This window comes from Pygocentrus nattereri, chromosome 18, assembly GCF_015220715.1.
Source record: "Pygocentrus nattereri isolate fPygNat1 chromosome 18, fPygNat1.pri, whole genome shotgun sequence".
Lineage (NCBI taxonomy): Eukaryota > Metazoa > Chordata > Actinopteri > Characiformes > Serrasalmidae > Pygocentrus > Pygocentrus nattereri.
Window position 1 is genome coordinate 27,326,476 of NC_051228.1, and position 266,076 is coordinate 27,592,551.

Here is a 266,076-nt window from a genome sequence, read left to right on the forward strand (position 1 = left end):
TGACATTGTCAGGCACAAGGAACAGTTACTTTTCTGATTTTCCTCATAAATCATACTAATCCATAAGCACTGTCCATTAAATGTGTGTACTGAAACTAGGCAGTTGAAGACGCATTGCTGAAAGGGTCAACAGTGAACCCTCTTCACCTCTTGCCATCTTGGTCCAAAATTGAGGTCAGGTCACCTGTTCGACCTGTTTATACATGCCACAGAGCATGCTAAGATTTTCTATAATCATAATCTTATTCACATCGTGCAAGATACCTGTCTGGAAGCGTCTGCACTCGAGCAGAATTTTCATATTGAAATTAAGGTACTGTAGTGTAGCGATATCAATATCATACTTACAATATTTCATGTGCTGCAAACTTGTAATCACATTCCAGATAGGACACCTGGTCACAGCATTGCCTTACACGCACAGTTGAGTTCACTGGTTACTAAAATGGGTGACTGCTGACATCTACTGGCCAAACTGAAAACTGCACTGGAGAAAAAAAATTATAGCACCAAAGGGGCACAAAAGCTGCTTGAATCTATTGTGCTGGCCTTTACTCCAGATGTAAATTGGTCAAGACACATTTGATGTCCAAATTTTGTTTCTTTACTTTGTCTCTGGAGCTACGAGGCTAACATTACTAACAAACAAGAAGATAGATGCGTAAATCATGTGCATAAATACCTGCCCAAAACCTCTCTCAAAAAGGTCTTTATTTTGGTTTTGCCCAGACTTTTCAATGTGACGTAGGACATAGTATAACATGTGAACTATAAAAATGAGCAAACCAGTTCCAATCCTGGTCCTGGATATCTACTACTCTGCAGAGTTATACGATAGCTAAAACTATAGTCTCTCATACCTACTCCAAGTAATGAAGGCCTTTAGGGACATCTGAATTTTAGAGCCAGGTGTGCTGGATCTGAGCTCTCCTGGGTGGTAGATCTCGTGGACCAGGATTGGGCACCCTTTTTTTTTTAACTTAACAATCTGCCACACATTTTCCATGGGAGCCAATTCTGCACTGCAGGAAGGTCAGTCTAGTATCTATACTCCCTGATTACGCAGCCATGGTGTTGACATGAAAAAAACAGTGCTTGAAAGGCATCATATGGCTTTTGAACTTTACACTGGTAACAATCTGGATGGTTCTTTTCTTCTATGGCCCAGAGAACACTATATTCATTAATTCTATGAACAGTCTGAAAGGTGGTCATTTCCACTGTTTATCTGTCCATTACAGATGAGCTTGAGCCAAGAAAAGTTGGCAGCATTTCTGGATGCTCTTGACAGCCACTGCGCATAGTACAGGTTGCACATTTGAGGCTGCGGCACATGACTGTGTTTATTGACAACAATTTGTACTCCTGAGCCTATGTGGTGATTTTTATTACAGACACATGCTGATTATACTGCTGTCTGAGGGGTCGAAGGTCATGGGCATTCATGAGGGGTTTATGGCTTTTTCCTTTTCACGCAGAGAAATATCTAACTAGTTTAGTAGGCATTGCAATTTTGTAGTTACTATAGGAAAAAAAATCACATACATCTAAAGTTGTATTTCCGTCTGTGTGACACAAATGATTAACCAGGCCTGGTTGCCTGGTTTTAAGCTCTGTTGTCTGGAGCCCAGTTTGCGTAAGGGTCTCGCTCTAAAGGCATTCGATTTGTTGAAGCAGATAAAGTGCTGTTTTAGCTCTGTCAATGCGCTCCTCTTTCTCAGCCCTCTCTACAGCTGCACTGATCAGAGGCATCAGAGATCTGTATGTGTCTCTGTCCTCACCGGCCCCTCAGGCTGTTGAAATAAAACCTATTGCAATTGTCTTGTAGGTCCAGTACTAAACTAAATGAGCTAAATTTAGACACCAAACATGTCTTGGCATATATCTAGGGTAAGTTAAAACTGTGGAAATTTAATTTTTTGCCAAACTGTTTCTTTAATGTTGAAGGAAGTCACCACAGAAACAAAAGCTGTTTTAAAATACTTCTTTTATTGGAGCGATCTTTTCTTCTATGGTCCAGAGAACACAACATCCATTAATTCCATTAACACTCTGAAAGGTGGACTCATCAGACCACAATGCACATTTTCACTGTACATCTGTCCTTTTTAGATGAGCCCAGCGAAGTTGGCAGTGTTTCTGGATGCTGAAAACCCCCAAATTATTCCTTTAATGTTGAAGGAAATCACCACAGAAGCAAACTGTTTTAAAATACTTCTTTTATTTATTCATTGGAAGAACTACTTATGCATAGGCCAACAAAATGTATCACAATTTTGCATTCAAATTCTGTCATACAGTAGCAAGGAAGCCCGGAAAATGTGTTGAAGCCTGGTGGGACATGCTAGCCCATTCAGCCAGTCTGAGTGAAGATAAAAGAGACGGAAGCCGTAAGAAGAAGGGAAGGATCTGAAAGTATTTCCATTTCATTCTCACTAGTATCAGGAAGCACTTTAACTGGGGCTCGCAGGAAAACCACAAGACAGTAAATGTCTGCATATATAGTAAAAACACTGATTGCAAAACCAATGAAGGATACAAAATCATTTTTGATCCTATTTTCAAATTTTTGAGAAAATTCTGAAAGTAATCAAAAACAAAAAACTGCACAATGTAACCTTTGCAGTATTATTAAAATGAAATACCTGCAGAAAAATAAATAGGGAAGCTTTCTGTAGAATCCATCTGCTCTCAGTATTTTTGGACTTCCATTGTTAGAATTAGTAGCCATTAGCTGGTTACTCCTGCGTCTCAAAATGAATATCTGTGGTTCAGGAATGTGTTATAACTATAGTCAAATAAAGTGTTGCTAATTACAGCTGAAAATACTGTCACAGCAAGTTCAAGATACAATAAAACACATCCCTGTCTGCTGCTGGTGGCCTTTCAATATACTATTGCTTTTGCAGCTGAAGATTCAGCTGATTACCTGCCTTATGCTCATTCTACTCTTTCAACTTTATACTTTATTTACGCTTACACTAAGACAGCTTAAACCAGAGGACAACACTCAAATTTTCAGAATTCATTACTCTATCATACTGCATCATATTGCTAAGCATAAGGTCAGTAAAAATGTAGAAAAATTATACAACAGAAATTGATTTTACAAATAAAATTGGCAAGACAAGCATTTCCTGATCAAAACTTTGGTTCGAATCATTTTTGAACAAGCTTGCATGATGAGTGACATATTCAGTCTTGCTAGCTCTCACATCCACTCTTTTTTCAACTCGTATTTCAACTATGTCAGACTTTTCAAGCATAACTAATGCTGGGCCTGAAATCAGAAATTATTTAAATGCCTTGTACAACCAGCTCCAGGTCATCTTCCAGCATAGGTGCTGATCAGTGAGAAATGTCGTAATAGTACTGTCTCAATCTGGGCTCGACCACAACAAAGCCAGGCCTCTCATCCACCCTGGACAGAGGAAACAAGACATTTAGTAATGATAACATTTAGTAATGATGTCATAACTAGTTGAAAAAAAAATAATAATACTAATCTGTTCTGCACTAAATGTCCTGTGTCACTCACTTGTATGTCCAGCATTTCTTCATTAGGTCATACATCTCAGGTGGGCAGTTGACTGGAGCAGCCATTCTCTGCCCGCTCTCAATCATCTGGATCACTTCATTACCTTTCATTCCCTACATAGCAAAAGGCAGAAAGGCTTTTTAATCAGCTACAAGCTCATGGCCAAACCCAAGGCCTCTGCAATCATCCCTAACCCCAGCTTTTAAAACTATTTATTTCAATGCTTTGTTGTTTTTTTTGCATGTGTGATTACAGAGCTGTATTATATGGACGAAATACTAGCATTGCGATTATATTGCTACATGAAAACAATGCCTTGCAATATATGAATAAAGCATTGGTTAATCAGTAATGTGACTAAATTAAGGATCATGCATTATGTTGACAAATAATTGACGTTTTCAGAATCAGTATCTTTATTCATCAGGTACAACATTTACAAGGATTTTTTTCTTGGTGCAGGTGTCAACATAAAATTACACCCAGTAAAATAAGTATAGATTAACTGAATACTTTGATTGATCACAACATCAGAAACACCCAACTGAAATTTGCATGTTGCAGCATTCTGCACAATCAGTCATGCAAAGGCCAGAATCACGATAATGATTAACAAACAATCTTGCATGCATTTAAGGAGGACTTGATGAGCTGAGGCACATATGTTAATAAATAATCCCCCCAATCACCTGGGTAGTTAGTGTATACAGTCTTAATTATTTTAACAAAACCTTGATGAAACAACAACTGAAAAAATACAAATTTCAAAAAAGCCACTGTGTCCCTAAATACTGGAACAACATCATATCTGCTTCACGTAATACACAGCATTCATTTTACTGAATTACTGAGTCTGGACATTTTGAATATATTTGCAAAAGATTAGGTGTGCACTAGACTCACTAGAAGAAAGTAACATCGTATTTTTCCCCAAACTGCATGGTTAATTGCACAGAGTTCATTTTGTGCCAAAGGCAAAATATTATGGATTAAAATGTAAATAAATATGTTGCATATGCATATATGTTGCAGTCTTGTGTTCATTACAACTGATATAACCATACAGAAACATTTATAAAGGCTCATTCCAGCAACCCTCATTGTCTTAAAGGTTGTGGTTGCCAGTTTCGATGGCAAGTCAACGTTACACCTGTTGGGTGGCACTGATTTTTGTTTGACATTAGGTTGACTCAGGACACTTTCTGGGGTGAAATGTGACATAATACTGATAATAAGACATGGAATGCCCAGTCAGACACATTTTCTGTGGCCCTTAGTTAAAGAATGCTTCTTCGTCCTTTTATAATATTTAAAGAGTCACTGTGATATATACTGAGCTACAAAGTCAGTTCTTCTAATGTGTTATATTATTTCTTCCAAAAAAGTGTCACAGGATCAGAAAAAGGAATTGTCACTTGACATATGTGTTATATGGTCAGGACCCCTATGGACCCTCACAGAGCAGGCACTATTTGGGCAGTGGATCATTCTCAGCACTGCAGTAACACTGATGTTACTGTACAACACATACTAACACACCACCGCTCTCTGCTCTGTGAGGGCTCATGGGGGTCCTGACCACTGAAGAACAGGGTAAAATCAGACTAACAAAGTATCAGAGAAACAGATGGACTATGGTCTGTAATTGTAGAACTACAAAGTGCACCTATATAGTAAGTGGAGCTGATCAAATGGACAACACAAAGAGGTGGCCATAATGTTATGCCTGATCGGTGAATATGTACATAAATTTAGTTCTGCTTATCTAGTTAATACGTCAATCAACATCCAAATCTGGCATGCAGGTAAAAGCTTTATGCCACATACCTTGTATGGCTTTTGTCCATATGAGTATGCCTCCCACATCAGAACCCCGAAGCTCCACACGTCACTCTTACAGGAAAACTTGAAGAAGTTCATGCATTCTGGAGCGTACCACTTCACAGGCCACTTACCAACACCTTTGGACTAGATAAGAGAGGACAAACAGCAGTGGTCATTAGTTTGTTTAGCAGGTTCTTCACCTTCATGTCTCTCCTTGGTAGAGTTTTCGCTGCTCTAACATACCTGATTCAACCCTTAAAATAATTATCAAGCGTTTCATCCTGAGGCAGGTTTGTTACAACAGGGCCTAAACTGTACTGTTTTGCAGTGGATCTGAAAGACTGGAGTTTTAGGCTATTCAACACAAAAAGTACTCTCTTATGTCAGAAAAAATTAACTTAAGCCCAAATGTCTGGAATCTTCTAGAAGGCTGCAGTGATACATTTGCCTTTAGACAGCTAGAAACACCACAGTGTTCAATCATTTTACGACACTCCACATTACTTCAGTGTGAACAGCGGGGCTAAACTCTAGTAGGCTGAATGGGTGGTTTTATGTAAATGTGTTAATGGCTGTGACATCATAACCATGAAGAACTCTAATTCTTTGCCCATATATGGACTATACGGATGGAGAAAATGCTTTTTGAAACATCAATGAGTTTTATGTTTTAAAAAAAAAAGTAAGGAAACTTTGCTTTTCCATCATATGGACCATTGAAGAAATCGAGAACATCTTTCTTCCTGTTGCATAATGTTCTTCTTCACAGACTCCAACTGGAGCAAACCTGTTTTGGAGATTAGCTTTACCTTGTAACAGTCAGAGTCCTCGAGGGCTTTGGACAGCCCAAAGTCGCTGATCTTGGCGTAGTGCTGGGTGACTAAAAGGACGTTTCTGGCTGCCAGATCTCTGTGAACAAAGTTATGCTCCTCCAGGTACTTCATCCCCATAGACACCTGATGCACAAGCTCTGTGATGTTCTTCATGGAGACGTGTCTGCATTAAAAACAAACAAAATCACTCCACTGCCTGTTCCAGACTTTCTTAGTTTATTCTGAGGGAACCATATGTGGGTCCTCGTTTTAGTTTTTCACTCTTGTAAGTACACAATCGGCATATTTGTTTCATAGTAGTTACTAAAAAAGCTACTGGATAAAAAGTGTTAAGATACATAACTGAACATTAGGCCTGTAGTTTAGAGCTAAACTATATAAACATGTAAACATTTAGTGATGATGTTGAAATCTTTTAGGGACTTTTTCATATATTAACATTCAAATAAAAAATGATTTCATGTTGAAATTAGTTGGCAGGTGTTCAGTCTAAGCCATGTTTTACAGAGCACAACCAGCAAAATCCAGCCCTCTCCTCACCATATATGTATGCTAGAAGGAGCACTATGTGATGTATCCCTTTAAAATGTCAGAAATCAATGTTTCTTTTGTCCTTTGAATATTAGGAGCTTCTAATAATAATATTGGCACTATGATGAAAATATTTGGGTGTGTTGGTCCAGAATACTGTGCATTGTGATGTGATGCAGCACGAAACTTTTCTCCCCATTCTAGTTGTGCCCAGTTTTAGCCTCTAGTTAGGGCTCTCTCTCATGACACTAACAAGCTAGGGTGAAGGATAGAATGTGCTTCCTCCAAGACAAGTGAAGCACCACCATCTTTTCTAACTGGTGCTTATGAAGATTATTTTAGTTTAATACTACAACACATTCTAAGAATACTAATAATGTTTATTTATATAGCACCTTTCATACTTTAAAAATACATCTCATAGTGCTTTACAATACGAAGCAAACACAACAGAAGAAGTAGAAGAGAAAAAAGATCAAGATAAAATAAACAAATGGCAGAAAAAGGCATATATTAATAATAATTACATATAAAAAGATAAATGTATACATAAAAATACAAAAAATACAAAAAAATATCAAGCTAACAAGTAAGTAAATGTAATGGTAATATCCCAGTAAAAACAATGGAAATGATAAAAAACCTGGTTAACTTATCTCTTGCTAAAGTAATGAAATATGTTTTAACTGTTATTTGTAAAACATTGACAGAAGGAGTTTGATGGATGTTTATTACTAATGTGTCCCAGATCTTTGGTGCATAAAACAAAATGCTGCCTCTTCACTCTTTACGTTTCATACATGGAACATGAAGAAAGCGCAAACTAGATGATCTTAAAGCTTGATTTGGAACATCATCTATCAGCATTCAGAAATGTATGAAGTTGCTAAACCATTAAAAGATTTAAAATCTAGTAGTAAAATTGAATAGTCGATTCTGAAAGAGACACGCAGCCAGTGCAGTGATGCTAAAACCGGTCTAATATGATCTTGTTTTCTATGTGAGCACAGTTGAATCCCAATTTTATGGTGCAGATACATGCACCACAATCAATCAATGCATTTTTACAGCCCGATTCAGTGAAAGTCTGTGAACACTGCAGTGGAAGAGGAAAAGGAGTACTGTACTTGTTCCTTTGCAGAAACTTGTGCAGTGGGCCCAGCTCAGCCAGCTCCATCACCAGCATCAGGTTCTCAGCCTCGCAGATGCCGATCATGCGAACAATGTAAGGGTTGTCCAGCTGCTGCATGACCTCAGCCTCGCGCAGCATGTCCTGCTTTATTGCCTCATTGTTCTCCTCATTCTTCAGGATCTTCACTGCCACCGGTTTCTCTTTTCTAAGGTAAACACATATGCATGAGATCACAAACAGCTTTAACTGCGCCACCTACTCAGTTAAACACTTCAGGCTGAATTTATGGCAAAGTCAGGATCTAATACGTTTCATGTCAGAACCCCCCCCCCCCCAAAATAACAACTAGCTTGAAAAGTATGTGCACATTTAATACTTTGAAATGATATAATCCTCAAAAATACATAAAAGCTACACTTAAAAATAAAAGTGCATTTATTGGAGTATTGTTCCTCTAAATTGCTGGTTCTTTAAAGCAGTGGTTCTAAAACTGGTCCTCAGGGTCTCCCAGCTGGTTCAAATGAACTCATAAAGCATAGGGACAGAACAAAAAAGTGGATTGTCTGGGGAGCCCTGAGGACCAGTATGAAACCACTGCTTTAAAGAAATTTGTAAATGATGTACAGGTGTGAAGAACAGATTTCAAGCTCCACATAACTTAAAGTTTCCAAATGAATAAAATTAAGAATAAAGTAACATTTCGTAAAACAATATGTCCAAGTCCAGAACAATTTAGAAAGCTATATATGTAAGAAAATCCTTGTTTTTCTTTTCTTTTTTAAAATGTTTTCCTTGGTCTGTTATGCTTTATATGCTGGGTGTAACTTTTCTGAACTTTCAGTTCAATTATAGTTCTTTAGGAAATGATTCAGTTAAATATGAAATTTTACATTTTCTCACAGTTTGATTCAGATGGATTAGATTATTGTGGTACAATTCATAATAATTGTAAAAATAAACTGAATAGTCACTTCAATAATTTTTGTGTATTTACATGGTAGGTGGATATAGAAAATAACAAGAACACAGTGTCATTGATTCAAGCACCACTCTTATCAATCACCAAAATCTGCTTGAGTGCTACTAGTACCCCCTTGTGGAGGGTCTTTGAATATCTGCTCAATGTGAGTGAGTGAGTGAATGGATGAATGAATGAATGAAGGAGTTACAAGCCATCAGATGCATCTAAACAGAATATACCAAACCTTTATAACGTAAGAATTAAATTTTTGCTCCACAAAGAATGAATACATAACTGCACACTATTCTACCAATTATAATTAATTCTAAGATTCCAAAACTGATGGACTGAATAGTCACATTCACATTGCTGCTTTTTTTAACATCCTCTACTTGGTTCAGGTATGCTGAGACAGGGAAAACATCAAAGTATGCAGCACAGGGGAACTTTAGGACCAGGCTGTGTAACCACAGTACTAGTCACTATGTCTATGTGTTTTGCAAGCCAGTTTCTTCAGTTAATTAAAGCTCAACTGTGAGAAAAAAAACAGGAGCTTTTCACATGGGCTTCGTCAGTGACTCACTTCCTCATCTTGTAGATGCCTCTGAGAACTGTCCCAAAGTTGCCCGAGCCGAGTTCCCCATCTTCTAGATACAGCTGTTTGCGGTCCACTGTGGTGGTGCGCAGTTCATCAGGGTCAGCATATGGACTCTCGTACACCTCCGTGTCCATGGGCATATCTGGTTGAGAAAGCCAATAATTATAGCAAGACAGAGAATAGAAAAAAGGAAGAGAAACTCATTGCTGGTCATCACTCTTATAACTGGGTTATTCCAAACCAACTCATGTCATGGAATTCCTAGAAAAAAATTCTAGGTTCTATTTTATTCATGAAACCATATGTACTTTTAGAACAGTGCTCCAAACAGTTTGTTTTCAGTTACGAACTTTTAACACTTGCTTTTGTATCCAAGGATACTTGTTAGTTGTTGTCTGTGAATAACAGATCCCCCGACAATAAAAAATGAAAGAGTGCATCATCTCTCAGGAGAGGACTCCAACTTCCTAGAGCACTGGAAAGATACAGGTGGGAATCCAGTATTTTATTATTTACTGTTTTATTATATTTACTATTACTCTGTTTTACTATTTACTATTTTATTATATTTACTATTTCACTATTTACTGTTTTATTATATTTATTACTTCACAATTTTCTATTTAATGTTTTATTATATTTTCTTATTTAGCTATTTACTGTTTTATTGTCTTTACTATTTTACTAGTTATTATTTCTGGGTTATTATATTTACTTACACTTTCACTATTTACTGTTTTATTATATTTACAACCCCATTTCCAAAAAAAGTTGGCACAGTGTGAAAAAAAAAAAAAAAATGCAATGATGTGCAAATCATTTAAACCCTATATAAAGACAACATATAAAAACTGAGAATTTTATTCACTATTAAAAAATATTTATGCCCATTTTGAATTTGATACCAGCAACACGTTCCAAAAATGTTGGAACATGGGCAGCAAAAAGCTGGGAAAGATGTGTAATGCTAAAAAAAACACCTGGTGGTTGATTGGCAACCAGACAAACAGACATAATTCTGTGGTGGAAATCACTCATGGACTCAGAAACACTTCTGAAAACCACCGTCTGTGAACACAGTTCGTTGCTGCATCGACAAATTCAAGTTAAAACTCTAAAATGCAAAGAGGAAACCATATACAAACAGGATCCAGAAACACTGCCACCTTCTCTGGGCCTGACCTCATTTAAAATGTACTGAGGGTAAGTGGAAAAGTCTGACAAATCAACATTTGAAATCATGGGCACTGTGTCCTCTGAGATAAAGATCACTTAGCTTATTATCGGCATACAGATCAAAAGCCAGTATTCAAGCCAGTATTTCAGTTTTTTGGAAATGGGGTTGTAGAAGGTAAATTGAGTTCCACAGTATAGAAGCAGAATAGCAGAGCGAGTCTCCCCATGTTTTCTGCATTTTACAGAAGGTATTTGAAGAAGGCTAGTATCTGCAGATCTAAGATCACAAGCTGGAACATAAACACACAGACATTCTGTGAGGTATGCTGGTGCTTTAGGCCATTTAGAATAAAAAAACAGTAAAAGAACTTTAAAATCTAACCTAAAATATAGAGATATCCAGTGCAGTTCTATCAAAGCAGAAGTGATCTGAGCTCTGTTTAGTTTTTGTTAGGAACCATGCTGCTGCATTTTGACCTAGTTGTTGAGGACACCCCGTAAAAAGAGCATGAAAAATGTCAGTCTGTTTGTGACCCAAGGGCCAATTTTACTGTAAAGAAATCTGAATCAGTTATAAAAATTGATGAGAGCATTTCTAATTTGATGGAAACAGGATTAATCCCTGAGAAAGGGTCAAAATGCCTCTGAAATACATTTTAGTTTGAAGCAATTGTGATTTCATGGAGTAACCTGAAGTAAATATAGCAAAAATGAATAGTTACAGTAAGGTTAGCAGTACAAAAATGTTAAATCATAAGGTTATATTTAAAGACAAAAGATTTCCCGCTCTTACATAAAAATTACACTCTCCAATAAATTAATGCATCAGTGGGGTTGATTATATAAGCCTTGATTTGAAATTATTCTTGTTGTATTTACATCCAGTTAAAATTCCCACTCAGTGCCTAATGTGTAAAACAGTTTTGATTTTACATTGTTGCATGAATTAAATAGAACTTTTTACTTTTTTTTTACTTCCAAGGAAATCCATGATATGACCTGCCAGGCAGGCTGTTTTGGAATGATCTAACAAGACAATTCAATATGTGTGCACAGGCTTTTTATGAAACTTTCAGCTTACCTGTACCAGCTTTTGGCTTTTCATATGGATTAGCATTGCTCTCACAACTGTATGGCGGGGGGCTCGAAGAGGTTCTATGCTGTAGATACATGATGCAAGAAGTAGATCAGAATTATAGAGAAACACATACTATGGCTAAAGACACACCATGTTGATGAAACAGCACACAAGCACACCAAACACTGTTTCCCAGTCTCCTTCATGGCCTCTTGCATCAAAATACTTTGCAATCTTTCATTATGTATGCTGCCTGTCATTAAAAAAAAAACAGTGACTGACATGACTTTGTGGAGTTCTGGTGGAAGACCATGAATGAGAGGAGAATCTCAGTCCACAAATAGTTTAAAAAAAGCCACAGGGTGAATTTATCATGTAAGTTATAACAAAGAAAAGAGTCTTATGAATCTTATGCAGGCATAGGAGATGACAGGCTAGTTACAATCACAAGAAAAGACTGAATTTGTGTTAATGCTACTTGTTTATACATAAAATTAAGATTATAATAAAGTGATTATAATCTGCTGATAAAGTGATTTGTCTGAGCTATTTATACTATAAGTTAAAACTGGCAAGTTAACACTAGATGGCATCACAGCTGAAGGCTATAAGACTGCTAACAAACACTGGAAGTCAATAGTCACCGAAATCTTTTCTGTAAATACATCTCCAAAACTTTTCTCAAACCACATCTAGGTCTTTGTTAAGTGCATAAAGATTTGTGGATGTGATTTTAGATCCAGTATAACTCACTGTGAACTATGAAAATGCATAAAATGTAGCCATGTATCCAACATCTGCTCCAACATCTGTTGTTTAAAGGCACTGCCTGCAGGCTTTGTGAAGTACTGTTACATTTTATAGTTCAGCAGGTCATACTATGACCTTAACCTCACTATAAAAATTAACTGAACTTCCCCTTGTAGTCTAAAGGCAGCCACTTTGGACAATGGGTACTGGCTGAAATTTGGCAGCATTTGGATACCTGGTTAGGTTTATTGTTCATTTTAATAGTTAATAATAAGTCATACTGAGTCTTAAACCACATCAACAAGTCTGCATGACCTTAATGAAGATGTGGCTTGAGAGAAGTTTTGAGGATGGGTTTACAGAAAAGATTTAGGTGACTATTGACTTCTAGTGTTAGTTAGCAGCGTTGGCTTTATAGCCTTGTAGGTCCACCACTAACCTAAAGAAGCAAAATTTGGACACCAAACATGTCTTGGCAGATCTACATCTGGGGTATGTTAAAAAGTATGATGTATTTTCAGGATTACAGGCAAATTTGTTTGGTCTTTCTTCATCACATGGGTGCCATACTCTATTTGCACCAGGCTTGCTTTCTTAACTGGGTCTATTTTGAGTAATTTACCACAGTGGCAAGTCCCTTCTATGAGGGTGCTATGCCAGTGGAGTGTGGTTTGAACATTTAAAAAGAAAAACATTTCAATTATGTTTAACATGTAGCAAAAACAGAAACCGTAAAGCTCACAGGTTAACACTGCATGCCTTTATGATTACAATAGGAAATAGCTGCTCAACAAAATAAAGTTTTATTCACATTTAGTATGATGGAAGTATATTCACTTAACTAATGCATGTATTGCAAAACTGGGAGCTTTTCAGTTTCTAAACTGTAATTCAGGTACCAAATGCAAACAGTGAGACACTAATGGGGAAGATGGACGGTGGACTTGCGTCGGATGAGTTAAGGTGACGTGCAGGGTGGTGAGTGGAGGAAGATGTGAGAGAGTGTACGGACAATCCCATGGAGCCGAGTTAGCAGCAGTAGTGGAATGAGAGCAGTGCACTGTAAGTAGGGAGGAGAGGGGATTTTGGCATGTTTAGGCACCTTTTTCTGGCCAGGTTTGGGGAAGGAGTAGGATTTGAGTCTGGAGAGAATTCCACTTGCAGGACCCCGCTAGAAACCACAATTTTAGAGAGGATAACATTATTGCCCTGAACCCTATACTGCATCACTTATTATCTCAGACCCATAGGCAGTGCTTCATGCATTGACATTAGTAATAATGTTAATAGTTAAATTCATGCAATATGTTATTGTCAAGCTTCATTCTAACCCAGAAAGTCATAGCTAATGATGTTCTCCTATCAAGAGCAAGTGACAAGGAAGCACAGTTTATTATTCACAATATAAAAGACGCTGAACAACATTCATATAATGACACTGCCACTGTCTTGTAAAGATGCTATAAACTTAGTGAAACAGCTTTGGCTGGTGAGCATTGAGCTGCTGTGTCAATATTATGGTGAAGGCTAGAGTGCATGGCAGATGGCATGTTCATGAAATAAATCTTTCATATCCGTTCCTCCTTCAGTGTAATACACATTATGTGTGCATCACAGATTAAAATGTGTCTGTTACATATTTAATACTTTCGGTAAATGTCTGCTTGTGTATTGAAAACAACTGAAGACTATCTGATGGAGAGCATGGCTGGATTTGAGGTGGTGAAAACGCTCTTGTTAATGTCTTTCTTTCTCCATCTCAGTTTTGCTCTCTGCACCTGTAAATAATGATGATAGAGCAGCACTCACCCCTGGATGATTCAGAGGAATCGCAGGTCGGCCTAAGCATAAACACATAAATAACAACGTATAAACATAAATAAGAATGTGTCATCATTTTATATAAATTATTATGGAACTTTATATCTACCTGTTTTATAAAATCCATTGATTCATTAACCAGTAACTAAGCTATCCATCCATCCATTCTTCCATCTACCCAACCAACCACCCTTTCATTCATTTATCCATCCACTTCTCTGCCCCAACGTCATCTATACAATCATCCATTTATGCATCCATTTATCCAAACACACATCCATTCATCTATTCATCCATCTGTCAAATATCATTCACTCATCCACTCATTTTTACTGCCCTATACCCAACCAACCTCTCTTACATTCATTCATCCATCCATCTATCTGCCCAAACATCATCCATCCATCCATCCATTCATTAATTTATCCATCCTTCCAGCTAAACATCATCTAACCATCCATCCATCCTTCCATCAGTTCATCAGTCTATTCATTTGTTTATCCATCCATTCATCAATCCATTGATCATTCCAGTCCAACATGTAGATAAAGCATGGCTACCGTCAGGGTGTGGGCAGGCCTCTGTTAACACTCTCAGTAAGCCGTCAGGTTTGTAGGAATAATGCTCCACCAGCTACAGGACAACAGTGTGAGCGTGTTAATAAAAAGTGTACATCTCACTGGATTCAGCCTGTTCAGCATAACTTCACTGAAGGACTAAACCAACATTACTAATGGTTTTCATATTCATTTTCATTCACTTTGTTTAAAATTAAATATTAAATAGAACTGATACTGACTCTTCTGCAGTTAATCTGATATTAATGTTTATTCAACAGACTGCACAAAAATAACAAGATAATTATAATTAGTTTCATAAGAAGTTTATTTGACTTCAGTCAGCTTTCTCTGTAGTTGTAATATTAATTAATTACCTGCCAAAGTGTGTCAAACTTCTTCCCGTCAGGAATGGAGAGTTTGCCGGCTTTGTCCTTGTCGATGCGATAGTGCATGACCTGACCGTTATGTAAAAGACCGAGTGCAAAGGAGCCATTGGTGTCTCGTTGGCGTATTCTGTCAACAGGAGAGAGCTGTTCAATCACAGTGATCAGAAAGAGGACAGAATGACATTTAACAAAGACAAAGTGGTGAAACCTTTACTGTTTTGTGCACCTTTGTTCAATAAACTGTAAGCAGTCAAATACTACCACTAGATGGCGCTATAAAACAAGGAATAAAGTGTGGATGAAAATGAAGAAAATGGGACTCTGGGGACTCTGTACAGTGATGGTTTTGTGATATACAAAATGTTTTTCTTCGCGTCATGTATGACTGCTGTCTTCATGACAATTTAACAAATATTTGTTTTGACTGATTAATTGAAGTGAAGTTTAATACTCTGAAATGCAAACAAAAATGATATAGCACTTAAAAATGCATCAAAAATACAAATTCAGCAAAAAAAAAATCTTTATTGACACAGAAAATAATGCTATGAATTTTTTTATTGGCCAAATAACTGCTATATTGTATTGTGTTCTTGTTTGTTTGCTTGTTTGTTTGGGTTTTTTTTTTTGGTAAAGACATTACGATAAAACCATTGTTAAAGGATATTAAACATAACAAAACAATTTCCATTTCTCTGTTGTACAAATTCAGATTTGATTAATACCAAAAAAGTGAAGAAGTGAAAGCAGGTCATTTAGTAGAAGTGAATTCCTTACTGAAAAACACAGACTAAAAATGTGTTTTTTCCTGAGTAAAAGTTTTTTCAATCATCTTTATTCTGTTTACTCTGTTCTTTTACACACACATATGTCTGCTTACATTGATTTCTAAAGAAAATGTGTAGCGAAAACAGCACATGCTCAAATGAGGACAGAGCAAAATGTCCTTACTTGAGCAAAAATGTCATATTGTCCTATCACTGTGAGCACATGTGGTCCTCAGAGGCATAACAAGACAAGTGCTAACACATGCACACACACACACACACAAATACACATACACATTCTCATGTTCTCAGACTCCTCCCACTGTTTCTGGTCACTTCAGGAAGTCCTAGTGGAGCGGAAACCACAATGCCTCCCGCTCTCTCTCTCTTTCTATCTCACTCTTTCTCAATTTCTTTCTCTCTTTTCTCTCATTCTTTCTTTCTTTCCCTCTCTCTCTCTCTCTCTCTCTCACTCTCTCTCTCTCTTTCTCTCTCTCTCTGTCAAACACAGTGATAGCTATTTTATTCTATGTAAATTGTTACTCATATATTAAATGATGAAACCTATTTGTAACCAAATTAACCCTAAAGTCTTCTTTTATTGAACAAATTCCCCTTTTACAAAGTGTCAGTATTCCATGTCCAATTCCAAATTATCTTCAAGATGTGCTGAAGCACTGAACAAAAGTCTTAAGCACCTGAAAAAAATATATTTAAAAACAAATTTGGTAGTGAGTGGTTTTATTTATTATTATTTTATTTTTTTGCTCAGAAAAAATACAAATATTTAAATTCAATTCAATTATATTAATACAACAAATAGTGATTTTGTGTGTGTCAAGTCTGTGTGTTTATTTAACAATTTCCAAACCTCTTCCTGAGGCTACCTAGTGTTATTTGTCATTTTCATCCAGTGCCAGATTTGTCTAATCAATCCTTCATTAAAGTAATCAGAAAAGCTGGTGGTGGATTTGAGTGAGTCTAATCCAGGAGACACCTTTGTTCTACAGAATGACTGAATCCAATATAAAATGGCATTGATAGTTTTTAAAGCTTTGAATGGTCAGGCAGCTGCATAAGTTGAGGACATGCTTTGTGTATATGCGTCCTCAAGATCTTTAAGGTCTGTCTCTCAATCACTTTGAACTGTTTCTCGGTCTCATCTTAAACAAAACGGGGATTGTGCTTTTGCTGTCGCTGCACCAAGAGTTTGGAATGGTGTTCCAAGTAAGGGCAGGAATGCTTCATCTGTGACTGTTAAAACACATTTTTATCCATTAGCATTCAGCAGTCATTGAACTGTGGACTGAGGTCTGTACACTGTTGTGTGAATGTATGGTAGTGGTGTTCGGAAAGGTGGGAATCCTTTTTGTTTTATTGTAAAGCACTTTGGTTTTAAATGTGCTATATGAATAAAATGTACTTACTTCTAATGGGCTCATAAGATATCATCTACATTTCTGAAAACATGCCAGTCTGATTACTTTATACTGTATATATGTTTTTGTATGTAATATAATTTTACATATATCATTTTGTAATATTACAAAAATACAATATAAAGTAATAAAACTGGCGTGTTTTCAGAAATGCAGTGGGTGTCTTTATCACATGCAGCTCAGCTCTGTGCAGTACTGCTGCTGAATGTGTTGTTTAAGATTACTTACAGAAACTTGCCGTTGACACGTGCACTGTTGTGTAAGCGTAGCTCTGACTCTTCGCGTGAAATACTGCCGTGGAACCAGGGCATCTTCTCATGCGCTGTGGTTGCAATTAACTTCTCCAACTGAGGCCTCTGACTGATGATAGCCTGCTCCAGTGCAGCACCCTGTTTAAAACACATTTCTAAAGCTTTGTGGTCTGAAATTTACAACATAACAATCAGTAAGGCTGAAAAAATAACCTTCCTGCACTTAGCAGCCTCCAGTGTCAGAGATGTCCTCCAAAAGTGGAAGCTAAAGTATATACATATATATATATATATATTACTCAGTGTTAAGGTAAAAAATTTAAACAACTGTAGGTCTTACAGATTATGTATATAGAATGGTACATGGTTCTACATTGTTCTGAATCTTACAAATACTATTACACAGTGATTCCATATTTAAAAAGAAGGATAAATTGAATTTGCTTTATTTCTGTCTCGATTTGTCTGAGCCGTCTGAAAAGAGCTAATGTCCCAAGAAAGTTGTCAACTGTCAGACTATTCAACTAAAAAGATTCACATTTAAACCACAGCTTTGTTTTTAATTTATTAAGCTTAGGGCTCATTATTCAGTAACTACTATTAGTTATTTGGCAATTACAATGTAATTATTGTGTAAAGTATTTGTAACAACTGTAAAATGTAAAAACTATGTGTAGTTATGAGACACTGGCAGGGTGTTAGAGTTTAAAGGATTAAGACAGTTTCTCCTGCATGAGAGTGCAAGAAAGACAGACGCTGTGAAGTTTTCTCGCATTACGTAATATCTGCATGTCAGATGTGAAAATGGCTTTCAGGAAGTCACTCTTTGAATGACAGTTTCTTTTAGCATGCGAGGAGACAGAAGCCTCAAATTAAGAATAGATCTAGGGAGTCAAATTTAGGCTCTGCATCGCTGGACTGCTTACGGAGATTGTTTAGCAAACTTTATCATTTCTGTATCTATAGTGTGTTTTACCTTTTTGCAATGTAGGAAATCATGACTGGGGAACTCATTTGAAGGCTACCTACATGGACTTCATAACACATACATAGGCGCTGAACAAATCTTGAGAGTTTATGAACAGTAATCACAAGATGACATAAGCTGTTTTATGAGGTAAATGACAATGTATTGACATAAAGAGCCTCAAGCTAAAGTAAAGAAGACAGACTTCATAAACTACCTTATGTAAGGATTTTGATAACCACTTCATACTGCTTTGTAAATAATTTATTTAATGCTTATGCCTGTGTTATGACATTCTATGAAGGTAGCCATCGAAAAATTGTTGCCTAGAGTTTGACACAGTATCACAGAAACCAGAGTATATGCTGAGCAGTTTACAGAGATGAGAGCAAATGAACATGAATTGTAGTGGTTGCTAAATTGTGAAAAACATTCAAACTGAATTGAATGAGGTTTAAAGTGCGCTTCTTTAGTGTCACACTACAGCTAGGAGGTTAATGTTGCTAAAAAGTAATGGAAGCTTATACCACACCAGTTAGCATCACACAAACTATGTTCTTCAGCCATAACATTCTTCTCAAACTGTGTAGAGTTGTTCAGTAATCCCAAATAGACTTACTTATGTGGATCCCAACACTGTACAATGTACAATTTGTAACAAATACTGACACATTCAAACATCTCTTTTTACAAGAGATGCCTGAAAGATGCCAAGAGAGATGTGCTTTAATGCTATGTCAGATCGTGAGACGCAGGAGCCTGACTGAATTTTTGCTTACCTAGAAAGCTAAATTGACTATGTTTAAGTTTTTAAGAAATCTTGGTTTAACAACTTATTTTTATAGCCAGTTTTGTTGGTTTACTTAATGCACAGCAACCTTAATATTCAACTGCTAACTTAGTGATCCATGTTCACTTGCAAGTGAAATAACTTGAACTAACATAAATCATAATTAAATCGTGATTAATATCCGTGTTTTGTTCTGAATTTGTATAGATTTACAGCTGCATTATAAAGTGGACCCATTGAATCTATAGCCAAACTGATTTGTATTTGGCTATTTCTCTTTGCCTAAACATTATTTGCCATATTATTATATTTCACTAACTTATCTTAATTTAAAGAAAAAAAGGGGGAGGGGGGCTTAGGTAATCATAAGGGGGGAGTGTAGCCTTATATCATGTCCAATATTAAATAACTGCCATTTTCTACTGGTTTTAATGATGCATGTTTTAGATGAAGCTTCCAAATATTAAATAAAGAACTAAATACCAAATTTGAATGTTTCAGTTATAGAGACAAACAACAAAGAATTATCAGCTAGAATTTCATCACTTTGACACGCCTACTCTGTAGGGCTGTAGCCCTTCAGAACTGAAGCCTGCACTGCTGTAGATGCAGGAAACCACAGGTGAAAGGCAGTGCTGCCACTAACCTGCAGGTTCCAGGTCTGCTTGACATACTGCCTAATGAGCTGCTCCTTCAGGTCCTCAAAGGCTCCCACTTTGGGCTCCACGCCGCGGGGCCGGTTACAAGGTTTTTTCAGCAGGCAGATGAGCCCATCTGACTCCTGCGCATGATAGTCGATCACGTCTATTGGGTTTCGGTGTGATTTTCCGCCCGCAATGGCGTAGGTGTCGTTCATCTCCCTCTCAATGGTGTAGTGGTAGCATTGGCGATTGTAGGCCACTGACAGAGCAAAGCCTCCCAGATAGTTCCTGCTCTGGCGCAGCAGGTAGAGGCCATCGCTCATGCCCGCCTGTCTGAGGTAGTCCTCTGCATCCTCACGAGTGATGTTGCCATAGAAGTAAGGCAACGTCGGTACCTTATCCGCCATGACTGCTCAGCTAGCCCTAATTGCCCAGAGAAATCCTGCTCCAGTCACCTGAAAGACAGACAAGTATTGTTATTTTTAAAACCTTGTAATTGATCTTGTAACTGATCTATAAACATCTAGAGTTGTTACTGACATTATGCTATTGTTTTGATTTAAGTTATATAATTCAATGCCCTTGAATCTCACGATGATTTGATAATGAGAGTTTGGGCCGCTGCTATTGAACCATTTGTAACTCAATTTCACACTTTGTAAACTATGTCTGGCATTTTTGATATCATGTGGAAGAAAAAGGCAGAGATGAGGGAATTTCACAGATTTTTCAAAATTTCTACATAATAAAATAATTCAGCTGTAAACAAAGACATTCAGAGAGGTTAATGTGTTGGACTTGTTCACAGTGGTGGTGATAGAAACCAAACATCGGATAAGTTTGACACCTCTTAACGTTACCTGACAAAGTGCTTATGATCATGCTGTCTGAAGCCTGAGACACTGCTTTACAGTAGTTTTGCAGTAAAGTTTTGGCCTGAAATGCATTTATATTTTTATACATTTCTATATTTAATCCATTCATGGCACAAAGGTACATGTAGGGTGTTCAAAGGCAAACTTGTCCCTAAATGAAATGTGTTTTCATATTTACTACACATCTGCCATAATCAACAATATAGACAAAACAAAAAGATTAAAAAAAACAGATATCACCACCACTGTAAAGAGATCGGAGTCTGTAAGTTTCTCTTCAACTATCTATTTAACATCTCTAATTTGAACAAAAATTTGAATTTTGAAAAACTCTAACAATTTCTCCACTTAAATGAGCTACTAGTGAGAAGCGATTAAATAATTAAAAGATAATACACAATTACAACATACAAGTGTCATTGCTGGTCATTAGTACAATCTTATGGCTTCAGTTATGCTTTAGTAAAACTTTGTTTAAACTTTGTTTAAAAATTGTGGAGTGTACATTAACATAGAAACAGTAAAGTGCACATTACAGGAATAGATAAGTGAAAAATCATCCATTCATTTCCCACATCATGTATAAATGTATAAATCATTTTACTGATTTAGTTCAAACTGCAGTCCCATCATAAAAATATGTTTAAAAATATATATATTTATGAGAATTATGATACATTTAAACTCAAGGCATTCATTAAGGTATTAATAAGCAAAATATACACAAAATCATCATTTATAGGGTATTTTGCACTTTTTTTCAATTTTATCTTTAACAAGATGAAATTGAAAGATTTAAATTTATCACGAGTTTAACTGAAACCGAAACACTGAGGCTGTGTCAGAAACGTTATAAGCACTGCCCACTCATACACTCTTAAAAAGACGATGCCTCAAGAGTTCTTAATAAAGAAAATAGTCTTACATAGCGCTCAAATGAACACCATGAACACTCAAAGAACATTCTGCATGACTAAATGCTACTTTGCATCATGAAAGGGTTCTTCAGTCTAATGGAAAATGTGCTGTATGTGGTTCTCTATGGAACCTTTTTGAAAAGGTTCTATCTATCACCAAAATGGGTTCTTCTACTGTTACAATGTCTTCTAAAAGCTTCTAACAACAGAAGAGCCTTTGGGATGCAATATAGAAAACTAAAATATTCAAAGATGAGTTTATTGATTGATTTATTACTGCTGTTACAGGTCACAAGCTTTTGAGCTCAGCCTACCAACTAGTTCCCAAAGGCAAAATGTTAGAACAAGCTGTTAGACTGGCAGATCAGTACAGTTTACATTAGTTTCATGGAAACATAATTAATGAAATACACTATATTGCCAAAAGTATTTGCTTGTCTGCCTTCACACACATATGAACTTGAGTGACATTCCATTCTTAATCCATAGGGTTTAATATGATGTCGGCCCACTCTTAGCAGCTATAACAGCTTCAACTCTTCTGACAAGGCTTTCCACAAGGTTTATGGGAATTTTTGACCGTTCTTCCAGAAGCGCATTTGTGAGGTCAGACACTGTTGTTGAATGAGAAGGCCTGGCTCTGTGCAGGTCAGTCAAGTTCTTCCACACCAAACTTTCTCATCCATGTCTTTATGGATCTTTCTTGTGCACTGGTGCGCAGTCATGTTGGAACAGGAAGGGGCGTCCCCGAACTGTTCCCACAACGTTAGGAGCATGAAATTGTCCAAAATCTCTTGGTCTGCAGAAGCATTAAGAGTTCCTTTCACTGGAACTAAGGGGCTGAGCCCAACTCCTGAAAAACAACCCCACACCATAATCCCCCCTCCACCAAACTTTATACTTGGCACAATGCAGTCAGACAAGTACCGTTCTCCTGGCAACAGCCAAACCCAGACTAATCCATCGGTTTGCCAGATGGAGAAACATGATTCGTCACTCCAGAGAACACGTCTCCACTGCTCTAGAGTCCAGTGGCAGCACTTTACATCACTGCATTCGATGCTTCGCATTGTGCCTGGTGTTGTAAGGCTTGGATGCAGCTGCTCAGCCATGGAAAACCATTCCATGAAGCTCTCTACGCTGTTCTCGAGCTAATCTGAAGGCGACATTAAGTTTGGAGGTTTGTAGTGATTGACTCTGCAGAAAGTTGGCAACCTCTGTGCATTATGTGCCTCAGCATCCGCTGACCCTGCTGTGTCATTTTACATGGCCTACCACTTCGTGGCTGAGTTGCTGTCATTGCCAAACACTTCCACTCACTTGACTGTGGAATATTTAGTAGCAAGGAAATTTCACGACTAGACTTGTTGCACAGGTGGCATCCCAGCACAGGACCATACTGGAATTAAACGATTGATGAAAACATCATCTGTTTTAAGACTGTATGTAGAACCTTTTTGAAAAGCGGTTCTATATAGCACTGGAAAGGGTTCTTCTATTGTCAACCGCTTGACATTATGACAGTAGATGAACCCTTTTTGGTGATGTATAAAGCCATTTTCAAAATGTTTCTATATAGAACCATACACAACACATTTTCCATCAATCTGAAGAATCATTTCACCATGCAAAGAACCCTGCAAACATTCAAATGGTTCTTTGAGTGTTCACGGTTATATCTAAAACCATTGCCTTTACTAAAGAACCCTTGAAGAACTATTTTTTAAGAGTGATAGAAATTACACTCTAAAAAGTGAGCTCTTCATGTAACTCTAATAGCATGTTTCAGTACACTCTCAAAAAGAATGGTTCCTTAAGGGTTCTTCAGTACCCTACTCTAGAACCATAAACACTCTGCATGATTAAAGGGTTCTTTGTATCATGAAAGGGTTCTTCAGATTGATAGAAATGTGCATGAATGTGTGTACAGTGTTCTGTATAGAATCTTTTTGAATTACATAAAACATTTCCCTTCAATCAGATGAACCCTTTTAAGATGAAAAGAACCACTGAATCATACAAGTGTTGTTGCAGTGTTCATGGTTCAATATAGAGCAATTGTCTTTAGTAAAAAAAGAACCATATTTTATCAGCTCCACTTATATATGTGCACTTTGTAGTTCTACAATTACAGACTGTAGTCCATCTGTTTCTCACAGTGCAGGTACTATTTGGGTTGTGGATCATTCTCAGCACCGCAGTAATACTAGTGGTGGTGTGTTAGGGTGTGTTGTGCTGGTCTGAGTGGATCAGACACAGCAGCACTGCTGGAGTTTTTAAACACCTCAGTGTCACTGCTGGACTGAGAATAGTCCACCAACCAAAAATATCCAGCCCACAGCGTCCTGTGCTGAGAATGATCCACCACCCAAATAGTACCTGCTTTGTGTCTATGGGGTCCTGACCAATGAAGAACAAGGTAAAAGGGGTCTAACAAAGTATGCAGAGAAACAGATGGACTACAGTCTGTAATTGTAGAACTACAAAATGCACCTACATAGTACGTGGAGCTAATAAAATGGACAATGAGCATAGAAACAAGGTGATGGTTATAATGTTATGCCTGATTAGTGTATACAGAACCATAAATATGGCTTTGCATGATTATTGAGCTCTTTATATCATGAAAACGTTCTTCAGATTAAATGTTTTTTTTTACATTTATTTTTTTACATTTTTGAAAAGTGTTCCACTATTGTCACAAGCCAAAGAGCCTGTACTATACTATACAGAACCCTTCTTGCTGGGCGTGCATTGCATATTTGTGAACACTTTCTAAAGTGAGCTCACACTTTATGAAGTGCTGCAGCGGAGCGTCAAGGCTGACTCAATCAGCAGCCTCACACCTTTTTTTTACACTTCTTTTTTTTTTTACGCTACTTCACTTCTTTTCTTCTCCATCAATTAAAGAATAAACTAAAGCAGGAATAGAGTAAATGGGGTAAAGAATAATTAGATTAAGATTTGTAATAGTTTTCAAACCCAAAAATGAAAACTTGTCGGTTTTGACAAAAGAAAACAACGTCACAATATGAACGTCAGCATTTACAGGCTTGCAAACAAAATGCGCCAGCAAAACCATAGCACAACACTTAAAAAAGGCAATCAAACAATATGAGATCAATGACATTTTATCTTAGTTGCTGCAAAAACAAACTGAGGAACAGGAGGGCGAAAATCAAACAACTGGAAAAAATAAGTTAATAAAGTAAGAAAACTACAGATTGTGACATTTAATCTGCTACTTGTTTCTATGCAATTTATTGAGTCTCTTAACTCTAGACTCTTAAATAATAGGGTTCTTCAAGTGTTCTTTAGTAAAGAAAAGATGATTCTATATAAAACCATGAACACTCAAAGAAGCCTTTACATGATTACAGGATTCTTTCCACCATGAGAGGGTTCTTCAGACTGATTGAGAATGTGCTGTAGATGGTTCTACATTTTGAAAAGGTTTCTACATAGAACCAAAAAGGCTTCCACTATTGTACAAGCCAAATAACCCTTTTTGGTACTATATAGAATCATTTTTGCTAAGAGTGTAGTTGTTGTTTACAGACTCTAATCTTTTTTTAAGTTGCATCCAGTTGTTTTCTAGAACATGTGTCAGGTTCTAGTCCTCATGGGCCAGAACACTGCAGACTTCGGCACTATGCCTCATTAAACACACCCGATTCAGCTCACCAGCTCTTCAGTTAGACCTTTATTAGCTGAATTCAGAGCGTTAGATGAGGGTAAACGCTTACTTGGACTATCTGGAACGTTGGTGGTAATGCTGTATTCTTCTCAAGTACTGTATATTTCTACCTCAGTAACTGCTGTGCTCGTGTATGTTGTAATCTGACTGCGTATATCCCATATCACAGCATGTTAAATCTCTCTACACCTTATCCTCACTACCTCACGCGAAGAAATGAGTGCTGTGATGTTGCTGCACTATCCTGTCTGTTTACTGTGTCTAATGTCTGTTTTATTTATCAGATTTATTGTACTGTTTCTAGTTTAATGTTTGCACACTTACGTCTGCAAGCTTGCACTTTGTCTGCACTGTATTATTTTGTTCCCTGTTGCACCATGGTCCTGAAGGAACGTCATTTCACTCCATTGTGTTTCGGAATGACAATGAAAGCCTCTGGATTTGACTCGACACTGATCTCCGCAGCACTTTGGCCTGGAAGGTCCACAGTTTGACAGGCCTTTTCTAGAAGTACTGACGATGTCAATGACACATACTCAGGAATATGAGAAAATACGTTCCTACCCACCTCAATGTTAGAGTGTGTATTCCTTTCTTGCTTGGCTTTTTGCAGTAGTTTTGCATAATTCATTTTTTAAGATGTAAACAAAGTCATTCAGAGTGGTTTTATGCTAAATTCCTTATTGTAAAGAAACTTTGTACTCTCAGTTCAGTTATCTTAGTTATCTAGATAACTGCGATAAGAACCAGAAGTCTGGTGAACCTACACGTATCTTCTACACGAGTTTTTATGTGCAATGTTGATGAAGGCAAAATAGTGATGAATATGAAATAAGTTTTCTTTCATCGTTTACTTTGGGCAGATTAATTTTAACACTGCATTCAGACTAACTCCAAAATGTATAGGCTGTACTTTAGCCTAGCTAGCTCTCACTATGAGTTATTTACATGCCCAAAAAAAGACTATTTTGCCTTGCATGCACCTCTCCACCCTTAAATACATGTTTTAGGTCAAACTCATTTCAAAATTAGCATAAAACAATTTCTCAGACATTCTTAGGCATTACATGTAATATCTTTCTGTGAAATATCTTTCAGAGGCATTGAACACTTACACATATGTCTGGTTCCCATCACCACCACTGTGAGCAAATCTGACACAGTAAGTTTCTCGAATAGAGCGCTCTAAATGACTTTGCTTACATCTGCTTTACATGCTGGAATTCCTCTTTAAGTGCACAGCAAGTTGAGCAGCTGGCGCATTAGAAGTCGTAAGTCATAAGCCATGAGTTTTTGCACGTTTTCAAGTACAAAGATGATTACACATGGGTTGTGACATGGTTCATAACATCTTTCAGGTTCATTTAACTCATAGCTGTGTCCTCTGTCAGGGTTTGCAGGTGGATGTGTTTATTGTTTTTAGTCAGATTAACCTCTTAAATAGCCAGGGAGTCACCAGCAGGCCCAAAGTTTCATTACACACTTCTGTAAGCTAAGAATAGCTCAACAAGCTTTCATTGAAATCTCTGTAGTTACTGAATAATAAGCTTTACTGTGTAATAAGGCAGATATTTTAAGGGGTTCAATATAAATTGTAATATGATTGTTGTTGCTGTCAAAACAAAACCATGTATCTCCATTTTTGTCCAATTTTATTTTGCTACAATCTTTTAACACAGCAGCTGTTTTGTACATTGTGTGAAAATTTCACAACACATGGACCAATAGAAATACTCTAAAATCACTTGGAATAAAATCTCTTTACATTAACTTACCTTGAAAAGTAAGAGTGTTTTTGCCCTCTCCTGTAAAGTTAGTATTTTTGGAGATACTTGTTTTAACTTGGACAGAGACAATATGTTTACAGTGACTTTACTGTACAATCTTTCTGAGCCACATGATAGTAAATTAAAGTTGGAAAATGAAGTGCATGAAGCAAAATGTATGTCAATCGGAATACTGTGCATATAAGTATATTTAACTTTAGATGGGATGTTCAATATTAGCCATGGCCAACACACTGTTATATGTGAACATTCAAATGACACATTTTATTTGTGTTTTCTATGTGAGAATAAGACACACTCTCTACAGAGAACACACTTCTGAATGAATTCAGCATTTTAGGAAAAAAATACAACACAAAATGCAGCCTTTGCAAAAGTTGTTGCACATTTTATATTTTATGTTTCCTTTTTCAACATTAACCTCAGCAGATAAAAAGACACTGTGCACTTAAATTTGCAGAACATTTACCATATTTAAGTGTATTCCCTTCAGAGGATGTTCACTGAGAAAATCAGCACGTCATTTGACTAGTGTTACCCAAACTTTTGCATACTGTACCCCTCACTGTAACAGCTGTACAACACATGTGGCATTATTCCGAACAATTAAATATAGCCTGGATTCAGAAAACTTGGAATCTTCCATCTGTTGCCTTTTTTGAGTACTGAAAATTTTCTGTGTGCTTTTACAGTTTAAACACGTCAAATAAAGCAACAGGAAGGTTTCCATCCTGCTGTCCTTTTCAGACACAATTCAAAAACGCAGTGCACCTCAGGCACTTTGACAAAACCTCGGTGTTACACTTGTACTTGAAAGAGAAAAAGGCGGGCGCAGGTTCAGACATGGCTCTCCGAACACACAGCCCTGACCACAAAAGGTTCCATGCAGACAGCTTCACTGGGCACAAAAGGCCATTGTTCTGGTAACGGTACCTCAGACCAAACAGTAAAACAGCGGCAACTTTCTAAATTAAACACATGAAGAAATCAGATTACACCGCAGGTCACCTCTCTGTTCCAGTGTCAGCGTGATCTACTGGTTTGCCACTATTTCAGAATGATGCTGAACCTGTGAAAGCCAGTCCTTCATTACTGTATTTCAGTACTTACAAAACACTTGTTGCTGAGATGAAAGGTCAGCATTAAAAGGGAATTCCACTGATTTTCCAACATGCTGCCATAATTCGAAGATGTAAACAAAGGATGCAATCCTTGACAATTTAAATGTCTTTGCAGTTTCACATTTTATTCACAATCCAAAATGACCACTGAACCTACAGTTTTATATGTAATGCTGATAATAATAAAATAGTTGTAAATCTTAACAGAAAAATATTCCTTAGGAACTATTTTGCCTTACAACACCCTGTATGCATCCCTCCACCACTTTTTTTAAAAACCTACATTTTATTTCTCAACTATCAGGAAATAATGTCTTGGGTATTCACAGCCACTTCATGCGCTACTTTCATACTTTCTGTGCAGCAGCTTTTAAACTCTTCAGATTTCTGGTTCCTATCACCAACACTCTGAACAACTTCATATCAAACCACTACCTACAAGACCTTGCCTCTTTCTGCAAGATTATGGAACTTTTATCATGTAGATAATACTCTAATAGTTCTTTAATAATATGCATTTAACGGAAATGTAATGCTAAGAGGCTAATGGCTCTCCTCAGTGAGAAATGCAATAACCTCTGTTATTTCTGAGCCCCATTTTAAAAACCATGCATACCTGCAAAACATTGCTTCTCAACTTCCCAAGGAATAATACGTGTGGTTGTTCATCATCATACATCATACTCATACCGGTTACTAATATCTTTATATCTATAAATCAATGCAAATATTAATGATACAAAGATTTCTTAAAAATGAAGTTACCAGTAGCAGTGAGCAGGGCACAAGCTAGTGTGAGGTAAAATATTTGGGAATATTTAATGTAGTTAAACTGACTCAAGTACAATTTTGATTGTTATCATATTTCCATAGCAGCATCATCTTTGAATTTTTACTAAATTTAACTAAAGATTTCTCAAGATTAACCCTGAAAACTAATTTTATACTACAAAAATAACTTTTTCAGGCATATAAATAGGTCACAGTGAGAGTGCGCCAGGCTAAACTCCAGCCTATACATGGCGGAGTTAGTATGAATGCAGTGTTACAATTAATCTGCCCAATGTAAGCAATGAGAGAAGTCCATATTCCCCCATATGAAAGCAAAACAGTTAATTTTTAGACCTTTTTCAGATTAATCAGAAATACACTACAGATGTAAATAAAACAGAAAATATGCATTAGAAAGTTCTAGTTCAAACAGAATAGAACTGCACTGCACTGAACTTTACCACTGGAACAAAACCTTTATCTTCAAAATTGCAGGAGAAAGGAAAAAGGTTTGTAACTTCACTGGAAGTTAATTAAACAAGACATATCACGTCATTTTGGATGAGTTCTGTTGATCTGTTCATCATGAAATTTCAACACAATTGTAAAAGTTACTGGATTTTTCCAATTATGCAAATAGGTAAAAAAAACCTACATTTTTAGTAACAAAGTGGGTTTGCACTGATTTATCAGACTTTTAGTGAACGTTGCAATTAGCCCCTAGTCTGTTGCTATTCTATTAACCTCACCTATGGGGTAAACGGTAGCATTTGCACTACTGTCACTTTTAGCTGAATTATTCAGAAACAAAGCTCACATTTTCAGTTGTAGAAAATCTGTGTAGGTTGTATAAATAAAAAACGTTATTTTGCTTAAATACCATTTAAATTATTCAGTAGAAAAACGAAATGTGCTAGGTTGCGCCCTACTGTATAAAGTTTATACAAATGTCTCTAGAAGATTCTTCCACCCAAACATGGCTTCAAAGCGAGTGACTAATGCGAAATCTGATATATCAGCCACAACATACACTCGTTACATGCTGTGAAGAATAAAGCCTGCATATTTCAAAAAATATTTACAAGAATGTTTCCTTTAGAGCTATTGTGAGTCTGCATATTCACATAGCTTCTGTTTGCTCACCGTCAGTCTTCAAACTAATACACTGTCAGAAACACATATTATTAATAGATCATAACAAATCTTTACTGTAAGTGTTTTCTACCAACACCATCATCTCAAACCGAAAGTCTGAACAGAGTTTAGAAAGTGTCACAATTTCAATTCATGATCCCCACACTAGTCTAGGTTTGGGTCACTTACGGCCTTTTCACCATTCACTACAGCACCATGTCCATTATAAGAAAATGGACAGGTCATTTACTTAAAAATGTACATTATTATACAGCTATTATTACAGTAAAATAAAGCCATATTGAAAGAGTCATGACTTTACCTCACAGAGTTTACCCCGCTCTTCTACTTGAGGCTGAGGCAGTGCGCTATGGCGACCATGTTGAAGTGCTGTCTTGTTGAACAGGATGTGGTATGGCCAAAAATGAGCTGGATAGTTCAAACACTGCAGCAGCAGCAGGACCCCTCAGTCTAAGAGAAGATCTTTAGCGTGACGAGCTGACAGGGTATGCAAGTATCATCCAAAACCAAGCAGGCGTTCACCCTGTAAAACAAAGAGTATAAACTTGTCACACATCTAAAAAAGAAACAGCTTTAACTGGAACTCTTGGTGAGCTTCCTCATTTTAAGTTACTTGTAGCTACTTCCTTTAGTGTTTTTCTTTTTTTTTTAACTTGACTTCCCCTTTTATCTAAAGCAAAGACACGGCAGAATGTGCACATGGTAAAGTGAAAAAGTTCTTAAGTTATCATAGGTACTTTCTGTCAAGACAAAGCCTCATATATCCAAACGGATCACAGAAGGAAGAACAGCGTTAACTTTGAATAGTAATGAAAGAATCTTGTACATGTTGTCCTTTTGGGCTATTTCTATTGGTTCAACATCATTAAAGTGTGACTCAATGTAAAGACACAATGGAACTGGTGTTTTAGATTCATGTGAAAAAAGAAAAAAAAAAGAGACCAAAATGCAAAACTGGAGATTTTATTGTGACTGCAACTACATATATATATATATATATATGTGTGTGTGTGTGTGTGTGTGTGTGTGTACATCCTATAAAATATTTTATATTGTACCTTATTGAATATATGTTATATTCATATATTATATATATGAATATATGTATATATTTCTAATTATCTAATCTTTGCTGATTTTTTTATTTATATAAACTATATGTGTTGTTGATATACCTTATTGTATTTAATTATTACAATATTATTATACTGTTATTACAGCAACATTTGATATAGTATATTCTCAAAAATAATGCATCTTTAAAAACCTTTAAATGATGTTCAACCATATGTGGAGGTTCTTTAAACCTAAAAACACACCTCATTTACAGTCACAGCTCTTTGTACATTCACTGAAAGGTTCTTCAAAGAACCAAAAGTGGTTCTTCTATGGCACTGCTGCAAAGAACTTTTATATTTAACTGTTTAAGAATGTGGATTATCTCTGACTATATGAATGTATATGAATGTATATAATTATATGAAATTCACTTATTTAACCTGACCATTATTAATCAAATCACTGCTCACTGAACAAAACCTTGTATCTCCATTTTTGTCAAATCAGAGGATTCTTTGACTTATACAGGCCTTCAAATAAACTGTAGAAACATGACGCACAATAAAGAGGTTGTTTGTTTTTCACTGTACAGGAAACTAGAGCAGAGTGTCTTTGAGTGACTGCGAGCTGCGAGTAACCGGCAGAGCAGACAAGAGCAAATCTAGACTATTAGAAAGCCAAATGAAATGAAACTGAAATCAGATGACCAATAGCTTTTCAGTCACTGTGTCATATGATGGCTTGGCTTGAGGTTTGAAAGTTCTTGGTTCCAGCAAACAAAAGCAAAAAAAAAAGGAAAAAAGAAAAAGTGATTGCCAACATAACGAATAAAAAGCAGAAATAAAAAATAAAAAGTCAGCATGTGTCAATAGAGCTTAGATACATTTCTGTCTTATTTTTTTCTGTTTCTTTAATAACAGTCAACTTGCTGGGTTTAAATCTTTCTTGTTGCACTGCACGGCTGGTTGACAACATACAAAATAGTATATAAATAAGTACTGCATTATCTACACAAAACATTACTGAACTACAATAAACGTAACAAATGTGAACACGAGGCGGGAATGACAAATAAAAAAAGAAGGATATTGTCATCTACTACCTAGAAGGATAAATAAAAATAACAATAATAATAATAATAACAATATAATATAGAATTATGCCTGTAATTAACTGCATTGTGCAGGATTAGGGTATATATGAAATATAAGCACCATAGAGAGTTTGCATGTATGGTAAGTGATTTTGTGGGATGTTACAGTAAGAGCAGTATGTAGTGTGTTTGTGTGATACAGATCAGTGAGGTGAAGCCAGTCGTGATGTTTAGTGATAGTGGCCTGGTTCTGGCATGCTGCCTTCTTCCACTACACCTGCGTCATGTTTACTTCCCTTCCTACACAAATCTGTACATTTGACCAAATATTTCTGTATTATATATTTCTTCACACACTGTGAAAAAGGTTTGTTGCTTTAACATAAGAAAGTAAGTATCCCGGCTGATTCATATTTGTTCAGTTCCTTGAATATCAAATAGTAACTTAACAGTGCAGTAATCAACGTATTACATTCTGTCAGATGAATAAAAGTCAAAATTGTAAGGCAGCTTGATTTACTTACTTCCTCAAAGTAATAGATTATTTTTCTGTAAACAAAGCATAAAAAGCCAGTTGTTACTTTTTTATGTAGTACAGTATAATGAAGTACAGTGTAGTGTAAAATAGGATCATGCAGTATAGTGTATAATAAAGCATACAGTATTTAATAGTGCAACGAATGATACTGTATCGATACCGAGTTTTACTTATGATGTTTGTGTGGGTTTATTTATCACAAACTGATGATTTTCCAACCTCTCTTTATCCCAGCTGCTTTTTCTGCCTTTAGGGCTGAAATACAGTCATACACCAAAGTTTCAACTCTCCCAGTCAAATTATACATTTTGTTGATTTTCTAAGTGAAGATAAATAAAATGTACAATATAAAATGTGCTTTAACTTTTGCACCAGCGGCTTTGTTTTTCTCCTAATATGTTTATTTAACCAGCTAAATACATTGTGCATTCAGATGTGCAGAAGTGTCTCTGTAGATAATGCTAACTTACTTTCAACTAGAAAGGAGTGCCCAAACTTTTGTACTTGACTGGATGTTAATGATATGATTCTAATTGGCTGATTAACCTGTATTCATTCAAAATGCAGGCCAAAACACTCCATATAGCTTCAGTGTGAAGGGGCGAGGCTAAATTCCTGTAAGCTGAATGGAGGAATATGTGACAAAAAAATAAAATAAATAAATTAAAAATTTTGTTTTCTATGATATGACCCCTTTAAGGCAGTTAAACATTCAGTATTTATTAATAATCACTTTTTAATAACTTGCATCAGCAGCAGGAAGACCCCCAGAAACAACAACAACAACAATAAACGCAATAATATTAACAACTGTTATAATTATTAGTGTTGTTACTATGGTTGTGCTTTGACTAGCCTTTTAGCTCATGACTATGACTGAAAAACATCTTCCAAAGTATCAGCAGCTCTATTAAACATGTGCACATTTGACTGAGTGTGACTGAAAAAGCCTGTTCTCAGGAGACTGAATCAAGCCGTCTCACAGTATTTTGCAACTGTGTGACATTTAACTCAGCGCACTAGCTTCAGCTGCAGCTACAGCTTCATATGTGGCAACTCTCCAAATGCTTTTTTTCTTCTTTTTTCATGACTTTACTTTGCGGTAAAACATTTTCTCTTTTCATCCAGCAATCTGAGGATGCAGAGGTAAAGAGCTCATACATCGGACTATTTTTAGAGACCCCAGCAAGCTCAGCGGAAGCCCCCGGAAATGATCATTTTCTCCAGGTGCACAGAGCATGACTATACACACCCAGATGAGATTAAATGGCTTTAAATACCACCAATCACCAACAGGGGGCAGAAGTGGGCTTAAGGACAAAAAAACAAACAAACAAAAAAAAAAAACAATCCATACTTTGAAGCATAGCTCAGGTATTGTGTGTTTTATACAGTAAAGGGGAAAAGAAAGAGGGAATATCAGTTTTAAGATGTAAACAAAGTCATTCAGAGAAGTTTTATGTGAAATGGTTCATTTTAGAGAAACTTGCTGACTGAGGTTTCTTTACAGTGGTGGTGGTGATAGGAACTGAAGACAGGATGGCTACAAATACACTTTATATTTTATTTACTGTCAAAAGCAACTAGTGAACCTACTTGGTGATGATGGTAAAATGGTGATAAAAAAGCCAAAAAAAAACCAACAATAAAACAGGAACTGAAAACAAACAGTGGGGGGACCACTGATAAAGGCATACCTCTGTAACATGGATCTTAGGCCAGTCTCAGCGCTATCACACAAAAACAATGTCTCGAGCACCAGGCAACATATTTATAACCATATCATCAAATTACTATCTGTGAAGTAGTTTCTAGACACATTAACCTCTTCAGATGTCTGGTTCCTGTCACCACCACTGTAGACAGTTTTGACTAAGTAAGTTTCTCTAGAACAGAGCCTTTTACACCAAACCACTCTGAAAGACTTTGTTTTGATCATAATCATTTCATTATTCAGAAATGAAAAAAAACTGTGGAATTTCCCATTAACAAATAAACAAATGTGCTAAGTACAGATGTTTACATGCTAAAGACAGACTATGACCTTTGATATTTGTATATTAGAAAGTGTTGAACTTTGCATGATGGACTGTAAGAATCAAACTTAAAATGTCAGATTGATTAACCCCATAACATCCCAGGCTTATTGCTTAGTACTCAGGGACCTCAGTGCTAACAGGTTGAGCTATTCTTAGGTTATAGAGGTGTGTAATAAAACTTTGTGCCTGCCAGCCTTTTAAAGGGTTAAACAAAAATCCTTAACAATATTATACTCCTTTATGAGAGGTTAGGCTAGTGTGGTGGGTAACACTTCTGCCCCGCACATGGTCAGAAATGATGTTTAGTGTTCAATTTTTTGCTGAGGCTAGATGCCTAGTCCTGCATTGACCTCTGTACATGATTAAACCCGTACATCACTCTGGATAACAGCATCTCCCAAATGCCATAAATGTAATGTCAATATGAAAGACATTTTGGCTTGTAACTGTTCAAAGCCACTTGACACTACATGACACCTACATAAGCTTGTCAAGACAATTGATATAACCCATACATGAATGTTTTCAAATTTCATATTCGATTAGGCACCATTCACTGCAAAGGATACATCTGCCAATTTTGATCAAAGCTAGCCCAAGCAGCCTTTATAATGTGTATTAGAATAAGCATTTATGAACATTTATGTACAGTTATGTCAGTTGTCATAACAAGCTTATGTAGGTATCCTGCAGTTTGTCTGCTCTGTCATCTAAACCTCTAACAGTGACAGGTGGCTAGCAGCTCCTCATGTAGTCAGTTTTTCTACACAAACTAAAAAAATAAAATAACCAGAAGTTTGTGCCCAATGGAGCGGAACTCTGGAAAACCAAGAGTTTTTCCTTGGAAAACCTAGGAAACCAAGTTGAACTGCACAACTGCAGCATACAAGATGATATAGGCATGTAGAGAAACTCTAGAGCTATAAGAAGGTCCCATATCAATGTTCACTTGCTTGAATTACATAAAAACACTTCATACGTCTGAGGAATAAAACCTCCTATAGCATTTAGCATGCAAATCTAAGACTAAGTACAAATGAAGAGCTGACTTCCCTACGAATGTCAATAATCCATCAATCACAAGATTCAGCGATGTTGTCGTGCATGTTTAGAAGTGCAGATGTGAAAGAGACGGCAACTTCCTGAAAGAGCTGGAGAAGTGTGAATACCTCCAATAGTTTAGTGCCCAGAGATTATTAAACTGTGAAAGGAAGTGTGTAATGTTCTGTGGAACTCCATATATAACTCGTACAATTACCAGTTTAGGTCCACCTACACTGAATCTACATTTTTGTCCCTTATACATAATCTAATGTACAAAAGTCTTTTTTCTAACACCACTTTTTTTACGACGCTGAAAAAAACATAAGTTGGTTAATGGTTGTTTTTGGATAGTGTATAAATAAAAGCGTGCTCTCTCACTCCTGCACAGTACTATATCATGTAGATGCAATCTGTAGGTGTACAATTAAGAGACTATGACCCAGTTGCTGCTGCAATGTTTATCAGCCACTCTCTAACCCATCCATCAAAAAAGGGACCACCAAAAGATTACCAGATGACCAGATGTTATTTGAACACTGGACCAATCTCAGCACAGGAGTGATACCAACAGGCTCATGGATGTTTAGGAGTTAGCAGCCAATCAGGCTAAGCAACAGCAGAAATAAACAAACACAGCAATAAATAAACTTCCATTCAAATGTTTAGAATCACTGTTATCAATAAAACAGTTTTGTGGCAGACACATGTATATAGCACTAATATGATGGCCGTATTAAATAAACCATCAGCTTAATTTATATTTAATAATTGTGTAACAACTATGAAAAATAATTCCAAATCGCTCTCACTCTCTCTCTCTCTCTCTCTCTCTCTCTCTCTCTCTCTCTATATATATATATATATATATATATATATATATATATATATATATATATATAATTTGTCCCTTTGAGAAATATTTGTTGGTAGCCTATTTATTAATAATTAATTATAATTAATAATATTATTGTTAATAGTATGCTTGTCTACATGTAATCCAGATATGTATGTAAACTCCCCTACACAGAACAACACAATATATAAGTAAGTCCATATACTGTTATTCTGTGGGTATTATAGATTAACTGTAACCCCTTGAAGATCAGCGCTGTCATTTCATCTTTGATAAATAGACACAACACTCTTTATCATTTAATGATGCCATGATGCCACAGGACTTCCACGAGGAGAGGGTAGATTTTTAATTAACTACCTGACGATAAATGGTGGTGATAAACGCATTTACTTTAGATGTTCCCAGCGCTGGCTTCCCAGCAAGCTGCCCACGCTGTGGGGGGGTTTCTTCATTATTATTTCCCCACCCGTATTCCGACAAACCCCGCCCTCCTGCGTGAGGATTGGCTAGTAGTTCGTATTCATACGCAGTCATATTTTTTATACTGTAAATTATCCAAGAGAACTGCCACTTCATCATGTTTTTGTGTTCATACATTAGCACAATGTATGTCATCCATGGGTTCAAATTGCCTGTATTTTCTTTAGAATACATGCGGTTTTATTGCTTCACTTGCACTGCTGTTACAGGTCTATTTTATAACCAAGGGGTGCAGTAAAACTCGAGATTAGGGATACAATCTGAACCAGAGCAAATCTAACTGAAGTCTTTTTTTTATCTGCTGCACTCTTTTTCAAGGGCTCTTTGGTAAAGACAATGCCTCTATAGAACCATGGACACCCAGAGAACCATTTGCATGCTCAAAGTGTTCCTTCAAATGGTGAAATGGTTCTTCAGAACGATGAAAAATATGTTGTACATGGTTATACATATAAACTTTTTTAAAAGGTTCTGTACAGGCCCATATACAACACATTCTCCATCAATCTGAAGAACCATTTCACCATTACAAAAAACCTTTAAGCATGCATATGGTTCACTGTCACATATGGTTCTATATTAATCAGTGTATTTACTAAAAAGTCCTTAAAGAACCTTGTTTTTATAAAGTTGCCATTGCCACAACCAAAAACGGTTTAAAACAGTAGCAAGCAGAGTAAGTGCATGGCTTCAGCTCCCTTTAATTCAATATAAAAAGGCTATGCACAGCAACAGCAGTCTGTGCTGCCCGTTCGGTTCACTGTTTTCACTCTGCTTTCCTTCAGCACTAAATCCTACTCATTGAATATCCGAAGTACTAGCCAATCATAACGCAGAGAGCGAGCTACTATCAGCCAATCGTAGCAAGCGGAGGGCGGGGCTTTCCGGAATACAGGTGGGGAGAAAAACAAAACACCAGCAAAGCAGTGAGATTCCACCTTACGTCAGCGAGAGTGACGTCACGCGGGGAGGCGAATCTCCCCTTCGTTTTTTTTTTTTCAATTTATTTAATTATTTATTTTATTTTGCCTTTAAATATCCGAGTCCGTGCTCGAAATGGGGTTTTCAACGCCGGCTCCGGTTCGCACATGAGGGAGGGAAGAGCACGAGCACGCCAAATCGCCTCCACCTCAGGACGCAGTAACGCTATCATGACGGACGTGTGAAGTTCTCTCTATACGCCGCTGTTTGGAGGTGAGTCTTTCTGTTTTGTTTGTGTGTGAAAATAACCGGCTACGCCCTGTCGTTCTCAGCCGACTTGTTTTTAATCCTCTCGGTAAAAGAAGTCAGTTAAGCCTCGTTGTGCTGTGAAGCCAAAGAGTCAGTGAAAGTGGCAGAGACGTCGTACTTACAGGATGCTACGGACTTTCCCTCCGTGGCTGAGCGCTTTGCTGCATCTCTGCATCTTCGCTCCCTGCCTGGCATCAGCAGCAGGCTAACGTTACGTCTGGTAGCATCACAGCTTCAAACACTGAAAAAAAATAGGATAAATAAAATAAATTATTTAAAATAATGAAAAAAAATCAGACGGTGTCCCGCTAAAACCGCCAAACTATCGTTAGCTGTGCGCGCGCTCGGAAACTATCCTTACCACCAGCTACGAGCAACGTTTAGCTATTTCTACATTTTGGCCGGCAAACAAGCCGTTAACGAAAACACTTCTGATCTGTTTCCCAGAAAGAAGCGTTTTAAAGCGAAGGAGAACCTAACCAGCAATGTTTTAAACCACTTTAGGACCTCCTTATACAGTAAAGAGAGACGGTGAAGCCCATGATGTGGAGCTAGCTCTCATATTTACCCTCGTAGGCTGACGCATGGCGGTATACATGGTGTAGATGTTCTTCCAGGCAAAGAGATGTTGCTATTGGGTTGGCGTATGTATATGCAGTGCCACTTCACGTTGGAATATGGAGATCTTCTGAACTGCTGTCGTTGTAGAGTGCCTTTTAGAATATATGTGAGCATCTCTACACGTAAAGTCTTGTATCTTTTGATTGGTTTGTTTTTCTTTAATGTGAAAAATTTAAATAAAATTCAAAATACATTCACCGATCACCATGTTACATCTCTTATTTTGTTTCTTCTCCCTTTAAGACCTCACAAAGAACAATGCCGGAGCAAAGCAACGATTATCGCGTGGTGGTGTTTGGGGCTGGAGGAGTTGGCAAGAGTTCCCTGGTCCTACGCTTTGTGAAGGGAACCTTTCGTGAGAGTTACATCCCCACCATTGAGGACACCTACAGGCAGGTAATCAGCTGTGACAAGAGCATCTGCACCCTGCAGATCACCGACACCACGGGCAGCCACCAGTTCCCTGCCATGCAGCGCCTGTCCATCTCCAAGGGACACGCCTTCATCCTGGTCTACTCCATCACCAGCAAGCAGTCCCTGGAAGAGCTGAAGCCCATCTTTGAGCAAATCTGTCAGATCAAGGGTGATGTGGAGAGCATCCCCATCATGCTGGTGGGCAACAAGATTGACGAGACCAGTGGCCGGGAAGTGGACACCAGTGACGGTGAGGCGTTGTCCAAAAGGTGGAAGTGTGCCTTCATGGAGACGTCAGCCAAGACGAACCACAATGTGAAGGAGCTCTTCCAGGAGCTGCTCAACCTGGAGAAGCGCAGGACTGTCAGCCTCCAGATCGATGGCAAAAAGAACAAGCAGCAGAAACGGGCCGAGAAGCTAAAGGGCAAGTGTGTCGTCATGTGAAGCGTTCCGGTATCCAAACTCTGGGTTTGGCCAGAGGGAAAGCAAGGACATACAGATTCTCGCGAGCTAGCAGTTCTAGCTAACACCGTTTACACCTAACAAAGAGAGGGACGCATGCTTAACCATGACACATTTCCCTGGACTGGAGAGTCACTCAGTGAAGGAAGAGATGGCTAGTATGTTGAGGTTCACCATCACTTACATGTAAGACAATTTATAGAGAAAACCCTGGAGAACCATTCTCAAATTCACTTCATACAGTGATGCTTCAAAAGACATGATACCCAAAGTGCTTGCCTGAGGGTGGATTCACTTTCACCCACTGCAGGTTTGCACCAGATCTTAGAACCCAACTGCAATGCTTAGTGCTTGGCAACCTCTCTCATCCTCCAAAGACTGCACCGTTAAGATCCGGGTAAACAAAACAAAAACAAAACTTCAAGGTCTGCTAATTGGCACTACTAACCACTACCTTTTGCAACTGTGAATAAGAAAGACCTATGATAGGTGAAATGCAAAAAAGATCATTTTAGACAGCATTTCTGCACGAATAATGTGGCCCACAAGATCCATGCTAAACAAAGCAATATGTGTGAAAGTTGCTGTTGCTCAAGAATCACCAAGCTATAGATTGAGCTGCTAAAGGTTTTTTAATTGGGTATATTACAATTGAAATCATTTGGAATCTGCGGTGAAACAAAAAATTTCAAAATAGTTCTGAGCCAGACGATAATGATCATCCTTACAGACAATTGTAGAATGTTTTCAGAAACTTTCTCTAAGTTATAGTTTTCAGTTCCACTTGAAATGCAAAAAATCTTCTATATAGTCATATGACTGGATAGGACATAATGTCATGTTTTTTTCTAATCAAGGAAGACAGCAATCCTTGAATATAACATTCCAAACCTTTGACTGTGAAATAACGTTCTTAATTTGATAAAGGTCTGATGTATATTTTACAGAGTATATCTTCAGTGCAGCTCAATGCCATCATCGTTTTTGTTTTGGGCATATGTTTTAAACATTAACTGACTGAGCTGATATTCTGTAGATTAAGCATTTGTTAGCCTTCAGTATGAGAAGCTAAACTTCAGAAATAAAATCATACAGATGCAAAATATAAACACAAAACAGCTCAACCATGATAAGCTTTGAGCAGATGGTTGAAACTGAAATGAATCTTTTAAATTGGTCAGACATTTAAAAGAGCCAATTTAGTTTCAACCATCCACATGGTGCAAGACTAAACCCACAGGTAGACTACTTGTTTATTTACCAGTGAAAATGTAAATGTTGCAGTGCAAAGAAAAACATTCCGAAAAAAAAAACTTTTTCCTTTGAAATATAAACACCTACAAAAAATGCTAGCTTACAGAAAAATATATCCCAGATCTAAAACCTTATTTACAGATAAACTAACCTTGTGTCCAATTAACCTTGTTATGAAGTCGTTTGGTCCAATGAAACTGGCAGAAACATTACATTAAGCTTTGTGGTCTAATTGCATGATTCAAGCAGCAGCAGAACAGAGCTTTCAGGTACTGGCTGCGCAGAGCTAACACAGAAAAAACCTTCTGTAATTTTCCCACAACCATACTTAACAACCTATTATGTTTCCAAATATCAGTAACTGAGTACAACCTTTTTTGAGAGGAATAACTCAAATGTGTATATTTTAGCATGATGGGTCTTGTAATTATAATGGTAGAATCTGGCTTTCCGGCTAACTTATATTGCTGCTTTGGCTGTCTTTCTTTACATCAGTACTGCGTGCAGTACGACAGGTACAGTATAGCTATTTATCTGTTATTAAGTGCTGTATTGTCACAAGAATGTCACTAGTAAGTTCGTAACAAGAAGACGTAAAGAATGGCAGATAGACTTTGCCATAGTGGAACTGCAGTAGATGACCAGACACCTATATCCAAAAATCGTCTCTAGCTATAGGCACACAAGTTGTGCCGACAAAAGTTGATGGTATGTATTACTTGGGTGAGGGATGTGCTTAGATTCAATGCTGAAGTTTCTCGAGCCTGTTTGTTATGCCAGAATTGTAAAGCAAATATTATACTGTTTTGATGAAATGCCTGTAAAACATCATGTGTGCCTACAAGTTTATATAGTATTGTATATAAGTCACAAAAATAAAGAAAGTTAAGCATTTGATCTTGATTCTGGAATATTTGAAGATGATATTTACACACACACACACACACACACATATATATATATATATATATATATATATATATAATTTAAAATTATACTTTCATATTTTAATGTAAAATATTAAAAATATCCATAAGCACGGATTTAAACAGATAAAGGTATGAAAAATATAGATACATTTAAAGGCTGTATGACACACAACTACAGTGTGTTTGTATGTTTGTTGCTCTGTCGTTTAAAGACTGAGCATGTATCTCATTGCACTGTAGATATTAGACCGTTTGGGGGAAGCTAGCTATTTAACTATATTACCATTTTTAACCTTTTCCTTCAGGAGGCCATTCAGCAGGTGGAATGTTACTTTACATACTTTATTAATTCTACACTGCAAATTTGTCATTTTGCTTCCTAACTATGCCCAGTGTGAGAGCAGCAGAGCAGCGCTGCCTGAGGCAGTGGGGTTTAAGCCCAAGGGTGCATCCAGGAACACCCAGCCAGTCCTGGGATTTAAACCTGCGCTGATTCTAGGCTATAATCACACCAAACACAAAAAGATTTTGATATTTCTAATCCAATAACATATTTTGGTAAAACTTTATCTTAAGATCTGCTTCTTAACAGTTTATTTACTAGCAGCAAACAAATGTATAAATGCTGTGGTAAATAGAAACGTGTGATTTGTAAGCATTAGGAATGTGTACTTTTTAATTATTAAGTTAATGAAGTGGATGAAATGAACAGGAATATATAATCTGAACACACAATGACCAAACATACTAAATGCAAGTTAATGGTCACATTTGTAAACTGTGGATGCCTGTGTTTTGCAGTAACTTGCAATTTGCTATAACAATGCTTTCTTAAATTATAGTATTTCAAAGTATTTTATGATGCGTCTAAATATAACTAGTTCTTTGGAAGCTACTTCAAGGTCATTTGTAAGCATTTACCAACAGCAAGGTACTGATAAAAACCTAAAAACCAATATGTTGCATTTTAGATTTGATCTTGCAAATAGATTAAAAAGGATATTTTAAATGTTTTTTGTCATTTGCACATTCTTTTTTAAGGAATTACATAACATTTTTAAGCTCTTAAACCATACGGATGACTTTAGGTCATTTCTATGCTTGCAAATTTGGCAATTTACTTGCAGTTTATTACCATGTCTGGTCATTATCGATTCAGATATTTTTTGTTTGTTCATATTCCCTGACTAACACATCACAAAGATATTTTAGCTATGCTTTAAACAGAAAAAAATACAATAAATAAACTTTTAACTTAACCAACAAACAATAACTACAGAAAACCTTACTGAAACATCATATAAACATATATATATATTTATCACCACAAAGAGAAGAAAAAATACATAATACATAATTTGAAAATACCTTTTTTCCTTTATATTGTGTTAAACTTTCTTGATGAATATGAGAAAAATGTCTGGTTTAATTGATGAGCCCTCCAACCAACAGAGTTCGGTCACCAAAAACCGACCACTGATGAAGGACTTGAGGATGAGTAATGCAAACTATGTAGGGACAGATTAATTCAATCTAAATTCACATTTACTAGGTGGTCCAATAAGGTAGGTGTGTCTAATAGAGTGGACAGTGAGTGGCCACAGCTGCACTGCTGTGTCTGATCCACCTGTACCAGCAACACTCACTTACATGTTGCTACCACGTCAGTGTTACTGCTGAGAATGACCCACCACCCAAATAATAGCTGCTCTGAGGTGGTCCTGTGGTGGTCCTACAGCCTACTGACTATAATTGTAGAGCAACAAAGTGCAAAGTGTACCCAAAAAATGTGTAATTTGTGTAAACACAAGGAGTATGTATATTATTTATACACACACACACACACACACACACATACATATATACAATTCAACAAATGATGCTGGATCAACAGTGGAGTCAGTTGAATCTTCATGAGATGCTGAACATATCTGCCAAAACTTACCATTTGCCATCTAATGGGATTAGATGCTAAACTCGTATCCCTGCTGCTGCAATCTAATAACGTTCATTCTGCATTCAGGCAAAAGGAGACAGAGCTGAAAAGGGATTGTGCATTTCCCCCGCATTATGCTCGGTCTGGAGTGGGAAGGCCATGGTTAATTCACATAGTCATCTGAAAGGCACCTCAAGCGGAAAAGGCAAGTCGCACAAGGTAATTTAAAGTCCCCCTATTTGTAGCTGTCTTAATTTTAGAAAATAAAACCAATTGCATTTTAAGGCTTTATTCAATACTGGTTATTTATTCAATGTTGAAAGGAACCCTGATGTGTATATTATAATTTTAGTGGACGTCCATGTCCTGAAAGCACTGATGATGCTGCTTAATTCGTTTAGGCTGCATAAATTCGATTAGCAGATAGACTCATTTCACATTTCCCAGAAAGTTACGCCTAATGGATACACTTTAAAGTGAGCTACAGCTTAAAACTCACATGGACTGAATGGAACCGATATATTATAAAGTCAGTTTACTTATTTTTTTTGCAAATCATTTTCTTGTGTATGGCTCTACTGTCTTATTGCAGTCTTGTCTAGTGGGTTTGAGTGTGGTTAACACTCAGCTTCACTCGATGCTACAGTGCTCTGAATTTGTTGGCATTTCTTGCATTAGTTTCTATGTACTTGAAACTTAGACAGTTAGTGATCACAATATTAAATGTTAATGTAGGCTGGAATTCAACAGCCCGCAATATCCTCAACTCATCTTGGATATGACTTCAGCTTCTAAACCGAAAGCTAATTTAGTCTATATTGGTCATTTTCCACTCTTTGGTGTTGATGGATTTGATTTTGTGAGGCTTTTTTTCAAAGAGAGCCGAACAAAGCGTGACCACGAGTGATTTTTAGATTAGAAAGTGTTGAAGTTAACTCAGATTAAGCATTGAGGTTAAATATCCTGAGGATGTTGATACTGTGTCTGATTTTAGGCTGTTTACTGTGAAATACTGCAGATACCTGCTTAAAAGTTTGGAATAAATGTTTTTAAAACTTTTCTATGCCCTTTTCAATACTGGTTTTAGCATGGCCTCCTTCACATGGCTGGTCATTTCTCCTCGGGGATTCCCTGATGCCATCACTAAGGCCATTCTATTACTTGATTAGCTCAAGTGAAGATTATTAGATGAACCTTTGGAGGACATTTTCCTTTTCAAACTCAAAAAATGGTGGATGAAGCTGTTTCTAAGCCATCCCTTGTGTACAAGAAGCATAATTGTTTCTATGTGCTTGCCTATTTAACTTGCATAGTATACAGTATCTAACATTTTTCACTGTCAGAACGAAATCTCATATCCCCAACATTTTATTGGGCCAACATTTTATTTATTTGAAGAACCACTTTACCATGTAAAGAATCATTTAATCATTCTAAATAAAATCACTGCCTTTTCTAAAGCAACCTGGAAGGACCATTTTTAAAGTGTAAATAAGAACCACATTTTTTATGGAAAATCATTTCTGCCATTTTTTGGAAATGAGATGTGGGAAACCTTATTAAGGTTTAAAGAACTTCTATAGAATGTAAAGGATTTAGGAAGAACCCTTGGCCTGGTGAAACAAGGTTTGTTGCACTCTCAAATCTCTTTGTCATACTAACCCTAACCCTAACCCTAACCCTGTTTTAAAAGTGTAGCTATTGAATAGATGGTTGGATGGTTGGTGCTTAATAGGACCAGGCTAAAAAACATGTCCCTATTATGGAAATAATAATAATAATAATAATAATAATAATAATATAATAATACACACACACACATTTTCTAAGCCGCTTAAGTGATTAATAAACTCTTAACATATGACGTAGCAGCAGTGAAATAGTGTAAACAGGTAAATATCTTGTAGATGTACTGTTAATACATACCTTACATTAATTATCTGTATTGTTATGTTAACAAAGTGAACTTGATGTGTTATTTCTATTAAGCAAAACCCAACTTTACCCAAACCTAACCTTAATCCTCACCCCAATCCTTACCCTTACCTTACATCAACTGAAAACCTAATCCTAACCCACACCCTGGCCCTAATCCTAACCCTAACCTTAACCTCAACTGAAAACCTAATCCTAACCCACACCGTGGCCCTAATCCTAACCCTAACCTTAACCTCAACTGAAAACCTAATCCTAACCCACACCCTGGCCCTAATCCTAACCCTAACCTTAACCTCAACTGAAAACCTAATCCTAACCCACACCCTGGCCCTAATCCTAACCCTAACCTTAACCTCAACTGAAAACCTAATCCTAACCCACACCCTGGCCCTAATCCTAACCCTAACCTTAACCTCAACTGAAAACCTAATCCTAACCCACACCCTGGCCCTAATCCTAACCCTAAACTTAACCTCAACTGAAAACCTAATCCTAACCCACACCCTGGCCCTAATCCTAACCCTAACCTTAACCTCAACTGAAAACCTAATCCTAACCCACAGCTAATCCAGTTAAACTCCATTTACAGAACAGTGTCAGCAGTGTATCTATAACAGCTTGTTGAGGATGTTAATGATTTGTATTGAATCTGTTATTACATGTTCAGTGACCTTTCAAGATAAACATCTACAGATACAAACTTGGACTCTATAAATAAAGCAAAAAACTGAATTCAGCAGATTATATAAAAATTTTGCACAGTTAATTAAAAATCTCTTGATAATCTGCTGAATGTACCCTCTGCTGCATCATGTTGTTGATATGTTACTGAGACTCTGTTGTGTGTTTATTTCGTCTAGAAAGAGCTGCTCAAAACAGCATAATAATAATAATAATAATAATAATAATATGCAAAGAACCAGCTAACCAATCAAATGTAATTAATGTGAAACCACTGCCTTTACTAAAAAGAGCAGATTTACATGAAAGGACAAGAGCTGACGTAAGATTACTAAAACAGCACTGAGATCTGAGATTAATCACCAACCCATTTTAATCATTAACCTTCATCTAGTCTGAACTGATGTTCACTAGTAGAGGCTTCCAGAGTCCTTCCTTATTCAGACAAACAGCGCCTGGTGTGAGTGTGCTGACGGAGACTGAGAGAAGGCTGGATGGGGGAGGTTTAGATGTGGTATTAGATATGACTAATCAGCCCACGTGCCTCATTACTGCAGAGTGAAGTGGCTTAGACAACATAATAGAGCACCTGCCAGCACTCACTCAGCCTGCTAGCCGCAAAGCCTTTTTATGACCAGGTTCTCTTCGGACGGCCTGAGCCAGTGTCCATTAGTGTAGCTTAAAAGAAACACTAATCTACCACTCTACAACTGCAAGCAGTCACAGTGCTCAATGTTAATGTAAGCAGGAATTAAACAGCTAAAAATATCATAAAATCATCTTGGCTGTGACTTCAGCTCCTAAGGAACTAATTTAGTGTGTGTTGGTCATTTTCTGCACTTTGATTAAAGGTGTTGGCTGGAACGATTTGATTTCTTGCTTCATGATAGCTGTTTTCTAGAGAGCTAGAAACTATATATACATATATATATATATATATATATATATATATATATATATATATATATATATATATATATACAGTATATATATATATATATATATATATATATATATATATATATATATATATATATATATATATATATATATATATATATTTCTTTATTTATTTAGCTATGGGGCTACATAACATTGCATGAACACTGAATAACATTTCACATTTGTGAACAGCTTGAGTTAGTATTTAAAAAACGATTTATGGAGAAAAGTACATATACACTTTTATAAGCATATGCTTAAAACAGTGCTTTATATATATATATATATATATATATATATATATATATATATATATATATATATATATACACACAATGTTGAAAAATAATGTTGTAAGCATTATTCCCATAATATCACATATAAGGCAGGTACATACATATACATACATCAGTTTCATTTAAGGGCATCTTTCTTACAAATGTTCTTAACTTGGCCTTACTTGGGAATGATGTCTCTGACATTTTGAAACACATACATTTGATCAGTTATGTCCAAACATGTTGTGTCAGAGTCACAGCAGTGCTGACAATGATCCACCACCCAAACAATACCTCCTCAGTGGTGGTCCTACGGTGGTCTCTTTTTATTGATGGATAGGCTAAAGGGGGCCATGATATTCAGTTTTCAGGAGATACTTCAGAGGACCCGAGGAAAGGGGACAAATCAAGGAGGGGTTAGTCAAAGGAGAGTAAGTGAAAAAGCTTCCCAAACTGGAGTTCAAAACCATAATAAAAGATATAAAAATATGACTCTTAACTATACAAAGCCTGGCAGACCACCAAAACTGTCCCCATCAGATGAATAGCACTTAAAGGCCCAATTCTGTTTCTCCCCTTGCCCCTACCACTTGGCCCGTGGCCCTCTGTTTTGCGTGTTCATGTCGAGGGTTAGGGTGTCCCAGTTTTTGTTGGGATAGCGGGGTAGGGTGAAGTGTTAGGGCTATATATATATATATATATATATATATATATATACCTCCAAATAGAGGTTTTTCAGAGTTTTGTTCGTAACAAGCATAAAATATGCTAAAAGTATGCTAATGTCTTGGTAGCCAGCTAGCTAATTTTCCCATTCCACCTTAAATAGTCCAGCAATATTGACACCTAAAGTGCAAGAATGTAAATGCTGCACCATTTAAGGTGGAAGAGGAAAATTTGAACTAGAATAGTGGACTTCAGTTTCGTATCACCAATGAATTACGGTGGGTGAAAATAAATATTTGTCTTATAGCCCCTCTTTGAAAGCATGTTAAATGTAACTAAAGCCCAGCAGCGAGGTTGCTGAACTTTTCCCTACGCTCCTATCACTGAAGACAGGCCGGGTCACCTACAGAGCACCACTAGTAGCCTGTTAATGAAGCAATGTTTTATTATTATTATTATATATATTTTTATTTGAGGGTTGTCCCATTTCGAAGGGCAAGATTTCAACCACTACCCCTTGTGACTCCGTTCCAAGGGTTTAGGGTGACACTTGAAAACAAGGGGTAAGGGTAAAAAGAAGAAATGGGATTGGGCCTAAGTTTCTGTCTATCCTTCCACTGTGAGAAGACAACTCAACACTGTAGGTCTGAAAGGATGTGTAGCTGCCAAACTTCACAAGTAGAGCAAAGAAAATGCTGGTGTTCTCAGAACAATAGACTGACCACCCCAGTCCAGACTTCGACATCACTGAATGTGTTTGGAATTATTTGGATGGTGAAAATCAGAAAATCCAAACCAGTGTCTAAGACTGAACATTGAAGTTTTATTATACACTTTTACTAATTTGCATTGAAGTCTCTGTAGTAAATGAATAGCTAATGACAATGTGCAGACAGAAGTTTGGTGTACTATTAAAGTGAGTGTAAATTTCAATTTGAAACTGCTTAAAGCTATTCTTGAATAAAATAACAAAACATATTATATTTAAGTGTTCTTGTACATTTAGAGTCTTGTCCTGTAGATATATGCATACATGCTAGATAGGTCTGTTATAAAACCAGGATCTTAAATTAATGAATAATATAAAATCTATAATAAATTCAACTACATTCATCAACTGCCAATTAACTGCAAATCAGAGGGTGTTAATTAAGCCCTGCATTATGCTGCAGTGCATCCACAGGGCAAATCTCAAGTGTCTCAAAGCACTAAATCTGTCTGTAAATGCTTGTCTGGCCACTTCAGTGTCAAAACAATGGCAATGGCCAATCCATCATTTCACCCTCTCTCTCTCTCTCACTCGCTCTCGCTCTCGCTCTCACTCTCGCTCTTGCTCTCTCTCTCTCTCTCTCTCTATTTAATCTGATTTGAATAATTCAAAGGCAGAGTCATGCGGACATTGTTTATCTGCGTATGAGTGTGTGATGCATAATGCAATGCCTTCGTCAATCCCACTCATTTATATCTTCACTAACTCGACTCCTTCTGAATGAAGGTGAGGTTTATTTTAGATCAATTTATTTGTTCTCAGGAGAGTCCATTGAGACAGAAACACAGAAAAAGGTGTCAGGCACAGTTAGAGATTCTGCTATGTTATCATTAGAGCCTCAAGGATATTTGAGGTCTGAATGTGCTAAATAAAGCCTATTTCATTCAGAGACAGCAATATAAAACTATGTATAGCACCATATGCAACATCACCAAAGCAACCGTTGTGATTATTAGACATGCAGAAAGATTGAAAAATAATTACAGATTAGTTTTAGATACAATGCCAACATCAATGCATCATGTATTCCTTTGCCCTTTTAGTAGGCCCCTTCCTGTAAACACCCAGGGGTTTAGCCCAGTCAGAAGAATTGTGTTTAATTCTAATGTAGATGCCACTTAAATGGTGCAGACAGTATGTCAGTACTGGAGGTAAATGTGGGTTATGAAGGTTTACTGGAGCTGTTAATAGAAAGAAAGCTTTACCTTAAATCTGCACGTCAAAAGGAAATGTAAATAACATGAAAGAGTGGTCTAAATAAAATCCCATGTTTTACTGTAAATTTAGCATTTTTGAGTTTTCACTCATAAGCAAATTATGCAATATTTCCGGTAAGATGTCTTGTTCTTTTGATAATTGTATGAATTGTAAAAAAAAAAAAAAAGAAAGGAATGGCAAAGTTTTTTGGTTTTTTTTTGCTTAGATCATGTTATCAGTCTATGAAGTTATGTGTTCCTGTTTAGAGTCGAGCAGATGTTTAAATTGCTTTTACAGCTGTAGTGATAGCTTCAGAAAAAATCTAAATTACACTGTAAATGAAACCAGTCATCTAAGATGTAAATGATGTCCAACGTTTGCTTCTTTAGTTGTACTAGAGATATTAAAATGATGTAGCTAATTGTTTCAGTATCAATATAAAATGCTTTTGGTGGTCCTGGCTGTAACGAGACTTAGTCAGACGCTCACGATCAGAAGATGAAAAAGAGGCTTTACTTGTTTGTCCACAGTTGAAGTCAAAAAACATGTGAAGGTCAGATCCAGAATGAGCAAACACGATACAAACATTAGCCAAGCAACTAAAATCCAAAAAGGGAACATGCAAAAGGCAAAGCTGATCACTACAAACAAAGGGTTAGATAGACGAGGTATCAGTCAGAATCCCAAACAAGAGCACTCAGTAGCTCTAAAGAAGAAGCAATACTTCGCAACTAATGATGTAAGCTAACTGGATATAATCACATGATCAAATACACAGGCGAAAAACATCAACAGTCAGGTGAACCTGATGTCTGATAGGTGGAACTGGGTGGCCTAGTTGTCATGTGATCACTGAGGGGGTTCTGGGAATAAGATTATTAATAATTTTGGCTTTTCTTTGCTGTCCATTCTATCGCCTGGAGATTATTGCCCCTTTAAGAAAGTGACTTTTGACATCTGTGACATCACAACCTCCATAATGCTCCATCTTCAGCAGACTGAAGATACTTGCTGTATGTTTAGTAAGTACAATGGTTAATTACAAATAATATTTCTCACATTTTCTCCATACTTAGCTGTGGTCAAGCTTGAGATGTCCACCCTGTCATGGTGAAATGTCAAGTTCATTCAAATAATTTTAGAATATCAAAATATAGTTTTGAAACAAAATAAGATCATCATGAATAATTCAACATGCACACACACACACACACACACACACACACACACAACACACACACACACACACACACACACACACACACCACTTTATTAGGTACACCATGCTAGTAAAAGGTTGGGCCTCCTTTTGCCTTCAGAACTGCCTTAATTCTTCATGGCATACTTTCATGGCATAGGTGTTGGAAACATTCCTCAGAGATTTTGTTTCTCCTCTGACCTCTCACATCAACAAGGCATTTTCGTCCACACAACTGCTGCTCACTGGATACTTTCTCTTTTTCGGACCGTTCTCTGTGAACCCTATAGATGGTTGTGTGTGAAAATCCCAGCAGATCAGCAGTTTCTGAAATACTCAGACCAGCCCGTCTGGCACCAACAACCACACCACGTTCAAAGTCACTTAAATCACCTTTCTTCCCCATTCTGATGCTCGGTCTGCACTTCAGCAAGTTGTCTTGACCACCTCTACATGCCTAAATGCATTTAGTTGCAGCCGTGTGATTGGCTGATTAGCTATTTCTGTTAACAAGAAATTGTACCTAATAAAGTGGCCGGTGTGTGTGTGTGTGTTTATATATATATATATATATATATATATATATATATATATATATATATATATATATATATAGCCTGTCTTTGTTATTTTCTTCTTTCTGTTCCTCCTATTTACTGTTAAACTGTTGATATTAAGTGAGACAAACTGTTTTTGGAAGTTTTTAAAACAGGTTTATTTTACTTACTGTTGTTCATCACATTGTACCAAGGGCAACAACTTAAATAGTTGCCATGAGCAAAACACAGACACATTCAATCATTCACACAGCCAAAGCCACTCTCCACTGTCAAATAGAAGCTTAGTTGTTTATTGTGGACACAATTTCAATGAAATTGCTATAATTTCTGTAAATATAAATGTTCTTGTCCACCTTGTCATATCCTTGTTATTGTTTGTTTTGTTTTTTTTTCCAAAAAAATATATGCCAGTCTTGAGTTTGATGCCAGCAGCACACTCCAAAAATTTTGAGTCAGGGGCATGTTTACCACTGTGTTCTTTTAACATCCTGTAAGCTTTTAAAAATGGAGGGGACGAATTGCTGTAGTTTTGGATGTGAAATGTTTTTCCATTCTTACTTAAAGCAGGATTTCAGCTGCTCAACAGCCCTATTTTTTAATTTCATAATGTGCCAAATGTTTTCAGTGGGTGACAGGTCTGGACTAAAGGCAGGCACACAGAACACTTTTTCACTTCACCTCAGTCCATTTTAAATGAGATCTGGCTCAGAGAAGGTAGCAGTGTTTCTGGATCTTGCTTATATATGATTTCTTCTTTGAATAGTTTTCACTTGTATTTGTGAATGCAGCAACGAACTGTGTTCATGGACAGTGGTCTTTGGATGTGTTTTTGAGCTCTTGCAGTGGTTTTCACTGCAGAATAATGCTTGCTTTTATAGCAGTGCCGCCTGAGGGCCCGAAGATCTTGACCAGCCAATACTGGTTTTGAGCCTTGCATACAAAGATTTCTGTGGATTCTCTGAATCTTTTAAGATATTATGTACTGGAGATGATGAAATCTCCAAGTTCTTTGCTATATTATGTTGAAAAATGTTATTCTTGAATTCTTGAGTCTCTTTGGGATGCCCTTTTTATACCCATTCTTGTTAATGACTAGTTGCCAATTAACCAATAGGCATTTTTAGCACAACTTTACATGACTTTTTTGAAACATGTTGCTGGCAAAAAAATTAAAAATGGGCATAAATTAAAGAAGTACAATTTCTTGGTTTCATATGTTTTCTTTGTACTTTTTTTAATTAGATGTAGAGTTTCAATTATTTGCACAACATTGAATTCTGAGTTTATTTACGTTTTGCACAGCATCACAACTATTTTGGAAATGAGGTTGTGCTAACTGCATGCCTAAACATGTTAAGTAATCTGAGATAGAGTTGATTATGCAGTTTTTAACACTGTATGACATACTGTAATCTATAAACATGGACAAAAATGCTGCCAAAATTCAGGCTTCAAGTTGACTGCAACTGCTGTTAGCTTTGAAATGTTTTTGTCCATTATTATAGATAAAAGTCTATCATGCATTGTCAAAGTCTGTTTGAGATAGCTCAACAACTCAGTGTAGTTTAAGTCAAGTGTGTGATGATTTACATACAGCTTCTTGTTAACTACATTAGCCTCATAGCTCTAGTGCTAACTAAAGTAGAAAACATCTAATATCTAACATGTCACAGCTACAAAGGCAAAATTGCAAAATAAGATGTTATTGTTATTACTTCACACTTGCTTTCTTTGGAGCTTTCTACTGTTTTGACTGCATAGACAATTTACTGTATAGTTTAGGTTCTGTTGGTTCTTAACACAGGTCAGCTGTTTTTACATGTTTCTTCTTACATAAATTATATATACATAACACAATTATTTAAAAAATACAGAGTGTTAAGATGAATGAATTAGAAAGACAAGTTTTATGTTGACAAATTCCAGCAGCAGCAGCAGCGGTCCAGTTTGGGTGCAGTGAGTGGGAGTGGTGGGGACGGGAGGCTGTGAGCTAAAAGAGCTGCTGTGTCTCAGTTGGATGGTTGACAGTGATAAGGCCCACCGTCCGGCTCTCTGCGGGGGCTCTGCGGCTATGCTCTAACTGCACCAGCGAGGCCACAGCGCTGATGGAGATTAACAATCGCCATGGAGACGGTGGCAGCCGTGCCTGTGGCTGTGTAGGAGGCGGAGGGCATTGTGTAATGTCAGCAGGAGTGTAGGGCTAGTGACTCAGCCAGCAGGGGAGAGAGAGAGAGAGAGCGAGAATGAATGTTTGAGAAGTCAGAAAGTCAGCCAGAGCCAGCCTGCAAATTGTCCACTAAAAAGCCACAATTAACTCAAATCAAAGGCCAAATTATTTAGATTTTATGATGTTAATTGTGAGGAGTCATTTGCATCAAAAGCGTTTGCTAAGGCATAGTTTGTCAAATAACAGTGATTCTCAAAAATGAATATTAATCATCAAAAGATTTACATTAAAAATATGTTTAAATGTTTTGGCACGTCAATAAAACAAATTCTCACAAATATCTCCAAAATAGTAACTTTATAGGAGGAAGCAAAAATGTCCTTAATTTTTAATGTAAGTTAATTTAAGAAGGTTTTATTTCAAGTGATTATGAAGGGTTTCTATTGGTCCGTTCATCACCACGTTTAAATTATGCATTTATCTTATTTGCTCAAATTTGACTGAAGGGAGATTTTTTTGGCCATTTAAACAAGCACTGCTTTTGGTCATAAAGCATAGCTATAGGAGTGGGCAAGATGAACTTCATCAGAATGTGTTTATTATTTTCAATAATTCAGTAAAACAAGGTTCATATGAACTGAACACATGTTCCAGTTTTTCCCAGCAACAGTGGCTGTATGTTCCAACTCCTCCACAAGTACATGTTTTGATGGGAACACTGTGGCTTTTTTTGCTAACTAACTGCTTGCCGGTTCATCCATTGTTCTACTGTGAGCACAGCCCAGTGTAGTCTACTGTATTACTTACTGCGGGCTGAATTACTGCAGTAGGTGAAAATCTTGCCCATAAGTCATCAATATTTTAGTAGTCTGTTTTATATTTTGGGTCATAGACATACTGAATGTGAGAAAATGGCTAGTTTTTGAAAATTTCAGGATTTTATGACAGTCTTTACAACAACTATTATGACTGCAATCAAGAGTAGGTCCTGTTTTTACTGTAACAGTACAGGCTGAACTAGATAACAAACACTTACACAAAACACATCACTGTGGTTGAAATAACAAAATATACAAACTGCACTCACAACCTGACTTCTAGCATAATTATGACACCCTGTAATTTTCATTAAAACAGTGGTAAAAATCTCGTTTACACTAATTTAATTGACTAATGTTGCGAATAAATAATACAAGTCAGTAGTCACCTAAATTTCAACAAATTACATTCTGCTGTTTCTATGTAGAAATAGCACTTATTCTTTTGTTTTCTGAGCTGAAGACTTATGTTTATGAATAGAAGCAGCAGAAATCTTAAACAATATCTAATGCCTCAACTGAAAGGGGAGTTGGATTCTTCAGAGTTTAAAAGTGGCTGCCTGCTGTATTCAGCTACACAGTGAAGTTTTGTTCATTTGTATGGTTTACAGTCAGTCATATTGTTTATCTTAAATATCCTAAACCACACTGTGGGCATCAGTGCTGAACTTTGTTTGTAAATGGGCGGAGTTACTCTTCTGTAGGCCGCATAACCACACACCCACTTTTTCTAAGCCGCTTCTCCCTGAGGGTCGTGGGGGGATGCTGGAGCCTATCCCAGTGGTGCCACATAACCAGATTTATGTAAATGCATTAATGTTTACGTCATGACAAAAACAATAAATGTAAACTATTTTTGGAGCCTAGATTCCATATATTCCATTCCATTCCATTACATTACATTACATTACATTACATTACATTTAGCAGACGCTTTTATCCAAAGCGACTTACAAATAATGTGGTACATAGAACAAACATAGTCAGGCCTTAAAGGAGGCCAAAGGGTAATAGCGGGGTAGAGAAGGGAAGGAGGGCAAGAAGGAGATGAGGTTGGTAGTGGTTAGATTTGCAAGAGGCGATTAGAGTAAGTGCTCCCTGAAGAGCTCTGTCTTCAGGAGTTTCTTAAAAATAGTGAGGGACGCCCCCGCTCTGACAGTGGAAGGTAGCTTGTTCCACCATTGGGGAATCAAGTATAAGAACAGTCTCGATTGCTTTGTGTGACTGTTTGGCAAAGCTAAGCGACATTCATTGGAGGATCGCAACGGCCGGGCGGTGCTGTAAGCCTTTAGGAGCGAGTGCAGGTAGGAAGGAGCCTGCTCTGTTAACACCTTGTAGGCAATATTCCATATTCCATATTCCATATATACACTTCAGGAACTGAATGGTTTACACCATACAGCACTATAACATTAGCACAGAAGTGAGATCAGTTAATAAAGGTGGGGCTACAGTTCTTAGCATGTAGTACACAGTAAGAATGTTTTCAGCTCAGATCTGAAACATAACATCAAAATATTGTGGGTTTGCATCAAATAAGAGTTTTTGGTTCTCTAAATGACTTGTTTGTTTTTCCTGAGCAGTTCTTAATATAGCTCTTTTCATATAGATAAAAAGATGTGTAGGTAGTTCCACCTGTGGGTTTGATTCACAGGCCTGCTGGCATCTGTGATTTAAGATTATGTTATTGTTCTTTCACTTCTTACTCAACAAGATCAGACATAACGTTCATGTACAGTAGAATAAAAAGCAGTGCTGCGTGATTCCAGTTCAGAGTGTTAAAACATACAGTGGCACAATATGGACAGAAATGGTCAGAGAGAACATTATACATTAGCAGCAAAGTGAGATATTAATGAATATTGAGCAGCTGAGAATGGGCCTTTTTTCCCCACACATGTAGAAGTGTGTTATGAAACTGAAAAATAAAGCAATAGTACAAACTCTTAATGCAGTAATTTTACAGCTTGGCACACGCCCTATAAATCACATGAAAAATTGAAAAAGCTCCCCACTACAGGCCAATAAAGTGGATATGAGGTGCCAGCACATTGCCATGAAAATTAGTTTTATGGGGTGGGGGTGTGGAGCAATGAGAAATATTTAATGTAGGGCCTCCCTAGTGCACTCCCGCCAGGAATAATGTACATAAACACCACTGAGTGCATATCAAAATGCAAATTTGGCTGCTGGGAATTCTGTCTATAAATTTATAAAACAGTCCACAGACTGGCTGGTGGGTCCAGGTTCACTGTTGCATACATACCCTACATATTTGTTTTATAATAGGTATCCAGATCTTACAAAACACGGGCTTTGTTTTTATTTTTAAAAAGAATTCAAGGATACTAAAACTGCCCCCCTCAGGCATTGTTTATGCTGTCGCTTTCACCCATGCATTGACCAAGTGGGCTGAATATTCACTGTTGAATCAGCAGCCCTCTCATGCTTATGAATGTTTAATGGCGTAGGGCCTCTGTGAGAAAATGTGGGGAGGAATCTGAGCTCCAGCAAACTTCCTGCTCTTCCGCCAGCTATTTTTACCTTCTCCTGAGAAGGTGAGAAGGTTTTCTGCCTGAAAGCTCAAGAAGAAATATTGTTTTGTTGAGTTATTAGTAGGTGAAAACCGTGAAGTCATCAGTATTTAAGTAGCTGTTCCTATATTTTTGCTCATAGACATACTGAAATAGCTCATTTCTAAAAATTTCAGGATTTTATGGCAGTCTTTACAACAACTATTATTCTGGCAATCAAGATTAGGTCATTATGCTGTAGCAGTACAGGCTGAACTAGTAAACACAAAACACATCATCATGGTTAAGATAATAAAACATGCAAATTGCTTCACAACTTTTATCATGATGATGACACCTTGGTACACAAATCAGCTTTTAATGTTCATTAAAGGAATGGTAAAAAACCTATTTTACAGGTTAAAACTGGAGCTATGAGGCTAATGTTGCTAATAAATATTAGAAGTCAATAGTCACCCAAAGTGTTTCTGTAAGTGCAATCTTAAAATGTCTCTCAACCTACTCAAACCTTAATCTAGCTCTTTATTAAGGTTGCACAGACTTGCTAGTATGGTTTTGGACACAGTATGACTTAATGTGAACTACAAAAGTAAACAAATCTTCATCAACACTACAGATCACATTCTGCTGTTTCTATTTAGAAATAAGTTATTCCATAATTTTCCAAACTGAACTTTATGAATAGAAACAGCAGAAATTTTCAACACGATGTACCCCCAAATCTGAAAGGGGTGTTGGATTCTGTAGAGGAGCCAGAATTTGGCACATCAGTTTAAAGGTGGCTGCCTGCTGTGTGCAGCTACACAGTGAAGTTTTGTTTATTTGTCTGGTTTACAGTCAGTCTTACTGTGTCCTAAACCACACGGACATGTCTGTGCATCCTTAATGAAGAGGTGGATGTGGTTAGAGCAGTTTTTATAGAACAGATTTGAGTGACCATTGACTTCTAGTGTTGTTAGCCATGTTGGCTTTTAACTCCAGCACTACTAAACTAAAGATACAAAGTTTGGACACCAAACATGTTTTCACTGATTGACATTTGTAAGTGGAAAATTGTGTAAATTAGTGTTTGTCCTCAGCTATTCCAGTAAAGAAAAACAGGAATGAACAAAACCACTATTTCAACATTATTTAAACTCATAAGCTGTTCTTTGCGTTGTGTAAAAATTGAATGAAGAAAGGACCAGCAGAAGTGCTCCAATATCTCATGGAATTAAATCTCTTAAGATTAACTTGCAATAAATGTTAGGGATGTTTTCGCCCTCTCCTGTAACATTACCATTTCAGAGATACGTGTCCTGTTTTTTTTGTTTTTTGTTTTTTTTGACACCAACAGTATTAAGTCATTGTAAATTTCTGCTCTTACTTGAGTGTAAAAAATTAAGAACTGGCAACTTGTAATCACACACACACACACACACACACACACACACACACACACACACATCTTCTAAGTCGCTTCTTCTTCTGGGTCGTGGGGGGAGCTTGAGCCTATCCCAGCTGTCACTGGGCAACTTGCAATCATATATGGAAATTCAGATTTAACGGCTAACAATCATATCAGTCAGTAAAGCACTGTTACACTGTAGTTCTGTTTCTTGATCAATTATCAGATTTTTTTAGTTCTTCAAAATCAGAATCAATTGGAACTTTCACATCAGTCAGGCCTTAGAAGATCTCCTCCACCTGAAAGCACAAACACTGTGCAAATACATCCACTGACTGTGTGACGCGTGTAGCTGCATGTGCGTGTGTGTATCTATGTGATGATATCTTGTGTTCCAGCGCCGTGCTCACGTCAGACAGAGCGGGTCAGAACAATGAGAGGCTGTCAGTGGCCCTTGACTTCCCCCAGCGCTCTGACCGGGGGGCCCTGCATCACTCTTTCATTGCCACAGCAACGTCTGCGGCAGGCAGTATTTTTATCCCTCCTCCTGCGAGCAGGGTGAACTGTACACAGTCATGAAAAACGCGGAATTGCTTCGGAAGGACAAGTGAAGCGGGAAGGCTCCTAGTGATTCAGAAAAATCAATGCTATTCACCTGCTAGTGAAGGCGAAGCTATTTTTGAGGCAGTAATTGTCATTTCCCCCATTTCCTGCTGCTGAGTGCTTAAGACTTGTACTTGAGGAGGTCTGAATCAAGTTCAGCTGTGCGCTCTGATAAGCATCTAAAAGGGCAAAGGAGGGGAGTTGCTGTGTGCTGATCAGAGGGAAGTCAGATTTATGTTTTTTTTTTTATTGTCTGTTGGACATCAATATTAATCAAAAGTCAGAGGCCACCCTTCATTTATCTCATTTCCAAGTCATTCATTTTTTCAGCCCCAGAAAATAGTGGTAAACATATATTTATCAGAAATTTATAAAACAAATTTATCATATATTTTTAGAATTACACAAAATACTCAATAACTAAACATTTTCAGCAATTAGTGTGATTACTCTTTTCCTTTTTTACAGCTCCATTCACTTCCATTCTGTTCAGGATACTCTCAGTTTTTTAAAGAAATCTGCAGGGATACTTTTCCACTCAGTGATGTTGCGCTCTGGACTCTGTGGTGGTCAGTTTCTTATGCTGAGAACACCAGCAGCTTCATTGTTTAATCTGCAAAGGTTTTAAGATCCAATTGTGTACCTTAAATAAGTATTTTCTCAAAGAAAAAGTACATATGTATACCTTTTCATAATATGTTTTAAGACAGATCAGTAAAATAAAAAGCCTAGAGACAAGACGGGGTGTGTTGAGTCAATACAACTTAGAATTTCAATTTCTCCCCCACCCGTGACAGTTTAGTACCTTTGTTCTGAGAGTGCACACATCCTTTCAGATCCATAGTGTTGTTGTCTTCTTACAGTGGAAGGATGGACAGAAACACCTGTGGATTTTTCAGATCTGAAGCAAGAGTGAAGCTTGATTTTGAACTATTTATTTATGTTGTCTCATGGTGTATTACAATCTACTACTAGATACCACAATATGCTGTAGAACTGTATGTCTTTATTACGTTATTATATCGCTGTTGTTGGAAGAAAACCTCATATTTCCAGAGTAGTTCCTTTGCAGGAGAAGAAAAAAAACTACTTTACTTTTAATGTAAGTCGATGGAATCTTTTTTCCAAGTCATTTTGGGTCATTTCTTTTGGTCCATTTTTCATTAAATATACACACAAAGTAAAGGGTAACATGCATTTTTATTTTATGTCAAAAGCTGAAAAATGTGACAAGTCAACAGAAACCAGATGCTTGCGGATATAAAGACAATGGCAGTTTAATAACAAACAGCAATCCAGAATCAAAACAGCAGAACAAAAGTCGTCATCGTAAAACAGGCCAAAGGATTCAAAAACACAGATCAGTCAGGATAGACAAAAGTACAAAAAGGACAAAGCAAAAGTCGGAAACAGGATAAACAAAGCAGTGGTCAAAAACACGGAATACAGGCAGTCAGTAGGTTTCAGGGAAACAATAGCTCTCAAAGAAACTAACTAAAGCCCGGGCTTATATACTAACTGCTCTGGTCATATGACAACACACACAGGTGAAACCAGTTAGTATTCTGGGGAATACCAAGTCTGAGGTTGTTCAGTCAAATGATCTCTTAATGGGATTCTGGGATGTGAAGTCTTTCTCTACTTGAGAGCTTGCTGGATGCGTGACAATAAATGTAAAAATGATGCAAAGTTTTCTTCAGCAATATTTTATCTTTTTTAAGTACAGGATATTTTATTGAGAAGAATTATAAAATGCCATGATTGCCTTTTCAGTCATGTATAATATAATAATAGTTCATTTTATATTAAATAATGTGACCATACATATATGTTATAGTGAAAAAATAAATAATATCACTTGATTTTTAATTTAATTACTGCAGTGCTGGTAGGCTTAATGCAAATCTTACTGACATCACTCCTAATGCCGTCAAAAGTTGACTAAAGTTGATTTAGTAAAACTTGCTCACTCTTCTCTCTCTCTCTCTCTCTCTTCTCTCTCTCCCGAGTGCATGCAACAGCAATGATGATGATGATGATGCATCCCAGAGCTGCTGGGGGAGAGGGATGGTTGCCATGGTGACGTGGGTGGTGGAGCTGCTCAGCGGGCTGTGGTGTGGTGGAGAGACAACCATGACTCATTATGTTTGCTTGCCTTGCCTTCCAGTGACGAGAGAGAGAGAGGAAGTGCTACACATCTGCTGCTGGATTATCTTTCATCACATGTTCTCTCTCTCTCTCTTTATGCTTCACAATCTTCTACCTCTCTGTCAACTCCACCAACACCAGCACATCCCCTTCCCCCAGTAGCAGTATGCTCCTAATACAGTCTGCTGCCATTCTGCTGGAGATCTAATACAACAGCGCTGAACTGTAACTGTCATTTCCACCATTTCCTGCTGCTGATGGGGCATACATTGTGTGGCGGTGAATGACACTGGGTGTTGGGTTTCAGGCTAGTCACGCATGGTTTCATAGAGGCTGGAGTGTTTATGTACATTATGAATATGTTATTCAGTAGATTTTTTTGATTTTTCAGTGTCACTAACTTCAGAAGGAGTTATGAAGTTAAATGTATGTTGGCATGAATACAAAACTGCAAATTGTTTGTTATTATTATATAACTTACTGTAACAAACATATATAGGCAAAGAAAAGGTTTGGACATCCTAGTCAAACTACAGGTTGTGTTGATTTTCTAAGTGAAAATAAGTGAACATGTCCTCTACAGAGAGTACCGTACTACATATTTTAACGCACAATTACTAATTAATAAGTTCACTTACTGAATTTAACATATGGTGGGGGGGGGCAAACTAAAAATAAGTAATCCAAGTAATCCCAAATACATTCAATGAGTGTGAGACCACCCTTCGTTTATTCAGTTTCCACACAAAACAGTTATTGATTTTCAGAACAGGTACATAAGCATATATTTAACAGAGAATTACACAAATTCCTCAATAACAAAAAATAATAAAAGATTTTTGAGTATTTAGTGTGTCCACACTTTCCTTTTACTACAGCTTCCATTCTTTCTAGGAGACTTAATTCAGTTTTTCAGAGAAATCTGCAGGGATATTTTTCCACACCTCCAGACTTCAGTCCTAGATGTTGGTTGCATTTTCTGCTTTTCACAATTCATGTAATTCTAAACACATCCAGTGATGTTGAGTTCTTGACCCAGTCAGTCCACCCCAGTTCTGAGAACGCCAACAGCTTCTTTGCTTGACTTACAGATGTAAATTTGTCTATTTCTTGTCTGTCTATTTCCTTTTCTCAGGGCTCATGGTGTTGAATCGTCCTCTCACAGTGGAAGGATGGACAGAAATACCTGTGGGTTTTTCAGATCTAAAGTAATTGTGGAGCTTGACTTTCTCCTCTATCTCAAAGATGAAAGCTGTAAGTACTGTTTATCTGATGGGGACAGTTTTGGTGGTTGTGTGTGATTATCAGGAATCCCATTTTCTCTATAACTTTAAAGAAATAAACTCCTCTTTTTGCACTTTTTTTTAACTTTATATTTCTAAATACAAGTGGACTATTATATATCAAATATCTCCTCTCCTGAAAAAACATTATCTAAATCAACCCACCACACAGTCATTCATGATGTAGACCTCTAAAGCACATATGCCGTAATCCAGGGTGACTGATGTTGGGTAGTGCTCTAATTCAGCTTAATAAGGTCTTCTTATCCAACAAGGCATCATTTTAAGATTTCATATAAAGATCATAGTTTCTCATGTACTGCTATGACCATGATCTACCCAAGAATCTTTAATGCACTTGGAATCACATCACAGGAGATGACCTTTCAATTTACGTCAACTGCTGCTTTTAGCATTTGCCTCCAAGAATGGCACTTTAGAACTCAGCAGGATCAACTGAACAACCTCCTGTGGCTATTAGGCAAACATAAAAACCATGTATTTCATCACGTTGCACATGAGCATGAGACTGAAGGCTCTTTGGTTATGTAATCAATCAGGTGCGCAAACATGGCAATGCTTTTAATGAGTAAGTGCAAAAAAATACACTGTACTCTTTTTATTCAGTCTGTCTATGACAATTTGAAGTTTTGGCATAGTTACAAGTTACCATTACTTCTCTCAAACTGTAATGGGATAATTTTACTTAATGGAACAAGTAAACCTTCTACTCATTACCCTCTACATCACTTTGTAAAACCCACTTGTACCAACTGTGGACAGGAAACCCAATAGTCCTTTTCAGTGATTTATATAGAAAGAAATCACCGATCACAGTAAAACATCATGTCACTATTCCTGCCTGTGAACATCACACCACCAGTTCTGCTTCATTAAAATGATGAATGGATGAGGCTGTTTGAAAACTGAGAGTAGAAACAGCACAAAATCTCCAAACAAAATCTTTAAGAATAAACGAAAAGCTTACAGGGAGGTTGTAGGTGAAGTTTGGGTCTCTCTGTTTCACCATGGAGATCTTTCTGAATCAGTTTAATATTAGCATGATTTCTTGTTCAGACAGAACTTTCACTAGCACCTTTTTCACCAGCACCTTTTTCACCAGCACCTTTTTCACCATGCTCATGCTTTGCTGTTCATATTCACAATAAAAGTCCATCATTACTCATAGCAGCACATTGTCAGTTTGAAGTCAAGCAAACACTGGCATAGTGTCAGGATTACCAGCTGGACGAATATCAGAGGAGAGTCTCAGTAGTCTAGCTTGTTTATTTTAAATTGACTAAAATGCAAGTCAGGAGCACGGTCTGTACTCTTTTATTTTGTGCAGGAAGATTCACTCGAAAGAGGCCCTGAATACTCCTTTTGCCTCCAGTTATGATAAAGCAGTCTGAACCAAAAAAATTCACTGCACACCTTGACATTACATAACATGCTATGCTGGAAGTGATCTCTGCGTCTGCCAGGCACATTAACAATGCAAATGGAGGTTAAATGTCTCGACAGCTCTCCGGCGCTTACCTGGTTTCCTTCCGATTGTTTCGTATTGTATTGAAATAGGCTAATTTGCTGAGGAAACGGGAAAGTCAGTGTGTGCAAAGGAAAAAACAGAAATGTTTTTTACCAGGGTGGTTTTTTAGTGTGAACAGGTAACAGAAAATGACAATATGGAGTTTTTATATTGCATATTTTTGTTGTATATTGTATAATCAGTGAGTCTGGAAATCAGAAAGTCTGGCCTAAAAACACGCTTTCCAATCTTAACCAAGCACAGCGCAGTAGACTCTCCACTTCAGACTAGATTACACCACTGGTGCCAACACTAGCATCTCTTGGGACTTTTAGACCCAAAAGATTGAAGCTGGCTCTCAGCTGCAATTCCCTGGTGCTATTGTGTTTTGTTTTCTTACAAACTTTTGCTTCCCACCATAGCAACAAAACCTGAATGGCTACCACCCGCTTGGATGAGTCAACCTGGGGTCACATCCCTGATAACCAAGAGGCAGCGGGCATGTAGACAAGCAGACACAAGGACACCTGGGTACCAGAATAGAGGTCTCTCAGGTCAGTCTGGCATTCAAAATAGCTCAGTGTCATCCCCTGAACCCATCTACCCTGGAGCAGGAGCAAGAGCTGCAAAAACATGCTTTTTATGATGAAATCATTTTTCATTCATTTTGTGATGTCACAAAAACGAAAGTAATTACATGCACCAGTCTATTCTGCCTGCAATTTAGCCACGCCCATTCAGAATGATTGTGAGTGTGGCACAACATAGGGGAGCCAATCAGAACAAGAGATCATTTGAATATACCTTAAAGTCACAGTACCAAAACAGCCTTTTATTTTTTAAGGAATAAAGAGAGGCTGGAAAATTGTCATGCAAAAATGATTTACAACTGTTTTAAGTGGAAATACAAGAAATATGTAGAACGTAACATTTTAAGCATCTTTCTTACACAGTAATATACAGTAATGTAATAATTTCCACATAAACTAACCTCATTTTTTTGCTAATTGTTTGTGTTTATCTTACTAGAAGCCCTCATTTTGGTTTCTGGAATGAAAATCTATTTATCTCCACATTTCTATCTCATTAAATTCAACCCGCTTTGTAAACTTGAAAGTAATTACAGCTTCTTTCTCGGGGAGGAATAAAGGCATGATGAAAATAAAGTTTATCAACACTCACGCAGAGAAAGTTTTGCCACCAGCCCATTTTTTTCCTCCAGTTTATTTTCACCTTCATCTCATCTTTGAGCAAGCACAGCTGAAAACTGGCACCAAATGGGAGATGTGACAGACTGCTATGAGGCTGTTTGAATGAAAGTGAGATGCTATTTTGGTCCCAGCACACAGCGAGATGCACTTTCAGACGTTGGAGACTGTGGAGATTAGGTGGGGAGGTGGAATATCACAGCACTTATGGTGATATGTGGCCAAGGAAGCAATCCAACTATGCAATTTACTTTTCCAACAAGTGACTGTTTGTTCGTGGAGCTATTTTTGACACACTGGGGATTTCTATTTTTCTCTTTCTTTTCGCTTTACCTGCTCAAATATATGTAGACTCAAGGGTGCCACCAGCACAGTTCAGCTCTAGGTTACAAAATAAAAAGTCTAAATTCTTCATCCTCAACTTTTTGGTGAAGTTTCTTGACATGCTGGCCGAGCTTTAAGTTAAGTATGTTAAGTAAGTACAGTTAAATGAATGGCAATCTCAGTAGACACAGAAGAAAGATTTTCCCAGTCAAACTCAAAAGTTTTTCAGCTGAAATTGTATACTGCATTCTCCTGACTTACAATTGACACAAATATGTTCTTTCAAGCGGCTTAGAAGATGGATGGATGGATGGATGGATGTTCTTTCATAATGTGTATGTCTGTGTGTCTGCCCTGTGATGGACTGATGACCTGTCCTGGGTGTTTTTTTGCCTTCTGTCCAATGAATGCTGGGACAGGCTCCAGCACCCCCGCAACCCAGGATGATAAGCTTATTTATCAAAAGCAAAATACTAAACAATTTGTACTAACTTATTGTTTTAAGAATTTTAGCCATCCTCCTTGCAGAAAACTTCACTTCTAGTTGCTAAGAAAGAACACATTTGCATGGATCAATTACAATACAGTAGAACACAGTGTACTTTTTTGGTTGGAAAACATTTCAGTTTTGACTTCGGAACGAGGCTCCCGACAATGGCGATTAGACTTTCCAATAACGTTTACTTAAAACATGCAGGTGAAGAGTTTAGACTTTTCTATTTCAGCTTGGAGCTGAGCTGAAAAGGTAGCACCCTTGAGTCTACATCACAAAAGAAACAAAAGAAAGAGATAACTGAAATCTGCCTTAGAGCAGACCACTTCATTTCTCTGGTTCAGCCTTTACAGGTTTACGCAGCCTTCAAAGGACACACCATTGTAGGCTGCATCCTTCAAAGGATGCAGCTCCTGAATTTGGATACACCCATTGTCAAACCTGGTAACCATTTAACTTGAGCCAGACTCTGTCCTGATTGAGCCAGATGGTCAGTGTCCAACAGCTCTTTATTTGCTGGCTCAGGCATTTTCTGAGCTGAAATAGAACAAAATGTGTCCAAACTAAAGGGTCCTGGAGTGCTGTACTGAGAACTACTGACTTAAAAGTGCCTGAGCGCAAAGTATCTCATTGGTTTGTAGCCGAAAACCACATTTGAGGTAATCTCAGGACACTTAGCAGCAGGAATCGCCCTGCAAATGCTACTGGAACATTAAAGGCTCATATAGTTGGAAAAAGTGGTGAATCAAGTGTTGAAATAGCAGAAGGTCAAAAAAAGGAGTGTGTGAACAAAAAAAAAACACACTGTGGAAAATGTCAAGCATCTCTCTGTGAGGATTAGCCAAGCTGTGTAGTAGCTTTTGGTCCAACCTGGCCAGTCACTGTTCATTTAGTTTCTGCATTACTGTATGTCTATTCAGTGAGTTTGGGAATGTACTCTGAATTGCATTCACTTGATTTAAATGTGCATCATTTCCACAATATAATATATTACATCTAGAGGCAGAACCTCTGGGCATGTGGAGAGGCAGTGTGGTGGAGGCCCTGCACATGAGGGAGGCCAAAACAGGCTTTCATTTCATTCACATGACAGGAAACAATTAAGAAAAAGAGAAAGAGTTGACTTTATCTTCAGTTTCTAACTCACTTTTCAATCAACTAAAAATTTAAGCTTCAAACACCAATGAGAAAAAGAGAGGTGACTATAAAAATGAAGGTGGAGAGATAGAGAGCTAAATAAATGAGAAAATAAAGTAAATACAGTGAAAAAAGGAGGGAGAAAGAGGGAGAATGAGGACAGCTCGATTGATGAGGAAACAGCTGAAAACAATGAAAAGCAGCAGATTGGGGAAAACGGCAGTTATTAACTGCCAACATGTCGATTCTGACTCCTGGTAACCATGTGGACACTGGTTTTCCAGAATATCTGTCTTCTGTTTGGGTCTTCAGGCTTCTAAATGTCTGCTTCAACTCTTGTTTGTGCTCTCAAAAGTCTTTTCCAACAACAAAGTTCAAACAGATTTTTCCTCCCTCATTTGTTTATTGTGCATGTCTGGTTAGAGGAAAGAAGACGAAGGCAGCTAAGAAAAAGTGGGATAACCAGAGAGATGAAGGAAGTAGGCAGGAGTACTGTGAGGCTAGTCGCATCGTGAAAAGAATGGTGGCAAAGGCAAAGGCTCAGGCCTATGATGAGCTGTATGAGAGGCTAGACAGTAAAGAAGGAGTAAAGGACTTGCATCGTTTGGCTAAACAGAGAGATAGAGCTGGAAAGGATGTACAGCAGGTTAGGCTGATAAAGGATAGAGAGGGAAATGTACTAGTGAGTGAACAGAGAGTGTTGAGTAGATGGAAGGAGCACTTTGAAGAACTAATGAATGAGGAAAACGAGAGAGAGAGAGGAGGACAACGGGGGAGAGATAGTGGATCAGGAAGTGCAGAGAATTAGTAAGGTGGAAGTGAGGGCAGCTTTAAAAAGGATGAAGAATGGAAAGGCAGTTGGTCCAGATGACATACCTGTGGAGGTATGGAGATGTTTAGGAGAGAAGGCAGTGGAGTTTTTAACCAGGTTGTTTAACAAAATCCTGGAGAGTGAGAGGATGCCTGATGAGTGGAGAAGCAGTGTACTGGTGCCCATTTTTAAGAACAAGGGTGATGTGCAGAGCTGCAGTAACTACAGAGGTATAAAGTTGATTAGCCACACCATGAAGGTATGGGAAAGAGTTGTTGAAGCAAGGCTAAGGCGAGAGGTTCAGATCAGTTTGGTTTCATGCCCAGAAAGAGTACCACAGATGTAATTTTTGCGTTGAGAGTGTTGGTAGAGAAGTACAGAGAAGGTCAGAAGGAGCTACATTGTGTCTTTGTGGATCTAGAGAAGGCATATGATAGGGTGCCAAGAGAGGAACTGTGGTACTGTATGAGGAAGTCAGGTGTAGCTGAAAAGTATGTTAGGGTGGTGCAGGACATGTATGAGGATAGTGAGACAGTGGTGAGGTGTGCAGTTGGAGTGACAAATGGTTTCAAGGTGAAGGTAGGGTTAAATCAGGGATCAGCTTTGAGCCCCTTCTCGTTTGCAATGATTATGGAACGGTTGACAGATGAGGTCAGGCAGGAGGCTCCATGGACCATGATGTTTGCAGAAAACATTGTAATCTGTGGTGAGAGTAGAGAGCAGGTGAAAGAGAATCTGGAGTGGTGGAGGTTTGCACTGGAGAGGAGAGGAATGAAGGTCAGTAGAGATAAGACAGAATACATGTGTGTGAATGAGAGGGAGGCAGGTGGAAAGGTGAAGATGCAAGGAGTAGAGGTCGTAAAGGTGGATGACTTCAAATATCTTGGGTCAACCATCCAGAGCAATGGACAGTGTTGAAAAGAGGTGAAGAAGAGGGTGCAGGCAGGATGGAGTGGGTGGAGACGGGTGTCAGGGCTGATGTGTGACAGAAGGATAGCAGCAAGAGTGAAAGGGAAGGTTTATAAGACAGTAGTGCGTCCTGCTATGATGTATGGTTTGGAGACTGTGGCTCTGTCTAAAAGACAGGAGGCTGAGCTGGAGGTGGCGGAGATGAAGATGCTGAGATTTTCATTGGGAGTGACAAGGATGAACAAGATTAGAAATGAGCAGATAAGAGGGACAGTGAAGGTGGAGCAGTTTGGAGATAAAGCCAGAGAGGCCAGGTTGAGATGGTTTGGACATGTGTTGAGGAGGAATAGTGGATATATTGGTCAAAGAATATTGTTTATTGTGCTGACATCTTCTCTGCCAATGATGAAGGTAGTGTTCTTTCCTGTTGTCATAACATTAGTCTTCTTCATATCATTCTTCCTTAACTTATTCTTCTATAAGTCCCATCCTTTCTCTCTGTTCTCTAACCTTTCTTATATGGGCCTTCAGGCACTTCAGAGTGTTATTTCAGCTGCATAATGAAGGTTATTAATGGTTCTTCATAGAAACATCAACATCAAAAGTCCTAGATTATCTTCCTCCAATCCTGCTTCTCTCTTTATATGTTCTGCATACAGGTTGAACATATGTGGTGATAGTATGAGGCCTGGTCTAACTCAGTGTGGAACCAGTCAGTTTATTCATTTTCTAGCACAACTATAGCTGATGGATCAGTGTAGAGCAGGGGTCTGTCCAAGAAGAGCTATTTTGTCATTTCAGCAAAAATCAAACCACCTTGGTAGCCACAATATTTTATGCCCACTTTACCATCTTGGCTGTAAATACAGTATGTCTCAGTATGTCCTAATGGGTTAGTGTAGGCTAACAAATTTAATATAAACTACATTAAATTTGTTAGCCTATACTATTGAGCAGCAGGCACCATTTAAGATGGAACTGGAGAAGAAGAAGCTGGTGAACAAGAAGCAGAATTCAGCTTCATGACTTTTTAGTGTTTAGCAGTTTTTGACAGGTTTTCAGCGCAGATTAAACGTCCATTAGTCTCCAAATGATCAATGTCCACCCTAAACCTCTCTCTTTGCCTTTTTATTCGCTAATAGCTGGCAAGATTGTTGTCTGCATTGCCACAGTGACCGGCAGTCTGTGCACCGATCTTTAGGGTTAAAGGGTGAATTAGCAGTTATACATTAACTCCAGTGTTTAAGACCATTTAATGTTAAAACAGTGTTAAAATGATCAGCCGAGCTATATCACTGCAAAGGAGGATTATTTTGTTTTTTACCCATTTTCCTGAGAACACAGACAAAGACTTTACTGTAGTCAATGAAACACATGTTGACTTTCTTTTTGAACATCTTGGATTTTTCAATAAGAAAGAGATATCAACAGTGATATCTCTGAAATAACATTAAAAAATCTGTTCAGCAAAAATTTATAAAGATTTTCTTATTATAAGAGAAATAAGTTTTGTTTCTTGTTCTCCACTATGCTCAGTTACAAAACATGAACTTTTAGTAGTCTAGTTGGTTACACAGCAGTGTTCCCTTCCCCTTATCCATTATCAATGTAGCTTAGTACCTGCATTTGCAATTCTCTCAAAGTAGAAGAGTTCAATTAGTGTATTATAAGCCAGTATTTAAACATTATAATACACTTTCCCAAAAACTGTATCCCTGCTCCCTATGTTTGTGTAATAGCACAATGCACATTCTTCTACAGCTACTGTGACATGAAAACTGCTCAAAACACATGCTCAATGATTACATCTTGTACCAAAAGTAGTCCAGTAGTGACAACCACACTGCAGCAACAGCTCTTACAGCTGTTTAGAGGAATAGCTTATTAGTGAGTATTTCACACACAATTAAAGTGAGTCGGCAATGTTTTCCATACATTCAGTACAACAACAGTATCACTGTCATTGAAAAGGCACATGTGTTACTATGTTTTCTAATCTGTCTCTTGGTGATTGCAGTTGTTCTAGTTTAAAAATGCATTATGAGGTCAGGTTGCTGTTTTGAATAATCTCTGTTTGTTTGTGGTACTGTATATGTGCTACGTGAGTTCATGGACATTTTGTAACTGAAACCGATCTTCCTGCTTGGTCAGCACTGGACCTGTAACATGGCCTTCGGGAATCAAAGATCAGAAAAATATAATATACAGTCAGACCAACAGCTAAGAATATAACAGCTATAATACTGACTACAGATAGAGGTTTCGTTGACCTTTATAGTGGATAGAACAAGAATGAGCAACACTGTTATTAAAACAATTAAGGATAGACAAGTCAGTGAAATTTGATATTCCAAATTCTAAGACTTTTCATTGAAGGCAAGTCAAGGCAACCTCACACGAAATGTACCAGGTGGACAAAACGCTGCATGTAGCTTTTTAAAAAACATCTTTAGCCACAATAGCTTTTCTATGCTTCTTCCTTTATTGGAGTAAACAGATAAGAAACAGATGAAAACGTAAGATGCAAGTTCTTCACTTTCCTCTGCTGGAAGATTTAGAATTCAGAGATTTCAGAGATCACAAAACTCTAGAGAGAAGCTAATTTGTTTATCAAAAAGTTATTAGATTTTTCAAACTCTTGAACATTTGAATAATCGAAAATTCAAACTCCTTCCTAAAAGTATTAGTTCAGACATAATCAAATTTAGACAATTTACCCCCTTACTTTAAATGTTGGTGATTATCCAAGATGTTTTGTGCCCAAAGTGAACTTCTTTAATTTAGAACTCAAGTCACAAAGCCAGTGTAGCTATAAGTCATGGATGCATATCACCTTCAGGCTGCACTGTGCAAGCTGCATGCCTTATTAATTAAACACACTGAACTGAGTTTTGAAGTAATGAACAAAAGTACAAACCCAATTCTTAAGTTGGGACAATATATGAAATAATAATAAAATCAGACAGCAGTGCTTAGTAAGTCCCTTTGACCACTACACATGACAAAAAGGACAGGAGCATGTTTTCCACTGTGTTACATCACCTTTCCTTATAACTGCACTTAATAAACTTTTGGTAACTAAAGGCACAACTCATCCAGTTTAGAATGCTTCATATTTTGTCCTTTATCACTTAACTGTGTCTTTAGCCACCCCCTCTTTCACTTTATAATGTTTTCAACAGCATGAAAATGTGGAGGCCAGTCTAGAACCCACACTCTCTGATCCCACATCCATGCTGTTGTACCATATGTAGACCATTTCTTGGCGTCATCATGTTGAAAAAACATGGATGTTTTTGAAAAGCTGTGTATGTATCTCCAAAGCATACATGTATCTTTCAGGATTAATAGTGTTTTCACAGATGTGCAAGTTACCCACTAATATCTCCCCCATACCATGACCTGAATTTTAAACTTTATATTGGTAACATTGATGCTTTACTTCTTTAGCACAGAGAACATGAAGTCCATTCTCTAAACAGTCTGAAAGGTGGACTAATCAGACCATAGTACTTGTTTCTACTGTACATCAGTTCAGGTCAAATGACCTCCAGCCCAGAGAAGTTGGTGGCGTTTATTGGCATTATTGACATTATTGACATATGACTTCTGCTGTGCATAGTACAGTCTTAATTTGCATTTGTGGATGCATCAACAGTGTTTATTGACAACAGTTTGCAAAGTGTTCCCAAGCCCATGTGGTGAGATCCATCACAGAAGCATGTTGTTTTTTAATGCAGTGAGATTTCTTCAGATTCCATGACTCTTTTGATAATATTATGCACTATAGAGGGTGAAATATCTGAAATTTCTTTTCATTTTCTCAAAAGGTTCTATATAAAAACAACTCTAGCACATTCTCCATCAACCTGAAGAACAGTTTTATGATAGAAAGAACCTTTTAATCATGCAAAGTGTTCTTTGACCGTTCATGGTTCTATATAGAGCCATTTTCTTTACTAAAGAACCCTTGAAGAACCATGTTTTATGAGTGTACTCGTAAACTGCATTAGGCTTGTAGCTCCAGTGCAAAACTAAAGCAGCAAACTTTAGATGTCTTTGCTGATTGTGTCCATTTGGGGTAACAAAGCTCATGTACAGTGGATTTTTGCTTTGGTTCATTATGGTTCATCATTAAAAGTATGGATAACACCATAAGTATGGTGTTAATACTATAAAAATAGCTTTAATGTTATTTCTATTATGGTCATTGTTTAATACAACACTGTGTTTAATACTCAATATTTCATGCTCCTAACTTTGTGGGAACAGTTTGGGGATGGCGCCTTCCTGTTCATTCTAAAGCTGTGTATAATTTCAGTGTGTATTTCTCTGAGTACAGCCTAATGCTTACTCAGCAAGACTGAGGCATAGGGCTCTGCTGAGGGACTCCCATGGGTCATGAAGGAGAGTGAAAGTGTTGTTTTGTGATTACAAACACTGAGTCAACATTTAGGCACATTTACCTTTCACCTAATCTTCATTCATCTCCTTGATGGGCTTTGAGATGCAGAGGGTGGGTACCTCAGGACCCTTTGGTTCTCCCACTATACAAACATCATCCGTCTGCCTCCATGTAATCAGCAAATTAATAAAACCTCCAGAAGTATTACTGTAACCCAGGCATGCACAAAGCTCATTTGTAGGAATAATCTAAACCAGAATTCTAAAGAGAAGCAAGAACACAGGCAGGGAACAGAAATGATCAGATATTCATCTCTCTGCAATATGTGCTGAGGCCAAATGAAGCCTCGTTGGCAACCATTAATAATGCTCTGTGCTCCACTCTTGTGCAGCATTAGTACATGTTCATTTGGACCGTGTTAATGTGACTTGCACACAGCTCTTTATACAGACATTTTAATATCTCTTCAATCACAAGTACATTAATAATTATTATTTATCATTTTGTTTATATTATTTGTAATTTGTTCAACTGAAATCTGAAGTTTAGCTTCAAAGACTGGTATCAGCTGTCTCAAAATAGGCAAGTGTATTGCAGTCTGTAAACACAACCACCTCTTTCGCTTGACACAGCTGACTTCCAAAGCCAGTGGTCTCAATTCTGTACAGCCAACTGTAGGTCTGAAATCATTCATTATTAATAATGTCCAGGAAATCAAATAGTAAATGTTCTATGTTGTGTGCTTTTATCAGTTATCTAAAACTCCAAACCTGGTTTTGCTTAGAGTTGGCCTGAATAAATTAAATACTTCACGTTTATTACGACAATATTTGGTTATTTATTTAATGTTTGGCACATTCATCTTTTTTAAGCCACATAACTACTAACCTAAATTAAACTTAATTAGCAGTGGCCTTTAGATAGAACCATTACTGTTCATACATGGTTGTTAACAAGAAATTAGTTATATGAATTATAGCTATTGTAGTAAAGTTTATCATAAGTTCATATTGTATGATGAACTCACAGGGTAGGTCCCCACAAGCCACAGGCTTCACCCTCATAGTGACCAACCAACAATACAAAACACCCACGCCCTCAGGCACAATGGACCACAAAAAACATACAGCACATCCTTACACAGGCCTCACAGCAAGAAGGGTCTGGATTCGATTCCCCGGTCGGGCAACCAGGGTCCTTACTGTGTGGAGTTTGTACATTCTCCCTATATCTGTGTTGGTTTCCATGCAAGCAAAAAGTGCTCCTAGGTATGAGTGTGTGTGCATCTGTGATGGACTGGCAACCTGTCTTCTGCCCAAAGGCTCCAGCACCACCAGGCCCCATAACCCAGTTGTGGGTTAGGCTGTAAAACGCTGTGGTGCATTTTGTTCAATGTTACATTGTTGTATGTGTAAATGAAGTAAAACTAGAAACCAAAACCTAATATCAACCCTCACTTTGGTCTGATCCATATTAGCTTGTTGAGGATGTTGAGATAGTCTGTATTAAAATTGTTCAGTGGCTGCTCAGGATAAATATCTACAGATATGAACTTGTGAAATGTGAAAAATTATTTCATGAACAAATTTTATTTACATAGTCTGAATTCACTGCCATGTCACTGATATGCTGTTGATATGTTACAGAGACTCTGTTGAGTGTTTATTTCATCTAAAAAGGACGACTCGAAATAGTGTCACCATATACTATATATTTTATACATATATTATTTACAAACTGCACGATAGCTCTTTGTAAATTATGGATATATTCATTCAAATTTAAACAATGTTATATTGATTAAAAATAAGCTTTGAAGTTCTAATCCACTTTTACATATAATGTAGATGTTGCACAAAGCAAGCTGACTGAACTGATTTTTCACTGTACAATGTATATACTGTATCTGTTGATCTATTAATAATTCATATTATTTAGAATTCTTTTAATTATTCATAATTTCTCCCAGTGAAATGTGAAAGCTGCCAAGACTGACATCAGCAGCCTCATAATTGGCAAATGCCTTGTAGCATTCTGCGTATACATGCTTTCCCCTTCCATTCCTACATCATATTGCATAATGCTGCAGTTTAGTCTGACAGGATGCTTTGCTTGAGAGCAGCGAGAATGCAGATGGCACCAGACATACCCTGAAATCATGCCATATGGTCTTAGTCAGGTGTGAGGGGTGGTGTGTGTGAGTACGTATGCATGTGTGCTTGGCATCAGAATGAATGCGCAAAATCTCAGCTACTGCATTGCTGCTAAACGAGCCATTGTATTAAATTAGAAAGGCTTCAGTCGGCTTTCTTTAGTATGTCTAGTCTCAGAACAACTGCATTTCACTAATAAAGCCACTCAGGCAGGCATCCACTGCCTCGCGCCCTGCATTACAATGCTCTACTCTCTCACCACTGGAGGCCACATTCACTGAGGCCTGTCATTCCTCTGAAAAAGCCCAGGCTAATTAACTCAATCAGCCTCTCTCTCACTCTCTCTCTCTCTAAATGTTCTGTATTACAAAGCATGATCTAACCTGGCTGTTTCAGTAGTGACAATTTTAGCTATTTTGAACATAACTCAAAAACACTAGCTAGTACATGGCTAGCAAACGCAATTTTAAATAGATGTACACACATAAAGTCATAATATTTTCATTAAAATAGAAAAATGTTTTCCTAATTTCAGGAAATTTGCGCTTCAGTAATGACAATTCTTAATGTTCCACACTGGTTTTCAGACACATTTACTTCAAAATAATGGATTCTAACTGCTTATAATGAACTGACCATGAAAACATGGAACAGCATTTCTTGGAATAACATTTTTTTAATTATAAAATTTAACACTAAATCTTCATGTCACTTAAAAAAATCAGAAACACATTCTAAAAAAAAAGTATTATTTTCACAAGTTGAAATTTAGAAGTTAGGGTTTGAGCGAGCCATGTCCCAATAAGAAGTTTGATAAAACACTTTCACTGACATTGTGATGAACTAAAATATACAAAATCATAATTTCTTCGGTATGAATAAACTTTGTATACTGTAGATTACTCCTTTTTCAATTAATGCTTTAGGATCATAACATAATCTCTGTAAATATCTAAGATCTGAATACTTGTCTTTGTGTGTGTCTGTTTGTAATGTTGGACTGCAGTTTGTATATAGACTGCAGTCCTATGGTAGAGTGGTCCACGTAGTCACTAGCAAAGCTACGGCAGTAAGAGACCTAACAAGACTTGAATATTTATCTGAAATGTATGAACAAATTTGAAAAGCTAGAAAACGTCTGATTTATCTGTCATGGCTGTATAAATAATCAATTAGTGCATTTACATGTACGTAATAATCCGATAACTGCAGAAAATCGGATTTTGTCGGTAATCTGATCACGTGTTTTCATACACTTGAGTAATCAAATGATTAGAAACTCCAGGTCTACATGATTTAGACAGTAATCAGATTTCTCCTTTGCAACCAGCTTTAGTCACAGAGGAAGATGTGACATAAACATAATGTAAAACTCAAACTTCATGACACAGCTTTTTCATGGCTTTTTGATATCACACCACTTTACCTGAAACTATGAACATGCATCATCTAGAAGATTAAGAATATTTAAAACCTTCATTTCATCAAGCATATATTTGGTTTCAGCTTCATTCCAAAGTATTTTACTGCCACCTTGCTTGCTTATTTCTGGTACTGCCATCTGTTTTGCACATGCACAGACCGGAAAATCCGAAAGAAATCAGAGTAAGAGCTTCCATGCACTGAGAAATCAGATTACTGTACTTAAATCCAGCTCTCTTTACCAGATTTCTAGACCTTACTCCGATCTAAGAAATCAGAGTGTGCTGTCTACATGACTATATGAATAATCAGATGACTGCAGAAATCTAATTATTGAGTGCATGTAAACGTCTTTAGAGCTCTTCTGTCTGTCTCACACCTACTGTACTTCATATATAGATTACAAATTGAACTTGTTTTACATCTAAAATGTACAAATTTCATTAAGGTTATAAAAATCGTTCTGTTCCACAACAAGGTGTTAATCACTGGTTTTTGTTATCAGCCCAGATATTCCATATTGGTAGAATTCTTACACAGAACACAGCTGTCTTCATTTAGTTTTGAACAAGGTGTTCCAAATCAGCCAGCAGGCAAAGCACATATTGAGTGCTCTGTTCTGGGTGACTTACAGGGCACAAGAACCAAACCCACAGCGGGTCAAGTGAGATCATAACACTGCTTTCTGGTGTAATTAGCTCCAGAAGTGTCCTTCAGTGGTGTTATAATTTCCCTCCAGATAGGTTGATTGAGCAGCCTCAGGTAGATGCATGTTGGGCCGCTGATAAATGACTTGTTTTAGCGGTTGATGGACTGTTAAAAATGATCCCCAGTGACAGAGCATGCTGGTGTCTGGATATTGCACCCTATACTATTAATTCCTCACTGTGAGTGAAATCTGACCTATGAGTCTGAGGTGAAATGGGCTGGAACAGCTGAAGCCTAAACCACAGGTGCAGAAACTAATTTACTGAAATGCAAGATTGACATTTGATGTTTCTGTACAATCTCAGATGCTCCTTTGAATTTGCATTGCATTACTGAATTAATCAATTAGCATCATAGTCTGAAAAAGAGATTGAACACATTAGGCTTTGTGTTTATATAAAAACAATGAGTAAAGACATATTTCTGTCTTTGCGTTGTTAATAAAACAACAGCAAATCATTTTCTGACTGTTTGAATGATAGATTTTTCTTTCTGATATTCTGAATAGCCAAACAGTGAGTTTCATTAGCTAAGAGAGAACAAATGGTATGTGTTTTACTGTTAATGTTGTTTTAATGTATTAATGTTTCTTTGCATTTATTCTAGTGTTACAAACTGTTTTACAGGCAAAAACACACTTCTTAGACAGTTTTACAATAGTTGCATTTTTAGCTATCTAAGACCTTTTTGCAGTACTGTAGATGTACATATCATCCCTGTCCAAAGAAAAACATGTATCCCCATTTTGGTTGAGTTTTATTTTCTACCTAATTTTAACACACCAGCTGTCGTTAATGTTGTGTAAAAAATGTATGATGAATGGACCAACAGAAATGTTCCAAAATCACTTGAAATAAGATCTCTTTACGTTAACTTACATTATAAGGTAGAAGAATTTTTGTCTTTACCTGTAAAGTTACTTTTTCAGAAACCTGTTCAGATCTGATCTGCAGCACTGCTGCAGGCCCCCCCCCCCTCCCCGATGTGTAAGGGGGGGGCAGGAGGAGGAGTACAAGACCCTGGTGAAGGACTTTGTGGAGTGGTGCCATGGGAACAAGCTGCTTCTGAACACTGCCAAGACCAAAGAGATGGTAGTGGACTTTTGCAGGGATAGGCCACCCGCACAGCCAATCTCTACTGAGGGGGTTGAAGTGGAGAGGGTAATGACCTACAGGTGTCTCGGTTCTATCAGACCATGGTTGTCAGCTGTCTTTTTTATGCTGTGGCGTGCTGGGGAGAAAGCTTGGAGAGACAAGATGCAACTGGTCAAGCTGGTCAGGCGAGCGGGGTCAGTGGTCGGTGTGGAACTGGACTCTGTGGTCAAGGTGGCTGAGAGAAGGACATTACACAACTGCTCTCCATTATGGAGGATGATGGCCACCCACTGCACACCATGATGATGGAATAAGATCCATGTTTTGCTGTCGCAGAGCTGCTCAACCAATGGATTCAGGAGATCCTTTGTCCTCAGCCATCAGGCTCTTCAACTCTTCCCAGGGGGGCCAGAAGAAAAGGGTGAAGAGAAAGGAGGACTGAATCTGAATCTCATGTTATATCTCATGTTAAATCTGATGTTAAATCACAAATCATCGTAGGTCTTACATCTCATGCTTATATTGTATTTCTTTATCCATCTGCACATGTAGACAGCGTGCTGCACATATGGCACTTTCTGCATGACTGCGACCAGCAAACTGCCATCAGTCAACTGCCAGCTAACTTCTGAGTGCCACACGGTTATTGTTTGCCCAGTTAAAGTCAAACATACTTGAAATCCAACTGAAAGGTAGAAGTTATCTAACTGCTAGAGATGTAACGATAAAATCCATTTCCAGACAAATCAGAAAGGAATACTGAGCACCAGATTCAAGGGCCACAGGTGCACGGAACTGGAAGCTGATCCAAGCATTGCAATCAAAGACACCGTGTCCAATCAATATCTGAACCCACAATGTAGCTCAGCTAATCAAATCACACACTTATACGCAGATGGCAGGCCAATTTAACAGGGCCTGCGCCACACCTCTTCATTCGAACAACACATGAAAGTGAAACACAGTGAACAGCCTATAAGCTGGCGTTGCCATTCTTTAAAACCAAAAGTAGTATCACACTTCTAATCTTTTTCTCAGCTATAGTTTTATTGTTAGAGACTGGAGTGGACATTGCTGCTGTTCCTTGGCTTGAGCTGAGGTGCATTTCCACATCTAATCTGATAGCATCTCAGGGTTTGGGGCTAAATAAATGAGTCACCCTGCTGGTTTGTGTACCTGATTTTCTCCATGTTAATGAGGGGCACTGAACCACTGCAAAGGTTACCATGCACCAAAACTAGATGAGATACAATCTCTGATTCAACAATTATATAGATTTGTGGCTGCTACACAGCAGAAGACATATGGGGTTTTCTGTGTTACCAACAGCTGTTGATTAAAAGTAGAAAAGCTGAGTAAATGCAATGCAATTTGCAATTGTTTTGTTGGAATCAGTTCATGATGTCCTCCTTCATGACTGTACTTGTCTAAGTTTTCATCAGTATGTTTTCATGTGTCTATATTGTATGCATGGCTTTTATCTTTTATCTTTTTTACAGCTTCCATTCTTTCAGGAGACTTTCAGTTTTTCAAAGAAACTTGCACGGGATATTTTTCCATACCCAAAGTTCAGTCTTAGACGTTGATTCATTTCTTGCTTGTCAAGATCCAAATACAAATTTCGACTCATCAGTCCATGAAACCTTTCTCCCTTACTTCTCACAGTGGAAGGATGGATAGACACACCTGTAGAGTTTTTCAGATCTGAAGCAAGAGTGGAGCTTGATTCTCTCCTCTCTCTCAAAGATGAAAGCTTTAAGTACTGTTTATCTGATGGGGACAGTTTTTGTAGTCCACCAGGTCTTACACAGTTATAGAGAAAATGGAAATTATAGTAGGATTTTTTTTCTTGCTTTTGTCCTGTTTTGGAAACGCAAATGAACTGTCTTACATCTCAGAGATTTAAACATTTTAGATGCACAAATTTGTGAGGCAGCTTTGGGAGCTGCTTTTGGTGGGAGGACACAGCTGTAACTTGAGTTTAAGAATGCACAGAATGAAAGAGTCAGTGTGGCAGTTGGGTGTACAAAGATCAAAAGAGGACAAATTAAATACTGGTTGAATTGATATTATATTTAATATTATACATTTTTCTGTTAAATATATGTTCTTTTGTTCTGAATACCTTGTACTGAATAACTGTTTGGACTGGAAATGAAATCTTCAACTGAAATATCAGAGACTTCATGCTCAACAGGATCGCTGATTTTTCTGACTATAAAAGTCCTGCAGTTCAACAGATTTTCCGTGAACAATGACAAGCCAAGGTCATTTATATTGTTGCAAGGCAGCTTTACAGAAAAATCCAGGTCACAGACCCCAAGAACAAGCCAATGGTTACGGTGGCAAGGAAGAACATACTAAGAGCAATAGAAAGAAACCTTGAGAGGAACCAAGACTCAAAAGGGGAACCCATCCTCCTCTGGTTGACACCAGGTAGCAAAAACAATAACACAAGCAATATGAGCAGAGAACAGGGTTTTATCATTGGTAAAAAAAAAAAAGGACAGGGGGTGGGGAAAGGTCAGATGAAGAGAATCCAAATTGAAATGGGGGAATGTTTTGTTTCTTTATTTTTCACACAAACTCAAAAATCTAGAGCAAGCAAATATTAATAGGAATGTCCCCTAAAATTGTAGTAACTCCAAATGTTTGATGGATGTATACAAACCCATATCAGCAACTTGTAAGCCACTTTTCTAGCAGGAGTCAGTTTTGATAGAAGGGTTTGAGCTGTAATTAAATGCTTTGTTCAAAATGAGATTTCTGAGAGCCTTGAAGACCCCTAATCCTACAAACTTACCTTTTTGGAGTACGACTGCTACAACTACTCAGTGTGGGAGGCCATGCAATTATCAGCCTCTGAGGCATTTAAGAAGTGCAGAGTTTATATTTTAAGAACTCCGCTGATAACAGTGCCATATTCACAACAGGAATTTAAGCCTCACGCAAAACACAGATCTGACACGCTCCTGCAAACATGCACCCAAGTGAGAAAGCTGCACAGACGGTTCTGTTTCAGACACGAGCTCTCACGCATCACCAGCTTAGAACTTTATCCTGAATAGTGATTACTGGGGTTCTACACGTCTTTGTCTTTGGAGTCAGGAGATCAACAGTTTAATTGGCATAAGGAATAAATACGAAAGACAATATTACACAAATATAATAATACATTGTAGGGTGGGGAACAACCTGACGCATGGCACAATTTAACACAGACTTTTGATTTTGATGTTGTTATACAGGGTCAAGCAGCATTTGCTTCTGGGCACATTACCATATTTTCTAACCACGATCTCTTGCAATAGTTTTGAGCAGTTCATCAGCGGTTTGAAGAGATCTGTGTTAGAGTGTTTTCAGGGCATGTAAGTCAATTTTTCCAAAATTTTTTTTTTAAAAAAGTTGTTGGTAAGTGAGCTGTTCCATAAAATCCAAAATCACAAAATCTAGCCTTATTTTACTTTAATCACCGTCTTTTTGCCTACAGTGTAGCACTGTTTTGAAGTATATGACAAGCTCACAGTAAGTGCTAGCTAGGCTTAAATACCGCCTCTGTACTGCATGCTTAGTGTGACATTAAAATCAAAAAGAGGAAAATCTTAAAACAGTGATTTTCTTCTGCTTTATCAGCATCTTTGGTTTTAAATAAATATATTAATGACCCCTTCAACAGGGTGGTAGTATGAGGGAAGGCTAATTGAGGGAGGGATGAGAACTCTGAGAACGTGGGCTGGAGTTCTGGCCAGCTTCTGCCTGTAGTTAGAAGGCCAGAAGGCCATTGTGTGTGGATGAACTGTGCATGAACGTAGGTGCTAGAAACAAAGTTCAGGTGGTTGTTTGTAGCAGAGATGTGGAAGCACAAAAACATGATTATACCAATTTAAATATTTCACAAAAATCTAATTGTGCTTCGCTCTCCCCTGAAACAGAACTGAACTAGATTTCTGTGGGCTATAGGGCTTAAGAATGTGATGTCAGGACACAGAGTCTTTTGGTTGATTTGCCATTTTGGTAGAGTTAGTCAGTCAAGTAGTGCTGAGTGGTGCTGATAAAAGTAATTTGCTCCTTGCATGCATAACAATGGTGTGTATGCATGGTGCAGGATGGGCAGGGAGTCTAGGCTGCTTATGAATAGTTGAATGAATCCTTACTTTCTGTTTTCCTTGATTTTATGTGTTCTGAAGCCAGTGGATTCACTGAATAGATGAAGATGGCACTGAAGATGGCATAGCTGACTAGCATGTGGATCTACTTGACGACCTCAAATCAGCAATGTTTTGTATTAATCAGTGAAGTCAAGCAAGGAAATGTGCATGATTCTGCAGTAAGATAATAATAATAATAATAATAATAATAATAATAATATATAATAATACTGTTTTAAAGTTTAATGATTCCAATAACCATGTGCTAGTAATGTCTTTTGATGAATTTGATGAAAATATCCCTACATATCACTACAACCTCCTTGCAAAGTATGCACCATGGTGAACTGACTAAAAGAAACCACCCAAAGTTCCCTGGAAAGATGTCTGGTTCCATTGTCTTACATTAAAAGTAAAGTAGGTTTTCTCCATCTCCTGTAAAGTTACCAGTTTGGAGATACAAGGTTTTCTTCCGACAACAGCGATAAACACATTGATCATTTTTACTGACATAATTTCCAAATAATTCCATTCCTACAGACAAGTGAATGACTAAGCAGGCAAAGCCTCTAAAGACTCAAGCCTTTAGAAGTTGGTGGGGAGATAATTTATCAGCAAAAAATGTCCTCGCCACTTAAGATAAGGGTCTGAGAATAGGAATAGAGGTCATGACCACAGTGCTTTACAGACAGGCTTTCATTCAGTGCACTGCATTTACTGTGGGACCTGCTAATGATCACAAAGCCTTTATTTATCATAGTATGAGGAGAATTCCTGATGCACATGTACATATATTAACTTATAAACTGTAGCAATTGAGACAAAATCCACCTGGATTAGCAATGCTGACACAGTAACAGGCTTTTCCATCAGATATCATTTTGAACTGCTGGTAATTATAGGTGAATTATCAGAATCATCAGTTCAAACATTGATCCAATGCTGATACATTTTTTAAAACAATTATCTGCAGATACTAATATGATTCTGATATATTGCTGATCTTTACTGATTACTGAGCAAACAGGAAGCAGTACACTTCCAGCCTGGCTGGAGTGGAAAAAATGAGAGGTGAATGGTAGCAAAGCGTTCAGTGATGAAGCGCTCTCTGACCTCACGCCATCGCCCAGACGCTTTATGTAACGTGATAGGGCTACGCAATTACTGCCTCTCAGGGCCTCTTCTGTTTGCCCACCCATTTACACAGGAAATGGTGGTTAAATGTTTGCTCTCACAAAATCTAGAACATGTTTCAGTGAAACAGTGCGCAAGCTACAAAAGCTCCATGGCTGAATTTTTGCACAGTGTCGTGTTCTGGGGATATGGAGTGCTTGTGGTGGCACATAATGAGTAAATACATAATGGAAGTCTAAGCATCATTAGGCAGGTGCTGATTTACTTGCTCATTTTATCAAGTGGAACAGCACTCCCAGCTGACTACAGGGGCCTGTAGGCATAATCGAATACTGGTTAACCATTCTGGTGTCCAGTATTACAATAACAAAATCACTATTTGGAAAAGGTGTGACAACACACATTTTCTGTTTCAGTGTGATGTTATTCAGTTAGATTCAGTTAGATTTTTAATATTTTATGTGTTACAGGTGTGAAATCTAGTATGTGCAGAGGACACACACAGCACTGTGCTACTGTGAGATAACAAGCTAGCTATTTATAAATGAAAACTGGCAAAAGACTTTCAAAAAAGCTGCCTTAATAGTGGGAGTCAATATGTTACAAATCCTAGCTAAGATTAAGGTCAGCATTTCTTACTGCTCATCTGCTCAGATATGTCCTTATCCTTCTTAAGTAGCTAGTTTAGTCTGCTCCTTGTTTTTGACATCATTTACATATGGAATTGCCACATTGCAAAATAACATTGAAAATAACATGAAAAATAATATTTTCCACTTAATCAAAGCATAAAAATGTGTTTTGTAATATTTATCCATTTCTTCCTTTATCAAGTTTAAGCACATTTTTAAGAAGTTGTAGAAAAGAGTTGGATGGAAAACTCTTTGAGAGGAATGAGCATTCTCACACCTCTGTATGGCAGAAGGATCTCTAAGCTATGGGTGGGAATTATTTATGACTAAACTGGCGAGGTTTTACACAGACAGCCATGTTCACTGTTTTAAGTAAACTCAACTTGATTTGGTGACCTAATTTAGGAGAACTTTGGATTAAACTAAGATTGTGTCAACTTAAGGAAACTCAAAAAAGTTGTGCAGCTCATTGCCTTAACATTTTAAGTTCATCTGACTATTTTACTTAGTCATGTCATTAAAAACAAAGTTAAGTTTGTCAACTGTGCAGAATGTACATCTTCAGTCAGCAGTGAACCTGCCCTGCTGGAGGCAGCCATTACCCTTGATTTAATTAAGTAGTTTAGGTGAAGCACCTTAGATGGGGGGTTCATAAATCGCCTGCAAGACAGCTCGATGGGGCTCTAGAGATGTCGAGGATGTGACATGAATGGCAGCCCTGCACTGGCCACTCTGTTCCACAAAGGCAGAGTGAAATATAGTCGAGAACTCCAGAGGACTCCGCCGCATGACACTGGAGGGCACAGTCATGAGTGCTGTGTGGCACAAAACAGTAAGATTCTGCAACACTAATAGCCTCTAATACTCGATGGCTTCCTCTTGTGAAAGCCATGATGCTCCACTTTCTCCATCTGAGCTGTAATTTAGTCAGAGGCCTCTTGAACACCTCACTGAGCTCTGAGTGATGATTGTAAATTTCACCTCGAGTTCATTCACACCAGCTCAGATGAATTAGAAATATAAAACCTCTTCATCTATTATGCGTGAGTAGCAGTGATATGCATTAGAAGGTTTGCAATGATAAACTTATTTTGTAGTCCATCTTACTCATTCTGTGAAGTATGTCTTACTAGAAATAAGGCCAGAACACACCAGATGTAATATAATGACATGAAGAGGTTGGACATTAGTCTGAGAAGACAAAGTAAACTGTAACTGTTAGAGACTGGAGTTCAGTTTGGGTAATAACTGTCAAAAGGATTATCTAAAAACAAAAGAAAAAAGGAATTTCACAGTAGCCATAAAATGTGTTTTTGCCTGTTTTAGAGGTCCCTCAGTTTTTGCACGATGCATCTAATGTTTGTAAAATATATTTAGATATAACAAGTGAAGTGAATTTTCATTTTTTTGAAATGCTTTTATATTACCCTCTATGGGATTTTCAGTTGTATTATATTAAACATTCATGTGGACATGTTGGTCCACACAAATGTTTAATATTTGATTTAGATTAAAGACATTTAAACATTTGCTATTTTTATTGGAAACATGCAACCGATTAACATATATTTGATCTTATATGTTACAGTTACTTGTTAAGACGACTGCTTGTACTTGAGATCAGTGATATATCTAAGGCTTGCTAAAGTGATGTATTTTTTCTCTACATTTAATCACTAAAATAATTGGGGATTTTGGCCCTTTTGTTAACAATCAAGGCTTAATATTGAAAAAGAGTATTGCTACAATATATACAGGTTTTAAAAACAACTACCATGACAATACTATTAAATAAAAATAAACAAAAACTTAGACATGTATTCTTTAAATTCCTAGAAATCATTAAGTCTTCTCTAAAGGCCCAGAAAACCCCGAGGATTCTCCACTGCTCAATACTGCTTTTTTAAAGCTGTAATTTGTAAAATTTAAGAAATTGCAAGGTCATATCCTTAACTAAATGACATTAAAAATCAAGGCAAGAATTAATATATGTGTTGCTATCCACTGGCGAAAGCTCTTGACAAGTAAAGGGATGAAGTTTGATGCTGAACTTGCAACATTTCTTCTACACTGGTAAGTAAACAGCTGTAACAAAATGCTAACATTGGCTATATAGCAATTTAGTGAGAAGTGAAGAGGGGGGACTGTACATTCCCTTGTTTCTTATGATAGGGGTGGACACCAATTTGATCATTTTACACAGGTAGGCCAAGGTGGTGTTAGGAATCTTGCCCAAGGACTCTTATTGGTATAGTGTATGGTGCTTGAACCCCAGTCTACAGTGTAGAAGGCAGAGGTGTTAACCACTACACTGTCCCAACCACACTACATGATCAAAAGTATTGGGATGCCATTACATCACACCTACAGGGGCATTTATGACATCGCATTCTACATCCAGAGGTATTAATATGGAGTTGGTCCCCCTTTGCAGCTTTAACAGCTTCAACTCTTCTGGAAAGCTTTCTACAAGATTTTATAGTGTGTCTGTGGAATTTTTTCCCATTTATCCAGAAGAGCATTTGTGAGGTCAGACACTGATGTTGGACAAGAGGCAATGACTCGCAATCTCCATTCTAGTTCATCCCAAAGATGTCTGATGGGTTTGAGGTCAGGGCTATGTGGGCCAATCAAGTTCTTCCACACGAAACTCACCCAACCATGCCCTTGTGGACCCTGTTTCATGCATTCACAGCATAGACTTGTCCATTATGTCTTTGTATGCAGAAGCATTAAGATTTCTCTTCACTGGAACTCAGAGGCCTATGCCAACCCCTGAAAAAACAACCCCACATTATCCCTCCTCTACCAAACTGGCACAAATTATTCAGACAGATAATGCTCTCCAGGCGTTCACTCAAACCCAGACTCATACATCAGACTGCCAGATAGAGAAGTGTAATCTGTCACTCCACAGAATATGTTTTTGCTGCTCCAGAGTCCAGTGGCGTCAGACTCCACCTGACTCTTGGCATTGGGCTTCGAGATGTAAGGCTTGCATGAAGCTGCTCAGCCATGGAAACCCAGTTTTGTGCTGATGTTAATGCCACAGGAGCTTTGGAACTCCGCAGTTACTGAGTCAGCAGATCGTTGGTGACGTTTATGCACTGTGCTCCTCAGCGCTCAGCGACCCTGCTCCGTAAGTTTATGTGGTTTGACACTTCATGGTTGAGTTACTGTGGTTCCTCCACTTTTCAGTAATACCACTTAAACTTAATGGTGGAATATCTAGGAGGGAATAAATTTCATGAACTGATCTGTTGCAATGGTGGCCTCCTATTACAGTATCACACTCGAATTCAGTGAGCTCTATAGAACACCCCATTCTTTCACAAATGTTCGTAGAGGCAAACTGGCTAGGTGCTTGATTTTCTACAACTATGGCAATGAGACTGAATGAAACACTTGAACGACATACCTTGCGCTGGACATCTAAGTTTGATTCACTGATACTGTGATTGTGGCTCTAATTATGTTTCACAGTAAATAGGATATAACTGCATGAAAATCTATAAAAAAATGGTTTGTCCAGGAAGAATAATTGAACAGCATGTTGTGTGTAATAAAAATTCACTCTGCTGCTATAACACTGGGCTTGCTACCAATACCAAAATAAAGCACTGCCATTCAGCTCAATCTGCCCTCTTATTATGTGAAAAATGCAGCAAACTACAGAGGGAGATTCACCAGGACTTTTAACGCCACAGATGTTGTTCCAAACAAGGCCATTACAGTAATAACATAATATAGATGGCAGTGATGTTCTTCTCTTACAGCGTTGCTTGTTGGTTGTTTGTAATAACTCTGTAGAGAGTGGAAGGCCAGAAGTGAAGCCAGAGAAAAATCAAACAAACAATTGCTTAGTCAACAGGCAAGCTGAGAATGTTGTCCAAAGTTCATTCACAGAGGCTCCATTAATGGAACATTATGAACATGAACATATGAACATATGAACTTCTTTTTCAGGCAGGTTATAGTGGTAATCATTAACACTACGTAATTAGGTAGACCCCTTTAGTATGTCATTGCAAACATATCCATCAAACAACACAGTCTACGTGTGGCTCCACAAGGTGCAAGACATTATGAGAAAGTGAGGAGGAAAAGGTTGAAATGGCGTATACATGTATAAAGGATATGTAAAATGTTATACAGTTATAATTCTTTTGAAAGCACTTAATGTTTTAAAAAAATTCCCTCCTGCAAGCTGATGAAATTTCTGTCATGCATTCTGATTATAACTACTTGATTTTTATCTCCTGCATTCTGATTGGCTAGTTGAACCTGTCCTCTTGTAAACTGACTGGTTCGTTCATTTGTTCTCCCCATCTTTCTGACTGGGTAGTTCATTTTCCTTTTTTTCTTTTTGACTGGCTTCATGGGTTTTCCTTCTTGTGTTTTTATTAAATAGTTGAACTTTTAATTGTGAATTATGATTGGCTAGTTACATTTTTCCTCCTACATTCTAATTGGCTAGGTCAATTTTCAGTCATGTTTTCTAAACTGCTAGTTGAATTATGCATCCTTATGCATTCTTCATTACCTACAATTTTTACTCCCATGTTCTGATTAGTAGAACTGTGGGTTCTCTTTCATTACACTTATGATGGTCAGGATTGCAGATGCTCCTGTTAGACATACATACACTGAGACAAAGCAGTTTAATATTGAGTTCTGATTACATTCTTCTGATCTAAACTGGTATAGAAAGTTATCTGTATAGTTGAATGAAACACTCAAGGTGATTAAATTGGTTTATTGTTTTATGTTGAGAAATGTGTTTTATTACACTACCAAAAGTCTTTATACTTTGTTAAATTTTACCTTTAATTGTTTTTATCTCAAGGCTAGACTAAACCATGTATTTAGCAAAAACAGTAAGCAGTATCTGCTTTGACCTGTAATTAAATGAAATCAGTACAAAGGCATAATATTTAATGTCTTATCCTAAAATTGGTGCCTGCAACACATTCCAAAAATGTGCTGACTGGGATCCTTTAAGACTAGGGACATTATTAAATGTTCAGAAAACCTTTTGAAAGAGGTAGCAATCATGTTTAGGTATAATAAGGAAATAATGCAGGAAAGGCTTGGTCTTTGATGAGCAAAGATCTGTTGAGGCTCAGCACTTTGCAAAAAATTGCATCAGAAAATAGTCCAGCTGTTTAAGAACTACCTTCCTCAATGAGCAATTGCAAGGATTTTAAATATTTCCCCCTCTCCGGAGCATTATACTGTCAAAGATTTCAGGAAATCCAGAAAAATCCCTGTGCATACAAACCCACAACTGATTGCCCATGACCTGCCATCCCTCAGACAGCACTGCATCAAAAACCTGAACGCTTCTGTGATGAGTATCTCCACATGACCTCAGGAAAACTTTAGCAAACCATTGTCTATGAGCACTGTTCATTGCTGAACACAGTGGATTCCATTTATCAACAAGGTCCAGAAACACTGCCAACTTCTCTGGGAATCTGAAATGGACTGATGCTCAGTGGAAATGTGTATTGTGGTGCGATGAATCAACCTTTCAGATTGTTTATGAAAATAATGGCTAAAGAAGTAAAGGACTATCTAGATTGTTACCAGCGTAAAGTTTAAAAACCAGGGTCTGTTATGTTATGGGAATGTATTAATGTGCATGGCAGATGTAACTTGCACTTCTCTGAAGGTCTGTCTGTTTCCTGTTGAAAATGTGTGGCACATTATAAAGTACAAAATATGACAGCGAAGGCCCTGTATGCCTGCACAACCGAAGGCAGGTATAATAGAAGAATAACAAAGTGCTTGCAAAACTGTTGGTGTCTTTACCAACCTAATGATTGTTAAAGGGGGCGGCACGGTGGCATGGTGGGTAGCGCTGTCGCCTCACAGCGAGGAGGGCCTGGGTTCGATTCCCCGGCCGGGTGACCGGGGTCCTCTCTGTGTGGAGTTTGCATGTTCTCCCCGTGTCTGCGTGGGTTTCCTCCGGGTTCTCCGGTTTCCTCCCACAGTCCAAAGACATGCAGTCAGGCCAATTGGTTGTGCTAAATTGTCCCTAGGTGTGAGTGTGTGAGTGACTGTCTGTGTCTGTGTGTCTGCCCTGCAATGGACTGGCGACCTGTCCAGGGTGTATCCTGCCTTCCGCCTGAAGACTGCTGGGATAGGCTCCAGCTCACCCCCGCGACCCTGACGGAGAAGTGGCTTAGAAAATGGATGGATGGATGGATGGATGATTGTTAAGGGTGCTCCTGTCCCAATAAAGTATAAATCATCAAATATCATATTTTGTACTGTTTTCAGTTGAATACAAGTTAAACTGAGTTAAGTAATCACTGCGTTCTGTTTTTTTAACATTTTATGTATGGTCACTTTTTTTTTTAATTAGGTTTGTAATACTATTTGTCAAGTTATTTTCACTGTCACTATCTATTATATATATGTTATATCTAGCAAACTATTATACTGTGTTTAGCCTGCAAGCGTTTTTGCTGCTATCTGATGTTTATCTTATTTTGCTGCTAACTGATGTTTATCTTATTGACAAAGACTTAAAGGAGTAAGAAACAAGGAAATGCACAGTCCCTCTTCCTTCCTCTTCACTCATCCCCCTCCTTACCCAGTCTAGAAGAAACACTATGAGTTCAACCTCAAACTTCATCCTTTTTACTCACCAACACTATCTCAAGCAATGGAAAGTGTCGCCAGTGCTTGTTTTGTATTACTTTTGTTTATGTCACTCCTTTTCTTGGTCACTTGCCAAGATCTTCAGCCATCATTGCATTTACTGTTCCTTTCATTTTGGACTGATGCTAGACTGAATGCTACAGTGACTCCCTATCACCTCTTGAGGTACAAAGTGGTATTATGAGACAAGACAGGTTGGGGCCGGCTAACTTCAGTAGATTTTATCACAATATGATACATGGTCATATTTGACCAACTGTTTTTTCTTCACTTATCTGTTGATAATTGTAGTTAACTTTGGAATGTTTAAAACTAAAAATCTTGCAAATTGCACTTGGTACATGGTAGACAAATGTAGTGTTAGGTGCCATGTTCAAATTTAACTGGCAGAAGAGCAGGCAGGGAGTTGGATGTGTCATGTTCTGTGTGTGTGGCATTGGTCTTAACCACTATGCTATCCAACTGTCAGCTTATGTTGGTATGGGTATGTGGATTCAACCATGTACCTTTGATAATGCAGGTGGCCATTCAGAAATGTCTTTGCCGATGCCACAGTTCTCTCAGAGAGCGTATGATGTTAGCTGAAGTAAAAGTTAGTGTTCTCCTCCATGAGCATTGAGATGTTCTATGATGTATTAGTGACTGTAAGATAGCACTATGAGATGGGGATACCTAACTAGTGACGGGAACTGGCAGTGATTAACTTATCTGAGAGATGCCATACCACAAGATTATTATGTTTATACATTGTTTGTAATTTACAATTTAATGTGTAATCTGTAATTTAGATCTATGTATTATTATATGGTCCTACATGACTGCAAAAGAAAGAGAAAAAAATACAGTGAAGGTAGAAGTATGCTTTTTGGTTTTATGCTCCTTCATAAAGAAATTCAGTGGTGCTAAAAAGCAGTGCTTTGTCAGGCCACAAAGAGTTATAGTTCCATTTCACTGACCAGCATAGATAAAGGATACAGATCTTCCCAGAGACAGAAAGTCTAAAAGAGGCTTCAGAATATATGACCCTCTAAATGAGAAGCTGGAGAATTACAAGACAGAAGAAGTGCAGAAAAGAGGGAAAGAGATATGGGGAAGATTAGCGTCTTCAGAACCCAGCAGCTCCTCCACACAGCACTTCAAGTACATTGTGTACTTCAAGGTTGGTTTTAAGGCTGGCGGAGTTAAAGGGATTATCAGGACTTTATTACAGCAATTTACTGTTTTACTGTGTGACCTTCAGGTGGCATTTAATAGCTGTAGATACAGCTTAGATGAGTGCTGCACAGATAAATCTAAACACAGAGTTTAGAAAGACAAATAAACTGTGGTAGAAAGTTTTACAGAAGAAGCCACTTTGTTTTTGTAAAATAGTGCAGTAAATGCCTGTTTCTGTTGCAATTTCATAAGGTCGCCAGTTCAATCCCCAGAGCCGACAGCACATGTCTGAGGTGTCCTTGAGCAAGACACCTATCACCCAACTGTTCCCTGGGCGGTGCGGATTGGGCTGCCCACCACTCCAGGCAAGTGTGCTCACTGCCCCCTAGTGTGTGTGCTCACTAGAGTGTATGTGGTGTTTCACTTTAGAGATGGGTTAAATGAGGAGGTGAAGTTTCCCCGTTGTGGGACTAATAAGGGTCACTTACAACCCCAATTCCAATGAAGTTGGGACGTTGTGTAAAACATAAATAAAAACAGTATACAATGATTTGCAAATCCTTTTCAACTTATATTCAATTGAATACACTACAAAGACAAGATATTTAATGTTCAAACGGATAAACTTTATTTGTTTTTTGCACATATTCACTCATTTTGAATTTGATGCCTGAAACACATTCCAAAGAAGTTGGGACAGGGGCATGTTTACCACTGTGTTACATCACCTTTCAACAGTCAATAAGCGTTTGGGAACTAAAGACACTAATTGTTGAAGCTTTGTAGGTGGAGTTCTTTCCCATTCATGCTTGACGTACAACTTCAGTTGCTCAACAGTCCGGGGTCTCCATTGTCGTATTTTGCACTTCATAATGCGCCACACATTTTCAGTGGGAGAAGGTCTGGACTGCAGGCAGGCCAGTCTAGTACCCGCACTCTTTTACTATGAAGCCACGCTGTTGTAACATGTGCAGAATGTGGCTTGGCATTGTCTTGCTGAAATAAGCAGGGACGTCCCTGAAAAAGACGTTGCTTGGAAGGCAACTTATGTTGCTCCAAAACCTGTATGTACCTTTCAGCATTAATGGTGCCTTCCCAGATGTGCAAGTTACCCATGCCATGGGCACTAACACACCCCCACACCACCAGAGATGCTGGCTTTTGAACTTTGTGCTGATAACAATCCGGACAGTCCTTTTCCTCTTTGGCCTGGAGGACACGACGTCCATGATTTCCATAACAATTTGTAATGTGGACTCGTCAGACCACAGGACACTTTTCCACTTTGCGTCAGTCCATCTCAGATGAGCCCGGGCCCAGAGAAGTCGGCGGCGTTTCTGGGTGTTGTTGATATATGGTTTTCACTTTGCATGTCAAAGTTTTAACTTGCACTTGTAGATAGAGCGACGACCTGTGTTCACTGACAGTGGTTTTCTGAAGTGTTCCTGAGCCCATGTGGTAATATCTGTTACTGAATGATGTCGGTTTTTAATGCAGTGCCGCCTGAGGGATCGAAGGTCACGGGCATTCAATGTTGGTTTTCTGCCTTGCTGCTTACTTGCAGAGATTTCTCCAGATTCTCTGAATCTTTTGATGATATTATGGACTGTAGATGATGAAATCCCTAAATTCCTTGCAATTGCACATTGAGAAATGTTGTTTTTAAACTGTTGGACTATTTGCTCACGCAGTTGTTCACAAAGTGGTGAACCTCGCCCCACCCTTGCTTGTGAATGACTGAGCCTTTCAGGGATGCTCCCTTTTAACCCAGTTAACCTGCTCACCTGTGGAATGTCCCAAACAGGTGTTTTTTGAACATTCCTCAACTTTCCCAGTCTTTTGTTGCCCCTGTCCCAACTTCTTTGGAACGTGTTGCAGGCATCAAATTCAAAATGAGTGAATATTTGCATAATCAATAAAGTTTATCCCTTTGAACATTAAATATCTTGTCTTTGTAGTGTATTCAATTGAATACAGGTTGAAAAGGATTTGCAAATCATCGTATTCTGTTTTTATTTATGTTTTACACAATGTCCCAACTTCACTGGAATTGGGGTTGTACTTAAAAATAACCACAGATGTTGTTACATTTAGTTAACCAATAAATGATTGGATCTAGTGCATTAACAATGTTACACAAAATAATAATAATGTTTTCTCATTACAGCTCCATATTTTCCTCTTTCCTACTTTCTCTCTCTCTCTTCCTCTTTTTGGTAAAGCTAAAAGAACAAAATTGCTCAAATTCCTCATGTTGCCAACAACAGTACACTCAATATAACTGTACATTCTGTCCACTCCAATGTTCAAGACTCTGCAGACAAGCTTATCAGCTGTGAATCAGATATTTTTCAGTGGATGTCACAAAATTACTGCTCCTACAGAGAAAAATGGCTCTTCAGCTTCATATAACCTAAAGTATGAAACCTGGGTGTGATCTTAGATTCTGAGCTCTGTTTTATCGTGCATGTAAATACAGTCACTAAAGTAGCTCTTCCTCATTTGAGAAATATTGCTAAAGTTCAGAAAGCAATGCAGATAAACCTGCCCATGCATTTGTTACAGGCAGAATGAATTACTGTAATGCTCTTCTTACTGGACTCCTTAAAACAAAAACAGCAGAAACAGATATCTTCATTTTAGTTAATTTTCATAAATCATGTTTTATTCATTTTATTGTGCATTCCAGGTCATATCAATGAAACTGCAGTTGAGTTGTTTAGAAAAATAATTAAATAATAAAAAAACTCAACAAAAGGCAGATAACTCCATTGGTCATTTCATGTTTCAGAGATAAACAAAGCCATTTAATGCATGAGTTTCTTTCAGATGCAATATTTAACATTATGTAAACATAAAACAAGTAGGTAAAGTGGTGAAAATTGCAAAAAAAATAAAAGAAGCCATTAATGGACAATATTAAACATCTATAAGATCAGTCCTCGGAAAATCTTAAGGCTGAATCTGAAAAGGCTGTGAGTTATGAAATTTTGGCTTTTACACTCAAGTTTTGCAACATCATGAAGTTGTGCTCACGTGACTGAATCCAAAGTGGTTCTTTGATAGACACACTGTGCACAGTTTAGATGAAACTGCCATTAATTTAAGAACTACATAGTGCACTAACTAGGAAGCAGGGAGCCATTTGAGATTCTGCTTGAATACTTGAATACTGCTTCGCTGAACAGATTCATTGGATTCTGATGGAAAACATGAATGTTTCAATGTTACTACTGTACGAATGTACTATTGTGCTATGTGGCAAGAATATTATTTTTTTTTGTAAATCAACACTATATGTATATACATACATTTATATAATTTACAAATAAATAGATTCAGAAAATGTGTCTTGGGTGCCTAAGAGTTTTGCATAGTACTGTACACACACACACACACACACACACACACACACACACACACACACACACACACATATGTATATATATATATATGTGTGTGTGTGTGTGTGTGTGTGTGTGTGTGTGTGTGTGTGTGTGTGTGTGTGTGTGTGTGTGTGCATATATATGCATATATGTGTGTGTGTGTATATATTGCTGCTGACAAAAGAAATCCTTGTATCTCCATTTTCTGGTTTTTCAGATGTAATTTGAAAATGCCTGTTGCCCTTTACATTGTATATAAACATTGTATGGTCCATGAAGTTAATTTAATGACTAATCATCTTTTCATTTTGTCTCTGACTGCAATGTTTTGCACTGTTTTACACTGCAAGCATACTTTACAACCAGCTTCCCAGCCACAGCTAGATCCTTCCAGTCCAAACCCATTTCAGTTCCTCATTAATTATTGTTTCATTTCAATCTTAATATAGCTTGGAGATGAAAATGCTGTTTAATTTTAGCTTCTAATTATCCATATCCAGTCAGTTTATCATTGTGGTATGATTTTCTAATATGTACCCTCAGGATTCACCTTATTTTAACAAAAGCTAACTCTAATGTAACTCTAAAGTAGCTAATGCTAAACCTACTAAAATGCTCCATTGCACACAAAGGTAATGTACATATTGTTGCTGTCATATGCAAACCTTGTTTCTCAGAGACAGTAAGTTTCATAGGAGAAAGAAAGAACTTTAAAATTATTCTGTAATTCTGAAACATCTATACTGGTCTATTCATCATGAAATGTTCACACAATCTAAAAAGGGCAGCTGGCGTTTTCAAATGACAAAAAGGAAAGAAAAAATGGATTTATGAGCTTTTGATATGACTGCAATGATAAGTATCATTTTGAAGTTTGTCTTCATAGCACAAGGCCTATAACAATCTCTTTGAATAATCTCTCTGAATAAGGCAATCTAACAAAGTCATTTTAGGAAAGCGCCCAGTGCTGAGTGTCCCTGTAGAGAATATTCCAGCCTCATGAAAAATTCATGCATTCAAATTGAAGCAGTAATATAAAATGCAATAACTTGCCACGCTCTCACAAAATATGTAAAAATTTCTCCTGACTCCAGTACAACCTCAAAAAGAGAAGCAATCTCGAAGATGCATCCAATATTGGCCATCCCCAAAAATATTCATTAAACTGTGATGACTATCATTTTAGTGTTGAGTTACTCAGATTTACTCATCGCCTACATGTCAACAAATGCTACAAACATCAGTTCTCTCCACCTACAACAAGTATTAGAAAAATGTCCTCCAAATGTTTTACTGGTCTTATAGCACAGCTGGAGAGGGGGGCTAGGAGCAGGCCAGGTACTTTAAAGCAATAGTTCATCCAAAATCTATACAATTTACACAAATTCCCCCCAAAGTTGTGTTTTGTCTCTGAAGTTTACGTCTTTAGTTTTGTATTGGAGCTATGAGGCGAATGTAGCTAATAAGTAATGAAAGCCTATTTCTCACAAATTAGCATCATGCAAACTGTGGTAACACTTTACTTGAACCCTACTACACTGACATATCCATGCCACAAACAGTGTCATGTTATATCACTGTTATTGTAATGACAGATGTCTTATGTTTGATGTCATGACATAGTCATGGGAGCACACAGCACAAATTAGCATGTGACATAAACAGTTATTACAACAAACATGATCATATCTATTCTGACAATAACCAATAATTGTAACATGACACTGTTATATTACTGAACAAAATATTTCATGACAACTATTTACAATGATATCTGATATACACTATATTTCCAAATGTATTTCCTCACCCATCCAAATAATTGAATTCAGGTGTTCCAATCACTTCCATGGCCACAGGTGTATAAAACCAAGCACCTAGGCCTGCAGACTGCTTCTACAATATATTTATGAAAGAATAGGTCGCTCTCAGGAGCTCAGTGAATTCCAATGTGGGACTGTGATGGGATGCTACCTGTGTAATAAGTCCAGTCATGAAATTTCCTCACTACTAAATATTCCACAGTCAACTGTCAGTGGTATTATAACAAAGAGGAAGCGATTGGGAACGACAGCAACTCAGCCACGAAGTGGTAGGCCATGGAAAATGACAGCATGGAGTCAATGGATGCTGATGTGCATAGTGTGCAGAGGTCACCAACTTTCTGTAAAGTCAATCGCTACAGACCTCCAAACTTCATGTGGCCTTCAGATTAGCTCAAGAACAGTAGAGAGCTTCATGGAATGAGTTTCCATGGCCAAGCAGCTGCTTCTAAACCTTACATGGCAAAGCACAATGCAAAGCGTCGATTTTGATATTGTATGACGTGGTGTTATATATAACAAAGGATACAAAGTTCAGGCCTTGAGGTCACTGCTACTTCTGTTTTTAGCTATGCCACATCCTTGTGTTTTATAGACAGCAGTTATACAGTACCAGACACCACATAAATATCTTTACTACATTAACTCTGTCTCTTTCAGAATGAAGGTGAGGTTTTTTTTAGCTCAGTTTATTTGTTCTCAGGATAGTCCATAGAGACAGTATTATAGAAAAGGGTGTCAGGCACAGTCAGAGTTCCTGCTGGTTTTGTCACTGCTCCAAGGACAAATTTGAGATCAGGGATTGGTGCTTATAAAGTCATATATTCTTAAAGGGCCCATATCACTTTTTTTATCAATTTTTCTCACCAGTTTAGTGATCGCCAGTTCCACCTACTGGCTAGGACTTGTCCTGTCAAATGATGCTAGAAAGCTGGGAGGGTAAAGGTAACATGAACATCTTTGAGAAACATGAAGCACCACATCTTTTTAACCTGCTGTTCATGCAATGTCACTGCTAACTGTCAATTCTGTTGATATAGTATAGTGAGTAACTGACAAATGGTTGATATAGTGTAGTGGGTAACACCTCTGCCTTTCACTGGGGTTCAATCAACCCCCCAGGCAAGCACCCTCAATATGCCAATAAGAGTCATTGGGCAAGACTCCAAACACTACCTTCAGCTACCTGTGTAAAACGATCACAATGTAAGTCGCTCTGGATAAGAGCATCTGCCGAATGCCAGAAATGTAAATGTAATGTCAGCTAACAGCTGCCTGCATTGGTAAGCATCATGCTGAATGATTGGTGGGAGGCATCCTGTCCAACCAAAGACAGCTAGAGCAATGGTGCCCTCGTGGATTGGCTGTGTCATCACAGGGGATCAAACTCGCAAAATCTCCTGATGCCCATATGCCACACTTTTATTTTATTTTTTTCATTGATCCACTCAACACATTTGCATGGCTGGCTTCATTTTATACCGAAAGAAATGGTTCGTCAGACCAACCTGAAATAAAAAAATGCTTCATGTAGTTACAAACAATTGAACTAGTTTAATTCAACTCAAAAAAATACATTGCTTGAAAGAATCATTTATTCAAAGTATTTATTTTGGTTGAATAAAACGAATTAACTTAACATCATTCTTTTAGGTTGAACCGAAGAGCCATTTTTGCAGTGTATATGGCCATTTCCAACCCCTCCTGTAAAGTTATCATTTTGGAGATGCAAGGTTTTCTTCCTACAACAGTGATATGAAAATGTCTTGATTTTTAAAGTTTTAATTTAAAATATTAGAAAAGCAACAATTAGAAAAGCAGTCCAGGCTGTAACACTCATAACTCCAGTGTAAATGCTAATGGAAATGAGATTGAATGGGCAGATGTATAACATTGCAAAAACAATTAAAACTGTTTTTGTTATTGGCTGTAACTGAACTGGCAAGTTAATGTTACATTTAGAAACTTTAGCAATGTTTACAATAATGTTTTACAATGCTTGTAATATCAAACTCTTCTATTTGAAAAAAGAGTGGAAATTTCAGTTTCCCCAGATATGGGCCTTTAACAATATTTATACATTACATCAAGCTTTTCTTTTAAAAAACGGTTTTCCATAAAATAGACTCTTTAATATCATAATATATAACCATTTAAATTCAAAGGGAACAACAAGTGCTGCTTTATCTCATGTCCTAGTCTGCATAATCTTACATCAGCATGTAGTATGTACTAATTTCAAACTAGTGCTGACGGTCCCCAGAAAGTCCAGGGTTTTGCTTATAACACATAAGAATACAGGTAAAATGTGAACCATCTGGGTGTCCTTGAGGACGTGTTTGCTCTAACATTACATACGTAGTTCCAAACTGTTTTATAGTAGATGTTTAGATTGCTGTTGTAGTAAAGGTAATTAAAGGTCTAATTGGTGGTCTTTAGCTTTCATTACTTGTTAAGTTCATTAGCCTCACAAGCAAATGTCAGACTAGTAACATGTCTTGGCTCAGGAAACAGGTTTCCTTATATACAATGAAAAGCTTACTTTGCTCCTCACTAAGAATGCCAGATATAACATTAAAAATACAAAAGAGTATATATACAACCATATATATTAATCAAGAAATAGCACAATGTATAAATTACAGTGGTATGGATGGATAGTGCTGTGCCTTGCCGGGAACATGATTATCTGCAGCAGAAATGAGTAGTAAAGTGCAATAGTGCAATTGTAAACATGTGCTACAGTTAAAGTGACAGTAGTTGCAGGTTATTCCTGAGGAAAGAGTTCTTTACCAGTGGGATATACATCACACGTCTGTACCTAAGTCGTGTGATGTGTATCCCACTGGTAAAGAACTCTTTAACAAGCAAAAGAGAAAAGTGAAAGCTGTCCAGACTAATAAGTAACCACCTTCCACAGATAGAGAGGAAGATGGAGACAGAGAGAGAGAAAGAGAGAGACCTGTACTGTCCCAAGAGACTGAGCTCCCGCATTAGGCATAGTGTTACAGTATTAGCATTAGCAAACACAGCAGTATTCCACCACAGGGTAGGCTGTACACCCCCAGAAACACAGCAGGTTGCACATCCCTGCTCAGATCACTCCTGCTGGAGCCCAGAAGCAAGCACAGCCCCCCTCTCAACACTCCTGACCCCTCCACACAGCAGATATCCTTAATCCAAGCACAACAGCTATAAGGATCCAGTACAGTAAGGGTTGTGGAAGCAGAACAGCATGCTTTGGGCCTGAGGCACCATCTTCTCCTACCTGTGTGATCTTGGCCATGTCTGTTCTCCTGGCCTACATCTCCACACACCACAGCTATGTGAACATCATAGGCTCCTCTTCACACGCTGCATGAAGCTCAGCTTGCCTCACGCTCTCTGGGGCTCTGTGGCTATAATTGGATCGTGGCTCATTCGTGCAGAGAAACCCACCGATTTGCAAGGAGGGTTTTTTTCTTTTATTAACTGAAAGCACACATTCTCAGGGTGGGATCTGTTTTCAAGCACGCCCTTGTCAGCTGTGTCTCGCTTTTGCATTTCACCTTCCAGGATCAGCAGCTTTTTAGCTTGTCGTGGTCCTTGGCTGCTGGGCATAAAAAGGTGCTGAGCCATCACCTGCCCTGCAGGAGGTGCAGTCCTAAATGGAGGTGCCAAATAGTTCTTTCAGAGCAATTCCATAGAAAAACTGCCTAAAGGACATTTCAATGGATGATTCCTTGTAGGAATGCTCTTAATCTTTATCTGCTGCATATGTATACTGTAGTATACCATGTACAATGTCATCAATTTGCCATGAAGCCTACTGATACATTTATAACAGAAGCCATTGGGCAGTAATAAGAATGTATTGAGTCAAAAGATACTTTTAACATGTAAAAGTGTCTGTTATTGTCCATGACATCCACATATACGCTACAGATGCAGCACATCATGTGGAACCCACCAGGTGATCCATGCCAGCAAAGTCCTGGTATGTATTTTTTGCACAATACAGTCATGCTTGTATATAAACTTTGAAAATATTGTAGTAATACTAATATTTCATTGTTAAGTTTAGGTTGCAAACAAAAGACTCCGTTCTTGAGATGGTCAATTGAAAATGGCCCAATCAGGATTTCAGAATTCCTGTAAAATCTAGGTAGGTACAGCCAAGTGAGCTCTCCCATTGGATAGGACTTCAGGACCTGTAGTCCCAGTTTCTCACAGTGGGTGTGCCGATCTAGGCTCTGTTAGTGTCCATAAAGTCATAGAACATTAGAGAGAAATTGAATCATTGGTCAGCACTCTTATAGTGAGAAGCTTTGTGAATACAATTGCAGGAGTAAATGAGCCCACTCAATGCGTGGGACTGATTTTTTGTAAAACAAATGTTGCTCTAGGCCTTCTGGAAATCCTAGATACATCAAAATATTTAATTTGCATTTTGACACATTGGTAAAAATGACTTGACGGAAATGGCAAATTTCAGATAGAAACTCACAAATGTGCATAGAAGTTTGTACACTTCCCTTGATTGATATTATTTTTGTCAATAAAAAGAAGATGGAAATAAAAGTCAACAGAAAAAAGTCACATGACTGATTAGGTGATCATTTTCTGGCTGGTCATAGCTAGAAAACATAACAGAAGGAATAGCAAAAGTCTTATCAAAGAAGAAAATGTAATAGCAATTTTATATGATAAACAGATATAAGGTTCCTGCAGCAGATCTTGAGCCATTTTTTTTTTTGGCTGTGCATTTTGTATTTGTGCTTTTGATGTAAAATACAACCGTAAGGGATTAATAAGTGACCAGACAATTTTGAGTGCCACTAAATTTTGTAGTTGTGCTTTACTACAAGGGTTTCATGAGAATAATTATTATCAAAAATGATAAAAATCTGATGATAAAATTGATGATTGATATCTGATGATAAAATTGACAACATCTTTATTGTTGTCATTTTATCATTTTAAATTGTATCATTTAAATATATGAAATCACGAAAAACGTCTCTGTGCTGAGCAACACGTTACCGATAACCTTATGTCGATATAAACAGGACTGACAACTCCTGTGCACTTAGCAATGCTTTTTCTTTTTTTTAAAGGGTCAGCTTGTTTGTGATTTGAGACGCACTACAGGTCACAAGACTATATTCCATTCTCCAAAACATGCATAACCATTCTGCAGCACAGTTCTGGCAGAATATGAGCAAGCTTTGATGCACTGTGCATCTTTGAAGATATTGGAATACCTAATCAAAAGAGAATATTGTGATTCACGAGTGTCAGAAACTCCACAGTGATGTCCATCTCCACTGCAGTCTCACTTTGGAATGGTCAGTCTACAGTGAATGAACAGATGGAACAGGGACACTTAGTGTCACTGGTGCAAAGCACTGTTCTTATGAAGCACCAAAAGCTATTTCAGTGTTAATAGGTCCCCCTTGTGGAGAATCTTCAGCCTACTAAACATGAGAGAATCAGTTACAAGAAGGATCTGTAATGTGGTTTCCATCTTAAAAGACTGTTAGATTTCACGTTGCACCAGTGGCCATCTGCTATACTTTGAGCCACATTTGAGCAGGTATATAGTTCAGTTGAAGCACACTGCTAGATAGAGATTGCATATCAGTACTGATGGGTATTGTTATCAGAGTGATATCAGCAAAAATTGCTGGAATGAATATTGGAGGTAAAAAAAGATTGAATCCAATTTTTGTTATTTAATGTTGGACATCAAGATAGACATCACTGTGAAGCTTTTTTATTTTGGACCTCATATGAAAAGCAGTCTGGGCTGAAAGACTCTTTATAACGTCAGTGTGAGTGGGCGGGACTAAACTACTGTAGGCTAAATAGACAGATATATGAAAATGCATAGGTTTTCACAGAAACAATTAATTTAAAACTAACTTAGCTTCAATATGTGGACTGAATAGTATATTTTGTAAATGATAATATTACTTCATCAATCTTTTTTTGGCAAAAAAGAGCCCATTAATGTTAGTGTCATGTAACAGGACTTATTCTATTTTTATTCATTTCTATTGATCTGTTTGTCAGAAAATGTTTGTGCATGATAAAAGGCCTTTTGTATTTTCAAATGGTGTTCAAAAATTTAATGGGGTTGGTTTTGATATCTATTAATCTAATATCTAATATTGGGATTTGACAGTGATTATACATGAAATATTATACACTGCATTGTAAAGATTGCAAAGCAACTTGATATGGACAATATCAATAAATATGAAGTCAGCAGGTTCACACACACTACTGCCAACTCATTTGATCATGTTAAGAACATTTTGTTTTTATCACCCTTATAACTGAGAAGAAAGCAAACACAACAACTCCTCTAATTCAATTACATATCATTACCATTATTGATTTGGCCTGTATGGTATAGATCAGTGCCCACATTGAATCACAAAAAAGGCAAAAAGGCTTAGTAAAGAGAAATAGCTGCTACCATCCAACCTGACAACATATGAGCTTCGTCTGTGGTTAGATTTGTAAGGCAGTGTGGGTGTGAACAACGTGTGCAAGAGCCACCATGCTAATCCTAATGCAGCTGTACAAGTTATCATTCTCTGTCTCTGTGTAAAGTAGGGTTATTATCCAGTTGTCAATTAAGAAGCAGAAGTAACTGTGAAACAGGCTGCTGTTTAGAAACATGTTACAGTGCCAAAAGCCTCTTAGTCACTAGCTAGGTGCAGCTCTACAGTAATCCTACAAATTAGGATTAGCCCTGTTAATGGCATGTTTAATGGTAGGGGCCATGGCACAAATATAACATTTCAATGCTTGGAGTCATTTACAACATGTGTCATAATATGTATCATAAGGTATGCTCATACATTAGTTTTAGGTTGTGCATTTATCATGTATTTACTGGGTTCATTTTGCTAAAGGCTCTTATTGTAGAGCGCAGAGCGTGAACTTTCACTTTAGTGTGCATGAGCTCGGGTCGCGGGGGCAGCATCCTAAGCAATGAAGCCCAGACCTCCCTTTCCCCAGCCACTTCCACCAGCTCTCCAAGGGGGATTCCGAGGCCAGCGTGTCCTGGGTCTTCCCCGGGGTCTCCTCCCAGGTGGACTCGCCTGTGACACCTCCCGAGGGAGGCGTCCAGGAGGCATCCTAACCAGATGCCCGAACCACCTCAGCTGGCTCCTCTCGACGTGAAGAAGCAGCGGCTCTACTCCGAGTCTCTCCCAGATGACTGAACTTCTCACCCTATCTCTAAGGGAGAGTCCAGACACCCTGCGGAGGAAACTCATTTCGGCCGCTTGTATTCGCGATCTTATTCTTTCGGTCATTACCCAAAGCTCATGACCATAGGTGAGGGTGGGAACGTAGATCGACCGGTAAATCGAGAGCCTTGCCTTATGGCTCAGCTCTTTCTTTACCACAACAGACCGGTAAAGAGCCCGCATCACTGCTGAACCAGCACCAATCCGCCTGTCAATCTCCCGCTCTCTTGTACCATCACTCGTGAACAAGACCCCGAGGTACTTGAACTCCTCCACTTGAGGCAAGAGTCTATCCCCGACCCAGAGAGGGCTCTCCACCCTTTTCCGCCTGAGAACCATGGTCTCGGATTTAGAGGTACTGATTCTCATCCCAGCCGCTTCACACTCGGCTGCAAACCGATCCAGCGAAAGCTGAAGTTCGCAGCCTGATGTCCCCAATAGGACCACATCATCTGCAAACAGCAGTGATGTGACCCTGAGGTCACCAAACCGGACACCCTCCATCCCTTGACTGCGCCTAGAAATTCTATCCATAAAAATTATGAATAGAATCGGTGACAAAGGGCAGCCCTGACGGAGTCCAACTCTCACTGGGAACGAGTCTGACTTACTGCCGGCTATGCGAACCAAACTCCAGCTTTGTTTGTACAGGGCCTGAATGGCTCGTAGCAAAGAGCCATGTACCCCGTACTCCCGAAGCACCTCCCACAGAATACCCCGGGGAACACAGTCGAATGCCTTCTCCAGATCCACAAAGCACATGTGGACTGGTTGGGCAAACTCCCATGAACCCTCCAGAATCCTGGAGAGGGTGAAGAGTTGGTCCAGTGTTCCACGACCAGGCCAGAACCCGCACTGTTCCTCCTGGATCCGAGGTTCGACTATAAGCCGGACTCTCTTCTCCAGTACCCCTGCATAGACCTTGCCAGGGAGGCTGAGGAGTGTGATCCCCCTGTAGTTGGAACACACCCTCCGGTCCCCTTTTTTAAAAAGAGGCACCACCACCCCAGTCTGCCAATCCAGTGGCACCGCCCCCGATGTCCACGCAATGTTGAAAAGGCGTGTCAGCCAAGACAGCCCCACAACATCCAGAGCCTTGAGGAACTCAGGGCAGATCTCATCCACCCCTGGAGCCTTGTCACCAAGGAGCTTCTTAACTACCTTAGCGACTTCGGCCTCAGTAATGGACAAGCCTATTCCCATGTCCCCAGACTCAGCCTCCTCACTGGAGAACGTGTCGGTGGGATTGAGAAGGTCCTCAAAGTATTCCTTCCACCGCCCAATTACGTCTTCAGTCGAAGTCAGCAGCACACCATCTCCACTATATACAGTGCTAGTGGCACACTGCTTTCCCCTTCTGAGTCGCCTGACAGTTTGCCAGAATCTTTTCGGAGCCGACTTAAAGTCAGTTTCCAAGGCTCACCAAACTCCTCCCATACACGGGTTTTTGCCTTGGCAACAACTGAAGCCGCAGATCGCTTGGCCTGTCGATACCTGCCAGCTGCCTCTGGTGTCCCACAGGCCAACCATGCCTGGTAGGACTCCTTCTTCAGCTTGACGGCATCTCTCACCTGGGGAGTCCACCACCGGGTTCGAGGATTACCGCCCCGACAGGCACCAACTACCTTACGGCCACAGCTACAGTCAGCCGCTTCAGCAATGGAGGAACGGAACATGGCCCATTCTGAGTCAATGTCCCCCACCTCCCCCGATATCTGGTCAAAGTTCTGACGGAGGTGTGAGTTGAAGATCAATCTGACAGGTTCTTCTGCTAGACGTTCCCAGCAAACCCTCACTATGCGTTTGGGCTTGCCTGGTCTGACTGGCATCTTCCCCCACCACCTGATCCAACTCACCACCAGGTGGTGATCAGTTGACAGCTCAGCTCCTCTCTTTACCCGAGTGTCCAAAACACATGGCCGCAAGTCCGATGACACGACTACAAAGTCAATCATTGAACTGTGGCCTAGGGTGTCCTGGTGCCATGTGCACTTATGGACATCCTTGTGTTCAAACATGGTGTTCGTGATGGACAAACTGTGGTTTGCGCAGAAGTCCAAAAACTGAACACCACTCGGGTTCAGATCAGAGAGGCCATTCCTCCCAATCACACCCCTCCAGGTCTCACTGTCATTGCCCACGTGAGCGTTGAAGTCCCCCAGTAGGACAATAGAGTCTCCAGGAGGAGCACTTTCAAGCACCCTTCCCAAGGACTCTAAGAAGGCTGGGTACTCTGAACTGCTGTTCGGTGCATAAGCACAGACAACAGTCAGGACCCGTTCCCCAACCCGAAGGCGTAGGGAAGCTACCCTCTCGTCCACCGGAGAAAACCCCAACATACAGGCACCGAGTCGAGGGGCTATGAGAAAGCCCACACCTGCCCGCCGCCTCTCACCATGGGCAACTCCAGAAAAGAATAAAGTCCAGCCCCTCTCAAGGAGATTGGACCCAGAGCCCAAGCTGTGTGTTGAGGTGAGCCCGACTATATCTAGCCAGTATCTCTCAACCTCGCGCACCAACTCAGGCTCCTTCCCCGCCAGTGAGGTAACGTTCCAAGTTCCAAAAGCCAGTTTCAGCAACCGAGGATCAGAACGCCAAGGCCCACGCCTTCGGACACTGCCCGATCCACAACGCACCGAACCCCTACTACTGCCCCTCCCATTGGTGGTGGGTCGATGGGAGGGGGGACTCATGTAACTCCTTCGGGCTGGGCCCGGCCGGGCACCATGAGTAAATGCCCGGCCACCAGACGCTCGCTGGCGAGCCCCTCCCCCAGGCCTGGCTCCAGGGTGGGGCCCCGGTAACCCTGTTCCGGGCAGGGTACACAAGTCCTGTTTTTGTGTCTTCATAGGGGTTATTATGGATCACACTTTGTCTGACCTGTCACCTAGGACCAGTTTGCCATGGGAGACCCTACCAGGAGCTTTTGCTCCAGACAACATAGCTCCTAAGATCATTCAAGCACGCAAACCCCTCCACCACGATAAGGTGGTGATCCAAGGAGAGGATAAAGCACCATGACTTGTGCAAATGCTTTGTCTCTTTTAATAGCAGTGAATGCTACAGTGTCAAATATACACACACACACACACACACACACACATACACACAGAAAAACATCAGTTCTTGACATAAAAACCGACAAAATGAAGTGAGAAGTGCACATTGAAACCTTTTGATACAGAACGTAAATATAATGTTATAATGTGGGGGAGAGGGGGTCACAAACTACCATGGGGTAAAACATAGAATTATGTAGTTAAACAGTTTGAAAAATTGCACCTGCTTTAGTGAACATGAATTTAAAGAAAGTAGGACTGTATTAAATTAATTGTGTTTATTGGATGTTTTAGTAACTATTACAACTAGTCCCTCTTTCTGCTACAATTACATGGCCAATGGGGTTAGTTGTAACATTTGCACTCACTCCATTTTGGCTGATGTATTAAGACACAGTGCTGGAAGCAATTATTTGTAGCAGAGATGTATCAGTTGCTTGTATAAAAACTTTTACAGTTATTAAGAAGAAAACATTGTGTATAATGTTGTGCCCCACTCACCTGTAAAGCAAATGTAAATCATTGTGTAATTACTAGTTGAATAATATATAATTACACATATTAATTAAAATTTAACTTACTATGTAATTACATATGTACTTGTGTAATTATATTTAATTAGTATCACAAAACAAAGGTAATAACCCGTGATCTCTGAATTCTGTGAAAACAAGACGTTCCACATAATGAGCTGTATCACAGTATGTGGGCCAGTCATGGTCTCTTAAACTCCATGCAACGTAGAGATTCAAAATCAAGATAGACAGTTAAGCCACTTGAAAGTCCAGTCTAAAAAGAAGTACATTTAATTAGTGCTCGGGAAATGCCAGCAATACACAATATGCTAAGGTAAGCTTATCAGGATGTGATCTATTGTGGTAATGATATCATGTTTTCATTTCTGCCACTTGACCCACAAGACCTAATGACCAATTAGCCACAGAGAAATTGAAGAGGAGTGAAGCAATGGCACTAGTTCATGGAGGGTTTTTTGGGGAAATTCAGAAATGATGGCATAGTGCTGTATATAGCAACAGACCAGAACTATTCAAATGAAGCAGTAAAAACAGTAACTCTCTATCCTCTGAAGGCATGTCATTCAGTTCTCTTTGAACATTCTTTCAAATTTCTTGTAATTGTCAGATTCTTTCTCTTGAGTAAGGGGACAGAAGCACAGCCAATGTTACAAAATATTCTTCCACATGTTGTCTACTACTACACTTTCCAGAGAGTTTCCAATAAAAATTATTTCTACTCAAAGGTTCAGATTTAGTATAATTAGGTTTAGGATAAATGGTGAGGGTTGCGTCAGGAAGGGTATCTGACATAAAACCTGTGCCAAAACTATCATGCGGATCACAAATATGATTGCCATACCGGAACGGTCGTGGCCCGGGTTAACAACAACCGCCTCTGGTGCTGTTGACCAGCAGGGTGCCGGTGGAAATTGGACTACTGTAGGTCGAAGACCATCAAAGAGGAGAGGAGGAAGGCGGGTTAGAAGGCAGCGAGAGAGAAGGAAAGGCAGGAGTGTGGAGGTTAGAGTAGGGACTCTGAACAGGCAGAGAGCTTGCAGACATGATGGAGAGAAGGAAGATAGATATTCTGTGTGTCCAGGAGACCAGATGGAAAGGAAGCAAGGCCAGGAACATTGGTGGTGGATTCAAACTGTTCTATCATGGTGTAGAGAGGAAGAGAAATGGAATAGGGAATGGAATGACATGGAATAGGGGGTCAGTTCATATGCACCACAGGTTGGTTGTCAGTTAGAGGAGAAAGAGGATTGAGTGGTAGATGGTGTCCCTAGAGAGGAGAGATTAGTGATTGGTGCAGACTTCAATGGACATGTTGGTGAAGGGAACAGAGGGGATGAAGAGGTGCTGGGTATGTATGGTGTGAAAGACAGAAATGCGGAAGGTCAGATGGTTGTAGATTTTGCAAAGTGAATGAAAATGGCTGTGGTGAACACATATTTTCAGAAGAGGGAAGAACACAGGGTGACATACAAGGGAGGTGCACACAAGAGGATTATATCCTTAGCAGGAGATACCACCTAAAGGAGATTGGAGATTGTAAAGCGGTACCTGGGGAAAGTGTAGCAAGGCAGCATAGGGTGGTTGTCTGTAGAATGAGATTAGAAACAAAGAAGAGGAAGAGAGTGCAGACAGAGCCAAAGATTAAATGGTGGAAGCTGAAGGAGGAGGATGGTTGCAGGCAGTTCAGGGAAAAATTGCAACAGGCCTTTGGGGGCAGTGAGGAGCTACCTGAGGACTGGGAAAATAGAGCTAAGGTTGTGAGAGAAACTGGCAAGAATGTGTTGGGTGTTTCGTCTGGTCAGAGGAAAGAAGACAAGGAAAGTTGGTGGTGGAATGAGGAAGTCCAGGAGAGTATTCAGAAGAAGAAGGCAGCTAAGAAAAAGTAGGATAACCAGAGAGATGAAGGAAGTAGGCAGGAGTACTGTGAGGCTAGTCTCATAGCGAAAAGAATGGTGGCAAAGGCTCAGGCCTATGATGAGCTGTATGCGAGGCTGGACAGTAAAGAAGGAGTAAAGGACTTGTATCGTTTGGCTAAACAGAGAGATAGAGCTGGAAAGGATGTACAGCAGGTTAGGCTGATAAAGGATAGAGAGGGAAATGTACTAGTGAGTGAACAGAGAGTGTTGAGTAGATGGAAGGAGTACTTTGAAGAACTAATGAATGAGGAAAATGAGAAAGAGAGGAGGACAACGGGGGGAGAGATAGTGGATCAGGAAGTGCAGAGAATTAGTAAGGTGGAAGTGAGGGCAGCTTTAAAAAGGATGAAGAATGAAAAGGCAGTTGGTCCAGATGACATACCTGTGGAGGTATGGAGATGTTTAGGAGAGAAGGCAATGGACTTTTTAACCAGGTTGTTTAACAAAATCCTGGAGAGTGAGAGGATGTCTGATGAGTGGAGAAGTGTCTTTGTGGATCTAGAGAAGGCATATGATAGGGTGCCAAGACATGAACTGTGGTACTGTATGAGGAAGTCTGGTGTAGCTGAAAAGTATGTTAGGGTGGTGCAGGATATGTATGAGGATAGTGAGACAGTGGTGAGGTGTGCAGTTGGAGTGACAAATGGTTTCAAGGTGAAGGTAGGGTTACATCAGGGATCAGCTTTGAGCCCTTTCTCGTTTACAATGATGATGGACAGGTTGACAGATGAGGTCAGGCAGGAGGCTCCATGGACCATGATGTTTGCAGATGACATTGTAATCTGTGGTGAGAGTAGAGAGCAGGTGAAAGAGAATCTGGAGAGGTGGAGGTTTGCACTGGAGAGGAGAGGAATGAAGGTCAGTAGAGATAAGATGGAATACATGTGTGTGAATGAGAGGGAGGCAGGTGGAAAGGTGAAGATCCAAGGAGTAGAGGTCGTAAAGGTGGATGACTTCAAATATCTTGGGTCAACCATCCAGAGCAATGGACAGTGTAGAAAAGAGGTGAAGAAGAGAATGCAGGCAGGATGGAGTGGGTGGAGACGGGTGTCAGGGCTGATGTATGACAGAAGGATAGCAGCAAGAGTGAAAGGGAAGTTTTACAAGACAGTAGTGCGTCCTGCTATGATGTATGGTTTGGAGACTGTGGCTCTGTCTAAAAGACAGGAGGCTGAGCTGGAGGTGGCGGAGATGAAGATGCTGAGATTTTCATTGGGAGTGACAAGGCTGGACAAGATTAGAAATGAGCAGATCAGAGGGACAGTGAAGGTGGAGCAGTTTGGAGATAAAGCCAGAGAGGCCAGGTTGAGATGGTTTGGACATGTGTTGAGGAGGAATAGTGGATATATTGGGCAAAGAATGTTGGAGATGGAGCTGCCGGGTAGAAGGAGAAGATGTAGACCTCAGAGAAGGTTTATGGATGTAGTGAAGGTGGACATGGAGATGGTTGGTGTAAAAGTAGAGGAAGCAGTGGATAGGGCAAGATGGAGGCAGATGATCCGCTGTGGCAACCCCTAAAGGGAGCAGCCAAAAGAAGAAGAAGTTAAGAGATACATGCAGGGTATTTTAAGGCAAGACCTATTCTTTTAGATTTATTATAGATGTTATCACTATTTTACTATTATTAACACTACATGTAAAAACCCAGAAGGCATGTGTAGGTTCACTGGTCATTTTGGATGGTAAGTAAAATGGCTATATTTGTATTGTAGACTTTGCGACCCCTGCTTCCTATCATCACACTGTAAACAACTTGAAGTTGGTATAATTTTCTCTGTAATTAACTATTTCATATGAAACCATTTAAAATGACTAGTTACATCTCAGGTTTGAAGTATGCAGAACCTTGAAAAAATCGGTGGAAAACACAAAAATATATAATTACAAAACACAAAAAAACAACCTTTAAACCACACTGAATTAGCCAGCCACAAAGAAGAGAGACAAAGAAGCAGCTACTCTATATTCCAACAGTAAAACTGATGACAACAGCTTGAGGATGTCGAGGCTCAGACACCTCAGAAATGGTGGAAAAAGTGGAAATTGTTCACTTGCTCCAGTGAATGTCCTCCCAGCAGATTAATCGCAGGTTATAATCAGGGAGAAATTGGGAATCTGGCCTTTCCTTCATCTTGATTGAGAATAGCCCAACCGACATATTGATTGATGACCTAATTATTGCCTCCTTTAGGCAAGTGATGACCATGCTGAAGCTGGGACAAGAGCAAGAAATCAGGATGAATTAAAAGACAACAATGACTGTGGATAAACTGAAATTGAGAATATATATATTTAGTGGTGGCCCTTTTATAGGAATGCCCTGCATTTAATATACTGCAAAAAGAAGAAATATTTATTTTAATAAATAGCCAGTACAAAACGTTTACAATACAATACATCATATTGATATGTGTTAAACACATTGTCAGGGACAGTTCCTAGGGTCTTTAGAGGCACTACTAAAAATAATATAATAAAAATTATAAAATAATATTTCCAATATGTTTATTTTGAGCAACAATGGACATTTGTTTTATGAACAAATTAGTCTTATTAATGTGAAATATCATTTTGTGTCTATATTATAATAGTTTTTGTTATGACTGAAAGACTTTTTGTTTTTTCTCTTCTTCTTTCAAGCCAGTCTGAGTTGTAATGTCACAACAGTCTACAGAAAAAGTGCAAATGCTAACATCCTATTTGAATGCCAATGATAGATTCTTAAAAACATATTCAACATGACTAATGGTACTAGCCTGCACTTCATTCAATATAAAATTATTCCCAGACTACACTACACTGGACAAAAATGATTCAAAATGAGATTTATAAACTCTGGAATATATAAAATCTGCTCATAGTACTCAGTAAACACTCATGATAACTTCATGCTACATGGTACTGCACACCCATTAAATCCTTTTGGAAACAAATGATCAATTATCCACAATATTGAACCAGCCCATCCCACCATCCCCATCACTCTGTCTATTAAGAATATACATCAACAGTAACATTAATAAAGGAAAATGGCAGAATACTTCTTATAGCACTAACCATCACCAAAAAAATCAATTCTGACAAACTGGAAATCCAAGAGGATGACTCACATCACTCAAAATAGAACACCTTTCAGCTTGACCTGAACATTTATTAACTGTCTACAACTGTATCTCCCCAAATTCAACACATTCATCTCAGCCTATTCAAGAACAATGAACTCCCCATAATGGCTACTAATACTAAATAATCATTTAACTGCTAGACTCATTTTCCCTAGTTTATTCATAGATACACTCCACAGAACCACAGGCTCTTCCATGAATGCCCCCACATACACACACATCACACAATGGTGTTGTACAAAGCTATCATTACAAATTTGTATTATCTTCTTATTGAAGACCTCACTGATGAATTCATTTTAAATAATTAATTAAAAATGTGTTTTATTAATACATATTAAATTGTGTTAATATGTATTATGAATACATTAATAGTAACAATATCTCATAATATGCAAATAAATAAATGGTCCTGAAAACAGCAACATTTTTTCATTTATATAGTCATCTGCATGATGTCACTGTTGTCAGTATTGCTTAACATTTCTGTAATACTGGAAACTGTGATAAATTTGGTCACTGAAATCATATAAAAAATGACCAGGACAGCCCACCCCCTTTGTCATGAAACAGAAGAGTTTGACCTATTTTTCTTTACTACCTCCCACAGAAACAGGCCTTATTACACTAGTCTTCCTATGGCTGTGTACTGACAGCTCTTTTCATGAAGGTATGGCTGTAAGTACTGGTTTGCACATACACACATGGATGTCTGATCTACAGGCTGAGTGTAGTTAACCTTGCAGCCTTAAACTCTGATTAAGCTGAATGCACTGTGTGACAGTGGAAATTACTGATGGGTTACCTTGCCCCAGCCTTGCAGTCATTTCAGAATAGCTCTGTGCAAAACAAGCTCTTGATGAAGAGGTGATGTGACAGAATAAAGAGATGACGTGACAAAACTGTTTTGTCATTATACATTATATGTAGCCATTTTACTTACCATCCAAAATGACCAGTAAACCTACACATGCCTTCTGGGTTTTTACATGTAGTGTTAATAATAGTAAAATAGTGATGACATCTATAATAAATCTAAAAGAATAGGCCTTGCCTTAAAATGCCCTGCATGTATCTCTTAACCATATGTTTAAAAATGCATTTTATGCCAAATTATTTACACAAAACTATCATATAGAGTGCCTCAGACATCATGTTATTTTGTCAGATAACTATTTTGTGTAATAATGTTCTGTAAAATAGCTTTTAGAGGCAATAAACTCTTTAGACATCTGGTTCCAATCACTACCACTGTGAGCCTTTCTGACTCTGTAAGTTTCTCTAGAATGCCATGTTTACATCTTTATGATTTAATTATGAAGTCATCTTGAAAAATCTGTTGAATTTTTTATTAATGGACCACACAAGACTTAAGTAACCAAGACATGGACTGACATAGAGTGTATTTAAACAGGACAGTGCACCACAATGAGAGCAAAAAATATAATAAATCATACTACAGTACATATGTAGGACAAGACAGATAGCATTATATGAAATGCACAATAATGTTAGTAGTGTGGGCAATATAGCATGAGGCTAGTTTACAAACTTTTCAATATGGGCAATATGTTGGAAAAGGCAACTTTGAGCCAGCAATGCTGCATTTGCTAAATCTGAACCTTTGAGTAGAAATTATTTTTAATAATTAAACTCTCTGGTGGAAAGTGTAATAGTACGCAACATGCAGAAGAATATTTTGTAAGGAAGAATCTGCAGAGTACAAGCAATCTGAAAGAATGTTCAAAGAGAACTCAGGCAAAACATGGTGAATGACATGCCTTCAGAGGAAATAAGAGAAATATCAAGTATTGTTATCATATCTTCATTAGTATGATGCTGATTTTGCATTTCAGTCCTAAATATAAAGCCAGATCTTCTTTTTGTGCATATGATATATGACATGGTCCAAAAAGTCCAGTAAAATCTTACTTGATGCCTCTGATTTATAAATTATTATTTTAGGCTTTACAGAGTGACTCGCAGCAGTGCATGTTTTAGTGTGGTTATTCTCTCCTAATTCAGTGAAGCTACTACTTTTCATTTCAACAAAAAAAATCATATGTAGTACATAGCACATTTAACAGTTTACACATTGCTTTGCACTAATCCATCTGAACAGGACTAATTATGCTGTCTTTGTAATGATATAAGCACAGTGTTCTAGAAGTACTAACAATACCCACAGTATGCTCAGAGAAGCCTATCAGGACGTAATTTATCATACTAATAGTAAATATTCTCATATGTCGCAGCCCTAGCCCCAAGTATATCTTCACTGTCTGTTATAACAGTTAAGACTCTAAGTTTAATATCTCAGCAAAAATATTATTTCAAGGCTTTCATCAGCCTCTTCAAAAATCGGCTATCTATCTTACTCAAAGATGCTCTCAAGTTATTAACAAAGTTCTTTGCACTGCAAAACTGTCACCCTTTAACAAATCAAGCATGATTCCTCCACAACGAGGCCTGAGTCGACCAAAAAATCAGAACTGAAACTTTGCAAAAGACAAGAAAAATAAGTGTCAAAATGTAATGAAATCAAAATATCACAGTACAGTTGTGGGCAAATATTTGGGCACCCCTGGCCAATTGAAATGTTTTGTTGATTTTCTAAGTCAACACATCCTCTACAGAGAATGCACTGCCTTAAACTTTATAGAAAATGCCATGTTTAAGTTTGTTCTCCATAGAGAACTTATTTTTACTTACAAAATCAACAAAACATGCCAGGGAGTGTTCAGACTTTTGCCTACAATTTTATGTAATTAGTAACTCCACAGTTTTGCACAACAATCAGATTTCTAACTGTGCTACTAAGTTCTAATACAGAAGTATCATTAAAATAATATATAATGTTAAATGTTTACATCCGATATTGATATCAGAATCATCACTGCCATCTAGCCATGACTTTGATCTCCATGTGTTTTGTTGTGTTTTGTAAGAATGGTTGTGTAAGTGCACTTGTTTGTGTTTGGAGGCAATTACGTCTCCAGCACAGCACAGAATAAATGCTCAAAACACTGGACACTGCAAAACACAGTTACATAATACTTTCAAAGCATCCACAGCTCAGTAACCCAGCATAATCCTTCAACAGTCATGCTGTATGAACAGGATGACTGTAGACTGAATAATGTCACTCCAGTGATCCATCACTTCCTTACCCAACTCAGCCCGACCAGCAGCCTGGCCTCGGTTCCTCTCAGGCTACAGCACATGAGAAGAACCGCTCTACATATTCCTCCATACTTCTGCAGGTCCTCTGATACACATATTCATAGAAAGAGAGAAAGAGAAAGAGAGAGAGAGAGAGAGAGAGAGAGAGAGAGAGAGAGAGAGAGAGAGAGAGAGACTAATAATGACTTGACAGTTGACATACCACCCACAAGAATCTGTGGTTATGTAATAAGCAGACTTCAATAGACAGAAAGAGAGACAGGGCCGGAAGACGTCCAGATGGTTTCAAATGCTAATTAGCTAATTAAAAATCTCTCCAGTCTGTTGTTTTGCATAATGCAAGAAAAGAAAGGCTCTAGCTGGTCCTGTGACCAAGGTCACTAATTGCTTGCATGGTGGGCCTTTTCTTCTGCTCTTGAACAAATGTTGAGTGCCTGAAACACCACTTTATCTCTCAATGGCTTTTAATCTTTGCCTTCTTCCAGCAAAATGTACTTTCTGCAGAACTTGTGCAATCAGTGTTTTTCTCTTGTTCCTGCTTTTTTTTTATTATTTTATAGTAACACAAAAATACAGTATATGACTGCAAATACATTGTGTCTGATATAACCTCATTCTCCTTTTTTATCATTATTACTTCTGTGCTTCCACTTGCAAATTCCTACTGTGCTTTCTCTTATGTAAATGTATCATAACAAATGGTCAAATTACTTGGAATAATCACTTTACATTAATGTACACTTAGGCTTTTTCCCTTCCCTGATAGAGTTACCATTTTAGGAGAGAAAATATGAACCTTATATAAACGCTGCATGCCTGTAACTAGCATGAAGACACCCAGGGGTCCAGACTCTGTAAGAGTTTATGAAAGCAGTTAACAGATTATGACCGTAAAACACAAAGCCCTTACTTTTTAATATTACTGTTAATTGGACCACTTGTAACATTGTTTGCTAAGTCAGTATGCTTTAGCCAAGTAGTTGATCAATTTAGGCTACAATCTTTGTAGAGAGATCAGTGGTAGTTCAAAGTTTATGTATTATGTTATACATCTATAAGCATGAGAAGAATCATTGTTAACCAGCATACTGAAGGCACATTATGTTTACATTTACAGCATTTGGCTGACGCTCTTATCCAGAGCGACTTACAATTTGATTGTTTTACACAGGTAGGCGAAGGTGGTGTTAGGAGTCTTGCCCAAGCACTCTTATTGGTATAGTGTAGGGTGCTTACCCAGGCGGGGGATTGAACCCCAGTGTACAGCGTAGAAGGCAAAGGTGTTAACCACATCAGATAAATGCAATAAGCAAACATATATAAACCAGTTCACTCAATTAATCACAAATCACAGCAAGCACAAGGCTTGCCAGGCAGCATCAAGTGCCTCCTTACAACAAAAGTCTCAAGAACAGCAGAAACAGCAACTTTGATTGTTCTAATAGTTTCGTAAACACACGTTTCGGCATTTCACTCTGGGAACGAATCTTAAATTTCAAGGCTTCTTTTACTGTCCCCAATGAGCATTTAATTTGTCCACCTTGTTCATTTGCTTTGAGCCTGGATAGCATTATGTAATATAATTAACAAATCAACACATACATTAGACTCTATTTGTGTCGTTAAAGTTAGTCTTTTGCAACATATTTGTAAAATATGTTTGTATGCTACAGTAATCAATGAGGCCCAAGAAGCATAAAAAAGGGACAAGCTGAGAGGGGGAGGGGTGATAAATTAAATTAAATTATGTAACACTATTAGCTGATTTAGGATATAAGGATATATAGGTTTCAGCATGTGTTTTCAGCTGAAAATAAAAGTGCAAATGAATGATTAAATAATTGACAATTAAATTAATCAAGGCGACTGAGTCAAATCAGTTTGTGGAACAGTAGCTCCTTTTCTGGAAGAATGGAAGCATGGGTCATGAACCAATGAAAGGAAAAGGTCTATGAACATTATGGATGGGTAGAAAACAGTAATGAAATCATTGGCGTAAAACACGTTATTGCAGTAAAAAAAAAAATAGCTCCAAAATGCCCAAAACGCTTTTCACCTTTATAGTAAATCAATGTAAAGAGATTTTATTCCAAGTGTTTGGACCATTTTTGTTGTTCCTTTCATCATGAAATTTCCACACAGCAGCTGGCGTGTTCACATGTTTTTTAGGTAGTGAAGATATTCAGCAGTTGGTTTATTCACTTTGTGATGTATTAGCTTGACCTCACTTAAATTGTGATCCTAGTTACAGTGCTGGAGCACTGATCGAGACACTGAGCTGTTTAACTCCAGCAGTACACATTAATATGTGACTACCATGTCACTGCAGAGCTGAGAATGATCTACCAGCCCAACATTACTTGCTCTGTGGTGGTCCTGACCAGTGATGAACAGGGGGGTTTATTATACAGAGAAACAGATGGACTACAATCTGTGATCATAAAACTACAAAATGCACCTGTAAACTAAGTGGATTTGGTAGATGCATGTACGATGGGCAGTGAGTATATGCAGCCAGCTGGTTAATGCCTGAATATTTTTTGCCAAAACAGACCAGTCAGTGGCACAAAATGTGAGAGAACCATTTAGTGACTCGTGCCTAATATCCTGCTAAATAATGTAGCAGAGACTAAAAATAGCAGCCATTTTAATTGAAGCAGTTCAGAATCAGCAGGGCGTGATGGCAGACTGATAAAATGACAGGCTGCTGTTCTGCAGAAAAAGGGGGAAGTGGAGAGGAATGCAGGAATGAACATAATCTAAACCTATGACAAATCTACAAGACCATCCAGTGTTTTATTTATATTCCCATCATCTAGATGTCTTCCTAATTTATTAGGTAGAAAAAATGTGGCCCCCTCAGTGAGTCTTTTTTCACTCTTTAAGTTTCAGTTTAGTTCTCAGAATGCTTTATTTTTTCTAGGTCTTATGTGAGGAGGTTCCATAATGTGTCCTAGAGCAATCGCATCAAGCAAAGAGGCAACAGATAGAAAAGACTTTATTCAAAGGAGCACTAATGCAGGAAAAAGCCTGTGGCTGCCAGCAAACCTAAAGCTTTCAGAATGCTAAATTTGACATATGTGATAGATAAGTGGGATGTCCCTTTTTCCTATTTGTCTTGAATGCTAGAGAATTGGTGTATATATATTCTCGAAAATATCCTCTAAAAGAATCAAACTGTAGAAAAAGTAGAGAGAAGGCCTTTCACACTACAACTTCAGTACTTAGCCATCAGAGGATATCAGTGTAGTATGAAAGCGCAGTAGAGAATGTTAAGCAGTCTGGAGTGAGTAAAATAAACCATGAGACAAAAACATCTATTGCCTTGTAATTCACCCCTAGATAATGATATCCATGTGAAAGGCTCAAGCCAGCATAGTTCCTATTTGGTGGGATTCTAGTGATAATAGTAGCCTTATTAGTATAAGTATGACATTATTAAACATCATTACAGCAACCAAAAAATCACTTAAAAAGGTGTTTTTTCAGGTGTTTTTAGTAAAGACAATGGTTCTAAACAGAACCATGAACACTCAAAGTGTGTGTGTGTGTGTGTGTGTGTGTGTGTGTGTGTGTGTGTGTGTGTGTGTGTGTGTGTGTAATTTTCTGGTAAATATCTTTTCTGCTTTTTTCCTAGTGCTGGAAATGAGAAACTGAAGAATAAGTACCTAAAGGAAATTAAATAAATGAAGCATGGTCTCTCACTTTTGCACAGTATTGCATTATTGCATTATTGCAGTATTGCAATTAGAACCAAGCATCTAATTGCACATGAGAAGGTTGTATAATCTCCTTGGAAAAGCACTAGCAACAGAATGGGATGAGCTGGAGTATGAGCTGCATGTGTGTCTAAGATCATCATGCCTTTTGTCACGTGTTGCCTAGAAGAACATAAAGCCTCCCAGCACTGGACTGTGGAGCTCTATACAATACCTTGGGGATGAGTTTGAGTGGTGTTTGTGATCAAGAACTAATCATCCAACATCCGTATCTAATCCTCTTGTGCTTGCAATCAAATCCTCACTTTATGGTTCCATCTTCTAGTGCAAAGCCTTTCCAGAGGATTAGAGACTGTTACTGTGTCAAAGTGGGAGACAGACTCCTTGTTATTACCCTTGGTGTTAAGCAGAAACTTTGGATGAGCAGGTGTCTACAAACTTTTGGACATGTTGTGCATATTAAATACATACTGTGGATACAATGACTGGAAGGCAATACTAGACAGTCAAATCAGGCAAATTCAACTCACTATGTTTTTAGTGTAGGTCTAAATCTAAATCTGTTTTGCACCGAATGAATGAATTTGATAAATTAACAGAAATATGTCTGAAAATCAATGTGTCCATTATACAGATAATATCCATTTATACACCAATGCACAACTCATGCCTCTGTAAAGATGCCCTACTGTGCATGTCACCCATCCAGATGGAGGAGGTCTTAGGTCTTCACTGATCCGCAACTCACTCAAACATGCAGGACATCAGTTCCCATTAATGTAGGCCATGTCCATTAGCCACAAACAAGGGTGAACACTATTTACAAAGGTCTGCTTTAAGCAAACATGCATAAGAGGCCAGGCCAATAAATTATTTGTGTTCAAGCCTGTCTGCAGAACAAACCCAGCTTGTCTATTTATACAACCACAGTCTGATAGAGAACAGATCGTGCCTCACTGTCAGATGGATGATGTGTTCTCCATCTGTTTGTCTCCTAATATACCACATGCTATACAGCAAAATACTGAGACAAGGATTTTAATATCATTGTATATTGCCAAAATAATGTTACATGGTACCATAGCAGCAATTAGCAATTATCAAATTGTAAGTCGCTCTGGATAAGAGCATCAGCCAAATGCTGTAAATGTAATTATATGAACATACAGTATGTGAACATACACTCACCGGCCACTTTATTGTGTACACCTGTTCAGTTGCTTGTTAACATAAATAATCAGCCAATCATATGGTCGCAACTCAATGCATTTAGGTATGTAAAGATGGTCAAGACAACTTGCTGAAGTGCAAACCGAACATCAGAACTGAGAAGAAAGGTGATTTAAGTGACTGTGCGAACGTGGTGTGGTTGTTGGTGCCAGACGGGCTGGTCTGAGTATTTCAGAAACTGCTGATCTGCTGGGATTTTCACACACAACCATCTCTAGGGTTCACAGAGAACGGTCTGAAAAAGAGAAAATATCCAGTGAGCGGCAGTTGTGTGGATGAAAATGCCTTGTTGATGTGAGAGGTCAGAGGAGATGGGCAGACTGGTTCGAGATGATAGAAAGGCAACATTAACTCAAATAGCCAACCAAAATCTCTGAGGAATGTTTCCAACACCTTGTTGAAAGTATGCCATGAAGAATTAAGGCAGTTCTGAAGGCAAAAGGCGGGGGGGGCAACCTTTTACTAGCACGGTGTACCTAATAAAGTGGCCGGTGAGTGTATGTGCAGGATGCAGTTAGCCACCAGATGAGTAAGCACAAAGCTCGTCTGCTGGCTGAGGTAACTGGGTTGACACAGGAGCAGACACCACATGGTGGCCCAGGTATGGCATATAATGTGCAGTGACATGTGACAGGCAGGGGGATGGACTGTCCTGCACGTGGGTTTCTGCCAGAATGCTTGAAAGTTGCTCATGCCATCTAGTGGAAAACATGGGAAATGCAAGACCTACCTATAGTTCGGGGGTGTCCAGTCTTATCAACAAAAGGCCAGGGTGGCAGCAGGGTTCCTTCCTGAACAAAGCAGGACAGCTATTTGAAGACTAAGGCTGAATCTCAAATGGCTCACTACTTCCTTATATTGTGCTAGATAGGTCAGGAAAAATATGCCTTCTAAGCGCAAATAGTTGCTCAAACATTAGATAAGATAAGGTAAGATAAGATAAGATAATCCTTTATTAGTCCCATTTCAAATTCACAGTATTACAGCAGCAGCAGAGTAATAGAAGTAAGGCACTCAGTAATAGAAATGGGAAACAGTACAAACATTATAAACATTATAAATAATAAAAATTAAACTTAAATCTCTAGACTATTTACAACAATGTCCGCTTGAAACTTAATGAATAAGTGAATAGAATCCAGTGTGTTGTTTGGAATTGTTTAGAATGAAAGACTGAAAACCTTGTTTAGAATGAAAACCAGCAGCCATACTGGCTATTTGTAGGTAAGGCTGGACACTCCTGCTATTGTTAGCTAAAGTTCATATTCATGTGTCTTCTGAATTTCATGTGTAATGCTGAAAAAGGTAAATTAGTGCTAAATCTGTAATCTGTTTTCTTTGGGGAATATTTTCCTTTAGAACACTGTGCATGTGTCCCTTCACCATGAATGGACTTTCAAAATATGCTTTAAGCCAAAAGACTATCATGCAACACTGTCTCAGTCATCATTATATTTGTACTCAACTCATGTAAAAAACTTTCTGTGAAGTACCTTTTACCTGTCCAGGGTGTATCCTGCCTTCCGCCCGAAGACTGCTGGGATAGGCTCCAGCACCCCCCGCGACCCTGACGGAGAAGCGGCTTAGAAAATGGATGGATGGATGGATGAAGTACCTTTTAGACCCCTTAAATGTTTCACGTCTGGTTCCTATCACCACCATTATAAACAATTCTGATTTGATTTGTGAAGTTTATCACAGAAAGCATCACAGAGCACAACAGTTACCCATCAAATATTTTCTGAATGGCTTTTATATCTCAACCATTTAATTACACTGAATATTTTATAAATTGGTGAATTTCCACTTTGTCATGTAATTCAGTCACTACTATGAATTACTCTGTATCTACTTTGAAAAGAATATGACCGTTATGTTGTTATGAGATTCAGGAATTGCAGTATAAAGGGACTTGCAGTTTAATGGCTTTTGGCAGTAGTTTTGGCACCAGTAACTGGTAAATAATAACAGTATACTGAGTGCAGTACTGACAAAACTGATCTAAATAACATTCAAAACACAAGGATTGTAGTGGATGTGCACCACAGCTTTATTAAAACTATACTAATCAGCCCTACTACTCAGGTACACTGCCAAACACTAAAGACCTTCAGCTGCTTAGAGTTCAGAATGAAGATGTGCCCAATTCATTCAGACCTTCAGTCATAGGCATACTATGTGAAGAAGAAATTTACAAAGATCTACAAAAATTTACTATATAAAATATGTACTATTATGTACTAGCATCTAAAACTTCTAAACTCAAATTATATATTTCATAATGAGTGCAGCGCTTCTGATTCTGATTATGACAGATTACTACATCTAAGACAAAAGAAGGCTACATAATTGTCACAGAAATGGTCCAGGCAATGATGCTGCAGCTGCTTCAGAAAAGCATTGAGCATTGAGCACTGCGTCCAACCTGACATCACAAGTACTTCATGGGATTAGAGCTATTAAGCTGCTTCTAGGCTTTGCGGCAGGAATAGAACAATAAGAACTGGAGCAGCGTCCAGATGACAGGTGATGCTGCTTCTTTATCCAAAATATTACCTTTTCCGGACTTCACTTCTCACAAGAATACAAAGACTGCACTGCCTAGGTTGGTGAAGCCTCAAGGTAAGACAATACATATGTCTGGATCCTTGGTTTCTGTGGGTTAGCTCTTTGATTATTGTTTGTCACTGCAAGGTTAAGATTTTGCTGACATGCATTTGGTGGGGATGGAGTTTTATGTTCACAGGAAGGAGAGGTGCATGCAACAACAGAATTTAAGGACAAAAAGTGCAAAACGTCAGACAGAAAGAAACAAGCTCATTACTGTAATCTGAAAAAAAATCTACTTTTTCAAATGTGAAAGTTGGGCTGTGGATGAAATGTGGCTCTGCCACGGAGAGACACACTCTAGAACATGCTAGAAATATGAACTTCTCAGTGAATATGTTACCTCTTTCTGTGTCAGTGTTGGTCTACATTCATATTCCTTCATGTTTTGTGGAAGAAAATGTATTTTGGCAGCACTATTTAGATCTCACACTGCAGCACTTCAAGTATTACATTGGCCACTATTAGGACACTTGCAAATGTACAAAAGTATTGCTGTTTTTTTGTTTTGTTTTGTGTTTTTTATTTATCACAGATTACCCTGTGGTCATTGCGCAAACAAACCAAACAAAGATATTACACCTGAAAACATCTACTTGATGTACTAGAAAACATACTTGCAAAATTAGCAACACTTAATTTGAAATCTACCCTCATAAGGACTTCATAACACATGCATAAGCACATATTATGTGCTTAGATATGTATAACATTATGTATGCTATGCATATATAACATATTTCTAAAGGAGTATTTGAGAATTTTAGCATATAGCACATGCCATAAATCACAAAATGACATAAGATGTTTCATGAAGAAAATGATATGGCATCGATGAAAGGGGCCTTAATCTAAAGTGATGGATATTTAATTTATAACACTCTAATTAAGTTTTATTTCCAAGTAAAAGAGCTAGGCAGAGGCCCACTTAAGACCCATAGAGCTATGATCACTCAGTCATTTGCATGTTTAAATGGTTCTTTGAATGGTGAAATGGTTCTTCATTTTGATAGAGAATGTGTTATACATAGCTTTAGACAGCATCAAAAAAGGTTCTTCTATTGTTGCAAGCTTGACATTGTAACAATAGAAGAATTCTCTCTAGTACAAATTAAAACCAATTTTAGTACCAATTAGAACCTTTTTAAAACTAATTTCAAATATGTTCTATGTGGACCCATATACAACACATTCTCCATTGATCTGAAGGACCATTTCTAAAGACAAGCATGCAAAGGTTTTTTGAGCATTCATGGTTCTCTACAGAATGTAGGTGTAGATTGCAGGATTCAAAATAGTGTTGTACATGGAATTGTCTTTTGCTTTAGTTGAAGGCCCTTGCAACATTGCAATGCAAGGTCTCTGTAGGTAGCCTTCAAAGATTTACCCATTCAGGTTGATTATATGATGTACATTTCTGGGGATTCTGGCGGGTTCTGTTATTCCACATTCCTGAACACTGAAATGAGGTTCTAGAGTTCCACTAAAATTAGATGGCAAAGTGACTTAGGCCATAGTTGGTATTCACAATGGGTAAATGTTAATGTTTTGTGTTGTAGTGTTACCTATATGCTGCACAACTCAGCAGAATGAGTAAGAGGAGAAGGAGGAACAGCCGCAGGAGGAGGAGTTCCTGCAGCAGTAAACGTGAGTGCTGGGCTATACCTGGTTCTTGAGCAGGTTGTGGATTGTAATGCTATAAAGACTGTCTGTGTCACGCTCGGCCCACGCTTTCCTGTCCAAGCCTGTGCCTGGACATAGACAGGTGGAGGATTAGCAGTGTCTATTTTCTGAGCACCTTAAATCAATACACTTGTTTAAGCACATGACCAAACTAACATAGAAACAGGAAGCTGGTGTTGGTACATCAGTATCCAAGCTTAGATAAAGTCAGCAAGGTCGTGCTTACGATGTTTTACAAAATTATACAAAGCAAAAGAACACTGCAATAAATTTCTGTTGAAGCCCAGTCTTGCCAGGAGATAAATCTCTGTTTCTGGCATGAATAAGTCATGATAACTTACTTTCTCAAAATCTTTACTTAAGTCAAAATAACGACTTCTTATAGAGAAGTAACTACTTTGTTTTAATTAAATGTCATAATTTTAACATAGTATGTCATTTTTTGAGACAATATGTCAACATTTTGAGAAAATAAGTAATTATTCTGAAATGCTATGTCAAAATTTCAAGAAAACCATTCAGTTATACAGTCTCAGAAATAAAGGTATTTACTGTCACTGGGGCAGTACCCCTCTTATCACTGGGGTGGCACCCTCCAGTTACCATAATCCATTGAAATAACATTTTCTAAGTTGTATTGACTCCAGGCTGTTTATTTTATTGTTCTGCATTAAAACATTTGGTTATGAAAAGGTACAAATATCTACTTTTTGCCTATTGAAGGCATTAAAACTTATTGAAGGTACACAATTGGACCTTGAAACCACCAATGTACCTTTGAGGGTACATTTACATTGTTTGCACCTTGACGAATGAAAAATATACCTGCACAGTATCTTTATTTCTAACAGTGTCGTAAACTGAATTTTCTTCTCCACTACCTAGAAGGAATGGGCTTTTAAACATTTCAGAGCTTCTCCAAACAGAACTTGATTTTGTCCAGCTCAGTGTTTGACCCTTCAGAACTCTTTTGAACAGTATTTCCTCAGATAGGAAAATAAATGGATTGCCTCTCAATTCTCAGTCTATTTTTTTACAGTAAATGTTCCATCTTACTGATTGACCTAGACACTCATTCAGTTTTTTTTCTGTGTTTGCAGAAAGCATCACCCATAGCTACATCAAAAGTCCACTGGATAATGTGGTTCAAGAAAACGATACTGCTGAAAAGGGAGAGACAGACTCCTTCTGTAAAGAAAACGTTTTGTCAGATGAAGAGAAAAAAGAGCATGGAACTCCTAGCAAAGAGAATCTGTTCAGACAAGGGAGTTATGGGGACTTGTATGAAGATAAAAAAATGAAAATGAGCATTTCAGAAGGAGTGGATAAGGACAAGGGTCTGAAGATCACACACTCAGTGACAATAGATGATTTGGGACAGTCCGCTCCCAAAATCATATTTCAGCGATCCCATGAGTCTGTAGCAGGAGAAAGAGTCAGTAGCATGATTGCAGTCACAACAGCCAAGGTTAAGCACATGAGCTCCAATATGAGGCTCGAGATCAGTGAAGTGCTACAGTCAGATGATTCAGACTTCAAGACCACTCTTATTCTCCGAAGCGAGAAGGGAAAAGGAACAGAGGCTTGTTTTCAGACTCAAAATGTTGAACCACCAAACAATGACCCTTATTTACGGAGCCAATGCACAACTGGTTACAAGCAAAATGCCAAACGCTGTGAAAATGTTAGCTATACGGTTAGCATTGCAGAACTGAAGACAGACGTTAGAGAAACAGGTAGCAATCCAAGCACATTAGGCAGCCAAGAAGAAATGGACTGCTGCAAAAGCTGCTGCCAAAGTCACTTTTGCAAGCACTATGCTGGAGGCCACACAGACACTGATTTCACACTGGTGGATGGATCATCCACCTGCTCTTCACCTTCTGGTTTCTGGCCTCCACAGAGGCAGCTGTCACTAACTGACAGTTTTAGCAATGAGATGTTATGGGATATTCCTCCACCTCTTGAGTTTGCTGATAAAGATAATAATGTACTTCAGGACTTGACACAAAGTGTAGAATACTGCCAGATAAACAATCATGTGTTCAAAGAGCAGGTGAATTCTCCACATGGCTCAGGGGCATCAAAGGGTACTTCAGGGAACAAGGAGTCCAAGTGTCAGCCCTCATTAGATGAGGAAAAAAGAGCTTGTGAACGAGCTTGCAATCAACTCTATGAACTAGACACCCAGGAACACTTATATTCCAGGCCACCAACCCCAGTAAGCAGGTCATCTTTCACAAAAAACTTCATTCAAAACCATGAAGGAAAGATGCGTCTGCGCAACAATAGCATTGCCATTTTAGAAACCAAAACACAAGCTAATCAGTACATAGAAGTGCCTACAACAAGGCGAAGAACCTTCCCAGGAGTGATAGATCAGTTAAGTCAGGATCGAGAAAGCATACCCTCATGCAGAGAGTCATTCTCCTCAGGCACACTCTCTTCATTTTTCATGCAGTCACTACCTGCTCAGGCTGAGAGAGCAGCGAGGTACTACCTAGACGATGAGAGGCTTGGACCTTTTGAAGGAGAAAGCCGCAAATCATCAAGCAGTAGCAGCTACAGACCGAGCTCAAGCTCAATCTATGGTCCTGACAACATCAAGGCATACAGCACAACAAAAAACCCATTTTATCCATCAAGGTCTGACGAGATATCTGAAGATGTCTTCTTGAAAAATGGACAAGATCAGAGAGAACCAGTAGACATTAGTGAGCTGGTGCAGGCAAACAGAGCAGATCAGAAGAGCTCTTCAGCAGGCCCACTAGAACACAGTGAGGTGACCGAAAGTGGTTTCGATGAAGAGATTGTTGAGGTGGAAGAGTGTAGTCTTGCAGCCCTGGCTGCAGACATCTATCAGAAGAACCTGCTCATCCATGTCACTCCACCTTCACCTTGCAACTCTGAGGAATACATTAGCGAAGGAGCCACCAACAGAGCCAAAGTTCAACCATATGAAGACCAAGAAGGTGTTGATGACCAAAAGAAGCGAAGAGGCTCTGTTATGACCATCATGGTTGGGGAATATGAACAGAGATTTCTACAGAACAACGCTATACCAACAAGTGAAGATCCTTCACAGAACCAACAATCTGCATCAGCCTCAGAAACTTGCGATGCAATGTTTGAGCCACCTTCTGCATCTCCAACTGAACAGCTAGACGTCCAAAAAAAAGATATGGAGGAATCCCACCAGCCCTCCTCCCCACAACTAACAAGCATCTCTTTATGTAATCTGTCAGAAAACCCAACAGAGCTTTCAGAGCTGACAAGTAATGAAAACTTAGAGCAGTCCTCAGAGCAGTCTGGAGACATTTCGAAAAAAACTGTTGGGAGTTATCGCAAAGCAAGCTGTGAAGAAGCAGCAGTAGCAAATAAAGTCTACAGTCAAACAAATAAACAGGACAAAATAAGTATAGGCATTCGTCGGACATCAAGGTCATTTCAATCAGACTTAGCTGAACGGCAAACTACCCCAAAAGGTAGGTTGCTTCAAAGTTCCTGAAAAATTACTTTAAAAAATTAAAACTTCCAGATTTCAGTAACTCTAGCTTTATTTTGTTATTCATAGCTTCACTGAAGTTCAAGGAGCATCTGAAGCCCCCAGGAGACTGTGCCCACAAAGATTCAGAAGAAACTTCAGACCACTGGGCAAGGAAACGCAAGCTGTTCAAGGAGAGTAAACAGTGGAGTTCTGCAGGAGGGAGTTCCATGACTAGCAACATCACAGAGGAATCAGGTGACCATTTGTCATGATGAAAATCCTGTAGATGATTACAAATGATCCCGTTACACGCAAACAAAATTCTCCAAAATATCAAATGTCCAAGCAGATGGGCAGTGAGAAATGTTAACAGGATCTTAATTAGCCAGTATTAATGTAAAGCATATTAACTGGCATGATTATTTCATCTTTCAGACAAGAACTTTCTCCAGATTTTATTTTATCACAACATGGCCAGCTTGGTTATCTCAGTAAAACAAATATATGAGTAGGAAATGAAGAAGATCAAAAAGAATCTAGAAAAAGTAATTAGCTAAGCTAGTTTGGGGGTTAATTATGATTCTGGGCCAAATCAGCAATTAGCTGTAATTTTTAAGTGTCAGTGTAATTCCTAGGTCCCACACTGGACTGAATTTCAAATTTACAGCTACATCTACGCTACAACTACCCTCTTGCGAGAATAAGAATTTTATGTTGCTTTTTGTTCTATTTTTCATCAGACACGATGAATTCAGAGGATACCCGGTCAGTAGACATGTCCATTGAAGATAGAGGTTTTTACACTGAGACATTCCACTCAGCATCATGGATTTATCGGGGAGATGATGCCAGTCCAAATGAAACAGTTCAATGCCTTAGCAACCGCCCTCGACCTGTGGCAAGTGAGTATTGACAAATGTTGAATACATTCAAAAGGTATACTGTGTAGTTTAGTTTTTTGTTTGTTTGTTTATTCCACAAAGGGTCTTCAAAGAGTGTACCCATTTTTTCTTAATTTTTAGTAAGTATACATATTAACTTAAATTCTACATTTCTGCCAGTAAGGAATCTGCCAAGATCAAACCTAGCTGACTGAAAATAACATGGCAATTTTTGTTAACTGATTAAGAAGGGGCACTGGGGTGGTTTTTCCAATGTAGTGTAAATTTCCTTTGCTTAAAGCAATTAAAATAATCTTAATAAAACCACAGAGTTATTGTTTTGTTCCCTTTTCAGTTCGTGAAAGAACTGTAAAGATCAGCAAGGGAATGGGAGAGTATCCATGGGGTTTCAGAATTCAATTCTCCAAACCAATTGTCGTCACTGAAGTTGACACAAGTAAGTGGACATGAAATTTTAAATATTTGATCAGCATGAAGCACTTAACCAAATGAGTATCTCTGGCCTAATTTCAAAAGCTTTCCTCCTTTTCTCCAGGCTCCTTATGCTTCATTGTAGACGAGTAGCGTGAAAAGAAAATAATGAATGGTAATCTGTCTGTCCTGCTGCTTTCAGATGGAGCTGCAGAGGAGGCAGGGCTACAGGTCGGAGACTTTGTGCTGGCAGTTAATGGTACTGATGTCACAAGCGTGCCACACTCTGAGGCAGCTGACCTCGCACGGCAAGGTACTGCGGGCGCACAGACACGACACCTGGCCACGCTGGGATTATCAACATGTTGACAGGGATGAAGTAAAGCTCCAGTCACTATTTAAGGAAGTGCAATTCAGGCCAAAACCTCTGCTTCGCTACTAGGATAAACAATCTGTTGTGTCTATGGACACGAGTTTTAAACTTACCTTAATCTGTACACAGTATATCACAATTCATTTTACACAAGAAATAATCCAGATGTTCAACTGACCTGATCCTCCTCTTCTGAAAATCTGTCAAAATATTACACATATTATAACACATACACACTCATACACACACACACACACACACACACACACACATACACACACACACACACACACACTATCTAAGCTGCTTATCCCCTTGGGCCACAGGGGCTGCTGGAGCCTATCACAGCACTCATTATAGCACTGGTCTTTTAGCCCCTTCTACTCTAAGGGCCTATATGGGCCCACACTTTTCTCATAACTTACAAATTAGATTTGTAGTAGTTTTCAAATAATTCATACTAGTTCCACATTATTCTTAGCCCACAATTTATGGAGATAAGAATGATGGATGCGCTAATGTGGGAATTGCAGGCCAGTGCTGATATTCGATATTTTTCATGTGCATTTCTGCTGATACTGATCATTAAACATTTTTAAAATGTAAAAAAAACTTCCGGTTTTCTATAGAGTTTGAAATCCAGTAAACTGAATTAAATGCAAACACTCCAGCAGAGTAGAGTTAAGAGGCTTACAGAGGCTGATGGCCTGTAGTAAGGGGATATCATGGTTCCTTTCTTTGATCCTTTTTGGTTTTCCCAAAGGCCCCGATCTGCTGACTCTGACCATCGGCTCTGACATTGGCCGGATCCCTAACACCCCAAGGCCTGCCTGTCGAGGCTACCTGCACAAGCGCACCCAGTCCAGTCTGCTCAAGGGCTGGAGAAAGAGGTGGTTCGTGCTCAGGCACGACTGCTGCCTTTACTACTACAGAAACAAAAGAGTGAGTTCAGATTTTATTTTAGTTCAACTTTCAACTTTTCAGTACAAAATGAATACTTTTTTACTGTCAAACTGACATGATTTATCTGCTTTTTATATGGGAAGCTATAGGAGAAACTACAAAAAACATCATGTTCATCTTAAAAAAACAACAGTTGTTATCAGCGCTGTTGATAGTACTTTTCTTTAAAGTGATGATATGGGACGGCCTTCTGTACAGTCATGTGCAAAAGTTTGAGTACCCCTGGTCAGACAGTCTTTCTACCCATTTTAGTGAACAATTTCTACAAACCCAATTCCAATGAAGTTGGGACGTTGTGTAAAACCAATAAAAACAGAATACGATGATTTGCAAATCCTTTTCAACCCATATTCAATTGAATACACTACAATATAACATATTTAATGTTCAAACGGATAAACTTTATTGTTTTTTGCATATATTCACTCATTTTGAATTTGATGCCTGCAACACATTCCAAAGAAGTTGGGACAGGGGCAACAAAAGACTGGGAAAGTTGAGGAATGCTCAAAAAACACCTGTTTGGAACATTCCACAGGTGAACAGGTTAATTGGAAACAGGTGAGTGTCATGATTGGGTATAAAGGGAGCATCCCTGGAAGGCTCAGTCTTTCACAAGCAAGGATGGTTCACCACTTTTTGAACAACTGCGTGAGCAAATAGTCCAACAGTTTAAGAACAACACTTCTCAACGTTCAATTGCAAGGAATTTAAGGATTTCATCATCTACAGTCCATAATATCATCAAAAGATTCAGAGAATCTGGAGAAATCTTTGCAAGTAAGCGCCAACATTGAATGCCCATGACCTTCGATCCCTCAGGAGGCACTGCATTAAAAACCGACATCATTCTGTAACGGATTTTACCACATGATCTCAGGAACACTTCAGAAAACCATTGTCAGTTGAATTGTTGAATACAGTTTGTCGCTACATCTACAAGTGCAAGTTAAAACTCTGCCATGCAAAGCTAAAGCCATATATCAACAATACCCAGAAACGCCGCCGGCTTCTCTGGGCCCAGGCTCATCTGAGATGGACTGACGGAAAGTGGAAAAGTGTCCTGTGGTCTGACAAATCCACATTTCAAATTGTTTTTGGAAATCATGGACGTCGTGTCCTCCGGGCCAAAGAGGAAAAGGACTGTCCAGATTGTTATCAGCGCAAAGTTCAAAAGCCAGCATCTCTGATGGTGTGGGGGTGTGTTAGTACCCATGGCATGGGTAACTTGCACATCTGTGAAGGCACCATTAATGCTGAAAGGTACATACAGGTTTTGGAGCAACATATGCTGCCATACAAGCAACGTCTTTTTCAGGAACGTCCCTGCTTATTTCAGCAAGACAATGCCAAGCCACATTCTGCACGTGTTACAACAGCGTGGCTTTATAGTAAAAGAGTGCGGGTACTGGACTGACCTGCCTGCAGTCCAGACCTTCTCCCATTGAAAACGTGTGGCGCATTATGAAGCACAAATTACGACAACGGAGACCCCGGACTGTTGAGCAACTGAAGTTGTACATCAAGCAAGAATGGGAAAGAATTCCATCTACAAAGCTCCAACAATTAGTGTCCTCAGTTCCCAAACGCTTATTGAGTGTTGTTAAAAGGAAAGATGATGTAACACAGTGGTAAACACGCCCCTGTCCCAACTTCTTTGGAACGTGTTGCAGGCATCAAACTCAAAATGATAGAATATTTACAAAAAACAATAAAGTTTATACGTTTGAACATTAAATATCTTGTCTTTGTAGTGTATTCAATTGAATATAGGTTGAAAAGGATTTGCAAATCATCATATTCTGTTTTTATTTATGTTTTACACAATGTCCCAACTTCATTGGAATTGGGGTTGTAGTTTAACATAAATTTTCCATAACTTTTGCACAGGTCACATTTTCTGTTCTATTTTAATGTTAAATTCTGCGAATAATCAATAACTGTACATTAAAAGTGTTTCTGTAGAGGATGAGTTACATATTTTCACTTAGAAAATCAACAAAACGTCCTTTGACTAGGGGTGCCAATACTTTTGCCTACAGCTGAATATTATAGTTTTCTCTACATGTCTTATTAAGCAAAACTTAAACATGATTAATAAAGAAAAGATAATCTGAAAAGTGTCAGAAAGTGAAAATGCATATAAATGCTATTTTAAGTAAATTGTTGTTTATCTATGTTCTACTTTTGAGATGTTTTTAAGGATTTTTGTAAATGTATGATTCCCTTTTAAAGTGCAGGCTACCTACTCTGTGCCTATTCATTGTAATATATTTTTTTAAACATTGAAAGAGTAGTAATCAGAAATATAAGTCACCAATTGAAGTTTCTGGATGATTGATGGATTTATGTCTTTGTGACAGGATGAAGGGAAAAGGCGTGTCCTGTCTGGCATAAGACTGGAAGGTGCACTGGTGGAGGCTGACTCGAGTCTTGGGAAACCCTTTGTGTTCAAATGCTGTCCAGTGTCTGGAAACCGAGTTTACTACTTATGCGCTACATCAAACCAAGAAATGAGAAGGTGACTTGTTTTAAAGTCTTTTTTAAACTATTGTCATACCAAAGTGACAACAAGCTCTTACTAAATATTCCACAGTCAACTGTCAGTGGTATTATAACAAAGTAGAAGTTATTGGGAACGACAGCAACTCAGCCACAAAGTGGTCGGCCATGTAAAATGACAGCGGGGTCAGCGGATGCTGAGGTGCATAGTGCACAGAGGTCGCCAACTGCCAATCACTACAGACCTCCAAACTTCATATGGCCTTCAGATTAGCTCAAGAATAGTGTAGAGAGCTTCATGGAGATTTTCACAAGAGATTTTGGACAATTTCGTGATCCCAACTTTGTGGGAATAGTTTGGGGATGGCCATTCTTGTTCCAGATTGACTGTACACCAGTGCACAAAGTAAGGTCCATAAAGACATGGATGAGCGAGTTTAGTGTGGAAGAACTGGCCTACACAGAGTCCTGACCTCAACCCGGTAGAACACCTTTGGGGTGAATTAGAGCAGAGACTGCAAGCCAGGCCTTCTCGTCCAACATCACTGCCTGACCTCAAAAATGCACTTCTGGAAGAATGGTCAAAGGTTCCCATAAACACACTCCTAACCCTTGTGGATAGCCTTCCCAGAAGAGTTGAAGCTGTTATAGCTGGAAAGGGTGGGCTGACATCATATTAAACCCTTTGGATTAAAAATGGGATGTCCCTCAATTTTATATGCGTGTGAAGGCAGACAGCAAAGACTTTTGGCAATATAGTGTATGTAGAGTTAAATGCGTCTAAAAGCTTCCTCACAGAAAGTTATTGCATGAAAAGGTTTGCCACTGCCTAAAGTTTTCACCAAAAACATATATTTTTAAAAGCCATTCATGGCAGAGAAGTACATGCCCTTTAAATAATCTGGGGTTTATGTTTGCTGTAAGACAATATATTTAAATATATTTTTTATGCTTCTCACATTCATAAAAACTCTTGGTCAACTATTTTTCATCTGGCTTACATCAATAGTCATTCAGCAAATCTAATAACATGATACAAATTTAAAACCTGACAAAAGAACTAAATCTGCATTATTTTAGCTCTAATAAACATCTCACGATTGGCTCATTTTGACCAAAACATAACACATCTTAAATAATATGTACTAGTTTCATTTGCCAGCTTTTCTCTTGGGCTTACTTCAGTTCACATATGTAAGCAAAGAACTGTGGGCAACAGAAGACTGTGAGGGATACTCCAGTAATATCCTTAAAAATTGTCAGCATGTAGGCTGCATTTCTCAGCTGTTCAAAAGATCCTTCTGATTAGGAGAGCCTTCGATGACATCAAGAAATACAGCCCACCTTGACTGCAACCTAGCTTCTGAAATACATATTATTTTCAATTGTATCTTTTATGATGCTGATGTTTGTCTTTTCTTCCTTTACTCAGATGGTTAGAGGCCATGGACCGAGCAGTTCACCCTATCACTCAGGTAAAAGATAAAAATATAATGTACACAGTGAGGAGAACTTTCAGACACTTTTCTATTTATTTAATATACTCCCAGTATATTAGACTTATACACATAATTTCTTTTTGACTTTGCATTTGCAAAATGTACAATAATTTATGCATTCATATGCACAAAGATATGTTTGAAAAAACAAAACTGATGGGGGAAGAGCTGCTTCTTCATACTACAGCATTAATTGTCATTCAAAGGAAACATGAATGGAGCAATGTACAAGGTCCAAAGACATTATGTGCATGTTTGCAGTAGACTTCTGTTCTCTAAATACATTAAACAACAAAAACAAAGATATCTCAATATTTGCTTCTCCTCATTGTGCCTATAAAATAGTTCATGTGCTAATCAGAAAAGCATGTGGTAAGAGGTGGAAAGTGCATTCTCAGACACAGTGTTAGCACAAGTCAAATTTGTAAACGCAACTCAGAAACAAAAAACAGCTCCCTGACAAGGGCATTTTAAACACTTTGGTCAACAGTTACTCTGAAATGCTTAACACTATCAGAACACATTACAAATCCATTTATGCACCCTGATACAGTCACAAGGTCTGATATGGAGTTGGCTGACTGTTGACTGCAATGGTTTAAAGGGCCCCTGGACCTTAAAGAAACAAAGTAACATGACCACACCACCAATTCTGCATGGATTACCTTTGAAGATAGACATATGATGCATTCAGTGCATGCTATTTGTCCCCCGCAGTTATTAGGGGTGGATCTGTTCTTTTTGAAGAGTGGTTTAATAGGCTGCGACAATCTGTTCCAAAACTCAGTTAATCTAATTTTATCTTATTTGATGTTTGTATAGCATGGACCTCACCACAACATACACGACACAGTTGAGTAGCACAGGAGCACAGAACAAAGCCCATTGACTGTTTTATAAAGTAGGTTAAAGGCCTAGCTGATGTTGCCTTGGTAACAGTCAGGACCGTAACCGTGGTGATTCATGTTGCAGAACCATGTGTGGGTGGACGTAACTCGCCACAACTCGAACCTGCCTCCTCTGGCCGTGAAGCACCCAGAATGCCTTGGTCTGCTTCACCTGCTGGACAGAAACAAAGACTCATGGGTACAGCACTACTGCATCTTAAAAGATGGATGTCTCTACTTCTACGCCAGCATTCGATCTACCTATGCAGTTGGTATGTATCATCTAATACAAGTGAATTAAAAAAATGTACAGAATGATACATCTATATAATCAGCAAGAGATTCATTAAGCATCAGTAATCTGTTACAGTACCTGCTTATGTCCGAATACATTCAGTAGACTCCCAACAGCAAATGTGCTGAGCACATGCACTTATCACATTCCACAATTCATATAGTCAATATAAAGTTCATGCCTAATGTATAAAAAGCCCAGCATGACAGACTCTTAAAATAAAGGTATGGAATGATGCCATAAAAGAACCACTTTTGTTTGACTAAAGAATGGATGGTTCTTTAAAGCAGTGGTTCTCAAACTGGTCTTCTGGGACCCCAAAAATCCAACGCTAAGGATATAGCAAAAATATGAACCCATGTTCTGTAGAAAAAATTTTGGTTTAATAAAAAGGTGCCTAAAAATGTATTGAAATGTCTTCACAGCACATATTCAAATACAAGTTTCTTTGGAGAACCTAGTCCAGACGTTGGCAACATAATTGTTGGGAGCCACAACCTTTTCTGTTAATTTTACTATCTTGTCTGTAAATGTGAGTATGTGATAATGTCCTAGTATAGGCTAACAAATTTAATGTAAATTAAATTGCAGGCTTACTTTGCTCTGTTTTAAGCTTTGGCTCAGTTATAGCTGCTTTTCTCACATCTCCGGCAAGAAACTTTTCCAAAAGTAGAATAGTTTCATGTAAAATGTCTCTCAACGTTCGATTTTTTTAACAAGGCTGATGTCAGCGTCTCATTAGCAAGTTTCATGTTAAAATTTTCCTGCTCCACCTTAAATAATGCAGCATGCATTATTGAGGCTGGAAAATTTTAAGGAGAAGGTGGCGAACGAGAAGCTGCCCTCAGCTTTGTGGCTTTTTAGTGTTTAACAGTTTCTAATTGCTGATTAAATGTATCAGGAAACCAGCTGGAGTGATTATAAATGCAAATAAGTTCACTCGTCTACATATTTTTGTTAGCTACTAGCAAGGCAGGACTCTCGTCTGCATTGCTATGCGACCGGCAGTCGTCCTTCAGGGACAATCAGCAGTTATACATTAACTTCAGTGCTTAGGACCATTTATTGTTTTTTGTTTTGTTTTTTTTGCCCGCCACCAACCCCCTCTTTGAAGGATGACTTTATTCTTTATTTTTATTACACCATTAAAAAAGAAAAAAAAACAAAAAAAAACAAAAAAAAAAACAAAGGCATTTTTTAACTAATATAACCAAGAGAATAATCAAAAATAATAAATAACAGAGGATTGGGGTTAGGTGGTCAGTGCAGGTGTGTGTGTGTGTGTGTGTGTGTGTGTGAGTGTGAGCGACTAACAAAGAGACAAACATACGTACATGCAGAGGGGAAAAAAAGTATTTAGTCAGTCACCAATTGCGCGAGTTCTCCCACTTAAAAAGACGAGAGAGGCCTGTAATTGATATCATAGGTAGACCTCAACTATGAGAGACAAAATGAGGAAAAAAAAATCAGAAAATCACAGTGTCTGATTTTTAAAGAATTTATTTGCAAATAATGGTGGAAAATAAGTATTTGGTCACCTACAAACAAGCAAAATTTTTGGCTCTCACAGACTTGTAACTTCTTCTTTAAGAGGCTGCTCTGTCCTCCACTCATTACCTGTATAAATGCCACCTGTTTGACCGCATTATCTGTATAAAAGACACCTGCCCACAACCTCAGTCACACCAAACTCCACTATGGTGAAGACCAAAGAGCTGTTGAAGGACACCAGAAACAAGATTGTAGACCTGCACCAGGCTGGGAAGACTGAATCTGCAATAGGCAAGCAGCTTGGTATGAAGAAATCTACTGTGGGAGCAATAATCAGAAAATGGAAGACCTACAAGACCACTGCTAATCTCCGTCGATCAGGGGCTCCACGCAAGATCTCAGCCCGTGGGGTCAAAATGATCACAAGAACGGTGAGCAGAAATCCCAGAACCACACAGGGGGACCTAGTGAATGACCTGCAGAAAGCTGGGACCAACATTACAAAGGCTACTGTCAGTAACACACTACGCCGCCAGGGACTGGTCCGTGTACATGAAAGAATGAATGAGGCCATGTATTGTGAGATTTTGAGTGCAAACCTCCTTCTATCAGCAAGGGCATTGAAGATGAAATGTGGCTGGGTCTTTCAGCATGGCAATGATCCCAAGCACACTGCCAGGGCAACAAAGGAGTGGCTTCGTAAGAAGCATTTCAAGGTCCTGGAGAGGCCTAGCCAGTCTCCAGATCTCAACCCCATAGAAAACCTTTGGAGGGAGTTGAAAGTCTGTGTTGCCCCAAAACATCACTGCTCTAGAGGAGATCTGCATGGAGGCAGACATACAGAAAACGTTTGACCTCTGTCATTGCCAACAAAGAATATATAACAAAGTATTGAGATGAACTTTTGTTATTGACCAAATACTTATTTTCCACCATTATTTGCAAATAAATTCTTTTAAAATCAGACAATGTGATTTTTGTCTCTCATAGTTGAGGTCTACCTATGATGTCAATTACAGGCCTCTCTCATCTTTTTAAGTGGGAGAACTTGCACAATTGGTGACTGACTAAATACTTTTTTCCCCACTGTATGTAAATTAAATGTTTTCAGTGTAATCATGTAGAAAAGACAGAATTTATATTTGATATTCGTCATATTTGTGCATGTGTTTGTGTGTAGAAGTGGGTGGATTACGGTGTTAAGGGGTCAATATTTTTAATAAATGGTTCCCATGAAGTGTTGAATATGGCCATCTTATTCATTTCTATAGCACTTAATCTCTCCAGTGATATATGTGTTAAAAGTAGCTTTTTCCATTGAGTAATGTCATGGGCTGGAGGTTAGGGATCTGGCCCTGTGACCGGAAGGTTGCCAGTTCGATCCCCAGTGCTGACAGTCCATGAATGAGGTGTCCTTGAGCAAGACACATAACCCCCAACTGCTCCCCAGGTGCCATGGATTGGGCTGCCCACCGCTCTGGGCAAGTGTGCTCGCTGCCCCCTAGTGTGTGTATGTGGTGTTTCACTTCACGGATGGGTTAAATGTGGAGGTGGAATTTCCCCGTTTGTGGGATCAAAAAAGTATCACTTAATATGTCCCATTTTATACAATTTATGCTGTGTGATCTGTGAATTACTTTATATTCAATCAGCTGGAGATTACTATTAGATGTCATTGTAAAAGTGGTTATGCAGATTTGAGTCCAAAAGTCAATGCCAGTAGAGATTCTGAGATCTTTTTTCCTAATTTAAAGTTGGAAGTACAATAGTATTATCCCAATTAGCAAGACGTTTATAGAATTTGGAAAGCAATATCTTTTAGGTTTTGTTTCACTAATGGCTTCAATTAGTTTGGGTGGGTGAAGATGGTTATTTGTAATATTTATTTTAGACTCCACTACAGATTTGAGTTGAAAATATTGTAAGTATTGATCTTTCCTGATATTGAATATTTGGACCAAATCTTCGAACGAGATAAAGTTGTCATCCTTAAAAACATGATGCAGATGTGTGATCCCTTTCTTTTTCCATGTAGTGAAGTTTAATGGTGAGTTATTAAGCAGGAAGCTGGGATTGTGCCAAATTGGAGTGTATTTACATGATGCTAAGGTGCAGTTGGTAATGTTCAGCATTTTCCACCAGGCCCTCAGAGTTGTGGATATGACAGCATTGTGGAAACATGCATGCTGTTTTATTGTGTGATTAATGAATGGAAGGTCTGATACAGATATTTCCTTGATTTCCTGCTCTATTTCTAACCATGAATGATAGTTTTGTTCAGGATGTGTCCAGATATATATACCATAGATAGATAGATAGATAGATAGATAGATAGATAGATAGATAGATAGATAGATAGCAGTTGGCTTGCCAGATAATATACTTGGTGCTTCCAATCCTCCTAATTTTTTGCTTTCCTCCCTTGTAATGTTGAAAGTTTAATTCTTGGGTTTTTATTTTTCCAATAAAATTTAGTTATTGCAGAGTCTAATGATTTGAACCAGATAGTGGGTGGTTGAACAGGTGTCATTGTAAATAGGTCATTTATTTTTGAGAGGATTGACATTTTTATAGTTGCTATTCTACAGAGTAAAGAAATAGGTAAGTGCACCCAACGTTGTAGATCATCTTCTGCAGTTTTCAGTAGTGGTTTGAAATTAAGGGTAAACAACTCTTCTGAGGATATAGTGATGCCTAGGTATTTAATGTTGCCAATGGTGAATGCAGGGAATAAGGTTTGGAGTACACCATTACGACCACCTTTATAGATTGGCAGAATTGTTGATTTGTTCCAGTTTATTGAATAGCTAGATATTTTAAAGAATGTATTCATAAGTGCTATTGTCTCTTGTAGAGAGATACATGGATCCTGTAGGTATAACAATACATTATCTTCATAGAGGCTGATCTTATGTTGTGTGTTTTGTGTAATTATGCCTTTGATGGTTCTATTTTGTCTGATTGCTGCTGCTAGTGGTTCTATGAAAATTGAGAATAAAGATGGAGACAATGAGCATCCTTGTCTAGTGCCCCTTTGCAGTGTGAAACTCTGGGAGGTGAGCCCATTAGTAGTGACTGTAGCCATGGGTGATGTATATAATGTCGTGATCCACTGGATGATTGATTTCCCAAAGCCAAATTTCAAACATGTGCACAGTTCTAGTCACTTATGTTATGATCTAAATGTTAAACATTAAACATTAACAAATCTAATTTACCAAGTCTTTTTATAGAAGAGAGATTCATTCTCTTTCACTCACTCAATATATTTCAGCTGTGAATTTATAGTTTATTTTGATGGTCATGTCCACACACACACCCACACCCACATGTTCTAAGTCACTTATCCTTCTGGGTCATGGAGGGGGGCTCAAGCCTATCCCAGCAGTCATTGGCCCGAAGGCAGGAAACACCCTGGACAGGTGGACAGTCCAACACAGGGCAGACACACATACATATATACCCACACACACACTCACTGAACATACCCACTTAAAGCTAATGAAATAGGTAAGAAAAGTCGGAAGATCGCACCCTGCTGTTTGTTTTCAAAACATAGTTGAACAATGACATGGAGATGATGCACATAGTGTGCATTTGTATAACACGTAATGTAGTAGCCAAGAATCAGGAGTCACATCACCAACAACCCACCAACCTACCTATAATTGATTGTGTAAAATGGTAAGGTAGCTCAGAGACTTACAAATACAATTACTCCATTAGTAGCAACTACATCAACTCCTACAACAATCTGATAACAGGGGTCACCTCCCAGGAGAAACTTTGCATAGCCACTTCTGCTAAACTCATGATGCAGTGAGATGTCCATTGCCATACTGTGCATCACATTAGAACCTCCAATGTAATGTTAAGGTGTTTCCTAGAATTATAGATCTAAGGCAAGAACCATTTAGCAACCTTTTGTGTTTAGGTTATTTGCCATGTAGCACAATTTTGTTGTGGATCATTGGTTTAGAGTTGTACTGTGTTTTGTCTGGTGAATGGCCGCAGGGGGGATCTATCTGCATGGCTACACTGTAAAGGAACAGCCTCTAGGATCCAAGAGATCTACCATCGAGCTCAAACCACCATCTGAGGAGTTCAAAGTGTTCCACCTATGCGCTGAAAATACCAATGAAAACAAACGGTACCAAACAGCACTTCATCACAGTGATTAGCACTGTACAAGCCAGCTGGGCTCATTTTCCAATCATTGATTAAGTCTAGTCTTGGACTAAATAGCAGTGCCAGTGGTGAATCACCACTGGAAATGATCTGCAGTATAGGTTTAGGTATTAGAATCTGCCCAGTGTGTTATATAAATGGCATTCTCAAACAAAGCCAACTTTGATTTGCTTTTGTTTGACATGATTCATTTGAAATTATGGTAATAATGATAATGTGTCCATAAAATACAGTATTGTGTGATACAGCATATGCAAGAAAGTCTAAAGATAAATTTCACAGTACTTTCTTCTATTTCATTCACAGGTGGATTGTGGCACTAAAGGCATCAATAGAAAAGTGGTTGCCTTTGCATCAGGCAATTCAAGACTACATGAATTGCATACCTGAGGCCACCAGAATGTGAGCAGGTTAAAGCCTGAAGTGTTATTCCTGCCCATCAACTCACTACCAAGCCCATCATTATACAGCGATTCATATAGAAATCAGGTGTATTACGTCAGGGATAACATGAAACTGCAAAAAGTAGACACCATGCTGACCTGCATCACCTTCAAGAATTCACAGATACACCTTATGGACAGTATGAATGGACATTTGAATGCAGTCTTGTGTTGGAAAGTCACCAGGCGAAGCCACACAGACACAGCTAAAGTTGTACCTATGACCTGAGGAACATTTCTGTAACTTTCAGAAAGTTCAGTTGTTCATGCACTTCTTTCATAGAGTATAATTATGAAGTTGCAAAACAAAAAGGAATAAAAAAATGACTTCTGAAATGACAACTGTATCTGATTATGCATTTTTATACATTCTCTAATATAATAGTTCGTAGTTGAAGGACAGAAGCGAAGTTATTTACTGCTGGCTACTGTGTTTAGCTACAGCTCATATTAAATGCTTCTGCCTTTTTTCAATGAATCCTTTCATACAATTTTGCTACATATTTTGAAAGAAAATCCAAAAAACAAATTTGCATGCATTTTCTAATCTAGAGGAATGCAGCCTAACTTTTAGTCTACACTGTATATCAGGTACTGTAGTCAGTTCTCCATTATTGTATGTTATTGGGTCATAAAAGAAGAAACTTTGTGTGTCTTTGCATACTCGAGCAGTTTATTCAATGCTTTTTATCATATTGGTTTATACTTGTCTTGATTATTACAGTTTGATAAAGATCTTTGATTAAAACCAGCATTACAATCATGCATTTGCCACCCGCTGTTTGTATTGTGTTTTTTTTTTCCCTTTTATTCACAAGACGGAATGTATTGAGAGTTGGAAGCACATCCTTCTGTGCTCCTCATTTAAACATCACAACCTGCGATGTACTGGCTCACATCCTGGCCCTCGCATTTATCTTGCCAACCGTACCTGAGAAAAAGTATAAAAACAATTCAGTCACTTGTATTTGATTCAAGTTCCCCCTGAAAACTCATTAAAATCTTATTATTTAGTCTTACCATGCTGAGATGCCCTGCTGGTCAACAATGATTTTGGCACACGCAATGTCAGCTGTAATATTATTAGTCAGCAGCTCTGTTTAAGAAAAACAAGTGTCTTTTACAGTCTGGTTGAAACTAAATATGGAATTTCAACATCCCACACACACAAAGGTTTAAATTTATAGAAATATTTTATTTGATGTATCACTGTTCAATGAGACCAATGACTTTAACTTGAAGCAATATTCAGTGTTTTTGTCACATTCAGAGTAGCCTCTGTGTATTTACGTCTACATGCCTTAATCCTAGTAGGGCTGAAAAAGCAATACTGATATTTATCCATATGTTGTTTAGTTAAGTTTTGGTATTTTTCAACATCAAGAATTTTTAGATTTACTTAAGTGATTAAATGGTTTTTAAGAGAAATATGTTTCTCTTAAAAGTGAAGGGATGGCATATCTGAATAGTAAACCACTTAATTATGTATTGTTAATCTTCACTGCAAAATGCCATAACAATCATAGCACCAAAAATTCTCAATAATCTTTAAAGTATACACGTATTAGCTGTCAAAACATAATTAGATTATATATATATATATATATATATATATAAATACACATATACTGTACATTAATATATAACAGTTATCAGAATGGGTTAAGGCTGAGGTTGTTTTTCTTACCACTACAGGAGATTCCACAGCCATTGTAGCTGGGGAACTGGCCATTGGAACACCACCAACGATCGTTGATCTGGAAAATGCCGTAGTCCGTTGAGCCATCAGAGTCATAGTCGATGGCCTGGGTGTTATAGCTAGACTCTGAATATGCCAAGCAAACCCCTGCAGATACAATGAGCCGGTTTTGAAATATAACAAATGTACAAATATGCTACACACTGGATTTACATGATTCAAATGTATGCATAATTTTTACATGGACAATATGTTTTACAGCAATACACTTTTATATAAACACACTATACAAAAATGATGTACACGTCTGAAAGAAATTCAGTGCATCACTTTTTTCACTGCAGGAAACACATACTGTAAACTGTAAATAAACTGTGACACGTTTAAAAAGCATTACAGAAAAGTGTTTAAAACACAGAGTGTAATTTAAATGACTCTAGATGCACTCACAGTTAGCCAGGCTGACACCTGCGTAGCCGTCCATTCCAGCAGATTGCAGTACGCTTGCTAGCTCACAGTTGGTATAATACATGCCCTTGGCAACCCCCACCAGTAGAAGAAGCACCAAAATCTTCATTGTGTTGCAGGATCAGAGGGGACCTCTCGAAATGTTGCTGAATGCTGTGTGTTCTATGTTCTGTCTTCCACTCTGCAGGAAATATATATACCTATTGAAAAACTGCTGCAAGTGCTGGAATTTAGTGTGAACGTGCCGTAACCTTTTCCAATGTTCTTCCTGATTTGATTGTAGTATTTTATCATACTCAACTGCCTTCACTGCCTGCTTATTTATCTGCCCTTGTGGGAGAAGCAAATAGTTTAATCTTAATGAAAATTCTAAAAGAAAATATGTTTGCTCTTTAATCTACAACTCAAAAACTACACCTCTACGGTTAGCATTTTGAGATATGAAATTTGTTAGCAAACTGCAGGTGTACATGTGGTCATGGAGCAAATGTAGTGATGACCAGATAACAAGAGTCTCTGCCTTTTTTCCATTTTCACATGACTCTAACTTATTACTCATCACTCAGACTCAGTGTCATTACACGTATACTATTAAAACACTGAGAAACTTGCTTTTTATGTATTTTGGGCATTTGATTGAATATATTCATTTGTATAATGCTAAGATGTTGCCTGCTTTTGTTTTGGTCTGAAAAGCTACTGCTTGTCCAGAATGCAAGATAGAACATATGATACCAATTTTGCCATCATTACATTGGCTTTCATTCTTTTTGGCTAGATCTCAAAGTATTGCTATTGTTTCCTAAAGCATTTAATGGAATCATACTCCAATTTCCATCATCTCCTTGTTGCTTTATATTAGTCATTATTTATCTGAAATAATCTATTTCAGATGAAGCTGTATAATATTTATATACATTTAGAACTGCAGCTGCTCAACTGTAAAATCATATGCATTAACAAACAAAAATAAAAGCGCTTAAGGTAAATAAAGCCCTGCTTTAAATCTTCCTCAACATGTTGCAGATGTGCTATGTCGATTGACCAAATACATAAATAATGACTGTGACCATGGCCAACACCACCCCCCAAAAATACCCACCCAATACTCTTCTATCTCTACAGAAGCTTCTGTTACTGACAAATTGTCAGACTTATGAACACAGAAAGATCTGCCTGAGGGTGGACACGTCAACAGGGAGATCTTAGTGAGCTACAGGAATTTGTCATCCCAAGTACACCAGCTTCAACAAGATCTGGGGCCACACCAATCTCACTTTTTATCTGTAAGACAATGCACAAATATTTGACTCCCATGGAGTAAGGAAAGTTGCTCCTAGGGAACGTTCAAGTGGAAGTTCTTCGTTCAAAATTAAATATTTTACGAACGTATTTAAATGAACAGTTACAGACTATGTGATCCTATTCATTGTCATGATCCATAGCTTACATAGTTACAACTATCTTCAGCTGCATCAGGAGAGAGATTGCAGATGTAGCCAAATTCCTTTCACCTCTGAATTTCAATGTTCAAGATTGCTGTTCTGGGGGTGTCCTTAGGGAGACATTGCCTGTCTTGTTACTCTGTTATGACAGAACATCCATTTGGCAGATCTTAGTCACGTCACTGAAGAGAACAGAGGTGTCAACAGGCATTTATGGGGTGGTTGACTGATGCTGGAGGAACTTTGGCAGACCTTGCTGGTCCAGCAGGGGGTCTCACCAGGTACAACAGTTCTGTAGGCATGATTAGACTGGGTTGATAAGCAGTAGAGCATTGGCTTGACCAAAGAGGTAAAGTGGCAAACCCCCCAAGATGCCTGTATTTTTCTATAGTACCTTTGTTGGATGTGCATGCTTTGAAGCCTAGCGATACTGCTATGAAAGTGGTACAGATAGGGAAGCTTGGTGTATTGGGGAAAGACACCAAGCTATAGATAAGGATGCAGATACCTTTAATGCATCAGACATCCTGTCAGCTTAAAGTCCTAAATCTTCAGGTGAGCCAATCCCAAGCCCATGTCACAGGTTGGCCCTCTTCCTTGTAAGTAGTTGGTGTCTTTGCTTAGCCTTTCTTTTTGACGTTTCTGATGCCATCATCCACACTAGAGTGCTGTTACACCTTCATTCCTTAGTTGATCTAGAGTCCCCAGCCAAGGACTGGATGTTCAGTGAAAACCTTTGAAAACATTTGATCTCACCATTCTTGATTGTTAATCCATCCAATAAATCTGTTATACAAATAATAATTCTGTTAGATAAATACCCTTGTATAAAAGAATACTTGTGTGGTTCTGGTAGAGATTCCCGGTCAACTAAGGGAAAGGGACTGTATGAGTCAGCTATGAGTAAAACCTCCTTACTCCTGAACATATTTTGTCCGGAACATTCTTAAGTCTAACAAAGTGATATTGATAATCTCCAGTGAAGTCTTGAAGTTATTGGTCCATGGTAGGTCAGATCTTGACTGGGATGGAAAGGCGCCTGCAGGGTACTCCTTGTTGCAGGATGCTGACAGAGCTAGCTGTGTGCTTCAGTGCCATGGAGATGAACAAGTGTATTTTGTGTAGATTAGTTTGGTAAGTGGTAAGTATAACAAAAAGGGAAGAAAAGGGAGGTAGAAAAGGGAGGGGATGCAATGCCTCTGCACCTTGACACATGACTGGAGAGGAGGTTTAAGCCATGTCGGATTATCTGGACTATCATCTAAGGACATGAAAGTCTTACTAGTAGGACGGGCTTTCGCACTCATTACGTAGGCTCTATTCCCAATGTTTAAAACTTCTGCGTCAACAATCTGCGTCAATAACACGTCACTAGTGTTTGATCTAATGACTGAGAAAAGAAATATTTTGCACTGGGAAGTTTTGCATGTGTCGCTTAAATGACTTATTCTCTTTTCTAAACTTCTTGTTGCTAAGACAACTACTGGAGGACTCAAAGCAAGAGTCTCTATCTGTTCAGCGCCAGAGTGGAGCAATATGGCAAGAATGAGATGAATATTACTCTCTATCTTCGGAATGGCTGTGGATGGTCAATAGTCCATGTGGTCTGAGAAGACTTACTGTATAATCTTCAAGATGATGCGGCGGATTTTCCACATCATGTTTTTTATTTTTATCAACTGCAATCACTACAGAAGGTTTGGTAAGAACTAAGTTGATCTGAAAAAGTGCACCATGAGAAACTATTGTTCACCACAAACATTCAAGACACTCTCAAGATTGTTATAGCTGTTTTGTTCTGTATGTGTGTCCACATAACACATGCATAGTTTATTTATTATTGTAGCCCATGGCTTTTACTGAAATATATATACAGTAAATTATAGACCAAGATAACTGAATCAACATGAATAGCAAACTCCAATGAACCCGATATTATCACTATTACATGATTACACCAGAACCCCTGCATACAAGAACAATTCACAGGTGGACTAGCAAGAACTGTAGTCCAAATGCAGAACTTCAGATTCTTCCTTGGTTTTTACTGTTGTTTTTAGTGACTGTTAATGCTAGATTTGCATGAGAAATCATGTGAAAACATAAGCTAAAGAGAACTCCACCTACTTTTCACAGCTCTATTTGTAGGATGGGAAACAGATACAGGTGCTCCACCAGGTTACAGACAGTTCTGGGTTTGAAATAGCCATACTATACCGCCTGGTGAAAAAAAGACTATAAGAAAGTACCACAGCTAGTGAGAGAAAAAAAAACTGGAAAGTACTGGAAAATAATTGCTTCCAAACCAGCTGCTACAATAATTAGTCCTCTGCTAGAGATGTAATTGGTCAGATAGTTAAGGGATCATGCTAATTAGAAATTAGATGGAAAATATAGTGAGATGTGGAATTCATCTTAATTCTAGTTCCTATTTTGCCCACAAGAGGGCACTACCTCATCAAAACAAACCAAACAGTTGACCTTTAGAACAGTGACCATGTGCAGCTGTTTTCATGTTTTATTGGTAAAGCTATTCTGTGAACATTATACAAACTTTACATGCACAGTTGAACACCTGGCTCAGCAGTTAGTGCACTGTAAAGTAGCTGAATTCACTAATTAGAAGAGCTGTCTGAATATCTTTTAATATCTAATGTATGATCGTTCTTCTTTTGATCAAAGTGCAGCTGGTCATGTCTAAAGCGATTATTTGTGTATGCAGTTATGTATGCAAGTCTTCCTTTGTAAAGCTTATGCTTTAAAAGTGTGTTTTGAAATAACTCTTATTATTGCTTTTCTACAAATGATATATTTAAAGGACAGAAGTGAAAACAGGCAGTTTAATGCAGGCTAATGTGTCCAAATGCTGCATTATCTTCTGTGTTTTTAATTCAATTCACTTTCTTTAATTCACACGTTGCTACATATTTTATGCATGAAAAAAAAATCCTGTATGCAGCATTTGGAGTTTTAGTCTACACCATACAGAAGATACAGAGGAAACTGTAGTCAGCCAGTTCTCCATTATTGTAAATTATTGGTTGATGACAGAAGACACTTAGAATGGATTTGCATTTTCTAGCTATTTATTTCATGCTTTTCTCATGTTGATATACACAAATCTTGATAATGATTACTAACATTACAGCACTACAATCATGTATTTCCCCTTTGCTATTTGCAGCATGTTTTCTTCTTAAAAGATTTTATGGATGTTTACCAAATTAAAAACTGATATTGTGTTCAGCTTACCTGCTTTGAGTTAAGCAGTAATACAGCACAAGTGCTTTTAATATTTTATGGAAAAGAAAAATATGAAACTATGTGCTAGAAAAGTGGTACAGTATTCACAAGATGCAGTTAATTCAGCTTGCAGTCCATCATTCCCTGCTCATTCAGTTCATTTAAACTCCACAACCTGCGATGTACCGGCTCACATCTTGGTTCTTACATTTATTACGCCACCCCACCCTAAGAAAAAGATAAAAAATAGTTCAGTTTTTTTATTTGACCAAGTTCCTCTTGTCAGTTCATTTAAGGGCCCATGTCAAGTTTAGTGTGTGTGTTTTAAAAAGAGCAATTGCCATCTGCGCTAGACACCAGACCTATAGGACTTCTAGGTTTTTATGACATCACAGAAATAATCAATTCAAAACAGGTTGTTTTTGCAGTTTAATTTCCACTAGTGGACTTTATGGACTGAAGAGTTAAAGGTATGTTTTGGAATTTTAACAGTGGTTGCCTTGCACATTAAACTCTTCTATTTAAACATAAATAATGGATCATTTGTATTTTAGAATGTAGGCCCTTCAAAACCTGATTATCTACTGATTATCTTACCATGCTGAGATGCCCTGCTGACTCACTATGGTCTTGGCACACTGGATGGCTGCAGAGATGTTATCAGTCAGTAGCTCTGTTGGAGGAAACAAGGGTTAAGTTAGTTACATGAGTCTGGTCCATTTTACTCAAAAAATGGAATTTTCAATGCAATTCTTATTATGGAAATCTATCAGTTAATGTATCAGTGTCCGTTGCATGTCATTACATGTATCATTACATAATGCTTCATAATGCTACTGTTCACAGTGTTTTCACAATGTTCTTACTGCAGGAGATTCGACAGCCGTTGTGGCTGGGGAACTGGCCATCAGAGCACCACCAGCGATTGTTGATCTGGAAAATGCCATAGTCCGTTGAGCCGTCAGTGTTTTTGTTGGTGATCTGAGTGTTGTAGCGGGACTCCGCGTAAGCCGTGCAAACCCCTACAGATGAAAGAGTACAATGTGCATTCTTTTAAATATAATATACAGTTGACCTTATACAAGCACAACAGTGCAAATATGAAGACAAGTTTAGTCCAAACATCTATGGGTGCAACTCACAAATCTTGTGATTTGAGGTGTTTCCTAATCTAACATGCAGGACAGGTGATTATTAACTTTTTATAAGGAACTGTCCAGCTCCAGCTGAAGGCTGTCTTTGTACTTCAACATCTTTGTAGAAGGTACAAAAGTAATCGTGTTTTATTTGCTACTATGCTGCACCAACAAAGCTGAAATTAGTTTTCACTGCAAATAAATTCACTTAGTATTGAACAGATGCTCATATCCAGAGAGACTTTGCACTTTGTTGTCCACTCAGAAAATACATAACAAATTTGTACTGTATATATCTTATTACTTCAATATTCAACTAACCCTAACCCTGAACATACTGCATCAATACAACTGTGTCTTTGTTTACTTACTATTCGCAGGAAATAATGCATTTATACATGAATGAAGTCAGTTTAATGCAACAGAGTGCAGACTTTCCTGCACAATGAAAAGATGTACGATAGACTAATTCAAATGTTTAGGTTTTAGGTCTGTTCCTCTAATTGTGAACAAACTGGAGAACCCTTGATCATCAAATAAACTTCTAAACATTTAAAACACTCTTGGAGCACTCACAGTTAGCCAGACTGACACCTTTGAAGCCGGACATTCCAGCTGCTTTCAGCGTTCTTGCCAGCTCGCATCTGTCGAACACCTTGGCACTGGCCACCGCAACCAGAAAGAGGAGCAACCAAATCTTCATTGTGCTGCAGGACAAGAAAGAACGTCTGGAAGTGTTGCTGAGTGTTGTGTGTGTTCTGCCTGCCTTGCCCTTCTCAGTGATATATATACCTAACGTTTGAGGAACTGCTGCAATTACTGGAATTTTTTGTGAACGTTATGTAACCTTCCTGAAAGTGAATTCCTGATATGATTAGTGTATTTTATAATAGGCAATTGCTTCTTTGCTTCAAACAAATTTCATCTATAGCTTGAAAAATATAGCACTTCTGATTAGTATTTTGAGATAAAGAATATCTGAAACTGTTCTTGGTCACAAACTGCAGGTGTATGTGTGGTTATAGAGTAAAAGCAGTGATGATCAGATAACATGAGAGGAAGTCTCTGCTCCTTTTCTTTCACTTTTCACATTATTCTGACACCACATTGTTAAACGTACATTAGTACAACACTGAAGAAATATGTCTTGAATGTGTTGTGTATTTTGTATGTTGCACTGTTAAGCTCAGTTATTGTAACATTGTTGCCAATGAAGTTGGGACGTTGTGTAAAACAAATAAAAGCAGAATATGATGATTTGCAAATCCTTTTCTCCTGTATTCAATTGAATACACTACAAAGACAAGACATCTAATGTTCAAACGGATAAACTTTATTTTTTTGCAAATATTCACTCATTTTGAATTTCATGCATGCAACACGTTCCAAAGAAGTTGGGACAGGGGCAACAAAAGACTGGGAAAGTTGAGGAATGTTCCAAAAAACACCTGTTTGGAACATTCCACAGGGTGAACAGGTTAATTGGAAACAGGTGAGTGTCATGATTGGGTATAAAGGGAGCATCCCTGAAAGGCTCAGTTGTACACAAGCAAGGATGTGGCGAGGTTCACCACTTTGTGAACAACTGTGTGAGCAAATAGTGCAACAGTTTAAGAACAACGTTTCTCAACGTGCAATTCATTATCTACAGTGCATAATATCATCAAAAGATTCAGAGAATCTGGAGAAATATCTGCAAGTAAGTGGCAAGGCAGAAAACCAGCATTGAATCCCCGTGACCTTCGATCCCTCAGGCTGCACTGCATTAAAATTCTGTAACGGATATTCCCACATGGGCTCAGGAACACTTCAGAAAACCACTGTCAGTGAACACAGTTCGTCGCTCCATCTACAAATGCAAGTTAAAACTCTGCCATGCAAAGCAAAAGCCATATATCAACACCACCCAGAAACGCCGCCAGCTTCTCGGGGCCCGAGCTCATCTGAGATGGACTGACGGAAAGTGGAAAAGTGTCCTGTGGTCTGATGAGTCCACATTTCAAATTGTTTTTGGAAATCCTGGACGTTGTGTCCTCTAAGCCAAAGAGGAAAAGGACTGTCCGGATTGTCATCAGGGCAAAATTCAAAAGCCAGCATCTCTGATTATGGGGGTGTGTTAGTACCCATGGCATGGGTAACTTGCACATCTGTGAAGGTGCCATTAATGCTGAAAGGTACATACAGGTTTTGGAGCAACATATGCTGCCATCCAAGCAACGTCTTTTTCAGGGACGTCCCTGCTTATTTCAGCAAGACAATGCCAAGCCACATTCTGCACGTGTTACAACAGCGTGGCTTCATAGTAAAAGAGTGCGGGTACTAGACTGGCCTGCCTGCAGTCCAGACCTTCTCCCACTGAAAATGTGTGGCACATTATGAAGCGCAAAATACGACAACGGAGACCCCGGACTGTTGAGCAACTGAAGTTGTACATCAAGCAAGAATGGGAAAGAATTCCACCTACAAAGCTTCAACAATTAGTGTCCTCAGTTCCCAAATCCTTATTGAGTGTTGTTAAAAGGAAAGCTGATGTAACACAGTGGTAAACATGCCCCTGTCCCAACTTCTTTGGAACGTGTTTCAGGCATCAAAATCAAAATGAGTGAATATTTGCAAAAAACAGTTTATCTGTTTGAACATTAAATATCTTGTCTTTGTAGTATATTCAATTGAATATAGGTTGAAAACGATTTGCAAATCATCGTATTCTGTTTTTATTTATATTTTACACAACATCCATTTCTCTAGAACTTTCACACTAAACCTCTCTGTATGACTTTGTTTACATCTTCATCAATTTAATTATGCAGAAACTGGGAAAATTCCCCAGTAGAATTCCCTTTTAAATACTTTAGTCACTGTGCTTGTGTATAACAAAATGTACGTAATATAATATCATGGCATCAGAGCACGCTATTGTTCCCGTGAGGCTTTGTGCATGTTTTGTCAGATTGTGTTCAATTAAAGAAAATGGTAAATAAAGGTTTTCGGTTGCATGTTCAGTCTTAATGTTTTCATCTTGAAAAAACATGTGAACTGCTGAGCAGGTTGGGTAAGTACAGGGTTTTGGGAGTGTGAGTTACTGGCACTCAGATTTATTACTGATTAATAATGCCAGGCAGGATTCTTTGTTTGGGCACAGTCATTTAGGGCCCTGTCGCACACAAGAATTTCGTCTATCCATGGATCAATTACAAAGATTTTTATATCACTTTTATGCATGCTGGATGGTAAAATGGTATGTTTGCTGTTTTTTATTAGTTTCCCTGGATACCAACAGTCAAGTGGAAAAGTACAATGCTTTTTGTCCACAACAGTCCTTACCGCATCATCCTGAAACTAGAATGCGGAAGTAACATGTATGCAATCCTTCTTCTTCTTTCGGCTGCTCCCTTCAGGGGTCACCACAGCGGATCATCTGCCTCCAAAGTAACATGTATGCAATAATTTATGATAATGCATCATAAATCATAAATCATAAATGCATCTTCTTTTTCAGTAGAGAAAATGGGATGCAGTGCTGTATAGGGTACTCCTAGAGGTAAGAAGACATAACCAAAGACTCAATTAGGTGTTGCTTAAATGAAGAAGTGCTCCTCCAGTGGAGAAAATGTGATGAGGTGCCATATAGGTGCCCTTCAAAGTTAAAAAACAGGATGACCTGCCCTTGCAAAGGAGAGGAAAAAAATCTCAGTAAATAAAATGAAATACACTGCCCTATATTCTCCCCTATAACGTGCCCTCAATGGCAGGATTTCCCAGAGTGGGTTTTGACGTCTATGTATGTTGTGCATTTGTTTGAGTGCATCAATTTGTATAATGCTAAGAAAATGTCACCTGCTTTTGTTTTGCCATGTTGCATGAATGCTGCAGAGGGGAGGATCAACAGAGGCATGCAAGACACAACACAAGATACCAATTTGGCATCATTACATTGGCTTCCTTTCTTTTTAAGGCTAGATATTAAAAGTATTGCTGTTGTTATATTAAGCATTTAGAATTAGAAAACATTATCTTCTAATGTCTCTATAATAGATATTTTCTAAGACACAGTATTGCAGGATTTTATTATTACTCAGATATGCACACTAGAGAGGCATGAAAAAAAGTGACACATTCAGAAACCAACCAACTCCCATACCCTACAACTCACACTGAGGCACGGAAAATTTGAATGATTTTAACATGAAAACTCAGCTCAGCTGCTTCATGTTAGAATTTTTTTCTGCTTTCCATGTATTTCAACTAATTAACAATCTATTGCTTAACAAACATAGATCAGTTCTGTCTGTAGAAAATTTGCCAGACATTAAGACCCTTCATAAACAGTTATGATAAAGGAGGTCATTCTAAAAACTGACTGCCCATAATTCATGTGCTCTCTGTTTAAAGGCCTACACAGACTCAAATGTCTCCCCCCCAATTCCACATTTCAGTATAGTGCTCCTCTATGTTTATGGAAGCACTTGTTACTGCAAAAATATGAGACTTGTGCAAACACAACACAGTTGCAAAGTGGACATCTTCTGTTGCATATGTCTTGCTTAGATACTGCACATAAACTCAGGAATTTAAAGTTTGTATTAATTGTAGATGATTGCAGTCATAAACTGCCATAATAGTCCAAGAGCTCAGTCCTGAGGACCATTTGAGAATCATAACTCACTGCTCAAGACCTCATCTACTTTGGTACCTGGCTATGGGTTGAAGGAGGAATGTAACACCATTAGTGTAATTCAAAGCAACCAATCAGAAGTTGCTTCAATTTGTTGTATTATTTTGTGGTTTTAGAGGCAGAATCCAGACTTTGCAGAGGTTGCCAACATAGAAATCGCTAAGAAGTGGTCAACACTGACATTCACCTGGAGTGCTGTGATCATAAATATGCTTCTGGCAGGCAAAATTCAAGGGCTGCATGTTCCGAAGAGAACTCATACAAATCAAGTGGATTCACACAATTCCTTGCACTTCACAAAAAATGTAGGAAAGACTTCAAGAAAGAGGCAGATTTGATAGAACTCACTCGTTATTACTGTTAAATGTCACAGGAAGTTCCAAATGTGAAAAGTTTCTCCAAGAAAAGAAAAACAGAAAAGTTGCTCCAAGGGAAGGTTCTAGTATAAGTTCTTCATTCAACATCAAAACTTACCAACATTTTCAAACGAGCAGTTCACTAACGCAATCCATGTGATTTGAGATGTACAATGAGTTACAGCCATCTTTAGAGAGACATTTCTAAGTTCCCTTTAGGTGGTCCGGTACTGCCTGTTTTGTCACTTTGGTATGATAGAACATCCATTTAGCAGAGCTTAGTCACATCACTGAATAGTTCAGAGGCGGGAGTAATGATGCTAGTCAACAGGTATTGTGGGGTGATTGGCTGGTGCAGGAGGAACTTCGGCAGACCTTGCAGAGTCTAGATGAGTCTCTAGAGCTGCTGGTCAACCAGGGATCCTCACCAGGCACACCACTTTTATAGGCTTGATTAGTCTGAACTGATAAGCATTAGAGGTTTGGCTCGTCTGAAGAGGTGCTTTGAAGCCTAGTGCTACTGCTATGAAAGTGCTACAGATATGGAACATTGGTGTCTTGGGGAAAAGAAGGATGCAGATAAGGATGGCGAATTATTTTGGTGTTGATTTGAATTAATGATTCACTCTCTCAGTAAGTTCAAAGTGCTAAATCTTCCAAAATGAGGGTGGGTCTTCCAAACTTCCCCACTGTGCCTCTGAGTGTGCATTTCTTCTCATGTGTTATAGCCATGTGACTTTTGTTTTTGTTTGTTGTTGGTTTTGTTTTGTGTCTCCTCCTTGGTCCTGCCCCCTTGTTATCTGCTCTAACTGCCTATAGCTCCACCCTTTCATTAGTTCCAGGTGTTTCTTGTTTCCCCTCAGTGTATTTATACCTGTGTTTGTTCAATCGCCTTGTCTTGCATTGTGGATGTTACTCTGTTGCTTGTTTTTTTTTTCTCTTATCTTGTTGGAGGACTTTGTTTGATTATGGATGTGTCTATTCTACAAAGATCTGCTGCTCATTTTCTAGACTCATACAAAGCAACTCATACTTGCATCCTGCCTCAAACGTAAAGTTGTCCCTCTTTCTTCTAAGTGGCTGGTATCTGTGCTTGGCCTTTCTCTTCACCATTTCAGATACTAACATCCAGACTGAAGCTCTGTTACACCTTCATTCCTTAGTTGACTGAGAATCCCCATCAAGAACTGGCCCTTCAAAAACATTTGATCCCACCATTCTTGATTGCTGAACCATCCAATAATTCAGTTTTAGAGACAAATACCCTTGTATAGAAAGGTATTTCTGTGGTTCTGGTATAAATCAGCTACACCATATTGACAAAAGTATTTGCTCGTCTGCCTTTACATGCATATGAAATTCAGTGAGATCCCATTCTTAATTCATAGGGTTTAATATGATGTCAGCCCACCCTTTGTAGCTATAACAGTTTCACCTCTTCTGTGAAAGCCTTCTGCAAGGTTTATGAGTGTATTTATGGTAATTTTTGACCATTCTTCCAGAAGCGCATTTGTGAGGTCAGACAATGATGTTGGTCTGCTGAAGTATTAAGAGTTCCTTTCAGTGGACCTAAGGGGCCAAGACCAACTCCTGAAAAACAACCCCACACCATAATCCCCCCTCCACCAAACTTTACACTTGGCACAATGCGGTCAGACACTGTACCGATCTCCTGCCAAACCCAGACTCATCCATCAGATTGCCAGACGGAGAAGCATGATTTGTCACTCCAGAGAACACATCTCCACTGCTCTAGAGTCCAGCAGTGGCGCTTTAAACCACTGTATTCGACGCTCTGCATTGCGCTTGGTAATGTAAGGCTTAGATGCAGCTGCTTGGCCATGGAAACCTATTCCAGTTTGGAGGTCTGTAGTGATTGACTCTGCAGAAAGTCGCTAACTTTTGCATACTATGTGTCTCAGCATCTGCTTACCCCGCTCTGTCCATTTACGTGGCCTCACACTTCGAGTTGGTATCATTCCAAATTGCTTCCACTTTGTTATAATGCTACTGACAGTTGACTGTGGAATATTTAGTAGTGAGGAAATTTCACAACTGGACTTGTTGTAGACGTGGCATCCCATCACGGTACAATGCTGGAATTCACTGAGCTCCTGAGAGCAACCCATTCTTTCATAAATGTTTTAAGAAGCAGTCTACATGCCTAGGTACTTGGTTTTATCCACCTGTGGCCATGAACGTGATTGGAACACCTGAATTCAATTATTTGGATGGGTGAGTGAATACTTTTGGAAACATAGTGTATAAGTAAAACTATCTTCCTCTAATTTCATATGATCAACAAGGATCTGAAATTTGATTGGCTCTGTAGGTGGAAATACTATAATGTCCAGAACAATCTTAAGTCTAGCAAACTGACATGGATAATCTCTAGTGGTCTTGAAGTGATGCTCTTGGTCCATAGTAGGTCATATCTTGACTGGGCTTCAGGGCTATGGTAATAAACAGGTGTACTGTTTGTAGATTAGTTTGGTAAGTGGTAACTTGTAGGAAAGAGAGGGGATGCAATGTCAACACAGGGTCTGTTCCCAATGTTGAAACTTAGCCTTTTGTGTGATTGGCATCAAGATGTCACTAGTGCTTGACCTAATGATTGAGGATTGGGAAATTTTGAATATGGCTCTTGAATTATTTGTTCTCTTCTCTAAGTGTTGAAACAACTACGGCAGGACTGCTATCGAAGCTACTAAATAAAGCGTCTCTATCTGTTGAGTGCCAGAGTGGAACAATATGGCAGGAATGTGATGAACAGAGGAATAGTACTCTCTATCTTCAGAATGGCTGTGGATGGTCAATAGTCCATGTGCTCTGGGAAGACTTGCTTTATAATCTTCAAGATTTTATGGTGGCCAGATAATCTGGCATGGATTTTCCACGTCATACTTTTTCTAAGGAAGTTATTTTTATCAACAGCAATCACTACAGAAAGTCTGGCAAGAACTAGGCTGATCTGAGGAAATCCACAATGAAAATCTACTGTCCACCACATACATTCAAGACACTCTCAGATTGTTTTATCTGTTTTGTTCTGCATGTGGTTTCAACAAAAGAGAAAAATACATAGATGTCCCCATAACACATCTGCACAGTTTGCCTGGTGTAAACAGAACAAAACTTTTTCAGAGAAAAAATAGGAAAGTACTGGAAAAATTTACTTCCACATGGCTGCTACGGTAATTCATCCCCTCTTAGAGCTGCAACTGGTAGCTAAGAGATCATGCTGCCAAGAAATTATCTGGAGGGTGTAGTGTGACGTGGAATTGATCTAAGTCCCAGTTCCTATTTTTGCCCACAAGAGGGCACTACCTCATCAAAACAGACCAAAGTACTAAAGGGCCGACATTTTGAATAGTGACCATGTGCAACTGCTCTGGAGCATCATGATTTATTGGTAAAGCTTTATACAAGCTTTGCAAGCACAGTTGAACACCTGACTCAGCAATATGTGCACTTTAAAGTAACTGAATTCACTAATTAGAAGGGCTGTCCATGTTTTCTTATGTAATGTATGTTACCAGGTGAAGCTGGTCGTGTTTAAAGTGTATGCAATTATGCATGCAGGTCTTCTTTCATAAAGTTTATGCTTTAAAAAATGTGTTTGAAATAACTCTTATTATCGCTTTTCCATACATTGAGTAGTTCAAGGACAGAAGTGAATAACAGGCTATTTTATGCAGGCTACTGTGTTTAGTAGTTCAACTACTCAAGTCCAAATGCTGTGTTATTTTCTACCTTTTAAATTCAATTAATTCACACTTTCTTTAATTCACACTTTATTTATAGATTAAAAAATCTTGTATACAGCCTTTGAACTTCTCGTCTACACCCTGCAGAATATACATAGGAAACTATAGCCAGCCAGCTCTCCATTATTGTAAATTATTGGTTGAAAACAGAAGAAACCTAGAACATCTTTGCATGTTCTAGCTATTTATTTGATGCTTTTCTCATGTTGACATATACAAGTCTTGATTATTAAAGTTTGATAATGATTGTAAAGCTGTAATGCTAGTAATCATTCATTTCCCCTTTGCTATCTGCAGCATGCTTTCTTCTTAAAGCTTGCATAATATATTGCATAACTTTTGCACATGATGTTAAACAAAATAAAAATTATTATGTTCTGCCTTATATGATTTGAGTTTAGCAAATATAGCACAATTCATTTTAATAATTTATGAGAAAAAAACATTGCGCTACAATATTATTTACAAGATGCAGTTAATTAAGCTTACAATCCATCATTCAGCGCTCTTCATTTGAACTCCACAACCTGCGATGTACTGGCTCACATCTTTGTTCTCACATGTATTACGCCACCCCACCCTAAGAAAAAGATTAAAAACAATTTAGTCATTTATTTGACCAAGTTCAATAGCTTATATCCTATATTCATCTTGTATTTTATTTTTTCTCCTGAGCTCCACTTATGATGTTTTTCTGGTTTTATTTACCAAAAAAAATCGGGCTTTCAATAAGCCTTCAATTCTGGTTCTGGTCTGGTGTCCAGCACAGCGTGATGATTTTCTTCAACACTGGATTCAACTTATCTGTTGATTGTCAATTACGGTCTATGCTGGACACCGGTGCACTTTCTGGATTTGAACACCTCTGCCTTTAGAATTAATCAGCCTATATTTGTTACAATGCCAAGGTGACCGATAAATAACCTGTTCTGATTGGCAAACATGTACTGGAACTTGTTAAAAAAGCTCTCCGGGTTGAAACATTTCTTATAATGTCTTGATTTTTGTGACATTACAGAAACAACATACTGTTTTTGCAGTTTTGCTTCCATATATGGACTGTATGGACTTGATGTCATGTTTTGAAACGTTGACAGTGGTTGCCTAGCACATTAAACTCTTTTATATAAAAACAAGGCCCTTTAAGGCCTTTTTATTTAGCCTTACCATGCTGAGATGCCCTGCTGACTCACAATGATCTTGGCACACTGGATGGCAGTGGAGATGTCATTAGTCAGTAGTTCTGTTGGAAGAAACAAGGGTCAAGATAGTTACATTAGTCTGGTCCATTTTACACAAAATAATTAACAAAAAAATGCAATTTTCATATCTCATAAGAACTGCATGGTGATTTATATTAAAAAAGCCTATCAGGAAATGTATCATTTTCGCATGTCATTACACATGTATCATTACATAATGCTTCACTGTTTAGTGTTTTAAAAAATGTTCTTACGGCTGCAGGAGATTCGACAGCCGTTGTAGCTGGGAAACTGGCCATTAGAGCACCACCAGCGATTGTTGATCTGGAAAATGCCATAGTCCGTTGAACCGTCAGTGTTTCTGTTGGTGGCCTGCGTGTTGTACCTGGACTCCGCATAGGCCGTGCAAACCCCTACAGATGAAAGAATATAATGTGCATTCTTTTAAATATAATAAACGGTTGACTTAATACAGAAACAACAAAGCAAAAGGTTAGGCAGGTTCAGCCTAAATATCGAGGGGGAACAACTCACAAATCTTCTGATTTGAGGTGTTTCATAATCTAACATGCCATATATATATGATGATCAGAGTTTCTCCAGTTTGTTCACAATTAGAGGAACAGACTGAATTAGTTTATTGTACATCTTTGCATTGTGCAGGAAAGTCTACACTCTGATGCATTAAACTGACTTCATTATTTTCATGTGAATAAAATGTTATATTAACACAGTTAATTATATATATATATATATATATATATATATATATATATATATATATATATATATATATATATATATAAATAAAACCCCTCCCTTCTGTGATCCCCTGAAATAATAGATGCTTTTAATGCACTCAATTCAGATATGTATACAATTTCCACCTAAACATACTGCATCAATACAACTTTGTTCTTTGTTTACTTACTACTGGCAAGAACTGTGTTAATATAACATTTTATTCACGTGAAAATAATGCATGTACACATGAATGAAGTCAGTTTAATGCATCAGAGTATAGACTTTCCTGCACAATGAAAAGATGTACAATAAACTAATTCAGTCTGTTCCTCTAATTGTGAACAAACTGGAGAAACCCTGATCATGAAATAAACTACTAAACATTTAAAAGGTTCTTGGAGCACTCACAGTCAGCCAGACTGACGTTCTTGAAGCCGGACATTCCAGCTGCTTTCAGCGTTCTCGCCAATTCACATCTGTCGAACACCTTGGCACTGGCCACCGCCACCAGCAGGAGGAACACCCAAATCTTCATTGTGCTGCAGGATGAGAAAGAATGTCTGGAAGTGTTGCTGATTGTTGTGTGTGTTCTGCCTTGTCCTTCTGAGTGATATATATACCTAACGTTTGAGGAACTGCTGCAATTACTGGAATTTTTTGTGAACGTTATGTAACCTTCCTGAAAGTGAATTCCTGATCTGATTGTTGTATTGTATCATAGTAAACTGCTTCTTTGTCTCAACTGTGGTTGGTTAGTGTAGTGGTTAACACCTCTGCCTCCTACACTGTAGACTGGGGTTCAATCCCCACCTGGGCAAACACCCTACACTATACCAATAAGAGTCCTTGGGCAAGACTCCTAACACTGCCTTGGCCTACCTGTGTAAAATGATCCAATTGTAAGTCGCTCTGGATAAGAGATAATGCCGTAAATGTACTGCCCAAACTTGTTGGGCAAACACATAAATCAATCTGAATTAAATTCTGCAAGAACATACAGCAAATAGACTTTATCCATAGCCTGAAAAACTGCAGGCATGTGTGTGGTTGTGGAGCAAAGGCAGTGATGATCAGGTGACCAGAGAGGAAGTCTCTGCCCCTTTTCTTTCACTTTTCAAATTATTCTGGCACCACATCCTCTACAACATTTTGCATGTTTCTTTGAGTTGCACAGTTATGCCCTATATCAGTTTGCATAATACTAAATCAATGTTTTTGTTTTCTTAAGACTCAATTATTGTAACTTGCTGTTGCCAAAAGAAAAGTGACTGGTAATCTGCAGCTTGTCCAGAATGCTACAGCCAGGGTATTAAAGGAGAATTTACTTCTACATTTTAAAAGTTTTACATAATTTATTTGGTGAGATGTAAGCAATGTCTTTCAGATTGTTTTAATGTGAAATAGTTAATTGTAAAGAAATTTATTGAATCTAATTTCTGTACAGCGGTGATAATACGAACCAGGAGGTACAATGTCTACTCATGTAAAATGTGAACTCACTGCCTATTCAAAGTGAACAGTGAACAGTGAACTGAGGTTTTATATGTAATACTTATAACAGAAGAACAGTTACATCTGAAAAAATATATATTTTCTTTTTGGACTTTTTGCCTTTCAACACCTTGCATGTACCCTGCTGCCATCAATGCATTTCAAAAAGCAAATTTTAGGCCACATTAAGGTGCATTAATTGCTGACACAAGCATTTGATTGTACATGCACAGCTTGTACAATCTTCATTAAAAAAATGCTCCCAACAGAATGGGACACTCTAGAAAGGCTACCCATGAGTCTTATGACTCCAGAGTGGAACTGCATCCTCTGGAGTCATAGAGCTCCATTCAATACACTTTTGATGAGCTGGAGCTGCGTTTCTGATCCAGAACTGATGATGCAACATCAGCACCTGATCTCACTAATGCTCTTGTATCTGAATACACCTGGATCTTAACAGCAACGTTCCAACATCTAGTGTAAGCCTTCCCAGAAAAGTCAAGCTACTGCAAAAAAGGTTAAAAAGGTTGACGTGTTGTAATTTTGATAATCAACAGGAAGAAAGCTAAATATTATGTAATAAAAAGCAGGAAATAATGTAATATAAAGAAAGCAACCATTTAAAAAAGAAAATGTAGTGTTGGAGTAAAACTAGTTATAAATGTTCAATTTTTTAAAGTGGCTCTTATAATTGAATTTATTCGTCTGGCGTCGCCACAGGGGGCTAAGGTGGCGTGGCCATGCAAAGTGGCTCTCAGGGCACCATACTCTCAGCTAAAAAGGACACTTGTTATTGTTGATATTGATGTCATCATTAGGTAAGCTGTGTTACTAGTGTAATTGTGTCTGAGTGTGGGCTGTGTAGTTAACTAGCGGTTAGAAGCGTGTCCTGCTGCATTACCCCCTCCCTGGATTCATATTGGAGTAGCACTGGACTGGGAAATTCTAGTCTTTTTAAAGACTTGCTGTTAAAGTGCTCGTTTCAGTAAAGAGCATTTGCTCACACATACAATGTTTTTGTGTCTTCTTCTGCACTGATGCTACTATAGATTTAATGGGACAAGACAGGTGCAAGCAGTCTCACAGAAACTGAAATAACAGAGGAGGCAGGAGAAGAGCACCCCTGTAATGTTTAGGATTAAGTAAGTGAGAAAATGTATAGAATCAAATCACATAAACATTTTACTGAAATGGACATTTCTACATAAATCAATAAATCTGATGTACACAAAGTCATTCAGAATGTTTTGATGTGAAATGGTGCATTATAGAGAAATTATATTCAGGGGTCACAATGTCTACAATGCAAATATAGCCATTTTATTTACTACCCAAAACTACAAGCAACCACAGATGTGACTTCTAAGTTTACTTATGTAATGTTAGTAATGGTGAAATAATGGTAAATCTGGAAACAAAAATTTCTTTGGGTACTGTCTTGCCTCACTCTGCATGTACCTCTCAACATTACAGACATTTCAGGCTAAACCCTTTCCTAACACTCAAAAACAGCATTTCAGTTATCAGGCAGCATATTGGCTATCGTTTCATATGACAGGTTTCTATGAATGAGCTTTTAGAAGCAAAAATGCTTTGAATGTCTGGTTCTCATCAACAATTCTGACTGTAAGTATCTCTAGAGCTGCGTAGTTCACATCAAACTTCTCTGAATGACTTTGTTTACATCTTACATTCCCCAGTAAAATTCCCATTTAAACAATTTAGTCACTACACTAGTGTGTGACAAAATGCACATAATATAATATTGTGGAGAGAGCACATTATCGTTCCCATGACATTTGGTGCATGCATGTCAGATCTTATTTAGTTTAAGAAAAAGGTAAATAAAGGTTTTCGATTGCATGTTCAGTATTCATGTTAATGTTTACAGCTTATGTGAACTGCTGAGAAGGTTGGGTAGATACGACTTTTGGGAACATGACCTACAATCACTCAAATTTACGTTAAGTTTGGAACAATGTACTTTAGTTCTATTGTCCACAACCATCCTTTCCCCACCATTATGGAACTACAAAAGGGAAGTGGGTTGAACTCTACACATTGGGAGTGGATGGCTTCTGCACACGCAGTGGACCACACCAAAGTCTGCTGAAACCTAACCCCTGACCACTGACTGAGATTGAAGCTCAAAAACAACTTTCACACATGACCAAACACACAGAGCAAGCAGTGGGCTCAGGGGGTCGGCTTATGAGGCCTCTATTTATCATTATAAATAGAGATCGCTCTAAAAACTTTCATGTTCTCTCTGCTTATAAGTCTCCATATGGCATGTCACACTTGGATCCAGATCATTATTACTTGCTGCAATAACTGTCAACCGTCCCTTAGTAGCTCAATGATCCACAGCAGTGGTGGACAGTAACGAAGTAAATGTAATTCGTATCTGTACTTAAGTAGGTTTTCGTGTTTGAAGCTTTCTGAAGGAAACAGAATACAAAAACTACTTGTAGCGGCTTAGAGAGAGAGAGAGAGAGACAGAGAGAGAGAGAGAGAGAGAGAGAGAGAGAGAGAGAGAGAGAGAGAGAGAGAGAGAGAGAGAGAGACAGAGAGAGAGACAGAGAGAGAGACAGAGAGAGAGAGAGAGAGAGAGAGAGACCCACTGAACCTGAACCCAAACCCGCCGGCGCCGAAGCGGAACAGCTGCGTGTCAACAAACGACTTGCTACTCACCCGTTCATGGCACAACATGGTGAGGTAGACAGTGATTTCACTGCGTGGCCTTTAGACCGTGTGTGATATGTACGGTGGCTAACGACGATTATTCACTTCAGTAATGAGCGGTTCTTACATCGACTCCGATTTCTGTGGTGGAAATAAAACAGCAGAGGATCCCGCAGTCTTCCAGTAGAGTCGTTTGGCTTAACCTAAGTGTTTGCGTGTAGCTTCAGAATTAGCCGCGTCTTCAGGATTTTTGGTACTTGTAACAGCAACCGAAAAAAATGTTGTCCACTGTTTGCATCCTGGTGCAAAACAGTTCACCAGCATTCTGAGCAATTAACCAGCAAAGCGCAGCTGTGATCTACCGCGGCTCACTGATGAATAACGTTACCTCTGGCGACGCGACGCCGCCAACCCAAACAACACGTAACGCCTGGAGGGCGGAGAGGTGTAACAGTAACTTAGCCCAAAACAGTTTTAAAATTCAGTCCCATTATCACCGTGTCATATAAAACCTTATGAGACGCATGTAAGTTAACTGGCCATTTTGGATAGCAGATAAAATGGTGACATGTTTAGTGTCGACATAACAACGTCTGGTTCTTCGTAGTACAAGGTGAACGATTATGATTCGGTCATTTTTCTAGAAGGGCGCATTTCACGCCAAACCACTCTGAATAATTTTGTTTTCATCTAAAATTACATGCTTAAGTAATTTTGCAACATCATTGGATTTCCCCTTTAAACTGTTAACATATTTCCGCGAAAAGTCATGTGACCACACAGACGAAGAAACTGTCCGGGCTTTTTTAAGAACGTGCTTCCACATTGCTGCTACAGTAATTAGTCCCCATATTGCAGCTGTAATTGGCCAGATAGTTAAGGCATCATGCTGCCAAAGAAATACTGTGATGTGGAATTGATCTAAATCCCCAGGTCCTGTTTTTGCCCACAAGAGGGCACTACCTCATCAAAACGGACCAAAATACTACAGGACTGACCTTTCGATCAGTGACCATGTGCAGCTGCTTTGGAGCGTCATGATTTTTAAGTGGTCAATTCTATGGGAATTATACAAGCTTTGTATGTACAGAGTGCATACAACATACAACACCTGGCTCAGCAATACGTGCACTTTAAAGTAGCCCAGTTCACTAATCAGATGAGCTGTCAGACTACGCATTCATATCTAATGCCTGATCATTCCGTTTTTGATTAAAGTATCCAGGTGAAGCTGGTCATGTCTAAAGTGTTTATTTGTGTAATTTAGATTAGTTATATATACAAGACTTCATACAGTTAGCTGAGAAGTTTTACTCATTAAAGAAATTTGTTTTGAAATAACTTTCTTATGATTGTTTCTCATTATGATTATTTACAGGACAGAAGAGGCAATTTACTGCAGGCTGCTGTGTTAAGTGCAGCTACTAAGTCCAAATGCACAGACCAACTCTGCACTCTGTGCACATCCATTTTGTGCAATGCAGACCCTTCTTAGTGCTGCACTCAACACACTTCATTGCTTAACGCTGGGAGATGAGTGGCATCAGAGCAATGAAAGTCCTTAAAGGTCTTCTTGTCTTTCAGAAACTGCTTGCTTAATAGAATGTGTGCGTTTACAACTGGGTCACTCCCTTGGTCACTTTCACTTCCTCTGTCATTTCTATTTCCCTATATTCTTCCCTGATCTCCCTCATAATCGTCTTCACTGCTCTCACTTTCAGAATATGTAGATGTTCTTTAAACACCTCAGAAATTAGATATAAAAAAAACAAAGTTTTTCCCTGCTGCACATATATGATCTGGAACTTCCCATGTCTCAAGCAGTCCTCTGAGTGACCAAGGCTCTGAGGTTAGCGCTGATAATCAGAAGTTTACAGCTATATACAGATTAAAATCACAAAAACACTTAAATCTTTTCCACAAAATGGAAAAAAACAGGCCCCCGAACACATCTTAAAAGATGATTAATGGTAAAAATGGTCATAAAATGAATTATTTAGCTGTCTCTTTTTGAGTATCAAAAACAGCTGATTGTAAAATTGCAATTCAATATGAAATAAAATGAAGCCTGTCTTGCTGTGTGAGTTTCAGCTGTCAGTGTGAATCCAAGAGGAAAGTAAATGAATACAGAAACATGGCTGTCTTATGCTAATCATTTCTTTTTACTCAATGATAAGCGATAGAAACATCAACATTCTATCATTTTCAGCTCACAGACACTCTAACAATATCTGAAAAGGTATCTGATGTGATACTTGTTTTTCAAGATCTGTATGAGCATAAATGTTAAAAAAAACTGCAGGCTCTAGTTCAGTCTTTGATAAGATATCAAAATTCTGTTAGCATGTGATATAATGGTGTATCTAAAGTAGCCTAGGGTCTCCTAACAGTAGTAACATGTAAATATGTTGTCTCATGTAAATATTTCATAATTGTAATTGTAATTATACTTGACCAAAATATCACAAAAATTACACAAACTACCCTACGCTTCTAAAAGTTAATTTATTCAATCCACTAACTTTAATTCAAACTAAAAAAAAAAATTGGTCTACACTATACAGAAGATACAGAGGAAGCTCCATTTTTGTAAATTATTGGTTGATAACAGAAGAAACCTAGAATGCTTTTGCATGTACAAGCTGTTTATTCAATGCCTTTACTCATTCTGATATGTACACACACACACACACACACACACACACACACACATTTTCTAAGCCACTACTCCCTCAGGGTCGTGGGGGGTTGCTGGAGCCTATCCCAGCAGTCATCAGGCAGAAGGCAGGATACACCCTGAACAGGTCTTGATTATTACACATTGATAATGATTACTAGCATTACAGCACTACAATCATGCATGTCCCCTTGGCTGTTTGCAGCATGTTTTCTTCTTAAAGCTTACATAATAACTATTGCAGTCATGTTCTGCCTCAAGCTTTAAGTTAAGCAAATATAGCACAATTGATTTTATTTGTTTAAGTGAAAAAAATGCAGTTAATTCAGCTTACAGTCCATCATTCAGTGCTCTTCATTTTAACTCCACAGCCTGTGATCTACTGGCTCACATCTCAGTTCTTACATTAATTGCGCCACCCCACCCTAAGAAAACGATTAAAAACAAATTAGTCATTTTTTGACAACTTGTCTCAGTTCATAAATTCAGTTTTATGTTTTCCAACCTTTTCTTATCCCTTTTGAATAGGGGTCTTCAGCTCTGGTTCTGCTCTGGTGTCCAGCACAGCATGGTGGTTTTCTTGCTCAAACATACCTGATTCAACTGTGTTGTTTGTCAGGGTAAGTACCTGTATTTTGTGTAGGGTAACGACCAAACTGCGCTGGACGCCAGCCCTACAGGACTGGATTTAAACACCCCTGCCTTTAGATTTAAACAGACCTTTAAGAACCGTATTCTGATTGGCTAATATGTATTGTTCTTTAAAAAAAAAAAAAAAACTTCTTGGTTTTAGAAACAAGAACTTCAAGGCAGGTTTTTATTGCATTTTATTTTCCATATATGGATATGGATATGTAGGTTTTGAAACTTTAACAGTGGTTGCCTAGCAAATTAAACTCTTTTGTTTAAAAACAAGGCCCTTTAAGGCCTCATTATTTAGTCTTACCATGCTGAGATGCCCTGCTGACTCACTATGGTCTTGGCACACTGGGTGGCAGTGGAGATGTTATCAGTCAGTAGCTCTGTTGGAGGAAAGAAAGGTTAAGATACATTAGTCAGGCTAAGTTACATTAGTCTGGTCCATTTTAAACAAAATATGCAGGTTTTAGAGCATCCCACAAGAACTGCATGGTGGTTTATGTTATGGAAATGTATCTGTTAACATATCAGTGTCCATTGCATGTCATTACATAATGCTTCATAATGCTTCACTGTTCAGTGTTTAAAGACAAGTTCTTATGGCTGCAGGAGATTCAACAGCTGGCCACAGTGGCTGGGGAACTGGCCATCAGAGCACCACCAGCGATTGTTAATCTGGAAAATGCCATAGTCTGTTGATCCGTCAGAGTTTTTGTTGGTGATTCGAGTATTGAAGCTGGACTCTGCGTTGGCCAGGCAAACCCTTACAGATGAAGGAGTACAATGTGCATTCTTGTAAATATAATAAACAGTTGACCTTATACAGAAGAAACAATGCAAATATGAAGATAAAGACAAGTTTAGTCTAAACATCTCAGGGTGCAACTGGCAAATTTTGTGATTTGGGGTGTTTCATAATCTAATATGCAGTACAGCTGATTATTTTCCCTGTTGAATAAAACAGCACAGACCAGCATGAATTCCATGCTGGCCTAAGCTGGTTTATGCTGTTTTATGCTGGTCTAGTGCTGATCTGGGGCTGGTTTAACTGGTCATCCAGCATGGGCATGCTGGTTGACGAACATAACAGCACCCAAAACACAACATATGCTGTTTTTTCTGCTGGCCAGCCATGCTGGTCTAATGTGTTTTTTCTAGCAGTTTGAATCTCCACCTACTTTTAGGAGGAACGATCATGCTCTAGCTGAAGACTGTCTTTGCATTTCAGCAACTTTGTAGAACTTACAGAAGTAATTGTGATTCATATGCTGCTATGTTGTACCAACAAAGCTGAATTAACTATTTAACAGGTGCTAATATCCAGAGCGATATAGCTGTATATACATTATTCTTTTCTTATTCCTTGTGTAAGTAGTATAGTAGAAGGATTTTAGTAGCACAATATTCAATAATAATAAAACATTTATTGAAAATGCAATATGAAACCTACTTACCTTCTTCATTTATTTATTTGGTTCTGATTTCAATGCTGCATCTAAGACTGGCTGTATCTTTTACACTCTGCTCCCTTAGCAGAGCTGTGATTTTCTTACAGCGTTCATGTACTGCAAGTTTACTGCAGCAGCTTCACTTATGTAAACAAAAAGCCATCCTTTTCTGCTCCACTGAAATAATAGATGCATTTAATGTACTCAATTCAGATGTGCACACAACATCCACATCAGTATACTGCATCAGTACAACTGTGCCTTTGTTTATATGCATCATAGTGTAGGCTGTTGTTTACAGTGAACTACAATAAACTAATTCAGATGTTTAGGTTTTAGGTCTGTTCCTCTAATTGTGAACAAACTGGAGAACCCTTGATCATCAAATAAAGTACTAAACATTTAAAACTCACAGTTAGCCAGACTGACACCTTTGAAGCCGGACATTCCAGCTGTTTTCAGCGTTCTCGCCAGCTCGCATCTGTCGAACACCTTGGCACTGGCCACCGCCACCAGCAGGAGGAGCACCCAAATCTTCATTGTGCTACAAGATGAGAAAGAATGTCCGGAAGTGTTGCTGAGAGTTGTGTGTGTTCTGCCTGCCTTGCCCTTCACAGTGATATATACAATGCTGCATATGAAATGCTGCAATTACTTGAATTTTTTTGTGAACATTACGTAACCTTCCTGAAAGCTAATTCATGATCTGATTAATGTATTTTATCATAGTCAATTGCTTATGTGTTTAGTCTTTTTGGGCAGACATATAATTCAATCTGAATAAAATTGTGCAAGAACAAACAGCAAACAGATTTTATCTGTAGCTTGAAAACCACAGCGCTTCTGACTCAATTTGAGATAAGAATATCTGAAACTGTTTTTGGTCAAAGATTGCAGGTGTATGTGAGGTTGTGGAGCAAACACGATGATCAGATAACATGAGAGGAAGTCTCTGCTCTGTTTCTTTCACTTTTCACATGATACTGACACCACATCATTACGAACACATTATTACCACACTGGAGAGACTTGTTTTGAACGTGTTCTTGCATATTTTGTGCATTTCCCCAAGTTGCAGTGCTTACGTTTGGCCTTGTATCACTTTGCATGATACTAAGCTGGTGGTTTTGTTTTATTAAGACTCCTGGCTTTTGCCAAAAAAAGGTTCAAAACAGCAAAGTAGTGCTAAATCCGAAGAAAAATGTTTTCTTTTGAGACTAATTTGCCTTGCCACACTTTGCATGTAGCCCCCTGCAATGAATTTTTCAGCACTCATTGCTGACACAAGTGTTTGACACACATCTTGTACAATTTCTATAGAAAATCACTGCTGATAGAATGGGACACCCAACATTAGTGCCTTACCTCACTAATGCTCTTGTAGCTGAATGCAGTCAGATCTTCACAGCAATGTTCCATCATGTAAAGCCTTTCAAGAAGAAGATTTTGTGCTATAATTTGGCTCTTTACTACAGCACTAAAACAAAGCATGCATTCATCTTTTTTAAAAACTTGCAGTGTTATAGTTAAACTCTTTAAGGGATTTTTAACATGGCTCTTTTAATTTTAGTTTAAATTAATTTTAGTTTAAATTTAATTTAGTTTGTGCCATTTGCCACATTAATGTAGGAGGCTTAGGGGGGTGGCCATGCAAAGTGACTCTAAGAGCACTGTATCCATACTCTTGGCTGAAAAAGGACAATTATTGTTACTATTATTATTGATTTTGTTATTAGAGAAGTTGTGTTATCAGAGGTATTGTGTGCGAGGAGGGTGGGCTGGGTAGTTAACTAGTAGTTTCTATTTGTAGCTAACTAGTGGTTACAAGTGTCTTCTCGTATGTTGTGTCCTGCTGCATTATCCCCTCCCTGGTTTCATATTGGGATAGCACTGAACTGGGAATTTCTAGTCTTGTTAAATTCGCTGTTGAAATGCCTGTTTCAATAAAGAGCTCATACACACAATGTTTTCTGCATCTTCTTCAGAGCTGATGCTACAATCGAAATCATAGATGAGGCAGGAGAAGAGCACAACTGTAATGCTTAGGATCAAGTAAGTCATCCATTCATCGATGTTTGAAGCTGCTTATCCTTCAGGGTTGTAGAGGGTGCCAAAGCCTATCCCAGCTTTCATTGAGCGGATGGCAGGAAACACCACAGACAGGCCGCCAGGGTAGATATACAGACATATACAGTCGTATGCACACTCATACCTAGAGGCAATTTAGCATCTCCAGTTGGCCTGGCTGCATGTCCTTGCACTGTGGAAGGAAATCAGAACACACTGGGAGAGCATGCAAAGTCCACACAGAAAGAATCCTGGTCGCCTGATCAGGGAATCTAACACAGGCTCAAGTAAGTCAGAAGGAGAATAAAATCGTTCATGTAAACATTTCACTGAAAAAGGAATTTCTGCATTTAATCATTTAGATGTAAATCAGGGGTCACACTGTCTACAATGCAAATATAATCATTTTATCTACTGTCCAAAACTACCAGTGAACTCACATGTGACTTCTAAGTTTTTACATGTAATGTTGATGATGGCAAAATAGAGGTATATCTGGGGAAAAAATGTTTTGCCTCACTCTGCATGTACCTCGCCACACTGCATTTTGAAAAAGACATTTCCAGCTCAAAGTGAAAACAGCATTTCAGTCATTGGACAGTGCATTCACAGTGATTTCATGCAACAGCTTTCTATGCGAAAGGTTTTAGAGGCATTAAATGCTTTGAGCATCTTGTTCCTGTCACCAATGCTTTGGACAGTTCTGACCAAAGTTTCTCTTGAACTGCACATTTCACATCAAATGAGGGGCACATACACATTTTGGAGCAACATATGCTGTCGTCTATACAAAGTCTTTTCTAGGGACATCCCTGCTTGTTTCAGTAAGACAATGCCAAGCAATATTCTGCACGTGTTACAACAGAGTAGCTTAATAGTAAACGCAGTTGCTAGACTTGTCCAGACCTGTCCAGAAGTCCAGACTTGTCTCGCATTAAAAATATTTTGCAGATGAATGAAGATTCCAGACTGTCGAGCAGCTAAAGTGTCATATCAAGCAAGAATCAAGCAACAACATATCAAGCAACTACACCAGTTGGTGTCCTCATTTCCCAGACGATTACTGAATGTCATTAAAAAGAAAAGTGATATATATATTTAAACATTTAGTATCTTGCCTTTGTACTGTTTTCAACTGCAAAATCATCAGCGAATAATTCCTGACTTTTTAATTAGCATTTTTCCTACTGTCTCAACTTTATGAAATTAGGTTTGTACAATATATCTACACTTCACTGAAGGGAGGTTCTTACTGCTGTTACGCTCAGTTCATTGTTTCTTTGCTACATACGCTGTCACAAAAAAGGACTTAATCCATATGGAAGGGGCACAAGCACTTCTGCTTTTCTTATTTATGCATTTCATGTGTCATTGTCAAACAGCTGACTGTGTCAGATGTCAGACATTCCTTTTCCTGCAGCAAAACTCCAAATTTGCACAATCCTGAGTTCAGTCCTCGCCCAGGCAAAAATAGTTGTGCAGTGTGGATAATTGTGATTAACTCATGGTCAGTACTCCAGAATCAGTAAACAAATGTGGGGTTGGTTCTCATACTTTCACTCTCTTATCTCCCCAACCACATAAATCTTTTTATATGCCATTGCTTGTTTTCCTTCATTTGAATGATTCAGTTCATTTCACGGTGTTCATGTCTCTCTTGTTAACAACATAATCTTAATCCAGAATAGAACTCTGTGGTATGAAAAACAGAGGAACTCAAATTAAATCTCTTGCCATTAGAGTGAGAGTAAGGTATGTGACCTCTGCTCTCAGAGCATAACATATCAGTATATGTATTTCTTGTCATCTTCCCATGATGTACCAGATAATATCAATGAGACATCCAACCCTTTGCTCCCCTACTGGGAAATGTTGATTTATTCCAGGGGTCACCAGTGTCATCTGCAAATGGCTGCAGGTGTTCATTCAAGCCAAGCATGAGCACCTCATATACTGTATCTAATTAGTTGCTTGAAGACCAACTGAATAATTTGGTGTGTTTCTGAGAAATACTCCCGATATTCAGGGGGTCCCATGTTGGCTGGCTGCTAACTCACTCGCCATAGTACCGTTGCTTGTAGCTTTGGTGGCAGCAAAATCTTTGGATTTACAATTCTTCTTTTGGAAATGGTCTTTTCTGGTTTGGTGATGCACTTTTCCACACATTAAGTGAGATGTTACACGTCTACTTTTTTGGGGGAAAAAGATTCTCTTCGGATTACGTTATGAGTAATAAAATACTTTTTACACCAAACTCCTGGGAAGTTGGGCAATGTTTCATATTTACAAATATGATAAGGTATATTCTAAAGTTTTTCAGAGGGCTCTCATGCATAGTTACAGTTGCTAGGCTATGAAGGACCAGCTAGTTGAACCAATTTGCTACAGCACCACCCTGAGGCAGACTAGAGCTGCATCACTAGTTAGTTTAGAATACCAAATACAGAATCTTGCCGATTGTGGATTAAGCAGGAAATCACTGAATTCAGTGTATTAAGACCTTTAGGGACCCCAGAATTTTAATTTTGAGGCATTCAGGGAGTCCAATCTGTGTGAATCTGTGGGTCCTCCTGTATTTCACACCTTGCTTCTGCTTGCTTGGAATAAAAACCTACAGCTACTCCAGCCCTTGGATAATATTGGTGACTTGATTTATTCATCTTCCCATAGTGTACCAGATAATATCACTGAGATAACCAAACCTGGGCTCCCTTACTGGGAAATGTTATACACCTGGCTCCCACATCCTGGTGCCTCTGAAGGCCTTCATTACCTGAATCAAGTGTGCTAGATTACGGTACGAGCTAAACTCTACAGGGTGGTAGATCTCCAGGACCAGGATTAGGCACCCCTGTACCAGACAGTCCTACTGATAACCTCTTAATTATTAGTTTACATTAATTTTTTGCAAAGTATTGAACTGAAACAAAGAGGATGCACATCCCGGCTGTTCTCCCCAATATAGCTATTGTTATAAGACACAAAAAAGGGAGCTCCCATACTGTTTCTTTGGTTTGACCAGTAACTACACACTCACTGGCTACTTTATTGGGTACACCAATCATCTATCTACACTCATTGTCCATTTTATCAGATAGTGACTACATAAGGGTTCCATTGGCACCCTGTGTAGTTCTGCACACTGTAAAAATGGGTTCACCCATCAGTTCACCCTGAAAGAATACATGTGGTAAAGAACAAATGAACTAGTTTTATTCAGCTGAAAAAACTGTTTGATTGAAAGAACGATTCATTCTGAGTAATCATTTGTTTTGGAGATTTAGGTTAAACTGACAAACATTGTTTGCCATCTCTCTCTCTCTCTCTCTCTCTCTCTCTCTCTCTCTCTCTCTCTCTCTATATATATATATATATATATATATATATATATATATATATATATATACACACATATATATATAGTATGTTTGCCCCCTGTACCCCATTTATGGGTGGTGGATTACTCTTAGCACTGACATAGTAGTGGATGTTTGTGCTACACAGGTTGGATCGGACATAGATGGGGGTTTTTAACACCTGTGTCGCTGATGGACCACCAACCAAAAATGTAGGACTAGAGCAGGACTCCGTTTCAGCCTTTAGGGTTCAAGACTGTATTAAGCCCGTCCTATTACTTCAGTCTTATGAATTTTGTGTTGTCTACATTTTTGCCACATATTAGTTTTTCTCAGTTGCTTGAACACTTCTGTCCATTCACAAACTTTAAACATGACATGAAACTTTTTTTTCTCAGACGTTTCAACATAAAACCAGTAAATTCCTTCAATCACTCACTAAACAACCACCAGAAATGCGGGTTAATAAAGGATTTGCACCTTTTCAGCCTTCATTAGTGCTGCACATCTGTGCTTCACCCTCTGCTAACAATTTACTGTAAACAGGTTTATTGTTCTCTCCCAGATAGTTTTACCATATATATTTCCGTGCAATATACCGCATAACCCTACGTCGGCCCCCCAATACCCACCCACCCCACCCTTTACGATGATTCAGATGCTGAACTGTACTGCCCTCTTGTGTCTGCTCAAATACCTGCATGAAAGCTACCTGAGCAGCAAATGCCCAATCTACACTACAGATAACATGGGCCTACCATCACAGTTAAAAATCCTGATAGAGGGTTTAGGGTTAGGGTCACTTTCTGGTGGGCGAAATCAAATGTCCTCATGGGTCAAATTTAGACAGCCATGCTTTAGAGAATAAGGTTACTTTTAGAAAATGTTGCATCACTAACAAAATGCTACAATAAGAAGGCTTTTATGCGATTCTCTTAAGAGTTTAGGAGCATCCCAGCCTGATGGCATTCATTCAACTAAATAATAATTATAATATATTCCTAATAAATTAGCTGTGTGCATTTTTTCTGCTCTAGTTATATAAAGTTTATGTGACTCTTACAGAACATCAATACCCACAGCTGCTTCATTAAAGAGAAAAGCACAAAGTAGAGTGTAGTGTTTTAATAATGTTAAGTTTAAGGTTAAACTTAGGACATACAAAAGCATTGCAGGGCACAGACACACTCAGCAGGACCAAGAAAGGGGAACTAAAAAGCAGTCAGGTTACAGAATACAAGAGTAATGAAGCACAGCCTTTGCCAGTAGTATATGAATATTCTAAATAAGTGTCAAATAGTGGAAAAGACTGAAATACAGTACGCAGAGACTGTATGTAGGCACTGTGACCTATAGTGGCTCTCTATGTCTTTTTCATCACACAGAAGCGCAGTATGGATGTACTGCAAAGCTAAAATTTGTCAACTTTGTGCCTTTTAAATCACATTCACATTTTTTCATGTTAAAAGGAGAAAGGTGTAGGATTTCATGGTGATGCAAAAACAATAAAAATGTGTTACATCATAAACAATGTTTCCACTTTAGACTTTAGAGTTCAGGAGCATCTTGGTGTGAGAATCCTACACGCTGTTCTTATGAAATGAGTCTTAGGCATTTTGTCTTATTGTTTTCATTAAGTACAGTTATTTTAGGGGACACCTCTACTGGTAAGAAAACTAGAAAATTAGAAATGACTGCAGGGATCATTTGTTCTATGTGAACTATAAACAATGAGCAGTACATTTCTTTAGTGTTACTGTACTGATGAACGGAGAAATAGTCAGGCTCAAACCTGAGTCACAATAATTTCCTGCTTCCTTACTTTGAGATTCACGGTACATAGCAGAGCTCAGTGCAGCCAAGAGCAGCAGCCTTTATCCATTATGGTTCTGGAAAGTTCTGGCACAATTAAATCAAAAATTGCAAAAAACAACAATTAAATCAAACACAATCACATAACAGTTTTCAAGCCTCAAAATAAAACACCCAATATGTAAAATAATCAAAAAACAATACGCAGGTTCAATATGCAGTTCAGTCAGGACAGGAAGAAATACCACCATAATATCACTGCTGCTAACTCTAACTCTAAGGTGCTCTTCTCAGCATTCACAGAAGGTATTTCTCATCCACAGCAAAAAAGAAAAGAAAAAATAAGACCTAGTGCATGTCATTTCCATTAAACAGGTATTTAATAATCCAAAAAATAAAGGTACAATCAGGATATTACCCAACACTACTCTCAAATCCTCTAAAGCCGGTCTGCAATAAACAACTGTAGCACTGCTTCCAATGAAGCACTCACTGCAACACTTAACCCACTTAGAAGAGACTTGTATGTACAATTCCTTATCAACGCAAATATAAGTCAAGTGTTTGGGGGTGTGGGGGTGATTGTACCTTTAAACTTTGAAGTCATAATTCATCATAAAGAGACAGGGAGGAGTAAAATTAAATATATAAACAAAGTTAATTTACAACAATAGCTGTAGAGGTTTGGGGACTGAGTAAAGAGAAAAACAATGTACTAAACAAGCTGGTCTTAAAATAAAAAAATATATATAAAAAAAAAAAATGCATTGCATGCTTCAAACCAGTGTAACAGGTCCACACTTAACTGTGGTGGTGGTAGTATCATCAATAATAATACTCAATAAATATTACACCAATTATAGCTTTTAAATAGTAAGACACAATATAAATGGTTAACATGGAAAACATGCCTGACTGGCACCAAAATATGAGCAAGTAATATGAACCGTTTACAGCTGTGTGGCTTATTGGGTAAAAAACTTCAGATATGATTGTCAGGTGTTGCACACACACAGACACACACACACACACACACACACACACACACACAGACACACAAAAAAAAAATAATAATAATTCACATTAGCAATCAAGTTTTCCCCAGGACACCCAAAGTTCATCCTTTGGTTTGTTTTAGGAGCAATGCTGTGCACCAACATGAGAAATGAACAGAAAAGTAGTTTCATTTCTGAAATGTGTGCATACATAGACAAGCATGTTAGCATTGTCCATGTAGATCCTTCATTTTTATCATGAAACTGATTCCCAACCGTGAGGGATTACTCAATCTGAAAAACCTGGACTAAAATAATCCAACCAGCTTCCTGCGGTGTATGGGGCACAGGGGTGAAAAAATGGAAAGGGGGATTAATAGCGTGTATATGAGGTGCTAATCTCAGCTCAGGTTCTCTGAAGATAAGCCCCTCCTGCTCAAATCCTCTCCCAGCACTGTCTTAAATAACCTCCAGATTGTGTAACAGTCAGTGTTTTACATAAAGATTCTGGCCAAACAGAGGCAAACATGAGGAGTGAAGGTGAGCTCGCCCAATGACACACTTAAAGGTGCGAGGATGTTAATGCTAATATGCTAATGTTAGGAGAACAACACAGTGAGCTATACTAACCAAAAAAAACAATAAATATATATATCCAGATGTAATAACAGTGCGATCCAGTGCAGAGCATACATACATACATACGTTTTCTGCAAAAGAGGCATTTCCACTCAAAAGTATAACACCTTAGCAGAGGTGTACACGCACATACAGTAGTAGCAATTAGTAAGCAAGTCATTTATTGCTAATCCTGAACGACCTCAACCCTCACACTTAACGTATCCCCTGGACACACATACACACTATCAAAAGAACTTCTCTGTTTTTTTGTTCACAGGTTAATGTTTAAGTTAGTCGGGCCTGACGGTGCCTCACTGAAACTTCCTGGTTAACAAACAGTTCTTAAAATAACAAATTAGTGGCCTATGGGTGCCTTACTACAGGAACTGCCTATGATCTGAGTGGAGAAACGCAAGGCCCAAAAATAGCAGCCAAATCCCCCTGCGGGTGAGGGGCCTGGCTGTGGATGCTAGCGGCCTGTGCCAGGGTCGCTCATGTTTTGTTTCTGCTGAACATGCGCTCTCCCCGCAGGGTGAGGTGCTGGAGCTGGTACTGCAGCACCTCGGTGTCTGCCGGCTCCCTGAGGCTCATCTTGTCCAGGTTGAGGTAGTCCAGGGACTTAGAGTGCGCTCGTTTGCCTTTAAGCAAGCAGAGAGGCAGGGGCCCGTGTAGAGCCTTGCTGGGCTCTCCGGCCGCCAGTGACCTGAAGCAGGAGTCGCCTGAGCTGGGCATGCGCCTCCTCCTTCGCCCGTTGACAGCCGGGATGTCATAGGGCTGGTAGAAGCGGCTTTTGGCTTTGTAAATCCGCGAGGCGCGGTGCAGGCCCAAATCCACAGGCTTTTTGACAGGACTGGGCAAGGCCTCTGTGTTGCTCTTCTCAGGACCGGACCACTTGTGGGCCAGTTTGAGAAGCTCCTCACCGGTGGTGAAGCCCACCAGGTAGTTGGAGTTCATGTGGAGGATCTGGTATCCTGAAACAGTACTTTTGATGGGCGAGCAAGGGGTGCTGGAGCAGCGCGGTTTATCCGCTTCAGGCTTCAGCGTAGCTTTGACCTCAGCAGCAGGTAAAATGGATATGGGTGCCCTGGACACTCCACTGACATCCATCTCCATCTTTAATGACATGACCTGGCTAATACAAGGATAAGAAAGAGAGAGAACAACAAACAAAATAGTAAGAGCAGAAACAGAATACAGTAAGAACTGAAATATTAATGAGATGGGGGTCCTTTCAATGGCTCTCTCTTAAATCATTCCCCTGTATGTTCACAAAAACAAGTCACTAAACCCAATCACATCATCTGTCGCTCAACTCATAAAACAGATAAATCCCTGAAGAGCGCCCGTCTGCTTGAATAACATGGACATATGGTCATGCATGCTGCCCTGCCAAACACATGGTCAATAACAACAATGACGTGAAAAAACAGGCTTCCGGGACACAGGATTAAAACAAACATTCCAGAAAGGCCACAGGTAATATTCCCCTACCTATGGGAAAATATGTCAGGTTATATTATCCACTGGATGCTTTGTTACTTACCAGCCAGCATAACATCAGACAAATGATGTAATATTACACTCTAAATTTCTCTATGCAGGTTTAGTTGGCATTTTTATTTTGACATTGACCTCCATACACCAACAGGCCAAACAGAACTGGTCATCTCTGGATGCTCCTTTCTGGACTACCTAATATTTCCAATACAAAAAAATTCTTCTAACAGGAAAACCAAAGAGTCCCAAAAGGAAATCTAATATATGATGACATATGGGTTTTAAATATGACAAAAATATAACATATTACCATTTATGGATTTCTCTTATACCCACCTTATATTTAAACAGACAGGCAGTTTATTGACAGGCCGATATTAGTTAATATTTCACACATGTATTTGAAATACAGAACAAGCATATATAAACATTATTTATAACTGGATAGCCTACATGCTGGCTGCATGTTATATAAGGCTTTTTTATTTTTTATGGTCATATATTTACACATGAGATGACAAAGGCTTTTGCATAATGATGCCTATTAAAATGAAATGAAAGGTCTGATTAGGAAAAGCAAACAGCTAACAGCAGCTAAATGCTGTAGCACCAAAAATCTTGCCAGTAGCCCCTGAGTGGGGGCTTCATACACTAAATCAGCATTTACAGAACAGCATGTACTGTGTACTGTAGCCCAGATGCTCAATCAAAGACTGATACGTACATCTCAGCCTTAACATGATGCTGGAACCACAAACTGAAGATCTCAGGTAAATAATCGTCGCAGAATGCGAACTGCAAGTCTGCAGTTAGAATAAACACTGAACAGATAATAAAACCGACATCGAGATGAAATCCGTAGTGAGATGAGACTGCATTTCCACTCCTTCTCCACCAAAACCCACAACACTGGGGCCCTCCTGTCAGACAGTGGGCGCAAACGGAAAAGGCACCCGCCTGTTTGGTACTCTAATATTCAGCACTGCCAATCGCACGCCTAATCCAGCATATTTACACACGCAGAATAATCTCGACGTGCTGATGTCATCGGTCTCCACGTTTCGCGGCCTTAGCTCCTCTAGCTTAATGCTAACAAACAAAACCCATCATGAGGAGGGGGCCAGCTCCTGCGAGGCTGAAGTCAGCTTCCTGTTCTGTTCTACCTTAAATTGTCCAGCAGTCACACCAACATGCCAGAGGCGCCAGCGTAACTGCTGCATCGTTTAAGGTGGAACGGGAAAATTCCAACAAGAAGCTGGCGAACAGAAAGCGAACTCCAGCTCCACAGCAGTGGTAGAGCTCTGGAGGAAAAAGGGACACGATTATGAAAGCGCTGCAGTCTGAATCCGAGCTCAAACCAAGCCAACATGCACTCCCCGCGGACCTCTCTGTAGTCCTGCTACACCATCCATCCTCCAACAGGCAGTAATGGCTGCAGTCTGCCCCTGCCCACCATTCGACGAGACAGATATAAATGTGCAGTATATACAGCCGCCCTGGCCTGAGCGCGAGTCGCTAAACAACCCCGCTGCAGCAGCCCGGCGGGTCGCTCTCGGGTTTCTAGTGTTAAACTGATGGAGTAAATGAATGGAAGCGATTATACCGACCTGCTCGGTGCGCGCGCCTCCGCCTGTAAACTAGCTCGAGCTCGCGGGGACGCGCATCGTACACCGGGTCACGTGATGCGGTGATGTCATGGCGATAACCATGGCTCAGTTCGATGCAGTCTACCAACGAACCGACTCGTTCGACCTGCCTTTTTTCAACGAGTCATCGATTCAGTCGCACCACGATCGGGTTCTTTCCAACTACCAGTTTTAGTGAACCAAACGTCCATCTAGCGCTCCGTTTTCTGAACCGATTCTTTTGTTCTGTCCGTCTTAAGGAATCAAAGGTTCGGTTAAATGTGGTCACTGTTCGATGATCAGGAAAGTCAAGTCACTGTGGCGTGGATAAAAGTGCAACACGACATACGCAATACACGTCTGTTTTTCAGAGAGAAAATGTCATTTAAACGATAATAACGTTTCAGTAGTAAACATTGTTCTTATCCTACCCCCATATACGGTTTCATTAGATTCTGACTGAGCCCAATCTACTTTAATGCTACCGCTGTGTTTGTTTTTATAACGCTGAATCGCGAATACTTTTGGAGTCTCCAGTCTGTAAACCAGATGTAAACGCCGTGTAAATACAGAGGTTTGGTTCAGTGTGAACTGGCTTAAACGAACGAATCAGACACTGCTACTCCACGAGCTACTCTGCAATGAGCATAGATGGAGAAGGAAAGTTGTTTTTCCTTTACAGACTGAACCCACTTCAAGGCTGAATGGCACTTGCAGGTCACTGTGCAAAGATGTTGTGGTCTAGATTAGATTAAGGCTGCCTTTAATCTGTGCATGTAGAACAGAATATAGAGGACAGAAGTGGCTTAAAACCATGAACGTGCTGTTACATCAGTTAAATGACTCATGAAAAACAAAGTAGCTGCTAGAAACAAAGTAAAACCTACTCAGGTATCATCTTAAAAATGTCCAATTCCCTGTGGAACTGCACTAAAACAACTTACATCCTAGGAACTGGAGTTTGTTACGTGCTATTCATCTCTTTTTGAGACCATCAAAAAAATCTACAAATCTAAAAAAAAGGGGGGGGGGGTGAATTCCCCATAAATATCCTTAAAGTCAAATAAGATCATTTGAAAACAGAAAAGTTTAAATCCATTAAAATTTCATTTAAGAACATGAGAAGAATGATCACTAGGTAAATGTGACATGTTATTACCCACCTCAGATGGCAAATCCTGGAGAAGCAGTTTGGAGCTTGTTTTATGAGCTCAATGAACAGAGAAGTCAAGTGGTCATAGTAGCTGCCTTGATAGTTACTGCAGCCAAGCAACGGAGGGGCAACTTCACAAAGACAGATGGGAAGTGAACACTGACCTTAGGCCTGCAAACATATAACTAATGACAGGTGCATTGTGCTGCCACAAAGCAGGTTGTCAGAGGTCATCATGGTGGTGTAAAAAGATCAGGTCAAAAGCAGCAATGAGTTCCAGCACTTCTTGATATTTAGATTAAAATTTTGTATGTATGTATGTATGTATGTATGTATAAAAACAAACATTACAGGAGATCAAGAAACAGATTAACTTGCAGTAACTCAAATGACCCAGTGCAACAGGCATTGCTACAACATTTCAGTAAAGTCGACTGATAAGCTACAATTTAATGGTAAATGTTGAGAGGATGCACAAGAAAATAATCTACTTCTATCAAATCCATGTGTTTCTCACTTAACCTGAGCCCATTTCTGCAATCAAGAATACATTTCCCCTGCATATACAATAAAAAGATGGTAAGTAAGGCTCCAAGCACCTCATATACATATACATAGAAAAAGAATCAAGGAGCTTAACCAAGCAATCATCTAACTTGTGGAGAACAATTGCGTACAAAATCAGGCAGGTTGCTTAGACAGCAGATATCCAGGTAAACAAAATACCAATTGACTCTCAGATAGAACAGTACTGTCACTTTATATAGACACTTGCTCCGAGTACATCCAGAGACTCCAAACTTCTGAGCAAGACAATAAAAAAAAATCTTATAATAAAAAGTTCTAGAGCACTTTCATTTTCATAAACTCTTTTGGACTAAAACATCATCAGAATGTGTGGCATGTAAAAATCATTAAAAAAGATAACCAGCTTGGAAAATAAATATTTGCAAGGCCTCTTAAGATTTTTTTCTTTTTGCTAAAATCGCATATTCATGCAGATTAATGAAATAAAGGGTTTTCATTAACACCAATCAACTCACAGATATAACAGGAGTTTCACCAAGGTTTATTCCCAATATATATCTATATATACACAATAAGGTTTGGTTATGATGGAATAAAGCATGATGAAAAATCTTTCACAAACGTAACTCTAAGGCAGATTTCTCCTCATTTCCAGTTTGATGAGAAGGAAATGAAGCGCAAACACAGTGTAACTAAAGATATGTATGAAAAATAGGACTCTAATTACATTTTACTTTGGACTTTGATATTAAGCCCCCAAAAGTGCTGCATTCATTCAATGTCTGGAATAATTAAAATAGCTTTAGCAAAATGTTATACTTATCATGACAAAGTAGAATGTGTACATCTGATCGTACATTCAAACATTCAAATATACAAGATATGAGTAACAAATCCTAAGTAACTCTCACTATGGTGAACATCCAGTGAATGCTAAATCAGCCTTGGCTGTGACCATGAAAAATGACTGCAAGATCTTTTGGCATAGGTATGATGTCATCTAGTGAGACAACTACAGGTAAAATTGGACGAATCAAGGCCTGTAACATCCCGTTTAATGTAACAGTGGTGTCTGATTATTCACAAGAGATTCAAGGCATGTTCAGTTTTGTGGAATCTGCCACTGCTTTCTGCTCTTTCAGCATGGTGGCTGATGATTCTTGTTCATTTACCATCAGAGGTGTTGGAGTGAATTTGCCATCACAACATTCTTCTTGAGAAGTCTGCTTGGTGGGCTTTTCTAGAACTGTTTTTGCTCCACTTTGATAATCCTGGGTGTTGGCTTGTTGTGATGTGATATGGCAATGGTTACCATGGGACGATATCTGATGCGTCTTTGTTACACTTTCGGAAATACTGTTGTGTTGAGTTGAGACTTTACAGCTTTCAGTTTGGGTTGATGCGCTATCATCTTGCACCTCCTGGTAGGCTGACTGTGGTCGGCCTTTATCAGTCAAGCCCTCAAAGGACAGTAACAGCTGGGAGGCTGAGGCGCCAATAGCTGTATCCTGGTGTGGCTCTGTTGTGTTGGGTTGTTTGGCTGCTTTGCTTTTTGAGGCCTGCTGAGGAGACCTCTGCTGTGATGGCTTGTCTCCAGTGGCACCTTGTTGAGCCAGGTCTGCGTGGCCTGATCTGAAGCCTCTGGAAGGAGAACCTCCTCTAACTGGGCAGAATAAAATGCACATACTGTTATATATGCATAAAAGCGCATTTGTCACTTGCATAAACACCACTTGCATCAAGGTAGGTCATCAGCTAAGCTACCTTGCTCTACTATTAGCTACTATTCACTATTGTCACATCAATACATATGAATTTACAGAGTTTTCCCAGTATTTTTACCAAATGAAAAGAAAAGAAAGTAACTTCATGTACTAAAAACTGGCTTCAATTAAACCAGGAGAAACTAAAACTAGGGATGCAAATTTTTGCAAATTCTTTGACCAGTAACCAAAAGTTGTTAACTGGCAAGTCTAAAACCATGGACAAAACCATCAAAACAAATTATGGAATTGTGATTTCTTTGCACTGCCACGCATCACATTCTCATAGAACAAGGATGAAAAAGCCTGCCTGTTTTATTGCTTGTAGATTTTCACTTTTGATATGGTATAATTTTTAGTAGGCCTATTTAAAATCCTCTAGTCATGCATACCGTTAAAAAATTCTTCAAACAAACTCACTGGTCCTTTAATAAAGTACAGTCATAAAGATCTGTGAAACACATTTTAAAAATGTTAAGAATTTGGACAAAATTTAAAAGTTCTATACCAATTAAAGATTAACAGAATTGTATGTCCCAGTGAAGAACCATGTGCAAACGTCTGTTTTTTTTTTTGTTTGTTTTGTTTTTTGTCTGGTCTACTAAACATATTTGCTATTTTCACATGCCTGAAACAGTCCGCTCTGGTGACTTCTTTGACAGTGACTGAGTGAATGGGCAAGGTAAAACCTTCGCAGGAGTGTAGGTGTTTAAAGGCGCTTTTTTTCCTTGAACAGCTGGGGGTCAAACAAAAAAAAGTCAGAATTACTAAACGGTTATAAGTCACTAGAAAAGAGTCTAATTAAATTTAGAATTTTTAACATCTCAAAGATTCTGAGCTCAGCGGTCACCGTACCTGGTGAGCATGCAGAAATGTCAAGCAGAGAGTCTTGGGATTTGGCAATTGAGGCGAGGAAGTCATCGACTTGTTTGAGGGACAGTGAATTGTGAAGGGTCTCCAGCGGGCAGATGGAGGGAACCATGGAGTACAACTCAAACCCTTAAATGAAATATAAAGTACTCAGATGAACATTCGTAACAATGGCAGGAGGACAAATCATCTGCAGTAAATATAAGCATTCAGCACATTCACATCATGGAACACAGAGATATGGCGTTCCATTTCCTGAAATAATGACAAGGAGCAACAGCACCATCAAACGTTTGTTTGAGGTGGGCAAAATGGAAGCAGATGGGTCACACAAAGTACGGTACAGCTCACTAAGAAACTCTACCTAATACACTGTCATCAGCCAGGATGATACTACTGAGTAAGAATGTTTTACTTACCTTACTCACACCACTTTCAACATAGCCATGTATTTTATTTCATTTGTATTTATACTGTCAGCAAAGCACATTTAAAAAAAAAAAAAAAAAAAAAAAACTTAGAAGCTGTACTTGTAGACTTTTACAAACTGCTATTTAAAAAATCCCTAATGTAAATTAATGCCTATAATTCAGGCCTGTTCAACTAATGTGCCCAACATAAAGTAGCAACATATAGCTTGTGAAATAACCAACTGCTTAAGCATTTCCCTAGATGCTTCTTGTATTTTAACAGGTTAACTGTTCTCTCACTCTCTATAGTTTTACAGAAACATATGTACGGGTGATCATAGTAAATATTACTTTTTTTATAGAGAAAAACTCCACCTACAGCAGTTGTGGGAGCTGGACTAGCACCATGGAAATATTCAAAACAGCTCAAGATAATGGATATGTTAAACAACATGAACAGTGTAATTTCAGCCAGGCCAGAGTTGCTGCCCTCTTCCTCAGGTGGACATTTGAAATAAAAAAAAAATGCATTACAATTTTGCATTACAATAAGATGGGTGAGAGAACCGTAAACCAGACCATGAAGATTTTGCATAAAATCTCATACAGAGCACTCGAGAGTTTTCCCTGTATTGGCTGGTTGGCATTCTTAACAGACACTATGTAAAAACCAACACAGTGAAGTACGATAATGATCATTGTGTTCATTTGAATATACTGATGTTCAATGGTGGTGGATATACAATAAAAAAAATCTAATGCTCACAAAAAACTAAAAAATATGGCCCCAATTTTTAAGAAAATAATCAACATTCAAAAATACAAAAATAAAAAGGTACAGAAAGCCCAAACTAGGAACCACTAAAATAATCATTAACCACTAGTCATTCTAACAGTGTTCTGCACAGACAGTATGTAACACTTAATATCCAAGGGCGCCAATGCGTTAATTTGTGTGGAAATGAACAATTGAGAGCAACTGGGGGGTTAGGTGTCTTGCTCATGGACACCTCAGTCATATGCCAACGGTTCATGACTGAGGTGTCCTTGAGCAAGACACCTAACGGTACATGACTGAGATGTCCTTGAGCAAGACACCTAACGGTACATGACTGAGATGTCCTTGAGCAAGACACCTAACCCCCAATTGCTCCCCGGGCGCTGCGGATAGGGCTGCCCACTGCTCCGGGCAAGTGTGCTCACTGCCCCCTAGTGTGTATGTGGTGTTTCACTGCCCAGATGGGTTAAATGTGGAGGTGAAATTTCCCCTAATAAGGACTAGTAAGGGTCACTTAATCTAATCTAATTTAATCTAAATTAAAACATTGACAATTTGGCATGTTGGCACCCTTCTTCTGGACAAGCTTGACCATTTTACTGTCAACCAGAAAACAGTTTATTTTATTTCTTTGCATTTCCCCTGCATTCTATGCTAGACTGAAAACCTTTAATGTGATCTTTCCAAATGGCACTGAAAGAACATATTTGTGTCGTTGTGGTGTATGTACAGCCCAAACTGAGTACATTTTTGTACTAACAAGAAATTAGAATGAATATATAAAGGAAACCTTTGAAAAATGCCTGTGTATCAGCCCAAGGCTAATGACAGCTCTTGAAAGTTTAGGGTAGATGTGACAAAGTGGTGTTGCTTGAAAGCCTCTCTATTTGTAGTAATAAAGTGTACTTGATTCCCAATTGGGGCTTTCATGTAAAAATATATCAATGGTGTGCTCCAATTTTGAATTTAACTGTGTGCTCCAGTTCTGTCAACTGAACACAACTTTAGAATGGAGTGAATAGTTGATCTCAGTAGACTTTTCTTTCCTCATTATACATTTTTTTAATTGCTAAAATGCAACAGAGGCCTGTTTTAAAGTAACTATCATAGGGCTGGTTTTCCCAGACATGATTCAAGCCTAGAAGACTAAATTGCATTATTAGTGGTGAATAGTCCAAGGCCAGGCTATAACAGCAAAACAGGCCCATGAGTTTAGTTATGTAGCATTAGAATGTTCTGGAAAATATATATTAAGTTGTGAAAAGGAATTCAGCTACATTCCTGATGGGGGGTTATCTGGCCATCAAATTCAGAAGCCAACAAAAGAAAACTAGTAAGTGTATGGCAAAGTTTTATAATTCACCTGAGATGTACAGGTCAAATTATCCTAACATTTTAATAGTGACATAACCCCAAACTTATTTGTTGCTAAAGCACACAGTGTTACAATACTACTCCCTACAAGGAGAGAACAAACGGGGGTTGACAATTTGGTGAAGGTTAAAAATTGGGGCTAAAACCCAGAAAAAAGGGAGCTGACATCTACAAAACATCAGGAATCAGAGCCAAAACAAAACAGTCAGACAGGATAGAAACAGGGAAATTAAATGATAATTAACACTTACCACAGAACATACTGGGAAACACTGACCCATTTAGAAAAGCAGATTTGAAAAAAGAAAAAAAAAGAAAAGAAAAAAAAAAAACAACCAATAAAAACGGTACCCTCAAAAAGACCAGATTTCTAGATCTTCATAATACAGCTGCAGTGTCAATTTTGATATTCTATTAATATGCAGTCTCCACCTTAATATTCTTATAATGTATTAAGAAAAAATATTGTAATTTGCCTAATTTTAAGCTAAATAATTCCTACTTAAGCCTACTACATATTCATTAGTTTTTACTAGCAATGACTTCACATATAAAATAAGTGACAGGTTTCATGGTCAAAAGAAGTCAATGTCACAAAAAAAAGCTTAATTTGATATAATGCTTCACCATTTTGACCAACAAGTTTAGGTGTTCTTTCAGAAAATGTTAAACGTAATAACATTACGCAAATTCAGTGAACAAGGAATATAACACTTTAAATGTATTCAAACAATTCAATGCGTTCAATAAAAAAAAAAAAAAAAACCCACAGTCCAACAATCCAACTTTACATCACCTTGTACCGCACTGCAATGATGGGAGGGGAAAAAAAAACATTTTCGGCCATTGGGATCCGTGTTGATGATGTTTAGCAGAACTGAGCAAAAGAAATTTAAGGCTGAAAAAAAGCACATGGTCTCTGAAGTGTTGCATGAGCATTTCAGCCATCTCAAGGTTCATGGCCGCATTCCATGTGCACTGCCCTGCAGTTAGTGGGGAGGAACTGAGAGAGAAAGTCTAAATCCAAAAAAATAATGGGGGGAGTGACGGGAAAAAGGGTGTACTGGGAATTAACGAAAGCAAACATACCATTTGTTGGGTGTCGCGCAAACGAGATAGAAAATCTTTTTACAGCAGAACCACGTGTGGCCTCTGAGAAAGAGAAAAACAGGTACCTGAAATGTACAACACCTAACAGAAAGAGGGGTTAGAAAAGGGCAAAAGAAAGCAACTGCTAGAAGACATGCAGGAGAGAAGGGTAAAGGGACAGGGGTGCTTATTTTAGTGAGTTAAAAGTGCTGGGACAGGCAAAGTGGGGTTAAAAAAAAAAAAAAAAAAAAAAAAAACACACAACTCGACCGCTATGGTTATCTGCTTTTCAAAATGGCAGGATGCATTTGCATTCTGCTTAGGAAAACGTGAATGAAGACCTATCAGTGATCTATCGTGTGTCCTATGGATGGACTGATGAATTCAAATTCTCATTCAAAACAACAGAACGCACGAAATCAGCTTTCCATCTCAAACCTTTACAGTTCTGCATACGGTTTTATAATGTTTAAGTCTACCCCATTCACAGTGCTTGCCTCTCTACACTGAAACACATGGTATTTCAGTGCCACAGTCCTAAATAAATAAAGGAATCCTAGAAAAAATTATGTAACTACAATCATGTGAAGCAGTAAGTACACACTTACTTAAGGCAAGTTTTGCCTTTTTGATTATATTTGGACATACATATATCCAGTAGTCATTTAAACAATATTGATAGATAAAAGTGAAAAATGCAATTTTCTTACATAGAAAAAGCAAGTACATCCTTACATATAACACTTCTTCAAACATGTGAAATCAGGTGTATACACTAAGGTTCAAATGCCTAAAACACCATCATGTATATCATCAAAAAACATCATCAAAATATTTTGGAGGAACCTCTCTTATTGAACCTTCATATATCTGGTCTGATTAGCTCTTTTTAATTGGACTGCATGGTATCATCATGTCTAGCTCAAAAGAGATCTCTGAGGCCTTCAGAAAGAAGGTTGTAGATGCCTATGAATCTGGAAAGGGGCTTAGGAAAATTTCCAAAAATAATAAAGAAAGATTTAAGGGGGTTTCTGAGTGGCGCAAGCACTGGCCCTTTCATTAGAAGTTCGATTCCTGGTGATGCAAAAGCCAACTCCAAAAGAACACAACAGGCCTTGCTCTCTCTGGGTGGGCAGGATGTCCCCTCGTCTCCCTCATCACCCAGCACAATGCTAGCCAGTGCATGCATCTAGCTGGCATAACAGAACTGATGACTTGCACTTTCTTCTGAATGCGTTCAGCTGTACAGTGACATTGTGTTAGCAGCAGTTAAAAAGTGGGGCTCGTCTCACATGACTGTCACCTTAGGTTCTACTACACACTTAGAAAGGGAGGGGTGAGGAAGGGGTATTTAGTTGGTTGCAGTCTGCAACCACATGTCCAGATGCCATTAAATCTTACACACTGCACCTTTAAAAACATTTAAAATCAGGACCAATTACTTACAGTGCTGTAGGTTTAATAGGTGTTTATGTTTCTGTTGATGGACACAAGTTTGGCAATCTAACCATATGTTGTTCCCTTCTTTATACAAGTGGATTATATTACATCTGATCTCCTGAGAAATATGAATAACTTCTATGGCCATTTTGACTGGAAATTAAATAAATGAAAGGTGGTCTCAGACTTTTGCACTGTGCTGTACCTTTTTTTTTTTTGGTTTTGTATTATTTAATTGTTGCTATTTATAACAGGTGCACAGACTACTTGAGCCCTTTTGCTCCTGGCCAATCACTAGAAGCAGCAATTGATTTTCTTTCGCAATTAATCTCAATGCAAACAATACACTGTTTATATCAGTAGCTACTCCTGCAGCAAAGTACATCTACTAACTATACAACTGGGCAGTGCATAAAATCCCTACCTTAACGTTGATACAGTGAACAAACAACAAGATATTTCTTGCACTTTTTTGTTGTGGTCATGATTACAACAAAAAGTACTTTCCCCTGTATTACTGCACTAATATAAGAAGAACTTGCAATGTGCTAACAGCATTTTAAAGTAATTATTAAAGACAACCTTAGTGTAATTTCTTATATACAAATGTAAAGCATCTACAATCACTTTATGGTTGTCTGAAATATGCTAAACATTATGCTTTACCATTATGCTAAAAGTGCTTGTGTAGACTCATAGGTCAAAACAAATATGATGATTGTCACTTATTTATTATGTACATTAATTACAGCGACCAGTTTTATGCTTTTTATGATCGTTTCATTTTAAATTACTTCTAAGGTTATACAAAACATAGGAATTATAGGACTCATTAGATATCAGATGTATAAAATTAAAATAAGATAAATAAATTTAAAAAACCAAAGCCCCAAAAGAAGCAACTTGAACTAAATCTGAAAGTTCCAATGAGTCGTGCACCAACTAAAATTTTTGAAACAACACACACACACACACACACACACACACGCACACGCACACACACACACACACACACACACACACACACACACACATATGGGGTAAAAACAAAAGAGGGAGTTCTCAGGATTCCTTAGATGAGGGGATCAAGGCTTTTTTTTCTTTTTTTAATTAAATGTGTGCGCGTGTTTGCACATACCATCTAAGAAGGCAGAAGAGGTCAGCTTTTTACGGTGTGTGCGAGCATAATCTTGTAGGTTAGGTGCACTGGAGGAGCCTCCCAGCACCATGGTGCTAAACAGGCCAGCACAATGAGACCCTGATGGAGTTAGAGAAGATACATACAGCCATCGTGTGTTCCACGAGCCACACCTTGGAATGCATGCAGCATGCATTTCTAGGAGATTCTTGCCACAGAGAGACTTGTGCAGCCTCATTAAAAACATCCCATAATGACAGTAATGTCATTTGTTGTCCTGACAACAGGTTTAAACAGAAAACTGCCTTTCAGTAGAACACTTTGCTTGTTGTGTTCACTGTTGTGTTCATTTGTATAGACATGATAGATATATTATACACTGTAGTAACATCTATTAATATTCCACTAGTAAACCTATAGTAGGGATCAAAATATTTCTGTTCAAATGTTTGGAATCAATGTTTTCAATAACTTAAAACAATTTGGTTGCAGGTAAATGTATAAAATGATATGCTAGTCCTGTGGGACCTCACAGGTTTCAAATAATCAGCAGGACACTAGGAACTGTAAAGAAAAATCTGTAAAGAAAAATCGAGAAATGTAAGATGTCCAAAATGATGCTTTATAGCATAATATAGAATAACAAAACTAATATCCAGAATTTTGCACATATCAAATGTGGAGATCAAATCTAAAGGCAGATAATCTGACAAAAGACAAAATGAAATGTAAACACAATTAATATGTATTACTATATACTACTACCACCTATGTACACAGATGATAACAGCATATTATTTACCACTTTATTGGCTTCTTGTTCACTTCTTGTGTATATATAATATATAACAAAGCTCCTAAAAATATCTATTGGCAAATAGCTTGTAGCATTTAAATTCACACTGTATGAGTTATTGTACATAAAGTAAGAAAATGTATTAATGTGATTCCAAACTGTTGAACTTCAGAATACAGAAAGTTACTTAACAATGCAGTTAAAAACTATACACTTAATAGGAAATATTTTTGGTACTTTGAAGTCGTAAAAAACATTCTATTACTATTTATGCACATTTTAATGTTTGTAAACAGTTATGAGGAAGACATTAATTGAAGAATTCAAAGTTTAGCTGCGTAAAACAAATAATTCTTCTACAAGTCACTTCTCTTAATTTAAGTACTCCTGCTCCAACAGCTGGCAATTGAGCCATTTCAACAGATCTGTATGTAAAGTAGCAAAGTGGCTACCCTCCACCCAAATTAAAATTTCAACACTGTCTACTATACATTAAACATGCACAAAGGACATTACCAGCATGTATGAGAAATTGAGTCAGCACTGTTAGGTGGTTATGTGGCAAAAATCTTGGTTTAAAGTGTGTTCAGATTATTCCAATTAACACTATTATTTTCAATTCCACATCACACCTTTAGTAATTGATCATTGGGTGCCAGAGGATCAAAAAAGAGAAGCCTGTGCAAAAGAGGCACTCTAAAAATGCTAACAGAGGCACAAAGCCATCACACAGAGCAAAGAGTTGAAATGGAACGACACAGTATTACTTCATGGCTTCACTTATCAGTTCTTAAGGAAATACAGTATGAACAAGATCACAAGTTAAAACATAGTACTTTCACAGCAAAACGAAACACTAAATATTTAAAGATGTAATATTTTATATATTTTAGTAAGTCACAATTCTTCATGGTCTATGCATATATCTTCTTTACTTATTTTAATGGTAAGAAAAAGGATGCCGATTTCAAAAATTAATCAACTTACCCATTCCAGTGGTGAGCTTCTGGTCCGAGTGTAGCCGGCCTGGTCTTGCATGACTGTTGTTCTCTGAGAGAACCTGGAAAAGCACAAACAAAAACATTAGCTGTTCTGTAAAAGTAACTCATGAACAAGAGGAAGAAGAAAACAGAAACTAAACATTTAGTTTAAAAATTATGCCTTTTCCAGATAGACATATGTTAATAAGCCGCATTGAAAACATGTTAGTGAAGACAGAACAAAGACAACATGAAGACAACATGAAAAATAAATGGATCATGCAACATCCCCATGGCCACAGAGTCCATTCCACGCAAGACATTTCACAGTAACAATATGAGGCACAAGACAAGGCTGAGGTCAGGGATGTGGAAGGGCATGAAGACAGACATGGCAACAGTTTGCAGAGATTCCACAAATCAATGCTGCACGACTTGAACCGAACACACACTTTTACCTGTGTTAAAAAACAAAGGGAAGAACAAAAATAAGCTCACAGGCCTTTTTGTGTCTCTGCTGAAAATGTTAATTGAACAGTTTCGTGCAAAACCAAGACAAACTTTGGAATGGCTGGATCCTCTGATTTGATAGGGTACGGAAGAAACTGTGTCAAATCCAGTAAAGAATCCTAGGGACTGGAAGGGTGAGAGCTGGAGGTGGGATGGCGGAAACAAGACACAATGTAGTTCTATGAATTCACCCCTGCAACTGCCATGGTTTACCTGAGGCCCAGAGAAATCTCTGAGCAGAAAAAACAGCAGTATGGCCGTCTAATAATACTAACAAATACTACAGCCTTACATGCCCAAAAGCTTATCAAATAAACTATTCAGAAGCCACAGAAGAATTAAGGTGGCTAATCATTGCTGCCATATTACAGTCACAGATAATCCTAGCTATACCTCAGTGTAGGTTATGTCATATATATCAACTTTAAGAAGGTTCTTTTAAGCTTTAACCAATACCTGTAAATATGACTTTAAACAAACATTTAAGATTACGCAGAAACATTTTATGATTTCTTGGCAAACCAATTTAAAGTACAAGAACACTTCTAATAATCACAATTAACATTTAGGGAAAACCCACACCACACTAATAATTAATAGGACACAGTCATTCAGGCCCAAGTCTGAAGTATTACCTTAGCCACACAAGTGTTGGTTGAAAACAAATCCTTATTTTTAAGTTCCACTTAAACTGTTGGAATATAAGGATAAGAAATGTAGGAGGATCTAGCTACATTTCTCCTGGTGGAGGACAGTGACCAATGAGCATTTAAAGAGTGCCAAAGCAAAGATGGACTTCAGCTCTGGAAGAGGCAAGTGCCAGGCAACTGGAGGGACAAACATCCACCCAAGACAAAGATCAAGAAACCAATGCCACCAGTCCTACTGCAACCCAGAAGAAGGTAAAACTGTTATTGGACATTTAAAATGAAGCAGGTTGCAAAGGACAGCTAATGAGTCAGCAGATGAATGAAAAGAGCTACCAGGATAAAAATGACAAAATGAGGCAGTACAGGAGGTAATCACAAAACACAATACTCCTCTTCTTTCACAGTGCCTCAACAGATTTGGTTGTTAATTTTGTTTCTGTAGCGGCCAAATGTAGTGCTGAAAAAGTTTAAACACAAGCTCCAATCCCTAAAGAAAGTGAAAGTTACATGTTGGATTATTTTAGCAAAGTTTTCTGATGTCACATTAAAGGCACTGTAAAGAAAAGTTGCTCATGGAAAACACATTACAGCAAAACATGGCAAACGCAGACCATTAAAAAAAAAAAAAAAAAGACATACCTCAAAAAAGGAATTCAAAAGCAATACATAACAGCATGTGGTCCATGAAAACAAGAGACTTGTTTTAAGAATTATGACAATACATATAACTAAAGAACCACAGACATCTAAACTTAAACTTTCGACTGTGTAAGAAAAGAATGATCTGTGGCTGAGATCTGCAGAAATAGATATAACCTCAGAATTAAACTAGTACTAAGACTAAACAAGTCTGTTTTCACAATAATACACCACACAACAAGAAATTAGCAGGGAAAAAAAAAAAGTTTACAAAATGATAAACATGCAACTTGACCCAAAATCCTCATAATGCTGTTAGTTGACACTACAAGAGCTCATGACACTGACAGTCTTAAAGGTTGTCAAATGACACAAACCAACCATTTCTCTTGAATTCCTCTTCACATGGAATGGAAAAAAAAAACCCCAACAAAACAAAAAAAAAAGAAAAAGAAAAACACACAAAAACAAAAAAGTACTCTCTTTTGATTGATCTGCTGATTAGGTGTCCTTGCTGACTGCCGTCAAGTTTTTTGGGTGCGCATGAACAAGGAGTTAGCGGTTGTGAAGAATGAATTAAATTTGTAAAAACCTGTTGCCATGAGCCAAAAATACTGGATGTGAAAGCCAGTGATTTGGGGGAGACAGGGGAGGAAGTTATTTGGTCCCCTGATCTGCGTCTTCGACGCCCAGTACCAACACCACAGGTGTAATGTATCCAGGTACCAATTGACTCAGGGCTAGACACACTCAGGGGGCTTTCTTCCTGGAAGTGAGAGAGGGGGCAGAAACAGCACAGTCATGCAACATTAACAACAGTCCGGCTACGTGTCCCATCAACATTCATAAGGTAGCCCCTTTGTTTAAGGAGGACACAAAATGTATTTGTGGTCATACTTTGCCAGCAGAGGTCTTGATAAAGTCTGTCTGCAATGGGGACTAAAGAAAACAACAAAAATAAATAAAACAAAATTGATTTTGGTGAAAAAAAATTGAGATTTCAAAGAACACGCATTTGCCTTTTCCACTAACTCAGTAACATTTTTCACCAGTAGCAAACTTTATGAGCTATGCTAGTCACTCTTTGATTACTATAATCTCTTAAACTGGAAGTTAAATCACAGCCCAGACAAAGAAACACAGAACCATAACTGAAAAAAATGACAGTTTTACTGAATTTAAAATATGAGCCTGAGCAAATACTAGAATTAAAACTCAGAGAAACTACTACATGATTATACTGTGAACTCTATCCTTCAATACATTTAAGATAAAAGGAATGTTTATTAATAATAAATGGATATGACAATTATTAATAATTAATGGAATAAATTGTACTCTCTATGCTCTTTCGCTTTAAATAACAGCTTTTACAATTTAAATTATGATTTTTCTATTATTCTAGTCCAACAACAGCTCACTGACAAAACAAAAGAAGAAAAATCTGTCTAAATTGTTCTGTTTCTTTGCTGTTGGGCATGCAGGCTTGGATGTGGACAAACAACTTTAGTGTATAACCATGGTATAAATTGATCAACTTTGCACAAGATCAAAATAAGAAAATACAACCAATAAGTCAGTCGTACAAAAAAGGCAAACAAAATGACACCAGTTCAGACGGCTAAAATTGTGAAAAAAGCTCATAGAAACCTTTTTTAGAAAGGAAATTATCAAAGGATTGCAAAATTAGTGCAATGTATATGACATAACACTATAAAACTCCAAGTCACTGCTAGATGTCTCCACACTTCTTTAACATGTTTATAGGAGCAGAATGACCATATCTGCATGTATACAGTTGACAATGACAAACTATGAAATACAGCAAATATATAGTATTTGAAGCGTCTTAAAGGAGCTCACATGCCTAGACATTTAAGTAAAACTATCAATAAACAAGTTTTCTATCCACTAACATGCTTACAGAAATATACATATAATGAACATATAATGTATTGGGCACTTTGTTACATGCAACTGTTAATATTTGTGATGATTGTGTAGGCAAATCACTGCTAAATTCACCACTGTTGTCAACTATCAACTTTGTGTGGAATTCCAGATGTTTTTCTATAAAAGTCGGATAAAACTGTACAGTCACAGTACAAAGAACAAGTACATTTTATTCTGTCCCTGCATTAAAAACAAGACAACTGACATCAAAACTGAGCCACATGCCACTTACTTCTACAGAGCCGATCTTTTTGGAGCGTGGAAGAGGGGACTTCCTATGAATGTAGATGGGGTCAGACACCATCGGCCGGAACATTACGAGGGCTCGGTCTGGCTCATCCCGCTTCAACCCGCTGGACTCCTCATCACTGTCATTCTGTGATTTTTTCTTAGAGCCTTCGTTCTTAAAAAAAATTAAATAAATAAAAAATAACAATAAATATAAATAATAATAATAATAATAAAAAACAACAACAAAGGAATGCAAGATCTCTTCACATATAGACTTAGCTTTATTGTCCCCCCATTATCAGTTTAATACTGAAATACTGAGTTTTTATGACAGCAGGAAACACAACTGCTCACAGATCACCGAGTTCATGTAGTCACTATATAAATTAGGGCCATTATCAATTATGGGCCTCATTCACCAAAAAAATTCTACTATAAAACCATTTAAGCAGTTATCACAATGTTTGACATTCCCCCATGTTTTCTTACTTGTTTTGTTCTTGGGTAAGGACAGAATCTACACATACTCAGGAGCTCAAAAGGTTCTCAATTCTACTGTTTAAGAACACATCATGAGTCTAATGCAAACTTCTTAGGATCTTTCTCAATAACAAATTTAAGAGCAAATTTAGGAAGGCATTGGTGAATGAGGCCCTATATTCTTAATCTGGTAATCTACAGATTATTGTAGGGATCAACCTTTTTTCCTCTTCAAACGGTCAAATAATAAAAAGGCTTAAACTAAATTATGCATCACCTTAAAATATGCATCATACATATGAGACACACAGACAGACAAAAACAGACAGTCTAACCTCTCTTGACGCTGGTCTGTAGCCAAATCCTGATGGCAGGTTTTTGTCTTCCTCACAGCCTTTCGCTCCTGGGCTAAAATGCAGCTCCACATGAAAACGCTCTTCTGACGAGGGGTCCTAAAGCCACACAGCCACCGTTAGGTCACACGCTAACCACTAACCAAACCACCAAGATAAACCAAGAGCCATTTGCCTCATGAACAGTTACCTTGTTAGGGTCCTCATAAAGCATGATTACAATCTGAGTCATGTAGTTCAGCTCACTGACAACTTTGAGGTAGTCCATGGCCCTTTTCCACTGCTCATCTTTGGTCTCCTGGGGGGGGAAAACCAAAACAAAACAAAACAAAACAAAACAAAACAAAAAAAAAAAAAAACAAAAAAACAAAAAAAAAAAACAATTAACAATGAACAACTGCCTTTATTCATCAGCTTAGGCCAGGGATACACTACAAAATTTTTACTCTAATTTTAGCCCCAGTTCTCAGTCTGCTCTGGTTGGCTCTAGTCTTTAGATTTTGAGGTTGTTGCAGTTGCTGGTTGGCAGAGAAAACCGAGTAGCACGTGAGTGCATAGATTCAGATTTTTTTCACTCCTCATCAAGATTCAGACTAGTTGGAGTATATAAAACATTTGACTTTTTCAAGCCAACTCCGGACTTAATCTAGCAGTGATTTAACCCGCACAGAATCCCCAAACAGCCAATGATAACGCAAAAAGAAAAACAAGAAACAAACATTCGCTTGCGTAACAGGGCTTTTTAGTTTACTAAGGTTACTGCAAGAGTGCAGCTGAGTGCCCGTACAACAATTAATACTGCCACATACTCATCATGTATCATGTATTATACAACCTCACTGACATGTTTTACCCATTTCTTCTTTACAGTGTCCCTAAAACACCAGTGAAATCATCAGCAACAACAGGAAATTGCTATACTTCCATGTTTATTTCACTATCTGCATGTCTCATTAATGTGAGAATGCTTGGGTTCTGTGAATGCAATATGATTCAGCAAAAGCTAGTGCATGTCATTTAGTGTGTGATCAACAATATTTCAGTCACTAAAAAATAAATGGCAAAAATCACTTGGAAGTGAAGACACTCTTTTCATAAGGTGTTAAGATTTTAGAAGTCATATAGTATAACCAAGGCTTTAGACTACTAAGCAAAAAGGAAAACTAAGAAGTACATTTTGAAATGTAATCTAACATTATGTCTTATATTTACAAATGTATAACATTTTGTTTTTCAAATAATTATTTGTCCAGAATAATTACATGAAAAATGTATTCCTTTGGAGGATTTAAGAAGGAAAGTATAAGATGACCTACATCACAGAGGGCTCCATAGCGTAGAATTGAGAGGAGAGAGTGCACGTGACTCTCACTGGTAAAGTAGAGCCTGGTGCGCACATGACGCTCTGGAGACATGACTCCTCTAGAGTACCTGCACAGAGCACACACAGACATGACAAAGTGATTTAAATGAGCTTGACTTAAAGTCATGCATAGCCCATCAACCAAACAATAAATCAGATCAATAAACAACTGAATTTCAAAGTTTAAATGTTTGTGTCTTTGTATTTGTAAAGAGAACATTCCTACAATACTCTTTACAAACTCAACAAGATAATGCAGAGTCATATGGAGGACAAAACAGGCCTCTGGCAGTGGCTTACACTGGGTGAAGCTTGTTGACAGTGTCATCGTCTTGTGTCCTCTGGAGGTCAGAACGGATCTTGCGGATGAGAGGTGTGCAGTAGCCTTTGGCAATGTCTAGCTTCTCAACTTGCGAAATACCATATTCCTGTCAAGAACAATTAATAACTTGCAACAGTACTGCAGTATATACTAGAGATGTAGTAGACCTTTGTAGTTTGAAGCCCCTTCAAAAGAGCTAACAAGTCCAGATATCAGCCTACACTATACAATGGTTAACTTTGAAGACAAGGTTAACTAACAGAGAAAAATGAGCTCACTTGTGGAATGACTATGTCGGCCAGAGCCTTCGAGAGGCGATAGATCTCCATGGTGTTGTCGAGCTTGAGCGAGCTGTTGTGCTGAACGTCATACTTGATGCAGTCATAGATGTCTGGGATCTTGCTGATGTTGTAGCGCCCATTCTTCATCTTAAAGTCTTTCTCCAGTTTGGACCAGCGGCGCAGCATTAATTCCAGAGTCTCACTGTGGTACAGCTGAATGTCTGAGAAAGCAAAAACTTTAGCACAACATGGATCAGGAATACACAATGTTCATTAAATAATGGGAAAAACAGTTGTTTAGGCCCCATACCTGCTGATTTGGGGTCCTCCATCCTCTGCCTAATCTGTAGTGTTAAGTTCTGGATGAGGGAATACACCTTATCACACGTCTTCACTGGGTTCTTGATCATCTGCATGGATTTCACCAGGGATGTACTCGTTGTGGGAGCCAGCTATCAACAGACAACAAATATATTGTATATATAAATATATGTGTATGTGTGTGTGTGTGTGTGTGTGTGTGTGTGTGTGTGTGTGTGTGTGTGTGTGTGTGGGTTATTAAAAACAAAGAAGCGATTCTGTCCTCTGAAAAAATTAAGAAGGGACAGATTTGAAAGCATATTTTCAAGGGTATGCTTGAAATTTTTCCAGTTATTTAATTTTCCTACTTGATGTGATGTGCAACCAAATGAACAAGATAAAATGAAATCTCTTTCATTTTTAAAATAAGCTATTTATTTTGGACCCAAAAACTGTGTTCAAAGTTGTGGCCTTGAAAGGATAAACCTTGAAACTTCTTCACATCTCTTAAAAGCTAGTTGCAAAATGTTCTAGTAACTCAATGTATTAGTTAAGAATTTCTTGAGCTTTGACTGACTGTGAGAAAACACTTCATGATGTGCAATCACCCACCTTCTCGTAATCCTCGGATGCAAAGTCTCTGTCTTTTTGCAGGATCTCATGGAGCCGAGCTTTGACCCTCTGCTGGCAGCTGTTGAGAGAGTCGCTGTCACTGTCTAGCAGGCCATTCATGTTGGCACTCTTGACCATCTGCACCAAGATGGGGGTCAGCTCACCCTCCAGCGCCAACAGACCCTACAGATACAATAACAACACATACACATGTACATGAAAAAGCTAAGCACAAAATATGCCTAAATGCAGTCACAACATGCAGTCATAATGCCACTTTAATTAATGTTCTGTGCATAGGACCACATACTTATAGGTCTATGCTTGAGAGGAATGGCTTAAAAGAGCAGTCATTCACAGGCTTCAGACAAAAGTAAAATGTAAATCAGCTCTAGAATGAAAATAATAGAAATTGCAAGCGTACACTGTGGTCACAAAGTCACATTTTGCTCTGCAACTTCTTACATACTTTCATCCGACCCAGCCAGTGGAGAGATCATTATTGTGTTGGCAAATATGAGGATTGCCCCTCTGTCTTGCCGCTGTACCTGCTGCCACTGTTAAATAAATCTCCTAATGGCACATCTTTTAGACACTGTGGCTAATTTACATCTGGCTTTAGGGGGTAGACAAAATCCATGCAAAACAGGCTACCACTAGTTGTACAAACTTAAAATGGAATATGTAAAATCAACCACAATTTCAATATCTCCACCCACTTTTTTTTTTTTTTGCATGACCCATCCATATTTTGCACAAGGGAGTCAAATACATTGTTGTACATACTGCACAATAATACTTCAGAATAAAGCACAAACAGCTTAATACTGTACATTCTTAATGTTTATTCCACATAAAAAAGATACTCCGAAAAGCTTGTTTTAACTGGCCTGAGACACCCAGGTGCATGTGAAGAGTGATGGTAACTTGTAACATCTTTTATAAGTCTGTAAAAGAAGCACAGATCACTAAGAAATTGCACCTTGGCAAAGGCAGCTGCGGTCATCTGAACTCTGCCCTCGTCAGAAGCATAAATCTTCAAGTCATGCCGATACGTACTGTGCAGACGCAACAAGCCACACCCAGGAAAGCCTGCATAGTCGCCTGCAATAGACACATTTTGACAATTTTATAGAGAATCATTCGAGCAAGCAACAAGCTTAAATACCACTTCTAAAATAACTTGGCTCTGTGCAGAACAGAATATATTAAAGTTCAATTTCCACATTAAATAATTAGAGGTGGCCCAAGACTATTTTTGAGCTTTGTATTTAAAGCAGCAGGACAAACATAATAATCGCAACCAAAAGTGATTCATTTTAATGCACAATGCAGTCACAGCAGGTCACTGCAGAAATAGTGGTTGTTTTTAGGTTGTGTGTTAACATGTTTTATGACAGTGCTCATGGAACAATCAAGAAAATGTCTGCAAATTGTCATGCAAATTCCCCTGGTTCAAGATCACTTGTTTGGTCAGCTGTGAATGAAGCATTGGGACCAGGCCCACTGCTTAGACAGCTCTTTGACAAACATTCAACTGCAGCCTAAAAATCCCTGTTAATACTTCTGAAACTCCTAGAAACACAGGTGAAATAAAGCTTAGAGAAGCTGGTGACATTGAAATTGCTGGTGTTGCTGTACCTTGTCCTCCTGGGTACATGCACCTAAACGCTCGACCCAGCTCCTCCGCCTGAACCCTGCCTGCTGGAGTAAGCTCCCCACCCCACTTCAGCACCAGCAATAGAGAGGGGTCATCCCTCCGCATGTCTGAAAGTATACACAAAGCCACTCTTTAACTACAACTAGAACTGCATGTAATTACAACCAAATGGACTACAGAAACAAACTAACATTAGTCACAGTATCATTGTATACAAAAACACAAAAGTGCCAGATTCAAGACATCCACAAGGCATAAAGCTCCTACCTTCTTCTTCACTTGATGTTTTTGGGCAACCATGTGGTAGATATGTTAGTTGCACCTTGCGATTAATACCTGAAAAATGCCCGTACCTGAAACAAGATGCAAGAAAATTTGAGTACTACCTTAAATATAAGCGTGACTGTCATACACAGTTAAACAGAACTCCACTTACATCTCTAGGACGGTTTTCAGCTGTTCAAGTTTGGCTTTGCTTTCTTCAATTTCTGTATCATTATTCTGCCCAAGTTCAACCAAAAGTTGTCTAGCAATGTCTAAAACCTCCTGTTGAGATGAAAGCAAAATAAAACAATATTCAAAGTTTGCACCAGATAATAAAAGTAAACACATGTCCATTTGATATAAAGCCTGAAGCTTTGATTTCTTTACCTGAAGTTGCTTTGGCTTTTTCAGTTTTATCTTTCCACTTTTGTACCCTTCGTATTTTTCAAAGAGATCAAAAAATCTAAAAGAGACAATGAACCACATGGACAGGAGGATTAACATCCCCATTTCACAAAAAGGGAAAAGGGGGGAGGAGGTAGGAAAAAGGAAAACATAATCCAAATCGGTCCTTTTACTCATTAATTTATTTCTTTGTGTTTTTTTTTTTCTCTTCCATCATATTTGTGACCAAACACCAGATACTGTTTAGGCCTTTTTTTTTCCCTTCATTGGATTTGTCCTTTTTCTTTGTTTTCCTGTCTTGACTCATTCCCTCATTAAATAAATAAACAAATAAATGAATAATCATCCCCATTTCACTCCACAACAAAAAAAATTAAGAAACTGTCTCTGCAATTCTATCACAGTAATGTCCACTATATGAGCCCCAGTGTAAATGTAAAAGCAATGAAGACAAGAGCTCCAAAGTCAGGCTACACTATAGGACTGCCACTAGCAATATGAACTACACATAGTGATCCAGCACAGACTACAACAAATTAAATTCAGCACCTTTGATGTCGGACCTCCATTTTCATTTTTTGCTTGGGGGTTCGATCTCCATGTCGAATCACAGCAATCACACACCGCAGCTCCATCCTAACAAATATCAAATAGAGAAATGGAAAATGTTCCATCAAAATAAGAAATCAGAAAGTCCAGGACTAGTTGGAAAGGTAAACATGCTGTTACTGCCCTTGACATACTCTTGATCACTGCATTCTGATAGCAATGGTTTTCAAATGTTTCTATTACTGCAATAATAAAGTGCTTTGCAGTAAGTTATTAAAAAAAAAAGAACACACATTGTGCCTGAAGTGGTGGGAACTATGGGAATATCCTCTGCCTCTAAAGGGATGGACCATGGAATCTGGAACTGCGGAGCAAGTTCTCTCATGACAATATTCCTGAAGGAAAGAAAAGGAACATTACAAACCCTGGTATTCAAATATCATCACCAAATAATCCTGTGCAGGTGAAATGAGATAATGTTGCTGAGATTAACATTGTATAACATAATCCAGTTGTTTTTTTGGGCAGATTGATTGTAGAGGGCTCCTCCAGAAATTAGGACTTCACAGACAAACTAGACCCAATAAATGATCAAACCCTGACTAAAATGACACTTAAGGTCAATATAATGTCTGGAATTAAATGGTTGTTGCAGGTCAAGAAAGTATTTTGAAAGTCACACTATACATGTGATCAAAACACATATCTGAACAGAAATTTGCATCAACTCTTCATTTTAAATGGACCTAGGATTAAATTCACAATGTAGGGTCAATGGGGTCACGCAGGTTACATATAAGAAAAAAATATGTATAATAAAAACAGTATAACCCCCCCCCAAACAGATTTTTGAGACTAGACAACTTAAAAAGCAGCTTTTGTAGGCTGGAACCTGCATGAGGTATAATCCAATTAAGCACCTACATGATTATATGGATATGTGAATAAAACATCCCCTACTGAGGTGCTACTGTCAAGTTACTGGGGAGAGCCTACTACTTCTGGGAATCAGCTACAGCTGACTGGAAATGGAAGGAAAAAAAGAATTTCCAAGCTATTACATGCACTCCGACAACCTACTTTTTTGTCTTTTTTTTCCCACTTACCCTAGTATTTTTGCACAGTCATCATAATACTTCATGGAGTTCTTCACAAAGCTGAAGCCATTCACATCACAGACATATGACTGGCCATTAGCACGAAGCAGGTCAAACCCACACACTGTTTGCTGTCAGTAAATAAAGTAGAGCAACAACACAGTGAGTTAACTCTTTACACTTTAAGGCTAACACTTACCCATGGGGGCAACAAGTCAAGGTCTTGTCATTGAAATTAGAAACCTTAGAAATAAGATCTACATTTTACAGTGTATAATGATGGTTGCAATAGAGAGCTTTACTGTGGTAAATTGCAACATGTCTGTCTCCATGTCACAGTGCAACACCTCCAGGCACAATATAAAGTGGGATTCAGTGCGTTTCGCCCATTTGCTGATTGGCTCTACATGTGTATCAATAAAACAAATAAGTTTAAATATATGCCAAATAAATTAAAGCAATGTACAATTTTAAATCCACCACTCAATAAACGTCAAAGCTTCAACCCAAAACCAATTTCTAAATATTAAACGGGCTGATAACCATGAGAGAGCATTAGCTTAGCTAGCATGCCGCCAGCTCTGCTCACCACAGGACAGGTTCAAATTCTGATTAACAAAAGCTTTACTAACACAGATTTGGATAATAAACGACGACAACGATGACGACAATGACAACAACAACGACAACAACAACGACACAGACACAAATCTGAGGAAGCAAAGCGGCTGAAGTTAGAGGAACAGAAAGCCAAAATGAAACTTCTTCTTTGGTGTCTGGAGCTGGAGTCTTAGCTAAGTTACTGCTATCCAAACACCCCAGTGCAGGTTTAATTTGACAACCGCTATCTCAAGTCGAGATGATGAAAACTAAGCAAAGTTGACTTTGGAGTGACAAAAAGCCAACCTGGTCTGTAGTGTTTTAAGCTGTAGTCTGCTAGGCTAAGCTAACATATGTGTACAGTGCCTCCCACTACAGTATGAGCTTGGTTCTATCAAACCAGTCATTAAAACCACCAATTTAGATTTAGACTCATATCAGAGAGCACAAATTCAAATGACTCATGCTAATGCTAGTGCAGTTAGCCAGCTACAGGCGCAACACAGTGCAGTACAGGCTGTTTCAATATCTGATGCTCAAATAACACCTGATTAGTAGACAAAGAATCTGAGCGCACACAGAGAGACTGGAGTTAGAAAGGGAGACAGAATCTAACATGTTTTCTGGTGGATTGTATGTGCATAGCTATTAGCTTGTGTAGTTTTCTTCAGTATTCCCTGGTTCTGATTTAGTGGTACAACACATGGAAAAAAGAAACTAGCCCGTCTAAAGAGTCCAGACCAGCGCAATATGGCCCTGATAACCATTCGACTCAACAGTGAAAAAGAAGCCAAAGAGAGAAAAGATAGTTTTCGTAGCACTACAGTCAGCTACTGCGGTGACACAGCTGTTCTGTGATGAACACTGACACAGAGTAATCCCACAGGGCCATGAATCATCCAGTGTCCACACACTGCTAAGTGCATGCTTTGATCAAGTTCAACTCAATAATGACTCAATAATGGGCTTAAACACTTTTACAATGGGCTAAACTGCTCTGAGGTCACTGCAGTCAGTTTTTTTTCCACCCTGCATTTACCTTAAAGGCCAGGCAGACTTTCCAGGCTATTAGCTTCTCTCTGGCATTGAGGATAACAGGGTAGCGAACCTCTTTTCCTTCACTGTCTCGTTCTACCTTTCCATCTAAAGCAGGAGACTTGCGGGCCTCTGCATGGGCATAGTCTGGGCCCACTGTGTACACCTGAAAGCATAAAGACACAATGAAGAAGAGAGAAATGTTTCGGTGCATGGAAGTGAATAAGAGTGTATGTGTGCAATCACCAGACAAAAACAAGGATAACCTATAATGTCAGGATCAACAAAATGGCCCTGACTTTGTAAAGAACTTTCTACAAAGATATTTTTAAAGTTAACAGCAATACTGCGCATAATACAGTACAACACAGTTCATACAGTATACCATCAGGAATTCCAAAAGGGCCTATATGATGGAAAAACTACTTTTCCTCACTTTTGTTTAATAAAACAGTTTTTATTTAAAAAATGTAACGTAGAATGTAAACCATTTAAGTTTCAAAACATACCATTCACTCTCCAGTCCATTCAAAGAAATTAAACTGAAAAAATATCATGTCATGTCACAAAAACCAACACATATAAATGCAGCTATGTATTCAGCCTACAGCGGTTTAGCCCCAGTAATTTATGCTAAAATTATTAGGAGTGTTTCAGCCAGTTTTTTTTGAAAGAAGCACAATGCAGAGCAAAAGCCATTTAAACATATCAATATTAAAGGAACAGTAACTAAGAGCCAGTTTAAATCCAATTCATATATAAAAGGTTGGGAAATTAATTATGACTGCTTTGGGTACATAAAACCACACAAATATCATATCTGGACCTCTGCCTGCATATACTGCCTGCAGTGCCGCCTTTCTCAGTCAGCTGCTTCAGACAACGCCATGTTAGAAGGACTTGGCTCTCACAACAAGCCCAGGCTGTACAGCTTGTCAGCTGCTACTGGTAGCATAATATTTACCAAATTCCAGCAGTGGCTGACGGTTGTACATGTAAGCACAAGTATCTTGGAACCAAATATGGTTTTCAAAACTGACTTTCAAAAATACTGATGTGAAAGATTATTTTGCAGTTTTTGCAAGGAGGTCAAAGAGGCCAGGGCATGCTTATGCATATGTTTATCTAGATATTGTTCAGTTCTGTTTTTTCTATTTTGTACAATGAAAATATTACAATTTACCTGTTAATATAAATCAGATTAAAAATGAACACTTTGGAACAATATGCCACTATTAACCTAAAAATAGGATCACTTAAGCATCTAAATTGGTTTAAATGGAAAAAAATATGTACATTTAAATACAAATAAACAAAACTGTTATTGTTAGACCATGAGATTAAATTTTGGAATATGCTTACTACTAGCTAAAAAAATTTTTCTTTTTAGTTCCTTTTGGTCAATATATATGTATAAACCCATGTCCAGATTATAAAACAAACCCAAGTGTGTGGGCGCTTACAGGTGTACAGTCAGAAAATTGGCTATGCTTGACAAGGCAGTCAAGGGCATATTACATGACTCCAGTGCTAGTGTGCTGTGCCAACTGCTACAAATCAGTGTAACTTGATTCCACACACACTGTGAATACTGACAATCTCTTCAGCTTTGTCAGTTTAGTTCAGCACCCAGCCCTCAACACCCCTGACACAATCACAAGGACTAACAAATATAGACTCTAATACCTTCACGTCAGTCCCATCTGTAGGCATAAACTCTTCATATATGTAGGAGCCTGTTTTCCGGACGTTACTCTCAGGAGAGTAAACACTACTTCTGCTGCCAATCTGTAATGAAGACAGACACAATACTTAAACAAAATCAGCCATTTAGCATGTGAGGGCAGAGACTATAATATTTATAATAAATAAGCCTGTGGATGGAAGAGAAAAAAGTAAAATTTGTTTCAATACAGAAGGTATTACATGAGTTAATAAAAATGTATCTACTCATGTACTGAAGAGCAGATAATTGCTGTTTGTGCACAAGTGTGTTTTAGAGCGTTGAAGTTTTCCAACCTTGCGGAAGAGTCTCTGGCTGCCTCCTCCTGCAGAGGTAGGGTAATAGATGTAGACGTTGTGGTCCTCAGCACTCACTGGCTTCTCCACAAAAGGCTTCTGGAAAATTTCTCCATTCACCTCCACATGGTCCTCTCCTTCAACCAAGTTACATTCTGCAACCAATCAGATAAAAACACCAACAGAAAATATGTTTTGTCTGTTGACAGAAATACTAATATGAAAAGCTGCACCATCATTCTCCAGAAGACTTTTCACTAACTTTTCAGAGACATATATGCTTTCTTACAACTCTTACCTCTCAGCACTTCCTACAATAATTTGGATCTACACACTTCTAACTAAAGCCATTTTAAGACTGCTGTATGTTCTGGAGATTAATAATAAATTAGCACAGTGAGAGATATCTTAATGTGGCTGAGGACAGGGACAGCTTTTTATTGTTCTTACTTAAATGCAATGTGCATCATTATCTGTGCAACAGAGAAATTCCAGAGGAATAGCCCAATAACCCATTGTCTGTTTTTCTATGTGTTATAAAGTGTCTATAAAGTGTTTGTCACTTTATTGGAAAATTATTGACTTGAAATTTTTACTTTTTTTTTTTTTTTTAAGTATTTTTATGGAGATGTAGAGCACGGCAAGCTATGCATTTGTGCAAATGTGTATGTCTGTGTCTCCTCTGTGATGGACTGGTGACATGTCCAGTGTGTTTCCCATGAGTGCTGGAATACGCTCAAGCATTTCCCGCAACCCAGGACAATAAAAAGTTTTATTGAGTGAGCACTGAGACGACACTTGGTATCGATATCAAAGTCAAAATTCTGGTAGCATTACAACCCCAGTTGCAATCACTTCAGGCATCTGAGCCAAATAATAGTCGTCAATTCTTGTTGATAACAGAAATATCTTAATAGTAACAGCATAAATCAGATAAATCTTAATAGTAACGGCACCGAGCTGATAGCTTGAACAAAGTGCTGCTAGATATTCTGGCTCTTCAGTCACAGCAAGACCTACAACTCCATTCAGTCATTTCTCCCAGAAATGTTGACACTTCAAGTAACAAATAAAAGCTAGAAAGGGACAAACTAAATTATGTAATTGGATGGCAACAACAGACTACGCAAAATGTATAGTCATATGCAAAGATTTAAATACTCCCAGGCAAGATTACATGGTTGTTGACTTTCTACATGAAAATAAATTTACTGTACAGAGAACAAACTTATGCCATTTTCCTCCCATATTTCATGCACAAATTCTATTTATTTGCTGAGTTTAACATATTGTGGGGAAAAAATAAATAAATAAAATGTGCCAAAACTTTTGCATTGGCAAAATTTTACACTTCGTTTTTCATCAATATGTTAACTTCAGCTAAAAATGTAGTTCTGCATAAAATGTGCTTCAGTGTGTTCTCTGTTGAGTATGTATACTTATTTTCACTTAGAAAATCAGCAAAACATGTATTTTGACCATGGGCAAACTTCTACATACAACTATAGATGATGTTAGGACATTTTCAAGATGTGCAATATGCATAAGAAAGAAAAACAAAATTTTGTTAAGTTGGAACAGACACATATGCCAGCAATATCAGAAATTAAAACTGCTACCAGCTGTTACCAACTGCAGTTCGCCAGTATTCGTTAAGCACATCTATGATATGATTAGAAAATCAAACTGTGATTTAAAGTGAGATAATGTATCATAATAACAGTAAATATCACCATATTTCCCACACTTTTAGAAAAATTAACAAAATATAAAAGACTTGAAAGTGACACACAACATTGTGGGTTTATAAATGTGTGCTGGAAAGCAAATATCTGCATCTGAAATAACTGAAATTAATTAATGTGTTTACGTGTTTTATTCTACTTCAGATAATCGCAAAGCACTAGTGCAACTACAGAAGTACTAGGTAAACTGCTCACTACTATAACCTATGTATTACACAACCCTAACTGTTTACCATGTTAGCAATTTTGGAGCAATACTTCTTTAACATCTATATGTATGGACTTCATGGACTTAAGAAGTAAATGTCTTGTTTTGAAAACATTGCCCATGTTTACATAGTACATCAAACTCTTTATAAAAAAAACCACATCAGTTTTCCCAGTGTGCCCTTTAAAAAAACATGTAAAGCGCAAGCAAATAAAACTTGAAAAATAAACTTTCATATCCTGAAAAGCTAGAACAAAGCCTGAAAGTGTAAAATTTCTAAGTAAAAACCATATTAAACTTTGCTTTCTGTTGCATTTTTATAAACACCTCAACAGTAGGTCTTGGTAGTGGTTATGTGCCTCTGCTAAATGGACTACAGGTAAATGTCACCATCAAAATAATGTTATATACCACAGCAACGCCAAATGTACCCACTGTTAAACAGATGGCTGCAGAGTGGCCTTCAGATAACTGCTCTATTGTTTCATTAGTGAAATCTCCCATTCCCCTCAATCAGCACACTGAGGAGGCATAACAGCGAGAGAGGGATATTTTTCATTAGTGAAATCTCCCCCCTCCCCTCAATCAACACAGACAGAAGCAATAAAAGCTAAGCTGAGGCACTACTCACCTGAGAGAGAGAGAGAGAGAGAGAGAGAGAGAGAGAGAGAGAGAGAGAGAGAGAGAGAGAGAGAGAGAGAGAGAGAAAGAAAGGAGACATAGATTAAGAGAGACTGAGTGAGAGTGAGAGAACTAAGAAAAGAGAGAGAGTTCTTTCTCTCTGATGATGTGACAGATGTTGCCATGGCAGTAGCACTGATACCATAGAAACAGAGAGGACTGACTGGCAGGACCTTTAGGCTGGGGTCCGCTGTAACGTAGGGCGGGGGGGGGTTGGGCGTTGTGGTGTCGGCAGTCTTTTGGACCAAGCCAAACACTGACCTCTTATTTCACTCTCTCTGGTTAGTACACTGCATCATTTAAGACAGTCATAAAATTCAGGCAGTTACCTTCTCTGAAGTGGCACTGTGTGCGTCGGGTCATCAAAGGACCATGAAAAGCAGGCACCAACAATTTTACACTTAGAAAGAGCAACTGGAACTTACAGTGACACGCAACAAACCAAAGCTGGAATTGACAGAGAAGAGACAGAGAAGAGGACAAAGGAGCACCACCAAAACAGGCAAACCCAGTGATATTCTATAAGAGGCCTCCACTACCAGACTAAGTCAAACATTCAATACATTTTCCATGTCCTCACCTGTTACATATAGTATGTAAATACAATTGTTCTCAAATTATTTTTGTGTCAGAAACATCACTGTAATAGTCTCAGAAACGGCTCTTCTTTGAACCCCTGACACCGCATTATAGACAAAAATGTACAAACCCTCTGGTCTTGCTGGGTCTCTGTTTAGAACAGCATAGCGTGGAAGCTGGATCCCCTCAGCTTTTAAGATCCGATACACCTCTCTCCTGCCAATGGAGAGACAATCAACAGACAGAAAAGTTGACAAATATGTAATAGTATTTTTGTATAAGTTTAGTATCAAGTTGTTTTACTTTACTGAAAAAGCATTTCTATGTACAATACACTTCAAACTAACAACTAAAGCTATAATATAAACACACAAATACTAGACATATTTTATATCTATGAGCCATATTCTGCACTTGTCTTGCATGTTCTCCTGCAAAGTTTGTTAATGGCATGTATCCATTTGTGGTTTTTGTGGGTTCATGCACCTTACTACTAATGACAATTTTACCACCCTTTAAGCTGTTTTGTTACTCTACATTAAAGACTAATTTCTGTAATTCTGTTCTGGTTGGCTGCCCTGTTCTTGCATCATTAAAAAGCAGTCTGGATTGAAATGCTTATAACCTCAACTTGGATGGGTGGAGCTAATATGCTGTAGGCTCAATAAGCAGATGTACAGGCGGATGCAAAAGCTTGGTTTTGTCACAAATAGCATCTTGTAAAGGGAACACACTTCTCCACATTTTATTGCTAAATTATGGTTTATTTACTAAATGTAACATATTGGGGGAAAAAATTATGGAACATAAAAAAAAGTATGTATAATTCAGTAAACAAATAATTGTGCTCTGAAATCCACAGAAAACCACCATATTTACAGTTGTGTACAAAACATGTAGTTTGACCAGAGACTTCCAAACTTTTACATACAGCTGTATGTGTATGGGTTAAACGTCATCACAAAAACAATTTATTTTAAAATGGGCTATTTTGCTGCTTAATCTATATGTATGGACAAAATGGACCTAAGTAAATGTCATGTTTTGGAAACATTTCCAACTACTCTTTATAAAAAAAATAGTATCACTTTTCCATTATATGTGCTCTTTAAAAAAAAGATGTAAAGCGCAAGCAAATAAAACTTGAAAAATAAACTTTCATATCTTGAAAAGCTAGAACAAAGCCTGAAAGTGTAAAATTTCTAAGTAAAAAACACAATAAACTTTACTTTCCGTTGTATTTTTATAAACACCTCAACAGCAGGTCTTGGTAGTGGTTATGTGCCTCTGCTTAATGAATTACAGGTAAATGTTGCCATCACAATAATTTTATATACCACAACAACACCAAATGTTCACACTGTTAAACAAATCTTATGACTGTCTAAAAAGGTAACATGGTCAAGCCTCATATTGCTCTTAGCACAGCTTCTCTTCTTAGTGTTGCATCGCTGAGATAGAACTCACCTGTCCTGAATGCAGTACTGTAGATCCAGATCATTGATCACAAATGGATTCCTAAGCTTCCCATATGCCACAGCTTTATCCAATGGGAATCCTTTAAAAAGTAATAAAAGGCAAAACACAACTTGATATATTAGTATAAACTTAAAACATAATTATCCTATTTCAGTCCATGTAAAACTGCCTCTTAAAAACCTCTTTAAAAGCTAGAGTTACATGATGTACAAACAAGTCCTGGTTTAAGATAAACACTAGACTTCACTTGCTTTACTTCTTCACATTTAGAAACACTTCTTTTATATGCAGAGATTTAATCCTCACATGTAAAATTAATTCACACTTTTAACCTTTAACCTCACACTTTGCTCTGTAGGTTTCCCAGCACTAAGAAACATGCAACCACAAGGGCAAGTTTCATGTCTTGTTTAAACAACCTTTCGCCAACTATTTCCTCATGTCCTGTTTTCTGCTCTTGCTTATGAATGAATGCCTTTGTCATTGTACAAATTCATCACCATTTGCTTAGCAACTCCCTGAGATTAAGGCTGTGCATAAAATAATAAATCTATATATGTATTTACATATTCACTGACCAGTTTATAAGGAACACTTATTCTAATAACTGGACAGGACCCATTTGATCTCCACAGAATCTCAACTGTTCATGGCATGGATTCAACAGCATGCTGAAATCAACTGCTGCAGATTTGTCAACTCATTTCAGTGCAAAGGTTTCAGGAAGCAGAGAAAATTTAACCTACTCAAGATGCAGTTTCTTGACAATTTAAACATTACAAATCAAACGAAAATACAATAAAAAATAATAAAACAGCAGCAATTATACAGATTGTTGCTATCGAAACAAAACTTTTGTCAATTTGAAAATGCTAGCCCTTAACATTAAGTCAAAATGTCATGATGAACAAACCAATTACCATTTCAGAGCGGACAGTCTGCTTGTGTTTTGGCCTGTGATTCCACGACTTAAGATCCTGAATTTGGACTGCAGTCCCCATTTTAAACACATAGTATTACATATTCCTTTTAATATGCTTTGATACAGATTCTAACATAATACATTCATCAGACCCCAACATTCAGGGCTGTATCATTTTCTTGGTGTATGCACACAGTCACTTGTACACTTGGGGAAAATCTTGGTAAGAATGACTCATTTGACTGATAATTTTTCCTCACATCTCTGTAGATCAGTGCCTATAGTTTTCACACCCTTAAATCTTACAAATTCATGTTTGTAATGAGAGGTTTATAATCTGTAGCACTACTATGATAACCGTCCCTACATAGTTGTGGATGGACAGCTCACGGTGACAGTCTGATCGCGTCCTGCACTGACATTCTCAGTCACCTGAAACATTTACTCTTTGTTTTTTCCCTTATGTATTGCACTAAAGCATGAGCATCACAGTCACTGAATATGAGCTTTTAACCTACGTCCAACCCTATTTACTGATGTCCTTCCCACATAAATATATGCAGATATCACTAGAGTCACAGTTCCTATTAAAACCATTGGTGAATTAAGCTTTTGACATCCATGCCCCATAATGAACCCTCTTTTAAAGTCACTTCGTCACATCCAAAATCTAGGTCAGCTGAGCTCTTTCAGCATGCCACAGGGCATCACGAAGTACAACTATCTGGAAGCTTCTGCACTCGTTATGTTTCTCTGCATATTTATTAAGTTTTTTCTTTTATATGTAACATGTCTATGCAAGTCACATTAATATTAAAATGTACAATAAAATTTCAGCTGTCACTATCGATTACATCAGTAATCAGGTAATTTACCGGTTATTTTGATGATTAAATGATCAATCAGAATTTTTAAAACAAGCACAAACAAACCTAAATTAACTGAACACCAACAAACAACGTACCACCATTCAAAGATTACAAAATACTTTATTGGAAAAACAGATAAACTAGGAAACCTTGAAGGAATTTCATGCAGTAGTTTCATTAATCAAGTTTAGTCATGATGGCTCTTGAGCACTAAATACCAAAGATGCAAACAATATAGCCCCACAAAAGGCCATAGTGGAACACTTTCTACAATAGTAATGTTTTTTTTTTATTTTTTGTCTGGCTGTCACCCCAATACTGCATGCAATGTGTGAAGGAACTGTGAAATTGTGCAAATGACAAAAAAAATTAATGCCACTCACCTTTGGAGTGGAAGGAAATTAAACAGTCACACAGTGGCCAGTTCTCCACAGGCTCATTAAGGATGACTTCTTCCTCGAAGGTCACTACAGTGATGTACTTAAACAGACACAAGCGCTCCAGGATTTCCTTCATAGGCTTGGACTTGGACTTCTTGGCCATGGCACAGATACCCACGACTATCTGTCTCTCCGGAGGCTGCAGTGTGGAGAAAACACAGCACTAGGCATTTTACCAAGCACTTAAGCTCAGCTGCTGGCAATATGATGGTGAGGCCAGCCACTGCCAGTGTCTGGCCTCTTTTATGTCAGCGTAAGAAGCAACCGTATACTGCCAGTTAAAATTTTTTGCATTCAAGTGTAATGTACTGGGCTTGGCCAAATGTTTTTGCATATAGTTATACATCAAGAGGGTTGGTCTACACACCACAAGCACATTACTGCATATGGCTATCATTTAATGGTATGTTTTTATTTAATAAAATATTTTTAATTAACATGTAAAATCAGAGACTAGCTCTATAATTCTAGGCATAGGTTTCATGTAGTTCTGTGACAAAAACAGCTAGCTAGGTAAACACTAATCAAAGGCATCATCATATTTGAACCACAAACATTATTGAATACTTTTAAATGCCAGCTGAATCTTTACATTTTACAATGAATGGACCAACAGAACTATTCCAAAATTACTGAAAGTTATATACAGTACTTAAAGTACAGAATGTTGGAAAAAAACTCCTGAAGTTAAGAATGTGTCCTTAACCTACTATTCTGAAGATATAAAGTTAAGCTACAACAATGACTTTATAGCATATACAAGCACATACTCGACATGCAACTCCTCAACATACCGAGTCATACTCTTCCTCATCTGCGTCCTCATCTTCCTCTTCCACGTTCTCGTAGAGGCAGTCATAGCCCAGCACTCTGCCTGGGTCCAGTAGCTCCTCTCCCTCGCCATCATCAGCGCCCACGAAAAAGCGTGGGTGATCCACGTCCTCGTTCTCCGACATGTCGTTCCTGCACGAGGAGGCACTGTCTGCCCCGTCCTCGCCACACCACAGCACCTACAGAGCGTCTCCCGCCGTCCTGTGCTCCACACTGTACCTCCGGGCCTGCAGGTCAGTGCACTGAGAAGTGCAGGCAGAGGCGAAGGGAGCTGCTCCCAGCGCAGGCTCATAGACCAGTGGGGTTAACGCTGCTGAGAATCAGCCTCTCTCCCCCCTTCCTGTTCTTCAGACACAGCCATCAGGATGAGCTCCCCTTTAATAAAGGACAAAAAAAATCCTTAAGCAAATCCAAATGAGAACATTTTAGGGCATGTACAGGTTTAGATTAATTAAATTTAAGACTTTTAAACAACTTTGTAATTCCATAAAATATGCTTTTGGAAATTAAAGAAAGTGTAAACACTGTAAAAACAGCATGTAACCAAATCTAACAAAGTTTATTTATGTAAGTGGACCTGGACCTGCAGCTTTAAGTTTCAAAATACACCATGCACTCCCCAGATCCTGCAGGTTATATATTTAAACTAAAATGTAAAGAGTTCGTTCTGAAGTCCTAATTTTAGGGATGTCAACCAAAATACCTACATATATCCACCAATTTAGTTACAACACGTTTCAACTCAGACTGCCTTGTGAATGAAGCACAATACAGGGCACCCAATCAGAAGAGAGGTCACTTACATTTAACAGTCTCAAAGGCACAGTAACAGAAACAGCCTGTTTAATTCTAAGGGATATAGAGAGCTTGGAAAATAGTCACATAAAAACACAACAGTTTAAACCTGTACAAACATCACAGGTAAGCCTCAGGGTAAAAAAGACATGAGCCTTTGAAGACAATAAGAACAATAATAATAATAATAATAATAATAATAATAATAGGAAGTTCATGAAGCAATAATGAAGACAAAACTATTAGCAAACAGTATAAGAATAAAGACCCATATTATTGAACATGAAACCTTGTCAGTCATTTTGACCACCTAAATGGACAGTCAAATGTGTGGCTGAACAGTCAATGCAATTGTTTTGATGTAACAAATTGATGAAAAATGTGACTCATGAGTAGCGGAAGACATTTGCTTTAAAAATTATAAGTACTGAACAGATGTTTAGATTGGACAGAACTGATATTTGTGAGAGAAAAATTGTATTTGATGTAATTTACTGCATTGATAAGCCTACAGAAATAAATCCTCTATGTCTCCTTACTGGTAATCCAGGTAGATGTAGTCTCAATTGCTATATCTGCATGTGATTATGTATTTGTGTCTGCAGAAATTTCACCTAAAAGAACAACAATCAGAAATCCGCTTAAAAGAACCACAGACATGCTTTTCTTTGTTTGCCATCTCTTTTGGACAATGTGTTCTTGTTTGCAGTGCAAACAAGATTTGTTTTTTAATCACTATGTAGAGGGCACTACCACAGATATGCTCAGCCCATCACTACAGATTAAAGGAGAGAGTTCCCAGAACCTATTTAAGAAAATGACTCTGGAGAACTTTTCCTCCTGCTTATCGGATGTGGCAGACTAATCTCTAAGTCACTGTAACCTGGGAGGTCAGGAATTCCACTGTGATGGTAATATGAACATACCAAACAGGCTAAGCGTGTGTGGAGAAGTCACAAGAGATGGAGCTTTTAGTGCCAGGAGTTGAAATCAGCTTTGTTCACAATGTTCTAGGACCAGGCCTACATTAAAATGCTTAAGCCATGAATCTAATCGTAAGGAGAATTCCACTGATATTTTAAACTTTCCCCTTAATTCAAATGCTTGCATTACAGTGGCGGTGATGGGAACCAGATGTCCAAAGTGTTTAATGCCCAAAAAATCTACCTCACTGAATGTTGAACATGAAATAGTTTTGCCATAGGTTTTGGCTTAAAGCATTTTTTTTCATTTATCAAAAAAAAACTTTAGCTTTACGCTATGCAGCCCAGTCATGAAACCTTCTTCACTGACAACCTGGAGCTTTTAGTCTGAGTTTAAAAAAAAAAAAACACATCAGCAACTCACATAAGTAATTAATTTGCTTCAGCTCCTGACAGTATTGATTGCCATTTACTTAGCATGGCCTCCTACTCTACTGCCCATTGAGCTCAGCAAAAAGTCAATGTTTCAGTTTGAAAGAATCGACAGAATCTCTTGTGCAATCTCAATGCTTATGTAAAGTACACGAAAACAGTAGGTGAAATTAAACAAAGTTTTAAAGGCATCCAAACCATCACAGCTTCTTTATTTGCACACACAATGTAGTTCTGTTCTCAGGAGAGATGGACCCCATCACAAATAACAGATCGAAAGTAAATTAAACTGCCTCCAAGAACACCCTGTCCACACAAACATACACATTAGACCCATGAAAACAATACTCCATAAAATGCCAGTATCTCAGTTGCCACTTTGTTAAAAAGTTTTATTTGGCACAGTTTTAATAGGATAAAACAACAAAACAGTTCAATCAGAACAAGCCATATATGGTTTCTTTGACATTATTCTTTATTAGTACTCAGGAGGTACAGATTCATTAAACTTTATTAAAAAAAAACTAAATATCATATGATATTGTGATGCTGTAATATATAATTCAATATCATGAATGTTTTCAAATATCTATACCACTATTACCTTGGTGCAGGGTTTAATGTCAAAGCTGTCACAAAACCAACAAAGCAAACTGAATTTTACTTCAAAGGACAAAACACAAAGAATCTGTACAGGATTATCACAACACAGCAGTGTTCAGTCAGCCCCCGCCAAGCCCTGAGCCTGGACACCTGTCATGGCACCACCTGTCCAACACAGCAACATCAACAGCATGGGCTTTAGACAAATTATACAAATCCTTCTACGAAACCGAATAAAATGCACATGTTAAGCAATGTGTCAAATGTCATTAGCACATAACAGCGGCCTCTGTATAAATTCACTGTAAAACTAGTGGGGTTACCTACACCAACCTTATGTGGACTATATAAGCATGGCACAGAGGTACAGGTTAAGTGTGACTTTAATACCCGTTTTTGACTTTGTGCCAATGCTAGGAAAGCAAAAGCACCATTCAAGAGCAGCCTCATTGCAGAATTAGTAGTCTCCAGATCTAGACTACAAGTTAAAACTTTCTACAATGCCCTTAATGAATTAAGTACACCACCGCGGTATCCTCATTGTGTTTTAATTCTAACTCACTGGCAGGACAAAAGAGCAAAAAGGGAGCAAAGGTAGAAGCCAACGCACGATTCACACTTCAAGCTGCTCACAGTACATCATGCTAACGTTTTCGCCATAAAAGCGAAGGCAGCTAACATGTGCAAACAAATAATAAAATTGAGCCACGGACAAAACAAACAACTAGACAAGACTTCACGCCATCAACGCACCGCCAGTATTACACATGATTCGCGCCAAGTTTAGCGAAAAACTCAGCACTGCAGCTGCAGCTTAACGTTCATGTTACTTCCTGCAGAAAAGCCTTCCTAACCTGACATTGTTCATTACGCTGAAGTCAACTTCTTAGCTACCCCAGTTATCCCGTTCCACCTTAAATGGGTGCAGCAGTTACACTCTGAAGCCCCAGGCGGCAGAACTAACTGCTGCACCATTTAAGGTGGAACCAGAGGCTGGCGAATGCGAAGCCAACTTCAGCTTCGTCCAGTGTTCAGGACAGACACGTGTGTTCATTTTCGAAGTATAAGCATTCCAGAAAAAAACTAAAGCTTGCTACCATAGCCGAAATATTTCGCTTACCTCTTACAGCATCATTAGCGCCTTTTCTGTAGACGTGCGTTCAGCAAGCTGCTGTCAGAAAACAAGTTGGACTTCACAGCCCCGTCCGTTGTTGCTGTTTCTATGAAACGCGTTAGCAAGGGAAGCTAAACACGCCAGTTAGCGTTAGCATTAACCCTTAATAGTCATATCAGCCCTAACCCTTAATGTTAACCTTAAGCTATGCCACAGCGCCGTCGTTATTATTAGCCTTCGCACTCGCTTTAATTCATATTGTTAATGTTAATATTAGCGCCAGCCTTTGCTCTTACTGTTAGCTTAGCCAGCGAGACTGATCATTTTCTTAAATAACGTTACCCTGATTCTTGATCATCAGAATAAAATGCTCGGAATGACTGGACTCGATACAGTTACATTTTAGGCGCGCCGTGTTATTATATCCATAGTTTTCGACCTCGCTCCGCGGACGTTAGCTGTTGCTAAAAGCGGCTTTTCACAGAGCCGCATTAAAAAAATAAAAGAGTAAAAAAACACCGGCGTATCTGGTAGTGACGTCACCACGCAGGAACAGAAGGGGGTGAAGAGAAAGAAGAGCACTGACTGCTGACACCTCTACACATGTGGTGACAGAAGCACAGATAAACGACCTCTTTATATGTTTATTCACATACTTCTCCATTTCGCCCGCATTTGGCTGTCTTACATAAAGAAGATGGTAAAGGAGCACGAGAACCGACAGCAAAAGGCTGTATGAAGGATAATACAACCAGTACTTTGTTCACAGAAGCGGTTTAGAAAATGTGTGTGTGTGTATGTGTGTGTATGTGTGTGTGTGTGTGTGTGTGTGTGTACTTTGTTCACTTACTGCCTCTGGTAATTCAGTGTGCAAATGCCCAAGGTTCTGTTGTAAATGATAACAATTGGCTTTTAACCCGAGTGAATGGACAAATAAATGAATGATGCAAATGAGGACGTTTAACTTGGTTAAGAAAATGTAGAGGACAAGTTAAGATCATAAAAAGTGACAAAAGCGTGGCCAAGAAACTCACATCAGCTCTTCCATGTTTTAAACTAGGGCTGTCCAAAGTGTGGCCTGTGAGTCTGCCTACCTTCTTTATTACTATTTGTATAATCTTTTGTCTTTTCTTCCCTCATCCACCACAAACATTGCACTTTGGTCCCCAAAGACATAATGTGTTAAACACACTGTTTATTGAGGAATTAATGACTTTTATGTTTATTAGCCTGAGCAGTTCTTTGCTGTAGCAGAGCTTTGATAGCGCTGTCAAAGCAAATAGCATTTACAAAAAGCCTTAACACACACCACATTTTCTCAGACAGATAATTATGATGTCGGCCATTAGCACCGTGATTAGAACATGCTAATGAACAGAACTGCACTAGAATAACAGTCAGTGCTGTGTAAAAGTGAACGAATATGATGTGGGTTGCTTTTGGCATATGGCTAACTGACAGTGATTAGTGACTTTGTTTGAGGTGCTGATGAAGTTACTGTGTAATTCTTTGGGAATGTTGCATTGAATGATTTATAAAAAGGCTGTCTGAGTTCAGGGTGATTATAACGTGTGGAGGTTGTGTTAAAGGTTTTGAGTATCTTGGGAAAGAGTATTTTAGTCACAGGAATAGTGTTTTATAGTGATAATAATAGTTCTATAGTATTATAATGAATGTTCAGCAAGCCTATCTTTATCCTCTGCAGCTAGCAAGATACAACTCCAGAGATGCTTTCCAATAACACTCCACATCTGAGCACTAAAACTCTCAAAAGCTCGAGTTAGTGAATGGAGAGTTACACTACCTGTCAAATGTTTGAGGAATACTTACATTCTTCCTCATGCTTGGTTCTAATTCTAAAAAAAAATCTTCAAGGGTTCTTTAGTAAAGACAATGGTTCCATAAAACCATGAACACTCAAAGAACCATGTGATTGCCTAAAATCTTCAGATTAATTGAGAGTGTGTTGTAAATAATTCTATACAGAAGCTCATAGCATTGAAATCATAGCAATAATAGAACCCTTTTTGGTGTGATGTAGAACCCCTTTCATATACAACACATCCTCCATTAATGTGAAGAGCCATTTCACCATGCAAAGAACCATTTAAGCATGCAAATGATTCTTTAAGTGTTCATGATTCTATATAGAACCATTGTCTTTACTAAAGAACCCTAGAAGAACCATTTACATTTATGGCATTTGGCTGACGCTCTTATCCAGAGCAACTTACAATTTGATCATTTTACATAGGTAGACCAAGGCAGTGTTAGGAGTCTTGCCCAAGGACTCTAATTGGTATAGTGTAGGGTGTTCGCCCAGGTGGGGATTGAACCTCAGTCTACAGTGTAGAAGACAGAGATGTTAACCACTACAGTATCCCAACCACCCGCTTCTTTGGCCACCTTTTCTGCAATTTTCTGCAGTTAAATAAAGAGAAGACAGAGGTTCTTGTTATTGGCAGTGATTCACAAAAGAATGATGTTCAGACTTATTTAAATCAAATGAATCTGAAGGCCAAACAATGTGTTAAGAACTTGGGCGTCACTTTTGATAATGAGCTCAGCTTTAAATCACACATCATGACTACATGCAAGACAGCTTATTTTCACCTTAGAAACATCGCTAAGGTCCGAGATATGCTCTCTCCTGCTGATAGTGAAAAACTTGTCCATGCATTTATCACATCAAGGATAGATTATTGCAACGCTGTTTTATCTGCTCTCCCAAAGAGCTCTATCTCTCACCTACAGCGAGTTCAGAATGCTGCTGCAAGGGTCTTGACCCGGAGAAGAAAGAGAGATCATATTACACCTGCACTCCACTCACTGCACTGGTTACCTGTCAGTTTTAGAATAGATTTTAAGGTTCTGGTGATGGTTTTTAAATGTCTTCATGGTCTTGCTCCTCTTTACCTCAGTGAAATGATGGTGAGATATGTTCCTGTCAGGTCTCTCAGGTCTTCAAACAGTAATCTACTGGTGATTCCTAAAACCCGGTTAAAGATTGGCGAGGGTGCTTTTAGCCACTACGGCCCAAAGCTTTGGAACTCTCTTCCTGAGGAGCTAAGAGGCATTACATCCCTGTACAGCTTCAAGAGTAATCTTAAAACCTTCCTGTTTAGATCTGCTTTTAGTTAAGAAAATTTTGTCTGTTCTATCTCTTTCATTTTATCTTTTTCAGTTTATTTCATTATTTTATTTTGTTTCCTTCTATCTTTATTTCTTTTAATGTGTTTTGCTTATCTTTGTTTTCTTTTTATTTATTCTGTAAAGCACTTTGAGTTGCATGTATGTATGAAAGGTGCTATACAAATAAAGATTATTATTATTATTATTATTACCTAAAGAACCATCTTTAGCTGGCCAATCTGAAGTGATCTGAGGGGCCTGATAGGTTTGTGTTGTTCAAGTAAATCAGGGATGTATTTTGGTTGTAAGCCAGTGAGTGACTTATAGACAAGTGGCAATAAAAATAAATGCTGTAACTGACTGCCAGCCAGTGTAGGGACCTTAATATTGAGGTAATGTGCCCAGTTCTGTTTGTCTTTGTGAACATTCTAGCCACAGAATTTGTAGCTGTACACAGAAAAAAGGTATGACACTGTCACTGGGGCAGCACACCTCTTGTCACTGTGGACCGCTCAAGGGTCCATCTCAGTACCTTTAGTCAGGGAACATAACTGTACAAGAATCCATTGAAATTATATTTTTAAAGTTGTTTTGATTCCACACACCCCGTCTCACCTCCAGGCTTTTTGTTTATTGCTCTGATTTAAAACATTTGGTTATGAAAAGGTACAAACATCTACTTTACCACTAGGAAAAACACATGTAAGGTATACCATTAGATCTTAAAACCACTGTTGTACCTGTGAGGGTACACTTATATTGTTTGAACCTTGATGAATAAATCATGTACCTGCATGGTACATTTATCTGTCTAACAGCCGTTTTTGGACCAGTTAACAGACCGCTATATTAATAAAACCTGCTGGAAGACATTAATTCTCCTGTTTGGAGAGAAAAAGGTTTGTACTCTGCCTATTAAATGTTGGATCTTCTGGACAATCTGAGACTGAATTAATCCACACACCAAACTAGAAAGCTCCAATGCCATAAAACGTTGCCTGTCATAAACAAGATCTGCTGTCAGAGGTTATTTACAAATATTTGATATTACAAAAAACAAAGTAGTGCTCAAATGTGGACAGTGTAAAAAAGTCAAGCAAGCAATAAATGAATGGCACCATTGAGAACCACTTAGATTTTTGTGAAATGAAAGATCAGTGAATTAAATAAACATCATCAATAAATTACTTCTGAAAGCAGCTTCACTATTTTTCATGCTTTCATGAAAGTGATCTTGACAGTTTGATGTATGTTCGTTTGGTATCTAAAAGCGCATACTAAAACCCTTTCACTCTTAAGGTGGTTTAAACGGCTGAAAGGTTTGAGTGCTGACGAGTGCTGACATTGAACATAAAATGCATGGAGTTTGTAATTATTGCCAATGCAGTGCTCATTGCTGTTTTCCCCCTGAAAACTGTCAAGATCTAAACAGATTTCTATTTAATATGTTAAGCTATTGCAAAGTGATAAAGAAAACATGCTTAAGAGGTAGGTGTTCCCGAATTTTTGACAGGCAGCGTGGTCCTGTTCCCACTGTGCTGTGTCAGTAACTCCTAACGGGCTTAAAGAGCTGAAAGCATAATTGCTCTAAATGATGTGTTACGTCCTTGATAACTGAATTGCTGGAAATACACAAACAAATGGTATTTAAGAAGTGGATAACAGACAGGCCTCTGTGTAGTGGGTGTTCAGAGGTTTAATGTGTGTTTAGGTGTGATGGGTCAGTGTATGTAAGGGGTAGTCCTCATTCTTTTCATAATTTTCCCAAAAAATAATGTCATAAACATAGTACACATAGAAAATTATTCAGCAAAACCTCTTTCAGTGCATCTATAAAACTTCATTAATATTTCTTTGTGCTTCAGAAAAAAAAAAAACAATAGTTTGCAAACTGATCGGTTGAGAAGCTTCCTAACTGTGCTGTTATTTTGCCATAACATCATAGGTTTTTCACAAACACTGTATCACTCTGCTGAGATTCAACGACTTTGACATCTGTAGGAGATGCTCAAGCCATTTGAATGTTTTACTTCTTACTTTATGCACAAATATACTGGATACTTTTAAGATCACATTTGACTGACAGCCGATTTGGTCAGACTCTGAAAATAAGACTACACTAAATTCCCAAACTGAGGTCTGTGTAAGAAGCTGGAGAATGAAATGCTGGCGGTGCAGTGAGTGAGCAGAGCTTGTTACTCTGACGTAGCAACAAGTTGCTTGTAAAGGAACTATAATTTGGAGGAAGGAATCACCAACATTAAACAACATTAAACACCACGTTCACGGCTCAATTTATTTGTTTCTTTATTTATTTATTTAACTGTTGTATAAAAGCATAACACTTGAGGTTTATGTGTCACAAATACTTTCATATAGATATATATATAAATATATATATATAAAATATAAGACAACTGTGGAGGTTCTGTACTTTGGTCACAAAGCATCCCATGTGTTTTACAAACTACTGTATTACATCTTTAAGGATACTATATGCTTTTGTTTCTTTATCATTTAGAAGCAAGTCTTGAGGGAAACTATATCAAGCATTGCTTTACTAGTTAGGTTTGTATTGTATTGAGATAGGTCACAAAAGGCATACACGTTCGCCAGCAGGATCTTTCCATTCATACAGATGCTGATATGATTAAAAGTATTTTATTCTGAAATTCAGAAAATTAGATTTTAAAAATTGTGCATTAGTACCAAATAAACTGGCTATTTTTTTATTTCAATATTTAAAAGGTTTAAATGATTGAAATATCTGCAAATGATCTGCCATTATACAATATATGGGCAGATGGGACATTCCTGTCACAGACACTTATAAGCTGCAATGTTTTTTCTCATTTTCAGCAGTAAAAACACATTCTGTTTCATAAAATACAGACATTCATGTTGCTGAAAGAAAACAGTGATATTTAGATGTTAGGGTAAAAATCTATACATCCACCTCTCCTCATCAACTACCACATAAACAGAGATGGACTCCCTCTGACCACAAGGCAATGTGAGGCTTTAATACCTGCACAATCCTCTGCAGATATAAACATTAGATGAAATACCAGCCATTCACTGTGCATCCCTAAACTAAGATGATGTTTTAGACAATGTAATAAGTAAATCATCTTCCTAAAATGAAATGTTGAGTTCACAGTTAATTTCAAATAAGAGCATAAGACAGATCTGTGCTCAGGTAACTTCAGTTCAGTGAACTGAAAACTGCAGTAAGTTTATTTATTTTAAGTTGTTTTTCTTTACAGTGTGATGTGCCCTTCTACACATTTAGGACTAATTTTGGCTTAAAGAGGGGAAATCCTGATTAAAGTTTTTAGACATAAATATCTCACACAAAAAGCATAAAACTGTAATGATAGAGGCACAACATGCATCCCTGACTAACAGGCTTCAGTTTATTTCAATTGGGAACCATATGTCTGACACAGTGCCCATTGAATATGGTGTCCCTCAGGGTTCCGTCCTTGGTCCCCTCCTTTTTATAATCTATATTCTCCCCCTCGGTCATATTTTTCGTAGTCACAATTTACATTTTCATTGCTATGCTGATGATACTCAGATCTATCTCAGCTTCAAACCAGCAGCACTGTTTCCCCCACCCCAGTTAAATAGATGTCTTATTGACCTGAACTCCTGGCTTAGGGCAAATTTTCTTTCTTTAAATGCACATAAAACCGAGTTTATAGTCACTGGCTCCAAGTCCACTGTTAATGCTCTCAAAAATCTTGCTCTCACTGTAAATGATATTACAATCATGCCATCTGTCACTGTCCGAAACCTAGGTGTTCTTTTTGACCCTTCTTTGTCTTTTGAACCGCACATCAAGTCTCTGTCTAGGTCGGCATTTTTCCACCTTTGCAATATTTCACGTATCCGTCCTTTACTGTCCCCGGCTGCAGCTGAGTCTCTGGTCCATGCTTTTGTTACTTCTCGCCTGGACTATTGTAACTCATTGCTCTATGGGCTCCCCGCTAAGTCACTTAGGTTGTTACAAATAGTGCAAAATTCTGCAGCACGGATTCTCACATACACTAAAAAATCTGAGCACATTACTCCTGTTCTTCAGAGACTTCATTGGCTGCCCATTACTTTACGTATTCAACATAAAATTCTACTTCTCACATTCAAGGCACTTCATGGCCTGGCTCCTGCTTACTTACTCGACCTTCTAATACCCTACAAGCCCACTCGTAACCTCAGGTCTTCGGAAGCAGGCCTTCTAGTGGTCCCTAGGTTCAGGCTCAGCTCTATGGGTGGTCGTTCCTTCAGTGTTGCGGCCCCTTTGCTCTGGAACTCTCTTCCTCTCTCTCTTCGCTCTACCTCTTCTCTTTCTCACTTCAAATCTTTATTGAAATCTCATCTTTTTCTCCTTCATTTTTCTCCTGCATCTTCCTCGGGCCTTGTGTAATGTGATATGCATTTGTAAAGCGACCTTGGGTTTTGTGTAAAGGCGCTATATAAGTTCAACTTATTATTATTATTATTATTACTGTTCTGTTCAGTAAATAAATTATACACGAAAACAATGAATGCTTTGAAGAATCTTTATTGAGGAAAATGCTGCACAAATGATAAAAGTATCATTTAGGAGATGTTGTTGAAAGTTTGAGGTGTCCAGGGTTGTAGAAGGTGCCACATTCTCATTTCGTCCAAGCCAGTTGTCCAGTCTTTAATGGTGAAGATTGTCCGAGACCTTAACTGTCCGTACAGCTAGGAATGGTCAGAATGCTCCTCAACAGATATCTGATCCACACCATGTTCATGTTTCTGGTAACTCCACAAGTGGGGGTTTGCAATTCATTCATGTTGACCCTTTAGAGGAGCTCTAACGAACTCTAAACTCTGAGTCTGTAAAAGAGAAGCATGTCTCCTATTTGGGGCCACTCCTTTAATCATGATGTCCAGTGAGCTCTCTGGTTTTGGTTGAACAGGAGCTGCAGCTTTGGACAAAGTGTACCTCTTAACCCACCTGGAGATGGACTCTGGTGGCTCAGGCTTCATTAAAACATCTGCATTCCCCTAGGAGATAATGTGCTGGTTCTTGTTGGGCCTCAATCAGTGAAGGAATCTGTCAAAACCTGTATTATCAGAGACTGGATCCACTCATGCTTCAGTCGGTTCAGGTTTCACTGGTGGTCTTATTATGCTTCTCCAATTATGCATGCTGATCCCTGGGAAGAGCTCTAGAGAACCTAGCACACCTAGCACACCTTCTCTGAGTAACAAGCTTCCGTGGTTTGGGTTCAGCAGGAGGAGTTGGCTGAATGATGGTAGAAGCATCATTCTTCTTTAGGGCCACACCTTTCATCACAATGTCCAGCGAGCTCTCTGGTTTTGGGTATAAAGGAGCTGCAGCTTTGGACAATGTGGATTTCCGAATGCACTTGGAGATGGGCTTTGGTGGCTGGAGCGTCTTAGAAACATCCTGGCTCTTTTCCGTGGTGTATTCCATCTGTTCATTCTCGCTGCTGTCACCAGGGCTTCTTAACTCAGCAGGTTCGTTGATGAACCTCTGAAACGCTGACAGATCCACCATTTTGTACACTTTGGTTCCAACCACAGTAACAGAATGCTTGGTCGTATTTCCACAGGTCTTTGTCAAGCCTCGGTCTGTGAAGGAATCCCCAATAGTGCCAATTTCAGGAAGCCTCAAAGGAGAAGTAGTTCCTGAACACCTTGGTTTCTTTTGGTGTCCAGTTCTTCTCTCCTGAGGTATCTGTGGGAAATGTGATTTGGTGTCTCTTTGACCAAATGTCGATCTCTCACTCCAGGCTTTCTGGTACAGTACCTTCATAAGGTCTGAAATCTTAAGGTCCTCCATTTCCTGGTTGCCTCTCTCGAAGTTTGTAAACTGTAGTATAGCTGTGAAAATCAACAAGACACCATTAATGAGAAACTTTCCATGACACCTAAATAAAAATGCATTTGTTAGAATATTTTTAAAAAGAGTGAAGACTGTTAAAGAAATAAAGGTCCCTCAAAGGGTTCTTTTGTGCTGTGCAAAAGAAGAACCACTTTCTCCATAGAACCATGTTTGAAAAGAGATTCATGAGTGAAATCCCTCTTAAAAAATTAAAACATCCTCAAGTTTATGGTTTTATATAGAACCATTTCATGCTTAAATTGTTCTTGGCATGGAGAAATGGTTCTTTAGATTGATGGAGACTGCATTGATAAATGGTTCTATATAGCACCAAAAAGGGTTCCGCTATTGTTACAATATCAAGCTTATATCCATGTATTATCCCTGTTTGGTGCTATAGAGAACCATTTTCCAAACCGTTCTACATAGAACCATGTACGACACATTCTCCATCAACCGGAAGAACAATTTCACCATGCCAAGAACCATTTGAGCTTGAAATGGTTCTATGAAGGACTCATGTTCTGAATACAACCATTGCCATTGCTAAAGAACGTTTGAAGAACCATCTTTCAATGTTTGTAGTTTGTGCACTAAAAGCATCACATTTACAGAAAGGGTTCTCTCTTTTTTAACAAACTAAAGATTTTTTTGTGGTTCCTTTTAATTTTATAGTAATTTAATAATTATAATTCTTAATATCTTTAATTTATAGTAATTTAATTATAACTTAATTAATATTACTTTAATACTAATCATTTTAATCATATATTAATATATAATTCTCTTATAATGAAAGGTGACTTACCTTAACCACTGAGAAAGTCGGTTTCACCGCACTGACGTCATAAACGTGTAATCCAGCTGATGCGTCTTGTCTCGTTCGAGACGAAAGTCGGAATGCAGTAAAACCTGGAGGTCACGCCCTTATATAATTTTTTTCAGGTGGGGTTCACCGCATTGACGTCATAAACGCGGAATCCAGCTGCAGCGTTGTGTCTCGGTTGCAACGAAAGTTGAAATGTGAGTAAAACCTGGATGTCACACCCTTATATAGTGTTGGGGGGTGACGTCACTGTGATGACGTCATAATCGGCGCGTTATCTAGGCGTTGCCTCCTGTGTTGGTGTACTGTGGGCCAGGAGCTGATGATGCAGGACTCTCACTGGCTGTGGAATCAGTGGAATCGACTCCTCCAATCCACTTCAAGAAACACGGATACGGCAGATACTGAACCATCATTAACTCAGTTTTGTGTGTAGCTACAGATACTATGACGATAAATTCCTTGATTTCAAGTCATTTAAGGCAGCTTGACAAATTATTATTCATAAATAATTATTCTACAGCAAACAGGTTTTGTGCAGCAGGACACTACTGAGCGCTGATTGGTTGCCCACGCTCACCGAAGATGGACGTACATGATGTGTTTTAACTCCTATATCTCAGTTCCGAAGCTCTTAAAACTGGAACAGCAGCGTTGAAATGTTTTATGCTGTTCTCTGTTCATGAAATAAATATATTGTTTTACAATAAAAATGTTTACGCATTTCTAAACTACGACTGTGCTCAGTTGAGAATTCACCCGTTGTGGGACTAATAAAGGATTATCTCGTCTTAAACGCGCCATCTTAACCCGGTCTTTTGGACTCGGGAGCGCCCTCTAGCGTTTGAGAAACTCGGAAGACATTACCGGGTGGTAATCGTTCTCTGGTATTATCACGAAGATTTTCATGACTGTGATTTGGTCGCAGGCAGCAGTGCTTTAATATTGAGAAACACTTCTGTAGGTAAAAAGCCCATCTTGTTTCCTGAATTGTGTTTCCAGTTTGTTTAGTTGCTGCACAGCTAGATAGAAATCATGCAACATATTCACGTTCTGGTTTTGTGGTGAAACGTTTCGCGTTGCTGTAGGTTTATGTTGTCTTTGGAGGGGTCACAGGAAGAATAAACGTTGGCCAGCAGGTGGAGCTGTAGCTCTGAGCCAGTACTTTCGAAACACTGCAGCAATACCAAGGCTTTCCATTCATGCAGATACTGATTTGATAAAAAGTATTTTATTCTGAAATTCAGAAAATTAGATTTTAAAAATTGTGCATTAGTACCAAATAAACTGGCTATTTTTTTATTTCAATATTTAAAAGGTTTAAATGATTGAAATATCTGCAAATGATCTACCATTATACAATATATGGGCAGATGGGACATTCCTGTCACAGACACTTATAAGCTGCAATGTTTTTTCTCATTTTCAGCAGTAAAAACACATTCTGTTTCATAAAATACAGACATTCATTTTGCTGAAAGAAAACAGTGATATTTAGATGTTAGGGTAAAAATCTATACATCCACCTCTCCTCATCAACTACCACATAAACAGAGATGGACTCCCTCTGACCACAAGGCAATGTGAGGCTTTAATACCTACACAATCCTCTGCAGATATAAACATTAGATGAAATACCAGCCATTCACTGTGCATCCCTAAACTAAGATGATGTTTTAGACAATGTAATAAGTAAATCATCTTCCTAAAATGAAATGTTGAGTTCACAGTTAATTTCAAATAAGAGCATAAGACAGATCTGTGCTCAGGTAACTTCAGTTCAGTGAACTGAAAACTGCAGTAAGTTTATTTATTTTAAGTTGTTTTTCTTTACAGTGTGATGTGCCCTTCTACACATTTAGGACTAATTTTGGCTTAAAGAGGGGAAATCCTGATTAAAGTTTTTAGACATAAATATCTCACACAAAAAGCATAAAACTGTAATGATAGAGGCACAACATGCATCCCTGACTAACAGGCTTCAGTTTATTTCAATTGGGAACCATATGTCTGACACAGTGCCCATTGAATATGGTGTCCCTCAGGGTTCCGTCCTTGGTCCCCTCCTTTTTATAATCTATATTCTCCCCCTCGGTCATATTTTTCGTAGTCACAATTTACATTTTCATTGCTATGCTGATGATACTCAGATCTATCTCAGCTTCAAACCAGCAGCACTGTTTCCCCCACCCCAGTTAAATAGATGTCTTATTGACCTGAACTCCTGGCTTAGGGCAAATTTTCTTTCTTTAAATGCACATAAAACCGAGTTTATAGTCACTGGCTCCAAGTCCACTGTTAATGCTCTCAAAAATCTTGCTCTCACTGTAAATGATATTACAATCATGCCATCTGTCACTGTCCGAAACCTAGGTGTTCTTTTTGACCCTTCTTTGTCTTTTGAACCGCACATCAAGTCTCTGTCTAGGTCGGCATTTTTCCACCTTTGCAATATTTCACGTATCCGTCCTTTACTGTCCCCGGCTGCAGCTGAGTCTCTGGTCCATGCTTTTGTTACTTCTCGCCTGGACTATTGTAACTCATTGCTCTATGGGCTCCCCGCTAAGTCACTTAGGTTGTTACAAATAGTGCAAAATTCTGCAGCACGGATTCTCACATACACTAAAAAATCTGAGCACATTACTCCTGTTCTTCAGAGACTTCATTGGCTGCCCATTACTTTACGTATTCAACATAAAATTCTACTTCTCACATTCAAGGCACTTCATGGCCTGGCTCCTGCTTACTTACTCGACCTTCTAATACCCTACAAGCCCACTCGTAACCTCAGGTCTTCGGAAGCAGGCCTTCTAGTGGTCCCTAGGTTCAGGCTCAGCTCTATGGGTGGTCGTTCCTTCAGTGTTGCGGCCCCTTTGCTCTGGAACTCTCTTCCTCTCTCTCTTCGCTCTACCTCTTCTCTTTCTCACTTCAAATCTTTATTGAAATCTCATCTTTTTCTCCTTCATTTTTCTCCTGCATCTTCCTCGGGCCTTGTGTAATGTGATATGCATTTGTAAAGCGACCTTGGGTTTTGTGTAAAGGCGCTATATAAGTTCAACTTATTATTATTATTATTATTACTGTTCTGTTCAGTAAATAAATTATACACGAAAACAATGAATGCTTTGAAGAATCTTTATTGAGGAAAATGCTGCACAAATGATAAAAGTATCATTTAGGAGATGTTGTTGAAAGTTTGAGGTGTCCAGGGTTGTAGAAGGTGCCACATTCTCATTTCGTCCAAGCCAGTTGTCCAGTCTTTAATGGTGAAGATTGTCCGAGACCTTAACTGTCCGTACAGCTATGAACGGTCAGAATGCTCCTCAACAGATATCTGATCCACACCATGTTCATGTTTCTGGTAACTCCACAAGTGGGGGTTTGCATTTCATTCATGTTGACCCTTTAGAGGAGCTCTAACGAACTCTAAACTCTGAGTCTGTAAGAGAGAAGCATGTCTCCTATTTGGGGCCACTCCTTTAATCATGATGTCCAGTGAGCTCTCTGGTTTTGGTTGAACAGGAGCTGCAGCTTTGGACAAAGTGTACCTCTTAACCCACCTGGAGATGGACTCTGGTGGCTCAGGCTTCATTAAAACATCTGCATTCCCCTAGGAGATAATGTGCTGGTTCTTGTTGGGCCTCAATCAGTGAAGGAATCTGTCAAAACCTGTATTATCAGAGACTGGATCCACTCATGCTTCAGTCGGTTCAGGTTTCACTGGTGGTCTTATTATGCTTCTCCAATTATGCATGCTGATCCCTGGGAAGAGCTCTAGAGAACCTAGCACACCTAGCACACCTTCTCTGAGTAACAAGCTTCCGTGGTTTGGGTTCAGCAGGAGGAGTTGGCTGAATGATGGTAGAAGCATCATTCTTCTTTAGGGCCACACCTTTCATCACAATGTCCAGCGAGCTCTCTGGTTTTGGGTATAAAGGAGCTGCAGCTTTGGACAATGTGGATTTCCGAATGCACTTGGAGATGGGCTTTGGTGGCTGGAGCGCCTTAGAAACATCCTGGCTCTTTTCCGTGGTGTATTCCATCTGTTCATTCTCGCTGCTGTCACCAGGGCTTCTTAACTCAGCAGGTTCGTTGATGAACCTCTGAAACGCTGACAGATCCACCATTTTGTACACTTTGGTTCCAACCACAGTAACAGAATGCTTGGTCGTATTTCCACAGGTCTTTGTCAAGCCTCGGTCTGTGAAGGAATCCCCAATAGTGCCAATTTCAGGAAGCCTCAAAGGAGAAGTAGTTCCTGAACACCTTGGTTTCTTTTGGTGTCCAGTTCTTCTCTCCTGAGGTATCTGTGGGAAATGTGATTTGGTGTCTCTTTGACCAAATGTTGATCTCTCTCTCCAGGCTTTCTGGTACAGTACCTTCATAACGTCTGAAATCTTAAGGTCCTCCATTTCCTGGTTGCCTCTCTCGAAGTTTGTAAACTGTAGTATAGCTGTGAAAATCAACAAGACACCATTAATGAGAAACTTTCCATGACACCTAAATAAAAAGGCATTTGTTAGAATATTTTTAAAAAGATTGAAGACTGTTAAAGAAATAAAGGTCCCTCAAAGGGTTCTTTTGTGCTGTGCAAAAGAAGAACCACTTTCTCCATAGAACCATGTTTAAAAAGAGATTCATGAGTGAAATCCCTTTTAAAAAATTAAAACATCCTCAAGTTTATGGTTTTATATAGAACCATTTCATGCTTAAATTGTTCTTGGCATGGAGAAATGGTTCTTTATATTGATGGAGACTGCATTGATAAATGGTTCTATATAACACCAAAAAGGGTTCCGCTATTGTTACAATATCAAGCTTATATCCATGTATTATCCCTGTTTGGTGCTATAGAGAACCATTTTCCAAACCGTTCTACATAGAACCATGTACGACACATTCTCCATCAACCGGAAGAACAATTTCACCATGCCAAGAACCATTTGAGCTTGAAATGGTTCTATGAAGGACTCATGTTCTGAATACAACCATTGCCATTGCTAAAGAACGTTTGAAGAACCATCTTTCAACGTTTGTAGTTTGTGCACTAAAAGCATCACATTTACAGAAAGGGTTCTCTCTTTTTTAACAAACTAAAGATTTTTTTGTGGTTCCTTTTAATTTTATAGTAATTTAATAATTATAATTCTTAATATCTTTAATTTATAGTAATTTAATTATAACTTAATTAATACTACTTTAATACTAATCATTTAAATTATATATTAATATATAATTCTCTTATAATGAAAGGTGACTTACCTTAACCACTGAGAAAGTCGGTTTCACCGCACTGACGTCATAAACGTGTAATCCAGCTGATGCGTCTTGTCTCGTTCGAGACGAAAGTCGGAATGCAGTAAAACCTGGAGGTCACGCCCTTATATAATTTTTTTCGGGTGGGTTTCACCGCATTGACGTCATAAACGCGGAATCCAGCTGCAGCGTTGTGTCTCGGTTGCAACGAAAGTTGAAATGTGAGTAAAACCTGGATGTCACACCCTTATATAGTGTTGGGGGGTGACGTCACTGTGATGACGTCATAATCGGCGCGTTATCTAGGCGTTGCCTCCTGTGTTGGTGTACTGTGGGCCAGGAGCTGATGATGCAGGACTCTCACTGGCTGTGGAATCAGTGGAATCGACTCCTCCAATCCACTTCAAGAAACACGGATACAGCAGATACTGAACCATCATTAACTCAGTTTTGTGTGTAGCTACAGATACTATGACGATAAATTCCTTGATTTCAAGTCATTTAAGGCAGCTTGACAAATTATTATTCATAAATAATTATTCTACAGCAAACAGGTTTTGTGCAGCAGGACACTACTGAGCGCTGATTGGTTGCCCACGCTCACCGAAGATGGACGTACATGATGTGTTTTAACTCCTATATCTCAGTTCCGAAGCTCTTAAAACTGGAACAGCAGCGTTGAAATGTTTTATGCTGTTCTCTGTTCATGAAATAAATATATTGTTTTACAATAAAAATGTTTACGCATTTCTAAACTACGACTGTGCTCAGTTGAGAATTCACCCGTTGTGGGACTAATAAAGGATTATCTCGTCTTAAACGCGCCATCTTAACCCGGTCTTTTGGACTCGGGAGCGCCCTCTAGCGTTTGAGAAACTCGGAAGACATTACCGGGTGGTAATCGTTCTCTGGTATTATCACGAAGATTTTCATGACTGTGATTTGGTCGCAGGCAGCAGTGCTTTAATATTGAGAAACACTTCTGTAGGTAAAAAGCCCATCTTGTTTCCTGAATTGTGTTTCCAGTTTGTTTAGTTGCTGCACAGCTAGATAGAAATCATGCAACATATTCACGTTCTGGTTTTGTGGTGAAACGTTTCGCGTTGCTGTAGGTTTGTGTTGTATTTGGAGGGGTCACAGGAAGAATAAACGTTGGCCAGCAGGTGGAGCTGTAGCTCTGAGCCAGTACTTTCGAAACACTGCAGCAATACCAAGGCTTTCCATTCATGCAGATACTGATTTGATAAAAAGTATTTTATTCTGAAATTCAGAAAATTAGATTTTAAAAATTGTGCATTAGTACCAAATAAACTGGCTATTTTTTTATTTCAATATTTAAAAGGTTTAAATGATTGAAATATCTGCAAATGATCTACCATTATACAATATATGGGCAGATGGGACATTCCTGTCACAGACACTTATAAGCTGCAATGTTTTTTCTCATTTTCAGCAGTAAAAACACATTCTGTTTCATAAAATACAGACATTCATTTTGCTGAAAGAAAACAGTGATATTTAGATGTTAGGGTAAAAATCTATACATCCACCTCTCCTCATCAACTACCACATAAACAGAGATGGACTCCCTCTGACCACAAGGCAATGTGAGGCTTTAATACCTACACAATCCTCTGCAGATATAAACATTAGATGAAATACCAGCCATTCACTGTGCATCCCTAAACTAAGATGATGTTTTAGACAATGTAATAAGTAAATCATCTTCCTAAAATGAAATGTTGAGTTCACAGTTAATTTCAAATAAGAGCATAAGACAGATCTGTGCTCAGGTAACTTCAGTTCAGTGAACTGAAAACTGCAGTAAGTTTATTTATTTTAAGTTGTTTTTCTTTACAGTGCGATGTGCCCTTCTACACATTTAGGACTAATTTTGGCTTAAAGAGGGGAAATCCTGATTAAAGTTTTTAGACATAAATATCTCACACAAAAAGCATAAAACTGTAATGATAGAGGCACAACATGCATCCCTGACTAACAGGCTTCAGTTTATTTCAATTGGGAACCATATGTCTGACACAGTGCCCATTGAATATGGTGTCCCTCAGGGTTCCGTCCTTGGTCCCCTCCTTTTTATAATCTATATTCTCCCCCTCGGTCATATTTTTCGTAGTCACAATTTACATTTTCATTGCTATGCTGATGATACTCAGATCTATCTCAGCTTCAAACCAGCAGCACTGTTTCCCCCACCCCAGTTAAATAGATGTCTTATTGACCTGAACTCCTGGCTTAGGGCAAATTTTCTTTCTTTAAATGCACATAAAACCGAGTTTATAGTCACTGGCTCCAAGTCCACTGTTAATGCTCTCAAAAATCTTGCTCTCACTGTAAATGATATTACAATCATGCCATCTGTCACTGTCCGAAACCTAGGTGTTCTTTTTGACCCTTCTTTGTCTTTTGAACCGCACATCAAGTCTCTGTCTAGGTCGGCATTTTTCCACCTTTGCAATATTTCACGTATCCGTCCTTTACTGTCCCCGGCTGCAGCTGAGTCTCTGGTCCATGCTTTTGTTACTTCTCGCCTGGACTATTGTAACTCATTGCTCTATGGGCTCCCCGCTAAGTCACTTAGGTTGTTACAAATAGTGCAAAATTCTGCAGCACGGATTCTCACATACACTAAAAAATCTGAGCACATTACTCCTGTTCTTCAGAGACTTCATTGGCTGCCCATTACTTTACGTATTCAACATAAAATTCTACTTCTCACATTCAAGGCACTTCATGGCCTGGCTCCTGCTTACTTACTCGACCTTCTAATACCCTACAAGCCCACTCGTAACCTCAGGTCTTCGGAAGCAGGCCTTCTAGTGGTCCCTAGGTTCAGGCTCAGCTCTATGGGTGGTCGTTCCTTCAGTGTTGCGGCCCCTTTGCTCTGGAACTCTCTTCCTCTCTCTCTTCGCTCTACCTCTTCTCTTTCTCACTTCAAATCTTTATTGAAATCTCATCTTTTTCTCCTTCATTTTTCTCCTGCATCTTCCTCGGGCCTTGTGTAATGTGATATGCATTTGTAAAGCGACCTTGGGTTTTGTGTAAAGGCGCTATATAAGTTCAACTTATTATTATTATTATTATTACTGTTCTGTTCAGTAAATAAATTATACACGAAAACAATGAATGCTTTGAAGAATCTTTATTGAGGAAAATGCTGCACAAATGATAAAAGTATCATTTAGGAGATGTTGTTGAAAGTTTGAGGTGTCCAGGGTTGTAGAAGGTGCCACATTCTCATTTCGTCCAAGCCAGTTGTCCAGTCTTTAATGGTGAAGGATTGTCCGAGACCTTAACTGTCCGTACAGCTATGAACGGTCAGAATGCTCCTCAACAGATATCTGATCCACACCATGTTCATGTTTCTGGTAACTCCACAAGTGGGGGTTTGCATTTCATTCATGTTGACCCTTTAGAGGAGCTCTAACGAACTCTAAACTCTGAGTCTATAAGAGAGAAGTATGTCTCCTATTTGGGGCCACTCCTGTAATCATGATGTCCAGTGAGCTCTCTGGTTTTGGTTGAACAGGAGCTGCAGCTTTGGACAAAGTGTACCTCTTAACCCACCTGGAGATGGACTCTGGTGGCTCAGGCTTCATTAAAACATCTGCATTCCCCTAGGAGATAATGTGCTGGTTCTTGTTGGGCCTCAATCAGTGAAGGAATCTGTCAAAACCTGTATTATCAGAGACTGGATCCACTCATGCTTCAGTCGGTTCAGGTTTCACTGGTGGTCTTATTATGCTTCTCCAATTATGCATGCTGATCCCTGGGAAGAGCTCTAGAGAACCTAGCACACCTAGCACACCTTCTCTGAGTAACAAGCTTCCGTGGTTTGGGTTCAGCAGGAGGAGTTGGCTGAATGATGGTAGAAGCATCATTCTTCTTTAGGGCCACACCTTTCATCACAATGTCCAGCGAGCTCTCTGGTTTTGGGTATAAAGGAGCTGCAGCTTTGGACAATGTGGATTTCCGAATGCACTTGGAGATGGGCTTTGGTGGCTGGAGCGCCTTAGAAACATCCTGGCTCTTTTCCGTGGTGTATTCCATCTGTTCATTCTCGCTGCTGTCACCAGGGCTTCTTAACTCAGCAGGTTCGTTGATGAACCTCTGAAACGCTGACAGATCCACCATTTTGTACACTTTGGTTCCAACCACAGTAACAGAATGCTTGGTCGTATTTCCACAGGTCTTTGTCAAGCCTCGGTCTGTGAAGGAATCCCCAATAGTGCCAATTTCAGGAAGCCTCAAAGGAGAAGTAGTTCCTGAACACCTTGGTTTCTTTTGGTGTCCAGTTCTTCTCTCCTGATGTATCTGTGGGAAATGTGATTTGGTGTCTCTTTGACCAAATGTTGATCTCTCACTCCAGGCTTTCTGGTACAGTACCTTCATAAGGTCTGAAATCTTAAGGTCCTCCATTTCCTGGTTGCCTCTCTCGAAGTTTGTAAACTGTAGTATAGCTGTGAAAATCAACAAGACACCATTAATGAGAAACTTTCCATGACACCTAAATAAAAAGGCATTTGTTAGAATATTTTTAAAAAGATTGAAGACTGTTAAAGAAATAAAGGTCCCTCAAAGGGTTCTTTTGTGCTGTGCAAAAGAAGAACCACTTTCTCCATAGAACCATGTTTAAAAAGAGATTCATGAGTGAAATCCCTTTTAAAAAATTAAAACATCCTCAAGTTTATGGTTTTAAATAGAACCATTTCATGCTTAAATTGTTCTTGGCATGGAGAAATGGTTCTTTATATTGATGGAGACTGCATTGATAAATGGTTCTATATAGCACCAAAAAGGGTTCCGCTATTGTTACAATATCAAGCTTATATCCATGTATTATCCCTGTTTGGTGCTATAGAGAACCATTTTCCAAACCGTTCTACATAGAACCATGTACGACACATTCTCCATCAACCGGAAGAACAATTTCACCATGCCAAGAACCATTTGAGCTTGAAATGGTTCTATGAAGGACTCATGTTCTGAATACAACCATTGCCATTGCTAAAGAACGTTTGAAGAACCATCTTTCAACGTTTGTAGTTTGTGCACTAAAAGCATCACATTTACAGAAAGGGTTCTCTCTTTTTTAACAAACTAAAGATTTTTTTGTGGTTCCTTTTAATTTTATAGTAATTTAATAATTATAATTCTTAATATCTTTAATTTATAGTAATTTAATTATAACTTAATTAATACTACTTTAATACTAATCATTTTAATTATATATTAATATATAATTCTCTTATAATGAAAGGTGACTTACCTTAACCACTGAGAAAGTCGGTTTCACCGCACTGACGTCATAAACGTGTAATCCAGCTGATGCGTCTTGTCTCGTTCGAGACGAAAGTCGGAATGCAGTAAAACCTGGAGGTCACGCCCTTATATAATTTTTTTCAGGTGGGGTTCACCGCATTGACGTCATAAACGCGGAATCCAGCTGCAGCGTTGTGTCTCGGTTGCAACGAAAGTTGAAATGTGAGTAAAACCTGGATGTCACACCCTTATATAGTGTTGGGGGGTGACGTCACTGTGATGACGTCATAATCGGCGCGTTATCTAGGCGTTGCCTCCTGTGTTGGTGTACTGTGGGCCAGGAGCTGATGATGCAGGACTCTCACTGGCTGTGGAATCAGTGGAATCGACTCCTCCAATCCACTTCAAGAAACACGGATACAGCAGATACTGAACCATCATTAACTCAGTTTTGTGTGTAGCTACAGATACTATGACGATAAATTCCTTGATTTCAAGTCATTTAAGGCAGCTTGACAAATTATTATTCATAAATAATTATTCTACAGCAAACAGGTTTTGTGCAGCAGGACACTACTGAGCGCTGATTGGTTGCCCACGCTCACCGAAGATGGACGTACATGATGTGTTTTAACTCCTATATCTCAGTTCCGAAGCTCTTAAAACTGGAACAGCAGCGTTGAAATGTTTTATGCTGTTCTCTGTTCATGAAATAAATGTATTGTTTTACAATAAAAATGTTTAAGCATTTCTAAACTACGACTGTGCTCAGTTGAGAATTCACCCGTTGTGGGACTAATAAAGGATTATCTCGTCTTAAACGCGCCATCTTAACCCGGTCTTTTGGACTCGGGAGCGCCCTCTAGCGTTTGAGAAACTCGGAAGACATTACCGGGTGGTAATCGTTCTCTGGTATTATCACGAAGATTTTCATGACTGTGATTTGGTCGCTGGCAGCAGTGCTTTAATATTGAGAAACACTTCTGTAGGTAAAAAGCCCACCTTGTTTCCTGAATTGTGTTTCCAGTTTGTTTAGTTGCTGCACAGCTAGATAGAAATCATGCAACATATTCACGTTCTGGTTTTGTGGTGAAACGTTTCGCGTTGCTATAGGTTTGTGTTGTATTTGGAAGGGTCACAGGAAGAATAAACGTTGGCCAGCAGGTGGAGCTGTAGCTCTGAGCCAGTACTTTCGAAACACTGCAGCAATACCAAGGCTTTCCATTCATGCAGATACTGATTTGATAAAAAGTATTTTATTCTGAAATTCAGAAAATTAGATTTTAAAAATTGTGCATTAGTACCAAATAAACTGGCTATTTTTTTATTTCAATATTTAAAAGGTTTAAATGATTGAAATATCTGCAAATGATCTACCATTATACAATATATGGGCAGATGGGACATTCCTGTCACAGACACTTATAAGCTGCAATGTTTTTTCTCATTTTCAGCAGTAAAAACACATTCTGTTTCATAAAATACAGACATTCATTTTGCTGAAAGAAAACAGTGATATTTAGATGTTAGGGTAAAAATCTATACATCCACCTCTCCTCATCAACTACCACATAAACAGAGATGGACTCCCTCTGACCACAAGGCAATGTGAGGCTTTAATACCTACACAATCCTCTGCAGATATAAACATTAGATGAAATACCAGCCATTCACTGTGCATCCCTAAACTAAGATGATGTTTTAGACAATGTAATAAGTAAATCATCTTCCTAAAATGAAATGTTGAGACAATGTAAGAAGTAAATTATCTTCCTAAAGTGAAATGTTGAGTTCACAGTTATTTCAAGTAAGAGCATAAGACAGATCTGTGTTCAGGAGCCGTATTACAGAAAATTCTTAAGTCTGAGATCTGCTTTATTATCATGGCAACTTCAGTTAAGACTGAAGTTAGGACAGAAGCCATAACAGAACAACAGTTCTTAAGTCTATAATCTTATTTCCAGCTAAGAAAAGTGTTACACAAACATCCTAAGTTGCCAAAATATCCTAAACATTTTCTTAACTTTAAGATGTCTTAACGGCACTTTGACTGAGTTTTTTTTTGGAACAGCGTTTAAAAGCCCCAGACGCTACAGACACGTTCTCCACTGTCCCCTCTCCAGTTAGCAAAATTGATCTGGCCCACTTGATTTAGTTCTGGCCCATATACTGTAAAACGAGAAGAACTAATGGATGCGGCCCATATGAAGCTCACACACTATAAAATTAGTACAACTAATGGGTGTGGCCCAGTTCTGGCTCATATATGGCATACAGGTACAGCTGAGTACCTTGCTACCTGTCCAAGAAGTGGCCCTGCAGGAGACCACACTCATTTACTGCAGAACATGCAAAATATTAGTAACATTTCTTTCTAACAATCAACAGGCCAACTGTATGACACCGTTTTGCAATTTAACTTGATCAACAGCTACATTTTCTGATTTTGTGCAAAAATTACTAGTATTTTATCAGCTAAAAAATACACAACTTGATAATCTGCTATATTGCTAATGGTTTTAAAAGCATGATATTACTTTTTATTATGTTAAACATGGGCACTTTCTGGGATTTGCATTGGATCCCACTTCAGTAGGAGGTGGGTTTAGAGACCGGCGCCATGATGAGCTTACGTGGGTATATTATGATCACTTTGCTTTGTTTTGCATACATTCATTTTTACCAGTGCAGAATCCCTTAAACTAAATAAAAAGCAAAAACATTGAGATTGTGGTCAGATTGTTTATTGTGTATCACAATTATAAAAACATTTTCAAGGTAGAAAAAATATTAATGCACAAAGGCAAACACACAAGAAGTGTTTTTGTCTGTTGTACTTTGACCTCATACAACGGTGAGTGAAAACACAAGAAAAAACAAGCAATGTATATTTAAGTACATAACCTATAGTAATATATAATAAATAATCTAAGTTTGACATGATTTGTTGTTCAAAGATTCATTTAAAATATTAGATAATGACAGTTATTCAGTGACCTTAATAACAACAACAACAACAATAATAGTAATAGTTTTCAAAATACCTGTCCTGAAGTAAAAACTTACCATTTATAAACATTCCTAAAATTCTACATTGGTCAAAACTTGTTCACTTCATGATGCCTGAAAAAAAGCATTCAGTTATCATTTACTTCTTTAATGGATTTCCAGAAACACAGTTTGTGTTAAACTGTACAACAAATCCTGTTACCTGACAATCTGGAGCTACACCGCCATCAGCATTTCCAACAGTTCCCTCTGCAGACTGAATGAGCTCTGTCACTTTGGAAGTTGTTCCACTGTAAGCAGTCACAGAACCCTAAAAAAAGAACTGAGGGTTTTACTTTAGAAACTAAATGAGGCAAGAACTCCTCAATTGCGAGATCTGTGTTAATCAATAAGAAATGTTTTGCTCTAACAAACATTAAGACCCCCATAATCAAAAATCAGCTACTTACAGGTCGAACTAATGTGAAGCACTCCTGACAATGAACCCTCATATGAGCCAGGAAACATCACCTCAGGTGAACAAGCACAGCACCCGTTTTAAGCGGTTTTCTTCTAGTTCTACTGACTTACACAGAAATGTGTGCACATAAGAGGACTTCACACTGCTGTCGGGACAACGCGCTAGCTCCGAGCTAACATATGCTAAACCATTACGGCACAACACTTGAAAAGCACCCGCTATTCCTTTAAATACTCAGAGTAGTTGGTTAACGTTAACTCGCGGTTAGCGCTTTAGCTCGGACTTAGCGCTTTAGCTTGGGTTAACGCGGTGAGTGAGGTAGCTCCGAGCCAACCCGCTAACCGCGAGCTAACGTTAGTTAACTACTCTGAACATTTAGCTCAAAGGAATAAGTTCACATTATTCAGGACGAATTAGCAACGAAGTGTAACGTAACTAAACCATGAACTGATAGCCATTTCATTCATCTATAGCAAGGGTCGGGAGCCTTTTTGGCTGAGAGAGCCATGAACGCCAAATTTTTTAAAATGTAATTCCGTGAGAGCCATATAATATGTTTAAAACTAAATACAAGTAAATGTGTGCATTTTATGTAAGACCAATACTTTTAAAGTACAATAAGTCTCTGAATTCCTTTGAATAACGTTGTTATGCTGTTGCTAACCAGTGATGAATAAAGTACTTCGTACCATTAATGTGACTTCTGGTGCGAAAAGTACGATATTCCTCGTCTTTTTTTCTTTTAGCCATCTTCTTCAATAAAAGCGTTTCTGCAATTAGCTAGCTGACTACTTGATTAAAAGGAGGGAAGTTTACTTCCTGACCTCACAACGACCCGTGTACTTTACGCATCATCCATTAAAAATTTGGTGTTGTCCCGGAGGACAGCTGTGATTGGCTCCAGCGGATTGAAATACATGACAATGTTTTATATTTTTAACGTTATCATTTTTTTATTAAAGATTGTCTGCGAGCCAGATGCAGTCATCAAAAGAGCCACAGGTTCCCGACCCCTGATCTATAGCCAACCTGTACTTTTCAAGTGATATGACAAAATGGCATTGTTAGCAAACTGTAGTTATAACTTTACATTTTCCATTCAGGAACAATAATTCAAAATGCTTAATCTCACTGAACTAAGACATCACAAATCAGTGGATTTTAAAGTATATTACTTGTCCTTTGTCTTCTTGAAGAGAATGTGTCTTCAGTCCTGGCTGCTGGCTTCTCCATTTCAAAATGATAAACTTGAGCAGGAAAATTCGTCAAATGAGGGTTTTAACTCTTACAGAGAGTGTCGGCTGTTTTCTTTAACTTATGACATGCCAGACTTGGGCCGAAAGTACAGAGATGCAAATCAACAAGCATTAGTCGACCACAGCATTAAGGTGCGGCCCTCCTTCATCCATGGTGTTGGGCCACAATATTTATGCCAGAAGAGGCCCGAAAAAGTAGATAGGAGTTACAGCCATACACAGCTGTCCAGCATCTGGCCCAGTTGTGGCCCTCATGCCTAATATCTATCCGGAAGTCAACCAACTCTTGCGGATGTAAGCCAGAATTGGCCCAGAACTGTCTGCAACCATCGTGTGTAAATTTTGATGATAAAATATGACAGTGATGGTGGTGAATAATTAGGAGACAGAGCTAAACGTGTGTCTGTTCATTAGGAGGAATAATCTTAGCGTGCTCGGCTAAAGCTGAAAAACAGCATGAAGCTCTGTCAAAATATTCGTAATTTCAGTTTATCGCACTTTATTATTTGACTTTCTTTACACCAGTAACGGCTACTAACGTTAGCCACCTGACAAACTAACATGATGACGTGTTTACATTTCAGCTTTACACGTATGGTCGGTTGTTACGTAACAGCCACGACAGCTGACTGTCAACTTCAGTCGAGTAAGTTAGGATTTCCTAACATGAGATGAGAAAAGATAAAGATTCTTAAATTAAGATTTGCTTCTGTAATACGAATTTGTGAAAAATCTTATCTTGACCTGTCAGACCTTAAGTTAAGACAAAGAGATGAGAATTTTCTGTAATACAGCCCCTGGTAACTTCAGTTCAGTGAACTGAAAACTGTACTGCAGTAAGTTCACTTACTTTAAGTTGTTTTTATTTACGGTGTGATGTGCCCTTCTACACGTTTAGGACTCACTTTGGCTTAAAGGAAAAAGAGAAGAAATCCTGATTAAAGTTTTTAGACATAAATATCTCACACAAAAAGCATAAAACTGTAATGATAGAGGCACAACATGCATCCCTGTGCATAAACACTCTTAGGTTTGTGTTGATTCTCTGCTAAATCATGCTAATATCTCTGAAATGCTCCCTACTGTTCTGTTCAGTAAATAAATTATACACGAAAACAATGAGTGCTTTGAAGAATCTTTATTGAGGGAAATGCTGCACAAATGATAAAAGTATCATTTAGGAGATGTTGTTGAAAGTTGAGGTGTCCAGGGTTGTAGAAGGTGCCACATTCTCATTTCGTCCAAGCCAGTTGTCCAGTCTTTAATGGTGAAGGAGTTGTCCGAGACCTTAACTGTCCGTACAGCTAGGAATGGTCAGAATGCTCCTCAACAGATATCTGATCCACACCAGTGTTCATGTTCTGGTAACTCCACAAGTGGGGGTTTGCAATTCATTCATGTTGACCCTTTAGAGGAGCTCTAACGAACTCTAAACTCTGAGTCTGTAAAAGAGAAGCATGTCTCCTATTTGGGGCCACTTCCTTAATCATGATGTCCAGTGAGCTCTCTGGTTTTGGTTTGAACAGGAGCTGCAGCTTTGGACAAAGTGTACCTCTTAACCCACCTGGAGATGGACTCTGGTGGCTCAGGCTTCATTAAAACATCTGCATTCCCCTAGGAGATAATGTGCTGGTTCTTGTTGGGCCTCAATCAGTGAAGGAATCTGTCAAAACCTGTATTATCAGAGACTGGATCCACTCATGCTTCAGTCGGTTCAGGTTTCACTGGTGGTCTTATTATGCTTCTCCAATTATGCATGCTGATCCCTGGGAAGAGCTCTAGAGACCTAGCACACCTAGCACACCTTCTCTGAGTAACAAGCTTCCGTGGTTTGGGTTCAGCAGGAGGAGTTGGCTGAATGATGGTAGAAGCATCATTCTTCTTTAGGGCCACACCTTTCATCACAATGTCCAGCGAGCTCTCTGGTTTTGGGTATAAAGGAGCTGCAGCTTTGGACAATGTGGATTTCCGAATGCACTTGGAGATGGGCTTTGGTGGCTGGAGCGTCTTAGAAACATCCTGGCTCTTTTCCGTGGTGTATTCCATCTGTTCATTCTCGCTGCTGTCACCAGGGCTTCTTAACTCAGCAGGTTTGTTGATGAACCTCTGAAACGCTGACAGATCCACCATTTTGTACACTTTGGTTCCAACCACAGTAACAGAATGCTTGGTCGTATTTCCACAGGTCTTTGTCAAGCCTCGGTCTGTGAAGGAATCCCCAATAGTGCCAATTTCAGGAAGCCTCAAAGGAGCAGTAGTTCCTGAACACCTTGGTTTCTTTTCGTGTACAGTTCTTCTCTCCTGAGGTATCTGTGGGAAACGTGATTTGGTGTCTCTTTGACCAAATGTCGATCTCTCACTCCAGGCTTTCTGGTACAGTACCTTCATAAGGTCTGAAATCTTAAGGTCCTCCATTTCCTGGTTGCCTCTCTTGATGTTTGCACACTGTAGTATAGCTGTGAAAATCAACAAGACACCACTAATGAGAAACTTTCCATTACACCTAAAGAAAAAGGCATTTGTTAGAATATTTTTTAAACAGTGTGAAGATTTTTAATATTTAATATTTTTAAAAAGAGTGAAGACTGTTAAAGAAATAAAGGTGCCTCAAAGGGTTCTTTTGTGCTGTGCCATTGAAGAACCACTTTCTCCATAGAACCATGTTTGAAAAGAGATTCATGAGTGAAATCCCTTTTAAAAAATTAAAACATCCTCAAGTTTATGGTTTACTATAGAACCATTTCATGCTTAAATTGTTCTTGGCATGGAGAAATGGTTCTTCAGATTGATTGAGACTGCTTGACTAAATGGTTCTATATCAGCACCAAAAAGATTTCCACTATTGTTACAATATCAAGCTTATATCCATAGTATTCTCCCTGTTTGGTGCTATAGAGAAACATTTCAAAACCGTTCTACATAGAACCATGTGCATCACATTTAAAAAATGGGTTCTCTCTTTAACAAGAAAAAAACCTTTGTGGTTCCTTTTTGATTTATAATAATTTAATAATTATAATACTTTAATATTAATAATTAAAAATTGTTAAATTCTCTCATAATGAAAGGTGACCTACCTTAACTGCTGAGCTAGGCGTCCACCGTCCCCTCTAGTTAGCAAAATTTATCACGTCCTAGGTTTGGTTCTGGCCCAGTTCTGGCTGGGTGAGTCCTCGGCTGTATGCCAAATCAGGCCCATACACTGTAAAGTGAGCATATTTAAAAGGTGTGGGCCAGATCTGGCTCATATATGGCACACAGTTATGGCTGACTACCCACCTTGGTCTCTGGCCCAGAAGTGGCCCTGCAAGATGCCGTGCTCATTTATTGTAGAACATGCAAAATATTAATACTTTTTATTCCTAATAATCAATAGTTGTTGACAAAAGCCATTTCAGAATGAAAACTCCATGATGATTTTAGTTAAATAAATAAAACAGAAAGCTTTACCTTCGTGACTGACCAGTCATTATCTGCACTCTTTGTATGGACATCGTCAAGGATATATACTGCAGACCATCTGCCTCATGTAAAAGAGAATAATTTTAGTTTTCCATATTCATTTCTCATAATATTTCTGCATTCATTTTAAACAGTGGCGGATGAAAATTTTGTGAGCCAAGTGGAGAGGCCACTGAAACAGACGCTAAATCTGACATCTTCCTTGGAGAACTGTTCAAGTGGGTTTAGAATGTCATTTCTCAGACATTTTATTTTAAATCAAAGTGTCTGAAAAATGATACTTAAGAAGTCTGTGGAATAAAAACAGTTGTGTATGTCCCTAAAACATAGGTGTCAACTCAATATGTCTTTACAAAACAGATACATTCCTGAGATCAAGCCAACTGTGTATGTGACACTGTTTTACAATTTAACTTGATCAACAGTTACATTTTCTGGTTCTGTGTGCAATAATTACTAAAGGTTTTCTTTTAGTACACAAATACATAACTGGATAAATCTGCTGTATTACTAATGATTTTAAATGCATGGTTTTTTTTATTATGTTAAACATGGGCCCTTTCTGGGATTTGCATTGGACTTCACTTCAGTAGGAGGTGGGTTTAGAGACCGGCGCCATCATGAGCTTACATGGGTATATTATGATCACTTTGTTTTTGTTTTGCATACATTCATTTTTACCCGTGCAGAATCCCTTAAACTAAATAAAAAGCAAAAACATTGAGAATGTGTTCAGACTATTATAAACATTTTCAAAGTAGAAGAAATATTAATGCACAAAAGCAAACACACAAAACAGAAGTGGTTTTGTCTGTTGTACATAGACTTCATAAAATGGCGAGTGAAAATACAAGAAAAAACAAGCAATGTATGTTTTTTTATTAAGTACATAGCCTATGTGACCTTAACAACAACAACAATAATAATACAATTCCAATGAAGTTGGGACATTGTGTAAAACATAAATAAAAACAGAATACAATGATTTGCAAATCCTTTTCAACCTATATTCAATTGAATACACTACAAAGACAAGATATTTAATGTTCAAATGGATAAACTTCATTGTTTTTTGCACATATTCACTCATTTTGAATTTGATGCCTGCAACACGTTCAAAAGAAGTTAGGACAGGGGCATGTTTACCACTGTGTTACATCACCTTTCCTTTTAACAACACTTAATGAGCGTTTGGGAACTGAGGACACTAATCGTTGAAGCTTTGTAGATGGAATTTTTTCCCATTCTTGCTTGATGTGCAACTTCAGTTGCTCAAAAGTCCGGGGTCTCCATTGTTGTATTTTGCGCTTCATAATGCCCCACACGTTTTCAATGGGAGACAGGTCTGGACTGCAGGCAGGCCAGTCCAGTACCCGCACTCTTTTACTACGAAGCCACACTGTTGTAACACGTGCAGAATGTGGCTTGGCATTGTCTTGCTGAAAAAAGCAGGGACGTTCCTGAAAAAGACGTTGCTTGGATGGCAGCATATGTTGCTCCAAAACCTGTATGTACCTCTCAGCATTAATGGTGCCTTCACAGATGTGCAAGTTACCCTTGCCATGGGCACTAACACACCCCCACACCATCAGAGATGCTGGCTTTTGAACTTTGTGCTGATAACAATCTGGACAGTCCTTTTCCTCTTTGGCCCGGAGGACACGATGTCCATGATTTCCAAAAACAGTTTGAAATGTGGACTCGTCTGACCACAGGACACTTTTCCACTTTGCGTCAGTTCATCTCAGATGAGCTCGGGCCCAGAGAAGTCGGCGGCGTTTCTGGGTGTTGTTGATATATGGCTTTCACTTTGCATGGCAGAGTTTTAACTTGCACTTGTAGATGGAGCGACGACCTGCGTTCACTGACAATGGTTTTCTGAAGTGTTCCTGAGCCCGTGTGGTAATATCCGTTACAGAATGATGTCGGTTTTTAATGCAGTGCCGCTTGAGGGATCGAAGGTCACGGTCATTCAATGTTGGTTTTCTGCTTTGCCGCTTACTTGCAGAGATTTCTACAGATTCTCTGAATCGTTTAATGATATTATGGACTGTAGATGATGAAATCCCTATGTTCCTTGCAACTGCACGTTGAGAAACGTTGTTCTTAAACTGTTGGACTATTTGCTCACGCAGTTGTTCACAAAGTGGTGAACCTCGCCACATCCTTGGCTTGTGAACGACTTAGCCTTTCAGGGATGCTCCCTTTATACCCAATCATGACACTCATCTGTTTCCAATTAACCTGTTCACCTGTGGAATGTTCCAAACAGGTGTTTTTTGAGCATTCCTCAACTTTCCCAGTCTTTTGTTGCCCCTGTCCCAACTTCTTTGGAACGTGTTGCAGGCATCAAATTCCAAATGAGAGAATATTTGCAAAAAACAATAAAGTTTATCCGTTTGAACATTAAAAATCTTGTCTTTGTAGTGTATTAAATTGGATATAGCTTGAAAAGGATTCACAAATCATTGTATTCTGTTTTTATTTATGTTTTACACAATGGCCCAACTTCATTGGAATTGGGGTTGTAATAACAATAATAATAATAATAATAATAATAAATAGTTTTCAAAATACTTGTTTTGAAGTAAAAACTTACTATTTATAGACATTCCTAAAATTCTACATCGGTCAAAACCTGTCCACTTTCTGGTGCCTGAGGAAAGAGGAAAAGCATTCCTCTATCATTTACTTCTTTAACGGATTTCCAGATAACACAGTTTTCAGTAATAGATGAAGTACACAAACCATGTACTTGAGTTAAAGTAGAGATACCCAAGGTAAAATATTACTCCAGTAAAAGTAGAAGTCCTCCCTTTAGACCTCCACTTGAGTAAAACTACAAAAATATTTCCCTTCAAATGTACTTAAGTATCTAAAGTAAAAGTACTCAAAGATGAACTATGGCTCTAATGTGCTATTACCATTTTTGTAATGAGACTCTTGCTTAATTAACTCATTTTAGGTGAAAATACTCCAGTGTCACTCTTGATAAACCAGTCTTTTAATAGAAGGTCATTAATTAGTGACACTGATGTCTGTTAAAATTATCATAAGCTCAAAACACTGAAGTCAAACAATTTCCATTAGGTAGAACTGAGTGGCTTTGAAATAACTTTTTGCAAATGAGCAAAGATTTATTTGCAACTTTGTTACAACTTTATGTTTAATACAAACTTTAAACAGAGGTTCACAAATGAGTTTCCTTTACTATAGTGCATCTGTAGGTCTCTGTTCATAAACACAAAATAGCAAAAACTAATTTAAAAAACAAGCTCAGAACAAAGTGACCGCTGTGCCCTGATTGGTGTTCTTGCTTCACACTTCTTGTCACGATTGGACCCTCCCAGTCCTGTACATGTTTGTGTTTTGGTATAGTCCACGTGCTTCTTTGTTTTAGTATCTGTAGTCCTGCCCCTTGTTTTGTAACTGAACCCCTGATTGTTTTCACCTGTCCCTCGTGTCCCCGGGGTCGTATTTAAGCCCTGTGTTTGTCCTTTCGTTTTCGCTGGTCTTTGTTTGAATCTCTGTCTGTGTTGGTGTTATTTGCTGTGGTGCTTGTTCTGCTCTGTTTAATTCTGGTGTTTGTCATGTCTGCCCCACGATCTCTCCATATTGGCTCTATGACCCTGAACTGTCTCGACCCTGATTTTGGATTTGCCCTTAATAAATCTCGCTTATCTCAGCACGTGCGTCCACCTCCTCGCTCCCGGTTACACTTTTTTCACTTTAACGTTAAATTTTTATCCACACATAAACCAAAAGGAACGACAGATTTCGCAAAATTAGTGGAGTAAAATATTTGACTTTGAAATGTAGTGGCGTGAAAAGTCACCCAAAATGGAAAAACTTCAGTAAATTACATATAAAAAATTACTTAAGTACAGTAACGACTTCCATTTACTTAGATCCTGTCCACCATTGACAGTTTGTGTTAAACTGTACAACAAATCCTGTTACCTGACAATCTGGAGCTACACCGCCATCAGCATTTCCAACAGTTCCCTCTGCAGACTGAATGAGCTCTGTCACTTTGGAAGTTGTTCCACTGTAAGCAGTCACAGAACCCTAAAAAAGAACTGAGGGTTTTACTTTAGAAACTAAATGAGGCAAGAACTCCTCAACTGCGAGATCTGTGTTAATCAATAAGAAATGTTTTGCTCTAACAAACATTAAGACACCCATAATCAAAAATCAGCTACTTACAGCTCCATAACCATTACGGCACAACACTTGAAAAGCACCCGCTATTCCTTTAAATACTCAGAGTAGTTGGTTAACGTTAACTCGCGGTTAGCACTTTAGCTCGGACTTTAGCTTGGGTTAACGCGGTGAATGATTTAGCTCCGAGCTAAGCCGCTAACCGCGAGCTAACGTTAGTTAACTACTCTGAACATTTAGCTCAAAGGAATAAGTTCACATTATTATAAGTTGACAGCGGGTGGACTTATCTCCTGACGAGATGAGACTGCCTACAGGGATGAAGTCCAGGGACTGGCTGAGTGGTGTTCAGGAAACAACCTCACCCTGAACTCCTCAAAAACAAAAGAACTCATTATAGACTTATAGACTAGGCGGAAAGGAGCATGGTGGTACAGCAGCTGCTCAGTGGCAGAGTGGAGAGCACTGCAGGGGGTCATAAACACGGCCCAGAAGATCATCGGTTGCCCACTGCCCTGCATGGAGGACCTGTTCAGCTCCCGCTGCCTCAGCAGGGCAGCCAACATCCTGAAGGACACATTTCACCCGGGACATCATCTGTTCGACCTGCTGCCCTCTGGTAAACGCTTTAGGTCCATCGCATCCCGGACAAACAGACTTAAAAACAGTTTTTACCCCAGAGCCGTACGGGAACTGAACACTTCCAAACCCACACACTGACAAGGACTTTCTGTAGAACACTGTGCTCAGTAGAACCGACTGAACACCACTACAGCTCTTTATTGGCACTGATTTCATAGGACACTTTACACTGTTCCAGGGTTCCACCTCACCTCTGTTTTATTTATTACTCATTTGTTCTCGAGAGTGCGATCTATAATCTGTGTTCTTTCTGTGCAATAATTCTTAGATGTGCAGTATTATATAACATTATAAGCTGTCCAATGAATGTGCAACAACAACTGCTACCTCACCTGTCTATTGTCTATTGACTGTTTTACAATATATAGTTTTAGTCCTTTTTCTTTATATTTAAGATTTTGATACTTTTTTTTCCTTAAATCTGCACTTTATATATTTTAGCCTTATGTTTAAATTGTTTTGTATGTAAACAATAAAAACATCTTATCTTATTATTCAGGACAAATTAGCAACGAAGGGTAACGTAACTAAACCTTGAACTGATAGCCATTTCATTAAGCTATAGCCAGCCTGTGCTTTTCAAGTGATATGCCAAAATGGCATTGCTAGCAAACTACAGTTATAACTTTACATTTTCCATTCAGGAACAATAATTAAAAATAGTTAATCTCACTGAACTAAACTTAGACGTCACAAATCACATTAACATACGTACATCTTGATTTTAAAGTATATTACTTGTCCTTTGTCTTCTTGAAGAGAATGTGTCTTCAGTCCTGGCTGCTGGCTTGTCCATTTCAAAATGATAAACTTGAGCAGGAAAATTAGTCAAATGAGGGTTTTAACTCTTACAGCGAGTGTCGGCTGTTTTCTTTAACTTATGACATGCCAGACTTGGGCCGAAAGTACAGAGATGTAAATCAACAAGCATTAGTCGACCACAGCATTAAGGTGCGGCCCTCCTTCATCCATGCTGTTGGGCCACAATATTTATGCCAGAAGAGGCCCGAAAAAGTAGATAGGAGTTACAGCCATACACAGCTGTCCAGCATCTGGCCCAGTTGTGGCCCTCATGCCTAATATCTATCCGGAAGTCAACCAACTCTTGCGGATGTAAGCCAGAATTGGCCCAGAACTGTCTGCAACCATCGTGTGTAAATTTTGATGATAAAATATGACAGTGATGGTGGTGAATAATTAGGAGACAGAGCTAAACGTGTGTCTGTTCATTAGGAGGAATAATCTTAGCGCGCTCGGCTAAAGCTGAAAAACAGCTTGAAGCTCTGTCAAAATATTTGTAATTTCAGTTTATCGCACTTTATTATTTGACTTTCTTTACACCAGTAACAGCTACTAACGTTAGCCACCTGACAAACTAACATGATTACGTGTTTACATTTCAGCTTTACACGTATGGTCGGTTGCTACGTAACAGACACGACAGCTGACTGTCAACTTCAGTCGAGTAAGTTAGGATTTCCTAACATGACATGAGAAAAAATAAAGATTCTTAAATTAAGATTTGCTTCTGTAATACGAATTTGTGAAAAATCTTATCTTGACCTGTCAGACTTTAAGACAAAGAGATGAGAATTTTCTGTAGTACAGCCCCTGGTAACTTCAGTTCAGTGAACTGAAAACTGTACTGCAGTAAGTTCACTTACTTTAAGTTGTTTATATTTACGGGGTGATGTGCCCTTCTACACGTTTAGGACTCACTTTGGCTTAAAGGAAAAAGAGAAGAAATCTTGATTAAAGTTTTTAGACATAAATATCTCACACAAAAAAGCATAAAACTGTAATGATAGAGGCACAACATGCATCCCTCTGCATAAACACTCTTAGGTTTGTGTTGATTCTCTGCTAAATCATGCTAATATCTCTGAAATGCTCCTTACTGTTCTCTTTGGTAAATAAATTACGTGCGACAACAATGAATGCTTTGAAGAATCTTTATTGAGGAAAATGCTGCACAAATGATAAAAGTATCATTTAGGAGATGTTGTTGAAAGTTTCAACTGTCCAGGGTTGTAGAAGGTGCCACATTCTCATTTCGTCCAAGCCAGTTGTCCAATCTTTAATGGTGAAGGATTGTCCGAGAGCTTAACTGTCCGTACAGCTAGGAACGGTCAGAATCCTCCTCATCAGAGACCTGATCCACTCCATGTTCTTCAGCTTGGGTTTCTTTCTGGTAAATCCACAAGTGGGGGTTTGCAATTCATTCATGTTGACCCTTTAGAGGAGGTCTAAGGAACTCTGAACTCTAAGGAGCCCAGCACACCTTCTCTGAGACATATGAGTCCATAAGAGAGAAGCATGTCTCCTATTTGGGGCCACACCTTTAATCATGATGTCCAGTGAGCTCTCTGGTTTTGGGTGAACAGGAGCTGCAGCTTTGGACAAAGTGTACCTCTTAACCCACCTGGAGATGGACTCTGGTGGCTGGGGCTTCATTACAACATCCGCATTCCCCTGGGAGATAATGTCCTGGTTCTTGTTGGGCCTCGATCAGTGAAGGAATCTGTCAAAACGTGTATTATCAGAGACTGGATCCACTCATGTGCGTCAGTCGGTTCAGGTTTCAAAGTTTCACTGGTGGTCTTATTATGCTTCTCCAATTATGCATGCTGATCCCTGGGAAGAGCTCTAGAGAACCTAGCACACCTAGCACACCTTCTCTGAGTCACAAGCTTCCGTGGTTTGGGTTCAGCAGGAGGAGTTGGCTGAATGATGGTAGAAGCATCTTTCTTCTTTAGGGCCACACCTTTCATCACAATGTCCAGCAAGCTCTCTGGTTTTGGGTATAAAGGAGCTGCAGCTTTGGCCAATGTGGATTTCCTAATGCACTTGGAGATGGGCTTTGGTGGTTGGAGCGTCTTAGAAACATCCTGGCTGTTTTCAGTGGTGTATTCCATCTGTTCATTCTCGCTGCTGTCACCAGGGCTTCTTAACTCAGCAGCTTCGTTGATGAACCTCTGAAACGCTGATAGATCCATCATTTTGTTTACTTTGGTTCCAACCACAGTAACAAAATGCTTGGTCGTATTTCCATAGGTCTTTGTCAAGCCTCAGTCCGTGAAGGAATCCCCAATAGTGCTAATTTCAGGAAGCCTTAAAGGAGCAGTAGTTCCTGAACACCTTGGTTTCTTTTCGTGTCCAGTTCTTCTCTCCTGATGTATCTGTGGGAAACGTGATTTGGTGTCTCTTTGACCAAATGTCGATCTCTCACTCCAGGCTTTCTCATACAGTACCTTCATAAGGTCTGAAATCTTAAGGTCCTCCATTTCCTGGTTGCCTCTCTCGAAGTTTGTAAACTGTAGTATAGCTGTGAAAATCAACAAGACACCATTAATGAGAAACTTTCCATTACAACTGTAGAAAAAGGCATTTGTTAGAATATTTTTAAAAAGGAGTGAAGACTGTTAAAGAAATAAACTAAATAAAAAGCAAAAACATTGAGAATGTGTTCAGATTGTTTGTGCATCACTATTATAAACATTTTCAAAGTAGAAGAAATATTAATGCACCAAAGCAAACACACAAAACAGAAGTGGTTTTGTCTGTTGTACATAGACCTCATAAAATGGCGAGTGAAAATACAAGAAAAAACAAGCAATGTATGTTTTTTTTTGTTAAGTACATAGCCTATGTGACCTTAAGAACAACAACAACAACAATAATAATACAACCCCAATTCCAATGAAGTTGGAACGTTGTGTAAAACATAAATAAAAACAGAATACAATGATTTGCAAATCCTTTTCAACCTATATTCAACTGAATACACTACAAAGACAAGATATTTAATGTTCAAATGGATAAACTTCATTGTTTCTTGCTGAAATAAGCAGGGACGTCCCTGAAAAAGGCGTTGCTTGGATGGCAGCATATGTTGCTCCAAAACCTGTATGTACCTCTCAGCATTAATGGTGCCTTCACAGATGTGCAAGTTACCCTTGCCATGGGCACTAACACACCCCCATACCATCAGAGATGCTGGCTTCTGAACTTTGTGCTGATAACAATCTGGACAGTCCTTTTCCTCTTTGGCCCGGAGGACACGATGTCCATGATTTCCAAAAACAGTTTGAAATGTGGACTCGTCTGACCACAGGACACTTTTCCACTTTGCGTCAGTCCATCTCAGATGAGCTCGGGCCCAGAGAAGTCGGCGGCGTTTCTGGGTGTTGTTGATATATGGCTTTCACTTTGCATGGCAGAGTTTTAACTTGCACTTGTAGATGGAGCGACGACCTGCGTTCACTGACAATGGTTTTCTGAAGTGTTCCTGAGCCCGTGTGGTAATATCCGTTACAGAATGATGTCGGTTTTTAATGCAGTGCCGCTTGAGGGATCGAAGGTCACGGTCATTCAATGTTGGTTTTCTGCTTTGCCGCTTACTTGCAGAGATTTCTACAGATTCTCTGAATCGTTTAATGATATTATGGACTGTAGATGATGAAATCCCTACAATCCCTATGTCTCAAATGCACATGGAGAAACGTTGTTCTTAAGCTGTTGGACTATTTGCTCACGTAGTTGTTCACAAAGTGGTGAACCTCGCCACATCCTTGGCTTGTGAACGACTTAGCCTTTCAGGGATGCTCCCTTTATACCCAATCATGACGCTCACCTGTTTCCAATTAACCTGTTCACCTGTGGAATGTTCCAAACAGGTGTTTTTTGAGCATTCCTCAACTTTCCCAGTCTTTTGTTGCCCCTGTCCCAACTTCTTTGGAACGTGTTGCAGGCATCAAATTCCAAATGAGAGAATATTTGCAAAAAACAATAAAGTTTATCCGTTTGAACATTAAATATCTTGTCTTTGTAGTGTATTAAATTGGATATAGGTTGAAAAGGATTCACAAATCATTGTATTCTGTTTTTATTTATGTTTTACACAATGTCCCAACTTCATTGGAATTGGCGTTGTAATAATAATAATAATAATAAATAGTTTTCAAAATACTTGTTCTGAAGTAAAAACTTACTATTTATAAACATTCCTAAAATTCTACATCGGTCAAAACCTGTCCACTTTCTGGTGCCTGAGGAAAGAGGAAAAGCATTCCTCTATCATTTACTTCTTTAACGGATTTCCAGATAACACAGTTTTCAGTAATAGATGAAGTACACAAACCATGTACTTGAGTTAAAGTAGAGATACCCAAGGTAAAATATTACTCCAGTAAAAGTAGAAGTCCTCCCTTTAGACCTCCACTTGAGTAAAACTACAAAAATATTTCCCTTCAAATGTACTTAAGTATCTAAAGTAAAAGTACTCAAAGATGAACTATGGCTCTAATGTGCTATTACCATTTTTGTAATGAGACTCTTGCTTAATTAACTCATTTTAGGTGAAAATACTCCAGTGTCACTCTTGATAAACCAGTCTTTTAATAGAAGGTCATTAATTAGTGACACTGATGTCTGTTAAAATTATCATAAGCTCAAAACACTGAAGTCAAACAATTTCCATTAGGTAGAACTGAGTGGCTTTGAAATAACTTTTTGCAAATGAGCAAAGATTTATTTGCAACTTTGTTACAACTTTATGTTTAATACCTGCTGCCCTCTGGTAAACGCTTTAGGTCCATCGCATCCTGGACAAACAGACTTAAAAACAGTTTTTACCCCAGAGCCGTACGGGAACTGAACACTTCCAAACCCACACACTGACAAGGACTTTCTGTAGAACACTGTGCTCAGTAGAACCGACTGAACACCACTACAGCTCTTTATTGGCACTGATTTCATAGGACACTTTACACTGTTCCAGGGTTCCACCTCACCTGTTTTATTTATTACTCATTTGTTCTCAAGAGTGCGATCTATAATCTGTGTTCTTTCTGTGCAATAATTCTTAGATGTGCAGTATTATATAACACTATAAGCTGTCTAAGGAATGTGCAACAACTGCTACCTCACCTGTCTATTGTCTATTGATTGTTTTACAATATATAGTTTTAGTCCTTTTTCTTTATATTTAAGATTTTGATACTTTTTTTTCCTTAAATCTGCACTTTATATATTTTAGCCTTATGTTTAAATTGTTTTGTATGTATTAAGTGCCGTTGGATTGGTGCTCAATTTCGTTGTACACTGTGTAATGACAACACATCTTATATTTATATTTATTCAGGACGAATTAGCAACGAAGGGTAACGTAACTAAACCTTGAACTGATAGCCATTTCATTAAGCTATAGCCAGCCTGTGCTTTTCAAGTGATATGCCAAAATGGCATTGCTAGCAAACTACAGTTATAACTTTACAATTTCCATTCAGGAACAATAATTAAAAATAGTTAATCTCACTGAACTAAACTTAGACGTCACAAATCACATTAACATACGTACATCTTGATTTTAAAGTGTATTACTTGTCCTTTTTACTTCTTGAAGAGAATGTGTCTTCAGTCCTGGCTGCTGGCTTGTCCATTTCAAAATGATAAACTTGAGCAGGAAAATTCGTCAAATGAGGGTTTTAACTCTTACAGCGAGTGTCGGCTGTTTTCTTTAACTTATGACATGCCAGACTTGGGCCGAAAGTACAGAGATGTAAATCAACAAGCATTAGTCGACCACAGCATTAAGGTGCGGCCCTCCTTCATCCATGCTGTTGGGCCACAATATTTATGCCAGAAGAGGCCCGAAAAAGTAGATAGGAGTTACAGCCATACACAGCTGTCCACGATCTGGCCCAGTTGTGGCCCTCATGCCTAATATCTATCCGGAAGTCAACCAACTCTTGCGGATGTAAGCCAGAATTGGCCCAGAACTGTCTGCAACCATCGTGTGTAAATTTTGATGATAAAATATGACAGTGATGGTGGTGAATAATTAGGAGACAGAGCTAAACGTGTGTCTGTTCATTAGGAGGAATAATCTTAGCGTGCTCGGCTAAAGCTGAAAAACAGCATGAAGCTCTGTCAACATATTTGTAATTTCAGTTTATCGCACTTTATTATTTGACTTTCTTTACACCAGTAACGGCTACTAACGTTAGCCACCTGACAAACTAACATGATTACGTGTTTACATTTCAGCTGTACACGTATGGTCGGTTGCTACGTAACAGACACGACAGCTGACTGTCAACTTCAGTCGAGTAAGTTAGGATTTCCTAACATGAGATGAGAAAAGATAAAGATTCTTAAATTAAGATTTGCTTCTGTAATACGAATTTGTGAAAAATCTTATCTTGACCTGTCAGACTTTAAGACAAAGAGATGAGAATTTTCTGTAATACAGCCCCTGGTAACTTCAGTTCAGTGAACTGAAAACTGTACTGCAGTAAGTTCACTTACTTTTTATTTACAGTGTGATGTGCCTTTCTACACGTTTAGGACTCACTTTGGCTTAAAGGAAAAAGAGAAGAAATCTTGATTAAAGTTTTTAGACATAAATATCTCACACAAAAAGCATAAAACTGTAATGATAGAGGCACAACATGCATCCCTGTGCATAAACACTCTTAGGTTTGTGTTGATTCTCTGCTAAATCATGCTAATATCTCTGAAATGCTTCCTACTGTTCTCTTTGGTAAATAAATTACGTGCGACAACAATGAATGCTTTGAAGAATCTTTATTGAGGAAAATGCTGCACAAATGATAAAAGTATCATTTAGGAGATGTTGTTGAAAGTTTGAGGTGTCCAGGGTTGTAGACAGTGCCACATTCTCATTTCGTCCAAGCCAGTTGTCCAGTCTTTAATAGTGAAGGATTGTCCGAGACCTTAACTGTCCGTACAGCTAGGAACGGTCAGAATCCTCCTCATCAGAGACCTGATCCACTCCATGTTCTTCAGCTTGGGCTTCTTTCTGGTAACTCCACAAGTGGGGGTTTGCAATTCATTCATGTTGACCCTTTAGAGGAGCTCTAAGGAACTCTGAACTCTAAGGAGCCCAGCACACCTTCTCTGAGACATATGAGTCCATAAGAGAGAAGCATGTCTCCTATTTGGGGCCACTCCTTTAATCATGATGTCCAGTGAGCTCTCTGGTTTTGGGTGAACAGGAGCTGCAGCTTTGGACAAAGTGTACCTCTTAACCCACCTGGAGATGGACTCTGGTGGCTGGGGCTTCATTACAACATCTGCATTCCCCTGGGAGATAATGTCCTGGTTCTTGTTGGGCCTCGATCAGTGAAGGAATCTGTCAAAACGTGTATTATCAGAGACTGGATCCACTCATGTGCGTCAGTCGGTTCAGGTTTCAAAGTTTCACTGGTGGTCTTATTATGCTTCTCCAATTATGCATGCTGATCCCTGGGAAGAGCTCTAGAGAACCTAGCACACCTAGGACACCTTCTCTGAGTAACAAGCTTCCGTGGTTTGGGTTCAGCAGGAGGAGTTGGCTGAATGATGGTAGAAGCATCTTTCTTCTTTAGGGCCACACCTTTCATCACAATATCCAGCGAGCTCTCTGGTTTTGGGTATAAAGGAGCTGCAGCTTTGGACAATGTGGATTTCCTAATGCACTTGGAGATGGGCTTTGGTGGTTGGAGCGTCTTAGAAACATCCTGGCTGTTTTCTGTGGTGTATTCCATCTGTTCATTCTCGCTGCTGTCACCATGGCTTCTTAACTCAGCAGGTTCGTTGATGAACCTCTGAAACGCTGACAGATCCACCATTTTGTACACTTTGGTTCCAACCACAGTAACAGAATGCTTGGTCGTATTTTCACAGGTCTTTGTCAAGCCTCGGTCTGTGAAGGAATCCCCAATAGTGCCAATTTCAGGAAGCCTTAAAGGAGCAGTAGTTCCTGAACACCTTGGTTTCTTTTGGTGTCCAGTTCTTCTCTCCTGAGGTATCTGTGGGAAATGTGATTTGGTGTCTCTTTGACCAAATGTTGATCTCTCACTCCAGGCTTTCTGGTACAGTACCTTCATAACGTCTGAAATCTTAAGGTCCTCCATTTCCTGGTTGCCTCTCTCGAAGTTTGTAAACTGTAGTATAGCTGTGAAAATCAACAAGACACCATTAATGAGAAACTTTCCATTACAACTGTAGAAAAAAGCATTTGTTAGAATATTTTTAAAAAGGAGTGAAGACTGTTAAAGAAATAAAGGTCCCTCAAAGGGTCTTTTCTGCTGTGCCATTGAAGAACCACTTTCTCCATAGAACCATGTTTGAAAAGACATTCATGAGTGAAATCCCTTTTAAAAAATTAAAACATCCTCAAGTTTATGTCTTTTATATAGAACCATTTCATGCTCAAATTGTTCTTGGCATGGAGAAATGGTTCTTCAGATTGATGGAGACTGCATTGATAAATGGTTCTATATAGCACCAAAAAGGGTTCCGCTATTGTTACAACATCAAGCTTATATCCATGTATTATCCCTGTTTGGTGCTATAGAGAACCATTTTCCAAAACGTTCTACATAGAACCATGTACGACACATTCTCCATCAACCTGA

General features: G+C 38.4%; 8 protein-coding genes across 29 annotated transcripts; 2 read left to right on the forward strand and 6 right to left on the reverse strand.

Annotated features, from left to right (window-relative positions):
- Positions 1-2,202: 2,202 nt before the first annotated feature.
- Positions 2,203-102,013, reverse strand: syk (spleen tyrosine kinase). 5 transcript variants are annotated; one of them, XM_017697347.2, is made up of 16 exons: positions 101,898-102,013; positions 38,828-38,946; positions 30,668-30,889; positions 20,049-20,498; positions 17,623-17,783; positions 15,177-15,315; positions 14,803-14,875; positions 14,231-14,262; positions 13,524-13,592; positions 11,675-11,753; positions 9,403-9,559; positions 7,854-8,063; positions 6,172-6,358; positions 5,366-5,506; positions 3,539-3,651; positions 2,203-3,421 (listed from the first exon to the last, which is right to left on the reverse strand). In XM_017697347.2, the coding sequence occupies exons 4-16, from the start codon at positions 20,448-20,450 to the stop codon at positions 3,349-3,351; spliced, it is 1,836 nt and encodes a 611-aa protein (XP_017552836.1). In that variant the 5' UTR covers positions 20,451-20,498; positions 30,668-30,889; positions 38,828-38,946; positions 101,898-102,013; the 3' UTR covers positions 2,203-3,348. The 5 variants fall into 5 exon arrangements, with proteins under 5 accessions (XP_017552836.1, XP_037403161.1, XP_037403160.1 ...); XM_037547264.1 differs by lacking the exon at positions 101,898-102,013 and adding an exon at positions 39,274-39,290; XM_037547263.1 differs by lacking the exon at positions 101,898-102,013 and adding an exon at positions 39,186-39,203.
- LOC108427298 (GTP-binding protein Di-Ras2) lies at positions 38,497-42,359 on the forward strand. Its single transcript, XM_017697349.2, has 2 exons — positions 38,497-38,669; positions 39,570-42,359. The coding sequence occupies exon 2, from the start codon at positions 39,585-39,587 to the stop codon at positions 40,182-40,184; it is 600 nt and encodes a 199-aa protein (XP_017552838.1). The 5' UTR covers positions 38,497-38,669; positions 39,570-39,584; the 3' UTR covers positions 40,185-42,359.
- A 23,139-nt stretch (positions 102,014-125,152) lies between the features above and the next one.
- pdzph1 (PDZ and pleckstrin homology domains 1) lies at positions 125,153-145,019 on the forward strand. Its single transcript, XM_017697344.2, has 13 exons — positions 125,153-125,263; positions 126,808-126,895; positions 128,032-130,416; positions 130,506-130,673; positions 131,159-131,320; positions 131,655-131,756; positions 131,934-132,044; positions 132,868-133,046; positions 135,431-135,588; positions 137,002-137,044; positions 138,041-138,227; positions 143,756-143,891; positions 144,236-145,019. Exons 2-13 carry the CDS (start codon positions 126,838-126,840, stop codon positions 144,333-144,335), a joined length of 3,789 nt encoding a protein of 1,262 aa, XP_017552833.2. The 5' UTR covers positions 125,153-125,263; positions 126,808-126,837; the 3' UTR covers positions 144,336-145,019.
- A 79-nt stretch (positions 145,020-145,098) lies between these two features.
- LOC108427295 (lysozyme C-like) lies at positions 145,099-146,748 on the reverse strand. The gene is made up of 4 exons (XM_037547632.1): positions 146,522-146,748; positions 146,060-146,218; positions 145,393-145,468; positions 145,099-145,303 (listed from the first exon to the last, which is right to left on the reverse strand). The coding sequence occupies exons 1-4, from the start codon at positions 146,646-146,648 to the stop codon at positions 145,237-145,239; spliced, it is 429 nt and encodes a 142-aa protein (XP_037403529.1). The 5' UTR covers positions 146,649-146,748; the 3' UTR covers positions 145,099-145,236.
- Positions 146,749-151,052: 4,304 nt separating this feature from the next.
- On the reverse strand, positions 151,053-153,134 carry LOC108427294 (lysozyme C-like). Its single transcript, XM_017697345.2, has 4 exons — positions 152,940-153,134; positions 152,094-152,249; positions 151,825-151,900; positions 151,053-151,455 (listed from the first exon to the last, which is right to left on the reverse strand). The coding sequence occupies exons 1-4, from the start codon at positions 153,064-153,066 to the stop codon at positions 151,389-151,391; spliced, it is 426 nt and encodes a 141-aa protein (XP_017552834.1). The 5' UTR covers positions 153,067-153,134; the 3' UTR covers positions 151,053-151,388.
- An 8,037-nt stretch (positions 153,135-161,171) lies between these two features.
- Positions 161,172-172,590, reverse strand: LOC108427292 (lysozyme C-like). Of its 3 annotated transcripts, XM_037546951.1 has the most exons (7): positions 172,464-172,590; positions 171,226-171,366; positions 170,910-170,997; positions 163,516-163,646; positions 162,618-162,776; positions 162,329-162,404; positions 161,172-161,741 (listed from the first exon to the last, which is right to left on the reverse strand). In XM_037546951.1, the coding sequence occupies exons 1-7, from the start codon at positions 172,588-172,590 to the stop codon at positions 161,657-161,659; spliced, it is 807 nt and encodes a 268-aa protein (XP_037402848.1). In that variant the 3' UTR covers positions 161,172-161,656. The 3 variants fall into 3 exon arrangements, with proteins under 3 accessions (XP_037402848.1, XP_037402849.1, XP_017552832.2); XM_037546952.1 differs by lacking the exon at positions 171,226-171,366 and having other exon boundaries at positions 170,910-170,985; positions 172,482-172,512; XM_017697343.2 differs by lacking the exons at positions 170,910-170,997; positions 171,226-171,366; positions 172,464-172,590 and adding an exon at positions 167,296-167,588.
- A 5,993-nt stretch (positions 172,591-178,583) lies between these two features.
- Positions 178,584-184,051, reverse strand: macir (macrophage immunometabolism regulator). 3 transcript variants are annotated; one of them, XM_017697339.2, is made up of 2 exons: positions 184,006-184,051; positions 178,584-182,033 (listed from the first exon to the last, which is right to left on the reverse strand). In XM_017697339.2, exon 2 carries the CDS (start codon positions 182,024-182,026, stop codon positions 181,394-181,396), a length of 633 nt encoding a protein of 210 aa, XP_017552828.1. In that variant the 5' UTR covers positions 182,027-182,033; positions 184,006-184,051; the 3' UTR covers positions 178,584-181,393. The 3 variants fall into 3 exon arrangements, with proteins under 3 accessions (XP_017552828.1, XP_017552831.1, XP_017552830.1); XM_017697342.2 differs by having other exon boundaries at positions 178,584-182,029; positions 184,006-184,035; XM_017697341.2 differs by lacking the exon at positions 184,006-184,051 and adding an exon at positions 183,783-183,954.
- Positions 184,052-186,224: 2,173 nt separating this feature from the next.
- Positions 186,225-223,804, reverse strand: ppip5k2 (diphosphoinositol pentakisphosphate kinase 2). Of its 14 annotated transcripts, XM_017697328.2 has the most exons (33): positions 223,293-223,804; positions 219,383-219,794; positions 218,532-218,727; positions 216,346-216,436; positions 215,009-215,094; positions 211,666-211,820; positions 211,333-211,434; positions 209,651-209,812; positions 208,021-208,142; positions 207,208-207,309; positions 206,915-207,001; positions 206,348-206,423; positions 206,133-206,242; positions 205,964-206,049; positions 205,678-205,803; positions 205,019-205,140; positions 204,037-204,219; positions 203,435-203,576; positions 203,122-203,345; positions 202,822-202,949; positions 202,475-202,589; positions 201,349-201,456; positions 201,141-201,257; positions 200,327-200,497; positions 199,039-199,080; positions 198,734-198,907; positions 196,350-196,422; positions 194,567-194,686; positions 191,989-192,051; positions 191,151-191,171; positions 188,323-188,466; positions 188,096-188,203; positions 186,225-187,367 (listed from the first exon to the last, which is right to left on the reverse strand). In XM_017697328.2, the coding sequence occupies exons 2-33, from the start codon at positions 219,542-219,544 to the stop codon at positions 186,796-186,798; spliced, it is 4,290 nt and encodes a 1,429-aa protein (XP_017552817.2). In that variant the 5' UTR covers positions 219,545-219,794; positions 223,293-223,804; the 3' UTR covers positions 186,225-186,795. The 14 variants fall into 14 exon arrangements, with proteins under 14 accessions (XP_017552817.2, XP_017552819.2, XP_017552823.2 ...); XM_017697330.2 differs by lacking the exon at positions 199,039-199,080; XM_017697334.2 differs by lacking the exon at positions 198,734-198,907.
- Between the last annotated feature and the right edge of the window lie 42,272 nt (positions 223,805-266,076).

Excerpts from the sequence above, each read along its gene's own strand:
- syk (XM_017697347.2), bottom strand. The coding sequence starts at position 20,450 with ATGGCGGATAAGGTACCGACGTTGCCTTACTTCTATGGCAACATCACT. Across the intron at positions 11,754-13,523 it reads CCAAACCTGGCCAGAAAAAG|CATAGAACCTCTTCGAGCCC; the intron begins GTGCCTAAACAT and ends ATGTATCTACAG. Across the intron at positions 6,359-7,853 it reads AAGTTTCTGCAAAGGAACAA|ACACGTCTCCATGAAGAACA; the intron begins GTACAGTACTCC and ends TTTTTAATGCAG.
- LOC108427298 (XM_017697349.2), top strand. The coding sequence starts at position 39,585 with ATGCCGGAGCAAAGCAACGATTATCGCGTGGTGGTGTTTGGGGCTGGA.
- pdzph1 (XM_017697344.2), top strand. The coding sequence starts at position 126,838 with ATGAGTAAGAGGAGAAGGAGGAACAGCCGCAGGAGGAGGAGTTCCTGC. Across the intron at positions 133,047-135,430 it reads ACTACTACAGAAACAAAAGA|GATGAAGGGAAAAGGCGTGT; the intron begins GTGAGTTCAGAT and ends TCTTTGTGACAG. Across the intron at positions 135,589-137,001 it reads TCAAACCAAGAAATGAGAAG|ATGGTTAGAGGCCATGGACC; the intron begins GTGACTTGTTTT and ends TCCTTTACTCAG.
- LOC108427295 (XM_037547632.1), bottom strand. The coding sequence starts at position 146,648 with ATGAAGATTTTGGTGCTTCTTCTACTGGTGGGGGTTGCCAAGGGCATG. Across the intron at positions 145,469-146,059 it reads CTGTGGAATCTCCTGTAGTG|AGCTGCTGACTAATAATATT; the intron begins GTAAGAAAAACA and ends TTTCTTAAACAG. Across the intron at positions 145,304-145,392 it reads CAGCAGGGCATCTCAGCATG|GTACGGTTGGCAAGATAAAT; the intron begins GTAAGACTAAAT and ends ACTTTTTCTCAG.
- LOC108427294 (XM_017697345.2), bottom strand. The coding sequence starts at position 153,066 with ATGAAGATTTGGTTGCTCCTCTTTCTGGTTGCGGTGGCCAGTGCCAAG. Across the intron at positions 151,901-152,093 it reads CGGCTGTCGAATCTCCTGCA|AGCTACTGACTGATAACATC; the intron begins GTAAGAACATTG and ends TTCCTCCAACAG. Across the intron at positions 151,456-151,824 it reads CAGCAGGGCATCTCAGCATG|GGTGGGGTGGCGTAATAAAT; the intron begins GTAAGATAATCA and ends TCTTTTTCTTAG.
- LOC108427292 (XM_037546951.1), bottom strand. The coding sequence starts at position 172,590 with ATGAAGATTTGGGTGCTCCTCCTGCTGGTGGCGGTGGCCAGTGCCAAG. Across the intron at positions 162,777-163,515 it reads GAACGTCAGTCTGGCTGACT|GGGTTTGCACGGCCTATGCG; the intron begins GTGAGTGCTCCA and ends TTTCATCTGTAG. Across the intron at positions 161,742-162,328 it reads CAGCAGGGCATCTCAGCATG|GGTGGGGTGGCGTAATACAT; the intron begins GTAAGGCTAAAT and ends TCTTTTTCTTAG.
- macir (XM_017697339.2), bottom strand. The coding sequence starts at position 182,026 with ATGTCATTAAAGATGGAGATGGATGTCAGTGGAGTGTCCAGGGCACCC.
- ppip5k2 (XM_017697328.2), bottom strand. The coding sequence starts at position 219,544 with ATGTCGGAGAACGAGGACGTGGATCACCCACGCTTTTTCGTGGGCGCT. Across the intron at positions 201,457-202,474 it reads GCTATGGAGCCCTCTGTGAT|GAGACCAAAGATGAGCAGTG; the intron begins GTAGGTCATCTT and ends TTCCCCCCCCAG. Across the intron at positions 192,052-194,566 it reads CTCTTCTGCCTTCTTAGATG|AGGCCACACGTGGTTCTGCT; the intron begins GTATGTGCAAAC and ends TCTCTTTCTCAG.